The sequence below is a fragment of the Musa acuminata genome, chromosome BXJ1-5 (assembly GCF_036884655.1).
Source record: "Musa acuminata AAA Group cultivar baxijiao chromosome BXJ1-5, Cavendish_Baxijiao_AAA, whole genome shotgun sequence".
Classification (NCBI taxonomy): Eukaryota; Viridiplantae; Streptophyta; class Magnoliopsida; order Zingiberales; family Musaceae; genus Musa; species Musa acuminata.
In genome coordinates, this window is record NC_088331.1 from 6,962,377 (window position 1) to 7,238,508 (window position 276,132).

The 276,132-nt window shown below is 40.4% G+C and overlaps 41 protein-coding genes, 1 long non-coding RNA gene and 1 pseudogene across 55 annotated transcripts in view; 19 read left to right on the forward strand and 24 right to left on the reverse strand.

Annotated features, from left to right (window-relative positions):
• Positions 1–2,707: 2,707 nt before the first annotated feature.
• Positions 2,708–6,260, forward strand: LOC135673430 (probable inactive receptor kinase At2g26730). Its single transcript, XM_065182404.1, has 2 exons — positions 2,708–4,395; positions 5,476–6,260. Exons 1-2 carry the CDS (start codon positions 3,057–3,059, stop codon positions 6,135–6,137), a joined length of 2,001 nt encoding a protein of 666 aa, XP_065038476.1. The 5' UTR covers positions 2,708–3,056; the 3' UTR covers positions 6,138–6,260.
• A 3,715-nt stretch (positions 6,261–9,975) lies between these two features.
• LOC135673431 (potassium channel AKT1-like) lies at positions 9,976–14,028 on the reverse strand. The gene is made up of 11 exons (XM_065182405.1): positions 13,732–14,028; positions 13,193–13,558; positions 13,054–13,111; positions 12,640–12,957; positions 12,307–12,552; positions 12,114–12,212; positions 11,983–12,015; positions 11,715–11,900; positions 11,397–11,594; positions 11,223–11,298; positions 9,976–11,092 (listed from the first exon to the last, which is right to left on the reverse strand). Exons 1-11 carry the CDS (start codon positions 13,893–13,895, stop codon positions 10,167–10,169), a joined length of 2,670 nt encoding a protein of 889 aa, XP_065038477.1. The 5' UTR covers positions 13,896–14,028; the 3' UTR covers positions 9,976–10,166.
• Positions 14,029–21,032: 7,004 nt separating this feature from the next.
• Positions 21,033–24,682, forward strand: LOC135673433 (GTP-binding nuclear protein Ran1B-like). The gene is made up of 8 exons (XM_065182408.1): positions 21,033–21,122; positions 21,228–21,297; positions 21,715–21,771; positions 21,853–21,970; positions 23,197–23,286; positions 23,373–23,552; positions 23,628–23,705; positions 24,233–24,682. Exons 1-8 carry the CDS (start codon positions 21,120–21,122, stop codon positions 24,300–24,302), a joined length of 666 nt encoding a protein of 221 aa, XP_065038480.1. The 5' UTR covers positions 21,033–21,119; the 3' UTR covers positions 24,303–24,682.
• Positions 24,683–25,225: 543 nt separating this feature from the next.
• LOC135673432 (probable receptor-like protein kinase At5g20050) lies at positions 25,226–26,888 on the forward strand. The gene has a single exon (XM_065182406.1). It carries the CDS (start codon positions 25,357–25,359, stop codon positions 26,716–26,718), a length of 1,362 nt encoding a protein of 453 aa, XP_065038478.1. The 5' UTR covers positions 25,226–25,356; the 3' UTR covers positions 26,719–26,888.
• A 1,720-nt stretch (positions 26,889–28,608) lies between these two features.
• Positions 28,609–31,215, forward strand: LOC135673437 (uncharacterized). The gene is made up of 9 exons (XM_065182414.1): positions 28,609–28,808; positions 28,891–28,999; positions 29,689–29,725; positions 29,864–29,933; positions 30,035–30,139; positions 30,249–30,399; positions 30,525–30,607; positions 30,692–30,785; positions 30,855–31,215. Exons 1-9 carry the CDS (start codon positions 28,718–28,720, stop codon positions 30,940–30,942), a joined length of 828 nt encoding a protein of 275 aa, XP_065038486.1. The 5' UTR covers positions 28,609–28,717; the 3' UTR covers positions 30,943–31,215.
• A 415-nt stretch (positions 31,216–31,630) lies between these two features.
• LOC135673435 (uncharacterized) lies at positions 31,631–35,400 on the reverse strand. 2 transcript variants are annotated; one of them, XM_065182412.1, is made up of 3 exons: positions 34,908–35,400; positions 34,589–34,800; positions 31,631–33,075 (listed from the first exon to the last, which is right to left on the reverse strand). In XM_065182412.1, exon 3 carries the CDS (start codon positions 32,985–32,987, stop codon positions 31,998–32,000), a length of 990 nt encoding a protein of 329 aa, XP_065038484.1. In that variant the 5' UTR covers positions 32,988–33,075; positions 34,589–34,800; positions 34,908–35,400; the 3' UTR covers positions 31,631–31,997. The 2 variants fall into 2 exon arrangements, with proteins under 2 accessions (XP_065038484.1, XP_065038482.1); XM_065182410.1 differs by having other exon boundaries at positions 35,066–35,098.
• Positions 35,401–35,540: 140 nt separating this feature from the next.
• On the reverse strand, positions 35,541–40,037 carry LOC135673434 (pentatricopeptide repeat-containing protein At5g40400-like). Its single transcript, XM_065182409.1, has 2 exons — positions 36,942–40,037; positions 35,541–35,867 (listed from the first exon to the last, which is right to left on the reverse strand). The coding sequence occupies exon 1, from the start codon at positions 39,095–39,097 to the stop codon at positions 37,091–37,093; it is 2,007 nt and encodes a 668-aa protein (XP_065038481.1). The 5' UTR covers positions 39,098–40,037; the 3' UTR covers positions 35,541–35,867; positions 36,942–37,090.
• Positions 39,849–41,916, forward strand: LOC135673436 (F-box only protein 6-like). The gene has a single exon (XM_065182413.1). It carries the CDS (start codon positions 40,287–40,289, stop codon positions 41,397–41,399), a length of 1,113 nt encoding a protein of 370 aa, XP_065038485.1. The 5' UTR covers positions 39,849–40,286; the 3' UTR covers positions 41,400–41,916.
• Positions 41,917–42,170: 254 nt separating this feature from the next.
• LOC135673438 (glucan endo-1,3-beta-glucosidase 1-like) lies at positions 42,171–43,683 on the reverse strand. Of its 6 annotated transcripts, none has more exons than XM_065182417.1 (5): positions 43,328–43,683; positions 43,125–43,185; positions 42,666–43,013; positions 42,554–42,581; positions 42,171–42,462 (listed from the first exon to the last, which is right to left on the reverse strand). In XM_065182417.1, the coding sequence occupies exons 1-5, from the start codon at positions 43,514–43,516 to the stop codon at positions 42,321–42,323; spliced, it is 768 nt and encodes a 255-aa protein (XP_065038489.1). In that variant the 5' UTR covers positions 43,517–43,683; the 3' UTR covers positions 42,171–42,320. The 6 variants fall into 6 exon arrangements, with proteins under 6 accessions (XP_065038489.1, XP_065038488.1, XP_065038487.1 ...); XM_065182416.1 differs by having other exon boundaries at positions 42,666–43,046; XM_065182415.1 differs by having other exon boundaries at positions 42,666–43,055.
• Positions 43,684–44,742: 1,059 nt separating this feature from the next.
• Positions 44,743–50,997, forward strand: LOC135673441 (DEAD-box ATP-dependent RNA helicase 36-like). The gene is made up of 6 exons (XM_065182422.1): positions 44,743–45,442; positions 46,271–46,593; positions 47,226–47,429; positions 47,526–47,607; positions 48,628–48,726; positions 50,527–50,997. The coding sequence occupies exons 1-6, from the start codon at positions 44,849–44,851 to the stop codon at positions 50,656–50,658; spliced, it is 1,434 nt and encodes a 477-aa protein (XP_065038494.1). The 5' UTR covers positions 44,743–44,848; the 3' UTR covers positions 50,659–50,997.
• A 1,542-nt stretch (positions 50,998–52,539) lies between these two features.
• LOC135673440 (endoglucanase 10-like) lies at positions 52,540–55,503 on the forward strand. Its single transcript, XM_065182421.1, has 6 exons — positions 52,540–53,006; positions 53,346–53,653; positions 53,822–54,280; positions 54,404–54,539; positions 54,625–54,797; positions 54,873–55,503. Exons 1-6 carry the CDS (start codon positions 52,622–52,624, stop codon positions 55,269–55,271), a joined length of 1,860 nt encoding a protein of 619 aa, XP_065038493.1. The 5' UTR covers positions 52,540–52,621; the 3' UTR covers positions 55,272–55,503.
• Positions 55,504–58,882: 3,379 nt separating this feature from the next.
• LOC135673442 (uncharacterized) lies at positions 58,883–61,304 on the forward strand. The gene is made up of 2 exons (XM_065182423.1): positions 58,883–59,435; positions 60,890–61,304. The coding sequence occupies exons 1-2, from the start codon at positions 58,980–58,982 to the stop codon at positions 61,058–61,060; spliced, it is 627 nt and encodes a 208-aa protein (XP_065038495.1). The 5' UTR covers positions 58,883–58,979; the 3' UTR covers positions 61,061–61,304.
• Positions 61,305–62,278: 974 nt separating this feature from the next.
• On the reverse strand, positions 62,279–62,845 carry LOC135675204 (ethylene-responsive transcription factor 4-like). The gene has a single exon (XM_065185481.1). It carries the CDS (start codon positions 62,843–62,845, stop codon positions 62,279–62,281), a length of 567 nt encoding a protein of 188 aa, XP_065041553.1.
• A 3,162-nt stretch (positions 62,846–66,007) lies between these two features.
• LOC135673443 (AP2/ERF and B3 domain-containing transcription repressor RAV2-like) lies at positions 66,008–67,439 on the reverse strand. The gene has a single exon (XM_065182424.1). It carries the CDS (start codon positions 67,267–67,269, stop codon positions 66,178–66,180), a length of 1,092 nt encoding a protein of 363 aa, XP_065038496.1. The 5' UTR covers positions 67,270–67,439; the 3' UTR covers positions 66,008–66,177.
• Positions 67,440–81,089: 13,650 nt separating this feature from the next.
• On the reverse strand, positions 81,090–82,239 carry LOC135674937 (zinc finger protein WIP6-like). The gene is made up of 2 exons (XM_065185202.1): positions 81,789–82,239; positions 81,090–81,684 (listed from the first exon to the last, which is right to left on the reverse strand). Exons 1-2 carry the CDS (start codon positions 82,221–82,223, stop codon positions 81,205–81,207), a joined length of 915 nt encoding a protein of 304 aa, XP_065041274.1. The 5' UTR covers positions 82,224–82,239; the 3' UTR covers positions 81,090–81,204.
• Positions 82,240–83,570: 1,331 nt separating this feature from the next.
• Positions 83,571–89,165, reverse strand: LOC135673444 (lipid phosphate phosphatase 2-like). 2 transcript variants are annotated; one of them, XM_065182426.1, is made up of 9 exons: positions 89,065–89,165; positions 88,863–88,961; positions 86,169–86,390; positions 85,989–86,076; positions 85,794–85,903; positions 85,586–85,679; positions 84,935–85,123; positions 84,784–84,843; positions 83,571–84,012 (listed from the first exon to the last, which is right to left on the reverse strand). In XM_065182426.1, the coding sequence occupies exons 3-9, from the start codon at positions 86,382–86,384 to the stop codon at positions 83,816–83,818; spliced, it is 954 nt and encodes a 317-aa protein (XP_065038498.1). In that variant the 5' UTR covers positions 86,385–86,390; positions 88,863–88,961; positions 89,065–89,165; the 3' UTR covers positions 83,571–83,815. The 2 variants fall into 2 exon arrangements, with proteins under 2 accessions (XP_065038498.1, XP_065038497.1); XM_065182425.1 differs by lacking the exon at positions 89,065–89,165 and having other exon boundaries at positions 88,863–88,996.
• A 2,105-nt stretch (positions 89,166–91,270) lies between these two features.
• Positions 91,271–93,556, reverse strand: LOC135673445 (calmodulin-binding protein 60 B-like). Of its 2 annotated transcripts, none has more exons than XM_065182427.1 (8): positions 93,300–93,556; positions 93,084–93,162; positions 92,935–92,987; positions 92,344–92,822; positions 92,094–92,254; positions 91,819–92,013; positions 91,633–91,732; positions 91,271–91,528 (listed from the first exon to the last, which is right to left on the reverse strand). In XM_065182427.1, the coding sequence occupies exons 1-8, from the start codon at positions 93,410–93,412 to the stop codon at positions 91,449–91,451; spliced, it is 1,260 nt and encodes a 419-aa protein (XP_065038499.1). In that variant the 5' UTR covers positions 93,413–93,556; the 3' UTR covers positions 91,271–91,448. The 2 variants fall into 2 exon arrangements, with proteins under 2 accessions (XP_065038499.1, XP_065038500.1); XM_065182428.1 differs by having other exon boundaries at positions 93,249–93,388.
• Positions 93,557–95,566: 2,010 nt separating this feature from the next.
• On the reverse strand, positions 95,567–96,181 carry LOC135675205 (zinc finger protein GIS3-like). Its single transcript, XM_065185482.1, has one exon. The coding sequence runs from the start codon at positions 96,179–96,181 to the stop codon at positions 95,567–95,569; it is 615 nt and encodes a 204-aa protein (XP_065041554.1).
• A 4,567-nt stretch (positions 96,182–100,748) lies between these two features.
• Positions 100,749–104,541, forward strand: LOC135673447 (V-type proton ATPase subunit G-like). The gene is made up of 4 exons (XM_065182429.1): positions 100,749–100,860; positions 102,583–102,696; positions 103,882–103,982; positions 104,073–104,541. The coding sequence occupies exons 2-4, from the start codon at positions 102,609–102,611 to the stop codon at positions 104,214–104,216; spliced, it is 333 nt and encodes a 110-aa protein (XP_065038501.1). The 5' UTR covers positions 100,749–100,860; positions 102,583–102,608; the 3' UTR covers positions 104,217–104,541.
• Positions 104,542–106,691: 2,150 nt separating this feature from the next.
• LOC135673448 (small ribosomal subunit protein RACK1-like) lies at positions 106,692–109,662 on the reverse strand. Its single transcript, XM_065182430.1, has 2 exons — positions 108,703–109,662; positions 106,692–106,971 (listed from the first exon to the last, which is right to left on the reverse strand). The coding sequence occupies exons 1-2, from the start codon at positions 109,576–109,578 to the stop codon at positions 106,873–106,875; spliced, it is 975 nt and encodes a 324-aa protein (XP_065038502.1). The 5' UTR covers positions 109,579–109,662; the 3' UTR covers positions 106,692–106,872.
• A 3,309-nt stretch (positions 109,663–112,971) lies between these two features.
• On the forward strand, positions 112,972–119,482 carry LOC135673449 (uncharacterized). Of its 2 annotated transcripts, XM_065182432.1 has the most exons (9): positions 112,972–113,205; positions 113,499–113,692; positions 116,330–116,508; positions 117,034–117,318; positions 117,411–117,469; positions 117,597–117,633; positions 117,734–117,805; positions 118,351–118,651; positions 118,872–119,482. In XM_065182432.1, exons 1-9 carry the CDS (start codon positions 113,055–113,057, stop codon positions 119,244–119,246), a joined length of 1,653 nt encoding a protein of 550 aa, XP_065038504.1. In that variant the 5' UTR covers positions 112,972–113,054; the 3' UTR covers positions 119,247–119,482. The 2 variants fall into 2 exon arrangements, with proteins under 2 accessions (XP_065038504.1, XP_065038505.1); XM_065182433.1 differs by lacking the exon at positions 117,411–117,469 and having other exon boundaries at positions 117,034–117,269.
• A 635-nt stretch (positions 119,483–120,117) lies between these two features.
• LOC135673450 (65-kDa microtubule-associated protein 3-like) lies at positions 120,118–124,518 on the forward strand. 3 transcript variants are annotated; one of them, XM_065182434.1, is made up of 15 exons: positions 120,118–120,242; positions 120,336–120,436; positions 121,052–121,140; positions 121,444–121,650; positions 121,814–122,053; positions 122,145–122,354; positions 122,433–122,588; positions 122,696–122,855; positions 122,967–123,118; positions 123,204–123,291; positions 123,419–123,492; positions 123,579–123,653; positions 123,747–123,942; positions 124,039–124,125; positions 124,206–124,518. In XM_065182434.1, the coding sequence occupies exons 3-15, from the start codon at positions 121,069–121,071 to the stop codon at positions 124,370–124,372; spliced, it is 1,884 nt and encodes a 627-aa protein (XP_065038506.1). In that variant the 5' UTR covers positions 120,118–120,242; positions 120,336–120,436; positions 121,052–121,068; the 3' UTR covers positions 124,373–124,518. The 3 variants fall into 3 exon arrangements, with proteins under 3 accessions (XP_065038506.1, XP_065038508.1, XP_065038507.1); XM_065182436.1 differs by having other exon boundaries at positions 124,209–124,348; XM_065182435.1 differs by lacking the exons at positions 120,118–120,242; positions 120,336–120,436 and adding an exon at positions 120,570–120,704.
• An 807-nt stretch (positions 124,519–125,325) lies between these two features.
• LOC135675206 (leucine-rich repeat extensin-like protein 3) lies at positions 125,326–125,610 on the reverse strand. The gene has a single exon (XM_065185483.1). The coding sequence runs from the start codon at positions 125,608–125,610 to the stop codon at positions 125,326–125,328; it is 285 nt and encodes a 94-aa protein (XP_065041555.1).
• Positions 125,611–126,511: 901 nt separating this feature from the next.
• LOC135673452 (uncharacterized GPI-anchored protein At4g28100-like) lies at positions 126,512–128,593 on the forward strand. Its single transcript, XM_065182438.1, has 3 exons — positions 126,512–127,287; positions 127,793–128,060; positions 128,341–128,593. Exons 1-3 carry the CDS (start codon positions 126,691–126,693, stop codon positions 128,394–128,396), a joined length of 921 nt encoding a protein of 306 aa, XP_065038510.1. The 5' UTR covers positions 126,512–126,690; the 3' UTR covers positions 128,397–128,593.
• A 1,086-nt stretch (positions 128,594–129,679) lies between these two features.
• Positions 129,680–131,426, reverse strand: LOC135673451 (protein HYPER-SENSITIVITY-RELATED 4-like). The gene is made up of 2 exons (XM_065182437.1): positions 130,342–131,426; positions 129,680–130,230 (listed from the first exon to the last, which is right to left on the reverse strand). Exons 1-2 carry the CDS (start codon positions 131,326–131,328, stop codon positions 129,868–129,870), a joined length of 1,350 nt encoding a protein of 449 aa, XP_065038509.1. The 5' UTR covers positions 131,329–131,426; the 3' UTR covers positions 129,680–129,867.
• Positions 131,427–136,979: 5,553 nt separating this feature from the next.
• Positions 136,980–141,443, reverse strand: LOC135673455 (putative callose synthase 8). The gene is made up of 3 exons (XM_065182440.1): positions 141,339–141,443; positions 139,626–139,722; positions 136,980–137,934 (listed from the first exon to the last, which is right to left on the reverse strand). The coding sequence occupies exon 3, from the start codon at positions 137,829–137,831 to the stop codon at positions 137,346–137,348; it is 486 nt and encodes a 161-aa protein (XP_065038512.1). The 5' UTR covers positions 137,832–137,934; positions 139,626–139,722; positions 141,339–141,443; the 3' UTR covers positions 136,980–137,345.
• Positions 141,444–142,839: 1,396 nt separating this feature from the next.
• On the reverse strand, positions 142,840–145,015 carry LOC135673453 (protein neprosin-like). Its single transcript, XM_065182439.1, has 7 exons — positions 144,577–145,015; positions 144,405–144,491; positions 144,104–144,319; positions 143,834–143,998; positions 143,697–143,750; positions 143,473–143,619; positions 142,840–143,384 (listed from the first exon to the last, which is right to left on the reverse strand). Exons 1-7 carry the CDS (start codon positions 144,739–144,741, stop codon positions 143,007–143,009), a joined length of 1,212 nt encoding a protein of 403 aa, XP_065038511.1. The 5' UTR covers positions 144,742–145,015; the 3' UTR covers positions 142,840–143,006.
• A 5,734-nt stretch (positions 145,016–150,749) lies between these two features.
• Positions 150,750–158,912, reverse strand: LOC135675207 (general transcription factor IIH subunit 2-like; annotated as a pseudogene).
• LOC135673456 (beta-amylase 1, chloroplastic-like) lies at positions 158,839–161,594 on the reverse strand. The gene is made up of 4 exons (XM_065182441.1): positions 160,853–161,594; positions 160,114–160,324; positions 159,918–160,028; positions 158,839–159,837 (listed from the first exon to the last, which is right to left on the reverse strand). The coding sequence occupies exons 1-4, from the start codon at positions 161,500–161,502 to the stop codon at positions 159,040–159,042; spliced, it is 1,770 nt and encodes a 589-aa protein (XP_065038513.1). The 5' UTR covers positions 161,503–161,594; the 3' UTR covers positions 158,839–159,039.
• A 1,399-nt stretch (positions 161,595–162,993) lies between these two features.
• On the reverse strand, positions 162,994–165,397 carry LOC135673457 (pentatricopeptide repeat-containing protein At1g33350-like). The gene is made up of 2 exons (XM_065182442.1): positions 163,265–165,397; positions 162,994–163,187 (listed from the first exon to the last, which is right to left on the reverse strand). The coding sequence occupies exon 1, from the start codon at positions 165,326–165,328 to the stop codon at positions 163,754–163,756; it is 1,575 nt and encodes a 524-aa protein (XP_065038514.1). The 5' UTR covers positions 165,329–165,397; the 3' UTR covers positions 162,994–163,187; positions 163,265–163,753.
• Positions 165,398–167,410: 2,013 nt separating this feature from the next.
• LOC103984807 (noroxomaritidine synthase-like) lies at positions 167,411–168,973 on the forward strand. Its single transcript, XM_009402368.3, has one exon. The coding sequence runs from the start codon at positions 167,411–167,413 to the stop codon at positions 168,971–168,973; it is 1,563 nt and encodes a 520-aa protein (XP_009400643.2).
• Positions 168,974–169,161: 188 nt separating this feature from the next.
• LOC135673458 (DEAD-box ATP-dependent RNA helicase 13-like) lies at positions 169,162–186,510 on the reverse strand. Of its 2 annotated transcripts, XM_065182445.1 has the most exons (16): positions 186,258–186,510; positions 185,840–186,145; positions 185,262–185,449; positions 184,795–184,989; positions 182,780–182,956; positions 180,534–180,922; positions 178,458–178,638; positions 177,959–178,081; positions 177,765–177,881; positions 177,092–177,196; positions 173,206–173,346; positions 172,971–173,036; positions 170,875–171,027; positions 169,840–169,921; positions 169,697–169,753; positions 169,345–169,586 (listed from the first exon to the last, which is right to left on the reverse strand). In XM_065182445.1, exons 1-15 carry the CDS (start codon positions 186,439–186,441, stop codon positions 169,698–169,700), a joined length of 2,463 nt encoding a protein of 820 aa, XP_065038517.1. In that variant the 5' UTR covers positions 186,442–186,510; the 3' UTR covers positions 169,345–169,586; position 169,697. The 2 variants fall into 2 exon arrangements, with proteins under 2 accessions (XP_065038516.1, XP_065038517.1); XM_065182444.1 differs by having other exon boundaries at positions 169,162–169,753.
• Positions 186,511–188,963: 2,453 nt separating this feature from the next.
• On the forward strand, positions 188,964–201,419 carry LOC135673459 (transcriptional corepressor LEUNIG_HOMOLOG-like). The gene is made up of 18 exons (XM_065182446.1): positions 188,964–189,224; positions 189,301–189,483; positions 189,597–189,694; positions 190,213–190,322; positions 190,396–190,694; positions 190,781–190,856; positions 190,955–191,051; positions 191,571–191,620; positions 191,711–192,004; positions 194,693–194,752; positions 194,893–195,120; positions 195,220–195,358; positions 195,437–195,546; positions 198,330–198,479; positions 198,987–199,142; positions 199,222–199,338; positions 199,426–199,623; positions 200,345–201,419. The coding sequence occupies exons 2-18, from the start codon at positions 189,452–189,454 to the stop codon at positions 200,486–200,488; spliced, it is 2,358 nt and encodes a 785-aa protein (XP_065038518.1). The 5' UTR covers positions 188,964–189,224; positions 189,301–189,451; the 3' UTR covers positions 200,489–201,419.
• Positions 200,826–203,055, forward strand: LOC135675208 (uncharacterized). Its single transcript, XM_065185484.1, has 2 exons — positions 200,826–200,970; positions 202,478–203,055. Exons 1-2 carry the CDS (start codon positions 200,826–200,828, stop codon positions 203,053–203,055), a joined length of 723 nt encoding a protein of 240 aa, XP_065041556.1.
• A 3,210-nt stretch (positions 203,056–206,265) lies between these two features.
• On the reverse strand, positions 206,266–207,513 carry LOC135673460 (F-box protein At2g02240-like). Its single transcript, XM_065182447.1, has 3 exons — positions 207,110–207,513; positions 206,868–206,986; positions 206,266–206,727 (listed from the first exon to the last, which is right to left on the reverse strand). The coding sequence occupies exons 1-3, from the start codon at positions 207,374–207,376 to the stop codon at positions 206,325–206,327; spliced, it is 789 nt and encodes a 262-aa protein (XP_065038519.1). The 5' UTR covers positions 207,377–207,513; the 3' UTR covers positions 206,266–206,324.
• A 1,071-nt stretch (positions 207,514–208,584) lies between these two features.
• LOC135673462 (uncharacterized) lies at positions 208,585–209,389 on the forward strand. The gene has a single exon (XM_065182449.1). It carries the CDS (start codon positions 208,594–208,596, stop codon positions 209,176–209,178), a length of 585 nt encoding a protein of 194 aa, XP_065038521.1. The 5' UTR covers positions 208,585–208,593; the 3' UTR covers positions 209,179–209,389.
• Positions 209,390–212,382: 2,993 nt separating this feature from the next.
• On the forward strand, positions 212,383–218,050 carry LOC135673461 (IAA-amino acid hydrolase ILR1-like 5). The gene is given in 6 exon segments (XM_065182448.1): positions 212,383–212,799; positions 212,916–213,041; positions 216,462–216,663; positions 216,666–216,775; positions 217,183–217,311; positions 217,513–218,050. Coding segments are annotated over 6 exon segments (1,296 nt in total). The 5' UTR covers positions 212,383–212,439; the 3' UTR covers positions 217,882–218,050.
• Positions 218,051–218,790: 740 nt separating this feature from the next.
• Positions 218,791–220,697, reverse strand: LOC135673463 (uncharacterized). The gene is made up of 3 exons (XR_010513371.1): positions 220,522–220,697; positions 220,269–220,414; positions 218,791–220,191 (listed from the first exon to the last, which is right to left on the reverse strand). It is a non-coding gene; the product is annotated as an uncharacterized LOC135673463 (long non-coding RNA).
• Positions 220,698–229,354: 8,657 nt separating this feature from the next.
• LOC135674938 (B3 domain-containing protein Os02g0683500-like) lies at positions 229,355–231,499 on the forward strand. Its single transcript, XM_065185203.1, has one exon. It carries the CDS (start codon positions 229,773–229,775, stop codon positions 230,790–230,792), a length of 1,020 nt encoding a protein of 339 aa, XP_065041275.1. The 5' UTR covers positions 229,355–229,772; the 3' UTR covers positions 230,793–231,499.
• A 9,898-nt stretch (positions 231,500–241,397) lies between these two features.
• Positions 241,398–242,999, reverse strand: LOC135673464 (flavanone 3-dioxygenase 2-like). The gene is made up of 4 exons (XM_065182450.1): positions 242,729–242,999; positions 242,388–242,635; positions 241,875–242,199; positions 241,398–241,800 (listed from the first exon to the last, which is right to left on the reverse strand). Exons 1-4 carry the CDS (start codon positions 242,924–242,926, stop codon positions 241,558–241,560), a joined length of 1,014 nt encoding a protein of 337 aa, XP_065038522.1. The 5' UTR covers positions 242,927–242,999; the 3' UTR covers positions 241,398–241,557.
• A 5,779-nt stretch (positions 243,000–248,778) lies between these two features.
• Positions 248,779–252,540, forward strand: LOC103984657 (protein TRANSPARENT TESTA GLABRA 1). The gene is made up of 2 exons (XM_009402205.3): positions 248,779–250,076; positions 252,231–252,540. Exon 1 carries the CDS (start codon positions 248,928–248,930, stop codon positions 250,062–250,064), a length of 1,137 nt encoding a protein of 378 aa, XP_009400480.2. The 5' UTR covers positions 248,779–248,927; the 3' UTR covers positions 250,065–250,076; positions 252,231–252,540.
• Positions 252,541–253,679: 1,139 nt separating this feature from the next.
• On the reverse strand, positions 253,680–261,490 carry LOC135673466 (MADS-box transcription factor 50-like). Of its 2 annotated transcripts, none has more exons than XM_065182451.1 (8): positions 261,354–261,490; positions 261,059–261,262; positions 257,124–257,202; positions 254,941–255,002; positions 254,731–254,830; positions 254,619–254,660; positions 254,485–254,526; positions 253,680–254,276 (listed from the first exon to the last, which is right to left on the reverse strand). In XM_065182451.1, exons 2-8 carry the CDS (start codon positions 261,238–261,240, stop codon positions 254,133–254,135), a joined length of 651 nt encoding a protein of 216 aa, XP_065038523.1. In that variant the 5' UTR covers positions 261,241–261,262; positions 261,354–261,490; the 3' UTR covers positions 253,680–254,132. The 2 variants fall into 2 exon arrangements, with proteins under 2 accessions (XP_065038523.1, XP_065038524.1); XM_065182452.1 differs by having other exon boundaries at positions 261,059–261,275; positions 261,354–261,479.
• A 12,187-nt stretch (positions 261,491–273,677) lies between these two features.
• Positions 273,678–276,132, reverse strand: part of LOC135673467 (BTB/POZ domain-containing protein At1g63850-like) — a 2,791-nt gene continuing 336 nt past the window's right edge. Inside the window, exons 1-2 of the mRNA XM_065182454.1 lie at positions 275,095–276,132; positions 273,678–275,015 (exon numbers count right to left, since the gene is read on the reverse strand). The exon at positions 275,095–276,132 is cut by the window's right edge and continues 336 nt beyond it. Coding sequence (XP_065038526.1) covers positions 274,008–275,015; positions 275,095–276,024 — 1,938 coding nt within the window. The 5' untranslated portion in view covers positions 276,025–276,132 and the 3' untranslated portion in view covers positions 273,678–274,007. The remainder of the gene's footprint in view (positions 275,016–275,094) is intronic.

Consider the following 276,132-nt stretch of genomic DNA (forward strand, 5'->3'; position numbering starts at 1 on the left):
AACATCCATGTCAAGGTATAATCTTCTTTGGAGCTAGTCTAATTAGTTAAAATTCTAAAAAGTAAAAGATAATCGCACGGTCTATAGTTGAAACTAAATACTGTACCATCGCCATCATTACTATAAAACTCAGTTAGGTCACAAATCTACTCAGAAAACTTAACATTAATTCCACTCTTACTTCTACAATATATTGTGATAATGTCGGAACTACCTACCTATGCGAATCCAATATTCCTCTCATATGAAATATATTGTTATCGACTTTCACTTCGTACGAGATCAAGTTATCCGACATCAACATGTTTCTCACGTACATACGATTGATCAACTAGCAAACTCCCATTACAAAATCTCTTGTCCATAAATTATTTTCATTGTATCGGTCGAAGATCGATATCTTTGACAGGAGCACCATCTTACGAGGGCATGATAGCAGATAAGATTTTTTCAATTGCACGAAAAATTTTTACTGTTCTATCAAGAAAAATCCTCCCTTCTAACTTAAATAAATAAGAAACTAATCAATAAACTTCTCATCAATTTTTGTATCACACTCTAGTTTATCGAGATTTTTTTTTTTTTTTTGACTCTTTCAAGTTAAAAGATGCACCTACATGTTCTCAGGCCATGCTGACAACCAGAAGGTGCTGTCATCGACCTGTTCCACTGATTCAGCTGCACAATATGCTTCGCCCCTATGCGTTAATATCTATTATTTTCTATGATGCCATATATTTTCTGTGACTCAGCCTGCCTTGTTCTTCCGCACGCAGCTACAAATAACGGATGCAGAAGCTCGCACCACGTTTGACGTCTCTGTATTAGAAAGCTGTTGTGAATAAAGGTTTGACCACTGGAACTTGGAGGTGTCCTCCCAAAAATGGTTTCATGCTACGAAAGGATTGAAGATCTCCAGCATCGCTTGCTTAGCATCATACCCTAAGAAGCAAAAGGTCGTCCCGGAGAGGAGACTTTCTCCATTTCTGTATCCAAGTACACACACATGAAAAGAGAGAGCACATTGCCCTTCCCGAGCTCGATGGGTTCCGTCTTGGGCTTTCAGAGGAATAGTCAATGGGTGTTTCAGATTCCGAGACGGGCCATGACTCAAACGAACTGGTCTACCAGCCTCAGAGGCAGCCATCCCAGGAGCGCCATGGTTACTCCAAACGTCGACAGCCCCACATCTCCCTCCGCAATGCATGCACCCCAAACACCCACCAGTTGGAACTCTGGCTTCATTAGAGATGAGTTGTTAGACCAGTGGCTTTTCAGGCTGTCTCCCACCATTCAGCTCTCTGCTTCTTATTTTAGCATCACTCGTACGTGCCCTCCAAATGTGCTCCCAACATAGCCACTTACTTTTCATCTCTAGCACGACAAGGGGTTTTCTCTTTCCCTGGTTTCATGCTAGCATCAACCTAATCATCATATTTCCCCGTGTGTTAGGAGAGAAGGCAGGGTCCACCGACAGCTATCTGCCTGTTGTTGACGCAACCGGAGTAGAATTCTCTCCTTGTTGCTATCGAAACGAGTTCTTCATCTCTCAGAGAAGCTAAATGATAGACCATCCGAGCTGCGCCATGGATGTTGCCATAACTTGCTGAGAATGGAAGCCAATCCAGATGGTCATCTTTGACTGTGTCCTCCGGACAGCCTTCCTCTCACTCAACAGGAACCCCATGATTGGATTCAACCATGGAATATGTTCCTCCAGGTTAATATGCCTTGCATTCCTTGGACACTCCAGTTTCGTCACTGAGATCCTGGACCTTGTTGTTTGAGACGCAACACAGCTGGATCCGTTCCAGACCAATGGGCACAAGCCACGACTACTCCCTGCACATGGCTGCAAGAACCACCTAATTCCTCCATCCTTCTCGCTGTCATCTGCCCACTTTTTCGTCCATGGTTGGCTGTTCAAGTCACAACACGGTACCAGCAGTGGTCCTCTTCGTCTATGATATTATTTGTTTCCTAGCACACGGGGAATATTTGATATTTACTGCCCTTGGCACCCTCGGTTTTGTTTTGCTTCTGTGAGAATTCATCCATAATTTCCTAAATAAAAGCATTTTCGATATCATTAATACTCGAAGAGTAGCAGCTTCGTGTCTTGGTAGTGTAACCTGTGGAGGAGTCCTGCTTGACCTACGACTTTTTGTCGGATAGATGAGCTAATATGGACAAGAGTGGGCCCAAGTAATGCCAGTGATTTAGACGTAGTAACTCACATTTCCTTGGTCATCAGCGTCGTACAAAGTTTAGTTGCAAGACAGCGAGGAACAACACTAATGCATGAATGCTATTCTCGTCCATGGCTGAAGCAGTCAGAATCGATCGCCTGGAATAGTTTTCTCTGGGATCGCGTTCAACTTCCATGTGACTGTGATGGTTTGAGGTCATGGAGAATGGGCGGGCCTCTCGACCGGCCCAACTCGAACGATAACCACAGCTTTAATCTAAACCATTCAATTCCAGCAATTTCCTGATTGCCAAGCCCTCTGCCGTCCGTTTCAGGGATGGCACCCATCAGAGGGTCCACGGTCGTTCGTACGTGGTTACATCCACGTCAATCGTGTATTCGGTGGTCCACACGGCATTTCAGTGTAGCGATGCGGTTCACATGACTCGTCCGGGACAGGAAACATGGTCTTCCACCCAATAGAATTCGGGCGGTTTCGACGTTCGCCTGCCGACACGAGCTCCTCGTCGCGTGGTGATTCTTCACCGCTCTTCCCTGTCTTTGACGTCTCCGGCTTTCTTCATCTCGAAGGCCACAATAAATGGAGATAATTCCCGGCGATTGAAGCATTTTAGTATTAATTTCTCCCAAAGCAAGTAACAAACGGTCCCGTTTCCTTCCGCCCTCTGTTTCTCTCGTGATGCTTCTCTCTCTCTCTCGGTCTCTGGTACTCTTGCTCATCTCCATGGTGCTCCCTCACCGCCGAATGGCCTCCTTTTCTCAAATCCACCGCAAAAGGCTGCCACTTTTTGTCGCTTCTTTAGCAAATTGATCTCGTTTTCTTCCCCCTTCCGCGCTCAAGCTTGCAATGCCGCTTCTCGCGCTTCTTGTCCTGGCCCTTGTCGCCGGCTCCTACGACCAGTCGGTGCCGGTGCGGACAGTCCGGTCCGAGCCGACGCAGGACCGCGAGGCGCTGCTGGCCTTCGTGGCCGCGGTCCCCCACGAGCCGCGCCTTCGGTGGAACGTCAATACTTCGGCCTGCGACTGGGCAGGCGTGGCTTGCGACTCCGGCCGTGCTGCCGTGGTGTCCCTCCGGCTTCCCGGCGTTGGCCTCGTGGGTCCCCTCCCCGCCGGCACTCTCGGCCGCCTCTCCGCCCTACGTGTCCTCTCCCTCCGCTCCAACCGCCTCTCCGGCACCATCCCTGCCGACTTCGCCCTCCTCGCCCACCTACGCAGCCTCTACCTCCAGGACAACCTCTTATCCGGTAGCATCCCGGCTACGCTGGCCGGGTTGATCCGCCTCGTCCGCCTGGACCTCTCTGCCAATAACCTCACCGGTCCGATCCCCTTCGCCGTGAACAACCTCACCCGCCTCACAGGACTCTTCCTTGAGAACAACAACCTCTCCGGCAGCCTCCCTAGCATCGGCATCGCCTCCCTCGTCGACTTCAATGTCTCCTACAACGAGCTCAACGGCTCTGTCCCTACGTCTCTCGAGCGATTCCCAGCCTCCTCCTTCGCCGGCAACCTGGATCTCTGTGGCGGCCCGTTGCCTCCATGCAAACCCTTCTTCCGGTCTCCGGCTGCATCCCCGATGCCTGTGGAGGGCCCGGTCGAGGAGTCATCCAAGAAGCTCTCGACGGCAGCGATCATCGCGATCGCCGTGGCGTCCATTACCGGGCTGCTGCTGTTGATGCTACTGCTGCTAGTGATTTGTGTGCTGCTCCGGAGGAGGAGGAGGACGAAGAGGCGCACCAAGGATATGACGGCGAAGGGGTTGGAATCGTCGGCTGTGGCAGCGGCGGTGGGGAGGTCGGGGGACACGGGGATGACCTCGTCGTCGAAGGAGGAGATTAGCGGCAGCGGAACCGGGGTGGAGGCGGAGCGAAACCGGCTGGTGTTCGTGGGTATCAGCGGCGGGTACAGCTTCGACCTGGAGGACTTGCTGCGGGCGTCGGCGGAGGTGCTGGGGAAAGGGAGCACGGGCACGTCGTACAAGGCGGTGCTCGAGGAGGGCACCACCGTGGTGGTGAAGCGCCTCAAGGACGTGGCCGCTGCCAAGCCGGAGTTCGAGTCCCACATGCATTCTCTGGGCAACGTGGAGCACGCCAACCTGCTAACCCCGCGCGCCTACTACTATTCCAAGGACGAGAAGCTCCTCGTCCTCGACTACCTCCCATCCGGCAGCCTCTCCTCCCTCCTCCACGGTCAGTACACAGCTCCAGATATATCCCAATTGTTCTTTCTCCACTGCCCTGCTCTCATTCTCTCTCTCTCTCTCTCTCTCTCTCTCTCTCTCTCTCTCTCTCTCTCTCTCTCTTGAATTCATCATTTTCTCTTCATTTTTCTGTCTCATAGTAGATTTAGTGGAGTCATTATTTGTTGGAGCAATCCCTACTTTCTGCCGCAAATCAATTTGGAAATTTAGAAAAGGAAAACCCAGAAACGATGGACCATTTAGTACGTAGAAATAGCAAGTAAAGCAGTGGTGTCGCGTTTGCTTTCGCTCCCTGCATCGGAAGGTACGTACTGAGGTGTGCCGCACAGCAATTGGCAGCGAAGGGAAGAGGGAGGTGAATCGAGCGAGGCGAGTTTCCGCGCTGTCCTCTGCGCAATGACACGACTGTGTTGATGTGGATGTGACGACCCTCGTTCACTATTCACTGTGCCCGAGAATCCTCACGCCTTCACGGTCGGTGGCAAGTTACAATCCTCCGGTGGTCCGACTGATGAGAAGAATAACATGCTCGACACAAGAAACGTTCCATGAATTCTGTAGCTATGTGCTGCCTAATAGCGTGAGTTTTATGACTTTAGATACTTGAATCGATGCTTGATCTGTTATTTCTTTTCATATCTCTGACCCCAAAGTTAGTTAACGAGTGCACTGTGACGCGCGTTATGGCTCACTAGCTTTAAGCGATACCCAGTGGATGGCTAATGAATGAAATCAGGGCACCAACTTTTCAGTCATCTTCCATTGGCGATACATCGAGAGGGGGTCCACAACAAGTGGTCTACAGCTGTTGGTGAGTTTGCAGTGGGTCTACATAGTACAGAAGTCAATGATTTGGGCTCTTTTGGCCAGCATTGGTCAACAGGAACAAGTCAAGCAGCAGGAAATGATTTGTATATTACTTAATTAGTTGTATATTAGCTACGGTGATTTTTCTAACATACCTATCTCTAGCAGAACATATATTCCAGCTGTTAATATATTGAATTTGTCATTATTTCTATTGTAGATATAGTTAAATAACTTTTGCATTCATTATTGTGGATAACAGGGAACCGAGGAGGGGGTCGGACGCCGCTGGACTGGGAGAGCCGGATGCGAGTCGCCCTCGCGGCCGGCCGCGGCCTCGCTCATCTCCACACGGCCGCGCGCATCGTCCACGGCAACATCAAGGCATCCAACGTCCTCCTCCGCGCCAACGATCTCGACTCCGCCGCCCTCTCCGACTACGCCCTTCACCCACTCTTCAACCCCGCCGCTCCCCGCCACCGCCTCGCCGGCTACCGTGCCCCGGAGGTGCTCGAGACGCGGCGGCCCACCTTCAAGTCCGACGTTTACAGCTTCGGTGTGCTCCTATTGGAGCTCCTGACCGGGAAGGCGCCCAACCAGGCGTCGCTGGGCGAGGAGGGGATCGACCTGCCGCGATGGGTGCATTCGGTGGTGAGGGAGGAGTGGACGGAGGAGGTGTTCGACGTGGACCTCATGCGGTATCCCAACACGGAGGAGGAGGAGATGGTGCAGATCCTGCAGGTCGCGATGGCCTGCGTCGCCACCGTGCCGGACGCCCGGCCCGACTTCCCTGAGGTCATCCGCATGATGGAGGAGATCGTCAATCGGACGGAGGGCGACGAGGGTCTCCGGAGTTCCCCGGCGGGTCCAGCCAAGGGCGGCGACGTTGGAGGGGCTGCCACACCGACGGCCGCCGTGCCTTGAAGAACTGTCATCAGCAACGTGGCAGAGCAAACGAATTTGTGCATTATCTAAAGTTTATTTAGCAACGTTTGTATTTTTCTTTCTTTAATTTTGTCTCTCTCGCTGATTAGAGAGTCACGTCCAGATTTAATTATCTCGAGGATCGATCACGCGTTTCATGGGTAATCAATGGCCCATCACGGCCACGGATCGCTCGGCTCGACCCCTGTGGGCTGTGAGTTGAGGCACCGCGTAGAGGAGCCTAACCCACCGGCACTGGGCCAACGCTTCCGCTCGTTCCAGGTCTCAAGGACCATTATGGATCAGCTCCACTGCATCTCTACCGTCCGATCAAATCAGAAAGTTTGAGGGAGGCGGCAATCATGGAGGAGTATGCAGTATCCTGTTTGTAACGTAACGTCATGCAACACAAATGCCTCGGTGGCAGCGGTGGCTGCCTCTTGTCATTACCGCCAACTCAGTAATTGTCTAATATTTGTGTGTACATATTAATCCCTCTAATCTAATAAATGTTAAAATTTTTGATTCTTTATGTCTCGTTGCTTTTTTTATTTACATGATATAAAAGGAACGAATTTTGTATATGAATACATACAAACAATCGTAACACGGAGTGGAATTAAATAGAAATTAAAATCAAATAAAACATGAAGATTTACGTGAAAAATTTCTATAAATCTACAAGATAAGTTAGAAAAAAATTATTATAAAAATAATAAATATATAAATCTTAAAGTCTCTTTCTTAAAACCCAAACAACAATCATAAGAAAATAACTGGATATAAGGATTACATCACTATATATAATATCCAAAATCACTCAAGTAATCACAGTAAGAATCTATTATAGATTTGATTAACCTGAGATGAGGATATTGTTTGAATAATTAAAAATAGTTTCTCTATGTTATCCTTGTCTCTTCCATTTCCTTCTCTTGTTTTTCTGCTCTTTCCTACTACTTCTTTCTCACAACCACCGCTGCCCCCTTTTTTCTTTCCCTGGCCACCACAACACTTAGTTAAAAAGGGTTAGGATTTTAAATTAAATGAGAAAGGGTTAACGATAAAGTGGGCTATGGGTAATTAAAGGCCACTATGGGTTGAACTCACGGGCTATCAACCCAACAACCTCCCCATTTAGCCTATAAGGGAGGCTGTTTCATTACTTCTTAACGTGAAACTATGTCAATCAACTGTCCGCATATCTCCTGCCTTTTTTTTGGCAAGGTCTTTGTCAACATGTCTGCTCTATTATTATCTGCATGAATTTTTTGAAGTTGTAACTGTTTCTCTTCAAGTACATTTCGAATCCAGTAATATCTGATATTTATATGCTTTGATTTGGAATGAAAAGTTGGGTTCTTACACAAATGAATGGTGCTCTGGCTGTCACAATTCACTACATAGTTTTTCTATTTTAAACCAAAATCTTATAAGAATTTTTTCATCCATAATATTTTTTTGCAAACCTCTGTAGCAGCAATATATTTTGCCTCTATGATGGAGAGAGCAATACACTTTTGTGATATGAATTGCTATGATATAGCTCCCCCTACAAAGGTAAGTATAAAACATGATGTGGATTTCCTTGTATCTATATCTCTTGATATATTTGCATCTGTGTAACCTATCAACACAAGTGGTCTACCTCTAAAACTCAAACAAGCTTTAGAGCTCCCTTTGAGATATCTAAATATTTACTTCATTGTTGTTCGGTGCTTTTTGCTAAGATTTGCAAGAAATCTGCTAGTTACACCTACTTCATATGTTATGTCCGATCTTGTAAATATCATTGCATACATTAAACATCTAACTATTCAAGCATATAGAACCTTTTGTATTTTCTCTTTCTCTCATTACTTGATGAATTTTATTCTAAGCACAACTTGAAGTGACTTGTAAAAGGAGAACCAATTGGCTTTATATTTCTTATACTGAACCTTTCAAATACCTTATCGATATATTTCTCTTGTGACAATAAAATATTTTTATTTTTCCTATTACGAAAAATCCACATGCCTAGTATTTGCTTTGCTGGCTCCATGTTTTTCATTGTAAATGATTCACTTAGTTTTTTCTTCAACTTGTCAATTTTTAATATATCTTTCCCAAGGATAAACATATCCTTAACATAAAGTAAGAGAATAATAAAATTTTCACCAAACCATTTGATACACACACAATGATCTGAAGTCGTTCTTTTGTATCCATTTTCAGTTATAAATGAATCAAACTTTTTATATCATTGTTGAATTCTTTCTTATCAACTCCTCACTCAACAAACTACTTGTTACTTGACTCAGAATGATAACATCATCTGGCACAAAATTATCGAGAGAAACCACCGGTGCCTTCTAACTTTCTGGCAATGAATTGAGAAGTAACAATGCATACAACTCACAATCAAGAGACATTTTCATAAAGGATAACTGGTTAATAATAATTTATATTTTATTTAAATACTCAACAATAGAAGCATCCTCTTTATATTTTAGGTTCACATGTTTTCTAATCGAGAAAGTTTTGTTGCCATATGTTTTTCTTTTATAGAGACTTTCCAACTTTTTCCAAATAGAGTATACAGAACTTTTAGTAGAAACATGGTGAAACCTCTTCCACTCATCATTTGTCATAGTTGTGGATTTTGCACTATCTCCTTGCAACGGTCTATACAAATCTTTGTAATACAAGAGATCTTTCATTCTTAGTTTTCATATCATCCAATTATTTCCATTCAAGCTAATCATACGAGAAACACTACCGATCTCAATGTTCTAATACAAAAATTAAATCACAAAAACCTTGCTCTCATATAAAGAGGAACGAATTTTATATATTAATAAATATAAGCAGGCCATAATACACAACGGAATTAAATGAAAATTATAATCAAATACAACACCAAGATTTACATGAAAAATCTTTATAATGTGAAGGAAAAAAACTATAAGACAAGCCAGATAAAATCCACTATAAAAATAATGAATGTACAAATCTCAAAGTCTCTTGCCCAAAAGCACAAGCAATAATCACAACTAGTACACAAGGATTACATCACCACAATATCCAAAATCCCCTCAAGTAATCATAGCAAAAATCTATTATAGATATGATCTAACATATGATGATGATACTATATGGATAATTAAGAATAGTCTCTCTGTGTTGTCCTTGTCTTCTTCTCTTTCGTTTTCTTATTTTTCTGCTCTTTCTTATTACTACTGCTTTTCTCTTATTTTTCTTTCCCTGACCCTTTCGTTAAAAGGGTTAGAATTTTAGATTAAATAAGAAAATATTAATATTAAAGTAGACCGTTGGTAATTAAAGCCAAGGGCTAAAGCTAGGTTGTCAGCCCAACATTTTTTCCTTCTCTTTTACATCAATGTTGAAAGAGTCCTTTCAACGAAAAGGTTCGAAGCGCATTGGATTGAGAATTACGAGAAAGAATATAAAACAAAAGGTTTATGTAAAAGCAAGAGTGAAACAAACAAATTGATTTGATTTTAGCGTCAATCAAACTGTATCTTGATTAGGACTAGGTTGATTTTAGTATCAATCAATCTATATCTTGATTTTGGCATCAATCAAATAATTTGTTTCTTAGCTACAAAGACTTTTTAGTCCTTAGCATGATAAAAATAATATCCACAAGTTTTCTTGTGGTATCCCACGAACTAGTATCACTCGATTCTAATTTATCAGAGTTGTATATTTTAACATGGGCATGACAACCTCAAATATTAACAACCTTAATCGGACTTCTTCTAATTTTATATCTTATATGATATAGATATTATCAACTTAATTGAAACTCTGAAGCTAAATTACGGTCTCTAGATTCAACATTCAAATGGTTGATTGATTGCCGTTAAACTAATATGGCTAATGGATAAATTTACAAGAATTTATATGGAGGGACAAATATGTAAATTCATATGACTAATGATTTGGCCTTGGCGTTCGATTTCTCTCTTTCCTACCCAAGCGAAAGAAGTGAGATCCCATAAATCTCCGCCTTCGTCTTCTTGTTTACGTCGACTGAGACAATCTCTCTGAACCATGGGCGCTGATTCCGTCGCTATCATCCCCGGCGAGGACGATATGATCTCCGTCTCTTATCAGCTTCACGTCGTCGATCACCGCCCCGTCCTTGGTGAACGCTTTGCTCGCTAAGAAGCCAAACTTCTTCGACCCGATGTCGAGCAGCTCATGCAGCGAGTCCGGCAGCAGCACAAGCTTGGCGGTGGTGTCGCCTCTCTCGGGGCAGCTGATCGTCACCCGCTGGAGATTCGTGCGCTGTTGTTGTTGACCGCCGCCGCCGCCGAACATATGCCTCGGCGGACCAGCAACAGATGACAGCAGGCCGCTGTGGCTCTGCCTGTTGCTGAAGCTGGCAGCCGATATGATCCCAAACAGCGAGTTGTGGAAGTTTTCCCGCCGCGCCCGCTCGCTCTTCTCCAGTGCCCCGAACGGCGACGACGACGACGGTCCAATATCGTCGCCTACCGCCGGCGGCATGATGGGCTCGCTGCTGAATCTCCTTACCGGCGCGGGGAGAGGTGAGCCGGAGTTGGGTTCCTCGGCTTTCACAACATCGAAGAGAGCTTTGATCTCGTCGTGCCCTTGCTGATCCGCCAGGCTCCTGGGAGTCCAGCCGTGGTGGTCGGGCTTGTCCATGTCGGCACCATGTTGGATCAGGAACTCCGCCAGTCGGGGGTTCCCTTCGCAGACGGCTCGGTGGAGCGCGGTGCTCCCGTCCTTTTTCTCCGCCGTGACGTCGCCCCCGTGCCGGATGATGTCCTCCAGCAGCTCTATGCTGTTCTGTGCGGCGGCCGTGCAGGCGAAGTGGCCCATGTCGCCGGCGGAGAGGTGTGCACCGTTGTCTATCAGCAGCTTCACCACCTGCTCGTGCTTCCCCAGTATAGCTTCCCATAATGGAACGCTTCCCTCCGAATCTGTGTGTCACATCAGAGTATGCTTCGCATATGAGCAAGAATGGTGAAGAAGCATATGGCCTAAAACTATACCACAAGAATTTATGGGTCTAATAATAACTGTGGATCTAAGAACAAATTTGGAGCATACCTAGACTGTTGGGATCTGCCCCAAAATCTAGCAAGAGACGAACACAGTGCTCATTGCCCTTGGATGCTGCTATATGCTAAATGCCACCAAAGAGAAAGAAACCAAAGTCAAACTCCGTTTCTTCGGTTACTCACGAAGATAGATGACACGGGTGTCAGAAAGAAAAAGTCAGACCAGTGCTGTGTGTCCATTGTTGTCTGACTCACTCGGATCCAAACCGCGTCTCAGAAGCTGATGCAACAACAGGTCGTCTCCCCTGACAACGGCGAAAGACAGAGTAAGAGGCAACTCCAATCGGCCCCGGGTCAACATGGTCTCTATGTCTCTCAGGAGTCCTTCCATCAAAGGATCATCCATTTGCTCCTTCAGATACTGCATCATAGAAAGCTGGATCAGAATCGCTCGCAAAAAGTCACTCAGTCTCACAACACAAATCCGCCAAGTAACTGGAATAAGTTGATTGTGCTATTATTATTATTATTATATATACACCTGAAGCAGGTTATTGATGATGATGGTTCCATCGCCGACATTTGACTGAACGAGGTTGAGGAATACGGTACGGTTCAGACGCAGCAGCTGGCACAGCGATCTTGTTCGCACCGTGAACAGTTGCGGCCTGTAACAGAGAATTCCGATCTCTCCCACGAGATCGCCTTTCTTCGCCACCCGAACAATCTGCAAAAGGAGAAGGAAGTCAATGCTGCGTTTCATGAAACACCCGACGATCCTATCCACAATCGTTGAGCAAGCAACTTGCCTCTTCACTTCCGCTCCTGTGATCGATTAGCTCCTGCAAACCCGATGAGTCAGCGTTTAGGCGACTGATAGATGTATGAAATATATATATACATATATATACATGCAGAAGAGAGATTTGATTCCATCTACCGCGCTGCCGGTCACTAGTATGTAAAAGTCTGTAGGTGCTTCGTTCTGCAAGATCACATCCTCCCTTGGGGGAAAGTATTCGCCTTTCATCTCAGAGACCTTCAAGTAATTTCGGAGAGAAGATGATAAGGTGAGAGCAAAAGATACGTAGTGGTAGCAGTAGTAGAATGGATTCACTTGATGGATGCATCACCAGCTGAAACAGCAGATCATGAGAAACTCCTCGGAACAAGTACACCTGTTGAACGAGGGAGTAAAACAGATAGTGAGAAATGCTGGATCGGATGGCTTTGGGAAGAGAATCCAGAATCTCTTGCTGTTGAAGCCCTTCTGAGTCAGTCCGAAACTTCAAACTGAGATGGGAGATCATTTGTTCTTGCAGCCGTTCTGGGATCTGGTTTCTTTGTGCAAACCCTGTGGCCGCTTGAATCGTGTCCCTCTGCAATGACCCCAACAGGCATCCTTAACGATACCGCACGATCAAACATCAAACTGCAGATTCGACATTCTTTCTCATACAACTTACGTATCTTCGAGTTCTGCTGGTGCCATGAACAACCAAATTAGTCATATTTCCGATCAGGTAGGCCGTCAATCCGAGGTTAAAGAGCATGTAAATGGTGGCAAAGACCATCTCCCGTGTGTTTTCGGCGTGCAGGTCTCCGTAGCCGACGGTCGTGAGGGTGGTGATCGACCAGTACATGGAAGTCACATATCGGTCCCACAAGCTTCGCTCGAGGAAGTCGGCCATGGAAGCCCCGATCCAGGTTCCGCTGGGATCATGATACCTTGCGGCGAGCAGATAATAGAAGCAACCAGCACAGTGAACGGCAAATAGTGTCACCTACGAGGTAATTAACAGGTCAATTTGTCGGTGGAATCCCACACATCATGAATGGAGTGGGAAAGCACCGTCCCTCTGGTAAAAGAGAGTACTTACGCATATGAGCTTTGCGCACCGAACCCAGAAGTAATTGAAGCTCCTATCTTTCTCCAGCCTGATACATCAATATGCTACTCAGCTGTGCAATTTGATGAGAGGCGAAGTCGACAACGAAAACAGGAACACGCCGTCATACCGAGCGAATAGTGCACTGACTCTTCGGAGACGCCAAAGCCGAAGCATGTTGAAGAATCCATAAGATCGGAGACTGGAAGGCAGAATTCTGAGAGCGATCTCCGAAGGGATCGTGGAGGCGACATCGAGGATAAACCAGGTGGTCAAGTACCGCACTGCTATTTTCTTATGATCGTCGACGAGCAGGTAAGTCGTTCTATTGAGGTAGGCCACGAAGAAGGTCAGAACGATGTCGACGGCGAAGAACGCGTTGACGATGTTATCCGCCAGCGCCAGAGATCCCTTTGAGTTGTCGAGGAATCCGAACTCGAACGGAGACACCCAAGCCGAGTAGATGACCAGTACGATCAAGAATGTCTCCCAGGTTCTGCATGAAAGAAGATTCTAACGCCGTTGATGTTTCGTCGATCACATACAAAGCGAGCATCTCTCTGTTCTTTCTCACTCGTGTTACGAGAGAGAAAGATGCAAAGGCAAGAAAAAGGAAGAATGATTTCCGGAAGTACGGCCTACTGAACCAAAAAGGAGGGAGTGCAGCACCTGTATCTTCGATCGTAAGGGGAGACGATGGAGGAGCGAAGCTTGACCCTGCGATTGCTCCGGGCGCCGAGGGAGGGAAGGATTCCGCTGGACAGGCTGTAATGGCTGCCGTCCCTCGAGAGATCCCTCTCCGTCTGGTGGCCGCACATGATGGGCACCGGCATTTTGAACGCTCCCCCCCCCTGCCTTTCGCCTCCCTGACGTTAGTGTTACTAAGGGACGTTCTCGTTGTTCCCACCTCCGTCCCTCTTTCCTCACGGTTCTCTCTATAACTCACGCTCTTCTCGGCTCCCCTTTCTCTCTCTCTCTCTTTCTTTCTCCTTGACAACAATAGAAGCAATCTCCATCTCTCACGAGCTCCGCCCGCGGTGCGAGGGAAGGGAAGGGAAGGAAAGGAAGACAAGCGAAGGAAGAGGAGGCCCCTGTTCTTCTCCCAAGATTTCCTCCACCCCGGGATATGCCGCGTATGGAAGGCTGTCTCGCTTCGTTATTTATAGCGGCCGCCCTACTTTGCGTCCCAACATCAATTACTTTCTGTCACCGTTCCTCTCACGTCTCTCCTTCTCAAACATACATCACGAGTGCAATCCATCCGCCACAGAAACCAAATAATAATAGTAACGATACGGTGAGTGTGATCGTTGGATCACAAGCAACGTCGAACACTCACAAAAAGAACACCAATCCAATCAACCCTTACATCGACGAACGAATAGGGAAATTTTTGGTAGTTGTCATAACCGATCGTTCGTTTTCTTTGGTTCGTGTTTTACTTACTTTCCTAATCATCATTAGGCGTGGCATTTGTTTTTTTTGGCTATAAATGACACATGATTAGTTTCCTAGTTCTGCATAAGCTGTGTTTATATTAATATTCTAAATATTATTATGTGGAATTATATATATATATATATAGAGCTTATTGCTTCTACATGAGTTCCCTGTGAAGTGAATAGAAGAAAAAAAGAAAAAGGCGTGTAATCCTAAATGGTATGCGATTAACTTCACAGAGAATCTAAAATACGAGATATAATAAGTGAGAGATTCTGTATCTTAAATGAACTTTGATGGCATCATCCATTATGTTACGCTGCAACATGATGATATTATCTACGTGCGCAGTGAGCATAGGTTGCACCAACGTGAAGGCTGATGAATGTATACATCAGAATATTGAACCCTAACCTTTGGATGATGATTTAGAGTGATTGAACCCTAACCTTTGGCTTCGATTAACGATTTTAGATTTGGTTTAGTGGTCAATCTCCCTTGGTTCATTCATGCACACATCAAAAGGTTACATGATATATGTGAAACAAATTTAAGTAGGCGACAAAAAGAAAGGATCATGCTACCTTATTTGAGGATTAGATACCATTTGTAGGTCGTGTAATGTGAGACTAATCTTTAATCTTGCATATCTATATCTCTATTTTATTTGTTTATTTATTATCTAGTTTGGAGGAACTCTAATACTTATCGATTAATCTTCGATCCAACGATTAATATTTATGTCATATGTCAGCGAGCATGCTTTGATGTCTTCTCTCATGTCTGGATTGATCACCAACTAATATCTAGTTTATCTTTATATTTTTCTTCGTAGGAATTACTTTCGATTTGTGTCTCGATAGGTTTCCTCATATTCTTTCGAGTTTAAATTTATCATGATCTTTCATGTTATGTTATGGAATGATTTTACAATATGACTCGTTTTCATCTAAATTGCTTAATTTTTGTGGGAGGAGAGGAACCTTCAAAAATAAATGAAAAAAAAATTTCTCACATATCGATAAATAAGGGAGGAACAAACTAAAAAGTTAATATGAAATTAATATGTTTGGATATAAATAAAACTAAACAATTTCACTATATGAAATCAATTCTATGTGTAAATTCACTTATATAATAATTTGCATAAATTCTAAAGAATTTATCTTATCTTTTCTCTCATCCATTCTCGATGCACTAAAAATAAACCCAAAAACATTTAAAGTATTTTCTTATGTTTTGCTTCCTCGTCAAAACTTAAATATACATGAGGTTTTATAGAATAATCGAACTCTAATTTTTATATTTCTCTTCTTTCATAACATAGTTCTTTTCATGCTAGAATCCAAAATATTTAAAATGTTTTTTTACATCTTACTCCCCCATGATATTTATAGCATAATCAAACTTAGTTTTGGGTTTCGATTCCTCACGATGAAGCCTTTTCTATACTATGATTCTTTACCATCTATATCTATTGGCTTGAAGAATCTATAAAATACTTTCCTCAATTATCATTTTTAACAACTTTGTGCCTTATAATTTTACCTCGTGATCCTTTTAATTTTATTTTTTTGATTTACATGCTAGTCGCACGTAGAAGTTAATAAAGGTTAATATTGTGGGATGGATTTACTATTGTTAACTCATGCTTACCTATTTTAGGCTAGTAATTTATATTCAATGAAGTTAATATATCAATATCTCGTTAGATCGAGTCCAAAAAAATTTACATGTGTATAATATATCCAGAAGGCATATTATAAAATAAAATTATCATTATATCATGTCTCTTATGCAATATTATCCAATTCTAGTGTATGTTCGGTCTGGACCAAGCCCATAAGTAAGCAAAATTATGATGTTTCGATTTAGTTATATATCTAAAGTGAGTAAATACTAACATTAACAACTTGACTTTAATCTTAAAATAAAAAGTAGTAAATATTAAGAATAACTTATAAATATAAGCATTAAAATTATGATTATGCACTATTAAGAAAATAACTTTAATATTTGAAATTAAAATCAAATAAAAATATATTAAATATACATACAAAATAATAGTGTTGCCAACTCACCCCACTATTGGGGCTTAGGAAGCCATCTCAATCACAACTATGGGAAGACCTACATGCACACATTTGATGACTCAACCAATCGCGGGTCGCTAATTGGAATTGACATGCACGTGCCCGTATCGCCCCCTCACATGGCCACTAATCGGAGCACGATTTCTAGGGAAATCACATGAGTCGACCATTGATATACTATAGCCAAGCTCATCCTCTCGGCTTCCCCCTCGATCGCGTCACTGGTTTACCAACTTCTCGTTGCCCTCGATCATGATTTTGGAAGGGCTCGTATGCTTAATTGCAATGAGCATTAATCTAAGACGATATGTCCCAACTTACTAGTAATAAGTGCCCTACAAACCAATCACGTGAGTGATGACACGTAATCTTTTTTTTATTATTATTTAGTATTTTTATCATTTTATATTGTCTATTACATGAACATATTGTGATGTCTATAGATCTATGCATTGAGAATCGAATCATGATGAGATCACAATAATAAGATTGATTTAACTTTAAACACAAATCCTAAATAATTCCAATCATAGGTTACTCGAGAGGGGCATCGAGATAACCAAATATATTAGTGTGATGTATACCCGTCCATATAATGGATGCAACTGGTATTATAGCTGCTCATGTAGGGACACTAGAGATATAATATGAGTGCTCATTGGAGAATGAGTTCACTGATTGATCCGCACATAGAATGTTGGATGGTTGATGATGCCTTATTACCAGATAGTGATTTCATCATCCAAGTGGTGTATTTAGTCATTAGACTTGAGACACTAAGGATGTCTTGTATGAGTACTCCACTCTTTGATACCAGACTTATAAGTATTGAGGTTTCAAATCTAGCATAATCGGTCATCGGGAGTGGTAGCCAACCTTACGAGGGCTATTGAGTGTCGATAGAGGATCATCTGCTCTTAGTGTTATAAGAGAAATATTTTATGTGTTATTACTTAGACAAATCTTTGGTCATGGTCATTCAGATTTAGAAAGAAAGAGTTTTCTAGGAGAATCCGATTAGAGTGAGACTTGTGTAGAAACTGTATGAACCTGACACCACCGTATATAGTGTTTGAGAAATTAGATGGATATGGGACTATATGTATATGGTAATAGAGGATATTTAGGTCCAAAGGATTGGATTACTTTGTATCATTTAGGAACTACGACATAGTGGCCCAATACATTCACAATCGATGAGTCGAGTGAATTATTATGGAGATAATAATTCACTGAGCTAGAAGAAGTTCTGATAAGATGTAGGCGTTATGCCTGGAGGGTCACACGCATATGGTGGGCATCGCAACGAATAGAGATTCAAATATAAGATATTCGCTGGAGTACCTATCTTATTTGATGTCTAATAAGCTCATAAATTATTAGATGAGATCCAATAATAACTAATAAGAGATTATTGGGTAGAGACCTGCTAATCTAAGAGATTTTGGTAATTGGATGGAGATCCACAAGATCTATTAAAGTTAAGTTTATATGAAGCATTTATAAATATGAGGAAACCAAAGACCCATAGACTAGAGGTTCTTTTTTGTTACCTCTTCCTATTCTCCTCTCTCCCTCTCCTCCTCGTACTGTAGCCCCTACGTGGGGTGTATGGATAGCCAAGGGGGTAGCCCCTTCTTGATTGCATGGTGTGCGCAGGAAAGAGTTTTGGGCAATAATTTGATGAGCATATTCATAGCCCCTACCATGAGGATCACCACTAGAGCGGAGGACAGTTGACCTCCTTCATCCTCTCCCACAAATCTGTAGGTTTTTAGGGATATATGATCTCCTTAGGTAATTCTCTTACATATAGTTTTTTCAGTTTCGTGGGTTTTTACAAACCAACTTTCGCATGACGATGAAACTTTTTATTTTTATAGAAATTCTAGGATTTTATTTTTTTGTTCTTTTACTGCCTATGTGATGTCATCCCAAATTTTCTAATAGAGCTCTCCTCTCTAAGCACTTGACATTGAGCCACATCCCTTATCCATTTCAAGCATGCTCTTATAAGGATATCTAAGGGAGACATCACATGCATAATGGAATAACATAAAACAAAAATCTCCAAATTTCCCAATGATATGTTCATTATCGTGTAAAGATGATGTGCAAAATCCATCGAACCAAAAACTACATATATAAAAGATTATGTTTTACTTAGGAAGATCATATATCCTTGTAGATCTGTAGGAGGGGATAAAGGAGGTTAAGTGCTCTCCACTCTAGAGATGATCCACACAATAGGGCTGTAACGATACTCTTCCAATTGTTGCCCAAATCTCTACGCATGCTATCTAAAAAGGAGAAGAGAAGAGGAGAATATAAGGTGGCAACCAAGAAACCTTTAGCGTATGAGTGTTTAGTCCTCTCCTATTTATAGAGGTCCATTGTCAATTTAACCCTAATAGATCATACCCTATTGGGTATTGGATCTCTATTCAACTACCTAAGTCTCTTAGATTAATGTATCTCTATCCAATAATCTCTCATTGACTCTTATTGGATTTTATCCATAGGGATCAAATAATTCAGGAGTTTATTGGAAATCCAATAAGATAGGGGCTCCAACGGATATCTTATATCTGAACCTTTACTCGTCGTAACACCTATCATATGTGTGTGACCCTTTAGACCCAATATCGAGTTGGTCATAAGTCATACCTATCAGAACTCCTTCTAGCTTAGTGAATTATTATCTCCATAATAATTCACTCGAATCATCGATTGCGGACGTACATTGTCATTACGCCACAGCCCCCAAACGATACTGGGGAAGCTAATCCTTTGGACCTATTTGTCTTCAGTTATCATGTATCTATAGTTCTTTATCTGTCTAATATCTCAGAGACTGTATATCAAACATGGTGCTATCAAACTCATACGGTTTCTCCTTGAGTCTCACTCTAATCAGATTCTCTCGGAAAACTCATGCTCTCTCAATCCGAATGACCCTGACCAGGGATTTATCTGAGTAAGAATACGTGGCATATTTCTCCCATGACATCGAGAGTGGATGATCTTTTATCGATACTCAATAGTCCTCGTACGATTGGTTGTTACTCCCAATGATCGACTGCGTTAGTTTTGAAACTTCCAAGCCTACAAGTTAGGTATCAAAAAATGAAATACTCATGTAGAACTTCCTTGATGTCTCAAGTCTAAGGACCATGTATACCATTGGGACAACAAAATCATTATCTGACAATGAGGTATCATTAACCATCCAACATTTCGTGAGCGGATCAATCAATAAACTAATTCTCCAATGTACACTTGTACTATAGCCCTAGTGTTCCCACACAAGCAATTATGAGACCAGTTGCTTCCATCATATGGACGAGTATACGGCACACTAGTCTGTTCGGTTATCTCGATGTCCTTTTCAAGTAACTTATGATTAGAATTATTTATGGTCTATGTTTAAAGGTGAATCAGTCTCATTATCATAATTTTATCACGATTCGATTCTCATTACACGGATTTATGAACATCACAATATATATGCATATATGCAACAAGCAATATAAAGCGATAAAATGTCAAAATATAATAAGTAAAAGAATGCATATCATGTCACACGTGTCATCACTTATGTGATTGACTTATAGGACATTTATAATTAGTAGCTCTTGCCCTGACAAATGGTGCGCCCCCAACCATTCTTCCCTAATGCAACCGTTAGAAAGATGTGTTCACTAGCCATTAGCATAAATTAGGTATGCTAATGGCTCAAGGGAGAACTAGCGATTGGCCACTCTCCACCGATGAATTAGGTATAATAGTAGCCTTCAAAATAAGACAGGGCAAGTGAGCTCTATTTAAACTTTTTTGAGCCATAATAAATCCACATCCGCTTACTCTATTGATTTAAGTGTTGGAATGGTCGAGTCGGGACATTCTCCCGATGTTGATCGCTTGTGTAAGATCTAAGTGTGTTCGAGGAGCACCTCGAAGCGACGGAACACTTCCAAGAATATATATATATATATATATAACTTCCACTTTCATGCGAAATAATCAATTGACAACTTAAGATGAAGTAATATAATATCGACTAACTGATAGCTTATTTGTTTTGAAACCTTGATGATTATATAATGTAATATTTAAAAAGTCGTGACATCTCGTCACCCGGTCAAAGTTGATCAAACCCTAATAACGGAACTCCTGCACGACGGGTCTGTCCGAAGCAGAATAGCCACGCATTGTTGTCATGGTTTGGGCCAAGGAGAGGCATGTTTGAATGCCCAAACCCAACAAAGCCCAGCCCACTGGAAGCGGCAGCGTTGAGCGGATATTATAGATCACAACGGCGTTTGCGGACGCGATGTTAATGAATCCAACGGCCAGGAATGTCGCGTTCAAACGAAGCAGAGACAGGAAAAATGAAAGCATCTAGACTTAGGGTTCGCGTCTGTGTGTACTATATATACGCGCCGCTCCCTATCTTGACGTTTCCTCCTTCGGACTCGCCCCTCTTCGTCTGTCCCTCGCGAGAGCGATCGATCGATCGTTCGAATGGTAGGAACTTTCCATCTGCTCTCTCGCCTCCTCCTTCTTACGTGTGGGATTTTTTTTATTGATTTCTTCTTTTCTACTTATTTTGATCGCCGCTATTGTTTGCAGGCGTTGCCGAATCAACAGACCGTCGATTACCCGAGCTTCAAGCTCGTTCTCGTCGGTGATGGAGGGACCGGTGAGATGTCCTCCTATCTCTTTTCTCGTTTGGCCTTGTGATCCTTGATCCTTGGAATGGTTTTCTCGTCTCCTTGGTTATTTTATTATATTTTTATTTATTTTTGCATAAAATTCCTGGTGCCTCTGAGGTTTCGCGGAGACTGCTATTACCGGATCAACATTATCTGTATTAAATTCTATATTAATTCTAAAGCCTTTTTCTTCGGTCTTACTCTTCCGTATTTCTCGGTAATGCTTTTGTTTCCTCTGCCTGTGCTAGTCGAATTGCATGATGTTTCTTCCTTGACAACGAGTAGCTTCCTTTACGTGCAGTTGGAACTCAAAGAATTGCACCTTTTTTTAGTTCAAAAAGATGAATAGTTTTGCAGGTGTTCTTGTCAATTTAATCATTTACTTTCTTAATGCTATGATTTAGGGAAAACTACATTTGTTAAGAGGCATCTTACTGGTGAATTCGAGAAGAAGTATGAACGTAAGTACTGTGACTGTGTCTGGACATATCTTTTCTTTTACCTTCTCTTGTCAAATATACAGAATTTTGATTTTTTTTTAGCCACAATTGGTGTCGAGGTCCATCCGTTGGATTTCTTTACAAACTGTGGGAAGATAAGGTTTTATTGCTGGGATACGGCTGGTCAAGAGAAATTTGGTGGCCTCAGAGATGGATACTAGTAAGTATTGAACTCTCTGCTTTTATTTTGATCATGGTCTTAGGAAAAATAAATGTAAATGAATTTGGTTGTATTCTTTGGTTTTCGGCTAATTAACTGCTTCACTAGTTTGGTTCTGAAGCAAAATTAAATTAACTTCTAACACATGGTGTTTCTAAGTATTGATGTACTAGTTAATTGCTCTTGCTGAAGCTGTTAGTGTGGTATTGATACCTTTTAATATGTAAACAAAATGAATGAGGTCTTAGGGATTATCATAATTAGATGTTTGCCACATTGAATGGTGGAGGCTTCTTGGCGTTAAATAAAAGTGAGTGTGTTTTAATATCATTTACACAATTCAGGTTGATGATTTGACATTACTTGTTTAACGAGAAGCTTAATTTTTACATATAGTTCTCTTATGCGATATCTGATTTCTCACCGACTGTTCGAAAGTCCTGTTATCTGTGGAAGATGAGCTTGTTTTTGAAAATTTTTATTTTTATTTCCCTTCGAGTTCGATGGACTTTTTTCCTGTGAAATACTTTAAGTTAGCAGAAATAGGTCATTGATTGAGAACTCTGGAGACAGGTGAAAAGGTATGATAAACTTGTGGAGGTAATAAAGAATAATTAGGCATACAAGTAGCTTTCCGTAAAAGAGTCCACGGAATAACAAGTTCATTTTTGCATGGGTAGAGGCTTTTTTTTAAGTCGGCAATCATTTAAACTCTACTTGGGTGATCAAGTGGCCTTATGAAACCGACTTTGTTACTCTTGAGCAGCTATTTATCCAGTTAAAAAAAAGTGAATTCATTGTTTCTTGACATAATATATATTTAATCATTTTGGGTGTTGATGTAAACTCATGAAGCACACACATTTAAATTATTTGTCATGTCCATGTTAGATGTTGGTATGTCTATGATTAACATGACAGGTAGATCATGTTATGATCCAATATCATTGGAGTTTGACTAGTAAATTGTCACCATGATAAATTGTTGGATCATGGGACCTTAATGTTCTTGTTTGCCTGAACTTTCAGTTTCCTGTGATGTGATAACAAGTTTTAATAGGACATTCCTTTAACGAAGTTCATATTTTCCATTACTGTTTTTGTGTGCTAAGCAAATTTGCTTTTAATTCTATAACTGCTGCTGCTTAGAGTCACATGATGATCTACGGCAGTAAAGTTTGTGTGACGCTATTTGTTTTTAACTTGATTTCTTTTTTCGTCCACAGCATCCACGGCCAATGTGCCATTATCATGTTCGATGTGACTGCCCGGTTGACTTATAAAAATGTTCCAACATGGCACCGGGACCTGTGCAGGTTGTTTGACAATACTTGGGACTGAATCAGCGCATGTTTTGTTCACATTTCAAACTGTTTTATTACCCATTTTGTTCTCAAAGCAGGGTCTGTGAGAATATTCCAATTGTTCTATGTGGCAACAAGGTTGATGTGAAGAACAGGCAGGTTAAAGCAAAGCAAGTTACATTCCACAGGAAGAAGAACCTCCAATACTATGAGATTTCTGCAAAGAGCAATTATAACTTCGAGAAGCCCTTCCTCTATCTTGCTAGAAAACTTGCAGGGTAATGAGAAATTGTGTAAGCATCATATCTGAATATATATATACAAGGTAAACTTGATGACAATTCTGTTGGCAGGGACCCAAATCTTCACTTTGTTGAATCTCCAGCTCTTGCGCCTCCAGAAGTTCAGATTGATCTGGCTGCACAGCAACAGTAAGTGCACCTTAACTTCCTGATCAATAGTTTGAAAACTCTCTCTATGGTTCCAAAAGTTATTTGCTCCAAACTTCGGCCCCATGATTCTAAATGTTTTCCTGGTTGAGTTATGACATCGAAGAAGTTTTGGTGTTTATCTTAGATGTCTCTCGGAATTGGTGACTCGCACGGTATTTTGTGTATATTAGATCAGATAACTTCTTGAAGCATTGTCAAATGTTTCACTAGGTCTAAATAACAGATGGTTTGTATAAACATTTTGTCAGTTATAATTTAAAATTGCAAATTCTTATTCCTAGTTGCTTAAAAGTCATTATATCATGCAAGATAACTAGTTATATTTGGTACTTAATTGCCGAAAGATGTAGTGAGAAAACTTTGGAATCTGAATTCATTAAGTGAAATTGTTGCATTCTAATGTTCATTGTGTGTTCAATGGCCCACTGTATCTGTCAGCTGGTCATGTCACTTCATGTTAAGGTTCTCGATATTGGTTATCTAACCGTGTTATCTTTGATTTTCAGGCATGAAGCAGAGTTGGCTGCAGCTGCTGCCCAACCCCTTCCCGATGACGATGATGATGTATTCGATTAGGCCCTTCTTAGTTCAGGTGTCCATATGCAGTGAGCTCTCACAGCATCATGTAGTTCAAGTCTCTGAACCATTTCAATTATCTTGCCCGAAGGAGTTGAACTTGGATCTTTACCATTTGAGAAGTCGTGGAGACCAGTCGTGTAGTTGATGTGGAGCCAAGTTTCGAGAAATCTTGTGCTGAATTCGATGCCTTTTATGCTGCGAGCAACCTGTTCTTTTGCTGGAATTAGGAGCTTGCGTGCTCTTTATATCAAAGTATAATGTTTTGTGATGCTTGTTCTTCATATCTATTTTTATTTTACATTATCCTATTTGAAATAGACCTACTTGTTGTCGCACATTATTTCTCAAAGTTATTCTGCGTGTCATCATTTGTGTCAGTAGTTTTTTGTTTTTCTGTAAATTAATGGTATATCTTCAGGTGTTAATGTTAGCCGAAATAGAGGAAACAATTCACCCCATCGTAGTCAACCTTCCAATGGCTACCTATGGAAAATGAATAGAATAAATAGTTGACCTTTTTACTTGCACCCAATAAATGGTATATCTTAGGGAGGATCACTCATGGAGATCAAACAGGTGGAGCTTTGAAGTGGAGAACAAAATTTGGATTTGCATCGAATCCTAGAAGACAAACCTGCATCGAGCGTTCACAGCTCGAATGTGGAATTCTCTGGTCAACATTGATCGGGTCCAAAGTGATGTCATTTTAAGAGCCAGTCAATGAAAACCAACTTCACCTCCTGCCCGAGTCCAGTGAAAATATTATTTCGTCACCTTTCAGACAACAAAGTCTGAGGTTGCCTACGTTCGAGTTGAAGTGTTCCTCCAATAAACCATCAAAGTTTCCTGAAACACAAGTGAAGTATTGTAAGAAAAAGAGGAGAACAGTTTCACTTCATAGTTTTGTTAGACCACTTCTCAGTTCCGACAGCGATAAAACACCCCAGCGTTGATCACCAAACCATGGCAATACTACTGCAAGAGGGATTCGAATCACATTCATCCACCTTCTCTCTCTCCCAAGCTTAATTTCACGCACAAACCTCCTCTCATGGAGGCCAAGAGAGCAAAGGTTTTTGCCGCCTCTGCAGTCGTCAGCCTCCTGGTCCTGCTCGTCGTCCTGTGGATCTGCCTCGGACCGTCCACTGCCTCTTACATCGTGTCCGGCCTGGTCTTTGCCGCCATCCTGGCCATCTTGGCCTGGGTGTTGACCTTGTACACGGCGCTCGACCGGATGCAGATGTCCGCGGCGAGGTGGTCGGCGCTTGAGCGGGAGGAGCTCCGCGTCGAGTATAGCTTCCTCCGCAAGGTCGCGGGCCTGCCCATCAAGTTCCGACTCGACGATCTCGTGGTGGCCACCGACAACTTCCAGGCCCTGGTGGGGCGCGGCTCCTCGGCGTCGGTGTTCCGCGGGATCCTCGACGACGGAACGCCCGTGGCCGTGAAGCGGATTGAGGCGGCTGAGCGTGGGGACCGTGAGTTCCGCTCCGAGGTCTCCGCCATCGCCAGCATACAACACGTCAATCTCGTCCGCCTCCTCGGCTATTGCATTGTCCCAGCCGGCCCAAAGTTCCTGGTCTACGAATTCGTGGCGAACGGATCCCTGGACAAGTGGATCTTCCCTTCCGCCCGGAAGGACCACGACGGCCGCCGGCGGTGCCTGCCATGGGCCATGAGGTACCGTGCCGCCGTCGACGTGGCCAAGGCCCTGAGCTACCTCCACCACGACTGCCGCGCCCGCGTCCTCCACCTCGACGTCAAGCCAGAGAACATCCTGCTCGACGAGGGCTTCCGGGCCGTCGTGGCGGACTTCGGGCTGTCGAAGCTGATGGGAAAGGACGAGAGCCGGGTGGTGACCACCATCCGGGGGACGCGCGGCTACTTGGCCCCCGAGTGGATCATCGGGTCGGGCGTCTCCGACAAGTCCGACATCTACAGCTACGGGATGGTGCTGCTGGAGATGGTCGGAGGGCGGCGTAGCGTGCAGCTGGTGGACGGAGACGTCGCCTCGCGCAGGAAGTGGTCCTACTTCCCCCAGATCGTGAGCGAGAAGGTGAGGCAGGGGAGGATGATGGAGGTCGTCGACGAAAGGCTGAAGAGCGTCGAAGGGCCACCGGACGAGAAGGAGGTGCGCACCTTGGTGCATGTGGCGCTGTGGTGCATCCAGGAGAAGGCGGAGACCCGGCCGAGCATGGCACGCGTGGTGGACATGCTCGAGGGTAGGATCGCCGTCGACGACGACCCACCGAAGCCGGACATGATCATCTCGAGCCTCCTATCCCCCGAGCCGGACGTTTTCGATGAGGCGGGCGCCAAGGATACACATGCGGCGGCAGCCGGAATGCTGGAGTTGGATACCCAATCGGCAACGACTTATTCATTGGATGTGTCGTCGATCTTGTCAGCTCGATAGCACTGTGCTTCGATTGCAGAGCCGCCGGAATTGTGTGTTACTTCACTGCGTCCTGCTCACCCTGCACCTCCTATGATAGGAGGCTGTGTTGAGGGGATCCTCCCACAGCCTCATTTGATTCCTTGAGTTTATTTGGATTAATAGCTTCTCCTATGCTACATCAGAATCAAAATTTCCAACCGCACTATAGTCTCCTCTAGTATTCATATTATCCAAAGATACAGTGTGCTATGAGTTCCGATCTGCAGGTAAACGTCCCTTTCTTCTACCTAAAACACATCAATACTTAAAAGACAGTCGATCGTCATCGGAATCGGTCATTCCATACGGAGACTTAATATAAATGACCTGTCACCGTTGTGTTCGAATGCTACTTGTGGATCGGAGCATCTTTCTTCTGGTGCGCACTCGATCAAGAACAGTTGACATTGCACAGCCCTACGCCGTGATCGGAGCATCGTTGATTCCTGCATGCGGCAGCACACAAAAGACGTAACCACGACGTGTCAGCTCACGCGGAGGACGAGCGACTGGCTTCATGCAGTTTCCTAGGAAACGATCATAACATGGATAAGCATGACAAAGGGCTACAGAAAAGACAGCATCTCCTCGTCGCATGTCTAACACGGATTCTGCCATCCACACAAACAAGGAAGTCAGTGAAATCGAGAAAGAAGAAGAAGAAGAAGAAGAAGAGATGCTTATCAGCGCACGTAGAGCCACTTTGACTTCTGCACAGCTTTTTTCCTTGGATATTGTTGTTTTCAGAAGGATTCTCCACTACTTTCTTCGACTTCAAAGTTGGCTTCTATTGGATCGCTCTTGGGAGTGACAAAACAAAGCTTGCCATCACCATCATGTTCAATGCATTATACGGGAAAATGAAGAGAATATAAAGCATTCTTCACACTAAACACAATTTCTTTATCTTTTTTAGTAATCAATTTGGATCAGTGGCGTATGAAATATCGTTTGTTCATATGGCTGCCTGCCATCATCTTCACAAAACTAGTAAAGTAGAAAATAAAGGTGTACCATATGGGATTCCCATTGAATGAAGAGGAGCCGAGGAACCAAATTAGTTGCAGACCTTTCTGAAATGGAGGTATAAAGAGAGAGACAATTTATAGTCCATGGTGAGTCCAATTATTCCTTTTGCATTTGCACGGTAGGGCAGCAGGCTTCGACCTGAACACTTCGCTATCATGGGTGGAGATCTCTCTTTCTTTTGAGATGGGACCTCAATGTCAAATATGAAAAGCTCTCGATCGAATCGATAAGATAATGACACAAATAATGTGTTGGATCCCGTGGCATTACGTACGACTCCCTAAGTTTACCTATCTGCTAATGTCATGAGCTATCTATCTATCTATCTATCTATCTATCCATGGTGTGAAGGCCAGAGAGTACGAGTGTCCAATCTACTTCGTTCTCTGTTTGTGTCGCCGTGAGCTGATCTTTCATTTGATTCTGTCTTTTGGACTCTTCTCAGCATTGAATGACGAGATCATTTGATTATGAGAGAAGCACCGGTGAAGAGAGAGAGCACGATATGCAATTCTTGGACGCTACTCTTCGAGCAACCAAAAATGGTCTGACACTGATCCGAATGGTTGATGACAGAAGATATTCTCGGACTCCTGCTGGTTCCCACTTCCTTCCACTGTGTCCCAAGCATCGATTCCCACACGCAAATCCCAAGCATCTCTCCCTTTCCTTCATTCCACTTCTACCTATCGTATTGGCTAAACGGCTCACGAACGAGAGTTGGTGGTGCCACCAGTCACTCTCTGCATAGAAGAAAGCTCCAATGCCTTTTCTTCTATATGCCTCTAGCTTTCCTTATCGGGTGCTGTTAGGTCTTCCCAAAAGCACTACTCCGCGGTTTAGTCGTAAGCAGTGAGCAGCGCTGTAGTTCGATGCGGATTCCCGGCTTGTTCTCGCATCCCATTCGCCAACGATTCTTATAAATAGAGGTCAATCGAGCGATTCTTCAATGCAGAGGAGCCCGTTGCGGCAGCAGCAGAGGGTCATCGACTGCTCCTCTCCCGTCGAAATGCATCGCGGTAGCAGCTCGTATGCTTCTGGTTAGGTTCCTCGCACTTGGTCGTAATGCATGAGTGCTTGCATCGAAGCTAGTGCTTGCTTCACTGAGATGGAGGATTGCAGGTGCGACCAGGAGGCCGGTGGAGTTCGGGAGAAGCTACGTGGTAAGGCCGAAGGGAAGACACCAAGCTACCATCGTGTGGCTTCATGGGTTAGGCGATACCGGAGCAAGGTATGTCTTTGAGAATCTGATCTCTGCGGCTTTGATGTTTTCGCCTCGTGTCAAGACTAAGGATTGGATACAGAACACTCATAAGCAGATTTCCTGATCGAGTGGCTTATCGTTCAGAATGTTTCGTTCCTATCATCGCTTGGCTTCGTAGGATGTACTTGAATGGCACATCGATCTCTTTTCGGGAACAGAAGGATGGCATGACTAGCTGGAGAATGTCAATGCGTGGATGATTGTTCCTGGGAATCTCTTTTAACTCCTGCCCAAATCCATCCAAAACCCCCCAACACTCAACATATGTCTTTGTTGCCATACCCTTGTCGTTCTCGTTCGGAAACAGAATATGCCTTGCAGGCTCTGCACCACCTCTTCACCTTTCTCCTCACTTAGCAAAGCCATTTTTGGTTTCATGTTGCTTCCTGCTTCACCCTCGTGTTGTCTCTGTATTCTCCAAGGTAAGTCCTCGTTAGGCCATCGCATGGTAGTCTGCTGCAGCAATGAAGTAAGAACCAAACTTTTTGTGTCCACCCTGCAATCTTGTCGCCGAACATGATGTTCAAGGAACAAGATTTTATGACACAGATATCACATGACCCATCTGCCTCGCTGCAGTAGAATGGTAGTTGTCTAGTACAGTTTTCAGGGGACTAATTACTCGTTTATGTTGACTTCCTGCTTTCCTGGTGCAGTTGCTCACACCTCGTGGAAACCCTTCCTCTGCCAAACGTAAGTGTAGACCGATCACTTGCGAGCTTTATCATTCACGATGATATCGTTCCTTTTGGTTTCTTAGTGCATTATTCTCCTGCTTCGGAAGGCATAATTGATCGTTGCAGATTCAAACTAAAACTTGTGCCATTGCAGATTAAGTGGATATGCCCCACTGCTCCTACCCGACCGGTTGCAATGTTTGGTGGATTTGCCTGCACAGCATGTAACTCTCCAGCTCTGGAGATCATTCTTTCCTTGAACTCTGCTAAATTTCTGATTGTTACTATACTTGCGGATCTGCTCCACCTTCAATGATTCTCATAGGGTTTGATATCGGGGAGATATCAGAGGATGGCGCTGATGATGTTGATGGAATGGATGCTTCGGCAGCACATATCGCAAATCTACTGTCTTCTGAGCCACCTGATGGTACTTTTGTTAAAGATCAGCACATTAAATCTGGCTCTATATTATAGATGTGAATGAGGAAATCTATATTTCGCTGGATATGATGCGCTCACTCCTCCAATTGTTACAGTGAAGCTTGGCATCGGTGGGTTCAGCATGGGTGCTGCAGCTGCCCTGTACTCTGCCACTTGCTTCACGCATGGTAAATATGGAAATGGCAATGTATACCCCATAAACCTCAGTGCAGTTGTTGGTCTCAGTGGCTGGCTTCCATGTTCCAGGTCTGTTCCGACCTAAATCATAGCGTCCTCTTTGATTGTTCTGATATAGGAAATCTACCACTTCTATAATTTTTTGGGAATATGAATCGAAGTAAACAAATCATGTGCATGTTCCACACGATTAGGAGCTTGAAGACCAAGGTGGATAGTTCACAAGATGCTGCAAGACGGGCTGCCTCCTTGCCTCTTTTGCTCTGCCATGGAAGAGGTACCTTATGGTTCCCACACGAGTTCTAAATCTACTCTCGAGGCCGGAGAGTTCTGAATCTACTCTTGTGCTTTCTCGTCGCAGGAGATGGAGTCGTTCCCTATGCCCACGGGGAGAGGTCCGCGGAGGTCCTAAGAATGTCTGGGTTTCGAAATCTCACGTTCAAGACCTTCAATGGGTACGCTCCTGCTGCTGCAGCAGCAACTTCATATTTCCACTTCTAAATCAATGCAAATGCATGTTTCAGACTCGAACACTACACGACACCGGAAGAGATGGATGCTGTGTGCAAGTGGCTCACAGCGAGGCTGCGGCTCGATGCGTCTCGCTCATGACTGGGGAGAGACGTTGCTCTCGAAACGTAGAACGTGCTTCGCCATTTGCTCAGGTGGCGTGTGAGGGCGTATATGATTCCTCTTAAGCAACTATCGTAAATGCATGTGTATCGTGTCGAGTGGGGTTCGGCAGCAGCTTGTTGGCATGTAGTAGTACGTCTCACTGTAAGTGAACAGTTGCACTACCTTTTGTATTTGTAGAGATTGGTACGGTGTGGAATTTGATTATAGCAGCAGCATCTGTATAATAAACTACCAAAGAAGTGTTTTGTTGGGTGCGTGTCTCCGGTAATATGCTGTTGTTGTATATGAAACAAACAGTCAGAAGTGATGTGTGCTGTGTTGTTTTCTATGCCCACAAACACTAGCAAGTGTCTACTAAACATTCATTTCATTCATGCATCATATTTAGCAATACTAAGAACATGATTGCTGTCGACCATTCCCTAATCAATCGCAAGAACTTGCAAGTCATGAGCTATCCCCATAACCGGATAGCTGCTTCTGCCATCCGGTGCTCGATAGCCGGTCTCCTTGTTTACGGCATATGAAGCACAGGACAAGTTACTGCAGCAAAAGAAAGAGTGGCCAATTTTTGAGGTATATAACTGCAAATTTTTGTCCCCAGACATCCTTGTGATTGATTAACAACTTTGTTTCCAGTAGAGATTGTGGCAGGGTATTGTGATGATCGAACTGAACACTTGCAGAACATCAAGTAACCTGAACAACAACTTTACAGTGTTTACAAATAGCAAATGCTGCAATAAAAGCGACGCCTAACCATGAGCTATGGGCGCGCAGCAGCGAGCTCAGTGCTTCATAAGGCTAAAACAAAAAATTAACATGGCAAGGCACCACAAGCATATGGCATCTTAAACTGGTAGTAAGCATAGCAGCCCACAACTAATCCAATATCGAGTGAGCAGAAACAAGCACAGTGCTTTGGGCCTAACACATTGAGCCTAGCATCAAGATACATCATCATCATCATCATCATCATCACCGTCATCATCTGACATCCGTGCTTTGGGCCTAACACATTGAGCCTAGCATCAAGATACATCATCATCATCATCATCATCACCGTCATCATCTGACATCCAAACCTGCCTCCGTTGTCTTCCTTGGTTCTGTTGAGAAGTTGTATCTACCACATCGGATCCACCATCATTGTTAACTTCATCGTCATTTGCTCCATCAAGCGTGCCAGTGGACGTTGAATTGCTTAAGGACTCTCCCCATGGGACCACCCCACTTCTCCTTCGGCCCCTCGATGAACCCCTCAAAGAGCTTGAAATGAAAGACCGTGGCAGAGATGATCGACCGGTGTCGTTTCCTCCTTCTCGATGCACATGTACTACCAAAAACATAGTGACCGAGGGAAATATGAACATGCTTCCATTGGTCTCTTCATCGTCCTCGTTGATGTTGACCTCATCTTCCTCTCTGGTTACAGCTGAGCGAAACATGCTGAATAGGTCACCAAGGTCCCGTTGCCGTTCCATCCTTCTCCAGTCTTGCTGTCGCTCAGGGTCTGCCTCTGATGGCCGCACGGATGGATGCTCTTTCCTTGCATGCTTCCTTAGCTCCCCATAAATGCCACTAAATGCACATGACTCCGTGGAGCAGCTACGAGTTTTAGCATTCATATATCTACGAGCAGGCTCCACCACTGTCCAGCCAGTAACTGAACCTCGGCAAAGAGGGCATGAGAGCTTGGTTGGTTGCTGTGTGTCACCATTATCCTGTGGTGGCTTGGATCCAGAAAAAGCCTTGCGGTACTGATCCAGACAGTTAGAATGACGGTAGCTAGTGTCACACATGAATGGACGACAACCCTTGTCGTGTGAGGAGCATAGGAGGAGAACAGCATTGTGAGGGTGTTCCATGCACACAGGGCATCGAACCTCCTCCCATTCTTTGATGTCCTTGGCTGATTCTGCAGACTCAGGTTGGTTATGTGAGGAAGAACTAGATGGAAAAGGTGATGCACGAGATCGCCGGTCAAAGGACTGAGACCATGACCTCCTTTGCTTAGGCATATTAGCTAGTTTAAGATGAATGAAACCACCCAAAAATCTTCTTAGTATGATGAGGAATGCCGCACCGGAAGAATTCTCGGGACAGTCACTAAACAAAAGGTGTAAACAGCAATCAGCAAACAAATGAGAGCTGAATTCCAGCATGAATTTCTTATCAATATAACAAGCTTTTCATTCAAATCTTTTGCCAGTGCATAAAGGTCTAAAGTGGGGAGAAAAGAAATACATCTAATAATGCTAATATCCAAAGAACCACAGAGATACAGTTAAGGTTAAATGCTACTTTTGAAACTTAAGTACCATAATTACAGATTTCATCAATAAAAACAGTCCATATCCAATGCCGCTACTAGTTCCATTGTTCAATTAGACAGACATAAAACTTGGTGAAGAATAAGCCTGACAAGGTGCAGTGATCAAGAACATAGAAAAGCAAATATGCTTCATTTACATCGGCCATAGAGGAAGTGAAACATACAAGGAAAAGAAAAATGGCAGTAAAAGCGATCAAATCAGGAACCCAACCATAGATGAGGCGGAAGCTAATTTCATCAATTATGTAGAATGCCAAATACGATGCAGCACAAGACCTACAAGGTAATTGAATTCACGACTATGCTACACGGAGCGCCCTGTACTACCAAACAATCACAATCTCTATTTCTGTGAATCGTGAATATATCAATAAGATGCCTATTGCTAGAATACAACTTATTGCAGGATAAAAGATAATAATAATCTCTGTCTACCTAATTTCATCAATTATGTAGAATGCCAAATATGATGCAGCACAAGACCTACAAGGTAACTGAATTCACGACTATGTTACACGGAGCGCCCTGTGCTACCAAACAATCGCAATCTCTATTTCTGTGAATCGTGAATATATCAATAAGATGCCTATTGCTCGAATACAACTTATAGCAGGATAAAAGATAATAATAATCTCTGTCTACCTAATTTCATCAATTATGTAGAATGCCAAATACGATGCAGCACAAGACCTACAAGGTAATTGAATTCACGACTATGCTACACGGCGCGCCCTGTGCTACCAAACAATAGCAATCTCTATTTCTGTGAATCGTGAGTATATCAATAAGATGCCTATTGCTCGAATACAACTTATAGCAGGATAAAAGGTAATAATAATCTCTGTCTTCACATATCCGCAACTCATCTTCATAATGAAAGTTAGATAGTTCATCATGGCATCTTGCACCGATTAGAGAAGTGTTCCTTTTAGTCACCATGAGCAGATGCCACATAATTGGGCGGTGCCGAGAGCAACCAGTCCCAGAGCCCAGAGGAGCTACCCGATTAAACAAGACGAATCGGGTGAACAAGAAAGGAAAATAATAAAAAGAAAGAGCCCATCGGGCATTTACTACATAACGGCGTCCACATAAAGAAATTAAGCACTCCAACAGCATAAGAAGATATCGAGCTGAACAGCCAGATCTCCAAAACAGAGGCTGCTGCTGGTTCCAGTCCAAGGCACAAGCACAATAAAGCGAACAAAAACTATGCATTCATTCCTACGGGAAAAAGGGGAGGAAAAGGGTATTATGACAAACTAGATAACGGGAGAGAGATTTTACCGAGGTAAGGCAGAGCGAGATCGGAGCTGCGAAAAGGGGAGAGATTTGGGCGAAACGCTTGCTATTTGGGCTGCGGCGATCCATTCAACGACTGAAATATATGCATCTGTTGGGAAGAGGAGTCTTTGTTGGACTTGGCTTGGGCGGAGACGGCGCCAAGGAGAGAGAAAGAGAGGAAAAGGAACCCTATATTCCCGAAGAGACAGCAATTTCTAATCGTGAGGTCGCCGGTCCCCCAGAACATAGAAAAAGATTACATATCATTATATATAAATAGCAACATAGTAAAACAAAAACCAAAGATTCCCCAGTCAGCTACCTCTGACACATCTGGGTCCCGAGGTGGGGCCCAGAAATTGCTTCGCCCAATAAAAGGTCAGGTAGAAGCGGAAGGGGAAGAGCAAGAGAGCCGAGCAGCGGCAATTCGGTGGCCCGTGACTCGGACGGGCTCGACGCGTACGTTCACGCATGGGATACCTGTGAATCCCGTGTCATGTGGCTCCTTGGTTTCCTCTCATTTTGAAGCAAGCCTCGTTTCGGAGGGTCGTATCGTCGTCGATGGCTTTGTGAATACCTGTGAAGGCATTACACTGTCATAAATAAATAAAAGAGAAATTGATATGATCTTATCACCGTGCACCAAACTCCTCATCCGCAATCACAAAAAGCCATTGTGGAACGCACGCATCAAGTTTTGTGCACTTACGCAAGTAGCTTGCTGGCACATCACCATCAAATTCAAATGCTTCTAAATCAAATAGCACCTTAAGCTTGTGAATGGAGCTGTGTACCACACCATCATCTTAATGTCGGTATTCCAGCATTGTGCACGCCATATCTCACAAAGTTCTGATGCTAATAAACAACAACGTTGAATCTTGAGCTCAATGGTGACGACCGCTGATTCTGCAAATACCCCATCACGTAAATTTGACCTGTATAGCTAAAAACATAAAAAAGAGCAACATCTTGTGTTGTAAAAAAGAAATCTGTAATACATGCTCCTGTACAATTGCTGTATAAAAAGCAACACGATAATGACTGCTTAATCTTATGACTTTTATACTGTATAATGACACATCCTATTTCATCATACTGCTTACAGTCATCCGTCGATTTGCCATGGACGAGGGGTTCCGAACCTTATCAATAATAAATTGAATTGCCAAGTGTTTTGCTCACTCCATCACTCTGAGCATTAGCGACATCTCCAAGTCCTTTACTACTTTCAAGATTCTCCACAGGCAGTGTTCTGGTCTGTGCCTTCATCATCAGCAATCTGTAATTCGAAACCAAAATTTGATCAGGACCAACTAAAGTCATGTTAGCTGAAGAATCAATCAACTCACACGGAAAATAGCTGATCTAAAAGAAGATGATAGTTGTAAAGCTGATGCAAATGATAAAATTGATGACTCAATCAGCTGCAAGAGTAACATGAACATGATGTAAGAGCCAAGGCACATGCAAATAAGAAAATAGAAAAAGTACATAATGTAGCCCAAATAGATATAAAGCAAAAAAAAGAAAAAAGGAGACAGAGGTTGCTAAAGCATTTTCGGCCTAAAAGCAGAAGGGGAAAGAAGACACATGAGTAGTCCAATGGCCGTTTTTATCCTACAAATTCCTAGGATATTTTAGAGGGAACTCAATTATCAGAGTGCTGATGCACATTACCATAATAGACGAAGCAATTGCATGTATAAGACAGAAGATTCTACTACTGATAAAAGGCTTGAGCATCTCATCCTTGACTCTTCAAGAAAGACTGTCAGATGCAAATCGCTAAACAGTCACATATATCTGCTTCCAAAAGCCACTTTCACAATCAGTATAACATTTTTATCAATAAACGATACTTTTACAAGTAAAGACTTGTTTGTGTATCACAATTTAACACTTAGAATAATCCAGGAAACCATACATTAAGGTGTACCCATATGGCCATTACCTTTCTAACAGAGAAAATGTGACATGTTTATCTTGGTGGAGAGTAATAAAACACTAGCAAATATTCCTTTCTATTACTAGGTTTTCCATCAACAAGTCTAGAGTGGCCATAAAATTGATTGTAGATGACAAGAAAATTAAAACAGAAGTCATGCAACTAGACTAACTCTTTTAGTGGCAGAACCTTACAAGGAAAGACATAGTAGCAAATATGTATGAAGCACTTTAGCAGAAACAGCAAATAACAAAGCAGAAAAATTATAGAGAATAATACTTCTACTAAAAAAATCTAACAGAAAATATAGATAGATAAGGCTGAAAAGTAGTTGATAAACAATACACAGTGAAGTAGACAAGAGAAGTTCATTAAAGAAGAGTAGATAAGTCAGTTTGCAGTAGACACCTGATTTAAAAGGATGAAGAAACATGCCAAGTTCTGATCTTATGATGGATGGAAATAGTCCATTCCACCCCCAAAACAGGTGCATCAGTCACTCATCTTCTCCACCAAAGCCGGCAGGTGAAATTCATGTGGACCTTTATATTTTTGCGTCAAGATGATATACTGCCATGATGGTTCCTACTTCTCGACAGTCCATGTATCAAACTTCTGCATGTTTCACCATTTGAAATGTATCCTAGCTTCTGCAACCTATCCAGCAGTTCGATTGTCTCAGACATCTCTCTCTCATAACAGTATAACCGGATCAGGGAATTGTAGCCATTGTTCTCATATATCTGAAACTTTTCAGCAAAGTACACCAGAAGTGATTCTGCTTTAGCAAGATCCCTTTTCTCACAGCAGCCACCAACCAAGGCAGCACATATGCCAGGGTCAGGCTGAATATCCCACTCGATCATTTCCTTCATCAAGCTCTCACTCTCAAAAGTTTTGCCAGATCTGCATAGGCATTTGATGAGAATTCGATATGTAACAATGTCCGGTCTGATGCCCTTGCCAACCATTTCATTCTTTAAAGCAAGAGCCTCTGACTCCAAAGATTCACACTTACAAAATGAGTCCATAAGTGAATTATAGATCTCTAGGTCAGGCTCATATCCATCAACCTGCATTCGCTTCAACAGACTCCTTGCCGCACTCGGCCTGCCTTCCATGCACAGTGCATTGATGAGGCACTTGTAGACAACAACAGAGATAATGATCCCTATTTTGTGAAGCAATGCAATCAGGTTCAAACAAGGAAGCAGCTTCCCACCCTTTATATGTGCTTCAACAATCGTGCTGCAAGCAAAGTCATCTGGCATCAAGCCACCTGATATCATCTCTTGCACCAGTAATTTCGATTCCTTCAGTTTGCCTTCCCTGCAGTATCCATTTAATAGAACGTTGTACGAACGGCTATCTGGGCAGACGCCTCTGCGAAGCATTGTGTCGAACAGCTGTCGTGCCTGGATGACCTTACCATCTCTACAAAGGCCATTCATCAGAATCGTGTACGAAATCAGATCGGGTTCAACACCCCTGTAACGCATGATCCTGTAAAGGTGGAATGCGTCTTCCAACATGCCCCTCCGGCAGTACGCGTCCATAAGGGTATTGTAAGTGATGGCATCTGGATCGAACCCTTCCGATTCCATCTTCTCCAAGAAGTCCTCAGCCCTGATGCGCTCTTTGCTGCTGCCACGGCACAGGGCGTGTATCAGTATGTTGAAAGTGTACGAGTTCAAGGGGATACCGATCCTCCGCATCTCGCCGTACAAGTCCCAGCACAGATCAAGGCTTCTGGACTTGGCAAGAGAGTTGAGGAGGCAATTAAAGGCTTCAGCATCAGGGGCGAGGCCCAACTCGATCGCCCTCCTGAAGGTTTCGAGGGCGTCCGAGGTCCTTCCTAGTTTGGTATACACATTGACCAGCATACCGAAGACGGCAGGGTGGCCATTGCAGCAGGCGGCGGAGGCAGCGAGGAGGGCCTGGAAGGCGTCATCAACGCGGTTGTAGGTGCGGACGAAGTCCGAGAGGATGCAGAGGGCCTGAGAGGAATGGGCAGAGGAGGCGAGAATGTGGGCGAGGAGCGCAAAGTTGTGGGGTGAAGGGAGGACGTGGGATTGGGTCCATCGGAAGAAACGGAGGGAGGCGACGGGGAGGGATTGGCAGCGGAGTAGGATGCGGGAGACCTCCTGCGGGCGTAGGAAAGGAAGGAGATGGGCTTCCAGTAATTCTCTTCCTCCTCCGCCCAGTTCATCGTCATATAGTTGCTGCTGCTGCTGCTGCTGCTTGAGTCGGGAGGTAATGAGGTCGACGGTGGCATTGAAGGGATTGAGGGAGAGAGGGAGGAGAGAAGAGAGTGGGTTGGTGGAGTCGTTGGTGGTTGGGGAGAATACTTCTGCAGACGATAGAGCTGCTGCCGGTGGGTGTGCTGCTGCTGTAGGAGGCGGCGGCGGAGACGATGATGGGGCTCTTCCAGTGCTCAGGTGCACCCTAAACACGAGGGCAAACAAAGTAGCCCTCGCACAGGAAAACTGAATCAAATTGGTTCCACCAACAACACGATGTCGGCCAACTGTCCGACTGACTAAGCATATCTGGAAGAGATTCATCGAGAAGAATAGGTCCGATGAGCGGAGGCAAGGAGGCGGAGCCGCTGCGACGAGTCCGGCGGCGGGAGGGAGGGTTGGGATGTTTTGGGATTCGGCATTAGAATACGATGATTTCGTCGTCAGTGAATGACCAAATTAGCCTCCTGCATATATGTATGTATGACTTGGCGACCGCTGAGTCAGCCAGCCGATCCTTCTTCCCTCTCCGTATTACACACAGAATCAGCAGCACTAAGTGACTCTTCCCTATTATATCTTTTATTGACATGTCGATCTCCTAAATAACCTTCACCGGAAACGAATGGAGCAGCGATCCCTATGGCCTTTCAGCTCCTTTAAGGGACCAATCTCGAATCAAGAAAAGATCGTTGCACCTTTCCTTCTCTCAATGAGAGAAATCAAATCTATGCGACTTTTGGACGTGTTCAAATATGATCCAACGGTTCGCATTCGTACTAGATCTCTGGACCCACGTCACGATCCTCACACAAAATACGAAACACTTCACCTACATCACAAGCGTCACTCGCAATTCTACCTGCCTGTTGGTTGGACGTTGCGACGAGCCCCACGTTTTCTTCATCAAAACAATTGAGGGAAATGGTGCGGGTACGGAGGCTATGATTGCTGGAAAAATAAAAAGGGGACGAAGTCCTCCGCAGCAGCAGCAATCGATACGATAAAAAAGACGAGCCTCCACATGGGCAACCCAGTGGCAGGGACTGTGGATCTGCTATCTTGGTCAAGGCATCAAACAGGAAAAGGCTCATTTATATTGGTCGGGATTGCAGCACAAAGTGGCACTGGTCTTTTCGTCTGCAACCTGCGAGTCCAACAAACGAGAGGCAGTCCTTGTCGAGACAGGGAATCCTGATCCTAAGCATAAGATGCTTCCACATCTATGATGTCTCTCCGTCCCATATTTTAATCCGTACGAAATGATGGCTAATTATAGATAATCCGCCTCATTCATTATCAACAGCAGCACCACCACCACTATCATCACCTTCAATTATGACGCTGTCTCAAAATGTCATGTCATGGGTGTTTCAGCGCTCCCTCCTGTCAGCCTATCGCCTCCCTCTGCTCCTCGCATCAGTCTCAACCAGGGATATCGCTCTTGCTACCGTAATTCCAAAATAAGCAGAGCGAAGAGCGGCAATTCGACAAACAGCAACAGGTGGCGGCCATGTGGGAGCACCTTTCCTTGGATCTCCTCGCCCACGTCTTCTCCTTCCTCCCCCCGGACGCTGTAGCCCGCGCCATGGCGGCCTGCAAGCACTGGTTCGACTGCGCCCGCTCTCGCTTACCGCCGTCCCGCCAACCCCCCTGGCTCGTGGCCTTGCCCGCGCGCGCCGCCCGCGGTAGACCCTCCTGCTACGCCCACGATCCCGCCCTCAACCGCTGGCACGTGCTCCCCCTCGACCTCTTCCCTTGCCCGCTCCGCCTCGTGGCCCCCGTGGGTAGTTCTCTCCTCTGCAAGCTCGCGGCCTCCTCTGACCTCCGCCTCGTTCTTCTGAACCCTTTTACCCGCCAGTTCCGGAACCTCCCGGATTTGACGATGCCGCGTCGCAATCCGGCCGTCGGGATCGTCGTCCGCGGGGTGGACGCCACGTCCGACTCTTCTTCCTCATTCAGCGTGATAGTCGCCGGCGGCGCGTCGGGGTCCTGCTACGAGCCCACGGTGGAGATGTACGACACGGGGCCCGGCGGGTGGTCCCTGGTCGGGCCGATGCCAGTCGAATTCGCGGTGCGGCTGACGGTGTGGACGCCCAACGAGAGCGTGCACGCGCTCGACGGGGCCATGTACTGGATGACCTCCGCTCGGGCGTACAGCGTGATGGGGTTCGACCTGGGGCGGAGGGCGTGGCGGGAGGTGAAGGCGCCCATGGCGGATCGGCTGGAGTGGGCGGCTTTGGTACGGCGCCCCAGCGGGAAGCTGGGTTTGGTAGGCGGCGACGGCGACGGGCAGGGGGCCGTGTGGGAACTGATTGAGGAGGACAAGTGGGTAGCGGTGGGAAGGGTGCCGGCTGAGCTGGGGAGGAGGTTCTGGGGAAGGAGCAAGTCAGCGGCCACCAGGTGCGTCGGGGGCGAGGAGGCGGTGTACTTGTTCAGGGACCTGGGCTCCGAGATGTTGGTGTGGAGGGAGTCGTCATCATCACAAATCAAGAAAAACAAGGAAGGGGAAGAGACATGGGAGTGGCGTTTGGTACAAGGGCGCTGTTGCATGCCCAACATCCCCATCAAGGCAGCGCTGCTTCATCCCACCCTATCACGCTCCAGCTTCCCGGCTTCGTTGTAGTTGAAGGCCGGGCAGTTCTTCCGGTCAATGCATCATTAGCACTTACATAGTCTCAGTTGGCGCTCGGCGGCTGGCGGGCGCTCCTCAGAAACGGCAGCAGCACTATGCAACTCCGGTGTCTCGGAAGGAGTCACCTTTCGAAGAAAGACCCCCTCTCCCAGTTGGCCAATGCTGCAGGCCCCATTATTCCACCACCATCTCCGGTGCGAAGTAGTCGGGTCGCGGCTCCGCAGGGGGTTTGACGCCCTTATTTACGCCACTGTTGCGTGGCGGACTTACCGCCCGAGGAGACTGGACATCGTCGAGGAACCACGGCGTTTAGTTTCGTACATATACGCATAATTATCTGGAGGAAGGTGGACTCTGAGTTCATGTGACAGAGAGACCAGCGAGTGGATCCAGCTCAGAGCTGTGTACACTTCTGCAGTCATCACATGTCGATTGGAATACATTTTGTCAGCATTATCGCATTGGAGTTTTCATCTATGAAAGTGATAAAGAGTTGCTCGATCTGCAATTTTTTTGTTCGCTCGTAGATGCTAAAATTTCTATTCTTTGTGATGAGTTCATTGATTCTGTGTGCTCTAAATCCTTACAAATGTTATCCTAAGGTTCCTACTTCCTGAAATTTCTGGAGAAACTTAATGCCTCTATTAACCTCTGAGAACATATCTTCTATAAAGCAAGTAGTATGGTTCAGTTTAACACCTATAGCTATGCCATTAGAATGCTTGAAGTATACAAGTGAATGAAAGAGAAGACAACCATCAATGGAGTTAACCATGGTCATTCGAGGTCAACACAAAGGTGTCCAAACTACAAGAGCATCAGTGCACTTTTTCGCCTAACATCATTCTCTTTTCTCCCCTGTTTAATCCTGTCTAGTGACACGAATCATGTCCCAAGTCTCACTACATTTTATCAGAGCACGAAGTGCAGTATTATGAGAAGCAGATAGGTTGCTCTGAAAACTTGTAATGGCATGGCACCATCAGTGCCAGCGGGGACGAAGGGTGGCTGCCCTGTAGCTGAATCGTTGCGGCCTGCGCTTGTGTTTCCTGGGCTGTCCTTCCAAGCACATGAAATTAGTATACGACCATAACAAGCTGTTCATCTCATGCTTTAAAGTACATGAATCTGTAGCAGCCAATTACCTTCCAGTGAAGATGCAGGAACCATGGCCTGGAATGACGAGACAACACACGAGATTTTCCATGAGTGAAGAAGGCAGACAACAAGAGAGAAGGACGGGATGGGAGAACTTACTAGGGTCAGTGGCTGTGATCATGGCTGTACTGCGGAAGTCACAGGTTCCACCGATGGCTCTCATTTTATGGTAGTAGTCATTGTAGGCGTAGGAAGCCAAGGCCACCAAGTTGTCGTCTCGATAACAAGGCTGACCAGGCTGTATAGCGCTGCAGTTTGCTGAACCAGGTCCACACGCCCAATCCAATCCACTTCTCAAAGCACTTGGGCTGGCGCTGGAGTTTGCCACACAAAACACCAGATTCGATGAACTCAGAGACCTTCTGGTCCCCGAAAAAGACAGTCTTTTCTCAGCGACAAGCCTGGGTTGGAGATTCCTATCGATCTGCTCCTTTCCATATGCACAAGCTGCAGTAGTGCGACATCGGATGATGTCTACCTCTGAATCCACTTCTCATATAACAATATTGCTTCAGAGACGGAGGAAGATAGGGCGGTATAGAGTTAAAGAAGCAGTACCTGATGCATTTGAGAGAACGAATAGTAGTAACACCACACATCTTTTCCATCTGTTAGACATCTTCTCGGTTGATGCAAGATGCAAAAAGATTCACAGAGAAGAGAAGAAAAGGAAGCTGCAAATCAGAAACTATCAGAGAGCATTTAACCTTCTTTACGCATTAGCAGATGATATAGGTAAAATCATAGCCAAAAGAAGGCACCTGAATGGATATCCGGAGAGCACTTGGACGAAAGACCAACAGAAGCTTCAAAAGGAGAGAGAAGGTGAGACAAAACGAGGCTTCGGAGCTCACGAGGAAGCACTTACAGTTCTCAGGCCTATGTGGAAAGGAGGCTGTTTGCAGTGTCTGAGACCGAGGAGAACTAAGTGGAAGAAAACGCATCTGCATCGTTAAGCTCACAGTTCGAACGTTTGGCTATAGAGAAATGCTTTCTACAATTTACACCCGAATAAGAAGCCCGAGAAAGAACCCGACTGATCTTAATTCTCAACCCTCATCTCCACCTTTGCTACATTTTTGTGCTCGTCAGAGTGTGGGTTTGATTTCTGGGTGCCTCAAGCATTTGCTCCAATATGTTAAGAAATGACATAAATGATGATCCATAAATAGTAGTAATGTCTATTTGCTGCAATTCTTTATTAGTCTACTTGTTGAGATATAAATGATACTTTGATACTTGGAGAACATTAGTAATTATATATTTATGCCCTTTCGTTTCAATGTGAGTCCATTGCTCAACGCTTTTCTTTCGAGCAATTAATTAATTCAAGGCTTTCCCATCGCAATAAAACGTAATTAATAAATAATATAATACTTCTAAAGAACTATGTAACCATCCTAATATTATGTTTTCACATATACAAATACTTTAATTATAGAGTTAAATAGACGTCAATATCATATTGTATAATTCTATAATGTATGTTATTACAATTTGAAATGATCCTCAATTATATATATTCCTTGAAAAAGCTCCAACAAAAAAATTTATTTTTCCATAAATGATTATTTTTCCCTTTGTCTCTTGCCCTTCGTCTTTCTCCTTTGGCATCACTCTACGTTGTCTTTTCTTTCCTATTCCCTATCGAACTTCTCCCATAATGGACCATCGTTATGACCTTTACGACCCTTTATCTTTGTTGAGAGTGAGAACTTATTATATAAAGACATAATGACAAGAGTGGGACCTTCATATCTACCAGACCTACCCAACAATAAATGTGCAATGACTCTTGTTGGACCCAACACACGATAAGAGTGAGTCACACTCTTTAGTCACTTATGGTCGATGACAATGGATAACTATGCCTTTGCTCACGATGAATGCTATCGCTTCTGCACCATTTTTTTTCTTATGTTAGGATGAAGCAAATAGGGATATGTTTAGTAGGACGAATTAGAGCGATTGATAATGATGATGATGATACATGGACAAAAATATCTTTTCGACAATAACGTTTTCAAAATTATTTTCAAAGTTATGGCACTCTTTAATAATTTATTAAAGATATATATATTTGTATTATTCCTATATATATATATATATATAAGAGTAATTAATGGAGGCGATTGCACCATCGGATTGCATGCCCAGGGGCGTCACAGATCTCGAAGCATCCGCCATCTATCCCGACCCAATTAAAAGACCAAGAGGAGGCGACCGGTTCGAAACAAGTCTTATCGATCGGCGGCTGTGACCTGACTCAATCCGTCCCTGCCATGGCGGACGAGTCATCGGAGCCCCAACCCTTCCGCCTCTTCTCCTCCTCTGCCCGGAAGCCCAAACCCCCGCCACCAACCCTCCGTCCCCATCGCTCGGATCCCACCTGCAGCAACATCGATCGCGGCGACGCCGAGGCCGACGGCAATGACTCCTTCGCTGATCTCGGACTCTCCCAATGGGCCATCGACACCTGCCGCGAGCTCCGCATGGAGCGCCCCACCCCCGTGCAGAGCCGCTGCATCCCTCGGATCCTTGCAGGCGACGATGTGCTCGGCATCGCCCAGACTGGCAGCGGCAAGACCGCAGCCTTTGCACTCCCCATCCTCCACCGCCTCGCCGAGGACCCCTACGGCGTCTTCGCCCTCGTAGTCACACCCACCCGGGAGCTTGCCTGCCAACTCGCCGAGCAGTTCCGGGCGTTGGGTTCGTCGCTCAACGTCCGGTGCACGCTCATCGTGGGGGGCATGAACATGCTCGGTCAGGCACGGGCGCTCGCACAGCGGCCACATGTTGTAGTTGCGACCCCAGGGCGGATCAAGACCCTTCTCGAGGAAGACCCTGATATACCTGCAGTTTTTTCAAAGACCAAGGTGGGAACATTTACTAGTCTTGAAAAATCATGCAATGTTTTGCCACTTATGAATTCTTCTTCTTGGCGATTCATAGAATAGCTTACCCTCGGAAAAATGAAGGAAATCACAGATTAGCTGACGTTGTACTCTGTCTTGTTCATTGAATTGGTGTGGGTTTATGATGGTTCTATGCAATTTATTGGATTTGGGATTTAATTTGTTGGGTTGTGTACCATTGTATCATATTGCATTGATTTAACCTGTAGAAATAATGCTTGAGTGTCCTTAATCTGTAATTGTGAGGAACTTGGTTCAATAAGCAGACCTATTTACGATGAGGGTAGGCTTTTTAGCTATACCTAGCATTAGTAGCTCTAACCTAAAAGTGATTTTAGTTGCACTAGTCGAAATTATCTGAAGCCTGGTAGTAGGATAAGCTGCAACTTGAGGTACTTTGTTCAGCCTATCACTACGTCCAAATCAGATTGTGAATCAAGGTACTGTATGGGGACATACTTTCGGTGAACAATCCATATGGAAGTTTAGAAATGATCAAGATGTTTCTTGTTTGTTCATGTTCTGAGACATCTTAGGCGATCAACCACAGATAAAATATATGTTTGCTCCTTTTTTTTTGTGAGAAAATGTGAGGGAATGTATGATTGAAAATTGATCTGCCGTTGCACTGAACAATGTTATCCATCTTTGTTTTGTTCAGCCTGTAAATGCTTTTGTATCACTCCTTGTTATCTGCTTTCTTAACATTGTATCTTGAAGTTTTATTTGCTTATGGACTCAATATATCATTGATAAATATGCTAACTATATGTTTCTTTATTTCTTCAGTTTCTAGTTCTCGATGAGGCAGACAGGGTTTTGGATGTCGGCTTCGAGGAGGAACTGCGAGTAATATTTAAATGTTTGCCCAAGAGCCGTCAAACTCTTTTGTTTTCTGCTACGATGACAGATGAGTTGCGCGCCTTGCTTGAGATTTCCCAAAACAGGTCTTACTTTTATGAGGCATATGAGGGGTTTAAGACAGTTGATTCTTTGGAACAAAAATTCATCTTTATCCCAAAGAATGTGAAGGATCTTTATCTGTTTCACATTTTGTCAAATCTGGAGGAAAAAAATATCCGTTCAGTGATAGTATTTGTTTCCACTTGCAGGTATGGTTGGTAGCTGGACATTTCAGTCACATGACATTTTAGATTTTCTAGGTAGTTTATCTAAAATTTTGGTTGACCCGCATAGATTGCTAATTGTATTTTTTTTTGTGTGGCAAGTGTTCAAACCTCAGTTTTATCAGGGCCTTGTATTAAATAAGTAGCAATTGCACTCGACTTAGCACATGGATTCTTTCTGTGTAATTTCAACATTTTTTAAACTGTGAATACAAGCATGTGTGTTCTTAGTGATAATATGTTAGTATTTATGCAAAAAACATCGTACATGATCTGATAAAGACTTCTTTTTTTTTCCAATATTGACCATTATATTCATAGCCTGTTTTAGTAGTAGCGTTTACTTGTCCACTACATAAACTACAAAGGAATATTAAAGAAAATCTGTTTATAGAATCTGACGAATTAACATTTTTTTGTAATTTCTATTGGAAGTTCTTCTGAATCTAAGTTAATCTATCTAGTGGACACCTTTATGCAAGATACTGTTTTTCCTGTATGGTTTGAAGCTCTTGGTGTGTTTTAGAAGACACATTTAGTACAAAATTTATGAATTTGATATTCAGTATTGTTCTGTTAGCTAGTGAGACTATTGATATTTGGTTCAATACATGCAGAAATTGTCACCTTCTGAGTTTGCTCTTAGAAGAACTTGATCAGGCTGCGGTAGCTCTGCATTCTCACAAGTCTCAGTCTTTAAGACTTTCTGCATTGAACCGGTTCAAATCTGGTCAAGTTTCTATTTTAGTTGCCACTGATGTCGCTAGCCGTGGTTTGGATATTCCAACAGTTGATCTTGTTATCAACTATGACGTTCCCAGGTAGATTACGAGCAAACTTTTAGAATTGTTTTCTTGTATTCTTTCGGTACAGCAGATTGATGATGTATGCTTGTTATAACCTTTTCAATCATTAAGGTATGCGCGGGACTATGTTCACCGTGTCGGACGAACTGCAAGAGCTGGCAGAGGGGGACTATCTATAAGTTTTGTCACACAGGTTTAGTGCAACTGACATTTAACCAGCAGTAACTATGAGCTGTATTAAGGGTTGGCAATATAAAATCATGAGACATTAAACCAAACATATATGTCTTTCATAATTTTTTTTATGGTTTAGTGCCTACCATATGACTAAAATTAATACCTTTTGAGGACCTCTCGTCCATGCTTTGAGTGATCACGAAGAGATGATTTTTAACGGCATGATCTAGTATTTTGCCTCAATTTAAGTTGTAAACTAATCAATATATATTGGCAATCATTTGTCTGTTCAAAGATTAGTGGACTATGTAAGTGGTAGCTATCTTGACTTCAAAATTGAGTTATAATCATTGTACCCTATAGCCTGTACAATCTAGCATGCATGCACTCTTAGTACCTACAATACCCAGATCCTAATTGTCATCCAAGATATGCATACTGAATCATCAGACCTATGGCTACTGTGACTGGGAAAGTAAGAAATCATTGTAGTTGTTAGTAATGGCTAATACACAGGACAACTAATTTAGAAACAAACTGTGAAAGGATAACAGAATCAATAAAAATGAGAGAGCAAGAACCGAAGAAGCTCAATAAGAGAGATGTATATCCACATTTTTTTCAACAAACTAATTTCCATAACTACAACATAGGTTTCTGGACCAGATATATACTTAAACACCTGTTTTCTTCTTGATAATATGATTCTAGAGACTTGTTCTTAATCGAAGTCAATATTTTGTTGGTTACTATGATAGCTACACTCTTCTGTTAAGACTCTTAAACTGCTAACCATAAAAGTCCCTGAAGAAGAGCAAACTCAAGTTGGTCATCTATCCTGACGTAACCAAGATGCATTAGTCACTGTCATATATAGACCGTTTGGAAATTGGTTGAGACCCAACTGACCCGCATCCTATGTCATCAACTGTATTTTTGAATAGTGCCCGATTGTCCCATAGCTCATATTGTGAATATATTATATTTTTGTTCTTTTTAATCTTATATAGAGTCATATATTGATGACTGTGTGCAGAATGATGTGGATCTTATTCATGAGATAGAGGCTATTATTGGAAAACAGTTAACAGAGTATGAATGTGAAGAGAAGACAGTTCTTGAAGATATTACTAAGGTATGATTCTTAATTTGTGTGTTAGTTTAACATTAGCTACCTGCTGAGTTTAACAGAATAATGTCATGCATTTGTCATTTGGTTCCATATCTTTGGTATCTTTGCCAAGGTATAAGTTATTGTTCTACCTTGATTGCTACGTAGCATAGACTCTCAGGTTGTTTTTCAGCTGAAAATTAGACTAGGATGGGTATGACATGTATTACTATTGGTTGTTCATGGATCTTGCTATTTTGGAACCTTGGATAGCCTAATAGAATGGACAAAAAAAGAAAAGAATGCTTTAGAAGCTTGCAGGCTTCATAAACATGCCTTGGCCTATGTGTATTGTTGAACTGTGATATACTGTGGTAAGTAATTTCAAGTGTTTTGTATATTATTGAGACTGCATAACTTGACCAGAGCTAATTAACTGCTTTTACTGGTTCAAGAATTCAATTTAACCTTTCTATAATTAGCTCCATGCAGACATTGTTTTGGTGTATTTTTCTTGGTCTACTGTACTTCATACGTATGTAGAATTTGATTTAATATTTTTGACTGTAGTTTTTTGGGTGGCGATTGGGACTTGGAAATCTACTGAATTATAAGTTTCGGACCAGCACAGGAAAAATATGCACCTTCATACATTTTGGGTGATCCTTAATTTCCCAACTAGAGCCAACCTGATTTAAGCTGCAATGGTTTTACTTAGAATTTTACCCAAGCTGGGTCCACATTTGAGCAAATTCACACCATGCCACTCAGATGTTAGGCTTTTTCAATCTTTGCTATCAGAACTCTAGAATATCAGCAGCTGACCAGAGCTCAGTTCTATCTGGGAAGGAAATCTAATTTTGTGCTGCTACATTTTCACTGAGTGAATTAGGACTTCGTTGGCTTTTATGATGGAGCTATACGTTTCATGTTGTTAAATCTTGGTTCCTTATATAGTCCATCCTTTTCTTCCCATTTTAAAAAGAATTAGAAACTGTAGTTCCATGCCTAATTGTACACCTTTTGATGTTACATTTTGAGGTATATGATTGTTACACTTGGGCCTCAACAGATCTGGTTTCTTTGGTTCTGACTAGTAAAAGCATTTGTACCTTTCCTGGCAGGCTCCGTTTGCAGTTTCTCTTATGGGCACCATATTAGCTGGCATTTGCCGATATGTGCATTCAACTAAGAGAGGACTCAAATTCTGAATAAATTTAGAAGACATGCAATTGGTGGGCAAATGAGTATTGCAATGTGGACAACTTGTCTTGACTTGGTTAAATTGTTCTGTTGTTCCTTTTTAGTTTTGGTAGTAATGAGAACTGAGAGAAGTAGAGAATATAGTTAGCCAAGGTGTTAGATCACTTAAAAGTTGCTCTGGTCAAACCACCGAGGAATCCAGAGTACACTCACATGCCTTTTCTCCTCTCTAATTATTCTCAATGACTTTACCGTTCATGTTATTTCTGTTCCAAAACCCAGTTGCTGCCCCTCTCTCTTACAATCAACTGGCTCCCACTTGTTTATCATTACATGTAGAGCTGGTAATGGGTGGCAGATCGGCATCTATCAACAGCTAGTCGCAGACGCTGATTTCATGATGTTATGTTTTCTCCATCTTATCTGTGTGTTTTTATGTGCACACAAGCAAATTTGTACATGTATATATTTTGCGTGTCTAAAAATAAGCCATTTGACAAACTAACCTTCATCTACTTAGTTGTCTCCAAGTATCATTTTGATGTTTGAATTTCTTGTATGATATGTAAATTATTTAACTCAAGCTGATTCGTGCTAAGTTGAATTTGTTACCAATTGCAGGTGTACAAGGCTAGACGAGTGGCAATTATGAAGATGATAGATGATGGGTTTGAAGAGAAAGCACAAGCCAGAAAAAAGCAGAAGCTTAAGACATTAACAGAAAAAGGGTTGCTAAAAAAGCGGAAACGATAGTCGGATGAAGTTTTAAGATTTTTTTTCTCGGGTGTTTTCTCGGGTGAGGTAGTTACAAGAAAATCAAGAAAGTGGCTAATGAAACGTGGAGTCAATTTAGCAACTGGAAACCTCGTTCATCCCAAGTCTGATGGCTTTGGAAGAAGCTTGGAGCATGGTGGAGGAAGCGAAGCGAAAGCACTGTGTCCCACAATTGCAAATTTTTGCTCAATTTGGCTTATGCTGCAAAATGCAAGCAAAAATATTTTGTTTAACTAGTCGAATGCTCTAATAGTAATTTATTTACTGCTGAGCATAAATCTCAATCAAAACAATTCATCTTCACATTTTCCAACTCAATCTTCATTACCATGTTATTCTGTAAGTTAGTAGCTGCAGCAGACGAACAGTATAGTATTCAGTCATTATAACTCATTGTGTATTCCCAGATTATTCTGTAGCCTATTGCAGAGTGTTGGCGCTTGTGAACTCCGTCTACATGACCAGGAGAATTGAGGTAGTCATCACCATACCTTATGAAATTTTATGGTCAATACCGATTATTTCTTCCTTTCCACTTTGTTTTTGTTTTGGTTTAGGTGTCCACTGCTCTGCGATCAAGGCTTTTCCTCATAAATTTCGGCTGAATACTATTCAAGTCTACATAGGCACAAGATCTGCAACCCAAGAAGTGGGGTTTTCTACATACCCACAACGATGCCAAACAGTGTGGACCACCCGAGGCTCCATCAAGATGAAGCACTCAGAGACACAATGACAAGCCAAAATCAATTATCTCATGAACCATTACTTTCTATTTCTTCCTTGTTTGAATTCCAGCATAATAGTCAAATAGAAGTATGTTTACAAAAAGGGTAAGTCAAGACATCATGATAAGATTATACCGTTCGCATTCCACCTGAGTGATCGGAGTTGAGAACCATATGATCCTTCTCGACTGGATTAAAAGGAAGCTCTATGCAATGAATCAGGTCTCTTATTACCTTTTTCCTTTTGTCTCGTTAATGATCATCGCAAGTTAGCGGAGTCATTGATTAATGATTTCTGTTGTAAGCCTCGCCATTGATGCTGTCACCTGCTTCTGCTGCTTCTTTCTTGCAGGTAGTACTAATCGGTGGAAGAGAGGAGGTCGGTGGTGGTGCACTCAATCTGTTCTTTTCTCTCCAGAGAAGCCATCGTGGAGGCATCCACGCGACGCGCTATGATACGGGAGGAGACCCATTGGATTCCACCGACAGCAGTCGGCCGACACCGGTCGACCGACACAGCTCCCCTATTCCCTCGTATTTTATTTTGCCTCCATCCATTACATTATCATGCCAATAATTGAGCTCCCCAAGATTTACAGAAGATCCTGTAAATTTGATATCTCTCTCTCTCTCTCTCTCTCGCTCTCTCTCTCTCTCTCTCTCTCTCTCTCGTCAACAAAAAGTAGATCCGGAAATGTCACTATGCTGCTACATCCAGTATGCCCCTCTCTTCAGTACATGCAATCCATCAGCGGTTGGTCAACCACATAGTGTGGAACAAGAAAGCATATCTACGCTTTCGACATTGGGTTATTTCTTGCTGCTCTCTTTCTTTTTGTTTGTTCATTTGGGTATCTCACGTTTGGTTGAAGCAATGCTCGAGTGAGCGAGCAGCTGCAGTCACAGCTGCAGGCGGAGCAGAGTGAAAACTCCCTCCGACCTCTTCTTCACCTTCAAATTTTGATCTACTCCCCCTACCGACATGTTGGTGAGGGGTGTGGTGAGCTCTCAAAGTTGAAGAAAGCAACCTTCCAACCACCGCTAAGCGCCACGTAACTATCCTTTCTCCTCCATATGCTCCCTCTCTTTCCCCTCCCCAGTTACTTCTCCTCCTCCTAGTCATATAAGAACGGAGACAACGAGAGAGAGAGAGAGAGAGAGAGAGAGAGAGAGAGAGAGAGAGAGAATTCTGTTGTTGATCAAGGAAGAGGAAGATGTTCGGGAGGGATCCATGGGGCGGTCCGCTGGAGATATCGAATGCGGACTCGGCGACGGACGACGACCGGAGCCGGAACCTGCAGGAGTACGACCGGGCGGCGCTGTCGCGGCAGCTGGACGAGACGCAGCAGAGCTGGCTCCTGGCGGCACCCGGCGACCCGTCCGGCAAGAAGAAGAAGCGCTACGTCGACCTCGGGTGCATCGTCGTCAGCCGCAAGCTCTTTCTCTGGACCCTGGGCTCGGTGCTCGGCGTCGGCCTCCTCATTGGCCTCATCATGCTCATCGTCAAGACGGTGCCACACCGCCACCGCCCGCCGCCGCCTCCCGACGAGTACACCCTGGCGCTCCACAAGGCCCTCATGTTCTTCAACGCCCAGCGCTGTAAGTAGCAGCAACTGTCTCTCCCGTATAATAATAACGTAGTCAGGTAATGGCTGTCTTGCTCATGAACATGACACTTAGAACACGTATTATGTCCGCTTCGATTTCGGTCTGCCGAACTCCTCATCCCAATTCCTCCCATCGATCCTACTGTCGAACTCGTTACTTGTGACGAGTCTGTTCTTCTTCGATGCTTCCAGTTGTTGTGTTGGTGAACAGGAAACGAAGCACCAGATCTGATACGAGCAGACCATCAGTAGTCGCAATGAAATTTCTGACAAACAAGCAGATCTTTGCATTCTGCTTCGCCTTCTGATCTGGTGTCTCTGATTTCCTCAGCTGGGCCTCTGCCCAAGCATAACAACGTGAGCTGGAGGGGGAACTCCGGCATGAAGGATGGCCTCACGGACGACGCGATCCGAAGGAGTCTGGTGGGAGGATACTACGACGCCGGGGACGCCATCAAGTTCAACTTCCCCATGTCCTTCGCCATGACGATGCTCAGCTGGAGCGTGATCGAGTACAGCGACAAATACGAGGCCGCCGGAGAGCTGGATCACGTTAAAGGAATCATCAAGTGGGGCACCGACTACCTCCTCAAGACCTTTAATTCCTCTGCCGACATCATCGACCGCATCGTCGCTCAGGTATGCCTCCCATCTTCTTATCTCAGTGTCCGTGACTGCAGAAGTAGGCATCAGGATCTGAATTCCTTCCCAGTCGGCTTTTGATCTCTCCGCAGAATAAAAATCTGATAACTTTCCTACAGTTTTCCTCTGTTTTAGATTGGCTTTGGAATGACATCTAACTCGCAGGTTGGTCAAGGGGACACGTCGAAGGGACCAAATCCTAATGACCATTACTGCTGGGTGAGACCCGAAGACATCGATTACCCTCGGCCGGTGTATGAATGCCACAGTTGCTCTGATCTGGCCGGAGAAATGGCAGCCGCCTTGGCCGCAGCTTCGATCGTGTTCAAGGACAGCAAGACCTACTCCGAGAAGCTTGTGCACGGTGCGAGGACCCTGTTCAAGTACGGAAGGGAGCAAAGAGGGAGATACAGCCCAGGCGGCTCCGATCCCTCACTCTTCTACAACTCCACCAGCTACTGGGATGAGTTCGTGTGGGGTGGAGCATGGTTGTATTTTGCTACCGGCAATTCCTCCTACCTTCAACTTGCTACTGCTCCGGGATTAGCCAAGCATGCAGGTGCCTTCTGGGGTGGCCCAGATTACGGAGTTTTCAGCTGGGACAACAAGCTGACCGGTGCTCAGGTATGTTAGCGTACACAATTCATGCTACTTGCTGCATCTCTCCTGCTACGAGCTACAGAGATCGATGTGATCATCGTCGATTAAGCATCTGATATCGACTTTGTTTTTGTGGTAATTCTTCAGGTTCTTCTCAGCAGGTTGAGACTGTTCTTGAGTCCAGGCTATCCATACGAAGAAATACTGAGGACATTCCACAACCAGACGGGCAATATCATGTGCTCATACCTGCCTTACTTCACCTCATTCAATCGAACCAAAGGTTCGATTGCATCCTTCACTCCTCTTATTATTTATTCCTATGACTTCAGAGTTGAGGCTGAGAAGCTAAAATACCATGCACACAGGTGGTCTGATTCAGCTTAATCATGGAAGACCTCAACCCCTCCAATACGCTGTCAATGCGGCTTTCCTTTCCTCGCTGTTCAGCGATTACCTCGAAGCTGCAGATACCCCAGGATGGTATTGTGGGCCTAATTTCTACTCCACAGATACCCTACGCGGTTTTGCCAAGACTCAGGTATGCAGGCTTTGATTTATTTCTCTGTTTTCATGGCTGTGTGTTTACGCTACAACTCTTTCTCGACGTTGGCAGATCGATTACATTCTGGGAAACAATCCTCGGAAGATGAGCTACATCGTTGGATACGGCAAACGTTACCCTAAGCATGTTCATCACCGAGGCGCATCGATTCCTAAGAACGGGGCGAGGTATGGCTGCAAGGGAGGATACAAGTGGAGAGACAGCACGAGGCCCAATCCGAACACCATTGTTGGGGCTATGGTAGCTGGTCCCGACAGGCACGATGGATTCCGAGATGTTCGAGTGAATTATAATTACACGGAGCCGACGCTGGCAGGGAATGCTGGCCTCGTCGCAGCTCTGATTTCCTTGTCTGGAGTGAAGACCGGCGTCGATAAGAACACCATCTTTTCTGCCGTCCCTCCAATGTTTCCTACTCCTCCGCCACCCCCTGCATCTTGGAAACCATAGTGCAGACCATAGCGTTAATGACAGAGCGAAGAATGAACGCCAGGAGGGGAGATAGATACGAGCAGGTACAGCGTCTACTACCTTATGCCATCACAGGGTTGTTTGTGTATAATTCGTAGAACTGAGATGAGCCTTTCGTCGAACACCAAAGCTCCATTTTCTTTCTTTTGAGTGCTTTACTTGTATTTTTATTTCAGAGGAGGAATGTGATGTTGCATATGAGTTTGTGGAAGGTTCATGCTCTTTCCTGCTGACGACTGAAGTCAAATGATCTGCCCGTAACTTGTATCGATAACCGAGAGCTTCGAACTGTGTTAAGCTAATCGATTCTTGTCTGCAAAGTAATTGTCACAATGATCCACCCCAAGACAAAAGCATCGCACGCACGTGCGCACACAACAGTCCAACATTTCTGAGATTTATTATGGAAGCGGTAAATTGTTCCCATTTTGAACAAAGCCAGCATAAACTACGGAAGAAGAAATATATATCGTGGACTTTCGCTATGCATAATTTATTAAATTAATTAACTGAATTTATAAGTATTATATAAATTTATAAAAATGTATTCATATTAAAATATTATTTATGTCGCAAGAAAGGTACGTGAAAAAGATTATAAGATTATAAGATTCGGTTGGAAATAGAAAAGTATAAATTGACTTTTGTATGCCTCCAATCAAATATTATAAAAATTATTTTGATGCTTCAATTTATATTTCTAATAATATGTAGAGAATCATTTTAACTTGAAAACAAAAAAGGTATAAAAGGATTCCAATTATAAGAAATTATCTTAAAGTAAAAAATGATAATAGTGGATACAAATTATCTAAAATTCTAGAAATTTAATTTTTTTTATCTAGAATTTTTAGGATATTATTTTCCTTTGATAATGGTAAACTCAATATATTTATGATTCAATTGATTGTGAAATTTCATATAATATTTTATATAAAATTAATATGAATATTGAGTTTACAACTATCCAGTAATCAAATATTGGAATGAAATATAGTTTTATGAATTCCTTGAAATTATATACGTTTATATCTATGGGTCATTTTATGTTTTCTATTTTAGTGGAGAGAGACATTTTATCACCTTTATATATAATAGTTGAGATATGACTATATATATATAATTCATGAAAGGTCTTAGACTATTAATACTTTAGGTGTACATAAATAAATTTGAGATATAATTAAATAAAAAAATATATTAAAATAAAAAAACATATGATATTAGTGATAAATTTTATAGTAGATATGATGAACTCAATCATAATTTTAATTTTTTATTAGATTTCTGGAAAAACAAGATATTCAATATGTCTTGGTAGGTTTGTCACAACAGAGAGTGCTAAAAAATAAAATTATATTTTTATGGATATGGTTAAGAGCATAAGTAATTGTTTGTACCTAAATCAATTTAAGATAAAGCTCTATGAGTGACTATATATAACTTAAATAAGATTCCTAGTAAGTTAATTTGAGATATAGATTAGTATAAAATCTAATTTGAGGTATTTTAGGATTGTCCTAAAAAAAATAAGAGTTATAAATTCACTTATAAATAAATTAGATTCGGGGTTATTTTTAGATACTTTATTACATATCTAGAAAAATTTAAAGGGATACATATTTTAGTGTCTTAATCATAGTATAATAATAGTTGAATACGGTAAAGTAAGATTCTTATAAAATAATAAATTAGTGATAGTGAAATCATAAAATTTAATCATGATATTGAGGAGATACAGATGAATAATCATTTATCATTTTATATTTAAGAAGTTGTTTCTTAAATAACTAAATGACTTGATGAAGATAAATAATAAAATAATATTAATGAACTCCATTATAATGTTGATACAACTGTTAACTTATAAAACAATCATAATCATTTAAAAAAAATCTAAAAAGGGAAAAGAGACATAATTTTTTTTAATTATGTGCTATATCTATAAGAACTCGATTATGATATAAGAATCAAAATAATATCTTATTATTTTCATAATTTTAAAAAATAATATGATATAATAAAAAAATAGTTAAAATCAATGAACTAAAATAATATATGACAACTCATCGAATTATCTAATAATTATAAAATACTCTATTATATATGAGTCTTTAAGACTAAACATAACACAAAGGACAATATCGAATGATATAAAATCAAATTTATGATTAAAAATTTACTTATAAAATAATATTAATCACAACAATATATTTTCTCTAATTTATCTAGTAAATTCGTTAAGAATCATCATGACACTAATCACTCATTATTATTTTAAGTTACATCATATCGATATGAAAATAATATTTATAAATAAAAATTTATATAATAAAATTCAAATGGTTCACAACAAAAAGAAAAAATATATAAAAATTGACATATAAATTTAAAAAAACTATTTATAACTATAAACAAGCTTCTAAATAATGATATATAAAGTTTTATAATATCATCATTCAGATTTAAGAAAAATACTATTGATCAGTATTTATATCTAAATATCAATATAAGTAAACTTATTATATTGGTCTTGTATGTAGATTATATTTTACATAGAGATCTTAATTTACTATTTGAAATAAAAAAAATTCATCAATAATTTTAAAATAATTAATATGATTAAGATAATTTATTTTATTGATATAGAGATATTTAAGGATACATCTCAATAATTATTAAGACTATCTCAGAAAAAATTTATTAATCAAATCTTAAAGAGATTTAGTATGTAGTGTTGTTTAACAAATGACAAATATATAAGATTCGATCGCTAGTGTTTTACCAAAATTGACTTTAAAAAGAATCAACTAAAAGAACAAATAAAAGAAAATATTTCTTATGCATGTGTGTTGAAGTGTATATTAAATCAAATATTAATTTTGTAGTTGGAATACTAAGTAAATATTAGAGTTATATAGGAATAAAATATTAAAAAATATAAAAAAAATAATAAGATATCTATAAGGGACGAAAGATTATATGCTCATATATGAAAAATCGAATCAATTTAAAATAATAATATTTTTATATGTTGATTTTATAAATTATCTCGATAATAAAAAATTCTATTTTATAATTTATATTCATATCAATTGAGGGAGCAATTTATAAGAATAATATAATATAAATTATATATGGATAGTACAAGTTGATTTTGTGACATATTTTAAGGTAAATAATTAAACTTTATGATTGTAAAATTTTATATCAGAATTTACTATATCGGACTTAATTATTAAATCGTTAAAAATATTTTATGAGATATCATAATAATTTATTTTTAAAGAATAATAAGTTCAATAACAGTTCTAATCATAACGAGATAAAATACTTCACAGTAACAATATAAAAATAACCAGTGTTAACTAAGAATCTGAGTTTTACTGTAGATTGTTGATATATTTACTTAAGTCTTATAGTCTAAAAATATTTTTATGATCAGATTTATGAGTAATCTATAAAAAATATAATACGTAAATCAACATTATAATTAATATTTTTATTTATGTAATTAAAGTTATTTTTTTTTCTTATCCTATTCATATTTATGTAATTGAATTCACGAGTCAGGTGGCATTAGAAATCCGAATACGATAATATTTACATCCGAAGAGCGATGGGTTTTTGGCAGTGGCAGCATCGCCGACAGAGTAAAAAGGAAGACGAGGCGACGACGCAGGCGGAATGACGGCAGGCAGTTCGAAGCCGGCCCCTCTCTTGTGTTGGCAGTGGAAGTGGCCGTGGGATCCCCAAACCCATTCCCCCGATCCTAACCCTTGCGGCAACCTCGACGCCCCTTGGCTCTTCAAGTCTCTGCAAACCCTAGCCTCCCTCGCCCAGAACCTCATCCTCCTACACCCACCGGCTGCTGACTCTTCGTCGCTCGGCGCCTCTGCATCCCCCACCCGTCGTGAAGACCCAGTCGGCTCCCTCTCCAGGGAGGAGCAGGGGGAGGCCGAGCATCGCGCCCTGGCCCTCGCGCTGGCGAGCGGGAAAGAGGCGACGGTCCTTGAGTTCTACTCCCCCAAGTGCCGGCTCTGCAACTCGCTGCTCGATCTCGTGCTCCGGCTCGAAGCGAGGAACTCCGATTGGGTCAGCTTCGTACTCGCCGACGCTGAAAACGAGATGTGGCTCCCCGAGGTTATAGCTGCTCTTCTTTCTCCTCTTTCGTAATGAAAGCATTTCTCTTTGCATCGGATATATTTGCTAGCTATTTAAGTCGTATTGTGTACATACTATACACTCGTTTTCGTCGAACCTCTGCCGGATGGAGTTTGGACCGGAGAACCCCTTTAGGACACTGTGTCATTAGTTTCCACAGATTGGGATCGTTTCTTGTGTTGTTACCAGTCAAGTAAGTTTATTGCCCAAAGTTTATTTGTAGAAATTCTTTAATGACACATTGAGATGCGAATGATTTCTCGTGACATATCCTTCTTGACCTGCATTCTTCTGTGCAAATAGTCCAATGTTTTGCATTCAGCCCTATCTGTTGATTCAGACACAAGTCATTAGCTTTTAGGGAAAGAAGCACTAATGGACACTAAAGTTTTACAAGGAAATGTTGGTTACTAATCATTCATGTAACTGAGGAGCCCCAGGATCAATTCATTTCCGAACAACCTCTTCGGTTATTGTCTTGTAAACCAAATGCTTCAGTGAACTCTGGATTGCGTTGAGAATTTGTTGGATTTCATCCTTGTGGTAGGTCGATGTTGCCAATTATATGTTTAAGTTTGTATTCTAGTTTATTCACCTTAAGTTTTGTCATGGTAGGTTGATTTGGTTCATTGACATTGGATTTTGCTTTTTAGAGATTTGAGAGTTTCACAGGATTATGCTGGCAAAGACATGACCAGCATAGAAGACCATACCTTTCCCAATAATAGAGAGATTATTGATTCCATTGCCGGTGTCTGATACACTGTGTCTTCTCCTCCTGCTTACAATTTCCATTGACCTAATATTTCCATTCTTTTGCATTCTTCCTACTTCGAAGCATTTATGGTGCCACACTGAAGATTCTTACTGATTGTACTCCAGGAAAGTAAACAGGAAAAACTGATTTATATGTAAGCAAATCATGACTCTTTTCGGTCTACTAGAATCATTTCTGGATTAACTAAATTACTGTTGTTAAATGGTGCCAATGCTAGTTGTCATCCCTAGCTGTTTGCTGTTGTGAAAAAGCATGATGAAGCTTCTGACAATTAAGCTCAAATACTCTGGTACATGCTTCTTATGACTAATGCTTTGGCCATCTGACAATGCTTATATGTACAATCTGTATCGGACATCATGAAATTTATCTGCTTCTCCATCTTGAGGTTACGTTTGGGAGGATTGATTGTATTTATCTTATTCATAAAGCCACCTTATTTGACAATTTTGATGATACCTATGTTGTAAATTGTTTCTGTTTTCTGATAATGTTTCTCTTTTTCTTCATCTTGATTTGCAATTTATGTTATATCTGATTTACATTTTAAGAAATATGAGTAGGGCATGTAAACACTGCCATTAATAAGGTAAATCATATCAAGGTAGTGATGCTAAATTTGGTTGCTCTGACTAAAATATTTCTACTTGTGCAGCTTCTCCATTATGACATTAAATATGTCCCTTGCTTTGTGCTTCTGGATAAGCATGGAAGAGCTTTAGCCAAAACAGGAGTTCCTACCAGCCGACTGCATGTCATTGCAGGCCTTTCTCATCTCTTAAAGCTGAAGCAGCCACAGAAAAACGATGAAAAGAAATTTCCTTGATGATTACTACGACTATCTCTGAATTGGCTATGCCTGACTATTTCTGTCGATAGAATTGGCTCTGCCACTAGCAGTCCTGCTTTGGATGTGGTTTTCATCTGAGGTGATGATCATTTAGATAAAAGTAATGTTACAATCGTGGATATTGGTCGACTTTTGAGTAAAATCTTAGTTATTATTTGGAAGGCAAAGATATGAACTTTTAAATTTCTGAGATAATGCGATATTAGAAAACCTTCATGTACATCTTTTTTTTTTTTTTTAATCTCCTACTATCCCTGCACAATTTTTGAATATGATGTACTATATTGTCTCTACCCATTGTGATTGTAGTATATTGTCTCTACCCATTTTGATATCGCTGTAGGAAGAATTCGTAAACGCAAATAACAGCAGTTACCTTTTTCTTTTGTGTTCTAGTACGGTGTAACCCCGTTGTTGCAAGTGACTAACAGGATATTAAGAGCTACAATTCTCTCTCCCAATCTGTGAACCGCTTGTCGATCGTGCGAAGCCTCCATCTGCAGCACCGCTCCCTTCTCCTCCTGCGGCCCATTGATCATTGTCAATGCTTCGTCTGCTGCAACTGCCGAAGCAACTCTTTCTTCCTCCAATTCCTTGTACAGAGTATTGGCAGCATTTGTCTCCAACAGTCAGCATGTTTCGGGATTGGGCTTCTTAATTGCTGCAGACGACGTAGGAGGGATCGAAGGAACTCAGTTACATGGAAGAATGATGATCATGATCGAATGTTCATGTCAAGCTCCGCGTGTTGTGATGAAAGACAGGAGGAAGGAGAACAGTGAGACCAGGTTTCGATTGCCTAAAGTACCGCCATCGGAGAGGCCGAAGGAATGCGCTGTGCGCGCAGGAAAATAAAATGTTCGCGTCTTCTGGGAGACCGAGTCAGCTCGACCGCAGACTACTCCCTCGATTCAACAGCCTACTATTCTCTAGAAGAGGCTTCTGATGGCAAATCCGTTCGTCAATTTCTGCAAATCTGTCGGCCACTACGTATCGAACGACTTCAAGCACCAATTCGACTGATCATCGAAGGAGGCAAGGAAAACAAAGAAAAAATCAACTCGCAGCCCGCAAGGAATCCCCGGTTCTTTTTTCCTTTACTTTTAGAGACGAAGCCTGCTAGCCCTAATTGATGTGCCGAAATAGCATTACAGAAACGAGAGAAAATGACAAAGTCGAACCGTCTGATTTGTATCAGATGAAAGGAGGGGGCAGGTTGAGATCAAAGTCGAACGACTTCTTCTTCTTCTTCTTCTTCGCTTCCTCCTGCTCGCTCACCACCATCTTTACCGCTTCGAACCGGTACCATGAGTACTTCGATTGGTTCGACTGCCACCCGAGGAACATATCCTGCCCGTTCGGCGCCGGAGCCAGCGCCAGGAAGCCCGATCGCCACGGCTGTGCCAAGCTCCAGCTTATTTGCGGCGCTGGCACCGCGGAAGCAGCGGCCGAGGGAAGGATCTCGACGACGGGGACGGAGTTACCGAAGTTGGTCATGGCCTTGGGGCCCCGCAGGCTGCGGGCGGCCTCGTCGTAGGCCCGGGCTGCCTCCTCCGCCGTGTCGAAGGTCCCCAGCCACTTCCTCGTCTTCTTCCACGGGTCCCGGATCTCCGCCGCGAACCTGCCCCACGGCCGTTTCCTGACACCGCGGAAGTGCGACGCCTTCCTCCCTCCACCCATCGTCAACGCCGCTTCCTTCGACCCGGTGACCGCCACCGTCGCCGAGCCTGCATTTCGCGTCGGAATCGTCTCCACCGCCATCACCAACACGTAACGAGGTTTGGTTCGGGAAGGGGCGAAGGGAAAGGTTATATATATATATACCGCAACCGGCGGTCTTGGTCTCACCCAACAGCCTCCTGATCTCGATTTAATATAATACCATTGATTTCTTTTGCCCGAGGGCAAGCGCATTTATCGGACGGCGATGATTCCCGTGCCGCACGAGCCGATCAGACGGCTGCCGACGCGTGCAACCAACTTATCTGATGCTATCCGCTGGACGGATCTCTGATCTCACGTGTGGGTCCATCAGTTCGCCCAGTTCCTTCTCCAATCACAAGGTAGGTACACACGTCATCGACCTGTAACTAACTTCCAGAAACATAACGCCGTATGATGCCGGTCACCGGCTAGTAACCGACACGTTGCCTCGAGCTCACCGGGAGTGTCCGGTGACGAGCCCCGCTTTGGACCACACATCACCACGTGGTATGTTTCTGTTCCATCATATTCAAATAGGATCAGCACTTAATTATTTTGAGAGATTGTCTAATTCTTTTTTATATTATTACAAAATTACCACCAGAATATTAAATTGGGCTGTGGAGAGGGCCCTGACTTAGCTGTGCCGTTATTGTTTGGTAGTGCACTTTAAATAGCAAAGAAGATATTAAAGCCCGCACTCTCGCTCACTCTAATAATTTACTCATGTTGGGAATAAAAGGATACCCAAAAAATAAGAAGGAGATTAGCACGTGCGTGCGTGCGTGCGTGGGGAGGCAGAGCGTGTGTTCACCTGTGCCCATTCTGTGTGTTTAATTCAAAGGCGCATTACATGGTAATTTTCGACCGTTTGGGCTCGGTCACCGTCGGTGCAATGCCAAACAGATCAAGTCCGACCCGAGTCAGCTTAATAAACCGACCCAAATTGACAGTCAACCCGTCCATTGGGTCAATCCAAATCGTGGCTGTGTGGGACCCAAATTGACAGAACCACCTAACTAAATTTGGTGCCGCACGTACATATCAAACATTGTAATAGATATCTTCACGCTGGGCCAGGCCAAATCTACATGCTTCGGCCCATGAGCTATGAAGCATCGGATGCGTGAAATCGAGACGTGATCCTTTTCTATCAGTAGATTCCCAGATGCTTACTCTCTTCTCTATCTGAATCTTCCATGTCGGGTGTGTTGGATCACACATCCACACCAGTGAAGAATCCCAGTGCACTCTGCTAGGACTTGCTAATAAGCTCAATTACTTACAAAGCAAAACATCAACTCTCATTAATATGAATATCTTTGAAATTTTCAAGGTTTATAGCTCTCGCACTGGTAATCCCATGGTGGCTAAGAAAACCCCTCCCAGAGATGGCTTGCTGTCTATCGTTTTAGCGTTCAGGTATTCTGTGGTACCTTCTTTTAGCTTATTTGTTTCGATCTGGAAATTGGACTAGTTTATAGAAGACTAGTGCTTTTGTTCTAAGAAAGACTGTTGAGCAGCCTGCAAAGTCATGGAAGACGAAACATAACAGAAGCAGACCTGGATGAACTGGAAGATTATGTTCCATTGCATTGCATTGCAATTGCTGCACAGACAACTGCAGCATATGCTGCACCGGTAAAGTTGACTAGAATATGATGCATAGGCATTTTCGGCAGAGCTGTCCTTACCGCGACTTCAGAAAGGTCAAACATTATCCCCTCAAGTCAACAATTCCGCAGAAGAAGTAACTCGTGTAAGACACTTGAGGAGATCTATGCTGAAAATAATGAAACTATGTTGAGGAAAGGGTGGGAGCACCAACATGCGAGTTTACATCAGCAACAATACCTTTTCTTTGTTTTTATTGTTGAATGGAGGTGTACACCAACATGAACATGATTCACATCCAAGATTTGAGATAAAGACAATCAGAAAGAAAGAAAAATCAAACGTGATCTATAACATCAGTCTGATGGGAGTCACATGGATTTCCCTGTTGCTTTTAGACTTGAGATGCAAGTTATCTTTATCACCATACGAATTTCCATTTCCAGATGCTTTTTTTCCTTCTCTTAACCCTTAGCTTTTACTGTGGAAGTTTGACGTTTGGACTTCATGGCATGGGAACTATGGGGCTGCCACTATGACATCCTAACTTTGGACTTTTCCCACCACCTGCAGACATGTATCTATCTATCTATCTATCTCTGATGTTCAGGTACAGCGTTTGAAGAACAGCTCTGTGCATCTTCCTTGAAGGTCTCATGAGGAAATTTGCAAGAGAAAAGAAATGATCAAGTTTCAATGAACAGGAATAAATAGCAATCATGTAGTCAACTATCTTAACTTTATGACAGGCTAAGCATGGAATTAAGAATTCAAGACATGTGATTACTTTAAATTATTAGTCTTTTCAGGTTCTATAGTTTTGGTCAATCGTGACTCCTTTACTAACCCATTGATACATGTATAGAATAACCGGTGAGGTCTCATTAGTTGTTCATAGCCACGGACAAATCTGTGCAGGAGTATAATCTATGGAATCAATGTGACGACACCTCTCTCCATATGCCAAATGATAAATAAGAAATACTATGAATGCTTTGATTTTATTTTTTCCTTTCTTTCTTGCATGATGTCCTTCGTCAACGATGCCAAGCTCTCTCTCTCTCTCTCTCTCTCTCTCTCTCTCATGAAAACACCAGGAGAGGTCACATAATGGGGTAGGTACTTGTGAAATGTGCAACATGATACCTATTTAAAGGACTTCAAAGCTGCACTTAATGTAGGTTTAGGTTCAAACTTAGGCAGGAGATTGAAGCAGCGCTACGTAGATGACTTTGACTCATCGACCCTCCGAAGCTGTCAGCAACGCACACCATCCGTGCGATAGCAGCATGGACTCAGTCCTCCTGCCTCTATTCATCTCTCTGTCCACATGGAACGTCATATGTTTGCCGTGAACTAAAGTGTGAGATATCAACAGGAGAAAATGTTTGAAGGCCATTAAAACAGTTTAAGCTTCATTGTTTCCATTTGGCCGCTCACTGTTTCCTATCTCATTCCAACTGTTTGACTGGATTCTTTGTGAAGGTCGATATTAAGCTGGCACAAATGATGGATGAATTGCGAAAGATGTAAACTTGTTTTACTTAGGAAGCAATTCTGGTGATGGAATCAATCTAATAGACGAGCATGCAAGAGATCTGTAGGTGAAGAATGAACAAGGAACCAAAATTTGTTTTTCCTTGCAGCAGGATGTTTCCGATCCTTTCGGTAAGATTCAACTCTTCGACGACTAGTCTGATATGATATACACGAGAGAATTTACATGAAAGATTGACTAACTGGTGACTGATTAGCCTAAATCGAATAAGCCGATGCTACGAACCCTCCTCTCTGCATTGCTTCTTGAACAGCTCGAGTGATGATATCAAATCCATGTCCCTGGTCCTCTTCGCAGCCCAGCCAACACCACTCCTATCGCTGACATCTCCGCTCACCGCCGCCGGAATCTTGACAATGTTCACACCGAAGAGCCTCACCACCTCAACGGGTGGTTTCGTCGCTTGAACCCCATCGGCCGTGTGTGCGCCGGCGGTTCGCGTCTTCCAACCGATGAAGAGCTGCTTCTCCGGGCCGGTCGAGCGCTGGAAGGTGACGACGTCGCCTGCTCTGAGCCCCTTCTCCTTGACAAACCGGCTCCAGCCCTTGGTTAGCACGTAGCTCTGGCTACTGTTCCAGTAGGAGTAGCGGAACCGCCACACCTTCCCGCAGGCGTCCTCGAAGTTCAGCAGCACCCCTTTGCAGGCGGCAGCGCCGGTCTGATTCAGCGGGAAGTGCTTCTCGGCGTGCTGCTTCGGTATCACCAACCTGTTCAGCTTTCCGACGTCGCTAGGAGTCACGGCCTTGTCGAAGAGGTGCTCCCTGTGCTCGCCACCAAACCACCCCGTGACCCCTCCACGGGAAGGATGGTTCCTCCTCTTGTCGGCGCCGGAGGATCGTTTGCTTTGCTGCAGCTCGTCGAGGTAGGTATGTTTACGGAGCATGTCGACGATCTCAGCCTTGGAATGCGAATTCAGGAACGAGAGTTCCGCCGTGTCCTCATCGCGGGTCTCGACGAGCGGCTTGAAGTTGGTGACGGCGTCGCGCCCGCGGAAGCGCTGCGCAGCCACGTCGTAGGCCCGCGCCGCCTCGTCCTCCTCGTTGAAAGTGCCCAGCCAGACCCGCTGGTGCTTCTCGTAGATCTGCGCCCCCCACCGGCCGTTAGGCTGCGGCACGACGCCTTTGTACTGGGACGACGGCAGCTTCCGTGACTCGGCCTCGATGCTGATCTCCGGTTCGAGGACGACGCTTGCTCCGCTACCGAGTCGTCGTAAGCCCTTAGGAGGGGCCGGCGGCGGTGGCCGCGGCCGCGGCGGAGGAGACTGCTTCTCGATCTCGCTGCAAGCATCCTCTAAGCTGCTAGTGTCCATAGGTTGTTCCAGACGGACTGGCTAAGCAGAAGTAGGGATGAAGGTTGAGGAAGAGGCAGAGTAAGAGACAGATAGGAGATGTGTGTTGGGGTTGTTATATAGCAAAATGAAGGGCGTCTATTATTATAGAATTAGATAGTTAGGAATATGATAGATCTCATGGTTTGGGTGTGGGTCAACTCAAAAGTGACGGTGAGAAGAAGAAGAAGATTCGTAGGAAGGGAGGGGGGAGAGGGGGAGGCAGTAGTGCCTCTTTGCCTTCCTCCTCCTATGTGGATTAGCGTATGGTGGTGCAAGTTGGCCAAGGGGGTGGGACATGGCATCGAGGCAAGTGGATGAGGGGAGAGGAGTGTGGACCATGACTCGTAAGTGCATCCCCCCCTCCTGGGGCTTCGCTGCTGCTGCTGCTGCTGCTGCTCCTCCTGAGCAATGGCCTGCTCATCTCTGATGCTTGTGTCTCACATTTCACTGTTGGGAAATACTATGAATTGGGAGACACCAAATAACACCATGGATTATGTTGCTATTTTTGTTTCTTTCTACACCAACTTGGCAACATTGTGTACATGGTTTGAGGTGTTGGGTTTGCCATCGCTACCTCTCACTGCAAGAGGAACCTGGACACCAGAATCCAGGCAAGAGAGACAGAGACCGGAAGCCAAGCATGAAACAGAGATGGAGAAAGAACAAAAACGCATTACGCATACATGTATCGCTTTTGATGCCCCTCCAATAGCATTCATCCCATTTGAAATTCTCGAGCATACATCATCATCAATGCACACAGTCACGTCAATCCACTTCCACAATACTTGATGAAGCTTGCCATATCTGGCGCAACTCGTTCGTCTACAGGAAGAACAGCCACTCCAAGAAAACTGCCCTGTAGCTGCCCATTGTTTTTGAATCCCTCACCACCTGCATGACCCAAGTTTTTCCACGCATCTCATGCTGCCCAATGTTTAGAGTCCGCCGATGTCAAACTCACCCTCTAAATTAATAATCACTATCACTCATCTGTTTCGCTGTTTCGATATAAATCACACTGTATCACTTTTTCTAATAGACACAAATTACTCTTTTCGTGTGACCAATGTCCATAAAGGCCTGCATTTAATGCATGTCCTATGAAATCATGTAAACTACATTTGCATGATGTAAACCATTTTTCAGTGTAATTCTAAATAAATTAATGATCAAGACAACGGGTCTCTCCATGCATTTAGCTCCTTTCTTGTATTATCTCTTGATAAATTCGAAAAATATATGCGTGTCAATTCCTTGAGTTCAGTGGTAAAGGAAATAGAAAAAGAAGAAGAAGAAGAAGAAGAAGAAGAAGAAGAAGAAGAAGAAGAAGAAGAAGAAGAAGAAGAAGAAGAAATCTATAATATTTTATTCATGTAAATGCAATCAAAATTTCTCCATTTCCATAAGCAGCAACTCATCAGCATGTAACACAAGTTGTGGTTGAGTTGGACATCACCAGTCGACTGCAATAATTAACAATCTCCTGTAATGCTGCATATGTTAATCATGTGGATACAGTGATGGTGGAAGGTGAGGTGTGACAGCATTTCTCTACATACTTGCAGCAACAGATTATAAATTATGTTTATTGGTGAAGTGTGGACCTTTAAGAAACTTTTTTGTGGATATGGATATGCTTAGATGATGCATGATAAGAAAGAAAAAAAAGTAAGATCTGCCTCCAGTGACAATAAAAGACTGTGGACCCAAGGAATGGTTTATGATGTGTGCTTTTCCCCCCTTTTGTAGTTACATATACAAGTAATTTGAGGTCATAAGAATTCCAGAATTGATAAGAAAATTTGCAGAAACTGTGGTAATGATTCATGTCATCTTCTGTCTGTCTTTGAATGCACAGTTTACAGATATTTAATTACGCTATGTCAACTTCGGTTAAGGTGTGATTAGTTCAGCTCATTTAGCCTTATCTGATGAATATTTTATGCTGAAAAGTTCACCACCAACACCATGTGTTTCAGGAAATCATATAGTTTTTAATAGGAGATTCTTGCGATTAGGTCAGTGTCATACATAAGTGCTATTCTGCTGATGATGAACTCCATCATCCATCTACCCCTTTTGATGATAGCTTTCTTTTTTATCATCTCTTTGCCCTGTCAAGATTGACCTCGTTAAACCTTCCATTACATGTGGAATAAAAACGAGTCTCTTCTGAATCTTTTCGACTCTTTGATGAGATATCCAAATGCCTTTGTTAGCATATCGCAGGAAAGGTTTGACGGATTCCTCGCCGGCAACATGTGCCGATTGTTTTGTTGTCATGTAAGAAGAAAGTTCACACAGGGTTAAGTCACGCGCTTTTGGACCACTGCGAGAAGAAGCAAAGCAAAAGCTAAACAAAGCAAAGCAAAGGTACATGCGAGATGGGCACGATGAATGGGAGGCCATTTATGAGGAACAGTGAGTACTCTGCGAAAGTCTTACACAGGTCGTTATCTGATCCCCATTGGCATTGTTTGTGGTCCTCGTGGAGAGCACATATATTAGCCACTGCTCTCCGCCTTGAATGCCCCCAACTCGAGAGAGAAAAATACACCCATAAAATACGTGGTAGAATTACATGCATGCAACTCATATTATCCAACTTTTTTAATTTACTAATAATGAGTGAGTCAAATTAATAAAGATTAATATATACTGAATCAAATATCAATCCAATCTAAAATTATAAATTAAACTCGAATATATATTATCCAACTTTTTTAATATTTATTATTTTTTTTCTTTTCCGATCTCTCCTCGTAAATATCTTCTGACAAAGCGATTTCGGCTGCGCCGACAAGGGTGCTTTCTCCTTTTGAAGAAGCAATGGACTTTGAATTGGGTTTTCCTTCGTGTGGAACGTCGTCCAAACATTTAGGCCAAATGATCACTGGCCACGCCACCCAACGAAGACCTTTCGGAACGCTTCGGGTTTATCGAACGCAGAATTATGCTTGCAATTTTTTTGTCTTCATGACCAAAGCAAGAAGATAGAAAGGAAAAGTCTTCAGGAGAGAGTCTGTACACATACGCCATAAGACACCATCCATTCGAAGCAGTCAGCAGGAGTTTGGGACGAGGGTACAAAGGAGTTGGAAGTTATTAATGGGGACGTCTTCCTTCTCAGGCAAGGCAGCTGATTCAAGGGCAAGTAATGAGGGGAACAAACTGTTGAGGTGATTAACATGTTGCGTGCTCCTCCGAGAGCAGAGCAACGACATCACAGGTTTGGCTGGGACTGCGGTGGTCCTCTACGCCCTGTGCAAGTGTCAACTTCTGGGCCATTAGCAAGTTAAGGAAAAGGACCCTCTTCGCCCTCAGAGGACCACACTGCAAACCTGAAACCAGCGCCCTCCACCATCCGGTGTTGTGCTCCTCCGTCACTCTTCTCAGCCTGGCAAGACGGCCGAGCCCCATTTCGACATCAGCAGCAAGTTGCACCATTTCCAGTGACCAGCAGGCAAAACACCAGTCCATGGTTTTGCAGACAAGGCAGGATTCTCGGTCCAGTTGTTTTGTCTCGACCGTGGCAGGAGGCCACCCTTTTTATTTTGTGTATTAAATTGGAAAAAGCATGTTCATCGGTGAGGAAGAAGGACCCACCACTGCGAAATTATTATGAGCGATGGAATTTAGAACATATACGGCCTCCTATGCTCCTTACACTCATTTTTTGTCACACGCACTTGTTATTCATTAGCGCAGCTCGAACGAAGCCTTCTTTGGATTAGGGGCTTCGGCATCTCCGATTCGACCGTCCATTCCACCTATTACTCATCGCCGTCATCATGACTCCTTCCGTGACCGTCGCCTTTGATTGCCTCTCCGACGGTATAGTCATCGAGAGATCGTCGTGCTGGCTAATAGCTTGCTTTTGGCGATTGAGAAGTAATGAAATAATAAAATATTATATATTTTTAATTAAAAAAATAAAAATAAATAATATTAAATAAGAGGTAAAATTAAGAGTACTTAAAAAAATATATATATCTTTGCTTCATGAATCATGATTCTATTTATAGGACCTAATGATAACTATCTCACGTTATCATATCATCGATGATTAAATTAGGTATAGGAACTGTCCTTTGATAATAACTTTTTAGATCATGAGTCATTTAGGTAAAACTATTTAGAACATAGTTAGAATTATCTAAAGTATGATAACTATATATGATAACTATCTATAAATTAATTCTCAACCCTCATTCTTTATTCATAGTGACAGATTTGAGACATGAAATAAATGCACTTCTAAAACAAGAGTGACTTGATAAGAATATCTATAATTTATTCATTTGTGCTATAAATACCTTATTAATATAACTCCACTTGCTATAAGATCCCGGATTAAATGATAATATATATCTATATGCTTCGTTCTTCTATGAAATGTTAAATTCTTTATCATTGCAATTATGATTTTATTGTCATAAAATGTTTCAGTTGTTTCTTTTTCTTCTTGAAATAAATTTCTAAAAAATCTTCTAAGTCATATTACTTGATAAAACTACTGACGTTGCGATTGCATATTTTACTTTCGATGTCAATAATGCAATTATTATTTACTTCTTTAAACTCATATAGCTCATGATCAAAGGTTAAAAATATTATACGAACTACTCTTTCTATCATCAGAAGCTCTTGTCCAATCACTATCAATAATATCAAATAATTTATATTTAAAATTATAATAATATCAAATATATTTATAGTTCTAAAAATATAACACAAAACTTTTTAACAACTTCAATATGATATTTACTTAGACTATGCATAAACCTAGATACTGCACCAACATATAAGGTAATATTTGGTCGAGTATGAGTCAGATAAATCAAACCTCTAATTAAACTTTTATAATATCTTACATTTGTCAAATATGTATCATCTTTAAGTTTCAATTAATAATTTATTAGTGTTACTATAGCTTTATAATTATTCATGTTAGACTTTTTGAGTTGATCCATTGTATAATTTTATTTATGAAATAAAATTTTCATCTGATTCTTGTTTCACATCCAACCCAAGAAAATAGTATAGTAGACTCATATATGATATTTTAAACTTATTCATTGTATATTTTTTAAATTCTATCATAAAAGAGTTAGATAAACTCATATATATAATATACATAATAATATTAACATAAAGATAAATCATAAAAATATTATATTTACCTTCTTTTGATAATGATAAAAAGTAGATTCACTATTACTCCTCTTAAATTTATTTTGATTAAAATAATAATTAATTTTATTATATCATACCCTCAAGCTTGTTTAAGCCCAAAAAGAGTTTTCTTGAGCTTATGCATATTTTCTTCATATCATTTAACTAAAAAGCCTACAAGTTAAGTAAAAAAAATTTATTTTTGTAAATCTTCATTTAAAAAATATAAATTTCACATCCAATTGATAAATAAGTCAACTTAAGTGAGTAGCTAAATCTAAGAAAGTTCTCACGATTTTGAATATAACAACCGGGAAAAAAAGTATCATTAAAATAAGTACATTTTTACTGTGAATATCTTTTTGCTAGAAGTTGAGCCTTGTGATTTTGGATACTTCCATCTATATTTTATTTTATTTTGAATATACATTTCAATCTAGTAATTTTTCTTTGGTTTTGGTATATATGTTATCTTTTTAAGTTTTATTCTTTTGAATTGACTTGATTTTCTCCTATATTACATTTCATCATTCCTTTTTTTCAATTATTTTCTCAAATTTTATAGGTTCTAAAATAAGCAAAACAAAATTTTTATCAAAGCTTACGATGGTTTTGTGAATTTATCAAAATATAAATAATATAACAAAAAATTCTTAGATGACTTACAAGTGACTTCATACCATACCAAGTCTCAAGAGGAGTTTGATTCATAATAACTTTTGTTAGTAAAATATTCTTTTGTCGAAAACTGATTTGAAAGATATTTTTCTTTTAATAAAATTTTTATCATTTCAATAATAATTTGATTCTTACATTCTATTATACCATTTTGGTATGGTGTATATGGTATTATTAATTCTGCAATAATATTATTTAAAAAATTAAACTTATTAGATAAAAGTTCACTATCTTTATCTATTCGAAATGTCTTTACGCATCTACCACTTTGTCATTTTATAAATTATTTAAATTTTTAAAATTATCAAATATTTCATATTTTAGTTTTAGAAAATATATTAACTCATACCAACTATAATCATTAATAAATAATAAAAAATATTAACTTCTACCAAATAATTTTATATTTATAGATCCACATAAATTAGCATAAATTAATTTAAGACAATTAGATACTCGTCGTACTTTTTCAATAAGAAATGGTTTCTTGTCATAATGCATCATTCACATATATCAAATATATTAATTTTAATTAATTTAAAAATTATTATTTTTATTTAACAACATTAAGCCCGTTAAAGCATCCATATTTTAAATATCACAAATTACACTTATTATTTTGATTTATAATAAAAGCATACTTTTTAATATTTAAAACATTAAGTAACAACATCTTGTTTTATGTCATATAAATATTTACTATAATCAAATAATTTTTTATCTTTAATAGTGTATAAATCATCCTCAAATTTAATTAAATATTTGTCATTTATTAATTATCTAACACTTGAAAAGTTGTGATATATTAAGTGCCAAGAAAACATCACCAATGTATTTTATCTTTCCTTGACTTGTCTTCACCTCAAATATCTCTTTCCCTTCCACTTAGAGGATTTACTTATTATCTCTAAGTTTAACTTTTAACTTGTGAGTTTATCAATATATCTAAATATTAATCTTATGTCTAACATATGATTTGAATATCTATTATCCAAAAATTAAATAGTATTTGAGATATCATTAACTATGAATAAGTCATAAACAATTTATTACATTCTTTATTTTTCTCCACGTAACTTGCTTTTCTTTTTTTTCTTGCAATATGCCTTCATATTATCAAAATTTTTACAATAGTGACATTGAATTTCTCTTTTTTTTTTATCATAATTCATTACTTTTATTTATCATGCCCATTATAGTGTTCCCTTCCTTTTTCTCTTTTATTTCCTTATAAAATTCTCCTCGACCGTGTCCTCTTTTTGTTGACTTTTTTCTCTTCTTTTGAAGCAGAAGACTCCCTTGAAATGATTTTTTTTACTTTTCTCAAGTAACTTTTAATCTTGCTTCATATGCTTGCTAGGAACTTATTATTTTATTAAATAAAAATAGATAAATCTTTGGACTTCTTAATTCTAATAAAACTATAATCAAATTTTGGAGCTAAACTTCTCAACACTTTTGCAACAATTATATAATCATAAACATGTTCACCAAAAGATTTTATTTGAGTAATAATTTCAATCACTCGAAAAAGAAAATCTTATATCGGTTTATTATTTTTCATGAATAAAATTTTAAACTTACAATGAAGGGTTTGAAGTTTTATCATAATCACCTTTGATGAGCCGTAAAATTCATTTTGAAATATCAATCAAGCTTGTCTCATAGACAGCTTGTTGAATAAAAAATAATATCTTTGAGTCCTTTTTAGTCTCCCTTAACTTAGCTATTTTATCTGGATCTGCATATCTATTTTCTATTAAGTCCCAAAGATCCTAAGATTTAAATATAGTTTTCATCTTGATACTTCAAAATGCATTGCATTTGTTCGAAGGTGTAAGGAAATGATAAAAATATAATATTATAATATAATTAAAAAAATACTTTTAATAAAAAAATTTAAAATAATATTTAACAATAAATAAAACTAAGAACACTTACAAAACATTCCCAAATGTATATATTTTTTACTTCATAAATCATAAACCATGATCCTATTTATAGGACATAATAGTAACTATCTCATTCGATCATATCACTCATGATTAAATTAATATAGAAACTATTTCCATAATAATAACTTTTTAAATTATAAATTATTTGAATAAATTATTTAAAATATAACTATAACTATCAATCAATTCTCAAACACTTTCTTCGTTGCGGCATTGCCTTAGCTTTCGTATTACCAATAAATGGTCAACGACCCAATCATAGCCTCCCCTAACATTTTCTTCCTTCTCAGTGCTCATGCCTTCTTTTGTATTATATTATTATTAGTATTGTTGCACGTACGCCGTTGTTGGTTTTCCAGTCAAACACGTGATACTTACTGGTAAACGCTTACGCTCAGACTGAGTCAAACCCTCAGCCAACTTCAGGCAATGGATGACGAAGAAGAACGCTCAGTTGGTCGAGGAAGAGTCTCAAACTCTCTCTCTTCGTTGCTCGAGTATAAGCCAATACCAGACACGTAGCACCGAGTTTGAGAAGTCTTTACGTACAGTGGTTCTTTTCCTTTAGGATCCACAGATAGAAAGGAGTTGGAAGAAGAACCAGTCGAGCAAACTCGTTCCAAAGGATCAGAGTTGCCGAGCTGAACGTCTTCTTTTCACCACCACTGGTTTCTGATCTGATCCGACAAGTCACAAACGTATTTGTCTTTGATGAGGACAGTCCGGAAAGATTGCAGGGAACCGCACGCTTGCTGGCTACCCAAAGTTCACCACTGGATTTCTCTGATTGCTATTTGTGTGATGTGACACTGCTGTTTGGGTGACTTCAGGTATATGCAAATGCATGAAAGGATAGTGATGAGAATGACATGGCCTTGAACGACTGGTTTGCGCATATGCTGGTTAACCAACCTTTCTTATCCTCACCTAAACCTATATTAATATGACGGACGTGCATGGTCCAATATAGATTGAAATAGCGGTATATGCACATGAAATGTACCCACTTCCCTAATGATATATATATATATATATATATATATATATATATATATATATATATATATATATATATATATATATATATATATATATATATATATATATATATAAAATAAGTTCATGCCCTACTACTCATTTTTGATCCAATAAATATATCGGGTCAGGTGCTGATGTTGGAACCCTACTTGAGTTTTGGTTATGGATCTTCGTTTTGAATCCCGAAGCTTGTTGGACTCGGATGAGATTGTCCTCATGAAGAATTGGTACGTACCCACCATTTATGCCTGTGATTTTGACGTGGTTCTACGATGTCCAACCTATCATTTGGATCAGAATAGGAAACAAAGGAAAGCTTGAGAACTTTGCCCTTGCATATATATATTTATATCACATCTGACATTGTCTTAGTAATGTAGGTATTCCCTGATTGACATATTTGCATATATATATGTATAGCCCATGGCCCCTTCACGGTCCATGGCCCAGTGTTGTTGATCAGCCAGAATATGGTAAACCATTCATACTGATATGAAATTGGACTTACAAGTTTGGATCTGTATGAATATTCCATCTTCCATACATTATATAAATATAACATAGCATTGAGTTCCACCCATCCAATCAATGACTAAAATACAAAAAAAAGAAAGGAAGAGGAATAAAGAATAAATTATTGCATGATAGCACATGGTTCCACCAGTTTTGGCCTTACTACTGCAGTAGTCAACATGGCATCTCCTGCAAGTTGCTCGGCCAGTTGTGTTCTTTGACTCTTCCAAAAGTGTTCAAAGCCCCATTCAAACGGGAATGCCTCCCTTGGGTTGTTCGCTTTGTGCATTCTTATGTGCCGCTGTCATGATTCTTCGTCTGTTCTTTACTTCCAATGCTGCTTACAGGTAGACTCTCTTGTCTGAATGATTGTGTTTACACTTTGTCAGAGACACATGCAGCAGTGTGAAGCCTTCTAAATTGCGTGCCACCGTCGGTCTGTGAGCCTCCTCAGGTTCTTCTTCTTCAGCCGACAGCTAACTCGATGAGTTAAAATACTATACATGTCTACCACTTTCCAATGCAAACGATCTATATACTGGATATCGAGAGTCAATTTACCAGAGTGCTTAATCAAAAGATTAAATACAGCCAGTGGCGTTGTTTTCTTATTGTCTTCCGGCTATTGGATTCTACATGACTCTAATATTATTTTATGCTTGCTTTCCAAATGCTCTTACTACACATGCGAACAAACCGAATGTACGGTATACGAATAGCGTAAAGGAGACAATATTACGCAGAAAATATAGTATAAACTAAGATATAGTTGAAATGGCAAAGAGAAGATTATGTGGTTCTTCTACATTCATGAATAAGAGCTAAATTAATTTATTTATTATATGGGAATAATCAAATATAAAGACCAAATAAAACTGATGTTGTGTTGTCTCTTTTGCACTGCTGAACGTGTCAGATCATACATACGTTCTGGATATCGTTGCCACATTCCTCCTGCATTTTTCATCGACGCTCTCTTCCAAAGTAGCATCCGCGGCAGCAGAAGCCAAGTCACGGCGAGTTGATTTGTCGGGCATCAAACTTCTGGGTGGGGTATATAGAACCCAGAAGATTCTATGCGCGCAGTCAAGGACATGCATAGATCGAGAATCAAAAAGACGTGTTACAGTGTAAATTTCGATTCTACTAATTACGGCAACTGTTTGGTCACTGAAGACATTTGATTTACGCGATTTTGCCCGAGTATCCGAGGGCTACTTGCTTTGATCTGAAACCAATCCAAGAAATGAGCAGAGAAAGTTGTCGTATATGATTCGCAAATTTATATGCATCATAATCAGATAAGCAGCCAGGGATCTTGCAGCTTCGGGATACTAATATCGAGATTTAAAGCTAGCTCCACTGCTACCTATTATGATTTGCTTTCTGCTAGCTGACTGCCATGGAAAGAAGATCAACTGTTGAAGCTGCTAATGAAACTTTCTTCTAAAAAGCAACGAGCTGGATCGATGATTGCCGAATCATCCGCGGTTGGTCGTCGGTGGAAAGCGAAGTGTCATCTGGGGCTGCCGCCGCTAAAGAGAACACTAACCTCGCAGTTTCCTTCACCCCTCGTCGCTCACATTAGCTAGCAGGAAAACAAAGGCAGACGAACGCTTACAAAACTTGTCTGGGAGGTACGTAAAAAGGAGGGGGAGGAGCACAGCAGGAGACAGAAAAAATGAGCCGGAACGATCTTTTCCAGCCAGAGATAACTCAAGTCGCAAAGGTCCATTGTATGCATGCAGGCATGCATGAGAGTTGGTCTTGCTGCGGTACTGAGCCAATGCAACAGCATGTCGGAGGCCCCACGGGAAAGGCTCATGCAAAGTCTACATCGGTATCTATTACGACGGGGGAAAGGGAGCGCGTACCGTGGTGATCACTGTTGGGGGGTGTGGGAAAGCCGCGGTGGGTGCGGGGGAGAGGAGAGGAGAGGGAGGGGAGGCGACCTTTGTACAGGGAGCAGTAGCAGAGCTGGGTACTACATACGTAGCTTTCGGCCGCGGCCTTTGGAGCTTTGAGCTTTGGCGTGTTCTGGCGTGGCCACGGCACACCCATCTGCGCGCGCACCTTTTGCGAACCCACCCCCTCCCCTCCACTGCCACGTGGGGCCCGCCCGCGTGGGGAACACGTCCGCACGGACGTCGACGGGTCCTCCCGCCGGGCCAACCCCCGTGCTCGTAGGACCCACCCCTCATTCCACTCACCAAGGTGAACTGTGCACGCTTTCCTCCTCCTCCTTCTCCTTCTCCTTCTTCTCCTTCTCTTTCAAGTCTCGGTTGCTCTTTCCTCCACTGGACTGAGTCTTTACCATCCAAAAGAAATGCAAATAAGCTGCTACGTACATGCCGTTATTCTTCTTTATCGAGGTCATAAGATATCGTGTATTCATCAAGCAAGATTGCCGTTGCACCCAAACCATACGACAAGAGCAGTTCACGTACGATGCCGTTAGTCGTTGCGAATGAAGAATGAGTTGCGGCGATTGAACTTGAGGGCTGTAAGTAACTCCTGCAAGCCAACTCAGAACACATATAGACATGGCAGCTCTGAACCTTCACCTGTTTCAGAAAAGAAAGACGATCTCTCACCGCATGCTGCATTTATGATTAACTGCAGCAGCAATCTGAATAAAACAGGCTGCGGCTTACAATATGATGTAATCTGAATTCGAACGCAGATCAAAAACATTGGCGTGGATCCTTGCAAATCATTCTCTATCTACTATACCACATGAGACCATCTGGTTGCCATCATAGGTAGCAACAATTAGCAGCCATGCATGCCATGATAATTACGTACGTTACTTCTCTTGTGGGAGTATCTCATATCTTATTTGTAAATTACATTTACACGTCGAGTCCCAATGTAAGCTTATCCTATACGTTAGAGAGAACAAGTCTACCCTAATTTTTTGTGGAAGACTCGATAGATGTGGCCATAATTGTGTTAGCACAAATTGTTGTAAGTTTTATATTTGCAAACTCATCCCATCTTTTGATATGGACTTTAATTATGTCGTGCAAAATATTATAACTAATGTAAATTCATAGTAAAATCTTGTCTTTGATCATACGTGCCACAGTTACGTATTATCTGTAGTGGTTGAAGTGCAGCAACTCAACTCAAATCCTGGTGTATTGAACCATCTCGATGACAGTAAAATTCCAAAACCATCAATGGAGTTCAGGGTAAGCTTAGAGATGAGAATCCGTCTGGTTGATTCTAAGGCGTCATCCTTGAAGGAAGTCATGTGAACTACTGAACATACGTGAAGCTGATGAGGACATCAGAGATTCAATGTTGCGACGATTGGAATTGCCTGTATTATGTACGTGCCGTCGGAGGTGTACCCAACGTGCCATGCCATGCCATCCCGGATGCATGTATACATATAGTCCGGGAGGAAGTGCAACCCTGCGTTGGTTTATGTGAATGTCATGACGTCGCAGCACTTGGTGGACTACCATCGCACAGTGCAACCCATGGCAGCTCGGCGCGTAGTGATCTGGGTTTCTCTTTCCGTGCCAGCTGATGCAACCAGGCATGCAATGGCATCGAGGCGTTTCTGCTGGCTTTCTCTGTAGCATGTGTTGGTTACTGGCTGGGAAGGGAAAGAAGGCACAGTGCTTTGGAGCAACCCTCAGAGGACTCAAAAAATGGCAGCAGTCTCTCTCTCTCTCTCTCTCTCTTCTCTCTCTGTCTCTGCGGTCCACGTACCGTGCTGACACTTCTGCATAAAGCTTCTGTGGGAACAGTAATAATCGTGGAAGCGCCATCGGGAGAGAAAGAAAACCAGAGAGTGAATGCCAATGCACGTCGGGAGAGAGACAATGAGTTGTACGTGTTAACATATCAATAACTCAGTGGCTGCAGCTAACAGACATGAGTACAGACTCGTTTCAGACTCTTCCCTCTCCATCGCAGCAGCTACTACCAATCCATCAGATGTCTGATATCGCGCACCTCTCTCCCGTGTCATGTCCACATTTATTAGTGGAAGAGTTGCTTTATACGTGCAGACTAAAAGAAAAGAAGCCAATGCCCGTTTCCGGCTATCTCTGCTGTCTCTCTCCCTCTCCCTCTCTCCTTCCCTGTCTATCTATGCCTTCTCTGATTCGCCAAGCGAGGACTGCGAGCTAAAGCTGGCATATTAAGAGTCTGGTTAACATGGAGGATCTAAGTTACTGTTCTTCAATGACTTCTGTAGGTACGTACTGCGGCAACTGCATTGAGATTAAGACTGACTAGGCATGGAAGAAGACTTGAATGAAAGAGAAAAAACACAGACTCTTACAGATAAAAGAGATCCATTCTCTCTCCCTCTTACTCTCTCTCTCTCACATGCACAAGACACGATGACAGTCGGCAACAGTAACCTAAAGGAAAAACAAAAAAGTAAAGGAACTGATAGAACGATCCAATTTGAAGAACCTACCATGCAACTTCCCTCCCTCCTCTCCTTCTCACCCTCTCTCTCTCTCTCTCTCCCATATCTTAAACTAATGATGTCTGTTATAAGGTTGTTATGCCACTAGATAAGAAGCTAAAGCGCGCCGCCGTTGTCTCCGTTTCCCTCCTCATCACCATCGTCACCCTCTTCCTCCTCCTCCTCTTCCTCTTCGTCGACGCTCATCGTCTCTACGATGTGAGGTGCATGGCCGCTGCCGAAGGACCTCACGTGGTCCTTGAGCGATCGCTTGTGCTTGAAGTCGGAGCCGCAGATGCAGAACCACAGCTTCCCGCAGTTCTTCTCATGGGTACGCCAGTCGCCGCGCACCGCGAACGCCTTGCCGCACCGCCGGCACGCGAAGGACCGCGCTCCATGCTTGCGCTTGTAATGCGTCTGCAGCGTCCGGAAGTCCTTGAGCGGCCGTGACCTGGGGTGATCGATGTTGTTCTTGCACCCTTCGGCGCAGCAGTAGCAAGGCAGCTTCAGCAACGAGGGTGACGGCATCTGCCTCGTGGCACCACGCAGCGACTCGGATCCCCTCCGGTACTGCGAGCCGTGTCCCCACATATGCATCTGCTCGGAAGCCACGACGCGAAGTTAGGATCAGAGAGAGACAACACATATCTAGTGAGATCACAGCGTGTATGAAGCAGGAATTAGCAACGATCAACGTCGACCTGCATGTTGTTGAAGCGGTTGAAGGTTTTGTTGCACACGGTGCAGGAGAACTGGGTGTTGCCGATGAGGATTTCGGCGGCAGAGGGGATCCAGTACTGACTAGGCACGGGGTTCAAGCCCGTGACGGTAGTGGGCATGGCGATTGTGCTTGCACAAGCACTAGTAGCACCGGGCGGCGGGCCGATGGAGAGCGCGATCGTCACCGCGGAGTCATCCTCCACCTGGTTCGAAGAGTGAGAGAAGTAGTGGTGCTGTTTGTGGAACCAATTAGGAGCGATGGGCGGTGCGTAAGTAGAAGAAGAGGAAGCTGGAGAGGAGCAAGGCGAAGGGGTGGCGTGGCTTCCAGGGGGCCAAAGAGAGAGCAGCAGAATGGAGTGGTCTTCTTCCTGGTCACTAGTCTTGGAAGGCAAGGAGCTGCCGCCGTTGGAGAACATGCCTACTGGATATAGGAGAAGAAGAGGATGAGAATAGGGTGGGGGGAAGAGGTATATATGGGTGCGGAGGAGTGGGGGGGGGGAGGGTGAGGGAGCGAGGGAGTGCGTAGGGAGTGAATGATTGAGAGAGAGGGCACGTGCAAGAGGATGAGAATGGAGGAGGTTTGGCTGGGTTAGGTTGGAGGGGAGACAAAGGGCCGGCAAAGGTGGGGAGGAGGGAAGAGGGGGATGGGACCAACAGCGAGGAAGGGACCAGAGTACTCCCAATATACACACACACACAGAGACAGAGGTGGGGTTCGGCGAGGGATTGGCAGCACGATAACCGAGCTTCTCCGCCCCCTCTCTCACATCCTTTTCGGTTTCCTTTTGTGGTCGCATTCACCCTGGCCTTTATTAGTCCTTCTCAACACACACACACACACACAGACACACTCTCTCTCCCTCTCTCTCATCTGCATGCACGCGCTTGCACTAAATAAGAGGGGCAGGATCCCATGCATTGGTGAGTGTATCAGTTTGATGCAAAACCTGTACGTGGTAGGTGATGCGTACTTGAGAACTTCCTTCATATCTTGAAGTAACAAATTGAGTCGACCGAGTCGGCCACTCGACTCCAATTCCACGCATTCCTAGTCAGCTTAGGATATCTCACCATACATAAAATATATATAAATAATCATTAAAAATTCTCTCTAAATCGTAATCAAGTCTTCTTCCGTCAAATTGTAGCCCACTCAGAAAGCGCACACAACGCCTCTTTCCTTCTGCCGCTTCGAACAATTTCATTTCTCGCATAGTTTAGACTTCCCTTTTCAATGTACCAATGTGTTCATTCTTGCGAAACAAGCTAATCAATGAAAGTTGTTACATACACAATATCAAGAATTAAGGGGAAAATACATTAAAAAAAAATGGGGTCATTTAAAAAGTTTCCGACTATAGATGTTGATCATTCAAGAACGCAAAAGTACTGATAACATGATACGTCTACAAGTATATGTTTATACGTATTGAAAACTGTAGACCGACAAAAATCTCAAGTTGATGTTATCAAATTGCCAACCCACACTATGAAGATCATAATATTAAGGACTTGGTGAAATTTCAACAACAGCAAAGAAGAAGAGGAGACATGTAGGATGGATGAGAGAGTTTTCAGATACGAAGGCATTTGTGATTCCAAAATGTAGTACAAGGAACAAAATGACAAGGTAATAATTATCCCCTCAACCTCTCATTAGAAGGCCATTGAGGTCTTCTTGAGATGGATCAAGAATCAATAAGGACCCCGATTCTTGAAATTTGTTAGTCCCACCCCTTATTTTGACCTGTTGGAAAGATATCTAATGCAAAGAATAAAACATGTTAAAATACAAATATTCCCAATACGTCAACATTCGATGCATACACCGTGAAAATGATAGTAGAATATTTGAATTCCAAGTGGAGACCATACACCACTAAGAAAAAGGCAAAAGAACAAATCGCATATACAACATAACAGAACCAACCAGTTAGCGATGAGGGAGAACAGTAAGAAGAGTTGATGTATCATGTTCCAAATCCACATTGCATCAGAATTTGACGAATCAAAGTACTCTACCACCTTCCATTGAATCTAGAATTGGACTCGTGTCTCTCATGTGGATGCCATCCTGACCTTCCGATGCAACATAAGCAGTTACAATCATCGATGGCCTTGACTGAAGAGAATTTGCATTCGACTGCAACTGCTCGTCGTTTCTGGTATCAGCCATTGCATGCAGATGTGCATGAGGCCACCAACCTGGGAGAATCACAAGGATGAGACTTGACATGAATTAGAATTATATCATGCAGTGAATTCACAGCACAAGCATCTCGACCGAATGTGTTGCTCTGTACATTATTGATCAAGATATGTGACTTTCCCCATGAGAATTTACAAAATTTTTGTCTCCATATACATTTTATTGTTATAACCGTGGTACTAGTCATGCCCGTTAACAGAAACATAGAGAAAGAAATAAAGAGAGCAAATGGTCGGGGTGTACGCTCCTGTTTTATAACCAACCAATTTTAACATGTCCCCAACAGCGAATGGTAGCAACTCCAGTCCCAAGATTCAAAAGTTATGAGTGCCAGAAATAAGTTGTACAATCTAGTAATTGCCCATTGAATCCTCCCAAATCAAGCACAATTTAACTTGTTCTGAATTCTAAAACGTTTTTCCTTCATTCCCTTTTTTATAACACTTGTAAACTCGATCCACGCTAAGATATCATGACAATCATTGATTAGCGATGTGGCAAGGAAATCAAATTGGGCAATCAATGTGAAGAGCCAATTATGACATCGATTATGCAACTCTAGGCATTCTCCTTTAAAAATCAATTGAATTTACCAAACGAAATATATGTTTAATTAAACATGTGAAGGTAAATGTCTGCATGAGGCGAGAAACTCATCTTGCAATACATGAAAATCCACAAAACATATTTTTGTCTCCCATGAGACTAAAACACAGAAAACCAAAGTACCGAGACAAACACCTGACTAAGTAGGGAATGATACATACCATCTAGATCATAAGGAGGTGGAAAGAATTGCAGATAGCAAAATGAAGCGACTACAAATCCTGCATATATCAAAAACTTGGTTATAAAGATACATAGTAAAGAGACACAAACATTAAGCTTGAAAATGATCAATTTGATTTTAAAACATACCTAGTAATCCTCCCGCAAAGACATCTTGCCAATGATGCCAGTAGTCATCAACTCGAGAAACTGCCACAAGGGATGCACAAAGTAGGGGAAGAAGTACAATGCATAGTTTTCCAACATGGCCCCTACGGTCAAAAGCCTGGATTTTGCCTGCTAGATACCATGCTAGGAAACCTAGGCCTGCAAAAGACCCTGCACATGGATAGTACAAATCCTCAGTCCAAATTTCTCCTGTGTTAAAAAGTAAGGTGGCTCAGTGCACAAGACTTCCATTGCCTGGGGAGGGTCATACAAGTGTAATTACGAAAATCATTGGAAAGTGGCAAGAACACTGAGTTGGAACCTACAGGAGCAAAAGTAGAGAGGAAAAACAGAGTTCTATGACTAGTCTAGAGGATCAAACGCAGTGATTCACTGTGATGCTTTAGGAGGAACAAAATCTCCATAGCTCAGAAGACAATGACATATTGGGACGGATAACCATAATCAACACACGAAGTGAAACTTAGTAGCCCACAGCAGTTCTTCCAGATATGGTATTATAAGATATCGATAACACCCAATAGAGCCTCAAAGTCATCTCATAACAAAAAACTGACAAAATCTGAAATTTAAAACCATCAGTTACAAGTAGGTGATTAGTTTGATGCTTACATGATGAATGCCCACTTGGAAAACTCTTGTGCCCTTCTTTAATAACACTTTTTTCCCCATGACATATAACACTTGTTGTCATGTTGTCATAGACCTGCATATTAAGATTTTCTTACGCAAAAGCCACATGAAACAACATGCTTGCTGGTAACATGTAAAAGACAACTTTAGAGGATGGACAAGATTAAAATAAAAGTTCAGGACCCACAGCTTTTCCATCAGGAAAACAGCGCCAGAAGAAATCTGGCCGTGGTCGGCCAACAGCATCTTTTATTGCATCAGTTATGACTCCAGTTAGAAGCACTGAAAAGAGCAAACCTGCACATACATTTGCTGGTCAATTGCAAAATAAAAGAAAGTAAACGAAACTGACCAGTTCTATAGCACTGGAAAAGAAATGTACCTAGTATGGCATTGTGCAAATCATACACGTTCCTCGTTCTGAAGTATATTCCAACAATAATAACAATAGGTAACACAATCGCCAGTAACTGCCAGGAAATTGTTATTGTTCTACAATGCACCAGTGCAAATATTAACTATAAAGAAAAACTCTTTACCACTTAAGAGAAGAAGAATGTACCGGAACAGCCCAAAATGGCACTGTGTTGCTTTTCAATGGATACCTCAGATCTGTCATCATGTCTCTTCCCACAAACCGATGAAATGGTTCTATAATATTTAAGCATCCATCGACTATAGCAAGGAGTATAAGTATGATCCAGTCATGCATGTGAAATCTTGCGACTTTGGTTCCATGGGATCTCAATGTGTGAGCTCCTAACTGGATATCTGGCATTTTGGCCTTATGAAAGAAAATTGGAGAAAACAAATTGTTAAATTGTAAAATATGCCTGAATCCATGCAATTTGTTTATGTTGTGCTGATGACAGTATTTGCTATCTTTTCCGAAACACAAGTAAACAACAACAACAGCAACAAAACTGTAAGTCCCAACTACTTGTATTTGTCGGTCTTGTTTACTTATGTTCCGAAACATAAGTAATCAAGACTGATAAATACAACTATAAAGGAAATAAAAACAAAAATAATTGTTATGAGAGGTATCAAGAGATGATGAGTAAAGCTGAAAATTAAAAAGGCCTTGAACAAGAAACGTGGGAGAGCAAACTATCATGACTGGTCTATCTAAGAATGCCATAGATCATTCACCCATAAGAAGGTCATCTTATATGGAGCATCTGCAAATATTTTCAGAAATATCCTGCAGTTTTTCTTTCTCACTGGGATCAGAAGTATAGAAATTTATCTCCCCAGAATAGCAGCATACATGAGGAAAGAATGCGGGCTTGTTGGAAAACAAGATAGGGGGCAGCACTGCACTGTTTGTTTCCATGGAGAGAAAAGGGGATCTGAAGAGCTAGTCCCTTAAGTCTGTATAGTTTCACCCATGTCAACAATTGATACCAGAAATCAATTTGATGCATATTGTGTTTACTTATTTTCAGAAAGACTGATGCAGCTAACATGAGGTCAGACTAGACTCACACTTCAATTCAAGTGAAAGAAGAAAATCCTAAAAGAACTAACCATTACTCGACTGCCTTTGGTGGTTTATTTTAATTATCTAGACTTGGGATACACCTATTGTAATTTAACGAAACCAAAATCCCTGTCACAAATAATATACAAAATCACCTACTAGAAATATCTAAAAAGAAAAGGCTGTTCTATGGGATCTCTTGCCTGATATGAATTTGTTTGGCCAATGAATGGAATTCAAATAAGAAAAAGCCAGGATGCCCCCTGGGTACATGAAATAGATTCCCAAGTTTATTTGTATATGTATTCGCCTGGTGTTATTTGGTATCAAGTGCTATTCAGCAGACACAGACGCTATCAGGATAATCTCCCAGAAGCAAGTTAGGTCGATTTTCAGTTTGAGATTTAAGTTTTCAATTTATTATGTCAATGACCAGCCATTTCTGTGTGCTTTTTTGCACTTGGAGAGCAGTTAAGTTCTGATTTTCAGCTGCGGGATGGCATACATCAGAGAAACTATGAGATGTAAATTAAAGAGTAGACAAACATAAAGATAAAAGTCCAGTCTTCCAATCTTTTATGTGCCCAACAAATCAATGAAAAGAGTCAAACAAAAATCAAATTAACTATCTGAATTTATGTGAGATCTCTACACAATCAGAAACAAAATAATTACTTATTTTCTGCTTTTCTATGGCATATAATAGTCAGCCAATATCATTTCTCACAAGTATGTCTAAACTTCAACTATTATTGTCATCAAATGTGAAATTTATGGAAGAAATCTAGTTCTTAAAGGAATAAAAGCATTGAGTCCCTCAGGTTCTGTAAGAAAGGTGCAGAAGTTGTATCTCACCCTCTAGCTTGAAGTGCAACAGTATAAAGCAATTCAAAAAATGAAACCCAACAAACATCCCATTTGTTCTTTTTCTTCCAGAAGTTTGAACGCCACCTAGTAACTTTTTTGAGTTTCTGTATATCACGACCGACTTATGGTTATTTATCTGTGATGCAGCAATGTTCAAAATTCATGCCAGCTCCTCCTTTTTGCCTAAAACTTATGTTTTCCCAACTACTTTGACATCATTTCTTCAACGTGTTAAGTGGAATTCGGATCAGAAAATATATATAAACCTTCTCTCATGCTCCATAGGCGACAATACTATGGCTATCAAATATTTCTTCTAGATGAAGTTATATACACTGCAAAGTATGGCATTGTAACAGAATAGGGTCTTGCAATTGGACGAAGACTGCATTAATCAGCCTAGAACAAGATCAGCAAATGCACTCTTCCATGATGGTGATCATGGCCATCAATCGCACAATTTTCGTCAATGTTTGATCCATCACAAGCGTCAGATGGAATGGAGATAAATTTGGGTCTGAATTTCCACGAGACATTTGATTTTTCTTTGCAGAATAACCCAAATTAGACTGAACAACCAACTAATAACAAGATCTGTTCAACTGAAGTCAGACCAAGAAATTACAATCAAACGAAAACTAGGGAGAAAAGGAAGAAGGAAAACCAGATATTCCAACCAGCCGAGCTAAAATAAAGAAAGAAAGAAGGGAATAGAACACATAGATTCATTAGAAACCCAAATCGTCCCCTTATCTATCAGTTGCAAATTCGCAAAACCCTTACCGACGTCACGAGACCAAGAACTGGTACTACTCAGAAGATGCTAGAGTCAAATATGCACAGGAAATCCAAGAAATGGCAACAGAACCAAAAGAAAGCAAGGTAATTCATCGACCATCCTCTTACCGATCTCCTATGTGGTATCAGAAAGAAATGTGACGACCTCCGGTTGCAGCAGCAGCAGCGGATCCGCAGAAAGCTGAACCCTCCTCCCTCCGCAAGCACCTTATCACATCGATCCACGAAGCTTTCACGAAACGGGACGACGAGGTAAAATAATAGCAGCTACGAAACTCGTTTTCGCCACTCTTTTTCTCTTCGGACTAACCACAAGAAGGTGGTGGGCAGACGGGGGAGTTACTGCTGAGACGACGACGCGGAGACGCAGACAAACCAAATCGATCTGATTCTTGCGGACCTCTTTTTATCTCTATTTATTTTTAGCTTCGAACTAAAAATACAATTAACAAAAAAATAAAAGAAGAATCGCGGTTTTCTATACGTTTTACTTTTTGGTTCGGTTCGTTCGAATTGGTTGTTGGATCTGTTGCGTCCATATCTTGGTGGTGGAGGTAAGACCACAGCCGGTGACCAGATCCGATGTAAATGATTCCGTAGTCCTAGCTGTCACCGAGGGGTACGACCCCCGACACGTGACGATAAAAGGTAAGCTTACCGATGAGCTGGTGTTCGAATCTTGACGTTAAAGTAACAAAAGGAAGGTTGTCGCGAATGACCAAAAAGAGGCCCCAAAAATATGCATTCCTCACGTCAACTTTATACATTCTCATGTTTCTTTCGCAGCTTCTCGAAGGGTAAAGGAGAACAACGATTTCCGTCTCAAGGAGATTAAATTAGGTGGTCAATCTCAAAATGAGGAAGCAGTGTCTCCGTAGCGGTCCTTATAATTGACATAGTTGATGTAGCTGAGGTGTTGGTCAATCTCGCATGACAAATCTTTTCGTAAGGACAAGGTTAGAACAGGCGAACGATGGTCGTCTTTATCATGATCGATGACTTCCCCAGCAAACTCGTATACCCCATCTTCCTCGGTTTGGATCAGAGCTTTCGCTTGTCAATCCAAGGCTACGATTGGATCACCGGTTAGCCCCAGTCCGGAAGAGACTTCCCGAGTCAATGTCCCACCATCAGAGGAAGTTATCCCTTTGTCTTCCGATCGTGGAGACAAATGCCAGGGAGGTGTCATGTGATTTGGTCCTTCCACGAAAGTGTTGATCGACGATCGCCACCACGGAAGTCTTCGGTCTTCGTTCGGCGGATTGCTGGTCGACTGGAACCTTGTTGAATGGATGTATTTGTTTGATGGGATATAAAGAGAAATAACTTTTGTATATAAACAAATACAGGTCATAACATACAGTGAAATTAAATGAAACCATAATTAAATAAAACATCAAGATATACATAAAAAATTTGTTCAATGTAAATGATAAAAATCACGGGATAAACTAGAGATAATCTACTACAATAATAATAAATATACAAATCTCAATCTCTTGTCTAAAATTCTAGCAATAATCACAAGAGAATAACTGGAATACAATGATCACGTCATTGTGCACAATATCTAAGTCCTCCATACTTCTTCTCAAGTAATCACAGTAAGAATCTATTATAGATCCGATCTAACATGAGATGAAAGCACGGTTATATGATCGAAAACGATCTCTCTGTGTTGTTATTATTTTCTTCCCTTTTTTTTTCTACCTTATTGCTACATTTTTTTTGTCTCTTTTTATAGTCACCACACCCTTCTAATATAAATTAGAGTTAGCTTAAGAGGAGATGAGCAGTGGGCTAATAAAACCAATCTTGAATTGAATATGGGCTGTTAGCCCAATAGTATTTTGCCTGCTCTCTTAGGAAGCTCGCTTGTAGTATTTATGAAGGATTTAATTTTTTTAGAAAAAAAGGAGGGAAAAAAAGTACATTATTATATAATTATTCTCATTCAATCTAAAATTATAATAGTTCTTTTATTTTTAAATTTTATTACTTTAAAATCTTAATTAATACTTAGTTTATTTTCTAAATTGCTCTTAATATATCTTAAAATGCCAACACATTGATATCAATATTTTTTTCCTTAATATGTTTTCACAAACCAAAAAATCATAATTTTCACTATTGAAAATTAAAACAATTACTTATTATAGGTTGAGATTAGAGTTGCAACAATTCAGTCTTTAAGAACAATAAAAAAAAAAGAATTTAGCTTTGATACCATATGATATGATGAAGAGAAGAAGAAGACATACAATCAATCGTACAATTATTCTCATTCAATCTGAAATTACAATATTTCTTAAAATTCGTTTTGAGGAACCTTATGTCCAAATCACGGCAATGAAGTTTTTAGTTTTGGCCTATGGAAAACATCACAGCTACACGGCCATCACATAAATATACCATCTACAAATATACATATGGGAGAGAACAGCTCGCTTGCCGTATCCATTAATGAAGCTCATTCGTGGCGTCCGAAGATCGCCATCGATGAAAGACGAACACTATGAGCAATACATCGAAAGCAACTCCACTTCCTGAAGAATAACTAAAGTACATCGAAACAAGTTCATGCTTATTGCATCACTTAATATAGCAATATATAGAGACTTATTCTCCTTCATAACTCGTCTTCTGGTGCCACCAGCTGAATGAGCAGTCTTCGTCGACTGCTCGACTGTGTCGTCACAGTCCCATCTCCATCGGCACAGTGCTTGGAGAAGCTGCAATTCCATGAAGCTCGTCTGGGATCATAACACTACTGCCTGTAAAATAAACAAATCCTGGTCTCAATTTCTCGAATATATCGATGGAAATCTAGCTATAATTAATCTAGTTCTTGCTGACAAGAAAGAAGTAGTTCTACGACTTGGTTGTGCTTCGGTGGCTCTAATGAGTGATGCACCATCTATTTCTTCCAACTGGTTCCAGTTCTGGTATGCGTTCTGGATCAGCATCTGCAGATCGATCTGCGTAAAAAACATGACAAGATCATTATTATTCTGACAGGCATGGCTTACCAAATCTATCCTAAATCTTAGCATATTATCCTCACTGCATGCTGCGGAGTAAGCTGTTCCAGAGCGTACGTCAAGCCGTTCACCATAACTCCCCAAACTTGGCATATAGGGTTGAAGACTACTGCACCGAATTCCCCATGGTACAAGTATAGCTCATCGCCAATGTTGCAAGTACTCGCATGAGTAATCGTCTCATTCCACATGTGTTCCGACATCCCTTGTCCCAGGATCTAAATTGCAGAGCCAAGGTTCATGTCACGTTCACAACACATACATATATATATGATTTGGATGTCAGCGGACGGCTTACTTGTCGCAGGCGTTGCTGATTGGCGACTGATAGCTTCAAGAAATCTTGCACGGTTGTGATTCCCGCAAAAGCCAGTCTGGCGTCGAATTTTCCGTTCTTGGCTATATTCTTTAGTCTCCAAACCTTGTCGTGTCGGGATGGAGGAAAGTGTTTCTTGTTCACTGTAAGATGACATGTAGAAGGCAGAATTAGATCGACAAAAAGCGCATGTTCTCTGCACAAGATTAAGAGACATAGAAGCTGTTCTTACACTCTCCACGATGATCTAAGACCGTGAAACGTTCTGTTATTGCTTCTTTGATCCTTACTCCTTCATAGCTCCCCGGAGAAACTCTTGCACCGAGTCTGAAGTTCCGAGATCTTATCCAGCTCGAGTTATCTGTGAACTCGAGCTTCTGTATTGAAGCCATGCCTTGACGCAGTGTAACTCTGCATTCTCCGACGAGTAATGGCCTCTTCCCCTTCCGTTCTCTTAGGACGTGGCTACTGAACTCCTTGGGGGTCCAATTGTCGTCATCGTTAAAGGGGAAATCTCCATCGAGGACAACTATTTCCACTCTGGGAGGTGGTTCGATTGAAATAATAGAACTTGGGCCAGATTGGCAGCGTACAAGTTGGATTTGCAGTGGATTGTCGTCCTTATCTTTGATTTTGCCTTTGGTGAAGATGGGTAGCGAGAGTGGGCTTGTGAAGATGAGTTGCAAGCTTGGAGTTTGCAGCTGTGGGGACCTGAAGAGGAACAGGCATGTCTTCTTTTGAAGCTCATATGGAAACCAAGGAATCAAGTTTTCATGCATGTATTGTGAACGATTAAGAAGGTCGATCAACCACATGCTTTTACCTCGGTAATTGTCCCAAGTGATGAGTAAGCCTGCGGTCCACCTCTTCACGCACCTATATCAGCAAATAATTTTCGCTATGAGAGAACGTACTTATCATTGAATAATAAGCTAAAGTGGAAGGTTGCATGGTTCATCATGACGATCGTACCACTCTCCGAAGCAGTGGTTCTAATGCCGAGCACAAGTACTTCTGCATGCTTGTTCCAACCATAACTTCTCGGACGACGCTGTCAAAAACAGCAATTTACCATAAACTTGGATATATATGTATATATGTGCAAGAACTCAAGAGAGCAGATGTTATCATGCAAACCTGTGACTGAGAGAAAACATGAGACATGCAGGCTTAGAGACAGTTGCTTACGAAGAGAAAGAAGAGGAGGGTGTCGTCCGTCTCGCCACTGCCGGATCTACACCATTCTGCGAGTCCAGGCGAAGGTCCCGCGGCTCGATTCGTTTTTTGATGCATGCATGCATATTTTCCTGGCAATTTTAAGAAGCCTCGATCCGAGAGCGAGGTTGAAGTAAGCAAACAAGAGTATAGAGGCAGCACCGGGAAGGAGGGGGAGAAGGAGAAGGAGAAGGAGAATTCAGATGGCTCGGTACGTGGTTGAGAGCTCCCTAAATGCTTGAAAGCCTCAGGAAAGAGCACAGCCTTAGGAAAGAGCACGACAATGCTTGGGAAAGCTGATGGAAGGATAGCAGGGCTGTCACTGCCTCCGCGTGAATGAGTGACGTCCCGGATGAGGTCAGTAACTTGACGCGGTTTGACCAAAGAACTGCATGGTCACTTTGTGGAATTGTATCTCATCCGTTTAGGTAGTTGAGTCTAATCTATTGATTGAAGGGCAAATTCCTCAACAAAAATCTTAAGTTTTTATTTTTATTTTCGCAAAACATTCTTTTTTTATTTATTCTTGTAAAATTTTTATTTAAAAAATAAATTATTATTGATTTTTATCTCATCATCCCGTCGTGGTCATCCGGAGATCCCGTCATCTCATCCTATTTATAGTTATTTTTATCATTGTCATCTTATCTTTTCAAGTCAGATTTCTTTATTTATCATCTTTGACCCTCGTATGCTTTCCGATGTGTCATCCTTAAGGAAGGCATCATCGACCCCTCCTTAGTCTCTTGAATTCTAAGTTTCTTATACTAAACATGCATACCCTTACTCGCTTTCATCCCTCATCATTGTTCGATCAAAAGAACAGAGAGATTTGGAAAGAAAGCACTGACGGTGCCCAATGTGATGGGTCATGCAAGAGAGAAGAGAGAGGAAGCCCTATCATGATCGTCTATTTTTCCTCTATTGAGATCGATAATGGGGCTTTAGCAATACTTCGATAATGGTGAACACCGATGATAAAGACGAAAATAAGAACGATGGAACACATAAGACAATCGATTGGGGCGAAGGCTAGAGATAATATTATCTTTTAAAATAATTAAAATATAACTTAATTTGATCTTAATTATTTATTTAAAATAATTAAGATCAAGTTAGTGATAGTATATTTTGGGTCTAGCTAGTCTAACTAGCAAGTCCGGTCTCACTAATTCAGACTCAGCAGCAACCGAGTGGTCTTTATACCATGGAGTCAAACCTCTTTCACACACACACACTTTTAACTTATGAACATTGATATGCCGCTTATGAACAAGAAGAGGGCATAATTAAAATATGGTATGAGACCTATTTATGATATGAACAAGATCTCGAAACAGCTGATGGGTTATTTGGGCCTTCATGGGCTTCGGAGGAGGCCACGATGTGCAAAGGGTACACTTGCCAATTGGAATGTAATTGGATTACTAATTTTCTCAATATTTAAACCAATTAATTTATCTTATCATAATGTTTAATTTAATATTCCAATGCTTCAAATATTGACTTTTGGAGCTAACTTGACTGCAGTAGCGTATCTCACCTTTATAGATTTGTCTCTTGGGTTGCCATCTCATCTCATATGGAAACGGATGGATTAGAACCACCCACCACTCCCTTCTTCCCTACACACACAATTAAGTATGATTGAGGTGGATCCATTCACCTGGAAAAGACATCATTTCCTGGGGGTTTCTTTTGGATGATGCCATGATTTAAGAAGCTAAGGCTGCACTAATTTCTTCCATGAACTTTTCTTGACAAGAAAGTAAGTGTAAATTTCAAGCCAAGCAAGCAAATCTTTCAGTGTTATCTCACCTAACATTTCCTCGAATGGGAACTCAAAATCAACAATGTTGTCGACAAGCCCAATCTAAACGACGTGATACGTATCTTAGGATGACGCTCTCTTTTATTCCTATTTTGACCCGTCTTTCAGCAATAGACTACCTAACCATCGCCTTTCTTCTTCTTTTTCTACAAGCTAGAAAAGAAGAGCACACACTTTGAAGGACGCCTCGAGTTCATTGCTTCCTTCTCTACATTCTTAAGTATACTTTAATTCGAAGTGGGCTTACAGAAGAAAGGGAGAAAAAGGGGTAACGCTTGATAGAGGCCACCCAATCCGTAGGAGCACACATTTACTTAGAGAATACTAATCAAAAGCAAGAAAGAAGAAGTATCGTGCATACACATCATAAAGATGTATCGGTGACGTGCATCGTGTGAACACGGAGGAGTCAGGAGCCAGTCGGAGCAAGACTAAGGTGGAGATCCACGTCCTCCGTCGCACCCTCCGCCACAGTACTCCCGTCGAGCCGGGTTCCGTTGATGGGACGGCTCGCTTCGGAGCACCACCGGAGGTCCCCATCCCCATCCTCACCGTACGCCGCTGACGTGCTGTAGTAGGGGGGCGGCGGCGGGACCGACGAGGGTAAGATTGCACGTGCGGCGAGGGATGAATGGGAGGCCGGTGGGCTCGGGAGCGAGTACCAAACCCAGCTCGACCGCGGCGGAGCGAAGGCCGGGGAGGCAGCCCTCCGGTGGTAGTGAACGTTCGCCGCCGCCAGCGGCGAGCGGTGGAGGGAGGCTCGGTGCAGCTGCTGAGCGCGCCTCAGCTGCTGGCGCTCCTTCTTGTGGGCGTTCTGGTGGCCGCCCAGCGCCTGCGAGTTCGCGAACTCCCGGCAGCAGTACTGGCACTCGTACCTTCTCCCGTCTGCGGCACCGCCTCCTGCCGCCGCGTCGCCAGTGGCCTCCGCCGTAGGGGCGAGGAGTTCGTCGTTGTCGGAAACAAGGAAACCGAAGAGCTTGAATCGTGGGTTCGTGGATTTAGCATCGCACTCTATCCCTGCCATGATCGATCTCCTGTCTTTGCTATACATGCCTTACAATTGTATCATACTATCATCTCTTTCCAACTCATGGAATGAAGGAAGGGATGTGTGAGTATTTATATGCGAACCATGGGGAGGTTTTCTTAGCATGAACACGAGCAGGTGTCCTGATTAAGTGGGAAAAGAGGTGCTTAAGTGGTAGTCGCGAGTCTCTTGCGGCAGGCAGTGCAGTGCCTCTTTCTTGGGCACGTACATTTTGGGTACATCTTCTTGGTCGTACAGGAAAGCCAATAGGAAAACGTCCAGTGCAGTGCAGTATCGCAGTCACTCCAACCAATAAGAGCTGTTGCTGGTCCGTGCGATTGGAACCATACGCAAACAGCGACAGCAGTACGTCCTTCCTGGAGGCAGAAAAGTTCCATATACAACGCTGGTCGTCTTTGCATTAGATTATTTCACACTACAGTTTTATTTATTATCATAATTTGTATTCATTATCTACGGAATTTATAATTTTAATCCTGAAATTAAATTATTCTATATTACAATTTGAGTACTTACGCAATAGCAGCAGTAGTCCATCGAGTTGCTACAGAAGTCTTCTCTTCACAAAAGTTCACGGGTTTGACACCTCCCTATCCCTACCCCTAACCCACGCAGCACATCAAACAGTATAACAGTGCGACAGTTCACCCGTATCGCCGGACGGCAGTCAGTCCCCACGTCATGCATGCATGCATGCATGCATATGATACGTACCTCCAACCAAATCTCTGCTGTCGTCCACCGCCATCTGCACAGTGTGCACTGTCACCCATGCATTGAGGTGCAAACAGCTGACACAGCTTTTGCCATATGATACGGATTCATGATGTATCTACTTGCTGCTACAACCTTACACTATTGAGTTCGTACACAAGTTCGGATTGTGGAAATGATAACGTAGCAATCTGCACGCCGTTGTTGCTGCTGTTTACGGGAAAAGCTATTAGCATTCTTGACGTGATTATCTGTTGCATTATCATTATTTTTCCATGTAATGTTGTTTGTCTTATTTTGAGGAATTGATCTACTCAGGAAGTGAACGCGCATAGATCGTTTTAGAACAGTCTATGATGTGTTTCTAATGCTTGTCATCTACCACTTGCTTTTGAAACACGAGATGACGCGATCCATCTGTGATTGTACATGGAGTGAAGATGAGAGATGTCAATGACGCAACACCCACCTGCAGAGTATCTTTCATGGAAGCTTATGGTACACTTTTAACCTCTCTACATACACCCACTGTAGATAACAATAAAAGAAGAAGAAGAAGAAGAAGAAGAAGAAGAAGAAGAAGAAGAAGAAATGACTGAGCCCACTCGATCGATTTGCAGGCTTGAGATGAGATAGTAAAGAACAGCAATGCATCATGCCATCTGATTTGGTTCATCTTTGTCTTTATATTTTGGCATCGAGATAATACATGGTGGTGTCCATCATGGAGCCTGTGCAAGCACAATCCCAACTCAAAGTGACAGCATCCATAGCGTGATCGGAAGCCTTCGGCATTGCTCTGAGAACAAGGCACATTAAAACAAAGGATTCGGTGAGGTGACGGTGCCTCTCGATAAAAGGAAGGGAAGACCTTAAGGGCGATGTGAAGTCACGCATAGTGTCTTTATATGTTCTTCATCCCAATATCTTATAGCTGCAGCGATTCTGTCTACGTCTTGACAGGTCTATTTCCAATAGTACCATTGCGAAGAAAAGGAGGCTTTCATGAGGAAAGGAATCACATTTGAAGTCTATCAATTCTCCAAGCTTCAAAGCAAAGCCCTACTCGTGTCTCTCCCTTTGCCACCTACCCATGTTAACAGTAGGTAAAGCTTCACACAGCAGCGTTTTACGACAAACAAATTATGTGGTGATGCAAACCAGCAATAATTCGCCAGGCGACGCCACCATTTGATGATTATGAGAATAGCTCGTCGATATGGCTGCCTTTATCCACACGATAACCTAATTGGCCCCTCGAAAGACTTTCCTCCTGTAGGTTGCATGTTACTGCGTCACACGAAGTCTCTCCTACCATGGATTTCCTTGCGCTTGTCTTTTTCTCTATGGAAAGCAGCTGAGGTGACTCTTTTAGATAACAACATGGTTACGACCCGTCACCTCTCAGGCCTCTGGATTCTCCATGGCAGGCATAGTGGACCTATCGAAGTGTTCTCTACTCTTGCAGGGTGCCTCGCTCCTCGTCTTCCTGCATATTTGGATGATAATATTCGTGAACTACTTCTTATCTACTTTATTATCCATTTATTATTATTTTTTTTCTTTTATCCCACATTGCTAATTAACTAGTTTTAAAGCCTAAAACTAGTATAAATAAAAACCCCTTCTAAGTCTATGAAATTACTAAAAAATAATATATTTAAATATTACAAAGATATTCTCCACTAGGAGGAGTTGATTTCTGTCGTCTTCACTTTTAAGGTTAGTCTACTGGAGTTATTTTTCTTGATTTTGTTTTTGTTCTGTATCACAAACACTCTCTAAATGATGAATCTATTCATTCAAACAGTTTAATAAATGATTAATTGGATGAATAAATATAATAAAAAAAATTTTCAGAGAACCGATTCGATTCCGATTTCCAAAACCGGAACAACTCATTCTGGAACACCAAAATTTACTGCATCCGTCTTTAATCTCTATCTATTGGTGTTCTTGTTGCTTCCGTGGCATCCGACGACTGGACATGGATGGAAACACTCCACCAATGGATGTGGATGGCGACATCCAGGATTGCCAGAATCGGGAGGAAGGCCCACTCACCGCCACCACTCCAAGGAAGTCCTTTCCCTTCTCCATTGAGCTGGCTTGCTTTTGAGTTGATATGAGGTTAACACCCCCACACATCTTGTTTCCAGCTGTGTTCATAGCCTGTTCTAACAATTCAAGCAACGTCGGCAGTGACTTCTGCTGCCGATGGCAAATGAGTGTCCCCATTAAACAAAGGACCCCATATCTTCTTACATGGATTCCCACAGTAGACTCGGTGGATTCTTGCGCCTCTTTCAACTCGAAAAGTGCAACATCAGCCTAACATGTCTCTTAAGTCGATTTGATACGTACCAGTCAAATAATTATTTGAAGGGTGTTGAGAGTGATAAATGTTTTTAGCTTCCGTGTTGTTTAGTGTTTTGGCACTTTTCGAAAGCAAATGTTCTCACACAGCAATTAAATATATGTCAATTGCATACCAGTCACAAATACGTGCGATGGTTCGGTTGATTTACTGTTGTAGGTGCATGTGCTTTTCGCATGACTTCTTTGTATTGACGTGGGTGTTGGCGTGGCAAACCGGAGTAGGAGGTCTGATGGGAAGATGATTCGTCGAGGATGATATGACTTTAGAGATAGAGAGGTCGGGTAGAGGAACAAGAGTCTTTCTTGTTGCACGGTTATCTCCTAGTGATGATCGTTGGTAGCCCTACATAATAGGTCTGTATCGGGGGGCTTTCGACCACTCCAATGTTTAAGTCAACGAGAGGGAGAGAGGGAGGGAGACAATAGTATAAACTATGTAAATAAGAGAATAGAGAAGTTATTGTCTACTTCCTTGGCTTGGCCTAGTGCATGACCTTTATACCTGGACACCGAGCAATCTGATCATGCGTTAGCCAAGACCCTTTTACTTTGAATGGTAGAACACTTAACGAGGGCAGCTTGCTGTCATCATTAATATAGAGGCATGGTTCGAGATATCAACCAAGTGGTATCTAGGGAAGTTTAGGTATGTTGTCCTTAAAAGATCGATCGTTTTCAATTTTTTTCAATTTTTATTATTTATTAGTCCTCGTAAATTGGAGGGTATTAATATTATGCCTATCTCATGAATCAGAACAATCTACCGCTCTCGCCCTGCACTTTGTGTGTAGCTTTGGTTGTTCAGTAACCCAGTTCAAAAGATATTTTACATAAAAATAATTAAAAGAAAAGAAAACAAGGCAAACAAATCCTCCGTAAATAACAGATGCCAATTCTAATACAAAGTGGATCAGTAAATACTTGGGATGTGAAGACATCCACAGTTACACTCCAGCATTTAAATCAAAAATTGGATGGGTCACAATTTTCAATAAGTAAAAAAAATTAGGGACGTAAATTTAATTCTCCTAAAAATAAATGAAAGGAGGAAGTGTGGATTAGCACTTAGCAACGGGATTGTTACCAATGGAATGACCAAATCCTTACATATGGTTTATTGCATTCCTACCCTAACCTCTAAATTATAATTTATGAATAATATAATTAATTCAATATTAGTTCGATTCTATAGGATTCTCATCGAATACTTCTATAAGAAGTATCATATTTACTTATTTTACATGCATCCTTTCAGAAAGTGTTTTTTAGAGTAATAAAAGAATAACAAAATAATCACAATTACTGGTAGAAGAGAGAAATCAGTTAGTTCTGAAAATATGTGGGCCCATATGGCCCGGGCCGGGCTGGGCTGGGCAGCCTATTACAATATTAGTACCAGTAATAATTAATATAATAATAATGATGGAATAATAGAATATTATAATGGATCAGGGCACGTCTCCTGAGACATCGGGTCGGTGGAATCCAAGAAATAAGGGCCAACCAAATCCCCATCCCCATCGCCGTCGCCTGTTCTTCCTCTTCGTCTTCGCTCAGAGGAGGTACGTCTTTCCCCCTTTCTCCCATGTTCTGTTTCCCTTCCTTTTTGCCGATCTCAAATGGGATCTCGTTGTTTTCTTAGTTATACATGGGTTAGATCTCGATGCTATGTTCGATCTTCTTGCTTTTCTTCTTCGGAGCACTTTTTGTTTTCCTTTTTCCTCCCTATATTTGCTGAATTTTCGGTAATCACAGCGGTCGTGATGGCTTTGCGATCTCCAAGCGTTGTTTTGACTGTTGATGACCAGTAACTTGGTGGGTGTTGTAGTCTTCTTCTCGTTAGGAGTGATTGCTAGATCTACATGGAACTATCTTGGATTTCCTTTAACTGGTTGATTTTTGTGGGTTCCGATTCCTGATGAAAGGGGTTGGCTATCTTTTCTTCTTCAAGTCCGCAGAAAAGGATTCGTGCTCGAATCTTCTACTTGGAGAGACTGGATGTGCTCGTGTTGATTGTTCTTCGTAATCTTTCCGTACATTTCCTGTGTTTGCGACTCCAATTCTGTGGAGAAAAGCCTTGAAAATCTTACAAAAGGCTTCTCATTGTTTTGTGCGGGATCGCATTTGCTCACATCAGTTTTGGAGTCCTTTGCCGTGGTTCTTCGCCGGTTGGGTTATGTTTGCTTACTATCGCATGACTCCTCGATGAAATCAGCAATAGTCATGTAAATAAGTGGTGGAGATATATCGTATTGGCCTCTCTTTGAATGGCTGTGCTGTGTTAACCACGAACGGCACTCATTGTTCTGTCCACTTAGGTGCATGGCAGGGTGATCCCCTGGTTTGTGCGGTGTTTAACTTATCGAGTAGTTCAAATCTGATTATGATTCACAGCCTATCAATCTTTCTCTACCAGTTTGAGGTCTAAAGTTTTAATAAACTTAGACATATGGTAACGTCTGTACTCTGAGCTCTTTAATGATTCTCGCCTTGAATATGATACAAGGATTATGATCTTCTAAAGTTTTGATAAACTTGAGTTTTGGTAACAGCTATGAACTGAGCTCTTTAGTGGCTCTAACCTTGAATATGAGAAACAAAAAAGATCCTCAAAGCACTTCCTAATGCAGTTCACTCTGTCCCTGTCCTCACACTATCTGATCAGAACCATTTATCAATGGATTTGGACATTCCTCTTCAATTTATCAATATAAATGGGTTGATGCAAAGTAGAATAAGATTATCAGTTGCAAGACTCGTTTGATGATTTTTTTTTATCTTTTAGCCATATATAATGGCATATCTAATACAATTCCCTACAACGTTTTTGTCTGTATCACTTGGCATTTATAAGTAATCATTGGGAGTCTCTTTATCCTAGTTGGTTACACTGTTTCTGTCATCTCTACATTATGGCATATGTGGTAGGACGATCACTTCTATTTTACTAAACCTCAAATTTGAACTAAAATTTGCAATGTATTTGCGATGTTTGTTTTGGATCAGAATGTTTTGCTCAATCCAATTTTACTTATTATGCATTTGACTCCAATGAGATTTTTTGTGTATGGTGCTTTTTCAGAATATAGAAGAGAGCTATCCCTGGTACAATGTTAATGTTCCCTATGTTTCTTTAGCTAGAGAGACATGAGCTAAACCCCACGGAATTAGTTACTTCTGTTGAATATAATTTTGATACTTGCTTTATATTAATCAAAATTTGTCACCTTAATCTGTTTTTTATAATAACAATTTACATGCAATATGGACACATTTGTGTTCAGTCTGTTTTCTTGATAGGAGCTAGAAGATGGATTCCAACAGGCGTCAGAGTGGAATTCAGCAATTGTTGGCTGCAGAGCAGGAAGCACAACGCATTGTCAATGAGGCTAGAAATGGTTAGTTCTGTTAAAAAGCAGAGCTCAAATCTATAATATATAGCATTTCTGTAAATGAGCTTCATATAGTTTTTCTATCTGATATTTGTTGGTTTTGGTGTACCTTGAATTTGCAGCTTGATGCATGAAACTAAAATCTCAAATATTCAACCAGGAAAATATTTTTTATGACGATACCCTGAGAATGAGGATTTAGGGAAATATAATGCATATGGAAGGATATGTATATTGTCATTTCTTTCTTAGTGACTAGTGGCTAGCAGTCGTTGGGTTGCTAGATTGTATATTGTCATGCTATTTGAGGCAATTGCTAGTGTGTGTCTTAGAAAAACTGAATAATATGAAAACCAAACCTTCAGCGATGTCTGAAGACCAGCCATAGAATCTTTCGTGCATGTTTTCTTTTCATAAATTAAGTTTAGTGTTGATAAAATCTTATAACTCATCATGACAAATGCACTGAGGGTTTCTTGGATAAAGATATGAAATATTAGATGATTAGTGAAACGAGAAAGGAAAAAAAAAGGAGTTAAGACTCTGTTTGATTCAAAGAATAACTCTTAGGGATGAAGCTAGACAGGCTTTCTTTTTTGTAATATTTCAATTTTCTTGTAGAGTTAAAATCATTAATCAAGTCAAATAAGCATGTGCCACTTGTTGCATAGAACTCATTGAAAAGGTTGCAACAAAATAAAGATCATTGAGAATGAACATTGCATAAGAAAGCGATAGCCTCTGGAAATTTGGGTACGCAAATTTGGAGCCACTTTTGATGGTTACTTTGATATTTGGTAGACATAGGGATACTTTTAATACTTATGTCAAAGATTTGCCTGATATGGTTTATTTCTTTCTGTATATATCAGACAAGCTTTACTACTAGTCGATGATTGTTACCCTGATTCCATCAGTTTAATGAAATTTATTGAAGCTTCTAGTTTTGTTTTGTTTTGTTTTTTTAGTTTCTAGTTTCTGGACATATGTAGCATTGGAAAAAAAAAACTCATTTCAGTTTAGATTATTAATTCTTCGAGTGTTGGTTTATTTTCTCATCATTGGAAAAAGCTAGTTGGAATAAAATAATATAAATGGATTTGACATTAAAATTCAAGGAAAAAAGAGCCCATTTATTGTCGAAATCTGGTGGATGAATGAGCTAATAGAAGAATCATATTTGTACCACAGCCAAAATGGCAAGGCTGAAGCAGGCTAAAGAAGAAGCAGATAAGGAGATTGCTGCATATCGGGCACAAATGGAAGCCGAGTTTCAGAAGAAGGTTGCTCAGGTGAGTGGCTGCCGATGCCTTGGGTTTTGGCCTTCTATAACATACTATTATTGCGCATTTAGCTTCCTGTTACTTGTTGTGACAAAACAGAGCAGTGGAGATTCTGGTGCAAATGTTAAGCGGCTTGAGCTAGAAACTGAGGAAAAGATCCAGCACCTCAAGTCACAGGCAGCCAATATTTCCAACGATGTGGGTCAAATGCTTTTGAAGCATGTGACCACCGTGAAGAATTAGGCACCATCACCACAAAAAAAAGAAAAAGGACAGTAAATGGATAAATAAGATTTTGAACCCTGATTGGTCTGTCAACTGAACATTCATTTGTGCACGCACGATGCTGTGTTTGTTGTTTCCTTGAATAAGATAGATGCCTTTGTGGTTGTACCGAGGCGCCTGTACCACTGCGGAGGTATATCCTAATACCGACTATTTCTTTTCTTTTGTTTATTTGATACGAGGGAAGAGTAGTCTTTGTTTGGAAGAACAAATGGCAATAATTTTTTTTTTTGCTTGATTTAAGTGGATACGATCTGCGTATATACAGCAGAGCGTTTGACGATGTTGACTGAGGTATTTGATTGCTTGTTTATTCGTTGAAGTGAAAAAGGTAACATCGTTTTATTATTCAAACAGCGGAACACGTATCGCTGCAATTCCTCTAACCCGGTGGCTTCGTTGTCATTGTAATTGGGCGTCTAAGGAAGCTGCTTTAGTGGTGTTAACAGAGATTGTCGACTCGTGAGTCGGCTTGGTTGATTTATTATCGAAGGTGCAGGGGTTTTTTTATGGCTCCTCTTTGCTAACGCGGAGAGTCGACGTAATGAACCGACGTGGAGAGCCCACTGGGGAAAGGTGGTTCGTGGGGAGCGGTTTGGCCCTTGTACGGTGAAGTTGGGTCGCCTCTTGGCTGTGTCTCCGGATGGTGCCGGGGGCGGTCCAATCCTCGTATGGTGAAGTCGGGTTGGACAGTTGGGTCGCCTACTGATCTTTCCGATACTTAAGTTAGAGAGATGAAAGGAGGTTAACAATGTAAGTGAGAGAATGAAGAGCTCTTGCCCACTTGTCCTGACTTGGCTCGGGGCTTGGCTTTTATACCTAGGCACTAGGTAGAGCATACGAGTCGTCGTCAAGATCTCCCTTACCTTGCATGGAGGAGGCATTTAATGCGGGTAGCTTGTCGACGTGTGTCCCCAGGGGCGACATCTAGGGACTATCGAGATGATGCTTCCTTGCTTCTTTGGGTCGGGTAAGGTGTGGTCTCTTTATCATTCATGCGGAGTCATTATTTTTTCCAACTACGAGATCGGTGATGAGTGGGTCTTGCGAGCCCATTTCGAGAATATGAGGCAGGCAACGTGGACTCCTGTTGGAGGCCATAAGGAGTAAGCGGTTCCTAGGTTTTTGCCTAATGTTGCTTACGTGGTGAGGGCATGTCTTGAAGTGCTTACGTGGTGAGAGCATGTCTTGAAGGACATCACTTTTCCTACATTCTTGTATGGTGATGTGATCGTTATTGCTGGCACGGTGATGGTTGGTGTGAGGCCTGTTTGGGGCGGGTTATGCTTTCTTATTAGGGCAATCATTGTTTAGCCGAGTGTTGGCTTAAGGGACCTTTATATTTTTTCCTTCCTCTATCTTCATTCTCCCCATTCTGCACAGGAGTAGATCCACAATAACAAATGTTGGCTTGACCACTTGAGTGTGAGGATCAGTAACAATCCACCATAATGGGTCTTAATTCGATTATCATAGCGGGAGTATCAGAGTATCGATCCACCATAGCGAGTCTTGATTCGTCCATCGTAGCGAAAGCATCGATATCAAATTCATCGTAACATGTCTTAATTTGACCATCATAATCGGAGTATCGATATCAATCTACTATAACAACTTTTGTCATGATGAGTCTTGATTCGACCACCATAAGCGAGAGAGTGACTCCACCTTAACAATTTCCTCCATAACGAGTCTTCTGACTTCTGTCGTAACAGGTATTGATTCAACTGTCATTAGGAGAGGGGATCCACCTTACTAGTTTATGAGTCTTGATTTACAAATATAATTTTTTAAAATATAAAGATCAAAATATTAAAAAATAATTAACTATAAAAAACAATCTATAAGTAAATTTGATAACATACTAAAAAATATAAAATATAATAAAATTTTAAAAATTGTTGAGAGTGTTGAGATAAGTGATTAGCCATAAGAGTCGCTTAATCACATTCACATGATTAACTGCTGCACCAAAACTCAGAATCAAAATCAAAACCATGGAAACCGATCCAACTTCAATTTTATCTTCAACGGGCGAATTTATCTTTCAAGAAAGAGTGATCATATCTATCGCAAAGCCAGAGAGAGATGGCCATGTCCATACAACACGATCCACCACTGTCCTTCCAAAACAAATATTTGAACTACTACGAAAAAGCAGCATTTAAACAACACGCAGAAATTTTTTTAACGCTAGCGCAATACTCCCTAACTATTCCTTTTACACGCCCAACCCTTTCACCGACTTACCACAGCTAATTAGCTGAAGATAGAGGCATCGTAGCTTGTACAAAAAGCTATATTTGACGTGTAATAACTCTATATTTGACGTTGTCAAGACACTGTAAAATTTTAAAAGAAAAAGCAGGCATAGAAATTTTTCCAGGAGATAACTACAAATGGCAGATTACCGTAAAAACCACACGAGAGATATTGCTCCAAAAAACACTTAATATTGCCCAAAAAAACAGACTGTCATAAGATTGCCAGAAATGTGCCTTGCAATTGCTCCAAAAAAGATTAAAATAAAAACCAGAAACATGCAATGTTCTTTCCAAAGCAAAAAAAAAAGAGGAGCACGAGAGAAATTCCTATTCGCCTTCCCTCTCTACCTCTAGTACCGAATCTCCCAAACTCTGATGGTTCCGTCGGTGTAACCAGTGAATAGTGTGCTACCATCTGCGCTCCAAGTCAAGCTTGTGCAGTACAACATCTACAGAAACAGTTAAAGACCAAGAGCTAAGTCGACCATATCATCTAATCAGATAATTATCGAACAACATGAGACGCAATCGTAACTCATAAGCTCAAACACAGAAGCAAATTTTTATGATTGCATATTTAAGAGAAAACCTATTACTTTATTATATATTCCCAATTTGACTGTCCAACCAAACCTATAGAAAGACATCTCATCAGAAGACAATCAGCAAGGCCATGATCAGAACTGTCTGCAGCAGGTGCAAGACAAGAATTGCTGCAAAGAGATTTCTAGTTTAATCACAACTTGGTTTATTTTACCAGTCTAATCTTTTCCATATCACAAATGTTCTCGAAGGTTACAAACACTACTGTCATCACAATAAGGAAATGTCTAATGGTGAATCTGTAAAAAGGTCCAGCTATCAATCTAAAATATTTATTACCAATTCAGATAGAAAACTCCTTTTGGAAAATTAAATGCATTGTATCAAAATTTGGTGCAATGGTCAAGATTCATCACAACAATTTGACACTATGTAATTTGACATGGTGGCAATAGCTTTAGATATTAAAGGTTATGCAACTATGACATACAAAGATTTCCGGGGAAATAATACACATAATATACTTAAAAAACATGCACGAGTGCAAAGTTATGTAAGTTCATACGTAAAAAGAAATGCATGCAAGTCCCTAGAGATAAAACTAGCACTTGTCAATATCAGTAAAGATAAAACTAGATCTGTCAGTTAAATAAGATTAAGCAACTACTCAAATACTGCAGAAGCAGGTAGATCCAACAGTTAACCAAAACATATGCCATACTTTATAGTGTACTACATTTTCTGAAAGACTGTCAAAACTAATTCAAGATAAATCAAGATCCATCAGATAAACCAGCCTGATCATCTCAAGTTCTGTCCCAAGGCAGACAAATCCATGAGTTAATCCAAAACAGGACTCAATATCTAACTTCACATGCAGAAAAATGCACCTCATCTGTATTAATAAATAAAGAACTTTAGGATAATAACTAGGGATCTAATTTATGTAGAATTTAGTAGGACCTTTGATCATGGAAATCCTAAGTTGATCGTTTACAGAAACATGTCAGACTTGCCATACAAATATTCAACGTCAGTTAATATAAAACAGAATCTTGTGAAAGGTTCTAGCTACAGCAATATAAATGATCTGAGATTCTGGCTACGGTTAGGTTTCTAACCAATGACCAGAAATTTTGCACTAGTCTCAGCAATTTCTATTGAGAATCTAACAGATAAAGTTAGAACAAGAATTCGAAAAAGAAACAAAAGGTTTTCGAAAATTGAGAAAACCCAGCAAAAATAAATCATGTGTAACGAAATAATAACACTTACAACCATATTGCATCATTGCTGATTTCTGAATAATAAAAACTCAGAAAATGATGAGACAAATTCAGAAAAACCACTTGACGTTATATTCAAACTAATACAAAAATTACCATCTAGTCAATGTCCAAGGAACAAATATTTAAGAGTGGAACACAAATAAAGCCATTATTTCAACAAAAAATAAATGAATGTTTTTTCATTCTATTATCTAGAGACGAAAGCAAAATATGAACAAAGATGGCAGAGCCACAAACTTATTGGATCTAGCAAACAGCAAAGGTAATCATTGAAATATACATACACAATCTAAAACATGCAAAAAGATTAATTGTTTTAGTGTCATAAAACTAAACAAAAAAAACTACCTGGTTCTTGGTGCCAGTGGTTTCAGGCTTAAGATCCTGCACGATGGACTTGCTCTCAAGGTCCCAGATCTTGACGCTCTCCTGAGTAGCAGCGCAAAGCCAGTACCGGTTGGGACTGAAGCAGAGCGAGTGGATGATGGCCCCAGCATCGAGTGAGTAGAGGCGCTTCCCCTCCGCGAGGTCCCAGAGCAGTGTGACCCCATCCTTGCCACCGCTGGCGCAGAGGGAGCCATCGGGGCTGACAGCAACTGTGTTGACATAGCCGGCGTGGCCAGCGAGAGTGCAGCGGAGCTTGCAGTTGGTCAGATTCCAGACCTTGATGGTGCGGTCCCAGGAGGCAGAGACTATGGTAGGCTGGTAAGCATTGGGGCTGAAGCGGACGCAGCTGACCCAGTTGGTGTGGGCGTCGGCATCCTGGATGGTGTACTTGCACTCGCCGAGGGTGTTCCAGAGCTTGATGGTGCGATCGCGGGAGGCGGAGACGATTTGACGGTTGTCGATGGAGAAGGCAACGGATAGAACGTCCTTGGTATGACCAGAAAAGCGGCGGGTGGTAACGCCGGTGGACAAGTCCCAGAGACGGAGATCGCCGTCCCAGGAGCCGGAGAGGGCAAACTGGCCGTCAGAGGAGAGGACCACATCCTGGACGAAGTGGGAGTGGCCGGTGAGGCGGCGCTTTGGAACGCCGTAGGAGGAGCCGGTGGCGGTCCCATCCCCAGAAGCAGAAGGAGCATCCTTGGTAAGGTGCCAGACGAGTACAGACTTGTCCCGGGATGAGGAAACGATCATGTCGGAGTTATCGATGGGGGCAGCGATGGCCGTCACCATGTCGGTGTGGCCGCGCATCGTGCCGCGGAGGACCAGGGTGTCGGCCATCTTCGAATACCGTAGAGGACGGGGAAGAGGAGGAGGAGGAAAGAGAGAGAGTGGCGGCCGCGGCTAGGTTTTGAAGCGAATAGTAGAAAAGCGAGACAAGGTGACTTTATATCGGAAGCGGCGGAGGAGCGGCTAGGGTTTTGGACGCTGTGCACGCGACGGGTCGGATCGCTCGGCGAAACCTCACCCAAACCCCAGCCCACTCGGTCCCAACAAACTCACCTCAGTGTGCCTATTTTACCTGCCTCCTCCGTCCTAATTCAAATTTGCCGGCTGGTTACAGTGAAATGAGAATAAATGAAACCGCTAATTAATCGCCACGAGACGAGCAAATCTGCTGTTTGTTACGATGAGTTATGGGTACGTTTATCTCGCTGAAGACATACTTGGTGATGTGGCACTTTCAGCACATCCACGTGGCAGCTGATGAGGACCGTGATAGGATTGACGAAGGACCTTCTGACTGACACGATACGACATCTTAAATCTGAACGAGATGACCACACGATCTCCGCGTTGTTCGGCGTCGAACACCACGGAACTGTCCCGGAAAGCTCGGAATGACATCACACGACGAAGACCCATATGAGCCGATTGATGCTTGTCCGTAGGAAACAAGCCATCTCGCTCGGTGTCGTACAAGTCGACGCCGAACATCATGAAGTCGTTATGCAAAACTCAAAATGATGCTGCACGATGACAACCTGTACGAGTCAATTGATGTTCGTCCGCATGGTATAAGCCATCCTCCCGAGGAGTTGATAGCCATTAAATGACCATGTATGCCTGACCACCCCTTTGCATGTATAAAAGCCAACCCTCTTACCAATGGGAGGAGATTTCACATACTCAACTCACTCTTATTTCACTCAGCTTCGGAGGGATTGAGTCAGAAAATCCTCCTCCCGACCTCGACCTAAGTGTAGGGGCTGACAATGACAAAGCAGGCGACGAGGCCCACAACCCAATTTGACTCGGCGCTCACTTACGGCACCCAAGTCTCCACGTAAGTAATCTTACGCATCCGGGATCAGATCGAGCCGTGCTAACTTATCGACCATAATATAAGGGTTCTTTTGGCCATATAAAAAACTGTTCGTTGAGTGGTGGCGCATCACAGCAGTCGTATAGCAATTCAATTAGATCGAACTGTCGTTTAACTGTGAAGATTATCCCCAGCTGCCGCTCACGTGACCGACGGGAGCTTCTTTACGTGGAATCCACGGTAGATCTAAGAAGGCTGTTAAGGTGTCAGTATTTTAGTAATTTTAATTAGATTCAAACTAATTTTAAGCAACCTTAATTAGATTTCAAATTATTTAGAGTAATCATAGTGAGATTTGAAATTATTGTAGGATTCTGAATTAAGATTAGGAATATGATTAAAAAGTAGCAAGATGGATTATATCATGTATTTCGAAACTTTAGTGAGAGATATATAGAGAAATATATATTTTTGAATTTATGTGAGAGGAAATATAAGTGTTTCAAGCTTAACTTTATTGGTATAAGATATTTTTCTTATATTTGGTTATAAGGACATTGTTTGGTTGTTGGTATTTAGGATTTTACTTTTAATTTTGAGAATTTTCTCTTCTCAAACAAATTATATTAATAATGTCCAAAATATTAGATTTATAAATATATTATTTTTATCACTTTTTGTAAAGGAAGAAATTATTGCAAGAAATATAGATGATAGTCGCCATTCCAAGCAATAAAAAAACTCCTATATCTTATCAAAGAATGTGCCTCTTTATTATATTATTTCGTCATGGATAACATAATTAATAATATTATTGATGAAGATTCCATCATGATTATTTGAGACAAATTATGAAAACCTTATTCGACTAAAATCTTAATAAGCTATACTCGAAAGGAAATTTATATAAGCGAACAATGTAAAAGGTAAGTGATTTAATAGAATATATGAACATATTCAAATGCATGTTGGATCAATTAAACAATATTGATTTAATTGATCCAACCAATGGTGAGACTCTACGATAGCTTCGTTAATGTAATTATCTTTTCATATTGATAATTGGACTCATAAGAACTTTGTGAGTGAAATATATCCTAAATCTAATTTAGGACAGCAAAACTTATAAATATTAATAACTTATATATAAGTAATTTCTTTAGAAAAAATCTTGAAGTTTAAAAAAAATTCGTAGAACATTCTTTTTTTTTTTCATAAAAGATAATTTTATCCTTAAGCTATAGTCACTAACCACCTCTACACAAGAGATAATAGAGGGTGCGGGTCATAGGTGAAGAGGATGAGAGTGAGTAGAAAGAGGAGAGCGGGTTGTCTAGTAGACAAAAGCAAAGCCGATAAAAAACTTATATATAAAAATTCTTGGGAAAGGATGAGGGTAGCCTGAGATAAACACGTAGACAAAAGTGGTTAACGATAAAGGTATAGATGGTCAGAAGGCTTGCGTCTGCTCGCGACTCCCCGTCCTATCATCATCTATATTGGAGAGGTAGAAAGGCTACGACGACATTGTAGAGAACTAAGGATGGAAATGATCCTCTACTCATAGATACGATGAAAACATAAAGATAAAATAAAATTTTCAAAAAACGTTCTATAATTTAAAAAAAATAAAAGTGCTATGAAAAAAATTCTTAAAACTTTAATTTTTTTAAAAAATTGCTCAATATATATTACACTGATCGGTAATCTCTTTGAGAGTGAGGAAGAGAGAGGGAGAGCAACCACGTGACAAGGGAAAGCTAAAAGCAAAAGGGCACAGCTAAGATATACACACCCTACAAAAAGGTTTCAGGTAGTGCATTCGTTCCATCATTCACTTGTCTGCTTCTGCTAATTTACTTACTATCATCGCTGAAGTTAGTATAACGCCTCCAACATACGTATACACGGCCTGACTCAATCCAACCTACGCCACTTCGGCGTGCAGTGTGGACGGCGATAAAGGTGATGGAGGTAGCAGAAATAGGAAGGAAAGTGGAGGCATGAGGCTTCCCATCCGGTGGCCTTTCTGAGATCCATAGGATCCCCAACGTAAAGCTACGTGCGTAAACGCTGTATTCATTGTGGCCGTCACATGGACGGATCTGCCATCCGCTTAGTCTGCCGTCATTGGGCTCCACACACATGAAGGCACATGGCCCGGCTCAGAAGTTGTCCCACGTCATTGATTCGGAGGCACAGCGCGGGGGTGGTGAAGTAATTGCCGTGCGCGAACCGACACACAAGCCGAACCGCTTCGAGTCCGTCACACTCGCTCACGTCGCCCTCTTTCTGCGACCATGGCATCGGGCCCCACTCTAATGCTGCGTTCCTACCGCCCCCGCCTCTCTCTCTCTCTCTCTCTCTCAGTCTCGCTCGCTTTCTACATATATAATGTGGACACCCTTCCCCCATTCACTCCCTCCATCTCTCGTGTCGCTTCACTCGATGGATCCCTTCTGCTGTCGATCCCTCCTATGAGTCGCCGGCCATGCCGATCGTCTCCTCTTTCTATGCCGCCACGGTCGGAGGTCTCGTCGCCTTCTCTCTCCTCATGCTCTTGGCCTCCGCTCCTGCGGCATCCGGGGCTTCTTCGCATGTCGTCCTCGGTGGAGGGGAGATCTCCCCCAAGTCTATACTCGGTCCGATCGCTCTCGTTCCGCTTCCCTTTGTTCTGCTTTCTTGCATTTGTTGTTCCGGGGGTTTCCTGTTTCTTGTGGCATCTAAGATCGATGGGTGTGGTCGTTTTCAGCGAAATATGGGGTCTTCTTGTTCTTGCCAAAAAAGATAATAGTGACTTCTTGGGGATTCTTTTTTTGGGGTTTCTTTGTCTTCGCGACAGTGTTATGGAAATGAGATAGCTTTTTCTAGTATAAATATGTTCTTCAGCCCCTGATCGAGCAATTCCGGGCTTCTTCTTTTTGTTGCACTGAAGGAGGGGAGAATTTGGCGCCGTGGGCGAATGGACTCTTGCGGTTCTCTCCCGTCGCATCGGGTCCTCCTGCATTAGCTCCCGATGCGAAGATTCCACTGGTTTTGGCGGAGAAGAGAACGAGGCGGCCTGATATCCTGAACAAGTTCAGTATATATCGTGGTGGTTGGGATGTTACCGACAAGCACTATTGGGCGGTAAGATATCGTAGCTCTTTCTCTTAATATACGTGTCATTCGTAATATAATTTGAAGAATAACTGTGGATTTGATCATTCACTGGATCTCAGGTTTTTCTTCTTGTGCCAGTAGGCTTGGAACTTGGGTGTAGTGGTCGCGATTGCCCACAGATAGATCCGATTTGTGTTTTGTTAAAATAATGCATTATTGGTCGCAGTTGATTTTTACATGGGCAAACCTTTTCCATGGCTTGCGAGTTCTATTGGTCGCAATTGATTTTTACATGGACAAAGCTTTTCCATGGCGTGTGAGTTCTACTTAGTAGTATATAAAGTAGTAAGTGACCCAAAGGAATGACCAAAGGTGTCCATTCCAATAAAGGAGGAGGGAAGGGATTACTGGGAGAGAAACTATCATTAGGTAACAGTAATATGACAGGGATTTTGTCATATTATTCTCTTTTTGTGATCCCTGAGTTCTTTTGTCAAATTCAAGACATTTTTTTTCCCTAAACCAAATGCGCTGGTGTCTTTGGCTATTCTTTTGCAAGATTGTATCCCGGTATATTTTCTTGTGACATCTCAACTCTGTTCTGCAGTGTACTTAATTAAAAAGAAATGGAGAGAACTACAAGAAAAAGATTGGAGGAAAAAAATAAATGGTGGTTCTTGGTGCTTTAGAAATTACAAATATCTAATATTAAAATAAACTTCATTGTGCAACTATAAGATCTTCGAGATTAATACCAGGACAAAAAGAGGATTCTTTTGGTGACTGAATTTTTATGGCCTCGGACATCAGTGTACAAGAAATCATAAGATACGATGAAGTGATAGAGAAAATAGACCATGTACTTTATAAGACTAGATATACATAGTTGGCCAGTAAAAGAAAATTTTATTCAAAGTTGACAATACTTCATCATTAATTCTTCTTACATCACATCTGTCAATCATTAGATAATTTCTAGATATTGTAAAAGGATTTTTATCTGACCTATGATGACCCCAACACTACAATGGATATTATTTGACCACATACAAGACTCTATTCTCCAAGGTAAACTAAATAAAGGACTTTTAGCTGAGCTTCCAAATCTAGGTGTGATACCAATACTGTCACTTAGGCGGATTGGTATGATACCAGTATGTTACGCATATCATGTGTTGGCATGTCCCCATGCTGACCATTATCAGTTCAGTTGGGGGAAGAGGAGATAATTGATAGAGAGAGAAGGAAGGAGTTTCCATGAGAGGAGGTGGAGGAGGAAACAAAGGAGGTGGCGCCAGAAGCCACATGTATGGAGGAGGAGGAGGAGGCATTGTCAATGGAGGATGCGGCAGATGCAGAAGTGGGGCAGAGGCAGAGGAGGCTGCTATGGTGGATGTAGAGGTGGGGAAAGAGGAGCAGAAGTTGTAGATTAGTATAATTGATTTTTTTTTTTTTTGCAAAAGGTAAATGGCAAAGGCGAGATTCAAGCCCAGGAAATTGTGATAAACTGTTAAAAACTTTACTAGCTAAATTAGCTGACACCTTCGTATAATTGATATTTAAAATCTTACACTTAACAAACTTATGGAAAACTTATTTTTCTAATGTTACTAAACACTAACACATTTTTGCTGACCAAACATGACAATAGACTTTGAAGTTTAACTAGATCAAGTAATCCTATGATTATTCAGAGGCACCAATCAGTACTAACTACCGAAGTAGCCAATAGACATAAGTAAGATGGGAAAGTATCAAGATTGGTGGGCATATTTACAAATCCACACATCTAGAATGGTAACAAGCTCAATCTATATCATATGATAGGGGCCAGTAGATGGCCATAGAAAATTAAGATGAGATCTGCAGCAATAGAGTCGGAATTCTTGTTCTTGCAATCAAATAGCCGAATAGGTATTGTTAGAGAAGTGGATAAGAAGAAACATTGTGAATGCTCATTCTTAATGAATATGTTTACACAATGAAAGCAAGGAAAGAAGACTGTTATAGGAATAAGATTTACCTTGTCATAGTTAACAGGGGCAGGAATATAACAAAGGTGTAGCAAACCATAATGTTTGATCATAAGTACTGTTGAACACTTGAAATTGACCTTTTGAAGTTGGTCTGTTCACTATCAAGTTATATGCCCAAATCTTTATAGTTCAGGTCTTTCCATGCCTCCCTTTTGTCTTACTATACATATTAACACATGCAATTTTTCCAATTTTTTTTATTTTGCTATCTAAATCATGAACTTGTTCATTTTTCATATGCATTTTATTCCTTGCTTTATAAACGAAATTTCGTTTCAATTTTGTAACTCTTGAACTATATTTCTTTGATGGCCTTTATTATTTGTTTTCCATACATTTTCAATGTAATTTGATGGTTCATTGTCATCAAACCTCTTTTAAAAGCATCTCTGTCTTCTCTCTGCTCCCTGCCCGCGCCCCCCCGCCACCTCGAGCTTCTCTCTCTCCATCCATCCCTCCCTCTCCTTGAGCCTACATATACTCCACAGTCATGTTCAATTTTGATATCGCTGTTTGCTTAATTGTCTATTTGTATATTTGTTCATTCATATGATTTTTATTTTTTGTTATAGACTACTAACATTCAACCATATGTAATTGTTTTTGCTCATTTTCAATGATTTTGCAGTCCGTTGGATTTACGGGAGCTGCTGGGTTTGTTCTTGCATTCGTATGGTTTATTTTGTTTGCGCTGGCTTTGGGTACACATCATTATTATAGATGGAGCATTGAGATCGATGAGAAAAATTCATCTTGCTCAAAGCAGATTTGTCTTCTCTTGCTACTGGTTTTCACTTGTGCAGCATTGTAATTCTCTGCACCTTCAAACTCATTAGCATTGCAGAGTTTTAAATTCTATTGCTAGGGTTATGGAATCCATCATGTGTGTTGACATTGTTATTGACACATTTGTCACACCAAAGATTAATCTATAGCAGCGGTTGGAGTTTGAATATCTAGAAATATGTCTTAAAAAAAACCACAGTGCTGTGCAGCATTATATCATGGTATTTTCTTATGTGTGATCTTCCAATTAATATTCACGTATCCTAATTGCAAAACCTTGCATTTCTTTTGTCAATAAATTTCCAGTCCAACTTAGCAAAAGGTTATTATGCCTTTTGAAAGTGAACAAAAACATAGTTGGAACAAAACCATAATTTATATTCAAAGCGAACAAATAAATTTCCAGACAAATACTTGGACTTATGCACAGAACCTACAAGCTTCTAGGAATTTAGAACACTGAACTTTATTGCTTATGCGGTTTAAGCCTATTTTATCAATTTCTAATATAGTAACCTTTTTTTTTATGGTACGTCTGAATTTCAGGATTGGATGTGTTCTTCTTTCAGTTGGTCAGGATGACTTCCATGGTGAAGTACTGGATACTTTAGATTTTGTTGTGAATCAATCAGACTTCACTGTTCAGGTTCTCAAGAATGTCACAGATTTTCTTTTACTGGCCAAGACGATCAATGTGGACCAGCTTTCTCTTCCAAGGGATGTTCAGAATAAAGTTGATAAAATAAACGTTGATCTCAATGATGCTGCTAATACACTATCAGGTGAAACAGCTAAAAGTTCCGGGAAAATAAGAGAAGTTTTTGATGACATGTATGATTCTTAAATTCTCGTACCAGTTGATTGCTGAGGATATATTTATACGTGCTAACATGCTTTGTCTGTGTTTTTTTGTGTCTTGATAGACGTTGCACATTAATTGTGGTAGCAACTATGATGCTTCTTTTGGCCATCCTTGGTTTTTGTATGTGATTTATTTTCCTTTCAGAAAGTTTGTACCTTCTCATTCATAATGCTTGTATTTTTGTTCCTTAAATGTTATTTTGATTTGATGTCTCCAAGTGACTGATTTGCTAACTTGTTTGCTGCAGTGCTGTCAGTTCTTAGGCATAAACATGCCATCTACATGTAAGTTCTTGAGCTGCAAATAATATTTTTGAAAATACATTGTTGGATTTGATTTTCTAGGATGAGCATTTGTAGTTATTGATTGAATTTTATTTTTCAGATTTATCATAAGTGGGTGGCTGCTGGTGGCAGTTACTTTTGTTCTCTGTGGATTTTTTGTTATTGTCAGCAAGTAAGACATCCAGCTATATTTGCGTGCATTTGCCATTAAATATATTGTTGTTAACTTGTTATAAACAGAAATCCTCATGTTGCTTAAACAAAGATAGAAGAAAAAGTGAAGACAAGTATTGCCAGCATAAGTAAAAAAAGGTTGCTTTTTGATGTTTAGTCTGCTTCAACAATATATGTTTATGCCTAAGAAAAAATGACTACCAGAGTATCTGTTTAGTTTCCCATACCTATTATTTACCAGCTCATGCATTGACTTGCGAGCTGAACCTAACTTGACGAAGGATGCTCATTAAATCGTTTTTCAAATGTCTCAATTTCTGATGTTGGTTGCTTGATGCTCTGAGTGGCACATAGCTTTATATGGTCATCCATTGATCCTAGAACACAAAGAGTGTCCTCAAACTTGCTAGTCTGCTACATATTTTTGTCTTTGTATTCTGGATGCAGCTCATTTGATGTGTGGTTTGAGCGACATCATAGTTCTCAACAGAGCTTAAACCTGAGGAGCTTATTTCCTGTTTCTTTTTGTACATTTAATCTCAGTGCCGTTGGGGATACCTGCGCTGCAATGGGCGAATGGGTCCACAACTCCCGAGCAGAGACGTCACTTAGTAATATTCTTCCTTGTGTTGATGAGCAAACAACAAATCTTACATTGTATCAGAGTAAAGAAGTGATTGTTCAGCTCGTCAATGTAGTCAACACCGCAATATCTTCCCAAGTTAAAACTGTGTCTTACAACCAGTCTGGAGTGTTGATGCCACCTCTCTGCTCTCCTTATGATTCTCGGATGCATGAACGGCAGTGTGAACCTGGGGAAGTGTCATTTGTGAATGCTTCAAAGGTGCGGATGAAGATTATCACATCTGAATTTAGTAAAATTCGTGAACTTAATTGTTAAATCTTTTTCTTTGGTCATCCGGTGGAAAAATGGAAGTAGTTGATTTTGTGGTTAATGTTGCTATTTGCATGTAGAACGAGTTCCATCCTTCGATTCAAGATCATTTTTCATTGAGGGATGACAACTGCTTAATCATATTTAATCACTATATGAACAATTGCAGGTATGGCAGAACTACACTTGCGTCATCTCAGATTCAGGACTTTGTGGCACAGTCGCAGGTGGGGTGACTCCAGAGGTTTACAACCAGCTGGTTGCAGCTGTGAATGCGAGTTATGCCCTCGATCATTACACGCCCTTCTTGCTCAACCTTCAGAACTGCCAGTTTGTCAGAGGGGCTTTCAACTCCATCACCACCTTCTTTTGCCCCCGTTTGAAGCTTGATCTACGGATGGTCACTGCAGGGCTGGGCCTCATCTCCTCAGGGGTCATGCTCTGCCTCATCTTATGGGTGTTGTATGCAAACCGCCCCCAAAGGGAGGAGGTGTTTGCGAAGCAACATGGAATTAAGACTGTCGTGGTTGCTCAAACTCCCTGAACCGTCGATCAACAATGTCGTCGTCGTCATACCTGCTAACAGCTAAATCCTATGGACGGAATGCTTAACTTTTTTTTTCCTTTGTCTAATTACTTGGTATAAGATGTGGAGTTGTAAAAAGCTAATGCTGCTGCTGGTGATGATGATGATGATGATGGGGAACGTGTTGTAGGCAGACTCTGCATCACCAAATTCTTTTCTCCTATAAATAAAAAAGGAAATTTTAAGAGGCAGAACAGCATGCCTGTGTGGCTATTTCTTGTGTGTTTGTCAGGGCGAAACAAATGAAATAAAAGATTTGATTGGATGATTAATAGTCTCAAAATTTGAAGTAACTATCAAACAATCTAATGTATAATACAATTATCGATTAACTATGGGGTAAAATAAAGAGAGATTACTATCGTTTCAAACCCATGAACTGTTATTATGATGTCATTATAAAGGTTTTAACCAGATGATAAAAAAAAAAGCTACAAAAACAATTTCTGTTAAACTCTTAGCAGGAGCAAACTCTCTCTCTCTCTCTCTCTCTCTCTCTCTCTCTATGACTACATTGGATCCCATCCTCTATTTCTAAAATCAGCAATCAAGAAGAAAAGATTAAAAGCGAAATCTGCAGAGGAAGAGATGCATTTGAGCTTACCGGTCCAAATAAAACTATTTCGAGAGATAGAAGGTTCCTCTGCTACATTGGTTTGTTTTTTCTTGGAGAGTTGTTGGCTCGTTGGTTGTGAATCGTACGCCACCTCCGCTCCTTTCGACTTCCCACCCGCCCCCCCTCTCCCGTTTCCGTATTAAACGAATTAAAAATAAACCAATAAAAAAAAACAAATAATAGAACATTTACTAAATTTAAATTACATGATGATACGGACGTCCGTGCGAAAACTTGCGCCCAATTCCCCATCCTTTTCTCTCCATTTCTCGATTCTACCTTCTGCTGCCGGCGTCCCAAATCCAAATCCTGCTTCGTCGGGCGGTTTCGTCTCTCGGGTGCAAACTCTCTCCTCTTTTCTACGGTGGCATTTCTTCTCTAGGCTGTTTTGGCGTTGGCCATGGATTTGACGGTCTATTGATCTTTCGTAGGTAGGACGCGAATGCAGTGCCTTCAATTTGGTTCTCTGATTCATCGGCCTTCAACTTCGCAGGTTTCGCAGATTCATTCAGGCTTCTGGCCGTCCGTATTGGTAAGCAAATGCCAAATTCATTGGAAAGGGAGATACCGTAATTGATTGGCTGAAATAAGCACATCTTTCTTTTCTTTTTATCGTTCTTGATTGGGATTCCTGAAATTAGATTTCTGACCCTAAACCAGGACGAGGAGACGATGGTTATAAGGAATACCTAATCAGGACAAGAGATTTGATCGTCTATCATTAAGTACAGTAGAACATAATCGTCATTTGGGATGGCTTGTTGAGTTCCTTAATCCCTTAACTTGAAAATTGACGCCAGGTTTGGTTTTCTTAAAATCCTTTCCCAAGGAAATATGATATCTCTGTTTCCTCTCGTTGCTGGATTTCGTCCAATTGTAACCAGATATGTGAAGTAATTTGCTTGATTCCTCATTTTACTTGACATTGCCTCATCGATGGCTTTATTATTACTATTATTATTTCTTGGTGTATCTATACGAACCAACATTGTGTTTTTCCTCGAGTTTTATGTGCGAGAAGATTATAAGAAGAATATAAAAAAGAAAAAATGAATAATTCTTGGATGCCCGACCATTTTCAAACTTTCTGGTTCGATGGTGATATTTGGATCGCCCTTATTATTTTTTCTTTCTGAATTTCTTGCAGAGAACAGTGGCTTTACCATGGCTCGTAATCCCAATGATCCACTCCCACAAGTTGAAACAACATGTGAATCTCTTCTCGATGAGCTTCAGGTTCCTTACAGTTTCACCTAATTCTTTTCAGTTTCTTCATTCTCCATTTGCTGAACGAGAAAGTGATAGAATGGGACATGTACATATGGATTCTTGAGACCGAAAAAAGCATCATGTTTACAAAAACATGCAGCTTGTCACATTTATGAGATGTAACAAGCCCAGTCGACACTGTTTTATCAGTTGATCGGTCGCATACTCAATTGTGTCGCTTCTGGAGATCCTGATGCCTCATCTATCGGCACATAGCATGATTTATAGATCCAGCAAAATTTGCTTACTTAATGAATACTATTGCCTCAGGTTATATGGGATGAACTTGGTGAATCTGATGCCGAAAAGGATAAAATGCTTCTTGAACTAGAACAGGAGTGCCTAAATGTGTACAGAAGAAAGGTTGATCAGGCAAACCTGTATAGAGCTCAGCTGCAGCAACAAATTGCTGATTCTGAAGCAGAGATAGTAGCCATATGTTCTTCCATGGGCGAACGACCAGTGCATATAAGGCAGGTTTGTCTCGTCTCATGACTTTATGGTAGTCTATTTGATCCTTTCTATCTCTCATTGGTTCAGTGGTGGTGTATAGATTATTCACTGCTATTTTCTCCTGTTCTAGATATGATAATAAGAAGATTAATGTTGCTTATGTCGGTCATGTTTTTTATCCAATAAGAGTCCTGGCTTCTTAAAGGAGCAGCTGAAGGCCACTGCCCTGAAGCTGGAAGAGATGCACAAGAGGAAAAGTGAAAGACTGAACCAATTTTTAGAGGTTCTGGATCAGATACAAAAGATCTCAACTGAGATTTGTCCTACTGAGTATGATCCATCTAAGTTTGCAATTGATGGATCTGACCTGTCCGTTAGAATACTAGAAGATTTGCAGACACAGCTACAATCACTTCAGAAGGAGAAGGTTGGAGTCTTTAGATCCTGCTCTGTTCTTTTTTTCTTTAGAAACGTTTCAGAGCAGCTGCCGTTGCTAATTTTCAGACTTGTTAATCTAGAGCGAGCGGTTGAGGCAAGTCATGGATCACTTGAATACTCTGAAAAAATTGTGCCTTGTAGTTGGCATTGATTTCAAAGAAACAATCAGAGAGGTACAACCCGGCTTAGACCAAGATGAAGGATCAAAGAACATCAGCAACAACACCATAGAAAGTCTTGCATCTGCTATTGAAAACATGCGAAAGATCAAGATAAAAAGAATGCAGAAGGTAATTGAAGTTACTGTAAATGTTCTTTTGCGAGTTTAAATATTCTGATATTCCAAGTTGAACCATGACCTATGCCAGCTTCAAGATCTGGTGACTGCCATGTTGGAGTTGTGGAATCTGATGGACACACCAAATGAGGAACAACAGCAATTCCAGAAAGTAACATGTAATATAGCTGCATCAGAGCAAGAGTTTACAGAGCCCAATGCTCTTTCCATGGACTTCATCAATTATGTATGAAGCGACTGAGGGTTTCCCATTTGAGTTGTTCTAATGTTCCCTCCACAGGAATTGTTCATTTCAAGTTATATTTGCAATGTTTTTTAAATTTTTTCCCACAGGTGGAAGCAGAAGTTTTAAGACTCGAACAGTTAAAAGCTAGCAAGTTGAAAGAGCTAGTTCTGAGGAAGAAAACTGAGCTAGAAGAGATTCGTCGGAGAACTCATCTGGTTGCAGAAGCAGACTATGAACCAGAATTTTCAATCGATGCTGTTGAGGCAGGTAACAAGATGATTTTCGTGAGTGATGACATATTTCATAAGTTCGTTTTTTCCTTGCCCATTTTGTTGCCCACATTCCTCGGTCATCGTAATCCCATTTTGCTGGCTGCAGGAGCCACTGATGCATCTTTAGTGTTAGAGCACATAGAAGCTCAGATTTCAACTGCTAAAGAAGAAGCTTTTAGCAGGAAAGACATTCTCGAACGTGTAGAAAAATGGTTGGCTGCATGTGAAGAGGAGGCTTGGCTAGAAGAGTACAATAGGGTTAGAGATTTCGGTAAATTAACAATGAAAGCTTCCTCAATTCTTATCTGAAATTGTTCACAATTGTTGTTCCTGGTTATTGTAGGATGAAAACCGTTATAGCGCTGGAAGAGGTGCTCACTTAACACTGAAGCGTGCCGAAAAGGCTCGTGCTTTAGTCAGCAAGATTCCAGGTTAGGATTCAGAATTGTCCAGGATATAGAACACCATACATATATCGTAAAAGCTCTCTTGCTGTGTTCTGCATGCAAGTAAATAGATTGTACGATGTTTTCCGGCTACTTATTGTATCTTGTGCAGCAATGGTGGACACTCTGGAAAACAAAGTAACCGCATGGGAGAAAGAAAGGGGCACTGAGTTCATATATGACGGTGTAAGCATTTACAATCCATCGTGGCCATTGTGTGTAAGGCAGACATGATTAAGGAACGCACTCTCTCCTTTTGCATTCAATTTCAGGCCCCCCTTCTGTCAATGCTGGAGCAATACATCACAGTGAGTCAAGAGAAAGAACAAGAGCGCAAGAGGCAGAGAGTAATGCTTTTCTTATAGAAATCTTCACCTGAACTATGACGTTTTTTTTTTGTAATTGCTCGACTATGAATTCACAAAACATTCATGATTCAGGATCAGAAGAAGCTCCAGGGACAACTCACAGCTGAGAAAGAAGTGCTTTATGGGTCCAAACCAAGCCCAGCAAAGCTTCAGAGTTTCAAAAAAACACACAAGACATTGACGTTGAGTCCATCCCAAAGGATATCTCTTGGTGCAGCTGCTACAAACTCACCCAAGAAGGCATATGAAGTGGGTACTGTTTCTACTGGTTAGTTTCTGATCAAAATCAATTTCAAATGTAAGGATCATGCATCTCAAACGGTGCAAGCAATTAATCGTGGAAACGACATTTTTTCTTCCGTAGGTACGAGAGGCATAGACAATGCTGGTCTTTCAGAGAAGTCATCATCGAACGCTACAGCTACTGCTACTTTTGAAACAAGCAGCCCCTGTAAACCCTTTGCCTCCTTTACTTCCAGTTCGCAACATTCTCTCCATACCCTCTCAAGTCTAAACCCATTGATGGTGCAGCAGAAGACGTGAAAGAGACCACGAAGGCCATGCCGGTATCAACTCCTAAAAGTCCGAGGAAAGTTGCAGCGGACGGGACAGGGGAAGGAGACGCGACAGAGTACTCGTTCGAAGAAAGAAGGCTCGTTTTCTGTCTGTCTCGGAAGAGAGACGAAGGAGCTCTCTAGCCTTTCGCACTATGTCCAGCCGATGCCCATCATAGAGGTTCTGGTAAGAAGCACTTCGCGGGATGGACATGAGATTGGTTCATGTTATTGAGAGCTGAAGTAAACTAAGGAGGTCACGTCAGGTCATGTCGCTACTACTACTACTACTGTCACTGCAAAAATTAACTACGACGGTCATCTTGTCCAGGAAAGCTATCAAAAGAGATTTAACCTGTAAATGTTATTCGTAATCAACGATTGCACGTATCTGTGGGTGTGGACGAGAGCACTGAACGCAGGCTCGCTCATGCAACGTACGTAATAGCATGTCAAAACTAATCAACAATGACTATTCGTCATCAGACCTAAATAAATGAATAAACGGTAGGGATGAGTGACACATCGATCAAATGAGTTGTCGAGCAGCTGTTCACAACTTTCCCTTCGTACTCACTTTCATAGTAGGATTGTGACTTTGCACCACACCTTATTGTATGAACTCTATGTAGATTTGCATTACGACTCCGTTGTATCCTATCCCTGCAAGCTTCTTCAAAGAAGCCATCGTTTCTGCCAGTTTGATGCTGCTTTAAATTGTCAATTACAACACCACCTTTTTAATTATTTTTATGGACCGATGATATATACACTGACAACCACCGATCTTGCTATATGTCTGCAGAAAATATAAATTGCAGTGCGATTGAAAAGCCAAAACTGCAGCACAATCAACCATTATTTACATAACAATTCAGGTATTTATCTCAGGCATCCAAACTAGCCAGAAATTAAGCTGTGAATGCACAATCAAATCGCGTCTGAGCATTGAATAAACGTGATTTAAGTACATCCCTAGCTAAGTTGCTTAAACACAAGATCTATCAAACGTTGTTTGTCCATATGTTGGAAGCAAGATGAAATGTAATCAGTATATGGCGGGGAAATGAGGAACACATACGAGGTATATATGTCCGCTACCAGATAAGAAATGGAAGTAACACTGTGAACAAAGGCACACAGATTGCACCACTGCGAGCTATAGCGGCGGAGGACCGGGGCGGCGGCGGCGGCCTCTTGTAGTAGAAAGGGAAGTACGGGAGGATCGGATCAGGCGGCGGAGGTGCAGGAAGGGTGTAATACGTTGGAGAGTAGTACGGCAGGTAACCTGATGGCGGCGTGTAGTATCCATCAGACGGAGTCCCCGGCGGCGGAGGGTAACCCCACTGAGGCTCTGATGGCGGTGGTGGAGGGTAATTCATGACCGACGTGGGCGGCGGAAGGCACGGATATGGACATTCCGGTGAGGAGAAGTCGGAGACACTCAATCGAAGGCGATCAAAGAACAACAGGAACAAAAGAAGCGAAGAGATGACCTTCAGAAGCATGTCCAGGGTTCAAAAGGAGGAAAAGAAAGAGGTGAAAGATGAAGAAGGGAAGAGAAGACTGAGGCATGCAATAATTGATGCACTGGTAATGGCGAGAGATGGTGGAGGGTATGATGATAAGGGTGGTAAGGTAACATCACATAGAGGGGTAAATTGGGAAACCGATGATGAGATTTCATGCATAATGGCAGTGAATTTGCTATCGTGTGCAGTTGGATGTCAATGTCAACGCATTTATTGTCACCTGCTACCAATTATTCACGAAAGCAAAAGAGAGAGAGAGAGAGACTCACAGAAAGCACTAGATTTTCAAATAATCAAATAAATATTTAAACCTTCGAAAAGCAAAAATAATAATTATATAATAATCCAAACTTGAGCTTGTTTGGTTTCCCTATTAGTCTGATCATAAAATGCATCTAATTCTCACTTATTATTATTTTCCTCTTATCCCAAAGAAATTGTCAGCTAAAATATGCGTTGTGGACGAGCATTCCCATTACAAGAAGAGTCTTGAACACCTATATAGCTCATAGCACACATAACCTTCGAACTATTCTCGAGCAATAATGAATTGCTTTAATAGTAATTCCTGCGTGATTCTATTTGATGCCGCCATCATATTCGTGTTCCAAATGAATCGATGGAGTTTTTGGCTGCAGGGACTTGATGTGATTGTACTGATAAATGAAGCCAATGATCAAATGCCATGTCATCGAGATACTGATATTTCTGTCCGCATGAAGGGTTTGTTCCCTGTGCTTCTTGCCTGGCCGGCATGCAGCTACTACTGAAGCCGCCACCACAGTGCCGCCTCCTCCATCTACTGATCTTTCTGGTCTTGTCCTTCTTCTTCCACACCACCACCACGTCGAATAAGCGCAAAGCAGCGGCAACAGTAGCAGCAACATTGAGGAAGGCTGGTGGGATATTAACAAGTGAAGAGGAGTAGTGATGCCTCGAGTGCTCCCCTTTGTCACCATCTTGGTTCTTCTGTTCCTCCTCCTCTCCTCCGCTGCCACAGACCCTCATCCGGCCACCGTCCCCGCCTCGCCGGAGTGGTCCTCGGCAGCCTGCCCACTCGACATCCCCGACGACCTCCTTCACGACATCGCCACCGCCTGCTCTCCGGTTGACTCCGGCTCGGACTCCCACTCCCACTCGGCCACACTCAGCCGCTGCTGCCCTTCCCTGGCCGCTTCCCTTCACGCCGCCCATGCCGCTGCGGCCCTCGCCGTCCTCTCCCCGGCTTCCAACAACGGGAGCGCCGTGCCGGACCCGCCCGACGATTCCGAGGGCTGCGCTTCGGCGGCGGAGGTGGCCCTGCGAGCCCGCGGCGTGCTGCTCCCCCGGCCCAACGAGACCTGCGACTTGACGTACTGCTACTGCGGCGTCCGCCTCCGCCGCCTCCACTGCCCCGGGCCCTTCGTGGCCTCCGCCGCCGGTGGGCGGTGGGTGCCCGCAAATGAGGACACGGCGACGCTAATACAGACCGAGTGCCGCCTACCGGAGCTCGATGGCTGCACCCGCTGCCTCCACTCTCTCTATCAGGTGACCTCCGTCCCCCTTCCTACTCCACCTGCTTCCTGTTGCTTTCTAATTCCTTTTTATTAAATGTACATTGCATTCACTTTGTTGGCCTCAATTTATTGTTCTACTGCCTGATTTATTACTCTCAGAAAACGAGAGAGTGTTTAGATCAACATGACGATGATATTGGTAATCAAAGGACTGTAATGACTGTTCGAATAAGTTGAACCAAAAGCTACCTCACGTGTACGAGTATAAAAAGCATGCAAAAGAATACATGCACGTGATAGCAATATGTAGTTTTTGATAGATTCACTGGACTCTCTGCTCCCGAGTTACCAATCCATCCATGCACTAACAATAATTGTGAAGAGGGACTTCCATTTGCTGACCTTTGACGTTTTCTCTGACGTTTCTTGCGATCAGGCAGCATGTCTTGCCATGTCGGTCTCTCTGACACAACCATTTGCTGACCTTTGTACACGCCCCTTACTTGGTTTGATTCTTTTTTCTGTGCGTGTTACAGCTACGGAGCGAGGAAGCGGAGGGGGTGACCAGTGACGTGACGGCGATGGACCGGCAGAGGGAGTGCCAGCTCATGGGTCTGACATGGCTGTTAGATGAGAACCGGGCCCACTACCTGCATGTGGCTGCCCTCGTCTTCCGCGCCTTCATGGCCTCCCCTACCGGCGTGGATCCCACCTCCTGCTCCGTCCCCGGCGGTACCGGCGACGACATACCGCTGCTGGTGGACTCTGGTTGGGTCGGCGCGGGGTCATCGTCAACATTTCACGGTTTCTTCCTCTGCGCTCTCTCCTTGTTTCTTTTGACCATTAATCACTGATCGATATGATCTCACGGGGAGAGAGAGAGAGAGAGAGAGAGAGAGAGAGAGAGAGAGAGAGAGAGGCGTTTATTATTGATAGATATACTTTCATTTTAATTACTTTGATTTTTGTTGTGTTGTGTGCTCTATCTGTGGAGTCGAGCTTACGCCTCGGGTGGGTTCCCTTCTTGTTCCATGCCGTCACCCAAGGCATACCATTTAGCATCTTTTCATTTGTTTATCTGCAGGGGTGGAGACACTGATCGGCAAGTGGACCTGCTACGCATATTTTTCGTTTCATTAAGGACAAGACTAAGTTTTGGATCCACGTAGAACTTGGTTGTGTGACGTACATGGACCTTTTCTGAGGCCTTTTTCCTCATGAAGCCATTCCACATATCAAGATCTGTTCTTGGATATAATAGTTCCAACACATAGTTGGATTTCTTTTTGAGGGTGGGTGGGTGTGTGTTTATATATAAATATGTAGCATTTCTCCTTTGTTCTCATGTAGGAAAGAGAATCTAAGATTTCGCCTAGCAGACATGATATATGAATTGTAATGCTAAGCCATTAAATGAGACAGTATTTTGGCAGTAAGAGCTATCTCTTTCAACAATTAAATGATTCTCGCACCAGTTTGGAGAAGACACCTTTATTCTTGGATTCCTCCATCCACTTATCAGCATCGTCCATATCATTCATGCCATCACTCGTCTGGCAGATTCCATTAATCTTTGTTCTCACGCAGTATATATTTCCAATCTTGCAAACAGTTTCTCCTCAGCTTTCGACTGATATCAATCAAACCACCGAGTGTTTTCTTGCTTCCATCCAATGATTTCTGTCAGGCAGATGCAATCAAGGCGATTCAATTTCTTCTGAGACCAGAAGCTATTAACGGAGCTCACAGGCGTACGTATGCGTCGAAATATAGGATCGCATAGAGGAAAACTGCAGCATAAGCATAACAATTGATAGTCATGTATGGTCACATATACATGGGATGAGGTCACAGGAAATGGGTTCCCTTCTCGGTTGATGACGGCTTCCCGAGGACCCATCAGGAGGAGCGAGCTCCTTTTAGATTTTACCTTCGCCCCATGGCAAAGCTTTATTTATAGCGCAGGCAAAATTTAATTCCTTCTTGTCAGAAGACCTGAAGCAAACAATCAACAAGAGAATCGATCACAAGAGTGCATATAGATTTCCTGTTGACGTGAACCATTTCATCTTATTATTGCCAGAAATCAAAAGCAGCAATGAGCTTAGGTGGGAGCTGCGGCAGACCTCTCATATCTTATTCGAAGTCGCATTCTATCACGATATGTTGTTTTCTCCGGTGATTCAGAAAGGCCTTTAGAAACAGAGGAGTCTGTAGGTAACTCCTCTGTTTTGCTTGCTCTCTCCTGTCAACTGTTGCAGGTGCAGCACTTTTGTTACGTGTGAGACGACATTGTTTATTAATAATTGATTCAGTAATCACTGCAAAAACAGAGAAGTTTGTAGTCGCAAATCTCACTTGGTCTTTTTTTTTGCTTTTTGACTCTGTCAATATGTTCATCACGTCGTTGATTGAGGTAAGTGTTATCACGATGCCATGCATCCTTTGCAATGTACTCTCTCTTGATTATTATTGTTATTATTCGGTTTCTCTGATGCATTGAGATGAAATCGTAAGACGCTCCAGTGGTTCCTTCCGCAAGTCATGGGCAGGTGCTTGGCCTATACGCATATGCCCTTTTTCGTCATCGTCTCGAATCCTTGTGTGGAAACTAAGCTTCGGCTTCCATCGTCTTTGCTCGGAGGTACTCGAGCAGCCCCTCCAGTGCAGTGTCGGCGTCATCGCTCCGCATCAGCTGTTCGGCGACCTCCGCAGGGGTCACCTCCACCTCCCGTATCAGCCCTTCGATGTCTGCAAACAAGCTGTGCTCGTCGATGGCGTGGTAGTTGGAGGCCAGCACTCTGAACGCGTGAGGCCCGCAGTAGCCCATGTGGATGTGCATGTCCATTCTGCCAGGTCGGAGAAGAGCAGGGTCGAGTCGATCCTTGTAGTTGGTGGTCAACACGATGATTCGCTCTTCTCCGCTGGTCGACCATAGCCCGTCGATGAAGTTGAGCAACCCCGACAGCGTTATCTGTAACACATGAGCAGACATCTCTGGTAAGTGATTGCTAATTACTTGATGGATGATCATGTGCTTGATTAGTCCTGCTCTGCAAGAGAGGAGTGGAGGATCGCATCTGACCTTATCATCATTGGACGTGGACGGAGACGTGGCGTCGGATTCCTTCTCGTCCCGCTTCTGCAGATCCACGGAGCAATCGATGTCCTCCACCACGAGGATCGACCGGTTTGACATCCCCACCAGCAATCTGCGCAGGGTGGTATTCCAATTTACTTCAGCAAGCTCCAGATCGTAGATGTCGAACTTGAGATAGTTGGCCATGGCGGCGATCAAGCTCGATTTGCCAGTCCCCGGCGGCCCGTAGAGAAGATAGCCGCGCTTCCAGGCTTTGCCGATCCTACTGTAGTAGTCCTTCCGCTTCACGAATCTCGCGAGATCCTCCATCACCGCCGCCTTGAGCTTGGGGTCCATCGCCAATGTGTCGAACGTGGAAGGGTGGTGGAGGTTTATGGGGCACCACCCGTCCCCCTCGTTCATGTGGAGCTGCAGCGTCCTGTCCTGCTCTCTGATGGCCTTGGCTTGCTCGAGGATGAAGGGCAAGTAGGAGTGGAGGATCTTGTCTTTGTGCTTCTGGTGGAAGCTGACCACGAACGACCTCGACTCGGTGGCGGAGCTCGAGAAACGGTTGTTGGTGTGGCTTGACGATCGGTCGACTTGTTGGCTGATCAGTTGCCACTTGAATTCGATGTCTTGGTAGACATCGATCATCTCCTCGCCCGGTTCTAGCGAGACCACCATGCTTTTGCCTTCCTCCACCATGCTTACTCGCAGGGATCGCATGCTGCGGTTGATCCTGGTGGACAGGTAAGTCCTGGCAGCGTCGAACACCAGGTTGGATGCGTAGCCTTCAGCCTGATCAATGACGATGGTGTGCTCAGAGGACAGGCGGGATCGGAGGCAGTCGAACCTCGAGAAGATGTAGTCTCGGAGCTCGTAAGGAATGACGTCGTTGACGACGGTGCGGGCCAGCATCATAGACGCTGCCACCGAGGCTGCAGTCGTGAGGGCTTTCTTGTACGACTCGAAGAATTTGTTCTCTGCAGCCATGGACGCGAAGGTGGAGGTTTCTCTGTGCCTCTCGATCAGTGTGGCCTTCTCTCGCTTCTCCTTTCCACACACACACACACACTCTCTCTCTCTCTCTCTCTGTGGAGATGGAGATGGTTTGTTTAAGTCTTGGGGATTGTATTATAAGGAATTGGGAGCAGTGGCTTCTGATTCCACGGAAAAGTCGTCGAAGGATGACAGGGTATTCACACTACTTTCTTGGGCATAATTCTCTGGCCTTTCTTGGGCGCCAATCTTCCTATTCGTACCGAGAAAGCTTCAGGTCTGCTGATGGCCGCATGCAGGTCGATGGAATCCTGGTCATCCTTCGAGTCGCCCTCGAATCAACGGTGCTGCTATGCTCCACATCTAGAACTTGTAGACATTGTCGATTCCACAAACGTGGAAATGCGCTGTGGTACTCCAGCATCACCGTCACGTAAAAGCGAAAAGAATAGAAAGAATAAAAGATAAAAAAATTTATTAAAGAAATTTTATTGAAGAAACTTGATTGTATTCACATATCTCTTTCTTATTTATACATATTAGGAGGAAGAATTTTCTTTAATAGAATAAATGATTTCCTCATATAGTTGGAAAAATCTTATTTACTATCATGCTCCCACAAGATGGTGTTCCTATCAAGGATATCAATCTTGGATCGATGGAAAGTAAACAGTTTACGAACGAGAGGCTTCGTAAGGCAAGAGCAGATCGTTGTTGTTGTTGCTGCGGTTACGACGGTGACGACTGCAGTAGAAGAGAAAGCTGCAGCAATGGAAAAAGAGGAAGAAGCTGCAGCATAAGAGAAAGCTACAACGATGCTACAACAGAAGAGAAAGCTACAGTATAGGAGGAAGCTGTAGCGATTTGGTGGAGAAACTTGCAACGATTTGCTCTTAGCAGAAGTTGAGGATCGACAATGATGGAGGATATAAACCAGGAATAACCTTTGTATATGAACAAATACTAGAAGACCATAATATGCAGTGGAATTAAATGGAATCATAATCAAACAAAACACCAAGATATACGTGAAAAACCTCTTCAATGTGAAGGGTAAAAACCACAGGGCAAACTAGAGATAATCCATTATGAGAATAATGAATTTACAAATCTCAATATCTTGCCCTAAACCCTAGCAACAATCTCAAGAGAAAAACTATGATACAAGGATCACGTCACTGCCCACAATATCTAAAACCTCCCCAAGTAATCACAGTAAGAGTCTACTGTAGATTTGATCTAACCTGAGATGAGAACACTGTTAGATGATTGAGAACAACCTCTCTGCGTTGTCCTTGTCTTCTTCCCTTTCTTTCTCTTCTTTTTCTGCCTTGTTTTCTTCCTTTTCTTTGGAATCCCGTGGCTCTATTCTTCTCCCACGTTGCTGCCCTATTTAAGCCTTTTTTTGCCTCCAAAACGCAGCCATCACACCCCTTCTAATGTTAATTAGAGTTAGGTTAAGAGGGGGTGTGGGCTGTGGGCTACCCAAGCCGACTATGGGCTGAATCTGTGGGCTGCCAGCCCAACAACCTCCCCCTTCAACCCATAAGGGAGGATGTTCCATGAGTCTTCAATGTGAAGCCATACCGACCAACTGTCGGCATATCTCCTATCTTTCTTTTGGTAAGGTCTTCGTCAACATGTCTGCTCCGTTGTCATCTGTGTGAATTTTCTGAAGCGGCAATTGCTTCTCTTTCTGCTCACTTTCAACTGCATCCTAGTAACTCTTTGGTTCACCTGCATCAGTAAGCATCACATACTCATCTTTAGAGTATCTTCTGGAAGGTTGACGTTGTCTGGAAGATTTTCTCAATTGAGGTTCTGCTGGAACTTGCTCTCCTACTTCTTCTTGCTCAACATGTCCTGCAGGTAGATCAACATTAGGCTCTACACTATCTTCCTACACATCTCCCCCATTGATATACTGGAGGAATAACTGTGTCACAATCTACTAATTCTTCTACAGAAGTATTGGCTAGTGCCTTCTTATTCAAATCTTCAAAAGTTTGATCCTCAAAGAAGACTACATCTCTGCTTCTAAACACCTTCTGCTTTTCTGGGTCCCAAAGCCTGTAACCAAAATGATCATGTGAGTAACTAAGAAAAATACATTCTTTAGTCTTACCATCCAGCTTTGACCTCTCATTATCTGGAACATGTGCAAATGCACGACAACCAAATACTCTCAAATGCTTGTAGGAAACATCTTTCCCTGACCATACATGCTTTACAACATTACCATCTAGGGCTGTACATGGTGATAAGTTGATCACATCAACTGCAGTCCTCAAAGCCTCATCCCAAAACCTTTTGGGTAGCTTGGCCTGTGAAAGCATACATCTGATCATTTCCATGATGGTGCGGTTCATCCTCTCTGTAATTGCATTATGCTGAGGTGTACCAGGAACTATCATCTCATGTTGGATCCCATGTGGCCTGCAATAGTCATTAAACAATCATATATACTCACCACCATTATATGATATTATGCATTTCAATTTCCTTTCTGTCTCCCTTTCAACCATAGCATGAAACTCTTTGAAGATATTAATCACATGATCTTTAGTCTTCAAAGCATAGGCCCAAATTTTCCTGAAAAAATCATCTATAAAAGTGACAAAATAAAGTGCACCACTTATACCAAGAACATCAACAGATCTGTTAGGAGTTTTTGTCCTCAAAGGATCACATACATCTGTATAAACACGGTCTAAGGCATGCATTTTTCTAGACAAAGCAGGAGTAGTAAATGAAACTCTATGTTGTTTACCTGCCAAACAATCAATACAAGGGTTCAGATATATATCTCTGAGGTCTGGTAATACCTCTTTCTTGGAAAGAGCTTGCAGCCCCTTCTCGCTCATGTGTCCCAATCGCCTATGCCACAACTCCATGCTGAAGTCTTTTTCTATAGCATTTAACTACTCACCATAAGCTTTAGCCTGCAACCTGTACAAAGTATGACATTTCTTTCCATTAGCTATAACAAGAGAACCCTTACTGAGCTTTCATTGTCCTCTGTGAAATCTGCTTTCATAGTCTTCATCATCTAGCCTTCCAACTGAAATTAGATTTAGCCTCAAGTCAACCACATGCCTCACATCCTTAAGCACCAACTTGCAGCCCAGGTTGGTCTTTAAATGGATATCACCCATGCCTATAATGTCTTTGTGTCATAGTTGCCCATCTTGACAATACCAAAATTTCCAGACCTGTATGTAGCAAAAAACTCTCTTCGTGGTGTAGAATGATAAGAAGCACCTATGTCAATCACCCACTCAAGATCCTGACACACACAAGAAAAAATATCATCAGAAGGAGACAAAATCAAATAATCACCACCTTGCATTGTAGTTGTAGTATTATCCTTTGACTCTGTAGACTCCACTTCTTTTTCCTTTTTCTTGCTCTTCTTAGGTTGCTTACATTGGTTCTTGTAATTCCTTTTTCACCATAGTTATAGCAAACAATATACTTTTTTGATCTTGACTTGCTTCTACCCATGCGTGAACTGCTTCTAGACTTTGACCTTTCTCTGTTCTCTGAGATAAATGCCTGTGAATCATTATGAGATGTTGTCAAACTCTTTCTTCTCAACTCCTCATTCAACAAACTGCTTGTTATTTGACTTATAGTGACAACATCACCTGGCGCAGAATTACTGAGGGAAACCACCAGTGTCTCCCAACTTTCTGGTAATGAACTGAGAAGTAACAATGCCTGCAACTCATCATCAAGAGACATTTTCATAGAGGATAACTGGTTAGTAATACTTTGCATTTCATTTAAATGTTCAGCAATAGAAGCATCCTCTCTATATTTTAGGTTCACAAATTTTCTGATAAAAAAAGCTTTGTTGTCTGCTGTTTTTCTTTCATAGAGACTTTCCAACTTTTTCCAAAGAGAATATGAAGAAATTTCAGTAGAAACATGATGAAAGATACTATCATCAAACCACTGTCGAATAAATCCAATTGTTTTTCGATCTAACATCTTCCACTCATCATCTGTCATAGTTGTGAGTTTTGCACTATCCCCCCTGCAAAGGTCTATACAAATCTTTGCAATACAAGAGATCTTCCATTCTTGGTTTCCATATCATCCAATTGTTTCCATTTAAACTAATTATGCGAGAAACATTACTAGCCTCCATGTTCAAATCCAAAATTAAATCACCAAAACCTTTTTGATGGGGGATATAAACCAGGAATAACCTTTGTATATGAACAAATACTAGAAGACCATAATATGCAGCGGAATTAAATGAAATCACAATCAAACAGAACACCAAGATATACGTGGAAAACCCCTTCAACATGAAGGGTAAAAACCACGGGACAAACTAGAGATAATCCACTATGAGAATAATGAATGTATAAATCTCAATCTCTTGCCCTAAACCTTGGCAACAATCTCAAGAGAAAAACATGGATATAAGGATTACGTCATTGCCCACAATATTTAAAACCTCCCCAAGTAATCACAGCAAGAGTCTACTGTAGATTTGATCTAACCTGAGATAAGAACACTGCTAGATGATTGAGAACAGTCTCTCTGCGTTGTTCTTGTCTTTTTCCCTTTCTTTCTCTTCCTTTTCTGTCTTGTTTTCTTCCTTTTCTTTGGAATCCTATGACTCTATTCTTCTCCCACGTTGCTGCCCTATTTAAACCTTTTTCTACCTCCAAAACGCAGCCACCACACCCCTCCTAATGTTAATTAGGGTTAGGCTAAGAGGGGGTGTGGGCTGTAGGCTGCCCAAGCCCACTATGGGCTGAATCTTTGGGCTGCCAGCCCAACAGACAGTTGACAATGAGGCAGCGGACTGTGATTGATGCATATCACAACCTGAAGACGATACTACGGTGGCGGACAACTCGAGCCTGGGGTCGATGTAGGCGGTGTCGGTGAAGAAGAAAGTCGCATGGAGGAGAAGAGGGAAGGAGCAGACAAGGGTTGGAGAGGGATCCACTACCGAGGGCGAGTAGCCGACCGTACCAAAACAGGCCCTCATTATTGTGGTGGCACCTGATGGCGACGTCGGGTGTGATGAAGGCAGCGGTTGGGGTAGCAACGAAGATAAGAAGAATGATTGAAGAAGCTTTATCGAAGAAATTTTATCGAAGAAGTTTGATTGTATTCATGTCAATCATCTATTTATATAGGTTAGGAGGAAAAATTGTTATTAGAGGTGACTTTATAGAAGAAATAGAGAGATTTCTATTAGGCACGCACACCGAGCGAGACCATCGCCTTCGAGGAAGAGAATGGTCGTCGTTCGAGCCATGGTGATGCGGCGTCGAAAGATCACATGGATGGGATGGCACGAGAATGGCGAGGAAGGAAGAATCGACAACGCGATACATCCTACGTTTACTCGTCCGGTCGACTTCCCTTCGGGGCAGACACAGGCAGGCAGGTCGAGATGTTGATTCACCTCAGGTCCCGCATGGGACCCACCACCGGTAGGGAGGTCCTCTCAGCCATGCCTTCCGACGACACCACCTACAATCCAGAGCTTTTGTAGACCAAGAAAAGAACCTCCGATACCGTCAGGCCACATACACCGAACAGGACTCTCATCGCAGACACAACCAAGGAAGCGAAGACCCTGAGAATGCGGATCATAAGTTGAAAACTTGCCAGAATTAGACTATACAAAAAGTACTGCCCTGCATTGCATGCAGTGCAAAGTACCAGTTAAGTAATTGAAAAAACAGCTCGACCAATATAGACAATCCCATCAGTTACTCATATTTCATGCTTCAGCACCCATTATTTAATTCCAGAATACAATGTTATTATGCCTCAAGTCTCACTTTGTTGATCTATATAGAATTTTCATTTACTGGACATGACTGATCATGAAGTTAGTCGAGCGATCATCAGTTCTCGTGTGTTTAGTGCATTACCTTCAGCACTGGTCAACATCACCAGCCATGACAAACCCGTAGACATACTGGAAGATCAAGAAGCGTTGAGCCAGGACGATCTCTAGTATGCTCACTCTCCCATCATGATTCAACTCCTATCTGCTGCAATCCCAATTCCTCCAAGGTTTTCCATCCATTTTTTCCAGTCTGTCCAATCATCAACTGTCTTCTGCCACTCAAATCCGGAAGGGTTGAATACAAATGCTGCAAACATCCGTGAAGCAACCTAGAAACACAGAAAACATGACGAACAGGTACAGCGTCCAGCTTCGATGTGAATTTCCATATACTTAATAGACAATCAACAATATCAACAGCTCTAGTCCTCAAACAAAAATGGCTGCGGGAGTACATGCGGTAGTTATCAGAAAACTTCGCATGAAATAGTACAAAACCATGGCCCGTAGTTCTATATTTTGCACCTCCATGCAGTATTGTCCTCCCATAGTAATGGGCTTTAGTCCCAAGCTGGTAGGTAAAGACAACACAAGCCAGTTGCAGCTGCATTAGAATAAATTCACCAATAGCTGTCTGAAATCCCTTCTCCAAACCAACTTCCAAAACCATAGGCAGAACCAGTAACAAGCCCAGCTGAAAGATTGACTGTGAAGCTAGAGCATTTTCAAGAGGCTTGCCATTTTGCTGAATGCGTGGATCCTCCAGAATTGACCTTTCCAAACCACTCATAACTAAATATAACTGCCCATATAAGAACACACAGACAGTGAGTACATTTATCTGAAAAAAAATAAAAGCAGGTATCATTGTCCGATTTTTTCTTATGAAAAACACAAGGATACAATTTTAGCAATCAAATAGAAGAACATAGGATATGTTCACTGTGATACAACATATTCACTTCAAACATCCATTAGTACTTTAACTGATGAAAACATATGCAAGGATTGTTCCTGTAATATAAATACAGCTCCTTGCTAAAGGAGGTTCCCTATGTGTTCCAGAATAACATAACCTACCAAAGTAAAAGAACTTATTCCAAATTCAAAAAATCCATTTTCAAATCCGGAAATTCTGATTTCAATTCTGTTATAGCAATAGACTAGTTATATTAGCCACAATGTTTCCCCTGACTACATGCTTAGAGATTTACGCCACACCAGAAAGTTCTGCAAAGACGATAAGTTATCATTCCACAAGACAGAGGTCTCCACTTATGCTGCACAAATTTCAATCAATTGTGAATTGTTACCTCTTGTTTGCCACAACGTTTCCTGCTCAAGCCTGGATAGAGTAAAATGTAATCAGAAAATCCATATTTCTTGTTTGGGCACAGATACATGCCCACATCACCCACTACTAAGTTTCAGTTATTTTGCACAAACATCCAAGATAGTTTTGCAGGCTAGCACATTCATACAAGCTGGACTCTAAAAATAATGCCTTTTCAACCTACACTGTTAGGCTGTGCCTGAACATGAAGGAACATGTAGCTAAAGAATGAGAGGAGGCAACATGTGACTTAAAATCATTTATCACAAGATAGAAACCAGTAAGGCCTTCGAAGAATGCACATTAGTCAAGTATGGTTGCTGATCGAGAAAAATAGTGTTTTCCTTATTCGCAAGGATTTTCAGATAAAAGTTTCTTACTTATACTCGCCAAATACTTGAGCAAGTGTCATGAGTTGTTTTGTGCTTATGAGTCCCATTATAGATATATTTTGGATTAAGACAACTATTTGACAAGCAGGAGTCTTTTATAGATATTTATGTTTCCTATTATAATAGATTTTTGGATCTAAGTATTGAGCAGTTAAGAAACAACATATATAAATGATTTGTGTTTCCGAGATGAGAATGTTGAGATGGATGTATGGAGTTACTAAGAAAGATAGGAAATGAAATACTTCTATTCGTAAACAAGCAAATATCGCTTCGATATAAGATAAGATAAGAAAAAATTGTGTAAGATGATATGAGAATGTACTTAGAAGATCTCCAGATGTAGTAGTCAAAAGAGATGAAATGATTAATATTAATAGTACGAGGAGAGATAGAGAAAGACCTAAAAGGACTTTATTAATTGATCTGAAAACTCCAATCCAGTTCTGGTTGTAAAATATCACGATCAGTTCAGTCATCTAATATACTTGTTCAAACCTATCTTTGAGTCCACTTCATAGACGATGTGATAATGCTAGATGCTTGATATTATGACTTTATTCCACCTCTTAAAATTTATTAAATCTCCTGATGGATCTTGCAATGCATCGTAGACACACAAATGAGATTAATTAAATAATTAAATCACTTATGCTGCGAGAAAAGTTAACATAGTTTCAGAAGATATAGAAGTCCGCCTCAATCAGTGTAGAAAAAATTAGGTCAGTCAAGTATGTACCTCTTCCAGTCTAAGAGATATGTGTTGAACCGACGAGTGCCACACTTGCTTGACGCAGGATCCAACTTATGAGCCTTCTCAAATACATGAAAACGACCTTCATTGGAAGAATAAAAATCTTCTAATATAGAAACAAGTGAAATAAAATAGCCCAAAAAAGATTATGCGGATTAGTTAGGCAAAATTTCAAAACTTTTTTTAACACGAAAAAAATCAATGTTAAAACTAGCTGACAATGTGAAAAAACTCTAGAAACAATCTCAGATAATAAGGTATAAAAAAACAAGTCCTTTCTCAATTTAAAAATATTTGGCAAGTTAGGACTACATGATAGTGACAGGCTATCATGGCTTTAACTTGACCACATATGTGACGTGCATCAATAAACCATCTAAAGAAAGATCAGTAGAAAGTAAGTGAAAATCTCCTAAGACACATAGATTTCTCACTCGAATCTGCTCATCGTTATTAAATAATCTCCAATATCATTAAGGAATTAAAAGCAGCCCAGAGATAGCTAAATCAAATTATTTTACTCGATCAATTATCAATTCGACCAAATTCTCCTCATTCTTTCTCCTTTATCTTAGTCACCCTAAACATCACACCCGAACCATGGACAAGGATGTGATGCTGATGTGACAATGGTGAAGGTCGAGGGAGATTAGATGATGTTCCGTCTGAGAATTTAGGGAAGGCAATCAAAGGTGTTACACATGATCCATGCCTGTACACTCACCATTTCAGGTCAGCTGTAGTCTGCCTCAGTAAGCAAATTGCAGCAGCTGCCAGCCCACTGTGGCTGGCATGTAGGATTACAAAGGGAAACATTTTTACTACTTCATTCTTTTAAATATATCAATCGAAATAAACAATCAGTTCTTCACAACTTACATATCAGAATATTTATAAATAATAAAACAGTTTATGATCATTTCACTGATAGGAAGAAAGACTTTTAAACTAAATAAAATTTGAATATTCATGATTTCTAAAAAAAATCAAATTCATCGAATCAAAATAGAAAGAACATAATCTTTTATTTGAGACGAGGAAAGTAACCCAGCAGAAAATGTTATAATTTCATATAGTTGATAGCAGAAATGAATTAAGTAATCCCTACCTAACATGCTCTCAGTAAGGCCATCACCCTATATTCCTTCCCCCTTATAGTTTCGCACCTTTTGTAATGGGTTTTGAGGACTGAAATTTATCACAACACAAAATCTCATTTCTAGTCAAACACAAAGTCACCTAAGCCTCCAACTCCATCATCAAAAAAATTCTTACTCTTAATTAAATTAGAAAACCCATCAAAACTACTCCTAGCCATCTTTCTCCCTTGGAGACCCAAAAACCATCACAAGCAAGAGGAAACAGACATGGATTCTCTGTTCCCATATCCAATTCACCGATCAGGTAATTGCACAAATCTTTAGGAGGTCTGATGTTTTAATGGACGGCCATCCTGCATGCATTTGTATGTTTTTTATTTTATAGCTAGATTAGACATCATCGCCTATTGCAGAAGTTCCACCGAGATCGAATGTCAAAAAATGAGCAAACATGAAGAAATTCGTAGAAATTCCTTCCAATAGGGTAAGGAACTGCTCTTGGGAAATCAGTAAAGAAAACTGAAAGAAAGGAAGATAGATAGAAAGAAACAGAAACGAATAGAGCGAAGAAGAAAACAGTTGTGGGGTTTCCATTTACAGAGGTGGGCGACGCGAGGGTTGAGGGTCTCGATCTCGTTGGCGACGCGTAGGATGGGGACGAGCTCGCTGTCGACCGACGAGGAGGGTCGCCTCTTCCTCCTGCGGCACGTTCAGCATTGTCGGCTTCCTAGACTGTGTCCGCCTGACCTTCGAATCAGCGGAGCCGTTCCCTCCTCTGCCGGGAGGATGTTTGCTACCGCTCGCCATCTCCTGCTGCTCTCTCGTTTCTTGCGTTTCTTCTTATTGTTCTTGATGTCGTTTCTTGATCTTCTTGCTCCAAGGGAAGGAGGGTCGGTGGGAGCGAAGCTGCTGGGGCGAGAGAGCGAGCATCATTGCTATATGTTTGGGCTCTCCGTACGTCGAGTGTAGACGAAGGAAGAGCGAGCATCATTGCTATATGTGGTAGGAAAAGAAGAAGACAGAAACCAAGAAGCGAGAGATCAAAGGAAGACGAAGGGGCGGTGGTGACGGCGGTGCAGCGATAGGTGGCGGAGCCAAAGACTCATCAATTAGTGATGTGACTGACGTTTTTGTTTTCGGAGCCTAGGAATCGATTCATCACTATCGATCCAAGGTTTACAAAATGATTTATATGGGAGATTATTGCACCTCCTTACTTCGTATAATCACTTTAAAAATAATAAAATATACTTTTTTAATTATCAATTATATTTTGAATAATTTTTTTTAAAAAATCTTTAACTTTATAATTTTTTTCAGCACCTTTATTTTAAAAAATTCTGATAAAGTATTAATTTTTTTTATAAATAATTATTTTATTACTATATCTAACTTATTGTTTGATATTATTATTTTTCCCCTATGTCCCATCAGATTTGTCGTAGAAAAGAATGTCATCGTCGTATCCCCTTCTTACTCTTGCAAGGGTAGTGAGAGTCATCGTCATGTGTGGTTCTTCTTTGCTCATGCAATCTTTCTTCCTCTATGCTTCGTTGGATTTGTCATAGGAGTCATCTCGTGTAATTTTTCCTCCCTCTACCCTATCAAATCTAACGTGGAATATGTTGTCACGACCTTTCCTTACTCATGCAAAGGTGTCGAGGGCCATTATCATTGTACCCTCTCCTTACTCGTGTGAGGGTACCACATACAAGAACTGATCTAATAAAATGAATAAGACGTAAGGACGACGACAAACACAATATAAAAAGCGAAGGCAACGGTACAAAGTTAAAAAGAGAATTTTTCAAATGGTGTTACGTGAGAATTCACCCTTATATTTTTATTTCTCATAATATTTAATTTTCATATATGTAATATCATTTTCTAACTCTGACATAACTCTAAAAATATTAAATTACTCTAACAAATATAAAAAATTCTTACATCTTCTCACTCTTCATATCCTCTAATAAAAAATCTTATTATCTAACGGATTTTTAAATGCACTTGAACGAAAATTAAGAATATTTTAATATATTTCAAAATAAATCCTCATTCCTTTTTAATTAACCATAGAGTTTAAGTATATAAAGAGCTGTAGCGTATAATTCTCCAATATATTTCCCAACATTTACAGGCCTCTGAAGCTGTATACATTTGGCAATCCAGATTCCATGAAAGTAGATGAGAAACAGAGAAGGAAACATGAGGAGAAGAAACAAATATCTTGGACAAAAAAAATGCTCGAGTAAACCTCGCTTGATCAAGAGCATCTGTGGCTTCTTCCTGGGCCGCCGTAGTAGAAGTAGTTCCCCCACACCCGGTTGATTCCGCCGTGTATGTCGTAGCAATTTGGATGATCCGCAAGCACCCGTAGATTTGGTACAGGGATCAAGCTATTGTCCCAGTCCACAACCTGCAAGCTGCGGAAATAAGAAGCTTTCCCGAAGCCTTCCCCGGCATAATGTCCGCTGCCCATCTCGGTGGAGGTGTGGAGCCCCAGCGGCTGCGTGTTCACGATTTCTCCTCCGAACTGTACCATGCTCGCATGCTCCGACAAGTGGGTGAACAGGAACGAGGGCCAGTAGCCTAACAGCACACCTGTTCCCAGCTCCAGCCACCAGTTCCCGTGGTCTGGATCCTGTACATGTACAACACATCATCGACCCTCTGAACTCACACGTACACCATGTCGATCGATGTGTTATGGCGATGGCACTACCACGTACCTTCCACACGAGGAGACTGAGATCGTACTGGCCGCCACTGTAGGCTGACACCGGAGAGATTGCAGCTCCGATGGCGATCATGTTATTGGTTTGGATGAAACCCGAACAGAGAAGGTTATAGCATCCCGTTGCTTGATATGCATCGCTCTACAAAAATTCAAGATGAGTTGCATGCAGATGATTAGATCATTACTCCCATTTTAGAGTGAGTGATTTATCCTTACCGTCCAGTAGGTGAAGAACCTTGGAGAAGTATCACCATACAGCTGCGGGCTCACCTGAGGCAAAAAAATTACATTCGAATTGGGCTAAAGGAGTTCGTGAGAAAGGACTAATCGTGTTCATCATGAATTAGTAGTACCTGCCATCCAGCTTCGATGGTGTTCAGATCACTGCCAAAAGTTCCGGAGATGAGCCATATCTGTGATAAGCTGAATTCATCAGGACTGGAGACCTTAGGTGCCCACACATTTAGGCTTGCTTTCGCGCCATAGTATTGATCTCCCACTACATACCCTACTGCATGCTGTAATCATGGATTCGTTCAAAGAGATGTTAGATTGCTGTTGACACAAAGAGAATTTAGGCTTTGATGAGCAAAAGATAATGTCAAGCCACCACTGAAACTAACCTCATGCCCGCTGCTCTCAGAGTCATGCCTTGTTCTCACTGCTGGCTTCCTGCCAAATCTCTTCACTGAGCTGGCACGCAAGATGTCTTCTTCTTTCGTCCTCTTGATGGCAACAGTTCCATCCGGACATGACTCCCCGGAAGTCCGCCACAACTGGAAGCTGTCATCGGTTGTGGTGCCAGCTGGATTATGGCCTCTGGGTCTCTCCGGCGGATCCTGCAAGAACTCAAGCCAACGAAGCTTTTAGCCTTCCCAAGATCCATGTACGAGGGTGAGATCAACGGAAGGAGTTTTGCATTACCAGAGGTTTCAATCCTTTCAGTCTGGGGTGATCAAATGCGGGTTGGAGATGAGAGAGCACACAGTCTATGAGATCACCGTCCGGACTCTGTTTAATAGGCCCAAAAGAAAGAAACTTGAAGACTTTGGTTCCAGAAAGAACAAGAAAAGAACTAGTAAGCATTTGGAACCACCTGAATTGTCTTCACAGGTGGCTTGTTCAGCCTCTTGACATGGGCTCTTATCCTCCTGTACTTCCGAAGCTCTTCGCCGGGCCGGAACGTGTTGTTTGCTGCGGCTTCCGAGAAGACAGGACTGATAGCGGCAAGGAGAAGAACACCCAGAGGGAGGAGTGTCATTGGAAGAGACTTGCAGTAGCTAGAAGCCGTTTCTATGAGATTTTGGAGTTGCGGTCCTTCTCATTTTCTCCCTCTTCCACCAGAAAACGCAGCTCTCATCTATTCTGCAATTAACCACCATTTCCGGAGCTCTGACAACACATATGATGTCTCTCCTTTTCTGTCTTCTGAACAGCTTCGAAAAAACTCTCTAGCATGAAGTGATGGATTGAATGTAATAAGAGGTCGTGGTTGAAGCGATTTCCACTCTCTCTCTCCCTCTCTTTTCTTCCTAAAATGATGTAATCTATATAGATGGGTGTAGAAAAGAAAGAGGTCAGGTATCAGAATACATCCAACAATGGCCAGCATCTTTAGCTTTTTCTTTTCATTTCTTTGTTCTCTCTCATTCCTTTCTTTTGGTTTTAAAGGAGGCATTCAACTTGATTCTGGGTGTCCCCCTGAGTTCTTTTTCTCATTTCCCTAGATGTCTTGTGTCAGCCATTGTTTTCTTTGAGGAGGCCTGTGTCAGTTTTTGTTAGGTGATGAAGATTTTAGATGACAAAACAATGGCCTGTGCTTAACCTTCAAATCTCATGTGGGTTGTGCATCCATCAAATTCACCAATCAGGAAGAACTGCACTATGCTTATGCTTTGCTGTTAATGCTACATTCTGAGTCCAAAGTTTCCACAAAATCTGGGACCATCATAAAACCCAAAGCAGCTGCCTAGCGATAGGTACATGTTTTATGTAATAGCTTGTGGGACAACCAGAAAGAAGAGAAGGGGAGAAGAAAAAGAAGACACCTGCGAATGGTGCTGTCTCAAGGTGGGGACTCCACCTTTGGTTCTGTTCTATCTGCCACCATCGATGATGCTTCCCATTCACACAACACACTCTGTTGGCCTAATGCTTTTGATCTGTTCTCTCCAGCTGCCGAACTCACATACGTAGCATTCCAACACGAAGCAGAGCGAAGGATGCCAACGCAGTTAAAGATATCCTAGTTTATTTTTCTTTCTTCTTCCTTTCTTTTGCTTTATTTTTCTTGATCTCCTTTATTTGTTGTTCATATTAAATCAGTAGTTTCGCTCCGACCTTTGTCAAATGAGCTTTTTTTTTTCTTTTTGTTGGACCAAAAAGACTCAAATAAATTCATGTAAATCTTTTGGGTTCATGTGGTTGGCTGGTGCTCCATAACAATTTGACCACATGAAACTTCATATGTTATTCATCTAGCAGCTCACTGTGCCAAAAAAAATATTCTTACATGATAAACAAAAGCTTAGAAAAAAAATTATTTATTATTTTATAAAAAATAATTACCCGAGACAAATGAGTATGGTTATGAGCTATAAAAACTGACCTCCCTATAACACTTTATTAAAAGTGAGCTTTTGTTTTTGATAGTAAAGAGAGAATATTCTGTAAAATATTATGTAATGAGACGACCTTTAACCAACTTTAATGATCTCAATTCAATTTTTTGTCTGTATATGCGATAAAAGTGGAGATAACTTGCAAATACTTGCCCATGTTCACATAGGCAAATCAATGGAGGACAGCTTTAGTCTCCTCCTTTCAACCTAGACACCACACAGAAACTATGTATTGCATGGTGATTGATTATTGATATCCTCCTATCATTTATCCCTCCCCCTCGAAGGTGTACTTTGAGAGCTCTTTGACGATAGTCTTGAAGTATGATATTTGGTTATGTAACACATTGATTTTATACTCTTAAAATATCTAATATATTTTGAGCATGCCCAAATTCAGAGCCTAAGCAATGAGTTAGAGATTTTGAGGGAGGCACTAGAGACTGAAAAAGCCATAATTCTAAAGTACTAGGAGGAGGTGTTCATCGACTATAATACTTTCTTCGAGTTCAGGATGAGCTTAGAGAGATCGAGGGTCATCTCATATCAGTATATGTAACTATGTCATCATAGTTTATTTCAAGATGAGGTATCTTGAGGTGAAAATCGAGGAAGATCTATTTATCGAGTACCTCGAAGATAAGAATGTTCTGATAGCTATCTAGATACTCTTCAATGATAATCTCAGCTCCCTTTGATTCATATGAGATTTAGGTTTAATGATCCGTCAAACTCGATATCACCTTTCAGATGAAAGTTTTGATGGAGAAGAGAATTATTATAAAAAAATCCAAGCATAAAATTGAAAGAAAATATCCTCTATTATATATAAAGTTAAAGTTCTAAATATGAGACTTATGAGACTTAAAACAATGGAAATAGAATAATGAAAGAAAGCTTATAGGTGTATGAAAATGTAGGTTGGAGTCACTATTGATCTTTGGTCTCCTTTCTTTGCTACTTAAAAACTCATCCTAAGGTTTTGACAATGAGCATTAGGTGTTGAGGACTTTTTATAGTAGCAATGAAGCTTTGGGATGGAGCTTTGGACTATTGGAACCCAAGGAAGAAGGCTACAAGTAGAAGAAGTTAGTTACAACTATACATAATTCTTCCCTCTCTTCTTCTCGCTCCTTAAAGCTACAAAACTAAGCTTGATTGGCTTAAGACTTTTTTAATTTCCTTTAGATAGGGGCACATCCCTTATTTTATAGGATAAGAGTGCATTAAGTCTTTTTAAGTTTTAAGTTTTAAGGGCTTTTTTTTTTAGCTCAACAATTAAGATTTCCCTTGTAGAGCATACACCCTACTTGCTTGGTGGCTATCCCTGTTTGGATAAAGGCCGCCCTAATTTAAATCCTATTAGGACTTAGATTGAGATGACAATGCTATTGTATCTTGGGCTTAGGCTTTGCTTGATCGAATAGGGTTGAATAATATTGAGATTGTCTTTAATCATGGCTCTTCCAATTGGATGACTCACGTCTTATTAAACGTTACTTTGAAGTTAGGAAACTCAGCTTTAATATCTTCTTTGAAGAACTATTTTGTTACACTTGGTTGCTACCCTTTATATCCAATTTAGAAGATTGCTCGGCTCATTGTCTAACACGGAAGGCTCGAACAATTTTAAGTTCTCAACATTTACAACTGAGTATATCTTCATATCAGGTGGTAACTCAAGTTGACATGCATTATCTCCAATCTGCTTCAAGACTTTAACTTTCTCCATGATGTCTTTAAAATTTAGGTTTTTCATATACATGTCCATATAATCTTTGAAAACTAGTTATGACCTGCATATGTATAGACAAGCAAAGACACAATTAAGGGTTGTGAATTACTACAAATATAATATATACTTCATGTGTCATGCTTGCTATAATTTGGATTGTATTCGAAAGTATTGAAGTGGTCGATGAAGGGTGTGGACAATTATCTCCTTCTCTAGGAGATACACACTAATGTTTGTTCGCTTAATGTAGCATGAGTAATTTTTTTATCATAAGTAGGATAATTCTTTTGAGATAAATATCTTAAAGTGATATGCCACATATAGACCATCTTACATCAAAACAGCCCCTATCATGTATCCCGATGCATACACCTCTAACTCAAATGTTTATTGTAGATTTGGTAAGGCTAGCATGGGTGCCTCGATGATTTTTCTCTTTAACAAGTGGAACATATTATCATGCTTTTCCATCTACTCAAATCTTTGACCTAGTGGGGATTGGGTTTTGTCAACCCATATTTTGAGCATATTTTTATTTGTGCCTCCCACTATGACGTGTTTCTTCTCATGAGGTTAGATTTTTTTTTTTACCCATCACTTCGAGCATTTTTTTCCTTGTACCTCTTGCCATAACGGATTTCCTCTCATTGGGAGGCAAGTTCTCCCAATCCATGCAATGTATTGATTTGTCCTTTGGCATGCCTCTAACATAGTTGTCAACAATCTCTCTATTAATGACAAAAAAAAATAAGACGGTTTGAGTCTCATCATGAAGGTCTATATGATGAGTGATGGGATGAGCATATGTTATATCTCGGATCTTATTTGTGAATCGAGCAACAAGGTTCATGAGCATCTCTTCCTGCCCTTATTTGAGTTTGAGAAGTGTCGCCGCTAAGGGCCAAAGGCATATGTTCTCGAGAAAGTGTAGCTTAAACTCCCTCACTAGCTAGGAAAGAGAGCAGATGGAAAACGACTTTAGACAAGTGTATCATTCTCGCTAGATCTTCAAGGTGTCATATAAAGGCATCTAGATGTGAAAAGCTATAATGTGCTCCATCGAATCAACATTTTCATCGAACGTTTTCAAGGATGGAAGACAAAAACTCACTGGAATTAGTTCTTCTTAGATTTTCTAGATGAACGATGACTAACCTGAGGTGGGGTTGACTAACGCTTCCCCCTTTAACCGCTAAAGCTCTCATCGTATCTCCTCTAAGTATTGGTCTATTTGTCATAGTTGGACACATAGGGAGTCCTCCATCAAGTCTATTGATTGAGCCTTAGATTCAGATAGGATATATTGAGGGTGGTGCAACCTGCTAAATTCCACAATTGAAAACTCAAGTTCCCTCTTGGCTAACGGTTTAGAAGCCTCGGCCACTCCTAGTGTTGACACTATGTCAGGTCGAGGAGCCTTGATAGGTATCGATGGAACTGAGGACTATGATTAGGCTAGTGGCTTCGCCTACTATATTAACTAGGGAAGAGTGGGGCGACAACCTATATTATCATCATTAATATTTGTGCCTACTAGGTGAGATTTAAGAATATCTTGATAGAGACAAGTAAGTAGCTTGAGGTCATCCCCGAGAGTGAGAGATGTGACTCGTTGAATAAATATCAATATCTCAAATGCACAAAAATGATGGCTAGGACCTCCCTTAAGTGAAAGTGCTATAGGTAGGGACAAAAATTTTTCACTCGAGTGTTTATTGAGAAGATCAACGAGCGAACATTTCTACAATATTGTACCCTCCTTTTAGCACTAAAATATTATGGAAAAATATTAATGATGTCCTAGTCAGCCCGATGTGGTTTTGGCCTATATGCGTAGAATGTCTGAGTGGCTAAGGTGGAAACACCGAGCTCTCAATGTGCCACCTATATGAAGATTAAGGTCATGAGATGTTTTATGACAGTCCCTTTGATGCCTAAGTTAGTAACCCGAAGTAGGTAAGTGTGGTGATGCATTGTAAAAAGTGACTTCCTTATAACCTTATTATAAGTGAGTTTTTTTTACCTAGTAATAAAGAGAGAGAATATTCTATGATATATTCTATGCTCATTGCCACATGAGTAGACCAATAGAGGATAGCTTTTGTCTCTATAGTCTAAACACCAAGTGTTATATGGTATTGATATCTTCCCTATTAAATATGAATGAAAGCAAGCATCTCAAAGCAAGCATCAATGATTATAAAATATGAATGAAAGCAAGCATCAAAGTTCAAATTCAATTAATCCGATTCGATTAATCAGTTTCTAATATTAAGTAATTTAAAAAATATATAAATTTTATATAAATTGGTTCAGTTTAATTGAATTGAATCAGAATTTCGATCCAATTGGATTAACATTCTTAAAAAAAATTACATCGCAAATATCATTCTAAACTTCTCAAAAATTATATATTAGATATAAAAAGAAAAAAAAAACAATAACATGACACACAAAGATGAAACTTCTCCCAACAACCACCACCGACAAAGCTGAGAGTATAGTAGGTGAGGGTCTTCTTCCATTGCAACATACTACTAGTCCATAACAATATACTATCAGCATCAACGAGCTTAAAAGGAGTGTATCTTATTGATTTAGACACCCTAATCAACTTGAATGTTCAGACATATTAACGATAATTAGAAAGATGATAGCATAAACTTAAAAAACTATTGCTTTTCCAATCAGTTTGATTCAAATTGATTAACCGAACGAAAGAAGAATATCCTCCCAAAGAATCATTTATAATCTTCAAAACCAAATTATTGATGAACAAATCAGGCCAAACCAGTTCAAAATCGATTTGGTTTCATTTTTCGATTTGAATTTAACACCCCTAGAGATTAACCTTCAGAGCGCCTAAAAATTCTTCTGCAGCATTTGCTATCAGCAAGTAAATAAAAGGGTCCATGAAGAATGCTAATGATCTCCATACAGAGAAAGTCGAATACAATTAAGAGTCGTAAGCAAGGCCTCAACAGACAACAGAATCTCATTTGGCGGACCAAATGTAAGGCAAATTGGGTTAAGGTAGGTGATAGAAACACACATTGCTTTCAAGGATTATCCAATGACAAAATACCATCAACTTCATCACTAAAGAGGATAGTTCTATCATAAAGAATATCAAAGACATCTTTAACTTCTTTATTTCTTGGTCCCAAAACCTTTGGCAGAGTCCCAACACCTCTACCAATGACTATTTGGTCTTCTTTGATTCTCGCATAATATAGACCTAAAATATGAACATACTTGGGCTCCAGTAAACGCCCAGCACCAAGAATGTCACACATTATCTGATTTAATCTCACATATCCTTCGAGCTAGACATGTCCTGTTCCTTCTCACATATTAGGAAGCTTATAAGTTGTGTGGGTAATCATTACATTCATGCCAATAGGAGATTCACCAAACCCAAAAACAATAAAATGCACATAAGGCTTCTTCACTCATTTGTGCAAGTCTTCCCTAAGTTATTTCTAGTGTGCCAAGTATCAGGCATGAATTCCCATCTGGCTCCATTCACCCCATAAAACCAGTATGACAAAATTGAGAGGGGCAACCCATGTCCCAAGGACCACACACTGCTGAATCATGCAATTTAACATGGCATGAATTGCTGAATACACACCAATAATGTATTCTGGAGATGCAATCTGTAATTGTCATGTAGTTGAGTCACGTCAACTCTCACAACCTGGACAATTGTGCAAACTCTCGTGGATATAAATATCACAGTTGAGGCAGAATGTTGGTTGCATTTGGGGCAGGAAACATGCGGAGCAGACTTGCTTCCTGCAAAGATCATGTCAGTAAAAGTTTGATATAAATGAGATCAAAAGAATACCATTTCAGTTAACCGCGCCTCTACATCAATAGCACTATAAGGTTAACTAGAAAACAAGTATAGGGTATTCAACATGACATGTAACCAAACTGACTAAATACTTGGACATTAAGATCATGATTTATGAGATTCACTTAGTGTTCCTGAATGCCTGCAAGTAGGTATTGAGTTACTTCTTGTGTTATTTAATGATCTAACAATCTACTATAGTACTCATCTATACATTTATTTATTTTGGTCGGACTGGGGATGCATTACGATGAGCATCTATTGATTATTTTGAGAAATGTCTAGTCTGCCATCCATGCTATGAAATATAAATACTTTAAATGCCCAATAACTTTCTGTACCTAAAATATGATATCAGGACATTTACTATTGCATTTTGTGACCCAACCAGAGCTCTAGTGGCCCAATCCAGAGCAAAGATGAAAATAGTACACGCTGATGCCAGTAGTTGAAACAGATCAAGAAGACAGAAACTAGTCTGTTTATCATATTTGAGTACCGATTTAATGTTGCTACTCACATCATTCTTTTACTTCTTCCAATTTAGTGCAATATATATCCATTTTAGACAGTTTCTTCACCAAATTCTCTCCAACTTTGATTTTAAAACCAAGGAACAATTGTGACTAGCAGGTTTACCAAAACAAAAACATGTAGCAGCACAAAAACAACCAGTCTCCCAGATAATCTGAAATAAAGAATGCTTAAGGAACCACTAAAAAAATAAAATAAAGAACTGCCTCATAAAATAACTTTTAGCTAATTATACATCCTATCCATGCTTGATGTAGTTATCTTAATTGAGATTTACAATGAAAACCATTTGATATTTCATGTAAGCTGCTGCAATTCATACATTATCAACAGTTTTTCGTAAGAAACAATTCCTACAACTATTGGTAGACCCTCCACCCGAAGTGTTATCATTTTTTTTATTGTTTTTTCCAAGAAAGGATGACAAAGAACCATAAATTGGATTTTTTTATCTTTTTTGCCTATGCTGTGTGTTGGTACGCTGGCATGTATTGAACCCATACTGTCTGAACTTGGAACAGTACAGGTCTAGACACGAAATTGAATTCCTTGGTATAAACATCTTGAGTGCCAGCCCAAGCACCAAGGAGCCCATGGTAATGATAATAATCACATGCACAACTGAAAACGAATCAACATTATGAGACATTCATTAAACTAAGGTGGTCTATGAAAATGAAGATCTATCATTTGTTTTTTAGTTCAACTTTTTTTAATAAGGCTATTCAGAGATCAAAACAATGCAAAGATGAATCCAAATAATTCATACTCAATACTTATGATATTCTATAAGAATATCGATACAACAATCTAGCATGATCCTAATTCCTATAATTTTGTATGCCAGCAATTGCATGATCATTTGCTTCCACACAAAGCAATAGAACCATAATGTTGTGCAATCATAAAATATTGATGAAATAACTCAAAGAAGATGATTATTTATTTAAAAATTGTACATTCATATGCTCCCCTCCACCTACTATTTCAAAGATCACTTGTGAAGTTTGAAATACATAATACTTTACCAAAGCTCCATGAATAACCTAAGAAATATAAAGTATTCCCTTCTTATAAATAAATTACATGACTGCCTTCCAAACTTACACACAACAGACATATAGAAAAATATCAGACAATGAAAAAACTTGAAAAATATAAGGATAACCATGATATTTGCAACTCTAAAGCTTATATGTGATATTTTTCACATATTTGAAGGACAACCAAGCAATTGCTCACTGATTGGAAAACACAAAAGAAATGATGTTGGTTAGTTATGATGGTAGGTCAACAGAAAATTGTATGGCATACAGTTGAAGTAAATTAGTTAATGAAATATGTCTGGATATTCCCTCAAAGTGCAACTTATCTCACAAAGGGAACTAGAAAATGGAACCTTAACCAATTATAATATGTTTCCTATCCTAGCCTATTGTGATCTTTTACTAGACAGCAACAACACTTAACAATAAAGAAAAAACGTGTGTACTTACCATGGCTCATAAGGCTCTGCTGGCAATCATAACAAGTTTGTGCAAACTTCTAAGTTTAAATGGAACAATGGATGAGACCTCATTGAATGGTGTCACTGGAAAAAGATGATGAGAAGATCTTGCAAGATGAGAAGATACCAGGGTCAAACCACAAATCCAACATTCAGTTGGAAGTTCACATACACGTGCTTTAAATCTTGGGCAAGTATAGCCCCCACCAATCTTCACATCTTTGTGACAAGAACAAATAGCAATTACACCCTCTGCTCCTCTTTGAGGAAAACCCATCTAGATTAAATTAGCAGCTGCATATTCTGCTATTGCTGGAGGTGGTGGTGCATGTTCCAGTAATAACTCCTTAAAGTGGAACTGCCAATATAAATTGCAACAAATCAGCATCGTCATACAAAAGCCTCATACAATAGTAAAGAGAAGCATATTTCATTTCATACCTCACCCAATGCCACAGTATAAGAATCCCCAGTCTCTTCATTTCTGCTGATATTTCATATCATCATCTCTTCATTTCAATATCTACATATGAAAATTTCTGCTGATAGGCCAATTACAGAACATCTAATTTTAGCTTTCTTGCATTTTTGAATTGTTTCTGTATATCCCCTGGATCACATGTATTGAGAGCAGAGTACAAGATTAAGACTTCACGATGACCATAAGAAGGGATTTGGTTCAGATACCCATGGATGAGTTCTAGAGCATTTTGCAAGGAAGCATTGACTGAACATTCAAGTTTGCTCATTGGAGCTTTGATCTGTGACTCTGGGCTGCCTCCTACATCTGTTAGTCGATGAGTGATGCCATCTTTTGTGGTCACAATACCAATATGAGACAATGGATTCTGATCAAAGAACTCCCTAATTAAAGCCTCTGTACATTTGGCAATTGCAACATTCGACTAGGACAATAATCCATCTCTGAAGCTGCCTGCATAATGCAAAATATTTATTAGTAATTAATGTGGATCCAATGCTTCATCTGCATAGAAGCAGACCTTATTGTGTGATTCAATGATACATAATCCAAAATTAATGTTACTCAAAGAAAAACCAGTTACATGGAGGCATGATTTTAAGGAAAGACATGCTTGCCTATTTAAAGTACTTGAACAAACTAAAACCAACAACAGCAGCAACAAAGAAGCCAAAAAGAAGAATCATAATGAAAACAGAAGAGACTGCATAATAATGAAACTAAGCAAATTTTTCTCTCTTTCATTTTGAGAACCATGTAGGGTAAATTCTAATTCCTGAAACAACATCCTTCCTTCTAAGAACCCAAACAAGTGTGAAGTGGGACATATGCAGTCCCAATTTTTGATATAAATCTCTTCCCTTCCCATAACAAAAAGAGATAAAGTCATGTGGTTCACCAACTTGACATAAGCTAACCAACTTATTCTGTTCAAGCTTATTAACCTATACAAAAGAAATTCAAGAGAAGTGGTTACTAGAAATATTTGGATCATCAAATACATTGAAGCACTCCCATTTATAAAGCAAACTTTCTCTGTTGTCGAAACAAAAATTCAATGCATGAGATAAACGTTTCAAATCTCAAATGAACCGATTGATAATGGACTGGTGTTTTGGTCTCACTAAGTGCTGGTATTGAAACAAATAGTTACATACTGATGCACTGTCACTTAGTTATTATTATTATCTTCCAATAATATTCGGTGGTATATGTTGGTGCACTGCTTGCACATTACACCATACCGATCCAACAGGTTACTGATTAAAATATTAATTATTGCATAAAATATTAAAATGTACTATAGTCCAAACAAAAGATGAACCGTTTACCGTAATAGGTTAGTTCTACATCAGACCAGGAGACAAGCTGCCCTTAGATCCACTGTACTTTTCAGATTTTTACAATAACTTACTGGTAAGAGAGAAAAGATCTTCAAAGAATCAAATAGTTATCTATATTGAAAATTATTGGTTAATTTATATTTGAAATTTAACTATAACATTTTCTATTGAAGGTTCTATTCTCAACAAGTGATCAATTTCCCAACATCAGGTACATATATTCTCATTGGCCAAGGATGGTAGAAATGTTTCAAAATCATGTATTAGAATGACCAAAAAACAAGACGAGTGAGTCAGATTACAGCAACAACAACAAAGCCACAAGTCCCAACTATTCAGGGTTGAATACATGGATCTTTTGTCGCCATTGAGATTTGTAAAAAACTATATATTTAGTTAAGTTCTGATTACTCAAATCTTTATTTATAGTTTCTATTAAAGTCTTTTTAGGTCTTCCTCTACCTCTCCTTGTACCACTAGCATTAATCATTTCACCTCTTTTGACTAGTACATCCAAAAGTCTCCTTAAACGAATTTTTCTTATCTTATCCTCTATCGAAGTGATACCTAGTTGTTCACGAATAAAAATATTTTGTTTCCTATCTTTCCTAGTAACTCCATACATCTATTTCAACATTCTTATCTTGACAACACAAATATTTTGTATATGTTGTTTCCTAACTGCCCAATACTCAGATCCATAAGGCATTGTTAGTCTCACAACTATCATATAAATTTTTTCTTGTAATCTCAAAGGTGTGTACTGAAATCAGTTAAGATCGATGTTCATGAGATCTGACATAGTTTTACGTTGGTTGTCAGTGACGTAACGTAACCCTCCACCTTTTTTATTCGGGCTTGGGACCGGTATTGGTGGTGTTTGTCAGAGTTAGAATAACAACATATATAAAAGTAATCTTACTTAAAAAATTCATGCAAGTTTAACAAAAGAATGGTAAATATAATCTTATATCTCTAATTTGTTTTGTATATAACAACAAAAATGCTGACATAGTTATTATGGATCACAAATTCTTTCCTAAAAGCAGTCTTCCCAATAACATAAGCCACTACTCAGCTTTTCAAATTTCAAAACTAAGGGCTACCTAAATGGCTAACCATAACCTTTCTTTTATCATCCTTGTCCTATAAGGAAAATCTCAGTATAAACTGGTATGCGCCAAAGTGTTGATGCTTCATCTAGCCTCAAACATACTTTATAGGCCAGAAAAGAGATATTTAGAAAACTAAATTTGTCATCATGCCTTACGAGATAGACTCAAGGAGAGGAACAACCAAACCAGACTACAAAACAAGAAGAAATGCCAGACCAGTCTAAATGATTGAATAATTTTGATATAACATCAACTCTCATCGGAACCAGCATTCACAGATTCCACAATTACACATTGGCAAATAAAGTTACCACAATCATGCAGCACCCTAAAAAACATACTTACTAACGATTCCACCAACAAATCCACAAAAGGATGAACACTAAAAGGCATAATCAGCAAAACAAAGCCGTTTGTGTTTTACAGTAAGATGAGACAGAAAAATTAGCGTTCGCAAAGTGGAGATAACATATACTGTTCCAATCTGCAAACTATTAATTAAAAACTATTTTTAATTGAATCAAGAATTCTAGAGTGTAAACGCTCCTTTCTTATTAAGCAAATTACCACACACATAAGCTTTATGTACTCATCATAGTTTAATTGCTAAAAGATCCATTATCAACTATGTAATATCAATTGAAAACACCAGATTGCTCAACATGGTGACCAGAACTCTATGAAGACCAAGTAATATTATTTAGACAAGAATTTGGAAGAAATTCTAATACCATAAATAAAGTCAGTTCATCCTAAGCAATGGAATTGGTTGGTAACTATTGAGACTCAGATGGATCTTCAAAAAAAAAAAGCCATAGTCATCATCTCACAGTGAAAGTTATAGAATCAAGAGTCTCTTTATTATTTGGACAGAAGCCCATAAACAGAATAGATTTGAAAAAAATTATGGAAGCCAGTTTTTCAAAATAGCATAGAAGAACAGACAGGTGGTTCGTGAAAAATACTTGAATCCTTGACGACTGTTCTGCATTGTCATAACTGTTAATTTTCTTAATAATGCATTGCTTGTAAGTTAGTATATCACTCACAAAAAACCTAAATCCATTACTTCCAGACGTATTCTTATTGAGGACGTGTACCATAATCATTTGGTCTCCGTAGCAAAAATAACATATATTCTTCAATATAAACAATTTGAGGTTGCTAAAAGAGCACAAAACTCCTTCCCAGTTTGCATGCATGTCATGTTGGTAGAATCAACCAAGTCCATAGTCATTTTACTAGCTGATAATGATTTCAGGAAAAGCAATGATATTATAAACAACTAAACCACGTCTAATTCACAGACATTGCTCCAAGATGTGCTGACTATATATCAGGTGTAGCAAGAAAGCTGGAGGCCAAACAACTAACTATACAAGACCAAATCAATTTTACACTGCTTCTAATAAAAGCTCAAATTAGAGTTCTGCTTTTCACAATCTTATACTTTGGGTTAAAAGCCCTAAAAGCGTAGAAGGGGAACACGCACCCGTGAGAGGTCGACGACGAGGTAGAGGTATCGGATGAGGCCCTTCTGGATCCTGGACACGCGGAAGCGGCGGATTTCTGGAGAAGGCGGCAGCGGTACTGGGCATGGACGAGGGTCTTGGTGTCGATGGGGCGGAGAGGAGGCCCGACTGGTCCTCTTGTAGATCCTCCCACGACCGATCGTCAGCGTACGCCCGTTCCCACGCATCTATACCTCGCCCCTCGTCGTCCTCGCCTCCGCCTCCGCCTCCTTGTCGATTCCTCTTCCATGGCAGCGTAATCGAACCGCCGCTGCACCGCCACGCTACCGCTCATTGGAGATCGACTGGAAAGAGACGGAGCGTGGCTCCGCAAACAAATTTCCCACAAGAAGTTCTTATTGTGGTTATTTCCCAACAAACCTCCCTCTTTCCAATAAAACAAAAATAACTCAATTCACTTTTCTCTTTACTTTGTTTGTGTTTTTCGATCTCATTGAAACGATATATACTATTAGATCGATTTAAAATAAACTAATATTTAGATCAATCTAAAATAAAGATTGATAATATACATTTATATTTATATTTATATTGAAACTTATCTTGGCGTCAAGGTTTGGCCCTGTAAACAACTCGTGAGGAAAAGTAGACCCACAAGAAAATATATCACTACGCAAAAATAACAAGCGAATGGAAAGAAGACGTGAAACATCAGTGTCCCAATACGTGAGTTCTCCTTTTCTTTTACATACCATACTGCTGCATAATTTAGGACCAGTGTTAAATGCAATTACATATGAGTCTCAGTTTATACATATTCTATCCAACTTGTTCTTACTACTACAACATTAGAAGGAAGTAAAAAGACACCTTCGATCTCTATCTCCTTGAATCACCCGCTCATCAGAGCCACCGCAGCCTCCTGCACCAGCGGGCAGGTGGCATGCACCGAGCGTTCGGCCTCCCTTTCGACCAGCTCCCGGCATGGTCCGACGCCTTCCCTTCCCTCCGCCATCTTCTTCACAAACGCCACGAACCGCCGCCAGTTCTCCGGCTGGAACAGCTCCGGCCCCATCCTCAGGTACGTAAAAGCCGCCATCTTCTCCTCCCCTCCTTCCGCCGTCGCTGTGTTCACTATCTGCTCGTGCGCCATCTCGTCGTATCTCGGGAGTGCGTTCTCGCCCGCTAGCGCCACCCCGGCCTCCTTCGCGGCCGCGGCCACCTGCTTTACCAGCCCCTCGGGCCGGCAGCATGCCTCGCCCGGCTGTTCGCCGTCGCGCATCTCCACGCACGTGAAGTTGAACACTGCGCCGTGCCGGCCCAGCATGCGCGCGATGGGGAGGTAGCCGTCGCGGAACCTGGTGTTATAGTACCCGGCGGTGAGCTCGGGGGCGTGGGAGCGGGTGCCGTAGTGCCAATGGATGCCAGCCACCTTGACGGAGATCTTGACACCGGTGGAGTCGAAGACGGAGCTGGCGGAGGAGAGGAGGCGTTCACCGTGTTCGAGGAGCATCTGGGAGTACCACGAAAGGAAGAACTCGCCGTAGGGGCCGTTCCACCCGCCATCATGCCGGAAGAAAGTGGTGTCCTCGGGCCAGTTGTTGTAGCCTCCTGCGTCGGTAGGGCCACCGTGGCCCCACTCCGGCTTCCCGGCTTCCAGTGCCGCTGCCTTCAAGCTACTCAGTATGTACTGCAACAACCAAAATATCAGCATGACAATGTAAGATTAACCAATGTAAGAGCAACAAAATGTTAGGCACAACGACATACCTTGTCGTAGCATTGGAATGCTCCAATTCCGGGAAACTTCCAAGTGCCGTGCAGCTCGGGATACGACGGGTACCTCAGCTCGCCGGCGGGACCCATCCCCACTTGAATCTCCTGCAACACCAAGACCAGCGCTTTTGTTCGATACGCCATCACACTAAGTTAATGACAACACAGTACATGTGCTGCGAGAGCTTACGACGATGGTGGAGCCGAGCAGGTGGCGGAAGTGGTCGCGGAAGGCGCGCATGAAGTCGGCGTAGCACTGGATCGGGGTGCGGCCCTTGAGGACGGGGAGCATGTCGCAGCCCAGCGAGACGTACTCGTAGTTCCGCCGGCCCCACTGATCCGTGTACGCCAAGTCCGGATCCTTATCCATCTCCTCCAGTACCCATTGTGGCAATGGTATCCTGTTCTCGCACCAACAATTAAGTTAGCGACTCTTTCCCCGTTGAGGTGGGGATTTCCCGTCTCGTTGGAGTCAGATGTGGGGCCCTTGCAGGACCCACCAGCCATGCCAACCACTACAAGACGGGGTGCGAGCTACGGCAGGCACACAAGGTCGTTTCTAACACATCGGTCAGACACGAATGCCCTTCCTTTGGAATTCCCAAACCGCGATGGTGAGAAGATACCGTAAACGGCACGCCACCCATTGCGTCCCCGTTCAGAGCCCAAAAGGTCACCACGAAATATGAGGAACAGAAAGCTTAATTACAACCAATAAAGCAACATAACAGGAAAAAAAGTTAAAAAAAGAACAGAAAGCTTATCACAACCGATCAAGCAACATTAAAAAAAAAAGGGTAAAAAAAGAATTTTTAGTACTACACTAAAAAAATTAGAAAAAGGAAAAAGAGGAAGAAATGAAAAATGTGATTGAATGAAAGGAATTAAACCAGATAAAAGAATATAATGGAATAAGTATTATTACGTACGTGCAGGAGTCACCGACGTTGCCGCCGCATTGGTGGAAGGACATGACGGCCTGGACTTTGAGGCCGATACGGCGGGCCATCTCCATGAGGTCGTCGTAGCCGCCCCACTCGTATTCTCCCGGCCGCTCCCGCTCCACCAATCCCCACCACACGTCCACCATCACCCCCTCAACGCCGGCGCTCTTCAGCGCCATCAGGCTCGCGTTCATCGCCTTCCTCCGGTTCAACCCTCCCCCCGGCCGCACCGTGTCCAGCGGCAGCATCACGTACACGGGCACCCCCTTCCCCTTCCCCGCCCCTCCCTCTCCGCCGCCCCCGAGGTACTCCCTAACCACCTTCTCGTCGGCCGTCGCCGGGTCCACGTCCGCCACCAGCGCCTGGCACGCCACCGACAGATCGGGTCTCGTTGCCGCCAGCGCCGGCGATCGGCACGGGCTCATCGGCGGGGACACCGAGTCGAGCTCCCCCTGCCCCGAAGCCCGCTGGATCCGACACCGCAGGTTCGGCACCCCCGTCGTCTGGGGCTTCCGCATAGCCGCCGTGCTCACCGCCGCTGCCGATGACTGATCGCCCCCGGCGGCTGCTGCCGTCTCCGACACCACCGGCGTCCCACACAGCGTCCCGATCTGGTGAGACAAATGAAGCGCCATTCGATTGCAATCGCCCTTTTCTTCTTCTTATTCTCTCTCTCTCGAATCAAAACGATTTCGAATCGGATTCACGATGGTGAACGATGCAGGTAAGGCGGCGGAAGGCGCTCGGCTTTATAATAGGAGAGGGGAGTCGGTTGCGCCACGCGTCGAGCGTGGGGCGGCGGGGGGACCTGCGGCTACGATGGCTCACTGCTCGGTTTCGAGAATGGGCGGTCGGATCTTGTCCGAGCGTGAGCGTATCCCGTGTTCGGATGGCATCTTCACGCGCCGACCAATAGCATCCCTCCACGTAAAGATTTCGCAAAGGATACGCGTTTGACAGGACGGTAAGCACCGTCCACGGAACGAGTTCAGCCGACACGTGACTGGCGTAGATCGTTCCTCACCACTCGGATCCCGTGAGGCCGACGCATATAGCGAGAGAAGCGTGAAAGTGGTGACGGTGATGGGGAATAGTTGATATCAGCAGTCCAGATTGATCTCCCACGGTCCCGTATGAGACTTGGAAGCTGACCCAAGAAGAGAGGCATGTGAGGAAGATAGATAAGGGTTCAGCTCCGCCCACTTGGATGACGAGAGATTTCGAAATCATGTGATCGATTACTTAGTTGATTCACTGATTTGTTTTGATCCCGAAGGTTCATGAATCAATGGTGACCAATCGAACACAATACATTTATTGTGGTTTGGAGTAATGTGGTTAATTAAATGGTTAATTAATTCGGATGTAAGTTGCAAAAGCTTTGTTTTAATGCCACGTCACTTTTCATAGAACCATCAGATCTATATTATCATGTCTATGTTCTTCGTTACCATCATGGCATCAGGTCCATGTTATTATGACATAACTCTTCATAGATGAAGTCGGTTGCATCATCGGGATCTCAGTGATACTTTGAAAAAGGATTGGCGATAAATAAAACAACAAGCCCTTGCAAGTGTTAATTCATCAAATCTTGTACTTTCTAGCTTTTCGAATTTATAGGCTGCCAAATGGAAATGTTTAGTCAAGCCATCCCATTATTAGGGCTAAAAGCGCAATTTCCTCAGATTAGACACTAAGGGGCTTATGGCCACTTGCAAAAATCAGAATTTAGCATTGTCTAAATGTGACAAATCTCACAGATCACAATAAATTGCAGATCGTTTTGAACTACTACCAAGGGGAGAATTTAAATTAAGAGTTAGAAAGAGCATTTCCTGGTATAATTTATTCCGCTGGGGATCCAAACATGCTGCAGAAAGCTCACTAAATAGAAAGATATAGAACTGAAAACGAGTAAAGAGTGTCGCTAAAACAATTTTGAAGTAATCCAAACATTCTGCAGAAAGCTCATTAAGGAATGACTCCTTAATGACAACAAAGGAGTGTAGCCAGAAAAAAACGAACTTTATTTTTTTTTAGTTGCTACCAATCAAGTTCAGTATTTCATTTGCTACAATTTGCAAAATATGAAATTTGGATTCTCTTCAAAATAAACTTGAAGTAAAAAAATGGTATATTAGATATTTCATTTCTCAAGCTAGAAATGATAGCTTTCCTTGACAACCATAGCAGTAAACATCTATGTATGTATTTTGTCAAATTGGTACAAAGAATTTACCATGTATTTGAAGGTTGTCGGCAGCACAAATGTGTTTGCCGCGGCTGAAAATGTACTCTTTTATGGTAGATCAACATCCTGAAAAATGAATGTGATGTCACAATGATCCCCTTGAGGCAACTCAGGGCTCAAATCAGTACTTGGAGCACTACTACCTTCAGTAACGGGCGAAATGAGTCCCTGCCACCTTTCATCTTGCCTTTCTTATGCAACACACCAGCAAAGAACCTTGGTCATCTCGCTTGGGAGGCCTGCTGAAGTCCGGAAACAGAACCGGAGCAGCTAGTGCTAAAGCTGATTTGGGTCTTGTTGGCCTCTTCCTCTGCTGCTTGGCATAGCCTGGATTAGCAACCCAGCTTGTGCTGTTCGTTATGGATGAAGGAAACCACTTGTCTCTTGCCTCTCTTTCCTTGCATACAAAACTAGCCTAACTTACTTGCTTTTATACCAAATACCAAAAATCAAATTCAATATTAATAATCAAGGATCATTCTATATCAGATGAGACTTATGTCTGTCACTCTCGAATTTTCCCCCTCCTCTACAGAAGTCATCTTTATAAATCCAGCAAAAATATTCTTTATGCATCATCTAGTTTTTGTTACTTCACCATTATCTGGCAAATTCTGTGGGGAGACAGGTGATCACGCTTCCATCAATCCAGCTAACTCATCCAAGAGCTCATAAATCTGCTCAACCTCACGGTGGACTGTATCGCCCGAATAGAACTGGTGAACCTTCTTTTCTACCTCAATCCAACTACACCCTGGCAACTTCTTTCCTCCCAATTCCTTCAACATCTTTCTGACCTTCCCTACATCTTCCCACTTGCCACATTCACTATATAAGTTTGCTAGCATGACTCCATAGTCAGCACTATTAGGTTCAATCTCAAGCAGCTTCTTTGCTGACAATTCAGCCAATTCTCTAATGCCATGGATCCTGCAACCGTTGAGCAAAGAACCCCACACGACTTCATCAGGCTCGATTCTCATGTCCCTCACAATATCCATTGCTTCATCAAATCTACCTGCCCGGCTAAGGAGGTCAATGATACAGCCATAATGCTCGATCTCGGGATCAATTTTATAGTCCTGAAACATGGATCTGAAATAACTAAGCCCTTCATCCACCAACCCTCCATGAGTACATGCATTTAGAAGACCCACAAAAGTGACCTCATCAGGTTCAGGGCCAGTGAGTTCCATCTTTTTGAAGGTTGCGATGGCCAGACCACTGTGTCCTTGGAGAGCCAAGCAATTGATCATAGAATTCCAGGACATAAGGTTTTTGTCGGTCAATGCCGAGAATATCCAACTTGCCTTCTTCACGCCACCACATTTTCCATACATATCGATTAGTCCATTCGCAACAAAGGGACTATGTTCCATGTGGTTCTTGTAGACATAACCATGCACCGATCTCCCAAGCCGGAGCATACCAAGGTGTCCGCAAGCAGAGAGCACGCATGACACAGTCGTCTGATTCGGCCGTGCACCCTCCAGGACCATCCTACAGAAGAAAGAGACTGCCTCCGAGAAGAGACCATTCTGGGCGCACCCGGAGATAACTGCATTCCACGATGGAACATCCCTCTCGGGCATTTCCCCGAACAAGGCAATGGCCTTCCCGATCTGCCCGACCCGTGTGTATCCAGACAGCAGAGCTGTCCAGGAAACCACATTCCTCTGAGGCATTCCATCGAACAGAGCACGGGCGGCGGCCATGTCGGAAAACCGAGAGTAAGCATCGAGAAGCGAGGTTTGCACCACGCCATACCCATCGAATCCGGTCTTGGCGACGCGGGAGTGAACGGACTTAACCAGCCGGAGATCAGCGCCGTCGGAGCAGGCCTTGAGGACGCAGGGATAGATGAACTCGTTGGGGCCGGGTCGGGCTCGGCGGAGCATGAGGGCGAAGAGGCGGAGGGCGGCGTGGGAGTCGGGGCGGGAGGCGTAGGCGGTGAGCATGGCGGTGTAGAGGAAGACGTTGGGGGAGGCGAGGCTGTCAAAGATGAGGCGGGCGTAGGTGAGGTCGGCGAGGGCGAGGGCGGAGAACCGGACGAGCTTGAAGGCGTAGAGCTGGGTCTGGCCATGGCCCAGGGCGAGGAGGAAGGCCTGGAGCTGCTTGAGGTGGCTCAGCGTGGTGCATTTGCCCAGTAGGAAGACGACTCGCTCGTTGAGGGTGACGGTCGGCTGAGGGGTCGACGCGCACCACATCGTCACACTTGTGTTTGTTCCTTGAAACCAACCTTTCTATTCCCTCAATAAGTCGTTATAAATAACCGTCGTAACGGAATTTTTTCAAACAATACACGTTGATAGAGGATAAAACTAATCATTCCAAAGACTACACGTCAACACCTCCACCTCAGTGGCTAATAGTGCCATGTAACCATACAGGAGGTCGTTATGCCACTCGATAGGTAGTTGTTGAGCCACCTCAGTCATCTTTGCTGCTGTCATCTTAGTAGACGGTTACGTCACGTTCATAAATATCTTAATCACTTGAGTTGCCAATAATAAATATTTTATCTTGTATTTATATATTTTCTCTATATCTTAAATTGATTTAGACAACAATGAGATTAGGTCGGGCTTATATTGATCTTCATCTTTTGTAAAATCTCAAATGATATATCGAGAGATCGGGAAGCATTCAGACTCCATCGATCGATTCCTCTCTTTCTTCGAACATCGAGTCGGAACCTAATTCGAGTAGAAAAATAAATATGGATATAAAAGGGATTCAAATACTTGAGTAGCTATCAGTTAGTAGTTAGTATGAGACTCATGGAAGCATCAACTGTCATCATTCTTCTACTGCGGTCTAGGTTAAGTCATGACAGGAAGTCAACTAGAATCGACGACTTTAGGAGCAGTCAAATGAACAGAGAGACGTCGTTGTTCTAAGCGTTGAGAAACGCATGCATTGATGACTTCCGAAGGAGTCAACTTGAATCAATGCACATACACTACATCTAGTTTTCAGCCCTCTACCAGCCAACGAATTGCAATGCGGCAATTTATAGAGTGAATAGTGAACAAGTGGGCCAAACAATAAATTATATGTGCATATATAATATTGCTCAACAAATTTGATGATGGATGATTGCTACAAAACCCATCGGATCGGAAAAAAAAAATAGATCCTCGATGAAGTCATTTACATCTAAAAAAGATTGAAGTAACCTCAAAATTGTTTGAACTTTTTTGAGAACGTTTAATTATGGTATAAATAATAACCAAGTTGTATGCACACATGCTGGTTTATAATTTTGTGACTAAAACTTTGGAAATGATCAATAAAGCATCACAAAATTATATCAATATGGCTAAAGATATCAAAAACCTCATGAGTAAAATAATGGCCCAGTTATTCATCCAACATCATCGCTCGAAAAGGATAAGAAAAATTCACATTTACGTAGTCAGAGATGTTCGTGATGTACTGATAAATTCGATTTAGGTAGAATTTACGTGTGTAAGAAATCTTCAAGTGAGATTAAGAAGATATGAGACGTTCGATTAAAGTCGATTTACATGAAGATCAAGATCGAGATCGGAAGAGGTTCAGTATAAAATAAATAGTAACTAATCTTGATTATTATGATCTAATGATTTTTATAATTGGTTTAATTAGAAGAAACATTCTACCAATATAAACTGAATCTTCTTTTAATATTTTATGTTAAATCAATATCTATATGACTCAATCGTTGACTATATCCCCGACCACCACCACCTCAGTCTGATCAGATTGCTACATATCTTGTCCTTGGAGAGCACTTATAGCGGACGTTCAACCATATATACACGTCTAAAGTGCCATTGTCATAATCTAAGCCTAAATAAGAGAACTCGTATCTTATCCATGACTTGGACAAAGACTGTACTCTTTACGTGCAATTACAATTATTGTTCTGAATCATATATTTTGGGAACATTACACTATTTCCCACATAATTTGAGAGATGACAAGATTCCCTCGTCTTTGCTTTTATTTGTTATCCGAGTTTAAAGAACAAACGCCCACCAAACGACGTGACGTGACGTAATTAATCCTTTTCAATGCCACTTAAAAGCCAAATGCAATGAGTTTGACTCTTGCAGACATTATTGCATGCTGTGGATTTTGCCAAACAGATGGATCCATGTCTGAGATGCTCTCTCTCTCTCTCTCTCTCTTTCTCTCTCTCTCTCTCTCTAGTCTCAAGTTTCTATATAACCCACGACCGTGCATCATGGAACCTCTCACTCCAAAGAAACCAAGGTCTCCGAAAGCTTAGCTCAAGAGCGACAATGGCATGGAGCTGGTCATTGAGCTTCCTCTTCTCTACTGAGATACTCTTCTCTGCTGCTTGCCTCCTACTCTTCTCCTCCTACATATACCGAAGCCGGAAGAACCAGCTTCCGGTGGACTGGCCCGTCGTCGGCATGCTTCCTGGTTTATTATCCCGCATCCATGGTGTCCATGAATATGGAGTAGAAATCCTCACCGCGTCCAACTGGACCTTCATGTTCAAAGGCCCGTGGTTCCTGGGCATGGACATGTTGGTGACGTGCGATCCGGCTAACGTGAACCATGCTTTCGTTACCAAGTGCTCCAACTATCCCAAGGGGAAGGAGTTCACGGAGATCTTCGACATGTTTGGCAACAGCTTGATCAACACCGACGGCGAGGAATGGAAGATGCAGCGGAGGATGACGCATAGCCTGATGAGCAATCAGAATTTCCGCTACTACGAGCTCAACACTGTCCGAGACAAGGTGGAGGGGGCGCTCCTCCCTCTTCTGCGTGGCGTGGCCGAGAGAGGTAACGCAGTGGACCTTCAGGACGTGTTCCTGAGGCTAACCTTGGATGTCTCTTGCTCGTTGATTCTCGGCGTCGATCCCGGATGCCTCGCCGAAGGCTTCCCGGTGGTGCCGTTTGCCAAGGCCTTGGACGACGCCCTGGAGGTGATATTTTTCCGGCACACGGTTCCGATGAGTGTTTGGAAGGCGATGAGGTGGCTGGGAGTGGGTAAAGAGAGGAAGATGGCCGTGGCGCAGAAGGTGATGAACCATTTCGCGGCGAGCACGATCGCGAAGAGGAAAGAGAAGATCAATGGGGAGAGAAGCCACAAGGATGGCGGACACGAAGAGGGAGAAGCAGCAGGCGACATGTTGACCGTTTACATGCATCAACCCAACAGGAAGAACCGGCTCGAATTCGACAAGTTCATCGAGGACAACGCCATCGACCTACTGCTCGCCGGGAGAGACACCACCGCGGCCGGTCTCACCTGGTTCTTTTGGCTCCTCACCTTGCACCCGGAGGCGGAGCAGAAGATTCTCGAGGAACTGAAAGCAAACTGGCCAAGAACAGACCTACACGACAACGCGCCGTTCGATCGAGACGGGCTGGGGAAGCTCGTCTACTTGCATGCAGCCCTGTGCGAAAGCCTGAGGCTGTACCCGCCCGGCGCCATCCAGCACAAGGGAGTTGCCGAGCCCGACACGCTGCCAAGTGGCGAGAAGGTGCGGCCCGGGACGAAGCTACTGTTTCACCTCTACTCCATGGCGAGAATGGAGGGGATATGGGGGAAGGACTGCGCGGAGTTCAAGCCCGAGAGATGGATCACGGAGACTGGAGAGCTCAGGCACGAGCCGGCGCACAAGTTCTTCGCCTTCAACTGCGGGCCGAGGATCTGCCTGGGGAAGGACATGGCTTTCACCATCATGAAGACCGTCGCCGTTGGCATGCTTCGTAGCTTTCGCTTTGAGGTGGTGAAGGGGCATGTGGTGGAACCCAGGCTCTCCATAGTCCTTCACATGAAGAACGGCCTGATGATGAAGGTGAGGAAGAGAGAGACGAGTTGGTGAGAGTTCGTGAATGGGGCGACCTTGATGTTTGTGTTCTGTGTTGGATAGTTAAGGTGGAGTTGGCAAGTAGAGAGAGTATGGTTTAGTTTGGAGTCCAAGATATGTAATGCTGTGCAAGTTGTTTGGGTCTGGAGTTTCCCTTTCTGCAAGAATATTAGCAATATAAAGGAGTGGTTGAACCATCAGTATAACATTATAAACAAGTGTATTAGATTTGGATTGATGTTCTTCCAAAACCGTTGAGAAATAATACAACAGATATTATGATATTGATGTTCCGACTGATATCATAGTATTCTTGGAGGTGGTGGAACTGGTGACAGTGAAGAGCAAGGGAAATAAACAGATACGAGAAGGCTAATGAGCACAGGTACAGAAACCAAATCAACAAATATCACGAATAAAGTGCCAAAATTTTCACTAAACAAACCTCAAATCAAAAATTTCTGACCAGACTTGGCGATCAATGCCAAAAGTTGCACGGTACAACTTCCGTTAGACTTTGATCTCTGAGCTCCAAACTGAAAGTGCAGATCGAACTCCATGATGCTACTGAGACACCTTGTTTTTATAGTGTTTAATGTCCATCTAATTTCCTCCGTGAATACTTAATCTGCAGCCGTTTGCTTCAAGGATGAATTCAAATATGAAATGGCAAAGTAAACAGTACATGTAATCTTTAGGGTAAGATATTAATTGATCAAGTACTCGCCAATAACGTACGCTAGTTGATACCCTCTCTCGCCTTTTTTCTATCTTTTCTCTGTTTCTCACGCTGACCTGGTGCATAAGAAGCGGATCTTATAATCAAACAAATAGTGCACCAATAAAAGCTAGAAGCTAGAGCAAGAGAGAGTGTAACATACGCCTTTTTTCATCCCTCTTTTTACGCTTCCAGGTTTCAGCCTGCCTTCGCGTTTCTCTCTTTTTGTCTACGTTAACACAAACCTGGCAAGAGTGTTAAAAATGGCAGGTTGTTAAAAAGAATGAGAATAAAGCACCAAGGAAAGATTGTTGCAACAGATCTCCCAACCCATGATGAGTTGGGCAACTTGAAAGCTCTCTATCAAATTCTCAAGAACTATAATAAATATATCAAATAAATCATCAGGAAATTCATCAATGATGAACTAAGTAGTCAAGGTGACTATTACTAGTTCAACAAAGCACAAGTTCTCTCTTGTGAAAACATTCTTGAATGCGTACCAACAAAAAGCAAATGATGAGGAGAAATATTGTCCTTTTTAATGTTAAAACAATTCAGATGATTTGTCGTTAACCATGACCTCAACTGACAGCAATAACTAAAAAACTATTACCTCATATAAATCAGAAACAAAGAAACAATACAGAAGGATGGAGATGCAAATAATAGTTCTAGAGAAACCAAAGCTACTGCAATCCAAGACATCTTCAACAGAAAAGCCAGAATTTTTGTGATCCGACACTTTTTAAACAGACCAAATATGATAGGTTCATATGAAGCATTCACTCGGTTTGCACGATTACTAACACAAAGCAAAATAGGCCACAGACAGAAAGTTGATAATTGGAGTAGAAATTTGGTAACTTCATGTTCTGAGATTCATCTAGATTCTAAAAAACTATCCAAATTCCTTTAACTAGCCTGACATGGATCCACGAAAATCACATACATTAATGATATGATCAGCATCAAAGAATTTTAGTGAAGTATAGTGAAGTGGTGCGTGAAATGTTCTCACATCAAAATTCCAGTAAATATTAAATATCAAGCTGCATCAATGATGCAGATAATTTGCATTGCAAATGAGTAGGCACTAAAAAAGTCACTTCAGAAAAGAGTTACAACAATGTCAGAAAAGGTGTTCAAGTAAAAAAATAAAAAAACAAAAACCAGTTTATAATTTACATCACCATACCTCATGACCAGAACTGCGAAGAGCCTGAAGTGGTTCAACAAAATCCTGACCAAGAACCACAAAACCAGCCCTCTTACTAGAGTTGTTAGCATCAACAGTGTTCATCTTCGATAACTGTTCAAGTTGCTGCTGAAGGAGAGGAGAAACACCGGCCTGATGAAATCCAAATACAATAACTATGAAGCACACTGGTTGAATAAGAGATTAGGAATCCAAGATTTCTACTGATAAAAACCACAAATGCTACTAGAAAAGATGATCTCCATGATGACGACAAAAGTTAACATGCTTTTATTCGGCACATATTAAATTTGGAATTTAATAATTCCGAAAACAAAAACATACTTCACTAAAACATCTAGAATTTTTGCAAACATCTAAAATATTGGATATTTATATTATATATATATAAACACTGTACAGATGCATAAACCCTCACAAATTGCATTTTCTAAAGTGCAATAAGATGAATTTAGATTTAGGAATTCCAATGCTGTTAATATCCATTCAATTTTGCATCTAACTTGCTCCAAAGGGACTGCAAGCAGAACCACACAGTACATAACATTATGCAGGGACTGTATCACACTCCATAAAACTTTTAGCACAATTAGAAAAATTCAATAATGCAATTCAATACATTGAAAAGAAGATGGCAATAATTCGCACCACACCTAAGTAGCATTTTGCAAATAATCCAAAAAAGGAAATCATTGACGCCAGATAGTCTGCAACTGACTAAAGATCATGAAACAACCATAAAAATACAGAATACATATTTTAGTATGGAACATGAAATTTAAGAAGACCAAATTTTACTTAAAAAAATTTCCATACTACTTCCATGACATTTTGCAGGGATGACAAGAGAGTCCAAGTAAAACTGTCAAAGTTGAAAAGCTGAACATCAAATATCAGTAAATTCATCTAGCACAAAAAAGCACCCGTGCATGCCCATCTCTACTTTAGTGTTCCACTTGGACAATAATGATAAAACAGTTGATCCCATCTATACAACAGCTAACCTGGAACAATGTACAAACTGCCCAGAGCCAATAGACTTTACTGCAATTACAAGATAAACACTCTAAAAGCTCTGTCTAGTTGGGCTATAAGCTTATAACTTACCCTTTTGTGATGCCATAAAGATGAAATTACCCCACACATCATACGATATATATAATTCCTTTAGGGGAATTTAAGGAGGAAAGGAATCCAAGCTGAGAATGATGCAAGCCACTGTGACGAGCCTCCAGGTCACTAGAGCTTACTAGGTGTAATGCATGCTCTCTATGTAAAGATGTCTTACACAGAAATACAGTATCAACTGCCAAGAAATCCATTATTGGTTCTACAAAAATGCCCCAGCCTTCTTCTGAAGGTTTAAGCCTTAGTACAAGGGTAAAACATCTTCCTAAGCAATGAGAGTTCGAATAATAGAGGCAACCTCTTTGGCTGCATAGGTTGCCTTTTGTGCTCAATCGTCTTAGAAATGATGTGACACATCATCAACAGGCCAGAGCCACAAATCAGCTACACTTTGGAGCATTTGATGTACTCAGTGACAATGTGCATTAAATGCATGGACTTGAGCCAAGTTGACCAGAGGTTATGCACAAGGCAAATAGCAGCCAAGATGAACAAGTTCAGCATCATTAGCTCACAATCATTTAAAAACAAGTCCAATACGCAGTAGCAAAGTTGGTAAATGGTGTTGCTATTTTAATAACAGAAAAATATGACACCATACCAGTGACTAGCTCAACCACAAACTCTGCTCACATAGCTTGTAGTCATACTCCATCGAAAGCTTCGTTACTTCATCGAAAGTTTAATGCCATATTCCACTTAATCAAATAATTTATTAGGTTAGTCAAGGAAGTCATACTTTTTAGCTGAGTCAAGTTATTTAAGCTGTTGCTTGAAAAACTTAGTATATAAGGTTTGGTAGCCATTCGTAACAAAAATATTCAAAAAACACCATATGATAGAAATCTAGAACTAGTAGTCCAAGGAAAATTCAGGATGCAATGAATTCTTACACAAATAATGTATTTACAAACAAATATATCCAAGAAAACAAATAGGAAACTTACACCAGCCAGAAAGCGATGTGAGAATGTTTTTGGTTGGAATGGTTGTTTTAAGTGGTCATTCAACTCCTGCACACACACGCACACAACCCAAAAGATGAAAATTCAGCATAACTTTTCAGATGAAGATGGCAAAAATAAACAACAATTAAGTTCAAATAGCTATAGACACATGTTTGTTGTTTAAACATGCAACCAAAATGATTATCGCCAAATAACAGAAACTATTAGAAAATACCTGCTGCAGCTTCTTTAATTGAAGGGAACTAATTTTCTTCTGCTTATATCCATTTACTACATCTTCTTCACTGGCACTCTCCTCCACTTCCAAGCCCAAAGACTCAGCATTTCGCATTAACCAACTCTTATTGACATTTTCCTGAATATGAAGCCAAAAGATGATGAAACCCAAAGACAACTCAAACATCAATGCTAAACATTACATGAATTTGTTTCATCATTCCAAAAATAATGACAAAATAAAAAGATTCATGAGATGGGTTAAAATTTAATTCCAATACCATAGACGAACCCTGCAAACCTATACATGCATAAAAGACTAAAAGATCAAAAATTATTCGAAGTTTGGATATATTGTGATACAGGCATATAGTAATCAGTCAGACTGGTACAGTACACTTGATATCCATAGCACGAGGTTAAGGATAGATTGCAGCTCAATGAAATTCAATCAGAAAAATCATCTATCATGTCATCAATCAGGTAGAAGGGTGGCAGGTAGAAGATCCAGGCAATCAACAGACACAACAATAACAATAACATTAATTTTCCCAACTAGCTGGGTCAGCTAGTTGGATCCTTTTTGCTACCAAGCTATACACAAACAGTATGCTCAGTTAAAACAAGAACATTTAGATTTTTATATATAGTTTCTATGAAAGACTTAGTATCCCTCTCTCTCATTCAACATAAGTAATATTAATTATGTCATCTAATTACAACATGTATATGTCTCCTTCAAGCATACATATATCATCTTAAATGATACTTCCTTATTTTATTCTCAATCGAAGTTATGCCTAAATGCTCACAAATAAAAATATTTTTCCATTCCTAGCAACCCACACATCTGCCTCAATAATTCCACCTCAGTGATAAGCCTTTTGTATATTTACGTTCCTAACAACCAAGACTCAAATCCATAAAGTGACTTACCTAGTAACTGTTTTATAATTTTTTAAAAAAATTAAAGAACATCAGATGGTCATACAAAACTCGATGCCTTTCTCCATTGTAACCATCTAACTTTTATATTGTGAATAACATCATCATCAATTCCCATTGTTCAATAATCGATCCAAGATACCCAGAATATTTACCTACTAAAATTATTTGGCAATTAATCTTAAATACATTATCAATTCTTCTGTTAGCATTATTGAAATTATATCTAATACATACTGTTTTATATGCTTAATTTAAAACCTTCATTTCTAAGATTTATATCCATAACTCATGTTTAGAATTCATTCCATCGGAACCATCATCAATTGAAACAATATCATCAATAAATTGCAAGCACCAAAGGGGTTTATCCGGTATATGAAAATCCATCCATTACCCAGGGTCTGCCGTACCGAGCCATACCGCCCGGTACGGGCGGTATGTACCAGTCCGACAGGTTTTCGGTACGCGGACCGACTGTTACCGGTCCAAGGCACTGTAGCACTGCTACAGTGCTACAGCACTTGGTACACCTGGGTGTACTGCTCGGTATACCGTACCGTACCGGTACCGAGCCCAGGTCGAAATACCGGTACGGTACGATATTACGAACCTTGCCATTACCAATGTGAACAGAACACAACATTTGTCTAGTGGTGGTGTATGATACCTACTTACTAAGGGTTTGAGACTTTATTCGATAATTAAAAAAAAAAAATTAACTACACAGCTAGTAGATTTTCATGGTTGATAGCGAGGTCTTAGGTTCAAATCCGTTCTTCACCGTTTACCCTTTAACAAAAAAAAAGTGAAAACTTAAAAGTTGATCCTTGAAGTAATCATATACTATCAGGTATGCATATTCCCTAAAATTCTAATAATAATGAGTACACTATCATACATATCATTTATATCATTGATCTAATTAGTGGCTACATCTTTCTTTTCTATAATCCACTATAATAAATCACTAACTAATCTATAATAGACTTTTTCTAAGTCAATAAAAACTATATGCAATCATCTCGATATAAAACCAAAATGATTCTCAAAAGTTCTCATTCCACATATTATTCCACCTTCAATCACTTTCCCAATGTTTTCTAGTATGATTAATTATCTTTATCATATATAATTAGAACAGCTTTAGACATCTTCCTTATCCTTATAAATTGATACTAGAAAACTCTTCTTCCATTCATGGGACATCTTTCTAATTCTCAAAATTTTATTAATCAAATTAATTAACCAAATTATTCATCAATCTCTTGAACTTTTCCAAACTTCAACAGGAATACTATCAAATCCCGCTCTCTTATCTGTTTTTCATCTGTTTAAATTCTTCTTTTACTTTATGTACTCTAGTTTATATTCTTTAATATTTCACTATTGTCCATCTAAAAATAAGTTACCAATAGAATGTCCATTAAATAAATAGTTTACAAAGTTAATTTCTTAATCATTCCACAAGTATCTTTTGATCTTCAACCTTTGTGTACCTAAATCCATACTATTTCTTTTTTTAGCTTTAGCAATTCAAACATATCCTTCCCCCATCCCAATCCGAAAAATAAACTTCCCCTCTCCTTAGTATTTAATTATTATAAAAATTATTTATTGTGACTTGTCATACTTATAGCTTCTTATCTATTTTTTAGCCACTAAGTATCTTTTAAAATTTTCCTCACTGCAATTTGTCAATTTTTAGAACAAGATCTTTTGGTAGTAATGCTCATTTAACATCAACAAACACTAGTAGGTAAAAGATAATAAATGCATATCAATTAACAATATTTTGTATTGGACTTAGCAAAGCTTTTACAAACAGCTAATGTCTGATCACCCCATTATTAAACCTCACTGATTTTGATAACTGACCAACCTTTTTCCATCATATCTTCCTCTATGCAGTTGTTAACCAACGGATGATAATTTGACTAGAAGAGATGCCAAATTCAGTGCATAAGTTCTTTTTTCTTTAAATTTCAAATACAAAGCAGTAAATCATAGTTCTGAATTGAGCAACTATCATATCCAAATCAATTAAAATAAGACTGAAATGCATGGACTAACCATAATTAAAAGTTTGGTACCCACCCATGTTGGTTGCTAACTGGACCCCACTGATACAGATCTGGTAAATATTGGCATGCCGAACACATTCAACAATGGCAATGCTGACCCGCAACTCACGGTACGTTGGCATACCAATTAGCACTGAAGAGGGTGGGAGGAGGAGGAAGAGGAAGAAAAGGTCAAAGTACAGGATCAGGAGAGGACTAGACGGAGGAGAAGAAGAGGTAAAGGTGAGGTGCAGAGGACAGGACTAGGTGGAGGAAGAGGAAGCAAAGGAGGATAACAGGTCCCACGGCAGGCCAACAGTGACGGACAGCGAGAGGCACGAGGCACAGGGCTCAAGACTCCTTCAACTAGGCCTCAAACATCTGTAGGGTTAATACAGGTTGTAGGCAAAGATAAACTAATGAAAACCCTGATCTGGACTTGAACCACCCAACATGAGCTAGCCCATATCCTGGTTCTCCATCGGACCGGTATTTACAACCCGGTTCATACCAGTACGGACAATTTCACAAACCATGGAGCTCACAAATAGCAAGAAACTAAAAGATATGAAATAGATCAACTATGCATATTAGAACCAATACATAAAAAAGGAAGTCTCATGTGACAATTAACCAAAAGAGTGTAAAATCATATTCTTTTAAAGTAGAGTAGATCTACAAAAAAATAAAAGAAATGACAATGGAACTTGTTCAGATCTTTTAGTAGATAGAATAATTTATTATTTACAACTAAACTTTTCTCCAGTAGTACATTATGGTTTTGTTGCCAAGTAGCCCAAAGTTATATCCTAGCTTTAAGAACCTTATAAAAATTTCCTAAAGACCACACAAATAAGCATATATAAGTTTTGGTACCTGGGAATTTTTCCGCAGAATCTTGTCAATTTGACGGGCAAGAGATAACCGCTTCAATATTTCAGGCATATAAGAATCATCTACAGGAAATTGTCGAAGGCTTTCCTGGAAACAGACAAAAAGTGATTAAGTTCTTTGAGATTAAGTTACTGATGCAATCAAACAGAACGAAAACAAAGTATCATAAACAAGCATAAATATTCTACCGTATATTGTAAGTTGCTACAATAAATAGTGAATTACATATAAAACTAGTCCCCGAGCTATCCACAAATGTCTTGACTGTAGTTACTGGGCTCAACTATTAGTCAATTTACAGTACAGAGTACGTGATCTTGTACCCTAAATGAGGGTTGTTACGACTAAATTACCTGCAAATGAGGGCAATTGCTAAAATTAGGCATAAGCTTGAGAGACCACATAATGGCATCTTCAAGTTGAAATTGGATCTGGCGCTCTAAATTACCAGGGTATGAAAATTTGAGAACCTCAATTTGACGATTATAGCATTAGTACTTTCACAATGTTATAAAATTATTACCCGCATTAACTAGATCGTGATGCACTTATAAGATAAGTATTATGGTTTGCTCTATCCCTCTAAAAGCAGAACTAGGACACAGCAAGCTGCAACTTAAAAATACATGTATCACATAGAAACTAAAGATATCACCTTAGACAATGACTTGCACAAGGCAAAAAATTTAGTTTTATCACTAGGTGATATCAATGCAATACAGCAGCCATCTGCAGAAGCACGTGCTGTTCTTCCACTTCTGTGAATATAAACCTAAAACAATAACAATAACAAGCTCAAGTTAGTAATGTTATAATTATGTTTAACAAGGAACATAACCTAGTACATACCTCTGCAGAATGTGGCAATTGAAAATGAACAACAGTTCGGATGCCAGGAATATCAAGGCCTCGTGCAGCAACATCAGTAGCAATTAAAACACTATGCTCATTTCCACGAAAACGATCAATTGCCTGATTAAGCAGCAGTGTACATATAATATGATCAGATAATAATCAATACTAAGTGAATACATCATGAACAGTAAAACCAACATTTGCATATTCCATCAGCAAATCAGTGTTCCATATTTAAAACCAAGAATCTGGACTGTCATCTTAATACAGGTTCCACACATTATTCGTCCCAACCCTATGAACATGGCAAGCTAAAATAATATTTAGCTATAATGGCAGGCCTACAAAACCCAACAAGTATATTCCAAATATAGGAGCACTTTTGACAAGGACTGTAAGTCAATTTCGACTGTTATGCAAACTAGTGAGGTATCTAACTATAATAGACAAGCAAATCATATATTCCATTCTTAAAGTAGTTACTAGTTAGTACCTTCAAACGGGCTCTTTGTTGCATTTGAGCATGAAGGGTCAAAGCATTGATGCCAAGAATCCGCAATATGGAAGAAATGCGTCGTACAGCTGCAATCGATGTACAGAAAATAATAGTGCGACCTTGGCCATGAACACTTAATATATAATATAGATAGGCCTCTTTAACTTCTTCTTCGCATCTGCAAGTTCCAGAATGCTTTCAACACTCGGTAATTTGTATTAATTCATCATCAAATTTACATGAGTAACCAAACAATAACTAAGCATCTCAAGTAAGAAAATTTGAGCCTAGAATTTTGGGATTCATGACGAGGAACATGTCGAAATGTTCTTTCATGATGTTCGACATATATAGAAAACATAATGACATAAAATTCAATCTCATCATAGATGAGATAAGAAGAATTGGTCAACTGTATACAGAGACCCAAATATTGACTTCTACAAATGAAACACAGAAATCCACACACTCAATAATTGAGCTAACTAAACATAACTTACTATGTTTATGATAGAAAGGGAGACAAAAGAAATTGTAATGCGCCAAATGAAACATGTATCTGTTATGTGGCAGTCAGGCCATTGTAAGTGGTGATTTTTCAAGTTACAGTTACTCTCTGTAAAAGTATCTTAAAGCAATATCATGGTCTCTGTTCGGTTTATAATAAGGTCAAATTGGAATTTCTTATTCTGGAGTTGTGATTACAATGATTGCCACAAAACATTCATGACATGCTTCTTCGAACTTGTTAACAAACTGAAACTTAAAAATATAAGATTTCTCTCAGTGCTGATAGAAAGTCGAAATTCACAGACCCTACTAGGAAATGTCAATGAAGCACCAAATTTTCCAAATTGCATCATATTATTTATATTGTCCTCCATACCTATTTTGCACTATAACTGATGGTTGATGGTAGCAAATACATAAACGCAATTTTCTTTTGATGAATAAATTCTAAGAACCATCGAAACTAACTCAGTTTCATGTCTGGAAGATCAATCACAGAAACTATTTATTTATTGAGGTAATTAAAAAAATATTTAAAAAAGAAAGATTTGGATATGGTTTCTATTATTTTTGAAAAAAAAAAAACATATGCTAAAGTTCATGGAGAAAGAGACCAAGAATCAGATCGCCCTATTTTGGGCAATCCAAGGTAGAAACAGGGGTAACGCCCAAAAACCACCAATACTAACATTCGTCTATCAAATTGCTTCTCATGCCAAAAAAAAAAAAATTATTAATCCTCTTAATCACTACATTTTTTTTACTTCAAAAAGCATTTCTCTTTAATCCATTTTGGTGATTGACCTCTCTATTAAGAACCTCTTTATGCTCATATAAAAGGATCTCTGTCTTCAGTGTATGGAGCAAATAGACCTCCATTTAAATGTTAAAAGTTTCTACCCAGATGCACCTGTTAAGTGCCATCTGCTAAGAGCAAATAAGAAAGGACAAATGCAGCTAAATTCAAATTGTTGAAATTTCCTGACAGGTAAATATAATGTATGTCCCATTATTGTTTTAACTTCAAAATACCAGTACCATGCTGAAAATTTGTTTGGCCAGGACAATATGGTACACCATCGTAACAATACCAAAATAACAAAAATTAGTCGCATGTGTTGGCACCAACATCCCGGATGATACATCAGTGTTTTGGTACAGTATCAAAAGCCAGTATGATATTGATGATATACTGAGGTATTTAAAACCACATCTCCAACACCAACAAGTTTTTAGCATTCATAAAAGGTTTTTGATAACAGACAATAACCGAAGCAAGTTTGAAAGGAAATAAATTCTCTCAGCTAGAAATGACCTACATCCATCTGCACAGCATACATAATATTTGAACTTCACGAGACAACTATGGTCATGGAAGGTATTTTTGGTTGCTCAATAAATATATATAGACAAAACTACAAAAACATAACTCAAAATGTCTAATATATGAGTTCCAATATGACCAAATCACATGAGATTGGAAAAAGATAAGAGGGAATGATTGCAGAATTTAACACCCATTAAAAAATCTAAATAAATCAGGATACAGGACAACGAGAATACTCGAGGAATGATTCTTCAAGTTTATGAGCCAAAATTGCAGCATTTGTCAAATCGACTATTGCAACGTCAGGTCTTATTCCAGCTCTCTCTGAAAGTGTTTCTATAGAACTTAGCCCATCTGACACTGATGGTCTTGAACTAGACAATCCTCTCTTGAGTTTTCTGCGAAAATTATCAGATAAGGCTATTGTGGCAGAGAACACAAATGTCTGTCTTTTCTTTCGCTGTAAAGTTGGAATGGTTTTGCATATTGCAGTAGGTTTTGAATTTTGCTCAATGGATCCATTTGTCATTGGTAACATGTCAATGATAGATTGCAACTCATGAAAATGGCCACTCTCTATCATCCTATCAGCCTCATCAAGCACGAAAAAGGACAATGAGTGCAGCTGTAAAATGGCACACTAGTGTCAGCAAAAGAAGTGAAAATTACAGAAGCTACTAGCAGAGAATAAAAGTCCATGTTTGATTCTATCTGAAGGATAATTAATTTGCATAAAGGACAGTCACCCGTTTGAGTGAAAGGATAAGTTATGAGTTCCACTATCCAGCTTTTTAATACTACTTCATGTGCTCCAACAACAGTAGAAATATACCTGCTGCTCAGTTCTTATGATGGACAAGAAAGTAGTTTAGTGATCACAACAACAGTTGTGTTGTCAAAAGAATATTTTGAAAAAAATATATAACAATAATTTTCGGTGGGACCAAAATTCTGAAAATTTAACATCAGCTTTTGGTTGAAATGTCTGTCAATACTATCATTACTACAACTTAGCACACAATAAGACGCACAATCAATCAAGCAGCCGTTTTGAAGTTTTCTAGCTGTTAATGAGCTACATGTAGAGGTAGAACATCAAAAGTTTGCTATGCAGAGACAAAAGCAATCTTCTACAAATATAAATAACATTTTCCTTGCAAACAGTCAATTAGTCGGCCTAATCAGTGAACCTGATGTGTTTTAACAAAATATTTTCTTTCTCCTTCCATGTTAGGTTATCATCACGTTGTTTTGTCTCCACACAAGCTGGTGTCCTCACCAATATAATCATACAATGATAGAAAGAAGTTTACTATCCACCACCAACTAAAGAATTTTCCAGCTATGAGATCACAATCTCTCAATGAACTGCTTAAATTGAGATTTACTAAATCAGTTATCTAAATGGAAGGATCCCCTTAACAATATGTGAACTTGTCACCTCCATATTTTATTTAGAAGAATCATTAGGTCAATTTCCATCATTACATAGTGTCAAGTATATTTATATCAGGCATAAACTATGGCAAACTATGTATGTGCTAGACAAATACATCTCAATAAAGCAATGTTCCCACTATATGCAGATATCCTCGGTTTATTTCTGGATACCACCATTTCATTATTGTATTTAGTATTTACCATCTTTTTAGTATTGTGTTTAAGACAATATGAACACATGCTAAGGAAACCAATAGATGAGAGGTGAAATTATTACAATGGAGAGACAAAGAGGTAGGGGAAGACTTAAGAAGACCATAATAGTATATAGATAAAGATTTAAATGACTCTTTATAGATAAGGCAAAAGATCCATGTAACCATTAACCGATTCCAAATAGTTATGACGTTACGGCTTTGTTGTTGTATCATTTTAGTACTGTCACAAAGACATAACACATCCAAAAGTAAATTTAAAGCTTAGAAATTAAAGCATACCATATCATCCAAAAAAAATTAAAAGACGAAGCCAAAGATCCATGCAACCTACTCAAGTATGTATAAGTTACATATCTAGACATAATATCTAATTTTTAAATTTGCTAATTGCTTTTATATTATTTGAAATAAAAGAATGGTTGTAAGAATCCATGGCTAAAGCACAGCCAAAAAATGATTTTGCTAAAAAATGAATAAGTTTTCCTCATTATATGATTCCTACATCTCAACTCCTGAGCACATAATAAATAAATTGAGGTCCCTTAAAATTCTTGCAATCAAGGGGAATACAACATGGAAAAATCCACAAAACAAAAGATGCATCAATTTAATGTTATTTTGGACTATGTTTAACACTTTCCTAAGCATGACCAACCACAACTCCCAAAACTAAGTGCAGTAAACAGTGTTGTTACCCTTCGTCATCTTCCCCCATACAAAAAATCATAATATAAAATCAATTAATTAATAAGATTGCTTGGAGAAGCAGAATCGATGAAATAGTAACAAAACATGACCTTTGCTAAAGCATCAGTGATACTAACCTCCACGAGGTGTTGCTCTCCAGCTGACATAAGCTCCCATAAGCGTCCTGGAGTTCCAACAACAATCTCTGGCCTCCTTTTTAGAAGCCTTTCCTGTTTTTCTGTGGACATTCCACCAACAATAGGGACTACTTGAATATCAAGAAATTTTGCTCCTCCCTTCAGATGATCAGAAACCTAAAACAACCACCACCAAGCAACTGACGCTGAAATAAATATATAACAGATTCCAGTGACCTATCTATTTTCTAAACATGCTTAAAACAAACACAAGTAAACTGTAGCTGATTATAATATTGTAGACAAGAAAGAAATCAATAAGGAATGGAGAACATAGAAACATATAGATGTCAATCTTGTTGTTACGAACTGAAACAAAAATGAAGTGTTCCAAGTAATAATATTTGCCTCAATCAAGTCACAAATAATAAAAATTAAATAAACTAACACGGAGACTTCCATAGGCAAACAATCTTAAGTTCATAATTATAAATGAGATCTTAAACCTTTGAACCAACAACCTCCACAGATGAAAATTGACCAAATAAATGACCCAGCCAAAATTAAACTAATAACTGATTCTTAATTGAACCTCCCAATTCCAACAAAATGCACAACCTTTTTTTATAAGCTTCTTACTGTGATCAAGGAGGCAGTACCACACTGTGCATAATGATCACAATCTAGAAAACAAGCCCAATCATTATACAAGAAAGTTGCCTAACATGGGAAGGAAATGGACCATGCATGAAAGAAATTAAGTTTCAGATATATCAACAGTGCAAAATAGTTTGACAACTCAAACATGATTGTACCTACTCTTGTTATTTGCCTTCCAAAGACTCCAAAAATGTAAAACAAAACAATCAATTTATCTAGTACTAATTAAGTTATTCCCCTTGCTCCCTAGAACTTAGAAACATAAACAAGGGAATTGGATTCAGAAGCAAGTCTTAAACCTTCTGGTAGCCATCTGAACAAACTCATCAATTTGATGTAGACAAACATAATCTCAAATTTAATTCTCAAATAAATTAAATTCAAATACTCTGATAGAATATACCACTCCTGTCAAGGTTTTCTGCAATTAAGAAGGCCTCTAAGACAGTCAATGAGAAAGCTAAACTTCTAAATTAACTAATTTTATTGCATAAAAGAACCTTAATTCAAGCATGAACATTAAGGACTTATAAGAATCGACAAGAGCACGAAGCTCCAACCAATCTGGGGTTTAGGGAGGATCTCAACATACGTAGTCCTACCCATGTCCGGAGCCAATGCAAGGTCTGGAAATATGGCCAACAGATGAAGCCTTACCTTACAAATAGAAATTGTTTCCATGACTTGAACCCTAGTCAACCAACTTGCAAAGATGAAAGAAGCAACCTTATTGTTATGCTAAGGCATCTCCTCACACTAATGCCCATGACTTCTAACTCAAATAACACTATAAACTAGTGAAGAACAATACTTTATTTGTATATAAAGTACACTAGAAAATATCATCAAAATTCTCCCACAACTAGATTGTGAATGTTGTCACCAATGTTTCTTGAATTTGCATTATTGGTCAGTCATAAGTGTTCCAAAACATGGCTAGATTTGTCCATATAATCTAGAGAACTAGGCACATGGTTGGAATCCAACGTCATCCAAGTCTTATAGTAGCATCCTTATCTATAAATTGCTAACAAATTCTATATCATGTTTAAGAAATGTAATCACTAATCCATTATCCAATATAAAAGTTAGTCTCCTAACTTTCGCCTCAATGCTATCTCCTCTCCAAAATGCTGGCAGAAAAAAAAAAGATACAAGGAAAAAGGAACACAACGACAAACACAACCACATTTTCCTAAAACGTTAAATTCAAAATAAACTAAAAATGTAAATTCAATCGTATCAAATTGTTTAATTTTATTTTTCTTTTCAAAAAAGATAGTTAATTCCTGTGCAAGCTATTATGATGTAGGTAATAGGTAAACTAAAAAACTTTTGGAAATAAACATGGGCACCTGTAATGCAAGTTCCCTTGTAGGAGTGATAATTAGTGCTCGAAGAGAACCTCCACTGAAAACTTTCTCATCTGAATTTCTATTTTCATGGATCAATCTACCTTCTTTCTCTCTTTCTTCGAGGAGGCGCTGCAAAATAGGTAGTGCGAAGGCAAGTGTTTTCCCGGAACCTGTCTCTGCTGCACCTATGACATCCTATTTCACAATAAAAGTAGAAGAAATTGATCGATTAGGTCTCATAAAACATTATAACTCGTGAAAAGGTAAATGTTACTACCTACAATAGAAAAATTTTACCTAGGTCAATTTCCTCTTAGCCTTGATCTGTTTGGCCTATGTCATCAATTATCAACTACTAACTAACTAATGATTGATTATCGAAACAGGAAAACACAAAGTTACCACACAAAAGGTATAGTTAATCTGTCAGTTGAATGTGTGACAAAACTAATTCTAAAGAATCCAACCTTTCCTTGATGGGCAGCAGCAGGAATACAGGCTTTTTGTATTGGGGTGGGTTCCTTGAAACCAAGCTGACGAATTGACTTGACAAGAAGGGGATGAAGCCTCAACTCTTTCCATGCATAAACTTCATCCTCATCCAGAATCAAATTTTCATTACCATCATCACCAACAAAGTTATTGTGATGCTTATCTGTCAGAGCAAAAACTTAATCATTGGGATCCATATTTCTGAAGAGACAGAGGCAGAGGTTTGGCATAACTCTATCCACAAAACAGTTGATTTTATAATTTTGGTAAAAATGATACATCAGATATTGTGACCAAGAATCAAAATAGCAGAAACAAGTCAATGCTACGAATGAGAAAACGTTATATGTTCTTATCCTGGGTGTCATAAACCCTAAACCACTCAACAGAATCTGAATTCATAAAGATAAGATTGCAAAGAAGATAAATAATTGTTAAAAATAAGTGTTAAAATAAACAATTTTAGCGAACAAAATAATAAAATTATGCATTTTTAATACTAAATTCATGTTAACTCTTATAGGAAAAAAGGAAGAGGTTTAACTAGACGTACTTTTGTCTCTTCCCTCCACCGTGGATTCTCCCTTCGGCTCCCCACTTTCATCTGAAACTCCCTTCCTCTTCTTCCTTCTACTCTTCTTCTTCTTCTTCGTTTTGTTTTTAGCCTCTTCCTCACCTTCATCGGCATCAACAACACAAGAACCATCGGACCCTCCATTCTCTTCCCCTCGCTTCCTCTTCTTCGACTTCAAGTCGGAGTACAGCTTCTTCTTCTTCTTCTTATTTCCAGCTTCGAGATCCGGAATCCCGCCAATGAACCCGTACTCCGACTCGTCTATCTCCTCCAAAGAAAGAAACCCTAAACCAACAACACCAGAGAAAAACATTAGAAACCAAAAGAAAGAATCAAATAATCAGATCGTAGTGAACACGATGGATCAAGAGAAGGCGAGGAGGAGAGTAAAGGAGACCTCCTTCGCTGCTTTCACCGAGGAGCAAGAAGGAGTCGTCGGCAGGGAGGGACCCGTTCCAAGGGAGCGAGTCGAGCTGGTCCGACTCTGGCCCTTCTCCTCTCCTCGGAGGCTTCGCCTTCTTCTTATCTTTTCGCTGCTTCTTGATCGTGTTTCCCGGCAGTGGCGACGATGGCTTGTCCATCGCGGCGTCGAGAAGGGGGGGGGCAGCGTGCGGCGGAAGGACGAGAGTGGCGGTAACGAAGGGGAAATAAAGCCTAATCGTGAAACGGTTTTAAATTTCATATATTTTACGTCCTTAATATCCATTAAAAAATAAGTTAAATCATGATTATCATCAAAATTGGGCGAATTCGCGGAAAAAATTTTACTTTTAAAATCTTTGAATAACACATTTCAACTTTAAAAATTTTAAAATAGAATTATATTAAAAATTTATTAGATCCATCGTCATCAACTTGATCGATCAGGCTATTGCACACCTTTTTTAAAATAGCATTCGTGACTATATCGATCAAGGTATTACACATCTTTCTTGTGATCATCTCGTAAGAGAATGACAGACAAAGGCATCAACTCCTCTCCTTATAACGAGGGTATATGGGCCACAATCTCTTCTTCCTCACACCATAATCGACGATGCAAGAGGGACTTGTGGGCAATAACGAAGCCCCCCTATCTTTTCTCCCTTATAATCAATAACGAAAGTATACGATTGTTCTTCTTTCATTTCTCCTCTATAGTTAGCCCCCCACCCCTACCTCCCTTCCTTCCTCCCTTATAGTCGACGACAAAAACTATAAACAAGGGAAGGGGGGGAGGGGATAAGCTATAAGTAGCAATAACGCGAGCAGTTGGTAAATGAGAGATTGATTTATCAACAACGATAATAATAGTTACAAATGATTATTTAGGGGGCGAAGGGGGATGCCTGATGAAGTAGAGGCATGAGCAAGTGATGGTCAATAGGAGTAAAATGATCATTTGAAAATTTTTGAAAAGTATTTTTTTTTCAAAAATACATCAATCAAATTTTAAAAATAAAATTTAAGTTACCTAAAAGATTCTCTATTACTTCTATTAATTATTAAATTTTGTATTTTCAATATAATTAAGGAAAATATTAATATAAATTTAGCTTTTCAAGTATAATAAGCGAACAACTATAATCTCGTTCCTACAACTATAATAAACTTTTCAAGGATATATGCATGCTAAGGTAAATAAAAAATTATTATCTTTTGAAAAAATATATAAGATGAATTCTCCGATAAAATTATTCGCTTTTGGTTTTTTCTAAATAACATCCTTTTTTATACGAAATACCCCTGTTTTTGGATATCTCAACATCATTCTTCTTCTATTTTTCCTCATCTTTCCTTGATTTTTTTGTTTGGGTTCAATACATCAACTTATCAAGAATCGATCCAATAAATTAAACTGAATCAAGTAAATAATAAAAAAGATTATAAAGATGGAATCGATTCATCATATGAATAGATCTATAAGATGTGGGGACATAAAACTATGATGGATGATATCGAGATATTCGAGAAAAAAAAAAAAGAATGTACTCATATTTTAGTAATAAAAATAATAAATCGACTGAAATGGTAAGTGCAAAGTATGGACCTTATGTGTTATTAATATTAATTATATTTTTTAATCGTAATCTTAATAAAAGCATTTGGTCTTTTATCACCATTAAACTGAACATAAGGTTATCTTATTTTAATGATTTGATTAATAGATCATAGCCTAAGGAATGACAGGATTTAACCAAACCTCCCGACTCTGCATTAAGAGGTCTTCTAGCAAACTGTTTCTGGCTAATTTGGACGGCGATGAACGACTTTCTATTATATATATATATATATATATGTATATATATATGTATATGTATATTATATATATATATATGTATATGTATATATATATATATGTATATATATATGTGTATATATATACATGTATATATATAAAAAAATATAAATATAAAAAATATATATATATACATAGATATATATATATACACATATATATATATACATATATATATATACATATATATATATATATATACATATATATATGTATATATATATATACATATATATATATATATATGTATATATATATACATATATATATATGTATATATATATATACATAGTTCTTAATAAGTATTGAAAAAAAGACATAAAACCATCCTTTCCATTACTCCCAAAAACTCGTTCCACTGTGTCACATGTCTTGCACATGTTCATTTATGGCCAATTCTCCACACTTGCCTTCCCGTTTGTGTGTCACGGAACGAGTTCAATCGACGGCTGAGATTGATGCTAAGTTCATGTTCTTACCGTCGGGCGTCATCGTCGCACCACACCAATAATATCTCCGGGCCATGGGATTGGGCGGCTCATGAAAACCAACGGTTGAGATTTAAGCTCAACTCACGCGCACCGACGGACCTTAAGCTGTGCCGTCTCCTATCTTCCCAAACTTTGTATCCGTACGAAAACTTCTATGCGTTTAAGATCAGGAACCTTGCTCTTAGTTTTAACGTTCATGATCCACTGCTTACCTTCCCGCATATAACTTACGACGTACAATGAACCTGGTTCGGAGTTAAACGGGCCGAATGCGACGCTTTGGTTCGGATCCGAGCCAAGGGAGTTCGAGACCAGGCAGCGGTTTGATCTCCCCTCCTCCCCCTCTCCCCTTCTCTCTCCATTCATTGTAAATGTGGAACTCCTCGCCTTCGGTTTTATCACAACTCGTTAACATACTCTTTCTTCGATCCCCTTCTTCGCCTCCTCCATCCAGATCTCCATATTTTCTGTCTTTCTTTGGGCCTCAGATGTCGGTCGTGATCCGGGAATTATAGAGGAGATGGCGGTCTGAAGGTTGGATTCCGAAATTCATTTACACGCCTTCGCGTAATCTGCAATCGTGGGGTTCATTTGTGTTCGTCGCTGATCCTAATTTTGTTTCTTGCCTCCAACTGGAATCTCCGATGTTGATACGGGTTTCTGTAATGTAGGACGTGATCTCGATATTTTCTCTTGGATTCTCGTTGCCTGCTTTCTGCGTCTGGAGTTTGTTGGCCTGGTTAGCTAATTTGGCGGCGAAGATTGAAAAGAAACAGGAATTGAGATTGATCGTGTACAGTGTCGTGGATTGGAGCATTAATTATGGCTCAGAGTAACTGGGAAGCGGATAAGATGTGAGTAGGACGAACCTTGATTTTGTTTGTTTGTGTTTCGGATTTTGAATTTTGGAATTATATGCTTTGTTGGTTATTCTGAATTCTCCTTCATTTTGATTCTTTCTTGTTAGGCTTGATGTTTATATACATGATTATCTTTTGAAACGAAACCTGCAAGCCACTGCCAAAGCTTTCAAGGAAGAGGGAAAAGTTTCGACGGACCCTGTGGGTGAGTAAACTTCTTTCTCTATGCTGTTTCTTATTGATACTTTCTTTATAATCAAGCGGGAAAGATCTATTGATTTTATTTTTATTATACAAATTCCCTCATAGGTTTTAAGAAGTGGTAGTATTTGGCAATTCCTGGGTTTTTAACTATCTTGATAAGAGTTTGACATAGGGTCGGTTTGGATATCTGCAAATGTGGTGTTCAACATTACAAATCCGCTCAAGTGCAGATTCTAAATATCTTTTACTATTAAAGAAAGTAAACTAAGTATCTCACGTTTCTTGCTGGTGGTGAACATGATTTCGTGCCACATATGACTTCAAATAAAATTCAACAATACAATTACTGTTCTGTGCAAGAATCATGCCACAATTGACTTATAAAGGAATCATCCAACCAATCAGAACAAATTTTCTTCAACATTGTAAGAAAATCATCTGTACATTCAATCATTTTTATTTAGAAGATTCACACTTGTATTCGGACCAGTTAACAATGTAACTTGGGTTGATTTGCAGCAATTGATGCTCCTGGGGGCTTCCTATTTGAGTGGTGGTCTGTTTTCTGGGATATCTTCATTGCTAGAACAAATGAAAAGCATTCTCAAGTAGCTGCAGCATATATAGAGGTAACTTCCTGGCAATGTTTTGTCATTTGCTGGTTCACTTGATGGTCCAATTGAACTTCAATATAACTCCCAGACACAACGGACAAAAGCAAAGGAAGAACATCAAAGACAGTTACATATGCAGCAACTGCAAGTCATGCAGCAGCAACATGCTCAAATGCACCGAAGAGGTGCTAATCATCCTGCAATTGGTGGGACAATAAATGCAACAAACACTAATGGCATTTTAGGCCCGTCAACAGCTAGTTTATTGGCTGCTAAGATGTATGAAGAGCGCATGAAACAACCACAGTCAGTGGATACTGAAATATCCCCACAATTTCTTGATGCTAATAGAGTTGCGCTTCTAAAATCTGCAACCAGCCATCCAGGGTATTGACTAATGTTTGAATCCCATTGTTACTAGGATCGTTAGTAACAGGAACCAATGACTTGTTCTTTCTAAACTGATGATGCAGGCAGTTTATCCAAAGCAATCCTGTCGGTGGATCTGCTGCCATGCAGCATATTCAGGGACAAAATCAACAGACATCTGTAATCCCTTGCACCATTTGTCCCTTTTTTCATTTATCTTTCCTTGTATGTTTATGTTCATTCTGTCAACTTACGTGCAACTGTTGTGGAACATTAAGGGTGTCATGGGTGCAGAACAAAGATCTTTGCATATGGATCCCTCTTCACTGTATAGCCAAGGAATTATGCAGGCAAAATCTGGATTAAGTGGCGCTGGTAAGCAACTGCTTTGGAAATTTCATAAAATGATTTTGTCTTGCACATGTCCTTTCAATTATATAACAATTGTTCATATATAAATCATGAAAGCTTGGCAATCTTGGATTTTCAAATATTGCATGAAGGGACTATATATCATTTCTTTTGTTTGCATTTATGTATTCAAAACATATGTTACAAACCATGTGCCAATCAAAATCACTTCAATAATAATTTCTTTTGTATACATATCATTTCTTTTGTTTTAATTTGGTATTTTGTTATATTTGAAATCAAAATCACTTTATTATAATCAATATTGATTGTATTAGCCAAGAATATATGAGAGAATACTAAATCAAGTTTTTTTATTTTTCTGGTGTACCATGTGCCAATATGCCATACACATTGGACCTGTACTGGTCAGGGCGGGGCCTGGATTAATACAAGCCCAGTACCTGAAATTTGATTCCATGGTAACAAATATCTAAAATCTGCAACTTGCGTTTACTTGCACTTGCTTTTCCTATTTTGCAGGGATGAACCAAGGTGTTAATGGTCTTCCACTAAAGGGCTGGCCTTTGAGGGTATTAACAATTGCTCTTTTTTAAAAAAAACTTTACTTTTTTCCTTTTATTCGACAATGTTTCCTGTGTACTGATTTACCAATTTGATAGGGAATTGACCAATTACGCCAAAATTTTGGCTCACAAGTAAACAAACCGTTTGTACCAAATCAGAGCCAGTTTCAGCTTTTATCGCCAGACCACCAACAGCAAATTTTAGCACAGGCCCAGGCACAAAGCAATACTGATTCATCCAACTATGGCATGGATCCGCGCCGGCTTCGAGCCTTGCCTAGGAGTGAGCTTGGTGGAAAAGATGGCCAACTCAATGGAAATGACGCATCAATTGGTTCTCCTAGTCAATCAAGTTCGCCAAAGGTCAGACAGGATCAGGCTTTCATGAAGGTTGGTTCTGTTATGTTATCCTTAAAAAGTGATAAGATGTGGAACAGGTTTGAATTTAACTTAGGTTGCAAATGTAGATATGGGTCAACAAACTGCAAAGAGCAGACTCAAGCTGCATTTTGGGTGCTTCCTTGTGTTTTTTCTTCTTTTGTGTTTGTTCTTTTTCTTTTTTATTTTTCTGTGTGTGCATGTTGGGGAGGTTGGAACCTTGCACTCTTGCATATATCTGAAGGTGACATATCATTCAGCCTTCTGTTTACTTCTACATGGTACCTTTGTTAGCTTCCTCATCATCGACTTTCAAGATCTATTTATTCATTTCACTCATGGGCAAGTTGTTTGTCATAATTTGAATTGATTGTTTATGTAGACCAGTCACTATTATTTGATGAATAAAAGGCAAGATAAGTAGTGTGGAGAGTCATAGGCCTGCTGAATGTAGTAACATATTGTATACCATGACTGTTCTGGCAAGAAATGGTCTAGTAAATTAGGAACTTGTGGAGACAAAGTCCTAAGAAGTCAGAGTTTGTGGAGTAAAAATTTAACAGTTTACATGCTGAAATATGGCTGTATGTTGTTAGACTTTAAGGTCACTTCTATACAATTTTGAGGATTTTTAGTGGATTTATCTAAAGTTTTGTATCTCATAAACAGATAGTTGGATCTTAATCATGATGTTGAGCAAAGAAGCAAGTCTTATGACAGTATAATACTAATGTCCAAAAGATGTCCGATGGGCTAGCAAAAATATATGGAAAATTGATTTTTATGTCTATCTTCGAACCATTCTGAATGCTATTAAAATCTCTTATGAACTTTTTGATTGTATCATGGATCAAGTTATGGATTTTGTTGAGGTCATATGATCTATACTTGACTTTGTTTAATCTTCTAGCTAAAACTTATAGTTTCATTGAATATATTGATGCTCTTGAAGTGTTGGCATTGTTTTGTGCTAACTGGATACGGTTAGTATAGGATTGATCCTAACTGGCACTGCCTCTGCCATCCCAGTATTTAGTTGGCAACGAGTAAATATGTTTAATAGGAAATTGGGAATATCTTTAGCAACAAGTAATTATGTTGAGGTCATATGATCCATACTTGACTTGGTTTAATCTTCTAGCTAAAACTTATAGTTTCATTGAATATATTGATGCTCTTGAAGTGTTGGCATTGTTTTGTGCTAACTGGATACGGTTAGTAATAGGATTGATCCTGACTGGCACTGCCTCTGCCATCCCGGTATTTAGTTGGCACTCTACTGGCCAACTAAATAAACTTTTGATTACAGTATTCTAATTTTCTAATTCACAATAATTAATTATTTTAATATTCTGAAATCTCTGATCTCTTAGCAGCAATTATCAGACATGATTTTACATAAGAAACACCAGGCTTGTGTCTAGGCCTATTTGGACTTGTTGCAGTCATAAGATTTTGATCTGGCGGACCGTCACATAATGATACCACTAGCACACACAAAATAATAATAATAATAATTATGTGAACTTAGGCTTTATTTCATGGTAGGTATTATCCTAATTTCATTCATAGAATATTCCATTAATATGCTAGTGATTTGTCTGCAATCTTGCTTGACCAGAAGTGCAGAACTTTGGTACAAATAGTGAGACAACAAGTAGTGAGTTCCTTTAAGATATGAAAACTGAGTTACACATGGTGTGTGGAACTGTCAGATGGAATCTTTGATTTGTGTTACCTGCATCAATACCATTTTAACAAAATTTGATAAAAGACCAAGCTACTTTTGATTCTAAATAGGATCAGGAAATGCTCATTTACATGTATTCAACTCTACCCAAACATCAAAACCAATCTATTACCAGGTCACATAGACTTATGCTTGGAAATGTAACGTTAAGCAAAATTCAGGAATATCTCCTCACTCCAAACAAACATGTAAATATAGAGTAAAAAAGCAGAATATTTTATGGCCTCTGCCATCCGTCATCCTAACTTCATTATAATAGACATACTGAAGAAAATACACAGGTGGTGTCTGCTCCAAACATCTCTGTTATGTCTATTACTGATTTAGCAGAATTTAGGATTATCAATTTTTTACTCTGAAGCACAATTGTAGGGACCCATGCAATAATATTTGTCCGATGATTAGGCTATCAGATCTTTCTTTTTTGGCTGTCATATTTTAAGAATTTAATTGATGTAATTTGAAATATACATTCTATCTCAAACATGTATATATCTGTGTTGTAATTATCTCTTTTTGCTAGTGTCTACGAGATCATAATTTCTTCTGAACAAAAACTTCTGACATGTTTGGGAATAAAATGTCACTAAACTGTAAAATGAACTAGAAACCTTAGCTGCAAATTTTCTGTTCGGTTTCATGACAGATTCTTGATTAATTAGGGTATGTAACAAGTCATGTTATATGTTGAATACTAATTTTTAAGATTCTTGACTTGCCATTTTACTCCATGTTTGGAACCGTAAGGAGATGCTTGATGGTAGTTGTCATAATGATATAGTTCCTTATTCCTTCTTTGAGTTTACAGTTTTCCAACTCCATGTGCGCGCTTATGTGACTAATTAATCTATCATTAACCTCTACGCTACTATATGTAACATACGCCTCCCTAGCAAAAACAGCATTATCTGCTTCTCTAACGCTTGTTTTTAATTTTTAACTCAACCCAGATGCAGCAGTCATCTAATCAACAAACACATGAACTGGTGCAGGAACAACAACTGCAACAGGTATTCATGTAGAGTTCATCTCTCTCCCCCTCTCCGTCTCTCCCTTTCTTCTCAGTCTTCCTTCCCTCCTCTTTCTGAGAATTTATACATCTTTCTAAATTCAAACTGATTGATATTGAAAATTTGCCCACAACTCCTAGAATACCAGGAAGAGAAAACCTAGTACTTCTGGAGCTGCAAATAGTACTGGTACAGGAAATACTGTTGCACGTTCTGCTAACTCTCCTCCATCAACTCCTTCCATTCATACAACTGGTGATGGAGTTTCGATGGCTAGCAACCTGCAAAATGCAAGCACCATGTCCAAAAGTTTGATGATGTATGGAACCGATAGAGCAGGTGGACTTGTTTCTTCTTCAAATCAGATGGTATGCCCAAACACAACTCTTTTAGTTTTATTATCATGAAAAGTGGAAGATAGTGGTTTAGTAACATCTAATTAAGATAATGTGAATTTTTTATTGCAGGATGACCTGGAGAATTTTGGGGATGTTGGTTCTTTGGATGACAATGTTGAATCCTTCCTTTCAAATGATGATGGAGATGGAAGGGATATATTTGCTGCATTGAAAAGTACTGCCGAGCACAATGTGGAATCTTTGAATGGTGCCTGTTTTTCCAACTGTTATTCACCTTCATATCCCTATCAAATAACCATTAACATGTTCTGCATCTCCCTGTTAGGTTTTACGTTTAATGAGTTTGGTTGCATACGTACCAATAACAGCAAGGTAGTTGCTTGTCACTTCTCTTCAGATGGGAAGATGCTCGCTAGTGCTGGGCATGATAAAATGGTAAAGTATAAAGTGCAAATTTGTGAATTTGTTTGTTTAAACTTTGATGTATAGGTTGGTGCTGCATAAGTACTGTAACTTTTTCCCACCCGATATAGTTATCAAGTTCCATGTTACATAATTAGCATCTGTTATTTGAAAAATCAAGAATGAGTTATGTTTATCAGACCATACTTCTGTTACAAATCCACGAACTATTTCCTATTCTTTAATGTTTTGATGTTGCCAGTCAGGATGCTTGAAAATGATTCTTGTACAACTTTCTCAGCGACTTATAGAAGGTGTTATGTCAATCTTAAATTGATTGAAAAACATACATTTTAAATTTATCTACTATTTGCCTGCATTTGAAGGGTAAACGAAATATTACTTGACTATGTACCTATTCTCCTTATGACTGTTTAAGCATGTCGCGAAGTTGTGAAGGAGATTACATACTAGGTGAATAATAATTGCTTGTGCATTGTTTAAGTAGCATCTAACATTGCTACTACTATAAAAATATTATTAAACTGGACATTCAACTAGATAAATGGTGCAATGATGGAACCTTGTACTCCTTCTAGGTAGATGGGTAAATTCAGTGATTCATATTTTCATAAGACAAAGCACAGTTGGCATTGCATGTCAATTCTGTGGTATTGCATGTGAACATTTAGTTGAACTTCCAATCCTCTTGTGTAGCTTTGAAGAGAAGTTTCGGTGGGATTAAAGCATTAGTTGCTGTAAGTATGCAAGTCCTTGTAGCAATTAAGGACTGAAGAGCGCAACTGCAAATGGGAAAGTTTAAATGTCTTTTTGGCATGCCACCTGTGTTGGTAATGTGCCGACATGAGCCAACATAGCATTTAAAGCCCTATTTAGCAACAAGGGCGAAACTACTCTTGGGAAAAGAATACCAAGGTATTTAGTGATTGCAACAATAGAGTTCCACAGAAAATTTTGAATCTGTTTCCCCTTCAGTAATTGTAATTTGGGTGAATGAAGAAGGAATTTAAGAATTATAATTCATGGGAGGGGATGAAAGGGGTCCTGACAATGACCATAATTCTAACAGTATGTGTTGCCTCATCTGGTGGTCCTTGCTACATAGTAGTTTGGTTGCCGACTCATTCACCGTAATCCACAGGTTTCACCTGAAATCACTGTCAATGAAAGGAGAGTACTAGGGAGCACTAGTGTCACGAAGTTGGAGAAACCAAAATTCATTCAGTTGCAAAATACAGTGATATCTTGCCTTAAGAAATCATAAGTTGGTACGGAGGTTGAACATTTCTTCATTTGACTGCTAACGGCTTGTAGGGAAGCGGAACATCTCTTTGATGAGATCCTTGTGTGGTGTTACCATCATAGACAGAACATTGGAACGTATAGAGGTTGTTGATTGTCTATGGTAGATGTGATATGTGTAACAAGGGAAAAGATGAATGAAGAAAATGCAGAGCCAAGATCTCTATTTCTTTACCATGGTAAAAGCCAATTCCACTGGTATTTTTGGCCTTTAAAAACTCTCCCAAATGACTGACGATAGATAATTCCATTACAAAGTAAAATTGTCATGGAAACTTGTAGTGCTCCAATATTACATATTTACAAACAAGTCTATTGGTTGTCAGCTAACTTTTAGGGTTCCATGTTGAGATCATGTCAGCATCCCATTGTACAGTCAACTTATCAAAACTGTTGATAGTTCAAAACCATGGCCTAGGAATTTGTAAATGTTGTTTCTTGTTGAGCAATTAAAAAAAGGAAAGAGTGCATTATTCATTTAAAGGGAAAGCATGCATCTCATCAAATTGATGCATGCTATCGCCCTTCTCTACCCCCTCCTTTCTTGTTCATCTTTGCCTCCTGTGTGGTAGCAGTAGTCTGGTTGACTTCAAGAATTAAAGTTCTGGCATTTCTAGTAACTGTATGCAAATCTTAAACCTGAATATGCATTTTACATGTTGACGGAGTCTTCATTTATTCCGTAAAGTTATATCATATGGAACACATGTTAATGACTTATTAATATTGCAACTAGTTAAAATATATTAAACAAGTATTCCTGTCTCCAAGATTATGCATAGTCCATTAGCTGTCTTCTAAATAAAATTTTCTGCAATGTACAGTAGAAAGTAAAATGCTACTGTTGAACTCATCATTAAGTGGCCATCATATGCATTTTGGCATGATGGTATTGTACCAGTACTGAGTCATTGAATTCGAAAAATAGACAACCACATGGTTTGTTTTATCGGTCTATACCAATGCACCAACCGGCCATTGGTATAGTACATACTGAACCATACCGACGTATCAATGCCTGATACGGTGGGGCGTACTAATAAACTAGTAAGTACGAGCTATACCAGTCCCCTGTCAGAGGTACATACCACCCATACCGGGTGGTACGTCACGACATGGCGAACCTTGGACAATCATATGTTATCTCACTTGATTCTAAAGAAAGAAGTAAATCTGGTAAATGAAATAAGTAAATCTGTACTTATTCTGTTGAGAGATATGAGGAAAACGGAAGTGTCATATTTGGGAGATATTAAGCTTCTAGCTAACTGTAACAAAGGATTTTCTGAATTTCATATAAGAAACTCTTCTGTTTGTTCTTCATGTACAAGTAGGGTTTCTTTGCTTTGGTTACAATGGTGTTCTTCTGTTTGCTGATTCTTCCATTTGTATCCATGTTGGATATTAATAACAAACTTAACTGCCATGGTTTATTTTGCAATTGTTTATCTAGAAAAAATCGGGTTCTTACCATCTAATGTTCTATCTGATAGGTTGTTATCTGGAACATGGATACACTGCAAACTGTGAGCAGTTCCCAAGAGCACTCTCATATCATTACAGATGTCTGTTTTCGGCCAAACTCAAGTCAGCTGGCAACATCATCCTTTGATAAAACTGTTCGAATATGGAATGCAGCTGAAGTATGGTTTTTTTAACACCTTTACTTACATTGTAGGTTGTTAGTTGTTTATAGTTGCTAATTATTGCTGAGATATAACTACAAAATACAATGTACTAAATCATATCAAATTTTGTGACCTCAAATTATTTCTAAAAGCTTGTTTAGTAAGATCTAAAAGTCCGATTTTTAACACCTTTTTAGGTCATGCCCTTGTTCTTCTAAGTTCCAACCATTCTGTTATAAATCTGTCTGCATTTTCCAAGTTTGATCTTTCCTTTGTTCTGACTATTAATTGTTAAGTCACATCAATTTAACATCTCTTAACTTTTTCACTTAATGTTTGTTTCATTTTTTTTCACTAAACTTTTCACTTAATTTAACATCTCTTAAGCTTTCTTCATTTCTAGCCATATCCCATTTTAAAAACTCTAAGCTTAGAGCCATTCATATGTTAGTTCTGTTTAGATGTTATGGTTACTTTTATTATTCTTTTTATGCTTATTATGTTCCCTTGTTTCTATTGTAGTCAATTCATTGTCTAAATACTTTCACGGGACACGGCTCACATGTAACATCACTTGATTTTCATCCTAAAGAGATGGATATCTTCTGCTCTTGTGATGACAATGGTGAGATTAGGTACTGGAATGCCAACCAGTATTTATGTACCCGTGTTTCTAAGGTTAGTTTCATAACATCTTTATTTATTTTCTTGGTTAATCACAAAGTTCAAGTTTTTGAATCTTTTTTTGGTGAACCAGGGTGCTACGGTACAGGTAAGATTTCAGCCTAGAAGTGGACAATTTTTGGCTGCAGCTGCGGAAAATGTGATTTCTATTTTTGATGTTGAAACACATACAACTACACGCACATTACAGGTCATTTTGGGCAAACTTCTTAACTTCTAGAATACTTGGATCAATGTTTCCTTTCATTGTTTGACAATCTATCTTTATGAAGTACAGGGCCATAAGAAGGAGGTACATTCTATTTGCTGGGATGCAAATGGCAATACTCTTGCTTCTGTTAGTCAGGACCTAGTTAAAATATGGTCTTTGCATACCTGGGATTGTATCCATGAACTAAACTCCAATGGTAATCCGTTCCATTCATGTATCTTCCACCCAAGATTCCCCCAAATTTTGATTATCGGAGGCTATCAGGTAAATGTGTCTATCTTAATCATATAATGTTGTCTAGGTAGTTTGCATGCCATACATGAAAGGTGTACAAACATTGCATTATTATCTTTTTCTAATAGTTAAGTAATCTGCTTTTACCACTTTGTATTGAATTTTGATATCAAGATCTGTTTACAAATATGCATGGTAGCCAATTAGCAAGCAAACTGCTAGAGGCTATATGAATAGGCTCCTGTCAGACACTATCCTAATGAAGTCCTTGTTTATCATGCATTCTCCGGAAGCTGTTTAACCATTTAGAGTTTATAAAAGTCTTAATTAGAACCTTAAACAACCATTATGGAATTTTGCTTCTGAGAAAAATATTTTGACCATCTAATAACAAAAGAACCTGAAAGTTTTAATGCTGTTGCAGAACACTGCTTATGACTACTTTATATAGCTGCCTTTTAAACCTCATCCTGCTTGCTTTCTAATTTATTGATCCAACAAGTGTGTTTTGCCTCTATGAAGATTGGAATTGTTAGAAAACTTAGTAGAAATCTCTGCTCACCATCAACAAAATGTCACCTTCGGTTACAAACTTCCACCACATGTTTTCTAAGGTTTCATGAGAAATCTTATCTAGTGTGGATACTTTCTCAGTATTCGGCAAATGAATACAATTTAAGTGGTTTCTCTTAATTGAAACCACTTGTATATGGGTTCCATTGCTTGCTTATTTCTCTTCCAATTTATGCAGTCGCTGGAGTTGTGGAACGTGATTGAGAACCAGACCATTTCAGTCCCAGCACATGAAGGCGTTATTGCAGCTTTGGCACAATCACACTCAACTGGAATGATTGCATCTGCTAGCCATGACAAATCTGTTAAAATTTGGAAATAATGGTAGCAGTTAAACCCTGTTCATGACACTTTGTTAAATTTGGAGCAGGGAAGGAAAAAGAAATGCTGAAAGAGATATGATGGTCGTATGGTACTCTTCATTTATCATGTTTATATATGGCCTTCGTTTCATCTGCAGTGTAAGCACAATAAAGTAAGAGGCCTGATGGTCTTTTGTGGGTTTCAATTATGTCCCTTTGTGTGAAAGATGCAACTTCTCTCATCTAGGGAGCCAGATCGGAGAGGGTACAGAAGACAGCAGAAGAGAGCACAATATTTGGTTCTTTTACTTCATTCTCGTTTTTTTCCATATAATAGCCTTCAAAGATGTGTATAATATGGGGACTCAGACTTGGAACATCAAACTTTTTTGGTCCCGTGAAAATCTTCAACCAAGTTTGATTCAGATGAACCCACATTTGGATGACATAATGGACATCATGGAGATTGCTTGTTTATTACGGGTCTCACATCTGTTGCAGAGTGATTTGATTTAAGGAATACTTGTTCATGCGCCTGTGTCAAGAGACTGGTTGCAGAGCTGACTTCTTCAGTTGTGTTGATAGTAACAGAAGCAGATTTGATATTCCTCAACATGCCTTGTGAGTACTTCTAAAGACTTGTTCGCAGCAGGGTCAATTCACAGAGGTGTTGGGAACCTGAAATTGTGAGTACTCACAAGATGCTTTGTGAGTACTTCTAAAGATTTGATTCTCTTAACGTGGTCAATTCTCAGAGGTGCTGGGAACCTGAAATTGGAGCTGCAGTGAGATGTTGGAGTTAATTCGGACGACAGGTGCTGTTCTGTTCGAGGACTTTACATTTGATCTTTTATGTTGTATGCTACAATGGATGCCTTGAAGCATTCATAGGATGTCATATTTTCTGCCATTTTCATTCTGCTCAAACTTATATATAGGTTATCTCATCAAGGCCGAGACCATTTTGTCTTTTTTTTTTTAAAGGAAAAGGACTTCATTAGAGTCCAAGATGGTTAGCGGTGTATATTGGAAACGAACAACGCAGACCACCTTGGCCAGCAATAGAATGTCTCCATGGAAACTCCTTAACGCCGGACACATATCATTAACAAGATTTATCCATTCCAGAGAGCGTGTACATGTCAATATGTAATTCCATCCTTGAGCTTTACCTCTGCTAGGCGCATCCAGTAATATGCTCTACCTTCAGCTTGTTTCGGGTTTTGAACGTTGCAGCTAGCACAGCCAGCAGCCATCAGGAGTCCTTGTTTGGATTTGACAGTATGCCCCGGACCTGCAGCATTAGTAGAATAAGCAAAGAACCATCACATTCTATAACTGGTGCATATTCCCCCTCGATGTGAGATTGTATGCAAATGGGTCTGAACAATCCTCTCAGGGCATTGGTTACCTCTCACGAACACACATGATAAGATATGCTTGCTCAATAGGACAATAAGAAGACCGTAACAGATATGGTAAGACATGGTTGCCCAAGAATAGGAGAAGAATAAGAGGAGAGAGAGAGAGAGAGAGAGAGAGTTAAGTGCACGCGGATATCATTGGCATTCGGAGATCAGTTTCTGTACCATCCGAGACGCCATTCAACTTGCACTGCCGGGTATGGTTTGACTTCCGGCGTCCTGTGGTCTCATTTGTTAGACCAAAGTCAAAACCATGGCCACAGTTTTTCCTCTCTCTCTCTCTCTCTCTCCCACCTTGTTGAGACCAAGCTCCGTAACAGTAAGTAATATATATTAGCCTCTAAGTGTGAGGTCGCATTTACTGTAGTCGGGTGGCTGATGGGTTGCAGTAAAAGGTACCAACTCTTACCTTCTCTTCTATCTCTATATAACTCTCGCCAGCTCTAACTCAGTACGAGAACAACCTTTTCCTAGTTCGGAGGTCCTTAATTTGTTGTTGTTGTTGTGCAATGAGAGTCTCTGGTGGGGCGGCTTGATGGCTTGTGACCATTGTTGCATTACTCCTTGTTTCCTTGGTTTATGAAGCCACTACCGAAGCCAGTGGTGTGGGTGATGAGAAGAACTTCTATGGCCGTCGGCATGGCTACGAGGGTGGCCTCGGCCATGATATCTACAGCAAGGGGTTTAGGCATGAGTTTGGTCATGGGAGGCTCGGAAGTGGTGGAAGCTTAAGTGGTGGTTTTGACGGTGAAGCCGGAGGTGGACTCGGTGGAGGAGCTTGTGGCCTTGGTGGTGGAGCCGGCGGTGGGCTTGGTGGAGGTGGTGGTCTTGGCGATGGCGGAGGGCTCGGAGGCATTGGTGGAATTGGAGGTGGAGCTGAAGGAAGCACTGGCGGTGAATCCGGGGGTGCACTTGGAGGAGGTGCCGGAGCTGGAGGAGGGATTGGTGGTGGAGCAACGGGACGTGGCTTCGGTGGTGGAGTGGGAGTTGGCGGGGGCCTTGGAAGCGGCGGCGGCGGATTCGGGGTTGGATTCGGGGCTGGTGGAGGGTTTGGTGCAGGTGTTGGGTTTGGCGGAGGCTTTGGTGGAGGGTCTGGTGGTGGTGGTGGTGGAGGAGTAGGACTTGGTGGCGATGCCGAGGCTGGGTTCGGAGGTGGTCACTGATATGAAAGCAAATATCAACAGTTCTTTTTGTACGTCGTGTTACGTGTGTGGAACACAACATGGACAAATGTTGAACGTAAAAAGTGTGATTCAAAATTGGCATCCGTTAAATATATTTAATTAAGATATATTATAGATTTGATTAAATTTTGATGATAGTTATCAGTTAATTAAAAATTTTAATTCTATTGATAATTATCAACTAATAAAAAAGTTTAATTATAATAAAATTTCTTAGAAAATGATATTGACCGGAGAAACTCTCGTAATCATTTATTTTAGATTTTTTGCTCTTGTTTATAAATAGAAGAGCAAATGTGTGGATACATTATATTATTGAAAGATTATAGATCTTCTCTCATCTCTTTTTAATTACGTAAGTTAATAATTGAGAAATTTTATATCTTTTATTATCTTTTTTTTCCCTAATCTAGCGCTAATAATGATCCTTTAAAAGATACGAAAAGAGGCGAATTTAGTTCTCATTGCATATGTACATCACTTTGGGTTTTGGATCCACAATGTCCTTACATATCAAATAAATATGATTTATTACTATTTGATTTCAAATATGACATTAAAGTTTTTCATATAACAATAACATATTATGTTTTTTATGTTTACAAGTAGTATCGAGCCAAATTTTTTAAAATCAAATACTTTAGATCTATTTATTAGCACCATTCACTTGTGAAAATGTATCATTTGGTTTTGATTTATAACGCTTCAATGATTTGTGTATATTGTTGATCTATCTTTCTATTTAATCCATCATATTTCCTACTTGCGGGTGATGCAAGGTTTCTTGGATTTGATTAATGGACCACCCTGTCGTTTACTATTGACGATGGTATTATTGAGGGCGACGGTCTTCGATGATCATCAGCCCAATCGTGGGCAATAGTTGGTTATGCAATGGAATCACCGTGGGGTGCGATAGCCCTATGGTGGGTATATTGGCTGCACATCGCCATTGCATATGATCGTTGTAGTAGCACCGTTGCTAGTGGCAGCTACGATGACTACAATAGTGTCGCTGTTGATGGCAGTTACAATGATTGCAGTAGTGCCGTTGCGACGGTTGCTGCAATGTTGTTGCGGTGGCATCTGCTGGTTGCGGGCCTTGTTATTGGACACCAAAGCCCAATGGTTATATTGAGTAGAAGCGTGTGCATAGTCGCATCACGACAATGGTGGGGCCACTAAGCAACTGTGCATGGGCACTGACGACACAACACCACACGAGCGATAAGTAATGTTGCCACTATAGGTGGCAACATGCGGTGCACAGGCGACGATCACATAATGCGACAAACACATAAACGATTATTGCACACCGTAGCGAGCGCACTGACAGCAACCATAGAAAGAGAAGTAGGGTTTGAATTTCAAAATTATGGTTTTAACCTTATAAATTTTATTAATTCTAATTTTATATTTTATAAAATTATAGTTTTACCCCTAAAAAATTGAGAATTTCTACTTTGTGTCCTTAATTATAAAATTGACCAATATGATTTATTATTAATTAAATATTTTGATTGAATCTAGTATTTTGATTGCTTGATTGGATTTAGATTTGATTAATTAAGTTTTGATAGAATTTGAAAAAAGTCAAAATTTTGATTTTTTTAACTTACTTAATTGGACTAATTTTAACCCAATTCTAGGTTTACCTAATTAAATAGGATTGATTGGTCTAATTCAGGATTTCATGCAGTATTATTAAAAAATATATAAATTATGATATTCTTTTATAGTTTTCTCATATGACATGTTTTTGCATGTGATAATTAAACTCCAATTATTGTTTTTAGGTATTTGTTTAGTTATTTAGATGTATATCTTTAAGATTATGAAATTATATTTATTCTTTACATAAAGACATGATTTATATTTTATTATGATTACAATTATCATATAGGTTTAATTTATGTAGATTAATATTTAATAATTATCATGATTATTATTTTGTTATTATTGAATTATTTTAACATAAATTAGATTAAAGTATACTTAGTGAATATTATTTATAACTTATATCTCTGAGTTTTATATAACTAGTAACTACTAGATAAACTTATAAGATATAAATTATAATAAATATTATCATTTGTAGGTAATTTGTATTTTATATTACTATATTAGTTTTTTAGCTATCAAAGTAGTCTAGATTAATAACTTATAAAATTATATTAAGAAATTAGTCCTAAATGATATTTAAAAAAATAATATTCATAATTACATATATAATTAGGAGATTTAGATAATCTCAAAAGAGAATCTACTTCAAATAATTATGTGATGGGATATGATGTTATTATTTTTCGATATCATTGTAGCTTAAGGTTATATACACAAAAGTAACAATACTATTATATAAAAATGGTATTAGTTCTCCAATGTTCTATAGAGATAAAAGTCTTAAACAAGGGAAAGAAAAGCTGCATACTAATTTTTTTCAAGATTCAATTAATATATCTGTTTTAAGATAGTCCTAGTAATTCCTGACATCTATTCTTGAATATCTTAATATTAATAACATAGGTTGTCTTATTTATATCAACTATCTTAAAATTCTTGATGAGAAATATCTTGGTTTTATGCACTAAACTAAGATTGTTATTGGCAAACAAAATATCATTCACATATAAGATTAATATAATAAACTTGTTATCAATAACTTTTAGATATATGTATTAATCAATAATTTTTTAAAAAAAATTTAAAAGAAGTAATAGTATTATAAAACTTTATATATAAATTTTCATTAATCTTTGAAAGCTTGTTTAGATTTTCTAAATCTTTGAAAACTTTATATATAAATACATTTTCTAAGTTTACAAATTCAATTTTTATATAGATTTTATCATCTATATCTCTATTCTAAAATATTATTTTCATATCCATCTAATATAACTCAAGATTATAATAAGATACTAATACCATAATGATCTTTAACAAATCCTTTTTAGAAATTAGAGAAAAAATCACATTATAGTTGATGTCTTTTTTTTTAGGAAAATCTTTGATCACAGGTCTCACTTTTATATCGTTCAATATTGTTCATTAAGTCACGTTTTATCTTAGAGATCTATTTGCAACTAACCCTTTTACGGACAATTGTTCTCCATGCATATATATATATATATATTATATATATATATATATATATATATATATAGAGAGAGAGAGAGAGAGACACACACACACACAAGATTTTATTTATTTCGTCGAGCACATCGTCAAGGAAGAGCGACAATCCGTAGTCAGTTCTTAGGCCTAAACTCGATGCCTTGAACGATGAGTCCCCACTTCCAGTTCATCTCCGTCACCTGACGGAACCTGAAGCGGACACTTTCTTCGTAATCATCATTGAGGAACTCTCCCATTTCGATCTCCATCCATCCGTCATCTCTGGCACGGGGGATTTGTGTGGTTGGATCGGTAGTCCTACGTCTCCCTGGTTTCAGGATTACTCTGGTTTCAGATACATGAACTCCAATACTAATCGATGCTTCTTGCACCGGGGATTGAAATCCTCCCGAATTTTCCTGCAGCTGAAATATGAAGTAGGCAGCATAACATGTTTTAGGAGATAGCATGGTACTTCTGATTTCGCCACCAAGATCTAACCAACAGACTTGCATGAGCTGAGCCACCTCCGCAAACCTGTGACACAAAGACGAGAGGACATAAACAAGGGGGCCAAACATTTGCTCTGTTGAAGTTGCCCATGATTTGGAAGCGAAGGGAAGCGAAGCGAAGGCAACGTGGAAGTAAAAGCACAATCGCAGGATATCAGAACACACCTCGATTCATAATCGGAAGTGAAGGTCCAGTATCTGTTGTCACCGCCCCAAGTAATCCATAGATCTCTAGAGGATACCATCAAGCAGTTCCTGCCAGTTGACCTCTCCAGTGCAAAGCTCTGCAATTCCAACGTCCATGCCAATCTGTGATCTCCCTAGGGACTCGTCGCGGGTAACAAGATCTAGCCAATTTCCTGCACATGCGTACGCTACACCAACGTATCTTACAGAGAGACGATTACCTTGTTGCCGCCGTCGATGAGGATGGGATCGCAGAGGCGGGAAAAGAGCTCCTTCTTGGAGGAGAACTCGATGGGAGCCACCGCCCGTGGTAGGATCTCATCGATATTGGACGGCAGGAACCGCTTCCACAGCTCGTCCGACGACGAAGCTGCTCGGAAGAGACGGGAGACGGCCGATGATCTGCCGGCGTCGGCGGGGGTGGTGAAGGCGAGCACCTTGGAGACGACGTCGCTCGGCATATCATCGAGGCTCTTCACTGCTTCCATCTTCTCTCGATGTCTTCTTTGTTTCTTGTCACTTCTTGATCTATTTCAATTGGGCATGAGATGCCGGCCGGGTCGCCGGAGAGTTTGACTTCGACGTTCGGGAAACTTCCCCGAATTCCACAATTGGACGTGTCACTCCCCACAGTTACGACATATGCGGACACCCCCTCTCCTCTCTTTTGGATCCGTGCCAGATCAGCGATCACTGCTTGTTGGGTCCGGCCCACGGGCTTCGACTGGATAATAAGGGCATCGAGTCTGATCAATTACTAAAAAAATTGAGGTCGTTCGCAGAGGTGGTCGAAGGGAAAAAAAAAAAAAAAATAAATCGGTACAGACAGAGAGAAAATTAGTGTTTTAAGGTTTTTGCTAGGCAATCAAGCGGTTAAATTTCATCGATTTAGCCAAAATTTTATGTAAAGAATCATTAAAAAAGCTTTACAATCGGTACCGTTGATTTATAATTTATCCCCTCTAAAATATTTTTCTGATATACCAACTTAGTGAAATTTAAATATATATTTTTAAATTAAAATTTATATTTTCGATGTTATTATGATCCTTAATTACTTGAAAAAGATTTATTATAAATTTATTATCATTATCGGTAATAGTGGAGATTTAAAGTGGACTATGATCTCATAAATTTTTTTATATTAAATTTTTTGCATAAAAATATATTATCTCACTACTTTATGATTGATTTATTGCTGTTGGTAATATTTATTTTTGATAATAAATTAATATTTTGATGAGGTAGATATACAAAAGTAAAAATAATTATTCCGTTTTTCCCGACACTTTTAAGTTGTTGCCCGAGCAGGAATCAACTTCCCTGCATTGTTTGACGCGGTCAAAATAGCACATGAAATAATCTAAATTTGCTTCTCGCTGCTGCATGAGTCGAGTCAAGCCCACGAGCCTCAACTTGCTGCAAGGTTCTCACAAAATTTCTCGTAGCCACGAAAGGTCTCATTCGTCTACTTAAGCCCCTCTCTCCTTTCAAGTCCTGAAGAGAATCTAAATTGTGCTACAGGCACCGATCCAAGAATATCTTTGCCTTCACTCCTATGTCTGGAATTTCTTCAGTGCATTCCTTGGCTTGCATGCAATCCCAGAGAACTTTCCCAAGCTAAGAACTCATTCCGTTCCCACAAACCACTATATAAAACCCTCCTCTATGTTTCTTCCTCCCACAGCCAGCCGAGCCGATCGCCATGGTCGCCAGCGGCAGCAACGGCGAGAACCACCAGCGCAACATGCAGCACGAGGTCAGAGACATGATCTCGACGCTCACCAATCGCCTGATGGCGCTCGGTCGGTCCACGGCGCGCTCCGAAGCAAAGAGCCAGGAGGCCGGTGACGCCGCCGACCACGGCCTCAGGGTCGTCACGCTGGCCGGCGACAACAAGGGAGCGTCCATGAAGGCGGACATGGAGGAATTGATGGACACCCATGGGGGGGTGTATGACGACGACAGCGGCATGTGCACCCACGCCAACAGCAACTTCCAGGCCGTGAACAACTCGATTGTTCTTGGTGGGAGCTGCTCCGCGGAGGATCCAGGTGTCCATCTGGTCATATCAGAGTACTCAGAGGACGAGGAAGATGACGAGGATGATGATGACGAGGATGAACATGAGAAGCACGGGAAGGAGGAGGGCAAAGACAAGGAGGAGAAGAAGGAAAAGAAGAAAAAAGAAAAAGATGAGAAGAAGAAGAAGAAGAACAAGGAAAAGGATGAGAAGAAGCAGCAGGAGAAGAGCAAAGATAGCACCAAAAAAGAGTTGGAAGTCGAGTAGGGAGAGTGGGAAAAAGGCAATAACAGTTAGGAGGTTGGGAGAACAATAATTCTTCTACTCACAACGTTGATGCTTGATATGTCAAAAAGAAGAGTCAATAAAAAGGCCATGAATTTGCCCCATATATAACAATGAAAACAATTTCCTACCAAGATGATGTACAAGTAGATTATTTTGAATCACCAATAAGACTACAGCATTTTGATATGAACTTGTTATTGCAATGCTGCATAAAACTATGCCTGATTTGGGAAGAACAAGAATATGTTTTCAACTCCACTGTTGGTTAATTGTTCTTATCAATTCATTCTTTTTTTTTTAACCTATAGAACAATAAAAGGGAAAATAAAGTATTTTTTTAGTAAATGATTGATATGCTTTGAATAACATTGCACAACATATGTTATATGTATTATGAATTTTTTCCACTCAGTGGCCACTACAGCATCAAATGTCAGGTAATTCCATCTCTATCTGTATCAGCTCATGTTGACTGTAAATGATACATGAATCCAACACAGATTTAATAATCATATACTGAAAGGGTTGGCAAACTTGTATCAGAACCCACTCACTGACATCACTGCATGTTCTACAGTTTCAACTAATCTGGAATATGTGCTGGTACCTAAGAAAGATCAAGGATAATACTATAGGATGGATGCCCAAATCCATCCTAGAGAGAGCTTGGTAGCAGTAACTTTGTTACTGATACCAAGTTGATCCATCCTAAAGAATAGAGACCACTGCTCATGATGTTTGCCTCACATCAGTGCATCATAGAGAGGTTATAAAGCAAACTGTTGCCAACTACAGTGGAGGTTTCTGAAATTGATAATTAAGAACAGAGACACAACTATTTTAGCTACCCAGCATGATGTCTTCTACCAATGTCTTACAGTTGTATCATATGCATCATAGGGAGGATAGAGAAAACTCATCGAATACTTTTGTGATGTGCCAAGTTTTTTTTTTCATGCTTACCTAAAACATAGAAAAAGAAAATGTTGCATAGATACTGAAGAGCCTGAAATTGATACATAACTGCATACTATCAGACCATTTACTTGTGACATCAAAGAATAACAGACATCACTTCCATATGACATCAAACATTTTAACCCACTGACAGAGACATCATATTCATACCCTTTACAATAACCCTGAGGGGATGATGCTCTTATGATTCACTTTAAACTCTTCCTACAGTGTTAGCTGAAAGGAATTCAAGTTCTAGGAAATCATTTCCAGACAACTCATTTTGACCTGAACATGTAATTCTAAAGAGCAACTTTTGTTAAGGCATTGCTCTCACTCAACACCCCAAAACACATAAATAATGTTTCAATTTCTCCAGATATCAACCAAGCATGACAAATTTAGGCACAGAAGATAAATGAATATGAGAATGAAATTGCCAAATTGATGCAAGAACTTCAAATCACCTTCCACTGGTTATCAATGTGACCAAGTGATCAAATTTTACAAAATACTTCCACTAAAATACCAAACTGATGATACTAATTCATATCATAGAGCCTCAACATAATGGTTTCCAAAATGACCACACTACTTATATATATATACACACACATTCAAGAATTGTCAGGGATGATAAGGAGATGAACTTCCAAAAGAAATGTTTCCACTAGAATTCATAAAATAAAAAATGATGTAAAAATTTATCAACAAGTGAAAGGTGATCCCCAGGATTAGCCTTGAAACCAAGGCATAGCCTAAGGCATCAAGATAAAAGCCCAAGAAGTTTTACTTAGCAGATAATTTTGACAACATGCAAAAACTGATGAAATGACTATGTTATTTTTAAGAAAATAACAGTTCTACACGCCTTAAACTCATAGGATGAGTTAAGAGCATTAAGAAGAACTCACAATGTATAATGCTCAGAAACATTAATCTACAGACAGAGACATCAACATAGTAGTTCATTACCACCCGAAGTGCCAAGGCAACAAGCGGCAGCTTGGAAAACAAGAAATAATGTATAAAAACATTACATCTACTTGTTGGATACTCAGAGATAAAGATAACTTCAAATCAGCTTCTCCTACTCAATCATTATCCAAAAATGCACGAACCAATTTCATTCTAAATAATAATTGAAAAATGTAAATACAAGTCAGCACAAAATGAATCAGAAAGATCAAACGCAGTGTGATATCTGAATTAAAACGTTTACCCAACTTCAAAATGTGTCTCCGGTTGAATAAGAAATTCTCTTAACTGCAGTTTATACAATTAGCATTAGAAAACAACACAATCATCATAAACAAACGAAAACAAGATAAGAAGTACAAATATAAAGATTCCGGAAATTACCAGATATTTAAAATTGCAAACTAATCGAAACATTCATCAAAATAGTACATTTTTAGCGTCCTAAGTCCAGCGCTAGATTAAAAGCTTAAAAGGAAACGTGTGAGGCAACTGTCGAACCAGTAAGACCAAAATATTCGAACTTCTAAATGGCACGCCAATAGGGACTCTGCAACCGTGAAGATACAGGGAAAGCGAGCTCACTGAGAGGAGGAAATGGGCGGGGTGGGGGCACCAGCCCGCTATCGACGCCGGGGAGGTCGGCCATGGTGAGAGATGCGAGCATGTAGAAGGTCTCCTTGTTGACCACGATGTGTTCGACCTTGATCGGCGACTCATCAGGAACGAAGTCCATGCGGCGCTCGCGCTCCTCCGACTGGAAATTGAGAAAGATGCCGCGCATAGGGCCCCCCTGGTACTGGCGCATGACATGGGTGGTGAACCCCGTGATCTAGTTGCGGAGCCGCCTCGACGGGTCGATGGCCAACTCCACCAGGATCTTCTTGTTGATGTAGAAGTCAAGGGTCGCCCGCGAGTAGTACCGCTGGATCTCCTGGAGGATCGACTTCTTCACCGTCTTCGTCCAGTCGTGCCCCATCATCATGGAGATGGCTTTCTCTTCTTATCCGGAAGGGGGCGGTGCGATGAGATTTTTAGAACACCGCGGGCGACGGGAGGGGGAGAGAGAGACCACGACAAAAAAGGGGTCGGTTAACGGCGTTAGTGTCCGTGACCCGAGCTAAGTCTCAAAACCGAGTCGGTTCGACATTACGTGACGTTACTGAGTTCTAACTCGGATTATACGGTATTTGACATTTAAATATTAACACACCACTCAATTTTAAGATTAGAAATAAAGAAACAGTTATCTCTCAATAGTTATCTCGTGCGTGTCTCGCACCACTGCTCTGCGTTCTCCAGTCAATGGGCTCTCTTCCCCATCCCCATCCCCATCCCCATCCCGATCTCCTTCTCCCGATCCTAATCCTCTTGTTGTCTCTCACGCCCCTCACTTCCTCTACTCCTGACTACGACGCGGAGGAGCTGCTGCGTTCTGCGAACGAGGACAAGGAATGGCTGGTCTCCGTCCGGCGGCGCATCCACGAGCACCCGGAGCTCCGATTCCAGGAGCACAACACCAGCGCCCTCATCCGCGCCCAACTCGACCGCCTCGGGGTCCCATACTCCTTCCCTTACGCCGGTACCGGCGTCGTCGCCCAGGTCGGCTCCGGCGAGCCCCCCGTCATCGCCCTTCGTGCCGATATGGATGCCCTCCCCCTCCAGGTACCTAGAAACTGTCTCCTTCGTTTTGATCTTGGAATCCTATTGCAACGACGGCATTTCTAGGTGAAAAATCGGGGGTTTTCACGAAGTTGTCGCCTTTGTGTCCGTGGGAATAGGAATTGGTGGATTGGGAGCACAAGAGCAAGAATGATGGGGTGATGCATGCGTGCGGGCACGACGCTCATGTGGCGATGTTGCTTGGTGCTGCGAAATTGCTAAACCAGCGCCAGAGCAAACTCAAGGTAGTCTCTTTTTTCGTTGCCCCTCTTATTAGGTGCACTGTACTTTGTTCCAGAAGGGGTTTTGTTGATTATGTTGCTGATGGCGCCCTAGTCCATTCCCTAATTCAGAGCTTTTCGAAATATTACCTCAGAACTGTTCATTGCCCTTTTCTCTGGGCGTTTTACTCTCTTGTTTCTGTTATTAATCTGAAAAATAAACGACAAGGTGAGGCAATTGGTATATGATTAGGCAGAAACATATACATCATAGAATACTAAGAGATATCAAGTATGATAAAATCAAAGCCTTCTGGGTATATTAGCATGACAGAAGTTGTTTCCTGAACATCATTATGGGATTAGTTCAATGGAAAGAGCAGCTGAGATGACACCTTTTTCCAAGAGAAAGAAACATATGTGAAGGTGATCCATGATACTTCCAAGAAGCAACATAGCCCTGTATTATTATTTGACTTATTTTTCTTTGTTGATTCTTTTCTCTTGTCTTCTATACAACAGCATGTCATAAAGAAAAACCTGTAATCAGCCTGTAACAATAATCCAACTTTTTTTGGGCACACTTTTAGCATCAACTTTTGTGAAAGAAAAATGTTTCAGACACTGTGCCATGCCATTATCTCAATTCTCAGACTTCTGACAACACACTATTGAACTGATCTTCCTCCAACAAATTTCTACTGAGGATTGTTGTAGACATTTGTTGGAATTATGTACTAAATTAAAATCTACATAAAGATATCTACCACTGTCATGTTACTCTGATCATGGTCTAACATGCCATACCATTTGCAACTGCATTTCCAAGAAAATGATTGATTGTTGTTGCAGATTTGACTGCACATCAAGAATTTGATCTGGCTCACCAACTTTTGTTCTCCTGTTTCTTGCTGGATACAGCGAATTCAGTATAGAAACATGCCTCTGGTCACTTAATGCAAACGTTATTTCTCATAAATGAACTTTATGAGCAGCTAAGTCAACTCTCTTGGAGAGAGATGATACAAGTTGCTAGAAAGCAAGATCAGCTAGAAAGTAAAATCACTCACTGCATAAATATAAAATTTCTGGATTATACATACCCAAAAAATGCAGTTTCCCATCCATTTTCCTTTTCTTAAGGGCCATCATCTCCTGCATTTGCTTCCAGTTTAGTATTCCAAGCTGTAGGTATTTTAGCTTTCCTTAAGTATGTAAATGAAAAAGGAAAATCTTTGGAGTTCTTTCTTTTGAGAAAGATTATCAACTTGATCATGTTGATCTCATAAGAAATGCACAACTTATGGCCATTTTGTTGGTGCGATTTAGATCAGCCTTTATAGACAAATGAATGGTACACCTCCTATATGACGTGACAGGGATTACTTGAGAAGCATGTTATTATACTGTTGCTTAGATCTTTTAATGGCCAAACAGATTTCTAATTGAAATTAATCCTTCTAATTGTGGATCTCACTGGCCAAGTTTAAGCTCATTTCTCATGGTTGAAATTCTGTCATTTCTCTAACCATGAAATGGATCCTGCAAGATCACTTGCTCTGGTCTAATTGATCTAATTTTCCCACTATTGACACTGTTTCTCTATAGTGAGTGAATCAAATTGGTAGAACATCAATATGTACCAGTTTTACAATTGAACAATACAACAACTCAAAACTTCAAGCTAGTAGGTTATAAGCCTCAAGAATTTTTTTCATCCCATACATTTTTAAGTGGGATTATTGTTGTTACTAGATTCCAATGTTCTCCTCTTTGCTTAAGAATTTTGTGAACAACACCACAGCCATAGTTTGAAGTATCAGCTTAATCTGATCAGATTGGGATTAGTTAGAACGATGCATAACACCCAAGACATGATGATTGTCTTAAATTATGTTCTCAGAAACCTGATCCCAAATAATGGTACATATACTATTGGTAATGTTTGATATTTTACTATTATTTTTATTGATACCGGGTGGTAAATGTCAGTGTACCAAATGCCCAATGTACCAGCACATACTAGTTCAATAACTATCAAAACTAGTGTTGGACTAAAATCAAATCCTTGGTTACTTGTATTTGTTATTATTTTTGTTAAAAAATTAAGTAAAACAAAAAGACCTGCTGGATGGGTGGGAATATCTTATTTAAAGGGGTAGTCAATATATTTTTATTTCTTCTAGAATTTCAGGAAAACATCAGTAGTTTTAAGATGATGTTTTACATATGCTGAGGCGTAAGCTATACAAATAAAATTATATTTAAAAAAAACTTGGGTAAATGGAACGATGTAATAATCAGTAAAGACATGCATGAATTTAAAATTTTATGAGAATTTTCTTGTGTATGACTTTGTTGGGAATTAAACCAAATCAACAAAGCATCAATAAATATCAAACACAGAAATCAACCTAGTAGGTTCTGGAATAACAGATGGATTAGCTAGTAAGGATCACGGAGATTAGAGAAGATGAGATAGCTGTCAGTGGAAAATACTAGGTCTTTTCGAATATGGATCATTTAGTTGAATAACTGAAAGGCCATGACTGTGTAAAATCTGGCAGGACAAGGACCCAATAGTTTGTGGAAGCAGTCTTGGTTGGGGATTCTTTGGGAATAAGTTAGTCAGAATGGAGAGGTGAGCAAGACGGCAATGACTATAGAATTCGTGTCTAAGAGTTTATGCACATGAGCAGAGGATGTAAGGTGTCTTTTCATAGATGTGAAATGATCAAACTATGATGCATGTTTGTAATAATAGATATCTGGTCTAAGACTACTCTCTGGATGCCTGTTAAAGGTGCAGCTGCACAAGGCTTTCCATGATCGCCTGGAGCCTCTACGAATGAAATGAGGTCATTTACTGGAATCAATGCCCTGCATGATAGAGTTGTTGGTTTCCAGTCCTTGTGCTTGTCTTGTTGGAGGGCATCTTCATGTGTCCCCAAAGAGATGTTGTTGGATTGGCCCATAAAGACGATTTTTTAACACACTCCATATTCTTAGTCATGTGGGACTATTATTCTTAAGGCTATTGTTCTTGAGTCATCCAGGAAACCTAACTGATGTTCATTCGAATTTAATCCTGACCTTTAGTTTTGGTTAAGGTTGACCAATATTATCGTAATTTAATAATCGGAGACTAGAGGGCAATGCAATTGTTGTCACCTTCCTCTTTATCTTTTAACTATTATCTAGCATTAATACTATAACTTAAGATTTTGCTTTTAAGAACCTGTGGTGATACATTAAGATTACTGATCGAGCAATGCCTTGTTTTTATATCGAACCCCAATTACTAGTACTTATGCTTACGTTTGTTGTTTCGTTTGCATTTTTCTTCGAATTCATGCTTTTAGTTATGGATCTAAATATAGATATGATTGTTCTTTTGGATGCATGTATCCTCTAAATATGCTTTTGGCTGCTCCTATGTTGAAGGGAACAGTGAGACTTATTTTTCAACCTGCAGAAGAGGGTGGTGCAGGTGCATCTCACATGATCAAGGATGGTGTTTTGGATGGTGTAGAAGCTATCTTTGGGATGCATGTCGCCTATCAGGTACCTACAGGAAGTATTGAATCACATCCAGGGCCTACTCAGGCTGCTGTATGCTTCTTTGAAGCAAAAATAGAAGGTAAAGCTGGAGAAGCTGCAAAACCTCATTAAATGTGGATCCACTAGTTGCTGCATCATTTGCTATTCTGTCGATGCAACAGCTCATTTCCAGAGAAGATGACCCTTTACATAGCCAAGTATGTCATCATCTTCACTTATTTGCCATTTTCTTGCGTGTTTTGACTATTTCTTTTGTTTCACCAAGCCAGTATTATATTTTTGCATCTTATGAGTGGGCCTTGACAAAGTCATGTGCCTCCTATAATTATATGTAGTCATGTGGTCACTGGTCACTTCTCCCAAATGCTTATGTTTATTGTACCCTAATCATTTTTCTGATCTATTTGATCAGATATTTTTTGGACCCTTAACATGAGGCAGATCATTTACGTATAGACTAACCAGTTTCTTCACTAATTTTTAATTGGCTTTTTTTAGGTATAATTCATTTATAGGCTACAAAGTCTGTTTATGCTTTACCTTGAAATTGTTTGTCGCCTTAAACTTGGTCATTGTTATATGAACCTTTTTTGATATTTTGAAGGTACTCTCGGTTACTTATGTCAAGGGTGGGAGCTCATTTGATGAAACCCCTCCATTTGTTGAATTTGGAGGTACCCTGAGGAGTATAACCACTGAGGGCTTGCATAGGCTTCAAAGAAGGGTAAAGGAGGTATGTTTACTGTACCAACTTTTTCTTAAATGGCTTTGCATTTGCTACTCTCATCTATATATAACTCTATTACATTCAGTTTAGTGCTACCTGATTCTACAACCTAAATATTGACATGGACTACCAATTTATTCTCTGCCTCCGAATCATCTTACTGTATGGCACTCCATCTAAATATAGAGTGCTTTTGTATATCCTCAGGTGGTAGAAGGCCAGGCAGCTGTCCATCAATGTAAAGCACTTGTAAACATGTTAGAGGAGGATTTCCCATTCTGCCCAGCCGTAGTAAATGATGCAGGGCTACATGATCATGTACAACAGGTTGGTGCACTTTTACTCGGTCGAGATAAGGTGAAGATGGGGAAGAAAATCATGGCCGGTGAAGATTTTGCATTCTACCAACAGTTGATCCCAGGGATTATCTTTGCCACTGGAATTAAAAATGAGAGTGCTGGATCTGTCTATCCTGCTCACTCCCCATATTTCTTCATTGACGAGGATGTCCTACCAATCGGGGCGGCATTACACACTGCAATCGCCGAACTGTACCTAAATCAGCACAGCAGTTAGGATAATGAAATGGTCACATCCTCTTGTTGACATAAATTGTATGTATGATATGTAGGGTCGTCTTCAAGATATGATATACACGACAGTTTGAATACCAGGACCAAATAAGCATTGAACAAAGTTACATTGGATCATTGATGGACAGCATGTACAGCAATGGCTTTGGTTCTCTTTTGGTTCCTCAATTTACTGCTTCCTAATAGCTTATCTGTTCAACATGATCCCCTTATAAGTGTCTACTTTTTCTATTAACTACAAGCCAATTCTTGGCCTGTCCTAGTTTTTTACTCAGTTTCATTAATAATCTTAAGCTACCTATAAAACAATCGTTCCTGCTTTTGTGTTCCCTATTGATCATGTGATTCAGAAGATTTGGGCCACTGGTTTTCTATTGTTTGTTGGTGTAATGGAAAGCTGCTGCTTGCTATAACAAAGCCATGGGAGAATCTCCTTAGTGGAGACGATATAGATCATAGAGAAACAGAAGAATGAAATCACTAGTGATGAGCTAAATAAGCTTTTGACTTGATACTGACTGTGGCATCGAATGTAAAACAAGCAAATGCCACATTATGCTCCATACTACAGACATACATATGTGCATGGGGGGTTTCTTGAGATGCAACAGGCATTATTAGGGTTCTCATCACTACAGGGGAGGTGGTGGTGGAGGCTGTTGAATCATGTAGACGGGTGATAGGGCATATTTTGGCATCGCCCATGTGGACTCAGGCAAGCAGACATAAGCAGACGTGGAACCTCAAGTACGATGTGGTGCACAACACACTCACGTGACGGGCAGCCGCTTATCGCCCCCTCCATACGTATGACGACATCATCACAGTATAGCCATCCCGAAAATCTCGGGACGGTGTTGCGCAGCGCTCATCCGTGCAAGTCGGTTGGCGCTTGTTTAGAAACTTAAGTTAGCTCGCCGTAGTAAATTGATCCTGTACGATCAACTCATCCTAGATATAAAAGCTAACCCTACCTAATCAGGAAGGGAAGACACTTCGAACACTCAACTCTCTCTCGTTCCACCAAAAGCTAATTTAAACTTCAGAGAGGTCGAGTCAGGAAATCCCCCTCTTGACCCCAACCTGTGTGCAGGAGCTCAATGCCAATTGCTTGTCCTTACCACTAGCATCCGCGTGGGCGACCTTGCTCATCTGGGACCGAACCGAGCCGTGCTGACACCTCGGTCACGGCGTAAAGGTTCACCAACAATTGGCATCAAATGCAGCAGCCTCCTCGCCATCTCGTCTTCGCCGATGAAGCTGCCGTTCCAATATATCATCTTCTTTATCACGTCTGCTTCGCTGACTCCGGCGGCAGTGGCCTCTCCCCCGCCTTCTTTCTTCTGCTCCTCGCCGCCTCCCTTCTCTTCCTTACCGTCTCCGTCCTTGTTGCTGCCTGCAGAATCCTGTGGTTGGGGTGATTTCACTTCCTCCTTGTTCTCCTCTTTCGTCCCTTCAGCGGGCGTCTCCTCGGGGTTCTTTTCTGCTCCTCCTTGGGTGGCTGGGGGACGATGCTGGCTGCCTTCCCAGTTCGTCGACGAATGTACTCCACAAGCTTTTCTCCATTCATCGTGCCGGTCACTGTGACCTTGCCGGAGCTCAAGTCGGTGCCTGCCGCTAGGCTAAACAAATTGGTTCCGATTGTCGCAGCTCATCCAATATCTTCGTGTTAGATCTTCTGACATGCATGAGCATGCTATTCCAGTTGTGATTTGGGTTTGGAGAAGGCTAAGAAGTAAGAGAAGGGAAAGGCAGAAGAAGACAGATAGCTCGCATCTTCAGCCGTTTCGTCTTCAGCTGCTCTGCACACGCTCCGCAGTGCATCTTCACAAGGAGCTCAACTGTTGTCATCCCACTCGCCCGTTCCAAATAATTTGCAATAGATTATGCAGGTGATATACCTAAACTTCGGATCCCAGATCTTATCAAACCTAATCTAATGCCAGCTAGGACGTATCACTGTCACCCTGAATGAAACTACTAGATTTTATCTTGCAAGAGAATTGCTTAGAGTTAAATCCCACAGAAGTTGGATTGTTCTTTGTGTTGGATTGAGACAATCCGCTATTAAGTATTCATCCAAGGTGTGGTTGGATCTTGCGATGCATCCATGGGTTGTACCTGGGATGGAACAGCTTCTGGTTTGTAGTCCCCCTCGGCGGGGGGAAGCGGACAGAGCACGCCGGCTTTTCTCATTGTTCTCTTTTGGATCATGGAGCACATAGTTCGATGGCTACTATGCCTTTGACTGTGACCTGGTTCTGCGTCACGTCCACTTCAACACTTTCAACACCTGACGTGGGGATCTGCTAAGTTAGCATTCTGCATCGAGTTGGAAAAAGAGTTCAGAAAGGATCGAGCGAGTGAAACCTCTGCATTTGAGCATGGATTTCTCGATCTTCTTCGCACATCCAACACAGTGCAAGTCCACCGACAGGACGATGGGGTGGAGGAGGTAACTGTCTTTGCTACCTCTTCTTTTCTTCTGCCTTATCTTCTTGTTTGGCCTCCGCTTCCTGTCAGATACGAAGGAATCGTAGACAAATCAAGCCCAATTCCGTGGCTAAGAAAACTCTTCTTCGATATGATGGAATGCTCAAAACTTAGAAAAGAACTGCTATACCTGCTTAGCTTCACCCACCGTGGAATCAGTAAATTACACACTGATTCACGAAGAAGAAAACAGGCCAAGGACGAAGGCTCAAATAAGCAGAAGCCTTCTTGTAAATACAACAGAAGCAGAGGCTAAAAGGTAGAATGTGATCGGCATTTCTTCAGACATAAACTGAAGGAGGTGGGGGATGAGGGAGAGGAGGGTAGGGTGATTTATAGACAAAGGTAGGTGGGTGCCAAAGTAGAGGGATATGTTGACAACACGAGCAAACTAAAACATTTGCTAATTAGCCAACACTGTGTGTGTATATAACATTTAGGGGAAACTTGGACCGTATCTTAAGGAAAGTTCTTTACGGATCATGCAGAAAGATGAAGTGGTCCGTAATCCTTGGGAAATTTGTACCACTAATCCTTGAATGGTTTCAGAAGTTGGGTCAACCGAAATGGCATATAATGTTGATGGCAAAGATATTCTTTGTCTCCTTATAATGCAAATGCTCATTCTAAATATGAGGCTTAGATTCGATTTCAGGCAAGAAATATGATTTGATAGTAAGAATTGGAGCAGAGATGGCAATGGACACAAGTCATGTGGCATGGACTTGGGCAGCTACTTACTGCAATCAACAATGGAGATCAAAGTATTGCTATCATAATTCTCTTTGACTTGCTTTTAATCACAATACAAAGAGATAGTGCCTAAGATAAAACAATTGGTTTTCTTTCTATACAGTTTGTTATACAACAGTGATGCATAAATGATTCTCTTTGCACAATCATATCTATGAACGAAATGATGAGGTTTCTTGATATATTAAATTGGCATGCTTATGTAAGTGAAAAATGTTTCCTGCTTTCTCCACCAACAAAAGCTATCCAAACATGAGGTGGATTCCTCCCTGCGAGCAAGCCTGTGCTCCTCTGTCTTGTGGAATCCTGACACAATGTACCATCAAGAGATGGGACTGCAAGAAATGATGGCTACGTGGAGGTGACTCAGACATGGTACCAAATGATAGCAACCTGACCTCCATTAATGGCTGCAACGAGCATCACGTAAGTGAGGGGCCAAAAAAAGTCTAAGAACTCCTTTACTTTAAATGCACCTTGGTTTCGCCTCTGCAAGTCCCACTCCACGTCTGCTGACAATTTACTGCGACCATAGTTTAGTCAACTGGTAAGGTTGGATGGAACGAGGAGTGGCGTGGAGATGAGGGTGAAAGGTTGGCCCCAAAGTAAAAGTAGAGCTCTGGGAAGGATCAAGAAGGTCAGTGCCGAGACATGAACCTCAGAGCGAAGAAGAAGGAAGGGATAGAAGTTTACGAATCAAAGCATATAATAGCTTAGATAATTCTCATGGTGAGATGTTCTTCTCATGTGCGCGGCTCAATAGGTGTCATCTTTCGGCGGAAGGACCTCGCGAAAGCACAAGGGAGGTGGGTGGGCAACATGCTTTTCGAGCTTCGGTTCGGCTCTCATGGCGGAAACCACTGACGAGGGCGGATGGTATAGGATCAGATCAAGAAAGCGATGGAGGAGACTTAAATGGAATCATGTGGAGGCTCAAAGTAATTATATTGGGATCGATTTAGTATTGAGACATGATAAGAAGTGCTTAGTTCATTAAAGAATGGGTTGCACTGAGAATTTACTCCACCATCTCCTTTCTAACTTTCCAAGGCCACTTTGGCTGCTGTGTCTGCGCATGGCAGCCACAGCCCTTCTTACCCTGTCGACAAAGCACATCAGAACCTTAAACGACTGACTCATCCAAATTAAGAGCTCTCTGCAACCTACAAAGTTAAAACAATTAAACCACAAGAATCTAGCAACAATGGAGCCGAAAAATCGAGCCAGAAGATCAAATGAAGCGTTGCATGCCGAGCAGTAAGTGATAGAATGAGAGAATGAAATTATAAGGATAAAGCAAAAGGCACACTTCAAGTAGTATCAACTGATAACAGAGAGATTTCCTCATGCAGTTGAGGAAATCTCATCTGCTATGCAGTTGAGAATATCTCTCTCTTATCAGAAAAAATCTCTCTGTTATCATGCCCCCGCAAGATCGAGCTCCTATCAAGGATACCGATCTTGGATCGATGAAACAAAAATAGTTTGCGTGCTAGAGGCTTCGTGAGTGAGTCTGCAAGTTGATCAGCCGTATGGACATGAGAGACACGAAGTTGATGTCTGACAACTTGATCTCGTACGAAGTGAAAGTCGATGGCGATGTGTTTCATGCGCGAGTGGAACACTGGATTGACACATAAGTAGGTAGCTCCAACATTGTCACAATATATTGTGGGAGTATGAGTAAAGCTGACTTTGAGTTCCTTGAGGAGATTTGTGATCCAGTTGAGTTCAGCAGTAGTGGTAGCAATAGCACGATATTCAGCTTCAGTTGTAGACCGGGCCACTGTCTTTTGCTTCTTAGAACTCCAGCTGATTGGATTAGACCCAAGAAAGATGACATATCCTGACGTGGAGGTTCTATCATCAAAGTTTCCCGCCCAATCAGCATCAGCAAAGGCATGGAGATGAAGTTGAGTGGTTTTGCGGAGAAAGAGACCATGATCAAGGGTCCCTTTAAGATATCGCAAAATTCGTTTAACCGCAGACCAATGTATAGCAGAAGGTTGGTGCATGTATTGAGACAATTTATTGACTGCAAATGAGATATCTGGACGGGTGAGAGCCAAGTATTGTAAGGAGCCAAGTACTTGCCGGTATTGAGTTGAGTCCGTGAAAGGGCTGCCATCACATAATTTGAATGATTCACCAGTAGAGAGAGGAGTAGCAACTACTTTTGCATCATGCATATTTGTCTTTGATAATAAGTCTTGAATATACTTTCTTTGAGAGAGAAAGAGACCGGAGGATGTAAATGTTGCTTCCATTCCCAGAAAGTAGCTCAATGGTCCTAAGTCTTTGAGGGAGAATCGATCAGCCAATTGATTTAAAAATGTCTGAACCTCCAAGGGATCATTGCTTGTAACAATAATATCATCTACATAAACTAGAAGATATATTGTATTGCCACTTATTGTGATGCTTGTCTTCATAATAAAAGTCATAGACTTCCTTTCAGTGTTTCCTCTATATCATGTTTGGGGCATGATAACAGAGAGATTTTCTCTGATAAGAGAGAGATATTCTCAACTGCATAGCAGATGAGATTTCCTCAACTGCATGAGGAAATCTCTCTGTTATCAGTTGATACTACTTGAAGAATGAGGCGATCCTGGCGTAACCATATTTTGTGATCCGGATTTGGTACTGGATCGGATGCGCCTGGGATGTTGAGCATCGCTGGTGGACAACGAAGAGAGCCATCGACATAGCCTAGAAGATCATAGCCAAATAGTATATTAGAGAATTGAGCACGCCATGATGCGTAGTTACCACCGTTGGATAATTTGAAGGGGATGAAGGTTGCTGCATTTATGGAGATAAGGTTTGTATGTGGGAAGATACTATGGTTCCCTGCGGGAACAGTAATGGGAGCATCAGAGGTAGATGATGATGACATATGAAAGATATGATCAGGGAGAAAGAAGTGTTAGTATAGATCAATGTCACCCGAGGTTGTGGCAAATAAGATCTGTGAAAGAATAAGGTCTTCGTTGAAGGAAAAGACCTATGCAAGATGGTGTAAAGCTGTAGATTTCTATGCAGCAGTTCTATAGGAGGGACTCTGGGCAGTGATGTAGCCAGTGGCGTGATCAGCTTTGTGCAAGACAACTGCAGATCGAAGGCTGCTTGTCTCTGCGAAGGCAGAGCAGGATGCTGGCTGCTGGGAGGCCTGCACCTAGAAGGTCCTCTCGGAAGCAGTGAGGATAATGTTGCCGGAGTCGAGAATAGCGGTGGCGTTGGAGGGAGAAGGCCAGGAGCTGGTCGATGGACCAGGGGTCAGTGACGAGGCGCTGGCAGTGATGAAAGGTGGGAAGATGATGATGCAGCAGCAGCTTCCATGGCCTGACGTGAAGCTAATGGGTGAGGTTGAAAGACTCAAAGAGGAGAACGCCGCTCTGATACCATGATAGAATGAGAGAATGAAGAATGAAATTATAAGGATAAAGCAAAAGGCACACTTCAAGTAGTATCAACTAATAACAGAGAGATTTCCTCATGCAGTTGAGGAAATCTCATCTGCTATGCAGTTGAGAATATCTCTCTCTTATCAGAGAAAATATCTCTGTTATCAGTAAGTATTGTTGGGAATGAAGGAGCAAGAAAACGAGAAAACAGAATATTACGATGCAATTAAAAAGAATCGAAATGCAGGAGGATTGACAAGAATACTTACAAGATATTTGTAAGTGCACACACTCTTTATATACCTTGCTTCATGAACTATGTTCCTATTTATAAGTCCTAGTGGTAACTACCTCACTCCTCATATCACCCATGATTGAGGTAGTTATTGAAACTATCCTATAACTACTCGATCATTACTGAGATAGTTATTGAAATCATCCTATAACTACTAGATCATGATTGAGTTAATTATTGAAACTATCTTATAACTATTATATCATGATAACTACCTAAATAACTACAAAGTATACTGTTAAAATCCAGAGACTAATGAATAATATACTAGACATTTCTACAAATTTCTGATAAATCTTCATTGTTCTAAATAAAAAAGTTCATTTTGAGGTTGAAATGCACTATACCTATGTTTATCAACGTGACAGTCCCTCACGAGTTATTTTGTAGATACTTTCTGTGGGCTTTTCCGAATCTTGTGAGCTTCATGGGGTACACGATCGAACTTTTGGTGTTAGATGTTCTTGGTGGGTCTTGCATGCTATTACTAATTCGTTGTATTTAATTTGGGCTTCGAAAGATTTCAGTGTGTCCCATAACCTTCTCTTTCGGAAGAACAGAACTTACACTTGAGATGATGGTGTTTGTCTTCCCTTTATAAAATGTTATTTTTATTGGCTTTGTGAATCTCATTTTTCCAAAAGTCATTTTTACTCTTCTTCTTGCTTTCACAAACATATATACCGACTGCTGTCTGTGGAGTGCAGATTAGTTCCACTGAACACTACGACATAATTTGTTTACCTACATATCCTAGTGGTCTCCATTGTCTTTGAGTCCATCAAACTTGATTGACAAAGAATACAAATCGTTCAGTAATTTTGTACCAAAGTGTTCGTGATCTATGCATAAGATGTAAATGAGAAGAAAGTTCTCATCTATTTTGGTTCGGGCTTCATCAATTAGGAAGTATATAACTTGGCAATAGTATGATTTGAAGACTAAGGTTGAAGTCATAGGCCAAGGAAATGTAGGTAAGAGCCGATCGTCTGTGAGTAAGAGACGATCGTCTTACTCACAGAAGACATGAATTCCGATCACTGCATTAGATCACACTTAAAGCACAGGTTTCTCGATAAGCTGTAGCAATGGCGACCATACATTCTTCTACAACTTAGTCGCATTCTAATTGCACATCAGTGTTAGCATCTTAGTGGCCTGTCGTTGTGAGGTATATCCACTTCCATTGTGTGTGTACAACTCACTGTCGAAGCACTTTCAGGAAGGTCTCGAGGAGGCCTTTGCAGTGGGCTATCGGAAAGCCAGCAAGCAAACAGGCATTGAATCATCAAGTCGCCATGTAATAAACGAAGCGCGTTGCCCAGCAGGAGGAGGACAGCTGTTCACCTCAGTAATCTTCTTTTTGTATTTAGCCACGTAGCAGCGGTAGCAGAAACAGCAGCAGCAGCAGTAGCAGTGGCAGCAGCAGCAGCAGCAGCAGCAGCTCTTTGTGCTTCACTTCCAGGATCCAACAGCATACAAGAGAACATGCAAGTAAAACATGCTGCGTGCACGGAGTATATCCTCTCACCATGCAGTAAAACTATTTTAACTTTCTCTCTCTTACCCTGTCTGATGAAGACAGACAGAAAGCGACACGACAGAGGGAGCTTCAACGGTTTCTATGAGGGATACATGGGAAACTCGGGGTTGGAAACCGCCCAGAATTCTAGTTTCTATCATCCTTTTTCCCCAAGGCAACGAATCTAGTTAGCTACTTTGTTTTCTTGTGCATCTGGTTGCAGGCATTCATACATACACATCGATAGTGGTGGTTAGGATTGAAATCGATCGCTTCCTTACCTCCAAAATCTGGGTAGATCATTAGGGATTTAAGGTCTTTTTGTCAATGGCAGAGGAAGCAAGCAAATAAAGAGACTGGAGGGCATGTCAGAAGGTAGGAGGAGAGTGAGGGAATAAGGGAAAGAACAAAATGGGGAAGCTCAGTAGAATGGGGTGACAACAAACCAAGCTCAGAGAATTGTGGGAGAGTGTGGTCCTATCTACTATAGATGCTGCCATTTTGTGTTGCGTAATGCGCACAATAAGATCTTCCTCTCATCTGAGAAAATGTAGACACAAGGATGGAGTGCTGAGGAGGAGAGAGTTATAGCTAGAGAGAGGTCCCCGGTGAGCCAGCCTTTCATCTGCAGGGCCATTCCCCACTTGCCTTAAAAGAGGCTCCCCTCCCTCTTCCTTCTGCTTCTTCATCTCACCTCTTAAAAGTTGGCTGGAGCTTGTGTTACAGCTGAGAGCTAGCAACAAAGACAATCACACCTTGCTTGATCGTAACGTATGGATCCAGCTAGAAGAGTGTTAATGAGTTTGGCAGACAGTCCTTTTCTATGGGAGAGGACGGGGTGCTTCCAAGTGGCACCACCCACATGTTGGATGCCCTTATCGGGGCGCATGAACCTTGTATCACCCGACTGCTCTCTCTCTCTCTCTCTCTCTCTCTCTCTATATATATATATATATATATATATATATATATACCAGGTCCAAAACAGTAACCAAGCTGTGGAGTTCCCAAGCTGCTTGATGTGGAGATTTCGCACCTCGATTTAGCTATAGCAATTGCGCTCATGGTCCACACTCTCCGATGTGGTGTGTATGCAGGACGAGTACTAACCCAATTGAGTTGCACTAATCAGTGTTCGAGCTGACAAGGTGTGTGCACTCTGTCATGGTTTACTACCTCCACCTTGGTTGTCACCTTCCCAAAACGGTCCCCTCCAATAACTTAGGGTGGCTTGTGAGTGACAAGGGCCTCTATCTCCAGAGGCACACATCACGGTGACCTCCGGCCGGAACTGATAACGTCCGATCGGACCGCTGGTGCTGGCTGCAGACTGATCAGGAGTAGTCGCCATCTGAAGACGGTGGCTTCCAATTTGCTGCTTTAAGATTACTGTTCTTTTATATGAGCTCTGGCCATGGAGAGATCAGTACAGCAGGTTAGGAAAGGTTGGTGATAGAGTGTTTCGGGGAAGAAGGTCGGATGCGATGCTATTTAATGTACATGAGGTTTTCCATTCGGGAGTGGACAAAAGTCTGCGCTCTCAATTAAGAATGAGTTGCCCTCTATTTTGCGTCTTTTGATGCATGCCTTCTTCAGCTCTTCGTCCAACTAGATAGACGCACATAGATACGTAAACATCATGGTGGTCAGTGTTGGATCTTTCAACCAATCCATTCTCGGGATCTCTGCATTGATCAGAAACTGGGATCCCTGCGACACCGTCCTAGGTTCATCTCTATCATCAATCTTCCTCATACACTGGTATTATACGTTTAGTACACTGATAGCCTGTCAAAGGCTGGAGATAAGTTAGAAAGTCACCGTTTTCGACAAGAATTATCTACATTAGAACCAGCAGCTGTCACTTGGATCTCTCAGAAGGCATGCAAAACCTTAAGTCGTCTCTTCCTTTTGATTCTTTACTTGATTTAGTAAACTTAACAAAACCCTGGATGTTCCAATTAATGTTAAATCCAGGTCATTGATTTAGCCTACAAGGCTCTAATATCGATGGTTAGTGTCTGGCAACACAATTGATCTATTAGTGAATACTTAGGCTCAAGTTAATATGAGTCAATATAACTCTTTACTCTATTAATATGACCCTCAAAAGAACTAATATACAGTACATTTATGACTCACGCTCTTTCGTCTTGCACTAGTAAGTTATTTCATGGTGTGGCTATCTCAAGTTGGTACGTGACATTAGATGTGTGCCTTATTGCTTCTCCCACTTGATGAGTCCCATAAATCAAAGCCTGGATCGATCAAGTCACTGATGTCTTGTTTATTGTTGTGGAACTATGTTTCGTCCACACACGCATCTCTTGTCTGTCTCATCTACTAGAATAAGAGAAGAAAACAATTCATGTGGACCTGACAGATGTGGCCAATTCCAGGCCTCATGTTTCTGTGAGATAGAATCAACCGGTTGGCCATTATACACGTCATGTGATATGAGTGAAATCTAATTTTACTCTATAGTTTGGTCTCATCAACAGCGGTAATTCACTTCTAAGCCGTCAACTTGCACTGCTTTTGTGCCAGCAGTATCTGTTTGCCTACCGTAGACCGATCATAAAAAGTCAACGCTCGCTCAACTAAACCCATCCCCAGCCAGCCTTCTGCTTCCCCAACTCCGCTGGTGTTACTGTTGACCCGCTAACTTGACAACACTTTTCTTCTTCATGAATAAGCGACGGGATACATCGAAGATGCTCAGCGTAAAATAATACACGAGTGAATGTGTTTTTGGAACGCATTGACAAATCAAGCAAAGGGTTTGTTCTTGGATTATGCAGAGCAGCTTGCCCTATTTTAGGGCTTACCACATTGTCACAAGCCGTGCGTCTGAATTCTCTCCCGGGGATGACAAGGACAAGCTCACATGAAGGCAACCACACAATGCATGGGCCCCTCGCCCTGTCCTTTCCCTCACTCCCTCCCCTCGTAAATTGACTAGCATTACTATCCTAACTTTCCCTTCTTCTTTCCATCTAATATCGCCATTGTCGGTGTGCATCTCTCCAGACTTCCCATTTGGTTCACTGGAGAAGCCAACTATACCCTATCTCTCAGCCTCCTCCTGGGAACCTTCTAAGGCAGTCGGTAGGGTGCAGAAACAAACGTCCCAAAGAGCCAAGCCGATAGTCTTTCCAAGGGGATCAACAAGAACCTGCAGCTTGATCTCTGCAATCCCTTCTACATCCCCTCTGTGGTCAAAGCTGAAGGTACCCACCTCCATCCCCTTTGATTCCTTCTCCTCGACCACAGACAGCAGGAGGGAAACAAGAAACAAAGGAATCTAGCTACATGGCAGATGTATACTAGAAGTTAGAATAGCTACCACTTGCAGTTCTGTTTTCTGTTCCTAAGAGGAGGCTTTGCGAGTTCAAACACATCAGATGGAGTTCAGTATCAGAAGAGATGGTTTTTACATGACCGAGGAAGAAAAGCAGGAGGAGAACTCCAAATACCTGTCCTTTGTTCCTTTATCTTCTTCCTTTTCCTCGTCATCGACGTCCAATGCGTTCAGATGGCATGTTGGTCCGTCCGATAGCGTAGGCCGCAGCGCCAGTGATGGCTGCAACGAGAGCAATTTCTTCACAGGTAAGGAGCACATGTTTGACAAGGTGGTTACGCCCAGCGATGTTGGCAAGCTGAACCGACTTGTGATCCCGAAGCAGTACGCCGAGAAGTATTTCCCCCTTCACCAAACGGCCAACGAGAAGGGGATGCTGTTGAGCTTCGAGGACCGCCTGGGAAAGTCGTGGCGCTTCCGCTACTCCTACTGGAACAGCAGCCAGAGCTACGTCATGACCAAGGGCTGGAGCCGCTTTGTCAAGGAGAAGAGGCTCGATGCCGGGGATATCGTCTCCTTCGGCCGTGGTGTCGGCGACTCCGGAGGTGATCACCTCTATATCGACTGGAAGCGACGGCCAGACAACCATGATCTACCCCGACTTCCACGAATTCCTCTCGCGGGTGTATCCTTGGGGCGGCCGTCAGGGCCGTGGAGCGGCAGCCCGTTCCTCATCCCTCCACCGGCAGTTTTCGACCACCGCCGCCCAGGTTTCGACTATAATGCCATGAACTCGGGTACCACTAGCGGAGATCAGTTTCTCTTCTTCGGATCTTCGTTGGCAGGGCCACCACAGTTTGGGGTGCAACAAGGCAGCGGCCCTCCGATGGCCTTTGTTAATTCGCTACCACTTCTCGGCAACCAGGCTGCGGCCAAGCGTGTTAGGCTGTTCGGCGTCAACCTCGACTGCCCCGAATCTGGTGGAGTACCTGCGAGCGCATCGCAGTTGCAGTTGAGTTCTAGTCTTCCCTTCCTCCCCTTTCCTCATGAGAGCATCGGGTCCTCGGCAGCTCCGTCATCAACGAGCAAGGAGCAGCACTTATCGTTGGATCTTGACTTGTGAAGAAGAAGAGCATGAGAAGAGAGAGACGTCACCCGCCACCTACCTGAGTAATTGAGATGAATACTGAACTGAATGTGAGAAGATCTTGAAAGTTCTTTCTGCATCGAAGGAATGGAATAATAGACAGTAATTTTTGTCTTTCTTCTTGCGATCTTCTATTCTAATTGTACGTATTTTGATTAACATATTGACCGCATCTATGATCAGATGTCTAAACCATGCCGAAATCTATTGATGCAAAACCATATATCACTCAAGACTGCTTGATTATGTTCCTTTCAGAGGAGTTTATTCTTTGTCAGGTTATTTCGGGATCATCTTCTGCAGGTATGTCTAAACTAGTCCACATGCGTTAGAATGCAACACAGGATATGGAGCTATAGAGGTTGAATGCAAATATTTTTCCGCCCACTTCTTATCTCATAATTCAGTACTCCAAATTCGTCTGTTGCTCGCTTTGCCAGTCACTGTGTGCTATCATACATGCACCGTGTGTTATCATACTGTCACTGTGTTGCTTCCATTTTCTTCTGCTTCTTTTATGTGGAAAAACAAAGTAAAAAGGGTAAGCCAAAGTTCATGAGCTTAATATACCTTCCAGGATCCATTAATGGTGTCTGTTGATCTTAAATGTGGCAGACAGTGAATAAATAGTTGCTTATTAACATTGCGGAGGATTTGCTTTGTAGCATTTTAGTGCAATTTATCTGTACAGAGCTATCCTTGATGATGATCTAATTAAGCTTTTGTAGGTGGCTGTCAGCTGAAACTGCACATATGTGCAACCTTATTATGTTGTGTGGACTCCTGAGGATGAACATTATGTCCTGATATCAAAGAACTCAGGAAATTAATTGGAGAATTCTATAGATTAATTCCTTTCATTGGGCTTGAATTTATATCGCGAAATAAGAAAACACAGCTAGTTTTGAGAGTTTATATGCAGTTCAAGGAAAAGAATTACTCTTCAAATCTCTTCAAGTCGCAAATGTTTCAAGTCATTTACTACAAATATCAGAAGCTTTGTTGTGTCTTTCCTGAATCAGGTATATCATCAGGAGTGTTACTCTTGTGCCTAAAGATTCTTTGATTTGTCTTGTTTTTCTTCATGCCTTTGACTTCTAATACTTACAGCTCTTCTCTATCATACAGAATGACAGTAGTGCCTCTCAAATGCAAACCTAATGAAGGAGATAGATTCGATTAGGCAAGTTAGTAGAGATACATTTTCATTTTGTCAAGGTAGTGCACATAATACGTTAGAAGTGCTCAATTTTGTTAGGTCCATTGAGAATCTTAATGTGGCAAATGTAACTGTGGTTAACTCTATATATATAGAAAAATAATTTAAAAGAAAGTCTTAGTTTTCATGAATTCTATATCAGGTTGAAAAGTAACGTAAAACATTTGATGTAGAGATCATCACAATAATAATATTATCATTACCTCACATTTAGCTTAACTTATTTTAAGATGAATATAGTAGATATATATTAGCAATTTTTAAGGATAACTATGACAGGAACAACTATGAGTAAACATATTGGGTGTAAGTTTTAGCTTCTCGCAAGGAAATTAATGCACCTACCGTTGCATCAGAAATTAGAACAATGCATCATTTATGTTCAAAGCTATGTCAGTCTTTGACATTTAGACTCTAATACAGCTAAAAGTTCTTTGGATTTGTCATTCTCATTGGGTCATGCTTATGTTTTGCTCATTTAACATACCAATGTGCAATGTTTTCTCCTCAAGGTTTCAACTCCAAGACTAAATAATACAAAAGTTGTATCCTAGAAGAGTATAGTTTCATAACATAACAAAACTTATTAGTGAACAGTTGGTTCTTTTAGCATTGAATTGGGCATATTTTCTCAACTCGAAAACTTCAAGCACTAGCATGGCTATTAATTATACTTAAGGTAGACAAGGTTTTGTAACGTGAGTAGTGTTGTTTGAATCTTGTTTGATGACTACTTCTTTCTTTCTTGTTTTCTGGAGCAATATCACAACTCATAGTATATATACTGCAGTCATGCTGCTTAGTGGAGGTTGTTCATCAGCTGACTTAATATCCAACTTCAGAATTGGGAGTTAAATGTGCTCTATGCACAAGACAACAATCTAGTAGTATGACTTTCTTTTCTGAAATGATACCAACTACTACTGCGCAGCAGCAGGTGCAGTTCGTGTAATCAGATGCATCCAATTCTCCAAAGAATTATGTTTCCGGAAACACTTAGGAAGAACCATCTCTTTCTTTATGAAGGGATTCAACTTGAAAGATTCTTATAGAACCAGAATCTGCATGGAGTATGAGTTCCTGCATGAGGGAAGTTGATGTATCAAAGATTCTAGTTTGGTCAGAAGTCTGCAACTCATCGAGTTCATCATCAATTAAAAGTCTCAACTGAGGTTTGTCATGTCCAACAGTCGAAAAGATCCTCAAGTTGTGTAGTCAGCACTTGTCCAACATTTCAGAACTAAAAAGCTGTGTGTGGTTTTACCTTTATAAGAATCATGAGGTCTCATCTCGGATTCTTTGACCTGTAGAAATCCATTAATGATGAGTGAATATTGTGGGCTAGACTCGAATATATACCATCTGACTCTCTCGACGAGGGACTATTCTCTTAGTCTTTTTTTGTTTTTTTCAGTCTATCTTATATTTTCCAACAAATTATAATCCTTTTGGTAACAAAGGACAAATAGGATTTGGCAAAGGAATGGAAGGAACACTACATTTCTCCAAGTAATTAACTCCAGGTTTTGGCAAACTTCCATAGCAACATCTAAACACCTCCCAGTGGAACAGGGCAAAGGATTCATAGGATGAGTTTGTCATCATCTCCTGGGTGGTCCATCTACTGAGCTGTAGAGAGGTCCTGCATATGGTCTGTAGCTTCTGTTTCAATCCCATGCATTCCCCTGCCGTCCATCGTAGGAAATGTCACTGTAGTCCATGTGATCACAAAAGCTTCGGTGATCGAGGACTCCCTGATGCCTATACATCCTCTCCCCTCACCACTACCGCCACCACCACCACCACCTCATACATGTTGCTGAGAACGGTACGTCCCTCTGCAATGTGGGGCTTACAGAATCAAACCCCCCCACGTCGGCATGTCATGTCTCTTTCCTTTGCAATGTCCTCTGAGCCCATGCATGTGGATGTTGTCTTTGCCACGTATACGATCGTCAACTTATCCTAACCAAGATTAGCACCTCCAACTTTTGGAGAGACAAGTGGAACTCGTGAGTTGTCGCTCTCAACATTTATCTGTTAGATACAAAGAATGATATATTTCGGCTGTAAAGTAGATTGTGCGTGCCCATAGATACAAACCCGGGCACTGCATGGGACCACGTTGAGCTTCTCTATGCATTGTGAGATTGCACCCTTCTTTACTTGGACCTTTTTGCAGCAACGTATCTTTAGGAAATTGAAGTATTCTTTATGGTTTTCTCTGAACAATGCAATGGCAAACGGTGCAAAGTTGATCCGTGTGGAACCCCTCATGCAAGCGCGCAGGTCATCGAGCATTAGATCATACCCATCTGCATGACTAGGGGCGTTTGAAGATTGAGAGTGTGGTGTAGAGTAAGGACAGAGGAGACAGGGTTGCAGTGGAAGAGTAATTGTGGGGAAGAAAGGGAGGGTATGCCATGGGCCCGGACCTCTGAGGAGTTGGGCGTACCACAGCCTTCACTTCCTCTGCTGCGTTGCCCACTGTGGATGCTTTTGGCATGGGACAAAAGTAGAAGATGATGGTATGCAGCATGGGCACCTCTGTGGACTTCGGGACTGAGATGGAGGATGAGAAACAGCTCACACACACAGCGCAGCATGCAAAAGGGTGGGAAGTGAGGCAGCCCATGCATTCACTTGGTATAAGGAAAGGGCCTCAAGCGTAGGTGTACCGAGCCCCCCTCAAGGATGAGTTAGATTGATGATGACGTTATCAAAGAGAATTTATCCTTGGAAAACATCTTTTCCATTACTTGTTCTTTGCAGAAAACAAGACAAAAATGAACACCTCATTATCAGATTTCTCTTCTCCAGAAAACTAAAGCTCAAGATTCATCAAGTAAACTATGTTCGGATACAAAACCAGCTTATTATTCTATTAATTTGTGTCAAAACATATAAGGTCTTCATGGTAATACCAGCTATCTTCGATCATTCTATTCTTTGAGAGAGACTTCGTTAGAGTTAAACAAAAGCTAAAGATAGGAGACCTTCTAAACAGTTCATCATGAATTAGATCAATATAATTTCTCATCTCTGCACAGTGTCTTTGGAGAGTAAGCTAGAGTTGCTTGCAAGAGTTCAGCAGTCATTGGAGAAGCCTCACCACGACTGTGATTGATGGAAGTGGACTTCATCAGAATATAAAAAGGACTGTGAGTGATGGAAGTCGAGCAGAAAAGGAAGAAAGATGAGGTTGTGGCTTTGGTGGTGGGCAACATCTTGAGGATTAGTCTTGATTTGATCTATAGTCATAGATCTTAGAATCTCCAAATGGGGAGCTGAAAGCTGTTTTTAGATTGTGGAATTAGGAGGCCTGACTTTGGTCTTCTCCGAGCGCACTAGAAAGCAAGTCTACCGCACAAAGATTGCTTGCAAACAGCTCAGCTGCAGTGCAGTGTTCTTTTCAGATGTGTGCGACTCCTCAATGCATGTTCCATGGGTTTGAAAAGCTGACAACTAAACTATGTGTGTGTTCAGTGCTAAATGGTCAATGCAAGATTAATGATCTGCTAAATCCAGGCCATATTAAGGGAACTTGTGCTGTGAGCCTAATCATACTGACTTCTATAATAGGGTCTTTTTTTTTTTTTTGAGATGGTGGTTTGCTGAGTGTTCATAAGAAAATAAAATCAATGAAAAATGGCTAATGTTCAGAAAAAGTCAAATCAATGAAAAATAAATTGTAGATTAGAGTAGTCTCACATATATTAAGTTATAATTAACATATGAATAAAAACATAAATAATATATATCTATATTATCCACAGTTAGTATATAATTTGTGATGTGTATGCTTTATAAATATAATAAATGATGTGTTTATGTTTTGTGTTTTTGAATTTGAAGTGCATGATTTCTAAAAATATTATTTTCAATATTCTATAAAATATTGGTTCAACATACATAAAAATTATTACTTGCTTTAAACATATTTTATAGTAAAGTGTAACGAGTTTAAGTATGCTAGTGAATATGAGTATGAGATTAAATTATGATAATAAACATGGATATAGTAACTAGAAGTGATGACTAAACTATAATTAACCTTAAGTGAGTTTATGAATGAGTTTAAACATAATTAAAGTAAGAAAGTTTAAGTTTTAATATCAAAGAGAATAAGCTACTTAAGCATGGCTAGAGTAGTAAAAGATTAAAAAAATATAAATAAAAAAAATGTTATACTAAAATTGTTGAAATGCATAAGTGAAATTAAAAGATTAGTTTAGATAAAAAAAACATCATATATGTAAAACCAAATTAGACATAATTGAAGTTTCTATAACCTTATAATTATATTAGTAAAAGAAGGAAAAAAATTAAAATAAGGTCAAATGGGATTGAACCTAGACCTCAAGCTAACATCGTAAGTATTTCTATCTTATTTTGATCTCATCTTCATTACCAATTTGATAACTCATGACCCTTTTATTCTTTAGTCATTCTTTTGTTCATTCTTATGGAGGTTAGAAACCCTAGCTCTATTGTAGGTTGAAATAAATAAAACTTAATTCTTCCCTTGTTATATTTAATTTAAAAGTCAGATGGACTCAGTTCTTAATGTTATATTTTTATTTTGCATATGTGGTATTATTATAGGGTTATGTTTGTTAAAGAAGTCGTAAGAAGACGAGTTTACTCTTAAATATATTCTATGAATGATTTTGAAATATTATAACATAAAATAATACATTCTTCTTTACATAAAATTTTACGGATAAAGATACTAGTATCTCACCTAAGTGATTAGGTTGAGAAGTCAGTATGTGCAGGCCACATATATGAACGATGACATATGAGCATTTGTTTGTTTATTACTTTTGAATATATTGTATGAGTATTTTTTTTATTTGGTTATAATTATGTACATGTATTAAAATTACTATGTACAAAGAGAATTATATCATTTTACTTAATAAATTAGTATTATTATTTTTAAAATTATTTATTTTTCTGTTATACTCGCATTGATAGCGGTAAAAGAACTAAAAAATAATATCCTGCCTTAATCATACATATAGGGTATGATTGAGATTAGAGGTAAGATGTTATAACAAAAGACTTATTGTAAAGATTTCATAGTGAACATGTCTCATATTAGGGTCTACTCCCATCAAATGAATGGTTCATATTGTGCATTAATTTGAAGGAACCGGTAGGTTATTCTGATAATTTTCGGTGTATTGTGCTCGAAGGACAACAGATGTGTAGGATTTGGAAATGGGTCATTCGGAGGCCCAATTTGGAAAGCCTATTGCAACCCATGCGACAGTCCAGTTCAAGTTGAATGGTTGCGGCTTGCGACCACGAAATGAAGGAATGCGATGATCCGAAAGACCCACCTCACATCAAAGCATATTAAATTGTATATGATGTTCAAAGTGATGGGGATATAAACGGGAATAACCTTTGTATATGAATAAATATTAGAAGACCATAATACGCAGCAGAATTAAATGGAACCACAATCAAATAGAACACCAAGATATAAGTGGAAAACCCTTTCATTGTGAAGGGTAAAAATCACGAGGCAAACTAGAGATAATCCACTATGAGAATAATGAATATACAAATCTCAATCTCTTGCCCTAAACCCTAGCAACAATCACTAGAGAATAATTGGGATACAAGGATCACGTCACTGCCTATAATATCTAAAACCTCCCCAAGTAATCACAGATCTAACCTGAGATGAGAACACTACTAGATGATTGAGAACAGGCTCTCTGTGTTGTCCTTGTCTTCTTTCCTTTCTTTCTCTTCCTTTTCTGCCTTGTTTTCCTCTTTTTCTTTGAAATCCCGTGACTGTTTTCTTCTCCCACGTTGCTGCCCTATTTATGCTTTTTTCTGCCTCCAAAACGCAGCCACCACACCCCCCTAATGTTAATTAGGGTTAGATTAAGAGGGGGTGAGCTGTGGGCTACCCAAGCCCACTATGGGCTGAATTTGTGGGCTGCCAGCCCAACACAAAGGCCAATTGAGGACAGCACCATTAGATAACTCTCATGTTTGAAACAATTTTCCTGCTTTTTTCAAGATAGTTGTTCTCATTTATTGGACAATCAAATGATTAAGTAACATAGATTATGAAGAAAGTGAGTAGTAGTACAATCCTTTCTCAAATAGTAGTAACAAGATACTAAACTTCTCAAAAAAAAAAAAAAAAAAAAACTTAAAAGACTCTTAAACTTGACTTAAATACTTAAGGTTTGAATTGATCTACGTATAGATACCACCTATTTATAGTTGTAAAATACAAGAGTCCCTAATCTCTACAACTCTATCTAATCTTATTTGAAATCTTCTAAAACATATTTTAAACTAAGAATTTTTTATCCATAAAACTCTATCTAATCTCATTTAAAATATAAAATATTAATATATGATCTTCCAAAATATACTTTAACTTCTTAACACTCTCCCTTAAAGTATACTTTTGAAGATAAGTCTCGACTTAATATGTAAGGTCACGCCTATAACTACCACCAAGTATAGGATCACCAATAGAAGATCGATCAAAATGTTCTCCAGAGTGCATGTGAATGTTACCATCCAGATCATTTCTTATACTGCCCGGAAATCTACCTAAATCAAGTTGCTATATTCAAAAATTTCTAGCACCATCGAGAATACCTCTTGATCCAGAGCCTGATCCAAACTTATTAGATGGAAGACCACTGAAATATTTAACTAGAATTTATGTAGAAAACACAATATCCACGTGACGATCGAATTTCATAATAGCATCAAATTCCTTACAGAAACCAACAACACTTTGATATAAGATCCCAAGTTTTATTTTTACAAAGAGCATTCATTTCTTCGTTACATCCTTCCACACTTTAATATCTTTGGCTTTATCAAAACAAATAAGCTCAAGATCGATTCTAAAAATAAATAGTGACATGTTTGCGGTGTCTCCATCTTTGTAACATGCTAGTTTGACAATTATTTTTTTTTATCTTCTCAATGTTAGAATTTTCTCTTTATGAACATCATTATTCCCTTTATCACTTTGCTCTATCATTAGTGATAAAAAAATAACAAGAGTAGATAAAGATAACAAAGAAGATCAGCCAAAATTCATACGAGCTTTAGATGACAAAAGAATCTTAACCACAAGCTTTGAACATGTATCATTTTCACTATTATGATTGATATTTTTTAAAAAAAATTACTTATGAAAGATAATAATAAGAAATTTTATCAAACACAACACTTTGAGATATCACATACCTATGTGTTTGTGGATCCATGCATTTCTAATATTTCTTCATTTTATCATAGTTAATAAAGACACATTTTTTAACCTTAGCATCAAGCTTACTTCTCTTTAATTTTGGTATGTAAACATAGTACGAAAAATTAAATACTTTGAAATGTTTAACATTTGATTTCTCACCAAACATGAGCTTATATGGAGAATTCAGATTGATTAGACTAAGAAGAGCATATGTCATGCATTCTGCCCCTAAGGCTTTAGGTAAATTCTTTGTATGAAGCTAATATTTATAAATCTCCACGATATGTGGAATCTTTCATTCAATAATATCATTTTGTTGTGATGTATGCGCACATATAAGTTATCTTTTGATGTTATACTCTTTGCAAACAAAGAAGAATCTATCTCTGCCATTAACAATACACAATCTTTTAATTATTCTTTTAAGTGCACTTTCAACTGTTAATTTGAACTTTTGAAATTTTAAAAGAACTTTTGATTTTTCCGTCACAAAATACATCCAAGTGAACATTATAAAATCATCAATAAAGAGAAACATATAATGAGAGTTTGAATAAGATAGTGTTTGAGTATGACCCATTATATTACTATGAATAAGCTCCAAAAGAAATTTATATCGTGAAAGTATTCTATCAAAAGGTTATCTATGTACTTTATCATATTGATACCCTTCACAAATTGAAAGACCATTTACTAAACTTTTTTGCATTATAATATTCAATTAAAAAAAATATATGACTAAGTCTAGCGAGCTAGATTGATGCATCATTTTTACTCATCTTATTAATATAAGAGGTTGATGTTGACAAAATATATAAATCTTTGACCTTTTACCTGTATTATACCTGTATTTAATTCTTTTATATTACGAAGAAACTTGATTTTATTAAGACAAAAAAGAATATAATTTTCAGCATCAACTACGTTTGCAAAAGAGAAGATATTTTTCTTCGTACTTGGAACATGGTACATACTCTTCAACATAATATGATCATTATCTTTATTTGAGATTATGATAACATCGTCCTTTTTTACTTGGTGAACAGTATTATTTGTTGTGATAATTACATCATTATCTTCATATTGATGAAGATTTATGAATTTGTTATCATCACCAATAAGATGATGACCACATTCTGAATCACCAATCCAGTCATTTTCAGAATTAATAGATATCATTGTCTCGATAGTTTCAGCCATAAAGTATTTGCCTTAATCTTTATCAGTAGCATTAGAATTATCTTTTTTATTTGTAATATTTTCTTCTTTAATCTTCACACGATGGTTTTTCTTGATATGGCCTAACTTGTCACACCTATAATACTTAATTTTCTTTCTATTTAAACCATTGTTCGAAGAAGACTCTTGCTTGTTGTTAGCATCATTTTTCTTCTTTTTTATTATTATCATTATCCTTTTTATTATTTATAAAAAGGGTATCTTCATCTCCCCTGAAGTAGAAACTCTTACTATTTGAGGAGTTAGGGATTCCCGAGAAACAAAAAGATTTTCTAACTCTACTACAAATGATTGTTAAACCCATCTTTGGATAAATGTAACATAAGGAATATATTATTTTCGAAGATCATGAATAATATAACATTTTATTTGTGCATAAGAAATAGGCTAATATGGATCTAAGAGTGATATCTCTTGACATAAATTTTTAATCTTAAAAAAATATTGAGAAATTAAGAGATAACTTTGGATATTATTTATCAAATCATTCTCTAAATATTAAAGCCGAGTGATATTCTTTTTGTTGAATAATGTATCAAGAGTAATCCAAATCTTTGTGATTTGCAATGAATAATGTGTTCAAAGAGATCATGATAAATAAATCTTTTTATACAAATTTAGCTTTTGCTTTTAAAGTCTTACATCTCTTCATGGCGTATCTATCTGGATCATCTAGTGATGTTATTGCATTGCCACCAACCACATCCCATACATCTTCTCCTAAGACAAAACTCCAAATAAGTCTTTCAATCCACCTAACTTGACTATAATTTTTCATAGTAAAAAAAGATTATCTTCTTCACCAAAGAGATCTTAAAATATAGATTTCCACCTTTATAGCTCTGATAGTAAAATATAAGGAAAGAAGGGATCATATGCAAGTGCAAACCATTCTCAAATAGTAAAATATATTTTAAACTAACAATTTCTTATATCTAAGACTTTATCTAATCTTATTTAAAATATAAAATATTAATTTATGATCTTTCAAAATATACTTTTATTTGGTTTCGGCTGTGCCTTCGTTTGTACAATTAGCTTTGGAACAGCTCTAAGCAGGGCTCCTCATCCAAGTTCCTGCTCCAAAACTTCTTGTAGTACTCCTCATAAGTGTAGCTCCTGTACATGGCCGGAGATCCCTCGCTGATGAGCCTCTCTGGAGGGCTGATGATTGCATAGTTACACGGACAGAGAAATGATGCCACCGATATCCTTTCCTTCTCTGGGTTTACCACAGCTCGGTGCAAAACACTCTTGTACTTACCATTGGTCAACGCCTGCAATGACATAACCATTAAAGCTAATGGCAACGCAAGAATATATGGATCATCAGCAAGCCAAGGGTGGTCACCTGTAGCTGATCGCCGATGTTGATGACAAATGCGTGGGCAAGGGGATCTACGGCGATCCATCGGCCATCTTTAAGAACCTGCAAGCCAGCCACGTCCGGATCCGGCAGTAGAATTGTGAGAGCATTCGGATCCGTGTGGGCTGGCAGACCGTATGTGAGCTGCGGCTGCGGGCACCTGGGGTAGTAGTTTATGGCCATGTGCTGTCCTTGCTCGCCCAGCGCCTTCACCAAGCAGTCCTCCTCCAGACCTAAGCTCAGAGATATTGCTTCCAGGAGACGAAGGCCCAGTTGACGGACTTCCTTGCAGTACGCGCTGACGACTTCCCTGCCAAAGAACAATATAAAGTCATCGCAACTTTAGGGTGTATTAAATTGATAATACTTCAACTGTTGTTGGTGAAAGTTCTTAGATGAGAGTAAAGTACTAAGCCCATAGAGCACGTCATGCACATTTGAGGAAGAAGAGAGGACAGAGCAGGAGGAGGAGAACACTCAATTAATCTTAGTTCTCACTTGAAGGAAGAAGGATCACAAGGCCACTCCGGCACGTACTCCTCGAGAGGGTAGCAATGGAGACGAAGATAGTCTCGCCAATTACGGATCGTCTCCTTCCGGATGTTGGAGCTCGTTGACAGCCTTACCTTCTTGGTTGGATCATCCGAGTAGAGCTTGGCCTTCTCCGTCGGAGGGAGGTGGAAAAATTCTCGAGCGACCACCAGCAACCTCAGCATCAGCTCAACTGGCACTCCATGGTTCACCACCTATACACGAATATAAGCCAGTAATCATACAGCGCACTCCCAAGTCTGAACACGGTAGAATCCTGTGCTGTATGTATGTGTGTGGGAAGAGACCTGGAAGAAGCCGTAAGATCGGCAGGCATGGCCGATTTGAGAGACAACGTGAGACCTATCGGGAGCCCCCATATCGATGGCGGGGATGTGGGCGTCGCTGACGACTTCAGCGAGAACAGGTCTTTGATCCTCCGGCCGGATGTAGTTCTCCGGGAGGCTATGGTAGTCAGGAGCGGTGGAGAGAAGTTGGTCGGCCATGGAAGGGAGGCACAGATCTAGAGAGAGAGAGAGAGAGAGAGAATACTTGGACAGCCGAGGAAGGTCGAGGTTGCAAATGAGGGTGATATATTATAAGGATACATTGCACCAATGGAACTATTCAAAGGATGGCGTTGGTCTTGTGGTCAATAATAAAAGAGAGTCTCGATTTTTTTTTTTTGATAATTACAAAAAAAAATAAAATAAATTATTATAAGATTCGTTAAAAATTCCTAATAAAAAATCTGTCATTTTTTAATTCGAAAAGAAAATGATAGGAAAGCAATCCCTCCATCCTACTCTCCATAAAAGTCTCAATGATCCATCTATATTCTAAATAAAAATTACATATCGATAATTGATGTGGTGAGATGAGACGATAAGTGAAGACTAAAAAACAGTGAGTTGGAGACCATTAATAACTTCTTTATGGTCTTAATTGACATCATAATATTCCGTCATTTTTGGCCTTTAAAATACACGACGACGACGTCACCAGCGGTAGAAGTGCCACTGTCATGCCGAGCCAAAAAGACTCGTCGAAGTCAACTTTAGTTGGGTCGGTGTCGCGCCAATTGCGGTCGGAGAACGATCGGGAAAATTGATCGGTTCACGTTCAGCATTGTGACTGAAGGCGTCTGCGGTGGATGTCACCCACACCGGTAAATGCAGTATGCGTCAGACAACATTAATAAATATTTTAAAGTTTTTAGAGTCTAATTGTTTTATAAAGATTTAAAAAAATCATAGTCTCATTAAAAAAAAATAAGATTTAGTTATCCTATAAATATCTAATGTATATTTAGGTTCTAGTGGGAAAAACAATAAATATTTTGATGTTCCTATGTTTCTCTTTTTATTGTGTCTGACGGAGAAAAAAAAAATTTTATTTTTAGATTTATATGAGAGGATATACAAGGCGATTTGTGTTTGAATATGAATAACTCAGTGATCTTATAATTTATTCACATGATAAAAATTTTGATTTTTTCTACGAATAACCATGAGAGTTGTCAAAAAATATTATCTTACATCATTTTTCGAATATATTTTTTTATTATTGTTCGAAGCGATTTCTTTTTATTTTGGAAGCTTTTCTCCCTTCCCACACATCCAATTATCATCCTTGTAGATATTTAGAGGATGTACTATGGATTGTAGTTGAATAGAGATTTCAAGCTATATTTATATAAATTAATGTTATCATGAATTATGGTTATCCGACATATAAAAAAGTTTCGACTAACTTGAGTTCAATCGTTCTGAGCCTATAGTAAGCATCTGAATAGGAGTTAAAAGTGATGCATACCCAACAAAAGCTCATATGATGTTTTTAAGTCATTAAGTGAATTCAAACGATTAGAAAGTAAAAGTAATTTGATCTAAATATTTAAATAAACATAATAATAATATATTTATTAAATCCTTATAAATCAATTTTAATCTTGTTTACTTTTTATGCCGGACTAATCAAGCTAATCAAGTACTCCTCGTATTGTAAGGAGGTCTATTAAACCATTACTTGGAGTGCATCTCATGTTAACGAGACAAAATAAATCTGATCAGATTGATAGAGTATTCGAGATGATATTAGGTTGATGCTAATGTAAACATGATGCTCGATTGATGATGTGTTGAATTGACAAAAGTATCCAATGAGATAAGAAGTGACGCTAGATCGAGTTGGATTTTAGTCGATCTTTGTTGGATCGACTAAAGCCCATTGTCTCCGTTCTTCTGCCGTGCTGGAAGGGCGTGAGTTCGTCCGCACTTTCTCATGTCACGGACAATTTTAATTGCCCATCGTGGACTTCAAGCCGGCTTGACGGCGCTCGTTCAATATTTATTGCGCCTTACGAGCATCCAACTAACACGGATTCATTTTTTCTAATGCATCGCGTTTGATTCGTACAACCTGTTTGATCTCATCTTTACGTGTCACCAGTTGGCCAAGTAGATGAACATGCACACACACGTTGTCATCCCAAGTGTCGAGAGGTGGAGTCAAGTCAACTCGGTGCTTAGAATAGATTGGCCTCATCCCGAGCAAGGTAAGGCTGCATGCCGATCACCGAGAGGCACACCTTTCTTCGTCGGAGCAAGTTGTTCCACGAAATGTTAGAACTCTGAGGATGAAGACACTCGGGTTGACATGTCCTATTCATAGGCTGCATGCTGATCACCGAGAGGCACAACTTTCTACTTTGGACCAAGTTGATCCACGAAATGTAAGAACTTCGAGGATGAAGACACCCGGGTTGACATGTACTATTCATTACGTTGACTTGACTTGGGGGTACACATCCTGAGTCAAGTCGTCGGGTAAGTTCCCGGAAGCTTCCTTTGCATCCGGCGACCGCAATTTACTTTGCAGGTGCGGCATTCTCGGTGAATGGGCTGAGATATCTTGAGCTTGTATTCGTTACGTGCAATTTACGTCTCAGAAGAATATGTGTGTGTGTATTGATGAAACGCGACCCTTCATCATCTTCACGTCCACATCGACCGACCGCTCAGTAAGCGGGTGAGCAATCCTGACCCGAAACAGCTGTGTCAATGGCTTTACTCGGACTTATATACATTTGCGCATGACCCTCCAAATCAATTGATAGGGATAATATCGTAGGCGACATCCCAATTCCAATCACTAGAAGAAGATAAAACGTTTAAACCGCTAAAGTCGGATCTTGACAAAACAAAAAACAATTTTTTTCTAAATATTTTTTCTAATTGCTTGTGGTTAAGAAGGAACACATGTAAAGACTTTCGAGGCATGATTCTCGAGGTTAAATCTTTCATCGTTGTTTTTATTTTTAAAAATTTGAACGTCGAAGAGATCACGTCAAAAATCTATCTAACCTTAATATTTTATTTTATAGATCGACTTAGATCGAAGATAGAAATCCTCATCGGTGTAATTAAAGACTCGTTGCACATGTTAGATTCGAACTAAATTAGGTTATCTAACCATCACTGGCATCCTTCTTATGAATCTATCACTCACCTAGCTAGCTATATGAAAGCCATTAGTGATGGCCATTTTTATCTGTTATATCATAGATCCACACTTGTAGTATGTCTCCAAATCATGTACTTCTATTTAATTTTGGGTTCATCCAATTTAGATGGCAATTTTAGGGACTTCGTTGCAGTTTGAAATTAGGCAGGATTTACATCCCCTTAATGTATGTTGTATCGATTGTTCGTTGCAAGTAGTGTCGTGAGCTTTTAACGGCCCATCAATGTGCCATTACGCCAATAGTGGTGAAAATTTTATTCACTTGGATTATTCGTTTACCAAATTTTATGTATCTCTATTAATGTGAAAATTATTAGTGATACCGTGTGTATCATTTGTTAACGATCGAAATCTAATACCACTATGATCAAAGGTATTATCTATTTTAAACGATCAATTTAATTATTTGAATCATAATAAAGGATTTTTAAATTCTTTTGTTCGTCGTAATTATTCGTCCATCGAAAAGAATCAAGTTGGATGACAAGATACCTTTCCAATTAAATTCAACAACCCGTTCGATCCAGAGATATGATAGCAACATGAATAACAATGTCTCGATCGATGATGACAACAACATCGAGGAGTCGATAGTATTGTCTATATAATTTGATGGTGGTGCATGAACCAATAAGTGTTATTTTACACGTACCACCTAAGATTTAGATCATAGAGCTCAATAAAATATTGATCAATTTTATACATGAAATGGGAACATGAAAGCAATATTTGATTTTGAGCAGATACGACAGAATCTACACGATATAAACACAAATCGAATCTCATCATACTATCACATTATAGAGAATCTTGTAACCAATAACTATACAGTGATAATTGATCATATTTTTTCGAACAATAGTATGGTGATTGATCTTATAATATGAAGCAGTAGATCATGATAAAAAATAGAAGTTTTGACATTCTTCATGGCACCAATATATTACACAACCATCCTTGTCTTATAAGCTATATCGAACACATGTAATTCATGATGATCAAACTACGATTATCATCACATCGATACACCAATGATATACAATGTATCAGTATAATATGTTGTAAGATCATTTTCAAGCTTGGGTCCAACAAATATATAGGATCGAGGATATCGATCCATTGTTCGTAGAGTCTCATTATTCTTTTTGGTAATAAAATCAAATATATCAATCGATTGATTACTTGATTCATTTGAATATTAAAGTTTAAGTTATTTATAAATAATCTAACAATTCAATTATATCCTTCAATAGATAATTCAATATTAACGGAAAAAAGATATGGAATGTATCGTAAAGTTACTCCGTAAAATAAAAAAAAGAATATATTTTTTTATTTATTTTTATTTATTTTTGCTAAAATTATACTAAAATTATATTTATTTTTAACTTAAAAAATCATAATATAACTTTTTATTTTTTTAAAAATATTTTTCGAGTTTTTTTTCTATAATTTTACTATATCGTCGATACGTCTAGGTGTATCAATAAACAATACATCGATGTACCTCGGTACATACCATATCGACGATCGATCGATACATCGTTATAGATGATAAGATGAACCTTGTATTAAAACATATCGTTTATCTCAAATTCAAAGCTTAAGAGCTATCATTCTAAAATATATCATCACATATCGTGAAATAGGCCCATTAAATATCCATCATGACGTAAATTATTTAACCACAACGTTAACACCAGGGAGTGTTAGTTTATCGAATGAATTAGTGGTTCAAACCATAGATTTAATAGAATTCTTTTAGAAAATTTATACTTGCATAGTATATATAAGAAGATAAAGATTTATTCTCATGTAAAATAATAAAAATCATTCTTATATAAAAAGATAAAGATTTATTCAGCAAAAGCTATCTCAGGTTTTAGCGATGGCACGGAGATGGGAAGGGCAGGACGAGCCCATGGCCCAGGCAAATTAGCAAGCTTGACAACCACAACCCTGAACGAAGGCCCACTACACTCATTTTGTGTAGTGCCATTTTGTGGAAACCCAATCAACTCCATGGCTTTGTTTCTCAGCAATTCAAATTCAACACGCCCAAAGCATCGTATTATTTTGCCTTTCATTTTTGAGCGACGAATATATTTAAGCCGTACACAGAGACCACATCTTAATTATGCATTATATGGAGGAATAATAAGCAATTTGTATTCTCATCTTTGTTATTTCTTAAAAAAATTAAAATAATTTTTTATTACATTAAACAACAATCTTATAAGCAAAATAAAATTATCTTAATTATGCACTCAGAATAACTTATAAGCTTAGCTCACCTCTGTATCTTTGTGAAACAAGAAAACACTATAATGGGCACAAGTAGTTTAGCACTCAGAAGAAGCTTATGTCTTTCTTTCTGAATCTTGAACAGTTGTTTTGTGCAGTAAGAAGAGTTTGAGTGAAAACTGCGTGAAGGCAATAATACATAGTTACTTATAACCAAGACATATTTCGATCGGCTTTGGGTATCAAAGGCAGCGAGAGCTCGTCAGTGGGTGCTGCAGTCAACTCGACGGCATAATTGAAATCGAGTGCAATGCTGATAATGGACGTCGAATTCTCAATTCCCTACCGAATCGTCCTCCATCTGTGCGTAGGTTTCTTCCGCATGCGTTGAATCGTTCAGCCCACGTGGTTTCCTTTAAGCGACCAGTGTGATACAGTGCTCCGCCAGTACCTGTACGTCTAAAGCTGCGCTCTGCGCCCTCAATGGCGGACCCCCGCCCTCCCGTCACACTCTGTTAACCCTTTCTGTGATTGAGAGCACAAAACAAAATAATAAAAAGGTTAAAGAACACTGCAGTGCTTCCTCTTCTTCCCCCTCCCTCGTCTCTCTCTCTCTCTCTCTCTCTCTCTCTCTCTGTTCCTGTTCTGTGCGCACATGGAGATTTGTGTTTCCCTTTGACTGTTTGGCAACGGCGAGCCTCCACTGTGTGGATTCCTTCCGAGTCTAACCAACTATAAATGGCGATGATCTCCTCTAACGCCCCGTCCGGCAGAAACAAGGCGCAGCAACAGCAGCAGCAGGAGGAAATGGAGAGTTCCACCCAGGAATCTCCGCTCAACCCTAACGCCTTCACCTTCGACTTGCCCCACCCCGTCTATGCCATGGCCTTCTCGCCTTCCCCTTTCGCGGTCGCCTCTTCCTGCTCCGCCGTCGCGGCCGCCTCTCCTCGCCTCGCCCTCGGCTCCTTCGTCGAGGAGTACGGTAACCGCGTCGACGTGGTGGCCTTCGACGAGGACGCCCTCGCCTTCCGCCCCGACCCTGCCCTCTCCTTCGATCACCCTTACCCCCCCACCAAGCTCATGTTTCACCCCAGTCCCCTCCCCCCGCTCCTCGCGTCCGCTTCCGATTCCCTCCGTCTGTGGCACCTCGGGCCTGAAACCGCAGAGCTCCGCTCCGTCCTCGACAACAGCAAGTCCAGCGGCTACTGCGCCCCACTCACCTCCTTCGACTGGAACGACGAGGAGCCCCGCCGCATCGGCACCTCCTCCATCGACACCACCTGCACCATCTGGGACGTCGAGCGATGCGCCATCGAGACCCAGCTCATCGCCCACGACAAGGAGGTGTACGACATCGCGTGGGGCCAGGCCGGCGTCTTCGCATCCGTGTCCGCCGACGGCTCCGTTCGCATCTTCGATCTCCGTGATAAGGAGCACTCTACCATCGTGTACGAGAGCCCCCGCCCGGACACCCCCCTGCTCCGCCTCGCCTGGAACAAAGTCGACCGCTGCTACATGGCCACCACCATGATGGACAGCAACCGCGTTGTCGTGCTCGACATCCGCTCCCCTGCTGCCCCCGTGGCCGAGCTGCAGCGCCACCGCGCCAGCGTCAACGCCATCGCGTGGGCGCCACAGGCCTCGCGGCATATTTGCTCCGCGGGGGACGATGGCCAGGCTTTGATTTGGGAATTGCCCGCTGCCGCTGCGGCGGGTGGGTCCTCTGAGGCGGCGATCACTGCGGCGCTACAAGGGATCGACCCTATGCTGGTCTACACGGCAGGTGCGGAGATCAACCAGCTGCAGTGGTCTGCTGCTCACCACGACTGGGTTGGAATCGCCTTCTCCAACAAGGTGCAGCTTCTGAGGATCTGAGTCTCATTGATGGTAGGTTTCGCAATTCATCGTTAACTACCATAATTCCTGACGTCTAATTGATTGCAAGAGGTAAATTCTCATAGTATCTGATTTCATGAAGGTCACATACATTCTATACCCACTGTCCTGTTCAGGCCAAGTCAAATTTCCCCTTTTTTGTTGTCTGTCGAGGAATGTGGCTGTTCATGTAGATGTGTATGGTTAGAGGATAAGTTTGTTGTTAAACCTTTGCTGCTAATAAGGAGGATGTTCATCATCGTCATTTCATCGGCTTTCTATTGATGCAGTGGTTGTTTAGCCTAGCAGTGTGCGGAACAAGCAGACGATATAAGTCTATCTTAGACCTCAATATTAGCAATGTATAAACCACTCTAGTGCTACTGCTTTGGTGGCCAGACAATGGGGCTAAAATTGAAGTCCACCTTTGAGTCCTTTTTTCGGTTTGGAAGTGCGCTTAACTGTGAGAAAAGTTTGATCATATTACCATTGGATATTAGAGATCCTAGGGTTTCTCTTCCGGGTGGGATCCAAGTTTCAACAGATATTATCATTGTGTTTTGCTGCATTCTGCAACATGGTTTTCCATTCATCCTCTTAATCTCTCAATGTAGATTGTGATAGCGGCCTCCTTGTTCGATATCCATTTTGCAACTTTAGAAATGTAAAAATCAACTTTTTGGCTGATGTAGCCTACATATCCTTCACTTGAATTTTAGGATGAGCTTGATGGATCTTGTTTTTGCAGCATAATTTAGGAACCAATGAAGATTCGGTCAGGTAAACAGATATTATGTAGATTAGCCTTATAAAAGATACCTTCGAGGCTAATGTAGTTTTTTAATACATAGAAACTTGTATAAAGTTGTTTGGTGGTTGTTTTGTATGTTTACTGATGCAACAAGGTTCTATTTTCTCTGTCAAGAAAATGATTATGCAATTTGCAAGATATTAAGGGCAACTGATTAAAATTTAACATGATTTCCTTATGCTTTACTTGAGTTTCTCGGATGATTTTTCTTTACTTCCATTCTTCTTTTGTGTCTATGCATTGTTGATTAATTTACAAAAAATTGTGTTTTGCGCTGCCTGAGGTTTGTACATCACCCTGGTGCATAAGGATGTCCTTTAGCCAGCCAAGCTGATGTGATGCTAGAAGAGTACCATGGATCAGCTTCTGTATTGTTGATTATTGAAGTCTGTTGCTGACAATGATCATTCATCATAGTGTCTTAAAATTTACTTTTTCTGAATTAGTGGTGGATAAATATGTGCTTTTGTCTTAGATGTGTAGACTTTGTGATTAAGGAGGCATCATTTCATTGAAATGCCAAATAAAACATTCATCGTACTTGTCATATCTCGGTATGTGATAGCTAGAGGGGGGGGGGGGGGGGGGGGGGGCGGGGGGTAAGGCCATCATCAGATACCAGTTGTTACCAACCATTATGTATACCTTTGAAATTTGTAATTAATCCCCTTCAGCAGTTGTCAACAAACTTGGAGAGTTCCATTTTTATTGAATATCCTAGCAAAATTGTTATAAAATTAACCAGCCAATAATAACTCTGGTGTCGGGACTTGAAGAACGAACAATGTGGTTAAAACTGTCTCTTTCTGGTTGGAGAAAAGTGAATGCAAGTATTCTGCTTGTTGAACATGAAATGTGGAGAAAGCTTACATCATATAAGTGACCTTTCATGTCATGTAAATTTGGTGAACCCAATCTTTCATTGGCTCATTTATCTGTAACACTTACATGAAGTCAATTTTAGAACACTAATCAGGGTTTTATATAATTGCTTGTTTACCCTCAACTTCCTGAAAGCATTTGATTCTTCATCAACATGATCTCTTTGCTATATGGGCTCTGTGTTTTGATTGCTTGTTTCCCCTTAACTTCCTGAAAGCATTTGATTCTTCATCGACATGATCTGTTTGCTATATATGCTGTGTTTTCCTTTGGTCACTCAGCAAGATGCCTTTTTCATTTCGTAAAGTTAGCTCTACGATCTTTTGGTCTTTCAGGGTTCAATTTAGTTTTTGTTGTTTTGCTTCATCATGATCAATAGTTTCGTCTTCGAATCATTGGATAAAATGTCATAATATCCTTTTCGGCTCAAGATTATTAATGATTTAATTATGTAATTTTCTTTTTTCTTCCAGATATCCAGACTTGAGGGTTGGACAGCTCACAGAATTCAGCTTATCCGTGAAGTCAATGCCTAACTCCAGTTATGGTTAGTTGGTTTAGGAAATTCTTGTATCATTCAGGTTCTGTTGCAAAACAAGGCTGGGCAGTGGACTCAGATGTGATCTTAAAACTGGATGCAGAAACAACTCCAGTTCACAGCTTGTCTGAAACTAGATGGAAAACCTTCTCTATGATTTTTAAATGACCTGTGCTTCATTTGATATCAAGGAAAAGTGTACTCACTCATATGACTAACTATATTACCCTTGTTTTTTTTTCTTCTTTTTGCTTGCCTATGTTCCAAATCTTGTTCCTTAATTCTTAGAGTTTTCAAGATGTATTCTATCATATTGAAAAGTGGTTAATCTGAGTTTTTATATATGTAGATGTGGAGACAAATAATAATAAGCTAATAATTGAAGTAGTTGAAAATATATATATATAATATTTATATTGTTTAGATGAGAATATTAAGATGATTGTGTGGAGTTATTATAAGAAATAAGAAATAAATATTTTTATTTATGAATAATTAGTTATGGGAAAAATTTATTGAAAATTTTATGGATATATATTTGAATATAATAATTAAAAGAGATAAAATAATTAATGTAAGTGGTATGAAAAGTGATAAAAAATTATAAATAAACATTTAAGTATTTTAAAATTAATTAAATATAAATTGTTTTTTTTATAAGTTTAAATAATTAAAAAAAATTATATAATCGATGTTGACTTATGCATTTATTATTTATTATTGTTGTTTGTATGGATGCGCCCCACTGTCGATGAGCGGCACCCAATCACATTGCACTAGGTTTGAGGGATACATTTCTTTTGGTTGTCGTGCTTCCTTGGCCTTACGACTGCCCGTACTCTGACGGGTCCTCGCCGCTGCCCGTACACTGAGGGATGTGTCACACGGATACTGTCATCTTGCGCCATTGATGTCTCCCCATTCATATGTTGGGAATGACAATAACTAATCTTTTCCATGAATTGTCACCTTCATCTTTCCTTGTGCAGCAAACGTAGAGATTTCATCTTTTAAGCCACTTTCGCCCATCCTCTCAGTAAACGGGATTATGTTGGAAATTAATGATATAGTTGTATAATGTGGTCTCTAATGGCTCAATAAACATTTTCCTATACTATAATTCTTTCTTCATCTTAATTTTTATTATTGAAGTCAGAAGGTTCAGCTGAATTTGATTCCCCCTTCCGTGCCGTGCAAAAGACGACCCCCTTTATCATCCTGTTCAAGTTTAGTGCTTGGATTTTTCACCAACTCAGGCACTTGCACGGCGTTTCCTCTGCCCCACAGTCTACGCAGGACATCATCGTCATGTGACTTAATTCAGTGTTTAATTCAATCTGCTAGTGTTACTATTTCTCCTGCATTGCGAGCATGCTCCATTCCATATCGATAGTCAACAAGAGTTCCAATTTCCAACAGGTAGTATGCACGACCTTCCATTGGCTGCCTCCCGAAAGAGAGCAGTCAGTCACCTTCATCCTTTTTATATATGGATGAGCTACATCTACTTTTTTTCTAAGCTTATTTCTAGTTCTTATTACATACGCAGGAAACAAAACTATAGCAGATGGGAAGAAAAGGCTCCGCCGTGCTGGTACCTGATCCTTTTTCTTCACTACGCTGGTAGACTTTGCGTTGCAATGCTGGCTCTGGAAAAGTAGCACATCTTTTTCAGAACTAATTCTCATCTTTTTCTCTGACCTTATTCCAGCTTTAAAATAACAACCAAACAGAAAATATTTCTGGATTTTGTTGTCCTTTTCCAGAGGAAACTGCACTGTCACTTATTGTCAGTGGCAACAAATACATATCCTGCATTGGGTCAGAACACTGGGAATCAACCTTGCAAGATGCCGTTTGTCTTTCCTCTTCCTGGACATCCAATGCAAAGCTCTGTCTCAACGTCAACCTCGGTATGCTCACCAGGAATGTCATCTAAAACAACTTTATTGGCAGCCTCAGATGGTAGATTAGGTTGTAACTTGCAGTTCAAACATCAAAAATAGAATGTCAGCCGACATTTCAAAACCCCGGAAATGCTTTCAGTAAATGTATTTTATGACACATCATTCATTCGGAGTGGTAGTAGAAGAATATCATCTCATTTTGTGTAATTACGTCATTAATCAAATTATTTGGAATCACACTTGGATGTGCTGTGCTATTCACAAGAGTTTGCTTAGGTATACCTTTTCACGAAGTAACGTGTTCTCCTCCACGAGGGTGTTCTCCTGATTTGATTTAACATCTACAGTAAGATAATACTAAAAGATATACGAGCAAAAGACAACATAAATATGATTTGGCAGAACAGACGCAGCACCTTCTGCTGAAGCTGTGCGAGCTGCTCCTCTAGTAATTGTTGCTGACGACAAGACATGTAAAAACAGTTAGTTCAGTGATGTTCTCGAAAAATAATTTCCATGATGGCTCACCTTCTTTCCTCTGATTCTGCGTAGGCCATGTTCTAGCTTGCTCTCCAATTCATGCAGTTCTTCGATAGAACATGACTCTAAATTTTCACCTAAGATCTTCCTGCAGCATATGGTTAGCTTTATAACCCCAAATTCATCAAAATTTAAGTATGAAAATATTATCCTTGTGATGAACCGAAAAAGGAGCATGAGTAGCAGATATAATCTAACCTTTTAAAGGTTTCAAGATGTTCAATTTTCTTTAACAAGCTTGCAGCTTCGTACCTAGATGGCTTCGATCAGAACAACTAAGTTTTAGAATTTTATACAGGAAAAAATTATGGACTTCAGAATCATGGGCTCACTACAAAACAGAAAAGCCATTTTGATTAAGCACAAATAATATATAAACCATTTCTGAATAAGAGACCCTGTCAAGAAATTAATTCGTAGAGAACATGATATAGAAAGTATTACGGCCCCGTCAGAAACCATATTCAACAGGTTACTATAGTTCTTCTAGCATACAACAACAACAACAACAAAGTTCTTCTAGTATATCTGTATATTTCTTCCTCTCTCTAAGAGGAAGTTATGCATTGTCTAACAGGCGAAATCCCAGTGGCTTGAAACAATCAAAAGTTTCAAGTTCGCTGCACAAAGTTTTCTGACAAATCTCTACTTATAAGAGCTTTTCCCGCAAAAAGTTCTCTTCTGTTATCAGCATCTCCCTTTTCTATCCAATGCTGTAAATCCAAATAGAGTGTTGACATCACAGTACTAGGAAAGTGATCATAAGAGGCGTGGAGAACCATAAGAATATGGACTCATGGAGATTTCACAGAATGCATAATACTAAAAATCAAGTATGCCTTGGATCATCTTCTAAACAGAATCTCGAATCCTTTGCTCAAATAACTGCCATCAGAATTCTCCCATTCTCCTCTCCTTATCTCTATATTCACTCTCATAAATTCTCCACTGAACAGCAAATGCCCTTTAACAAAAGCCTTCAACAAAAGAGAGTTAAAGCATAATAGTCGGATTTATTTCACATTAGTAGGAAAAAACTTAGATTGATTTATAAAAGTCTGGCAAGTGTACTACCGTTATTTTGGGATTAGGCATTTTGGATCAATCATTCATTGTCAATGAAGTTAATGAGTCAATTCCATTAAATCATCTAATGGTGATAATTGATATATGAGCTAAGCTAATATTAAGAGATGATGAGAGGCTCAAATTGGAAAGGACTACCCGTGGACGAGACTATAAAGTATGTCATGATATGAAACTGCCATTAGACTAGTGTTTTTAAAAGTGTTGGATACCTAAAGGCTTCAAGGTCCCAAAATGCTTGAGGTGTTAGGTGCTCGTGTAAGCACCCGCTCAAGCAAAGCAAGGCCTTCCCAAATACTAAAATTTTAAAAATATAAATTATGATTAATAGATAATTAAATATGATCATAAAAGTAAAAAATGATGTAGTAGGTTAATCGATCTCACTATGGTAAGAGTGTAACAAAGGGTTCTAATTCTGTGGCAGCAAGTTAATCGACCACAAACTCCTAGGTTCTAACTTCTAATAGAATAACATTGCAACACCTCGATATGGTGCAGCAAGTTAATGGATGAAAATATTACCTATAAAATGAGAAGAGATGACTAAGATGATAGAGAAGTGGACAAAGCTGCAATAGTGAACAAAGCGAATGAAGGTAGAGAACGAGGTTGCCGACGATGGTAGACAAAGTGGACGGAGCATACGAAGGTGATGGACGATGCAAACGAAGGCAACGGATGAGGTTGCAAGATTGTTGAAATCGACGGATGAAGCGGACAGAGCCTACGAAGGTGATAGACGAGTGGTAGGGTTTCGCTTCTAGTTTCTTTCACTAGGTCGAGTGTGTGGAGGGGAAGACGGGGTGAGGTGTTAGGGTAAGTGATATTAACTGAGTTGATTGAAACCAACTTACTCGTATCATTGAACCTAGGCTTGAAGTCAACCTGATTTGGCTCAAGCGATTGCCAGAGGCACCTAGTGCCAGGCATGTGCCTAAACGACGCTTCATTGAAATGCCTTGCCTCGAGGTGTTGTGAGGTACTCGAGTCTCGCCTCACTCTGCCTGAGTGCCTTTTGAAAAACTATACTACGCGATACCTCACATGTGTCATGCTAACATCTAATTATGGACTATGCTGAGATTTGACGATGACATCAAACACAAATGAGAGAGATTGTAATACCTCTAGTCTGATATCAAAAGTGTGTTAAAACTTACATTAACTTATAATAATCTATTGGATGTAGTCCAAGTATTTTGTATTGAAGCTCAACAAAGTTAATGGATCAATTTTCTTAGACCTGATTACAATCGATATCATATCTATAAATGACGGCAATTAAAGCATACCTGATTCTCATGATCTATGGCACTGCTGCTGGTACTTTCTTTTGCATGTGCTTTATAACGCTCAATTATCTCTTGCATACTGCGAAATCCAAGAAATGACAACTTTAATACAGAACTTGAATTGCAAGGACATTCAAAATACTGAATCGATGATATGTCTTCTAATTGAGTTTACACAAGTCATCTACAGAAATGTGAAAAATGAATCTGGAACAACAATATCATGTCTTCTAATTCAACAAATATAAAAATCTGATGAAGAATATGTTGGCAAAATCTACTTATTGAAAATCTTAAGAGAATTCCCATCATTCTTCTGGTGTAAGGAATATCTCATGATTCTTCTGGTAAAGCGATCAAGGATTAGATCATCCACTCTTGACTGAATCAAGAGTTTTTTTTCTTGGAGTGGTACGAGACGATGATCTTTATCCATGCGAGTTTGTAAGACCCTGAAGGAGTCCAAGATTTGTCTCTACCTTTCTATCTTTTTCCAAGAATAGCCTACCATGTAACGTCCATCATTGTCAAACTATCTGAATCCAACTGCATAAAGTCTAATGTTCTTGGAGCCACCCCACCTTGGACACACGTGAATCAACTTCTCAACCAAGATATGTTAGTTAGAAGAATGGTCCAATGTCTTTCGTCTTTCAAACTAGTTTGTGTTTGAATTTGCTATCATTGTGCTTTTTCGTTCTCTGAATGGTCCAATGCTTTATCTTAGATAATAAGAGGCATGTATTTTGCTAAATCTACACCACACAAGGGAGAAGCCAACAATCTACCATTCTCAAAAACATGGCACGTCTTTTCAAGAGAAAAATGGAAAATAGGTAGAAAGAAAATCACCATCTAGAAAGCTAATTCAAGTTTCACATTATTTCAATGGAATTAACCACGCCAACATGCAAATGGAGTTATCCTTTTCATATGTAATAGAATGAAGTCAGCCAAATGCATATAGACTGAAGATTTATCTTTTATTGGAAATATCATAATTAACTATACCATTTAGCACCACTATATTACCCAAAACTTAAAAAGGGCATCTTTATATCACAATAATATGGTTCCAGTCTTCCCTGTTTTGTTGTAGAACAAGGTCAACTAAATGTCCTTAGGGTCAAAAAAGTTAATGCCTTTCTCGTGCATCACCATCATTTTTTTTATCATATGTTATGCTATTTTGAAAAGGATATTTTCTATATTTTTAATGAGACTGTAGCTAGAAGGCTATCACTAACAATTATCTAATATATGGATTTTCAAGAAAATGCAGCAATGATGCCATATCTATGGTACTTAACCATCATTCTCTACGCTAATATAATAGGATTTAAAATATCCAAGCCTAATTTCAAACTGGAAAAGGTGCACCACACCTTCTATCACAAAATATGTTAGCTGTCAATGTGTCAGATACTGTACTACAAATTTGACAATTGCAATCAACTCGTTATGCATATTTCTTGCATTTTATATATGTTTTCAACTATTATTCCATATGTTAATCTCATCCTATTTTATATATTGTTGGTATTGATACTTTTTTTTTAAAAATAATAATATCTTTACTAAAAAAAATGGAGGATAAACTTGGTTGAAAAGGCATTCAAATTTGGAAAAACTTCTGCTTAAAGAAAAAGAAATATTGGAAACAAGAATTTATTATTCTATAAATATCTTATGTACGTTAAGATATCAAGATATAATATGAAAAAAAATATTTTGAGCGCTAGGATTTTCTCTAATAGATATAGTAAAGTTGAATGAATTTTTTTCATATTTGTAAAAGTGGAAGTACAAAAGATTTTAGACTCAGTTTTAGGTTGATTTAAATATTTTTTATCTTGAATTTATTATTATTCACACATAACGAAGAGCTTAAGTTTCAGTTAGTATATAAGAGGCAAGGATATTGAATCACATAAATTTTCTTTCTGTTATTTTTGGATTTGTGCTTTATTATTGTTCATACCCTTTATTATTTTTTCAGTAGCATAGTCTTTTTCACCCATAAAAATATGGATCCATATCCAACTTAATGGAAAACGCTTCAAGGATCAAATGCTACAAAATTAATTTTAATGAGTTAAAAAGTTATAGAATTACTGTGTTTGCCAACCCATGTAACTATGCTTATTGCCTACCTTATGTAAATATTCTATCCAAGTATCTATTGATATATAGTAATAACTAGGAAGATACCTACATTCTACAGTAGTACACAGGTGTCCTCAAGATGCTAAACAGATCTTTAAATCTTCTTAACAGATAGATACATACTAATGATCTTTATGATGAAATTGGAAAAAAAAAATTGATTTAGTACATTTTAATGCTGAAGTAATATTGTGTTCTAAGCAAGTCAATACATACCATATATTCTAAGAATATATAATAGAGGTGATCTTATGTTACCTAAACTGTATTGAACTATCCGAGTATATCATGTCAAACATCCTCAATCATATCATGATTGAAGTGTAAATCACTCACCAGTACTTTGCGTTTGCCCTCAGATATAAAAATCATTATTTCGTACAGTAATGAAATAGATGTCTTTGTAGAAGAATTGCCTTGAACAAATTAAACTTGATTCCTATACAAAGTATGGTCATATGACAATTCTCCATGTAAAGGAACTGCATCGTAAGGAATGCAATTGGGAGACTTCAGCTAAAACTATATACTATAAATAATCACCTTTATCTGATCCGATGTATGAAATAGATGTCTTTGTAGAAGAATTGCCTCGAACAAATTAAACTTGATTCCTATACGAAGTATGGTCATATGATAATTCTCCATGTTAAGGAACTGCATCGTAAGGAATGCAATTGGGAGACTTCAGCTAAAACTATATACGATAAATAATCACCTTTATCTGATCCGAGGTATGAAATAGATGTCTTTGTAGAAGAATTGCCTTGAACAAATTAAATTTGATTCCTATACAAAGTATGGTCATATGATAATTCTCCATGTAAAGGAACTGCATCGTAAGGAATGCAATTGGGAGACTTAGCTAAAACTATATACGATAAATAATCACCTTTATCTGATCCGAGGATACTAGTACCAATGTACGCTAAGATAGGACCTAAAATGAATGACCTATGCGTATGTGCCTCCAACAAACCGCACTACATATTAATAAGTAATTAACTAAGAGAAAACTACCTTCTCCTAAGCCACAGTACGAGTCCTTCTCTTGCTCCACCATTAAGTCCTGATTTCTTATTGTCCCCTACTTTCCTCGGTTCTCATGTCCGTAGTTTAGATAGGAAGTCTTAACTATTACATAGTAATGCACCGAGTCACTATCGTTTCACTATTTTATGTACTGGTAGGAGTATTTGATAAAGCTTTTTATGCAAAGGAAAAAGAGGTTTGAGTCCAACCGAAGTGAACAATTCAAACAGAAGAGAGTACGTACGTGCGTACGTACTTCACCAAGAAGATAACTTTACCATTACTCAAAGCAATGATAATAGAAGAGATTCGTCCAACAAGCGTGCGAAGCAAATTGAACAACGGAGAAGAAGAAAAATTTAGGGTATCATTGGATGGAGAAGAGGAAATCGATATGCTAACAAAGTTTCAGTCGAACAAAGCAAGATCGATGAGGAAAGAACAGCGAAGGAACTGAAATCTGAGATGTCTTGAAATAGGGGCATCCGATCATCAACGATGAATAAAATAGCTACTAGGGTTCACACAACCGAGGCCTGAAGCTCGAAGCAGATGCAGGTTACCGAGGTCGATCACGAGCAAGAAACGAAGTATTCATCGATCAAATCATAGCGTGACAATATCATAAAGTCAAAGAGAAAACAAAAAAGAATAACAAACATCAGCAAGAAAGGATGAACGTGACGAGCGGGCATATCAAAGATGACGAGAAGAAAGAGGGGGAGGAGGAGGAGCACCTGGAGCTGGCGAACTCGTAGAGCTTCCCCCGAGCGGAGAAGATGATAAGGGCGATCTCGGCGTCGCAAAGCACCGACAGCTCGAAGGCCTTCTTCAGCAGCCCATTCCTCCGCTTGGAGAAAGTCACCTGCCGGCTAGTCGCGTTCTCTATCCGCTTCATCTGCGTCTTCCCCCTCACCATCGTACTCGTCCCACCCGCTTACCTGCGCCAAGATCCTCCCCACCCAGCAAATAACCATCCATAACGAAGCGGATCGGTATGAGGAGGGCAAGGACAGCGGCCAAGAATCTCACCAGAAATGGCAAAAGCACTGGATTGGGGTCGCCCTCCTGCGATCGGGCAGACGACTCGGAAGCACGAAACCCCCTCTTTCCTTAATCGTTCCTCCTGAGGCATCCTCAAAAACACTTATAGGAGCGGAGAATGGGAAAAAGGGGGAACCCTCGTTCCGTCCCGATCAAAGTAAAAACTAACCAACCAAGCGTTTGCCATATTTCCCTTTCTTTTAGCGTGGTTATGATTCGTAACTGGCGATCAAGTGGTGGGTAAAATGCGAGAGGGTGTTCTTTTTTCCTTTTTCTTTTTTTTTTCTTTTTTCCGTTTTACCTCTTTAAACCTTTTATTCTCCATGGTGGGTCGGCGGTCGGAGGCGTGGGCCCGAGGGTTGGGGGCATGGAGGCACCACATAGGAGGGCCGCAGGTACGCGTCCGTACTATCCCGCCCTTGATGTTTCGACACGTAATGTCCCGAAGACCCATCGCGACGTCGGCCGCAGGACGCCCGCTACGTGGCCGCTTCTCCTCCTCCAGTTCTTTCCCTGCCCTCGCCCTCGCTCCGACCAAACCCACGTCCAACCCGAGTTTGCTTCTGTGGGGCGTCGGGATCCTCCGACGATCCTTACGGCGCTCATCGGTACTTTTGGGCTCCACATACTTCCTCTCTGCCGCTGGAGCATTCTGATAAATCATCATTTATTTCTGGTATCCGAGGGTACGAGAGAGCTCACTAGCAATTATTTATCACCTCACATAATGTGGGTGATGTAGATCGGAGCCAAGGCTCATGAGTTGATAATTCATTATTTTTAGTCTTGCAAGCATCAATTGAAGCACGAGGGTTTACGTTAAATTATCAGTTTTAGATAAGCCTGTATGATCTTATCTTTTCGGGTGAACCCCATAAGGCGATTATAATAGTAGAGAGGATAATATTGATGCTTAAAATACTTTGATTTTTATATTTATTAATCGATATGAGATTAAATCACGTAAGTGATAACATATATGACATGACACGCAGTCTGTTTGATTATTATTATTATTATTATATTTTTTTACTTTATATTACTTGATGCATAAATATATTATGGTGTCCATAGATCTGTGTAATAAGAATCGAATCGTTATGAGATCACAATAATGAGACTAATTCACTTTTAAATACAAACTCTAAATAATCCTGATCATAGGTTACTCAAGAGGGACATCGAGATAACTGGATAGACTGATGTGTTATATACCCATTTATATGATGGAGGCGATTAATCTCATAGCTACTCATGTAAAAATACTAGAGTTATAATATAGGTGCTTATTGGAGAATGAGTTCATTGATCGATTTATTTATGGAATACTAAATGGTTGATGATACCTCATTATTAGATAGTGATTCCGTCATTTCAATAGTGTACTTGATATTTAGACTTGAGACACCAAGAATGTCTTATATGAGTACTTCACTCAAAAGATATGATTCTCCTGTATCGTCTAGGGACTATAGCGTAATGACATAGTACATTCGTAATCGATGAGTCGAATAAATTATTATAAAGATAATAATTCACTGAGCTAAAAAGAGTTCTGACATGTATGACTCACGACCAGTTCGATATTGGGCCTAGAGGGTCACACACATATAGTAGGTATTATGACGAGTAGAGGTTCGGATATGGGATATATGTCAAAGCGCCTATCTTATTGGATATCTAATAAGCCATTGAATTATTGGATCATATGGATAAGATCCAATAAGAGCCAATGAGAGATTATTGGATAAAGATCTATTAATCTAAGAGGCTTAGGGTGGTTGGATGAAGATTCAATACCCAATATGACAGGATTCATTAGGGTTAAGTTGACAACGGATCCCTATAAATATGAGAGAATCAAAGGGCCATAGATTAGGCTTCTTGCTCACCACTTCCTATTCTCCTTTCATTTCTCCTCCTCAGATAATAGGTGTAGAGATTTGGAGAGTAATTTGAGTATCTTCGTAGTCCTTGCCGCGTAGATCATCACTAGAGAGGAGGTTCATCCTCTCCCACATATCTATAGGAATTCAGGAATATACGATCTCTCTAAGTAACACAACTATCTCATACGTTGTTTTCAATTTCACAGGTTTTTGCGCACTAACCTTCGCACGACGATGAACATCTTTTAAAAACTTTAATATTTTTGTTTTATGTTTTTCTACTACGCATTTGACGTCGCCCATAAATTTTCATATGGTTAATGCTTAAAAGGCTTTCATTTTTATATTCTTCGATCGATACAAGATTAAACATGCTTATCAATACCTCATTTTGATTTCTCTATTCCTCAATTAATTTATTACTGTCACTAATTCTATGATCAAATACTAGAGTTGAGGTCTTGTGAGCTCTTATTCTATGATCAAATCAATTTTGACTCGATTTAGGATCGCATATGTAAAAAGCTTGATACTGTCGTAAACAACGCTTGGACACTCAGCTCAGGAGGAGGTAAGATGAACTCCACTCCGTAATTGATCTACACAAATACCAAAATTTGATGAGGTTCTTAAGTTGATCCGAATAGTCACTTAGCTCAATTTTCACATCTTAATGAATTTTAAAATGAGTTAATCGATGAAGAATATTCTGAGTAAAATATTTTTCTAATATTTATGTCTTATCCTCCCACGTGTTAATCGAGGAAGAATATTCTGAGTAAAATATTATTCTAATATTTATCTCTTATCCTCCCACGTGTTAATCGAGGAAGAATATTTTTCTAATATTTTTAATATGCTTCTTTGGGTTTCTCATTGAGAAGGAAATTACGCCGCGCAACCAACCAGAAGACAAGTCGGTCTCATTGCTTTGCTAACGACGAGATTCTCATCCCCCGAGAGGGAATATTCCGAAGGGCGTAAGGAATCTTCTGATATCTATTGGGTAGATCGATGCAACGAAACCACGATTCCGTACAGCTTAAAAGACGAGTCGCACTGCGTTGTGGATGAATGCCACGGCAAAACCAGCGGCGGCTAAGGTGGCGACTTGAGCCGCAACACGAGGACATCACTTGCAATTTGTTATCGTCTTCCCAACCTGTTTCAAGGAAGCCATCTTAGTTGATCCCTTCTGCATCATTCCTCAGGTGCCAATTTATTATGTTATAGATTTGTGGTCTTCTTGAGGGAAAATGGGTTCCCCGACTAAAATCTTAATTAGCTTCTTCTCTGTCTATTGGCGATTTAGAGTCAATTGGCGGGTCCGAGTCCATAAATGATCAGACTGTTTTTTATTCTTTCATGTAATGGAAACAGCGAAGATCAACAAATGTTTTATGTCCCGAAAAGATAAGATGCTAAGGAAGAAGAAAACATCAACATAAAAACAAACTTTATGACGACCAAATTAAATTCATTGAGTTATGCAAATCTACCTTTTTCTGTGACCACCGAAACAAGATTCGAAGGTTCCATCCATCCATCCATGTGAAGTAGTATATGGCTTCAATCCACGGCATTCAAAACAGTCATTCTCAGCATCATTTATTGATGTTTCTTCTACGAGTCTCACGAGGCAAAATCATTGAAGTTTTCCGAACTTGTATAGATTCGTCAACTGTTGTTGTACATTAATTGATGTTGGCGAAGTGTGTGGTGACAGGGGAGTACAAAGTCAACTTTGGGTTCGGCAAGTTGAGCCAGCTGGATAACATTCAATGGCAATTTGATCATGGAAATTGTCTGCTTGCAGACTCCATTCAAAATGTTGTCCTGAAGACGGTCCGAAGGACATCTTTGTTCTTGAGGAAGCAGGTAGCTACTTATATAATAACAAAAAACCATAATGGCATTTATCTTGCATTCCTTTAATTTCATACATTACAAACATTACGTGACATGACATGTGTTAGTGAACGAAAGTACCATGCTGATGAGTCAATACGGTTTGGTCTACGGGTCGATGTCGGGAGCCTTCTATCGCCTGAGCTGGATGATGAGGTGACCGTGTCTTCGGGAAGGGGTGCTTAGTGACGTTTGTAGGCCTCCGGACCGGTTGGCAGCTCGCTCTTGCACGTTGAACTTAAATCCCCTGGTTGGGACGATCACGGCTCGGGTGGTCGTTCGCCTGCAAAACGGCCTTTGTCGGGTGATCCCTGACTTTGGTCCCTCCGACGAGCAAGTCAGTAGAGGATTAAATTACCTCCAATTTTTTCTCCTTCCTTTTGGCTAGATGTCGGCCAAGGGCTTTTATACCATTGTGCACAGGTCGATTGTGCATCGGTTCGATGTGACCATTGACCCTTGTGGGATGGGACAGTGCTTTTGATCAGTTGGCGTCTTGGAGAATGTTGGAGCGGCGTCAGACGACATCGCCCTGAGCTCTCAGGATGGGTCATGTCACACAGTGTCTCGGTACAGATTCTAACTTGGTGTGCGACATCGAATTTTGACGGCATGTGACATCGGATTCTGGCATCGATTGTGACTTGGCGTGTGACACAAGCGATGACTTGTCTGGGTCCAAAATATGCCTTATCAACATGTACCAAGAAGATCCAAACCCAGATCTCCTCAAGAAAGAAAATATTTTTATTTATTGATTAGTGCAAAATGAACCAAAATTGACGATGGTACTATACGTTCCCGCGATGGCTAATTCTATTTAGCATCGAGATGTCATAAAAACAAAAGTCATTAAACTTGATCATCTTGTGTTTATGCTTACTGTTAAACTATATTTTAATTATTTGACAAGTAAAGAATATCTAAATTTAATCAGAATCTACTTTCGTATTCGTCATATGCAAAGGTATCAAGAGTTAAAGATTCGATTGACGATGCTGTAAAATTGTATGGAGAGCATGTCCAATAAAAATTCCCCTAATGCTTAACTAAAATAAGGGATTCAAACAATATGAAAAATAGTAAAAGAAGTAATTAAGAGAGAAAGTTGCTCTTTGAGGGCATTTATAACTTGCTAGGATGACCATTGAATAGTTTTCGATTAAATAATCATATGATTGCTTAGTTATTATTCAATCGTGGGATCGTTTGTTGAATTGTCGAACTATAATTATGAGATAACGACTTGCCTTGACATTGGGACCACTGGTCACTGTTTTAACCAAATGAACAGACTCAGTTATTGTAGAGTCATTATTCGTGTCAACGCTATGTTGTCAATCTTATGGGATAAGATTTCTACCATCGTGTCGATCAAATAATCATAATGTGTTAGTAATGATGGTTCTTGTTGCTTGTGTTCATAATGAGTTGATATTTGGGAATGGTTGATATTAGGGGAAACTATCATTGACGTCTTCATTAGCATGATGTGATCCTAATCCGTATGCGAGGAGTTATCCGGAATAAAATGTATTTTCTCTAAACTAGATACCTACAAAAATCAAGGTTGGAAGGAACTTCTTAAGTCGATCCGTATGATGTTTAAGTTAATACCGAAGTCAACCTTATTTTATTATGAAATTAAGGATGCATTTTTATATTGACCTTAAGGAGATATAATATCCCATAAAGATTCCTTTAGGGAGGCAGTTCGTAACCGAATTGAGCTACCCTTAGACTTTTAAGAATATTTCTATGAATATTTCATAGAGGAGGTAATTCATAACTGATCTGAGCTGCCTTTTAGATTTTCGAGAATATTCCTATAAATATTTCACTGTGGAGGTAATTTGTAACTGATTAGAGCTGCCATTTGAACTCCAAAAAATATTTTTGTTAATATTCCATAGAGGAGGCAACTTGATAACCAACCCGAGCTATCTTCTAGACTCCTATCCATGTGGGCAAGATGGTGTCGGGTTGTTTGGGTCTTTTTTCTCCTATGGACCTTATGTGGCGTTGATGTAGTGGGCGATGACTAGCTGATTGTATATTCTCTATCATTTATGCCCCCCCCCCCCCCCCCCCCGAAGACATGCTTCAAGGCTCTTGGGTTTGAAGCACATCGTTTGATTTTTTTCGGCATGAGAGTATTCGGGATTTCCTTTGATAGGTCGAGTTTTTTTTGAACTAGGTGCCTTAGAGATATTAGGCCTTGCATCTACTTCATGATGGATTTATTTGGTGCGGGTTGGATTTTTCTTAACTCATGCACCTTGGGCATCATCCGGCCTGATTTTCATCGTAGCGAACTATGCGGGTTAGGTTTTTCTGACTTCATATGTCTTAGGCACACATTTCCTTGTACTTCTATTGTAGCAGGTTTTATTAGCACGAATTAGATTTTTCTTGACCCATGCACCTCAGGCATCCTTTGGCTTGATTTTCTATCGTAGTGAGTTTCTACCTTGTGCTTTCATCGTAACGGGTTTCACTTAGCACGAGTTGGATTTTCTTCGGCTCAAGTGCCTCGAGCATCCTTTGGCTCGATTTTCTATCGTAGGGGGTTTCTTTTTTATGCAGGTCAGGTTTTCGTAACTGATATGTCTTAGGTGTGCTTTGCCTTGCACTTTCGCTATAGTAGGTTTCACTTGGCAAGAGTCATATTTTCTTAAACTCATATGCCTCAAGCATTCTTTGACTCAATTTTCCATCATAGCGAGTTTTTTTTTTTTTTTGAGTGGAGTCCTCATCGGTTAGGAGTCTCTCAATATACCTTTTTCTCTTATATGCAAGAAAATTTTAATTCTAGTCAGGTTTAGGGGGGTTAGTTCGAACCTAGGGTGAGGCAAGTATGTGTTGAATCTCATATTTTGATGATGAAACCAATTAATAGTGTTTATGATTTGATCTGTATTTTTAGTAACGCAGGATGCTTTGATCAGGATGAGACAATTAAAGCAGGAAGAATCATATTATGCAGAGGGAAAACATGTCAGAAGATTGGACATCGAGCCAATGGATCGATCAATATATCGACAGAAGGCTTCGGGCCATTGATTCGGGCATCGGGCCAAAAAGAGTGGATATTGTACCAAGGATATCGGAGTTGCGGAGTCAACTGACCGATTGGGCAATAGGTCATAAGAAAGGACGATGCGCCGAAGAATCGGACGAAGCGTCGAGGGACCAATGACATGCCGGACAACATGATTAATGCTTAGTATTAATTGTCTAGATCGAAGTGTGTTTTACATGTGCAGGATTAACTACGATAGCAAGGTATGAAGCAAAATGAAGTCCCGGAGTCAAGGACGCAATTTCATTGGGAGTTCGAGAGTTCATCGGGAGTTCTATCGGAACCAACCGAGAAGTCTCGGAGCTTGCTAGAGAAGCTCGTCGAAACTCGCCAAGAAGATCATCGTGAAGTCCAGGAGCTTGCCAGAAGTCCGTTGGAACATTACCGAAAGATCGTCGGAAGTTCACCGGAAGATCACCGAAAGAAACTAGACTTACGAACTTGTTTAGCTTAAGAAATGTCTTAGAATTCATAGTTAGCACGTAATTGAGATTGGAATTGGGCCAACCCAATTAGGGGCTAGTTAAGCCCATGTAAAAATTGTGTTGGGCCCAATGAGAGGCCCAAACAGTGCCCCAAGAGGTGATACAGTCTCCGAGACTGTGTCAGGCGATGGTACCACCCAAACACAGCATCCGAGAGGCTATAGGTGGTGGTACTGCCAGCCTAGGCAGTGGTACCACCTAGTGTCGGGCGGTGATACCTCCAGATTGGGCGGTGGTACCGCCCAGTGTAGTGTCAGTGTCAGACTGACACTAACGGTGGTACTGCCCAGCACAGGCGGTGGTACCGCCCGTGCCCAGGAAACCTGGGATAAGATATTTTTAGGCTCCAAGTTTGAATCAACTTAAAGCCTATAAATACCCCTCTCACCCCTGGTTAAAAGACACAAGCACAGAGATTTTAAAAATGAAGAAACGCTACTGCAATCTCTTTAGAAATTCCCTCCTCCACTCTAAGTTTAGAATTCTGTAAGAGAGGAGTGAGTACTTGTTAAGGTTGTCTCTTAAACTCGTGAAAAGAAGAAAGGGAGTGTAAAAGGGTAGTTGATCTTCGCTCGTTGAAAGAAGATCAATAGTGGATTCCGGTAGTCTCGACGGAAGAGGAATCGGCGAAGTGGATGTAGGTCACGATAACCGAACCAATCTAAAATCTGATTTACGTTTTATTTGTGCAATTTACTTTAACTGCAAACCTCCTTACTTGCTCTTTACATTCACTACTCTTTTATGAACAAGCTTTCAAGTTAACATCTTTAGGAAACTATTTTTCTCGCAACGAAGTTTTTAAACCAACGTTATTTTACCGCTGCACTAATTCACCCCCCCCCCCCCTCTTTTAGTGCCGACCCCGCCCTTGATCCTAACAGTATGGTCATTCATTTCTTCTCAATTGTGGTGACCTTGAGGCAAGGGAGGATTATGGTCACTCCTACCTTGGTCTCTTATGAGGTTCTCCACGCTTAGCTTGAGACAATTGTGTTAACGATAATATACCGATTGGCCATTTGAAGTACCTCGGGGATCGTCGTTGGTGTCCTTTCTACCAATGACCAAACGAGGTGGGAGGGCTTTAGTCCCATCATAAAAGACTGAATCATGAGTGACGTGTGAACATTATCTATGCCTAGTATCTCGTTGGTGAATCGAGTGGCGAAGTCCAAGAGTGTCTCTTCCTCACCTTGTCTAAATCTCAGAAGCATCACCACCATGGGCCTCAGGTGCACATTCTTAAGGAAGTGGAGCTCGAACTCTTTTGCTAGTTGGGAATAAGAGCTAAAAGAGAGCAGCTTTAGATGGGCATACCACTTTCTTGTTGAACCTTTTAAGGTGGTCGAGAAGGTACGACACATTACGGTATATTAAGTGCACATAGTGACATCCGAGTCCGGAAGGTAGTGACGTGCTCCACCGAGTCAATAACACCATTAAAGATTTATATAATGAGAGGAGGAATTTAGTCAGGATTGGCTCCTCCTAGATATCTTAGATAAATAGTAATTGACCCAAGGTGGAGTCAATCTGCCCATCACCCCTAGATTGGTGAAAGTCTTGATACATCTCCTCCAAGCATTAGTCCATTTGCTATAGTTGAATCCTCAAAGAGTTATTCATTGAATCAACCAAGTAGATCCTAGATTCAAGTGGAGGAAAGAGGTGGTGGGGCTCGATAGGTCTCAGATGCTTGTGAAATGCTAGTAATTTGTTGGGCGGGAGGACCCCAACGAACGTTGATGTTGGTGGTTATCGAACTATTGATAGTGGCTAAGGCGGTGGCATCATTTGCTAATATGACCAAGGTAGAAGCAAGGTAACGACTTATATTATGTCGACTAATACTTGCATTTGCTAGGTAAAGTTCAATAATGCTTTGGTAGGAATAGATGGATGGCTCGATAGTACTCCCAGAGATGAGGGTTTAGGGTCGGTGAATGAATGCAGTATTGCATTGGTACTTATGACAAGGTGAATCTATCTATGTAGGGAAAGGGTGACTACTACCTTATATGAATAAAAGTATAGTGAGTCAGAGGCAAAGCCTCACTTAAATGTTCATTGGCAAGGTTGGCCTGTGGATGCTCCTATAACATCAAAGCCTCCTTCCAACACTAAATGATAGGAGAAAATATAGTTGTTATCTCTGTCAGCACGATATAGCCTTGATTTGTATGCGATGAGTCATTTGGAATAGAACGGGATTTTTTTAGACTCGATACCTGCATAAAGATCGAGATCGGAAGGAGCTTCTTGAGCTGATTCCTCCAATACTTAAATCAGTACTAAGGTGCACCTCACTCTAATCTAGAGTTAAAGATGTATTTTTATATTGACTGTGAGGTGAAAGAATATCCCATAAAGATTCCTCAAGGGCAATTCATAATCAACCCGAGTTGCCCATGGACTTTCGAGAATATTCTTATGAATATTCCATAGAGAGATAGTTTGTAATTGATCCTTGGACTTCCATGAATATTTTATCGAGGAGATAATTCGTAACTGACTAAAACTATCTCCTAGACTATCGAGGAGAAAATATTTTAAATGAGAGGCAACTCAGTAATTAACCCGAGGTCTTTTGAACTCCCATCCACGTGGGCACGAGGGTGTTGGGTTGTTTAGGTCTTTTTTTTCCTATATATTTTAGGTGATGACTAGCTAATTAATATTTCGTATAAGTTGGAAAGCATTATTTCTGTAGTGAGATAATTTCCTATGTAATTACGAAAGCACCCGATTCTTATTGCATTGTGAACGACAGTTGAGGTAAGACTGGACCGACCGAGTACAAAAGACCCATCGACGTTGAATTGGGTTGACCGTCACGCAAAGGCGGACGGGGAATAAGCAACCGAAGGTGGCGGCATCGCAGTCCTCTGCTTTCCATGGGAGGGAGGCAGACCTTGCGGCGGAGGAGCGCTAGAACAAGTACCCCCATATCTTCTTCTGCAGCTCTTTCCTTTTTATCTTCTCCTTTTCTTCTTCTTCTACATGTGGATGGAGCACGTCGATCTATTTTGGTCATTTGGGTTTTGTAGCGAAACTTCAGTCGTTGCCGATGGTCTTACGAACACATGGAAGATTGAGTTAAAACAGGTACACTTGGTTCATATATATATATATATATATATATATATATATATATATATATATATATATATATATATATATATATATATATATATATATATATATATATATATATATATATATATATACGAGAAGAGATACTTCGGAAAAAAAAAAGGGCATCATTAGTACGGAAGCAATGGTGGCAGCAAAACTTTAAATGGTTGTATCCTACTGTTAAGTGTAGACTTTTCATATATGTTTTGATATTTATTTCATTGCAATGCATTGTTTTTTTTTTAATATGGTATTACACCAATTTTTATAATAAGTATGATGCATGGCTGAGCTAAGATCAAGAAACGAGGTAAGTAAACTCGAATTTATCATGTTGTTTTACATGCACATAATCCACATTCGAAGACTTCGAATAGGCTAAATGATAGTAATTTACCTATAATAACTCTTCTTAAAAACTACATGACTGTTATGATTTGAATTCTCCGAGGATGACAAAGCAAGATTGATTGAGAAGACATTTTATTGAATATTAGATTTTGATAATAAAATTAATTAATAAATTAATATGTTATTAATATTGGTGTCATAAAAAATATTTTAATCATAGACTTGAATCACCCTAAGATCAAATATTATACTAAAAAATTTGATGTTTTTGGAGATCTTTATATTAGAAGTATAGATATTGTGTTAGAAGTATCAAATATCACAGTATAAGATTAAATATCATAACCAATTTGAAATGTTAAAGGATTTGACGATGTGCCGAAGGATTCGACCATATGCTAAAGGTTTTGATAAAGTATTATAAAATTAAAAGATATACTATAATAATAGATAATATGTCAAAAACTTTAAAAATATGTCGAATGAGCGGTTGATAAGTCAAAGTCTTAGTTGAGATCATTTTAGGTCAATATGATTTGATATAAGGCGAAATATAGTGCAAGTTCATAATAATCATTGGATTTGAAGTTATGTTAGAATTAGGCCTATTAGAAGATTGATCACATGACTTAAATTACTTGTGGATGATGATATAATCAAGCTCAAGTAGTGACATCACCTGAGTCATCCAACAAACCAATAATTTTGACAATAGTATTATCGGAGTCCAAAATTATGATTTTGTTTCAAGAATTAGGATGGTAGTATCACCCAAAGGCAACTATAGTACCATTCGTACATCAAACTTTTAAAAATTTTAAATTTAAACTTTATTTTAAAAGTATTTTGGGGTTATAAATACCTCACTTGCGATTGCTTGATTATCTAACCCATTAGTGTTATAGTTGTCTGTTTGAGTGTTATTTATCTTTTTCTTCCTCTTGAATTTAGTTGAAATACTAAATGATAAAGAGTGAAAGATCTTTTATAAAAAATTGAGTATGAAAATTCTATTCTAAGCTTGAAAAAAAAAATTGTAAGAAGGATAATTAATTTTCATTCGTTAAAAAAAATGATCATTATTAAAAGTCAATGACCTTAAGGATAAAAGCTCAAGAGTAAATATAGGTTGAAAATATCAAATCACCGTAAATCGATTTATAATTCTTATTTTTACTTGTGCTTTTCGTTCATAATTGTTTATATATTCATTATCATTTACTTTACTTATAATTTTTATTCGTACTCAATTTTGATTAATCACATCTCCTATATATATTTTTATTGATCAAATTGTAAAATTAATTAAAAAATTATTATAATACTAATTCACCGTGTTTATGTTATTAAGATCCTATCGAAGCATATGAACGAATGTGATTCATCAATCCAAGAAAGCTCAATTGGCTCAATGTCTCCCAATCAGCAACAAGTCCGAAATCTGAGAGCGAAAGGTTAGTGGAAGAATTATTAGATCTTTGATGTTTATATAGATCGATCTAAGAAAGATATTTTGACATACTTCTTTCTCACAGGTAGACTTCCTCAAGCTGCTACAGCGCTGGATTCACCCAGGTGACACGGGATGACCTCATCAGTGACTGTGCTCCATATCGATATCAACGGCGATTCCGGTGGCAAGAGTACATCAATCCAACAACATCTGAGAATCGATTCCAGACGAGGTCATCCAAATGCACTGCCACGGCAGGTTGACGACAGTACGCTCTCTGTATCAGGTGAATTGGAAGCACACTTGAAAACCATTCTTGTGCTAAAGCGTGATTGATCAGCAAGAATTCTCGCAGGCGGCAGCCGCCGTGATCCTGAGCTGCGGCGGCAGCTGGTCCGCTTCGCCGTTCCTTCGCCAGAAGGCCCTGCGCCACCACACCTCAAATCCCCTCTGAATGTTCGGGCAGTCGTCGCCGGCGTTCAGGAACCGGTCGAACCAGGCGAGAAGGATCTCCTGCTGCGTCGCCAGCGGCAGCGTAAGGATGGTGTTGGCGAGGCCGTCCTCGATGAGGTGGCGGTCGAGGCCCTTGCAGGCCCTTCGCATCCACCCGAAGTCCTCGTAGAAGGGCTCCAGCCAGGTCCGCAGCAGCAAGCTCCGCGACTCCTTGGACACCAGAATATGGCCCTTGCCCACCCCGACGAACAGCCGGGCCGTCACCCGGCTCACTTCGTACCGGTGGATGGCCGGCACCCGTGAGTGCATCTCCGAGAGCTCCGCTTGGCACGCCCACGTCCGCAGGAAGTCGTCGGCAATCTGTCGGTCGATAAGAATGTCCAGGATCCAGTGGAGGTTGTCGGACTGCCGCGCGATCTGAGCAACCTCGGTGAGATCCGAGGCGGCGGCGCGGGCGAAATGGTGACGAAGGGAGCAGAGGCAGCCGTCGCAGGCGGAGTAGAGGGATTCCTTGCTGAGGTCCCCACCTCCATTGGCACCCGCGCCGCCGCCCAGTCCGCCGCACTGGGTGGCGGTGTTGTTTTCGCGGAGCATCTTGGAGACCAGGCCCTTCATCTCCCGTCTCGCTTTCTCGTCCTTCCCTTCTAATACCACTTGGAGTAGCCGGATGAGGATCTCCTCACCGCCATTTCCACCGTCCACCTCGTCGGCCGCGGATGGAGCCACTTCGAGGGACACCCGCTTGAGCACCTCCTCTGCGCCTGAGCTCTCAAGTTGGAGCTGTGACAGAAGCAAGGCCACCTTCTCTTCCTCGTCCTCTGCCCAGGGGGCGGCTTCCAAGTACTCAAGGCAAGATAAAACCCCTGCATCGAACGAGATCGCAGCCGAAACCTGCGGAAAATGGTAGAAATGGTTGGGCGAAGGAAGCAATTGGAGCAAGAAAACAGGGGGGAAAGGGTAAAGGAGGCACCTTTAGGATGCCGAGGACGTTGGACACATCCTCCCTCATAAGGCGCCGGCGGAGGTCCTTGCAGTACATGAGGCGGAGGGTCTCGACGTAGATCTCGACGTCGTCGCAGTCGGAGATCTCCACAATGTGGGGGAGGGAGCGCTGCTGCTTGGACCAGCGGTCCGAGAGCTTGGCAGCGAAGAAGCGGCTGTGAGCGACGAGGATGTGGCGGTGGACGTTGAGGGAGACGGTGAGACCGTCGTTGGAACTGAGGGTGAGGCGGACGTCGCCGGACTCGGCGTCATTTAGTTGGTTCCCGGGGCTACAGCTGCCAATGATATCGGCCACGCGCTCTTGGAGGAGGAGCTGGCGGTCCTGGGCGGAGGCGGCCGTGGGTGCATCGGCGGCGCGGCCTGGGAGATGCATCTGAAGGGGGCCGGCGTGGGCGGCGGGGAGGGGGTGGTAGTCCTGCTCGTTGGCCATCATATCGAAGAGGGTCGGGCTGGAGCGAGTCTTGTCGAGAGGCGGCGGCGGGGGGGACATGGGATTGAGGAGCCCCGCGTTGAGGGCGGAGTTAAACTTGCTGTAGCTGGAGGGGTACGGGGGGTAGGGGGAGGCGACCGATGCCGCGAAGGCGACGGCGGAAACAGTGGAGGGAGGGGCGTCCATGGGACAGGGCGAGGGCGAGGGCGAGGCGATAGGCACGGGCTCGGCCTGGTTCTGCGGGAACACCGCCGGAACGCGGAGGGGGTGAGGCGGGGAGGCAGCGACGGAGGAGAAGGATGTGGTGCAGCACCAAGGCCCGTCGGAGGAGACGACGTGAGGGTCGACGAAAGCGACGGTGTCCCGGCGCTTGGTCTTGGTGTTCGACCAGCGGTTAGGCTGTTGGTGTGATTGTGGATGTAGTTGTTGCTGCGTGTGGGGTTTGAGGTGGTGAGAAGAAGCAGCCATCAATGAGGGCGAGGGGGAAACTTACAGGCTTCGATTAACCCGTTCTCGCCCTTCGTCACGGTTGTCGTCTTTTGATGATAGGGATGGAAACGGGGACCGGTGTCTCCG

What these genes read in the sequence shown, in the direction of transcription:
- LOC135673430 (XM_065182404.1), top strand. Translation starts at nt 3,057, where the DNA reads ATGCCGCTTCTCGCGCTTCTTGTCCTGGCCCTTGTCGCCGGCTCCTAC. An exon ending in CCTCTCCTCCCTCCTCCACG is followed by an intron (nt 4,396 to 5,475) that starts GTCAGTACACAG and finishes TGTGGATAACAG; the next exon opens with GGAACCGAGGAGGGGGTCGG.
- LOC135673431 (XM_065182405.1), bottom strand. Translation starts at nt 13,895, where the DNA reads ATGCCGGTGCCCATCATGTGCGGCCACCAGACGGAGAGGGATCTCTCG. An exon ending in CCAGCAGAACTCGAAGATAC is followed by an intron (nt 12,553 to 12,639) that starts GTAAGTTGTATG and finishes GGGTCATTGCAG; the next exon opens with AGGGACACGATTCAAGCGGC. An exon ending in ATGATCTGCTGTTTCAGCTG is followed by an intron (nt 12,213 to 12,306) that starts GTGATGCATCCA and finishes AATTACTTGAAG; the next exon opens with GTCTCTGAGATGAAAGGCGA.
- LOC135673433 (XM_065182408.1), top strand. An exon ending in GGCCTCAGAGATGGATACTA is followed by an intron (nt 21,971 to 23,196) that starts GTAAGTATTGAA and finishes TTTCGTCCACAG; the next exon opens with CATCCACGGCCAATGTGCCA. An exon ending in CTTGCTAGAAAACTTGCAGG is followed by an intron (nt 23,553 to 23,627) that starts GTAATGAGAAAT and finishes TTCTGTTGGCAG; the next exon opens with GGACCCAAATCTTCACTTTG.
- LOC135673432 (XM_065182406.1), top strand. Translation starts at nt 25,357, where the DNA reads ATGGAGGCCAAGAGAGCAAAGGTTTTTGCCGCCTCTGCAGTCGTCAGC.
- LOC135673437 (XM_065182414.1), top strand. Translation starts at nt 28,718, where the DNA reads ATGCAGAGGAGCCCGTTGCGGCAGCAGCAGAGGGTCATCGACTGCTCC. An exon ending in TTAGGCGATACCGGAGCAAG is followed by an intron (nt 29,000 to 29,688) that starts GTATGTCTTTGA and finishes TTCCTGGTGCAG; the next exon opens with TTGCTCACACCTCGTGGAAA. An exon ending in TTTGCTCTGCCATGGAAGAG is followed by an intron (nt 30,608 to 30,691) that starts GTACCTTATGGT and finishes TTCTCGTCGCAG; the next exon opens with GAGATGGAGTCGTTCCCTAT.
- LOC135673435 (XM_065182410.1), bottom strand. An exon ending in TCTCGCTCTGCCTTACCTCG is followed by an intron (nt 33,076 to 34,588) that starts GTAAAATCTCTC and finishes CCTTTTGTTTAG; the next exon opens with TGACTGTCCCGAGAATTCTT.
- LOC135673434 (XM_065182409.1), bottom strand. Translation starts at nt 39,097, where the DNA reads ATGAATCTCTTCCAGATATGCTTAGTCAGTCGGACAGTTGGCCGACAT.
- LOC135673436 (XM_065182413.1), top strand. Translation starts at nt 40,287, where the DNA reads ATGTGGGAGCACCTTTCCTTGGATCTCCTCGCCCACGTCTTCTCCTTC.
- LOC135673438 (XM_065182415.1), bottom strand. Translation starts at nt 43,516, where the DNA reads ATGCAGATGCGTTTTCTTCCACTTAGTTCTCCTCGGTCTCAGACACTG. An exon ending in CTCTCCGGATATCCATTCAG is followed by an intron (nt 43,186 to 43,327) that starts GTGCCTTCTTTT and finishes TCAACCGAGAAG; the next exon opens with ATGTCTAACAGATGGAAAAG. An exon ending in GATCACAGCCACTGACCCTA is followed by an intron (nt 42,582 to 42,665) that starts GTAAGTTCTCCC and finishes TCGTCATTCCAG; the next exon opens with GCCATGGTTCCTGCATCTTC.
- LOC135673441 (XM_065182422.1), top strand. Translation starts at nt 44,849, where the DNA reads ATGGCGGACGAGTCATCGGAGCCCCAACCCTTCCGCCTCTTCTCCTCC. An exon ending in ATCAACTATGACGTTCCCAG is followed by an intron (nt 47,430 to 47,525) that starts GTAGATTACGAG and finishes TCAATCATTAAG; the next exon opens with GTATGCGCGGGACTATGTTC. An exon ending in TTCTTGAAGATATTACTAAG is followed by an intron (nt 48,727 to 50,526) that starts GTATGATTCTTA and finishes TACCAATTGCAG; the next exon opens with GTGTACAAGGCTAGACGAGT.
- LOC135673440 (XM_065182421.1), top strand. Translation starts at nt 52,622, where the DNA reads ATGTTCGGGAGGGATCCATGGGGCGGTCCGCTGGAGATATCGAATGCG. An exon ending in GTTCTTCAACGCCCAGCGCT is followed by an intron (nt 53,007 to 53,345) that starts GTAAGTAGCAGC and finishes TGATTTCCTCAG; the next exon opens with CTGGGCCTCTGCCCAAGCAT. An exon ending in TCGACCGCATCGTCGCTCAG is followed by an intron (nt 53,654 to 53,821) that starts GTATGCCTCCCA and finishes TCTAACTCGCAG; the next exon opens with GTTGGTCAAGGGGACACGTC.
- LOC135673442 (XM_065182423.1), top strand. Translation starts at nt 58,980, where the DNA reads ATGACGGCAGGCAGTTCGAAGCCGGCCCCTCTCTTGTGTTGGCAGTGG. An exon ending in ACGAGATGTGGCTCCCCGAG is followed by an intron (nt 59,436 to 60,889) that starts GTTATAGCTGCT and finishes CTACTTGTGCAG; the next exon opens with CTTCTCCATTATGACATTAA.
- LOC135675204 (XM_065185481.1), bottom strand. Translation starts at nt 62,845, where the DNA reads ATGGCGGTGGAGACGATTCCGACGCGAAATGCAGGCTCGGCGACGGTG.
- LOC135673443 (XM_065182424.1), bottom strand. Translation starts at nt 67,269, where the DNA reads ATGGACACTAGCAGCTTAGAGGATGCTTGCAGCGAGATCGAGAAGCAG.
- LOC135674937 (XM_065185202.1), bottom strand. Translation starts at nt 82,223, where the DNA reads ATGTTCTCCAACGGCGGCAGCTCCTTGCCTTCCAAGACTAGTGACCAG. An exon ending in ACCGCTTCAACAACATGCAG is followed by an intron (nt 81,685 to 81,788) that starts GTCGACGTTGAT and finishes GCTTCCGAGCAG; the next exon opens with ATGCATATGTGGGGACACGG.
- LOC135673444 (XM_065182426.1), bottom strand. Translation starts at nt 86,384, where the DNA reads ATGCCAGATATCCAGTTAGGAGCTCACACATTGAGATCCCATGGAACC. An exon ending in TGCCATTTTGGGCTGTTCCG is followed by an intron (nt 86,077 to 86,168) that starts GTACATTCTTCT and finishes ATTTCCTGGCAG; the next exon opens with TTACTGGCGATTGTGTTACC. An exon ending in TCCAAGTGGGCATTCATCAT is followed by an intron (nt 85,124 to 85,585) that starts GTAAGCATCAAA and finishes ATCCATGTGCAG; the next exon opens with GGTCTTTTGCAGGCCTAGGT.
- LOC135673445 (XM_065182427.1), bottom strand. Translation starts at nt 93,412, where the DNA reads ATGCATGCATGCATCAAAAAACGAATCGAGCCGCGGGACCTTCGCCTG. An exon ending in AACCACTGCTTCGGAGAGTG is followed by an intron (nt 92,988 to 93,083) that starts GTACGATCGTCA and finishes TTGCTGATATAG; the next exon opens with GTGCGTGAAGAGGTGGACCG. An exon ending in ATCAGCAACGCCTGCGACAA is followed by an intron (nt 92,014 to 92,093) that starts GTAAGCCGTCCG and finishes TCTGCAATTTAG; the next exon opens with ATCCTGGGACAAGGGATGTC.
- LOC135675205 (XM_065185482.1), bottom strand. Translation starts at nt 96,181, where the DNA reads ATGGCAGGGATAGAGTGCGATGCTAAATCCACGAACCCACGATTCAAG.
- LOC135673447 (XM_065182429.1), top strand. Translation starts at nt 102,609, where the DNA reads ATGGATTCCAACAGGCGTCAGAGTGGAATTCAGCAATTGTTGGCTGCA. An exon ending in TGTCAATGAGGCTAGAAATG is followed by an intron (nt 102,697 to 103,881) that starts GTTAGTTCTGTT and finishes TTTGTACCACAG; the next exon opens with CCAAAATGGCAAGGCTGAAG. An exon ending in TTCAGAAGAAGGTTGCTCAG is followed by an intron (nt 103,983 to 104,072) that starts GTGAGTGGCTGC and finishes GTGACAAAACAG; the next exon opens with AGCAGTGGAGATTCTGGTGC.
- LOC135673448 (XM_065182430.1), bottom strand. Translation starts at nt 109,578, where the DNA reads ATGGCCGACACCCTGGTCCTCCGCGGCACGATGCGCGGCCACACCGAC. An exon ending in CCACTGGCACCAAGAACCAG is followed by an intron (nt 106,972 to 108,702) that starts GTAGTTTTTTTT and finishes CTGTTTCTGTAG; the next exon opens with ATGTTGTACTGCACAAGCTT.
- LOC135673449 (XM_065182432.1), top strand. Translation starts at nt 113,055, where the DNA reads ATGCCGATCGTCTCCTCTTTCTATGCCGCCACGGTCGGAGGTCTCGTC. An exon ending in GTTTTCACTTGTGCAGCATT is followed by an intron (nt 116,509 to 117,033) that starts GTAATTCTCTGC and finishes TCTGAATTTCAG; the next exon opens with GATTGGATGTGTTCTTCTTT. An exon ending in TTTTTTGTTATTGTCAGCAA is followed by an intron (nt 117,806 to 118,350) that starts GTAAGACATCCA and finishes ATTTAATCTCAG; the next exon opens with TGCCGTTGGGGATACCTGCG.
- LOC135673450 (XM_065182434.1), top strand. Translation starts at nt 121,069, where the DNA reads ATGGCTCGTAATCCCAATGATCCACTCCCACAAGTTGAAACAACATGT. An exon ending in CTCTTCTCGATGAGCTTCAG is followed by an intron (nt 121,141 to 121,443) that starts GTTCCTTACAGT and finishes CTATTGCCTCAG; the next exon opens with GTTATATGGGATGAACTTGG. An exon ending in GACCAGTGCATATAAGGCAG is followed by an intron (nt 121,651 to 121,813) that starts GTTTGTCTCGTC and finishes TTATCCAATAAG; the next exon opens with AGTCCTGGCTTCTTAAAGGA.
- LOC135675206 (XM_065185483.1), bottom strand. Translation starts at nt 125,610, where the DNA reads ATGAATTACCCTCCACCACCGCCATCAGAGCCTCAGTGGGGTTACCCT.
- LOC135673452 (XM_065182438.1), top strand. Translation starts at nt 126,691, where the DNA reads ATGCCTCGAGTGCTCCCCTTTGTCACCATCTTGGTTCTTCTGTTCCTC. An exon ending in GCCTCCACTCTCTCTATCAG is followed by an intron (nt 127,288 to 127,792) that starts GTGACCTCCGTC and finishes TGCGTGTTACAG; the next exon opens with CTACGGAGCGAGGAAGCGGA. An exon ending in GTCATCGTCAACATTTCACG is followed by an intron (nt 128,061 to 128,340) that starts GTTTCTTCCTCT and finishes GTTTATCTGCAG; the next exon opens with GGGTGGAGACACTGATCGGC.
- LOC135673451 (XM_065182437.1), bottom strand. Translation starts at nt 131,328, where the DNA reads ATGGCTGCAGAGAACAAATTCTTCGAGTCGTACAAGAAAGCCCTCACG. An exon ending in CCACGTCCAATGATGATAAG is followed by an intron (nt 130,231 to 130,341) that starts GTCAGATGCGAT and finishes CATGTGTTACAG; the next exon opens with ATAACGCTGTCGGGGTTGCT.
- LOC135673455 (XM_065182440.1), bottom strand. Translation starts at nt 137,831, where the DNA reads ATGGTTTTGGAAGTTGGTTTGGAGAAGGGATTTCAGACAGCTATTGGT.
- LOC135673453 (XM_065182439.1), bottom strand. Translation starts at nt 144,741, where the DNA reads ATGACACTCCTCCCTCTGGGTGTTCTTCTCCTTGCCGCTATCAGTCCT. An exon ending in CACCTGTGAAGACAATTCAG is followed by an intron (nt 144,492 to 144,576) that starts GTGGTTCCAAAT and finishes CCTATTAAACAG; the next exon opens with AGTCCGGACGGTGATCTCAT. An exon ending in GGTTCTTCACCTACTGGACG is followed by an intron (nt 143,620 to 143,696) that starts GTAAGGATAAAT and finishes GAATTTTTGTAG; the next exon opens with AGCGATGCATATCAAGCAAC.
- LOC135673456 (XM_065182441.1), bottom strand. Translation starts at nt 161,502, where the DNA reads ATGGCGCTTCATTTGTCTCACCAGATCGGGACGCTGTGTGGGACGCCG. An exon ending in AACGTCGGTGACTCCTGCAC is followed by an intron (nt 160,325 to 160,852) that starts GTACGTAATAAT and finishes GTGCGAGAACAG; the next exon opens with GATACCATTGCCACAATGGG. An exon ending in CATTCCAATGCTACGACAAG is followed by an intron (nt 159,838 to 159,917) that starts GTATGTCGTTGT and finishes TGGTTGTTGCAG; the next exon opens with TACATACTGAGTAGCTTGAA.
- LOC135673457 (XM_065182442.1), bottom strand. Translation starts at nt 165,328, where the DNA reads ATGTGGTGCGCGTCGACCCCTCAGCCGACCGTCACCCTCAACGAGCGA.
- LOC103984807 (XM_009402368.3), top strand. Translation starts at nt 167,411, where the DNA reads ATGGCATGGAGCTGGTCATTGAGCTTCCTCTTCTCTACTGAGATACTC.
- LOC135673458 (XM_065182444.1), bottom strand. Translation starts at nt 186,441, where the DNA reads ATGGACAAGCCATCGTCGCCACTGCCGGGAAACACGATCAAGAAGCAG. An exon ending in GAGAGCAACACCTCGTGGAG is followed by an intron (nt 180,923 to 182,779) that starts GTTAGTATCACT and finishes GCCATTTTACAG; the next exon opens with CTGCACTCATTGTCCTTTTT. An exon ending in AATTGCCACATTCTGCAGAG is followed by an intron (nt 177,882 to 177,958) that starts GTATGTACTAGG and finishes TTATTGTTTTAG; the next exon opens with GTTTATATTCACAGAAGTGG.
- LOC135673459 (XM_065182446.1), top strand. Translation starts at nt 189,452, where the DNA reads ATGGCTCAGAGTAACTGGGAAGCGGATAAGAT. An exon ending in TAGCTGCAGCATATATAGAG is followed by an intron (nt 190,323 to 190,395) that starts GTAACTTCCTGG and finishes TATAACTCCCAG; the next exon opens with ACACAACGGACAAAAGCAAA. An exon ending in TATGTACCCGTGTTTCTAAG is followed by an intron (nt 199,143 to 199,221) that starts GTTAGTTTCATA and finishes TTGGTGAACCAG; the next exon opens with GGTGCTACGGTACAGGTAAG.
- LOC135675208 (XM_065185484.1), top strand. Translation starts at nt 200,826, where the DNA reads ATGGGGACTCAGACTTGGAACATCAAACTTTTTTGGTCCCGTGAAAAT. An exon ending in GGTCTCACATCTGTTGCAGA is followed by an intron (nt 200,971 to 202,477) that starts GTGATTTGATTT and finishes TGGTTTATGAAG; the next exon opens with CCACTACCGAAGCCAGTGGT.
- LOC135673460 (XM_065182447.1), bottom strand. Translation starts at nt 207,376, where the DNA reads ATGGAAGCAGTGAAGAGCCTCGATGATATGCCGAGCGACGTCGTCTCC. An exon ending in TCATCGACGGCGGCAACAAG is followed by an intron (nt 206,987 to 207,109) that starts GTAATCGTCTCT and finishes TTGGAATTGCAG; the next exon opens with AGCTTTGCACTGGAGAGGTC. An exon ending in ACTTCCGATTATGAATCGAG is followed by an intron (nt 206,728 to 206,867) that starts GTGTGTTCTGAT and finishes TTTGTGTCACAG; the next exon opens with GTTTGCGGAGGTGGCTCAGC.
- LOC135673462 (XM_065182449.1), top strand. Translation starts at nt 208,594, where the DNA reads ATGGTCGCCAGCGGCAGCAACGGCGAGAACCACCAGCGCAACATGCAG.
- LOC135674938 (XM_065185203.1), top strand. Translation starts at nt 229,773, where the DNA reads ATGGAGTTCAGTATCAGAAGAGATGGTTTTTACATGACCGAGGAAGAA.
- LOC135673464 (XM_065182450.1), bottom strand. Translation starts at nt 242,926, where the DNA reads ATGGCCGACCAACTTCTCTCCACCGCTCCTGACTACCATAGCCTCCCG. An exon ending in GATCTTACGGCTTCTTCCAG is followed by an intron (nt 242,636 to 242,728) that starts GTCTCTTCCCAC and finishes ATTCGTGTATAG; the next exon opens with GTGGTGAACCATGGAGTGCC. An exon ending in ACATCGGCGATCAGCTACAG is followed by an intron (nt 241,801 to 241,874) that starts GTGACCACCCTT and finishes ATGTCATTGCAG; the next exon opens with GCGTTGACCAATGGTAAGTA.
- LOC103984657 (XM_009402205.3), top strand. Translation starts at nt 248,928, where the DNA reads ATGGCGATGATCTCCTCTAACGCCCCGTCCGGCAGAAACAAGGCGCAG.
- LOC135673466 (XM_065182451.1), bottom strand. Translation starts at nt 261,240, where the DNA reads ATGGTGAGGGGGAAGACGCAGATGAAGCGGATAGAGAACGCGACTAGC. An exon ending in CATCTTGAAACCTTTAAAAG is followed by an intron (nt 254,831 to 254,940) that starts GTTAGATTATAT and finishes CATATGCTGCAG; the next exon opens with GAAGATCTTAGGTGAAAATT. An exon ending in GCAGAATCAGAGGAAAGAAG is followed by an intron (nt 254,661 to 254,730) that starts GTGAGCCATCAT and finishes TCTTGTCGTCAG; the next exon opens with CAACAATTACTAGAGGAGCA.